The 288,358-nt window shown below is 36.3% G+C and overlaps 2 protein-coding genes across 3 annotated transcripts in view; both read right to left on the bottom strand.

Annotated features, from left to right (window-relative positions):
* The window catches only part of LOC149782896 (short transient receptor potential channel 7-like), a 37,383-nt gene extending 31,221 nt beyond the window's left edge, over positions 1-6,162 (bottom strand). Inside the window, exons 1-5 of one of the 2 annotated variants that reach the window (XM_089934444.1) lie at positions 5,976-6,162; positions 4,590-4,668; positions 3,630-3,788; positions 2,827-3,318; positions 1,714-1,890 (exon numbers count right to left, since the gene is read on the bottom strand). In XM_089934444.1, coding sequence (XP_089790570.1) covers positions 1,714-1,890; positions 2,827-3,318; positions 3,630-3,788; positions 4,590-4,658 — 897 coding nt within the window. In that variant the 5' untranslated portion in view covers positions 4,659-4,668; positions 5,976-6,162. The remainder of the gene's footprint in view (positions 1-1,713; positions 1,891-2,826; positions 3,319-3,629; positions 3,789-4,589; positions 4,669-5,975) is intronic. The other variant, XM_089934445.1, reaches the window with a different exon arrangement.
* Positions 6,163-52,596: 46,434 nt separating this feature from the next.
* LOC149782895 (short transient receptor potential channel 7-like) lies at positions 52,597-181,753 on the bottom strand. Its single transcript, XM_089934443.1, has 16 exons — positions 179,993-181,753; positions 88,964-89,064; positions 86,379-86,537; positions 80,200-80,691; positions 74,361-74,537; positions 73,510-73,674; positions 72,893-73,151; positions 68,479-68,618; positions 65,013-65,112; positions 64,301-64,452; positions 63,078-63,232; positions 60,611-60,809; positions 56,813-57,034; positions 56,189-56,353; positions 55,602-55,668; positions 52,597-53,651 (listed from the first exon to the last, which is right to left on the bottom strand). The coding sequence occupies exons 1-16, from the start codon at positions 180,057-180,059 to the stop codon at positions 53,134-53,136; spliced, it is 3,138 nt and encodes a 1,045-aa protein (XP_089790569.1). The 5' UTR covers positions 180,060-181,753; the 3' UTR covers positions 52,597-53,133.
* Between the last annotated feature and the right edge of the window lie 106,605 nt (positions 181,754-288,358).

Here is a 288,358-nt window from a genome sequence, read left to right as displayed (position 1 = left end):
AATGAATATCTGCTTCAGATTGGTATTACCAGATCCTCGTATATGCCCAAATATAAGTTGAGAGGGTAAGATAGAATAGACCGTTGGAACCACCCTAATATGCGAATACCAACTCAAATAGAGTTTGGGGTTATTGCATTAGCACGTGAAAATGCTCGGTTGATGACGGCATCATCAGGGGAGAGTTTTGTTTTCAAGACCTTACTGGTAAGTAATGATCACACAAGTCTTTAAGCCCCTCTTTACACAATTTAACGTTATAGTCCAGTCTTTGTCTAGTCTCTGCTAAATTGAGGTATAGGTAATGGTTGTTGTTGTTGTTGTTCTAGGGTTTAACGCCATTTTTTCAGCACATGATAGGCTATACATGGCGGCCAGTATAACTTGTGGAGGAAGAAACCTGGAAAAACAAGGGAAGAACCACCGACCCACGAGAAGCTACTGGCAGGCTTTCCCACGTACCACTAGCCGAGCCTTGGACTCGAACTCACGTATAGGTAATGGTCTATATAAATATCGTATATGTGAATGAAACCACCATGCAGTATTCTGTCCGAGAGACGTCCTTTCCTCAGTATGGTCTGTAAAAAGGCGAGGCAAGATGAATAATTAGTGAAGGTTATTCTTTACTAAATGCATTGGATAGAATGTGTGGGGGTTTGGAAAGCAGAGTTATAGGAATTGATCAATGCTCACAATGAGTACGTGTTGGGTACTGGTGACTACACATATTGTGGTGGAGAGTATATGTTGGGTATTGGATAGTATATGGTTGGATGTTAGTCACTACACACGGTGTGTTTGATAGTATAGTGTTGGATGTTAGACAGTTGATGTCTGAGTATTGTCACTATACGCGGCGTGTTATCAATTTGTGGTCACCATTTTAATAATGTACCCTCAATATAAAATTCGTGTTATCGGTCCTAGGGTCCCATTTGAGGACAGCAGTTTCTAAACAGGGTAACAGAGTAAGCAATGTACTTTCGGTGGCATAAATGTCAAGAAATGTTTGACGTAATACTGCATTTCAGTTCGAGTGCAGGCTGACGTGTAATGTAACACTGTTACAAACATACATTTAAGAAATTCGGACTGATGCCAATATTACCGTATGCTTTATAAATATTTTCGCCAGTTTAACATAGAGTCCCGCTTATTATCTATTTCTCCATTCATCCGCTCTTTCGCACCTTCTACTACTGACCTAAAGCTCAATAAAATGTGATTTACATAAAACTTCCGTTACCAAAAGCACAACACAGGACATACCTCATTCAGAATCAGTTATTTTGACCATGTTAAGAAGGGAATACTGGGTGTAAACAACTAAATCAATATGTAAAGACCATATGGGGCGTATGTTAACCACCAACCCACCCATCTACCCATATACATATTCACAAAGCAATAACATAATAGTCGTTAGGATTTTTCCCGACTCGAAAATGTTGGTTACATGTACGTCAAAAAATATGAAATCATGCTTTCCCATCTTTTTTATTGAATAACTTGCAAAATGAGAGCAGCAAACTCGATTTTACTTTTCTACGGCATGTCCAATTCATTGATGGTGTAAAAACTAAATTGTAAAGTTTGCAAAATTAATTCATTGTTTTCCTCTTAACCTTTGATGAAAGTTTTTAAAAAGTTTACCTTCAATATTTCTATTAAAAGAAATCAAAAACAATGTACAGGTGTTACTATCTTCACCTTCTTCTCGTTATAACGTATGGCTAGCTTGAGCCTAGCAAGGCGTTCATAAGTCTCATTCTTGCTGTCTCGGTCTGCCTTGTCAGTTATCACCTTCAATTCATCTTGTCCTCTGACCATGTCCAGTAACTTTACCACGTATTCACTAAGTTGGTTAGCCAATGATAGGTACTCGCTCTGAAATAAAATAAAGATATCTTCAATTGAGTTTGTTGTTGCTGCTGCTGCTTTATCTTTGACCTCGCTTGAATATCTTGACGATGTTATCCTTGAGAAAAAATATATACTCTTTTCATAATCGGTTTGGTTTTAGACTGCGATATTTGTAATTTCATGACCTTGCTACTTACTCAACACTAACCTTTGAGTTCAAAATACTACGTTGTGCTCCGCCTAATTGGTTTCGAACCAGTTCGAGTTGTGCATGATTCCAGTCTTAACATAGTTTCTTCTGTGTGCAAAGATCTACCCTATCTTTTCAGACATTTTTAAACCATTAACTAAGTATCAACCTCCTCTATGTATAAATAGCCTGCTTCTATCTTCAAGAAACCTGTCAGAAACAAAAAGTGTAATCAACTGCACATCTCATCTGTGAATAATGGCAATGTTTTTACTTAATAAATAAATGTATTGCTTAAATGATCCAAATAATTGTTAACAAAGCAATGGCGAATTAAATGGAGAAGACATGAATATTACTAGCAATAGAGTTACTAACACACTTCAGATCTCCATGAAAACTTGACTCAAGTTAAGACCTCTCTTTGAGTGAAAATAATACGGATATGGTAATTCACTGTTTTCTCATATTGTCGAGTCAATATTGTTTGGGCAACATGAGGACCGAGGTTTGATACAGTTTGTAAACACGAATTCCCTTCTCTTAATCGTATAATTGATTTTTTTGATGGAAGTAAGTACTGAGCAAACATAATGACTAATACATTAGAATATCAACATGTCTTGCATCGATAACAATTGCACGGGTTTTGTTGACATAAATATTTTTTTGTTTGTTTTACAGAACCGGGATGCGCCACCCAAAACTGTGAATAAATAAACTGCAAATGAAGTTATGTTTTGCGGTAGGTATAGAAACATTGTATCTACCTTGAAATACTTTTCTTCTCTCGACACTTCCAGAAGTTCCTGAGCCAGTTCAAAGGCAGTCAAAATAGGGTCTGTACTTGATAAAGAAATGTAAATGGGACTAGCCAATCCTCTATAAGCATCCAACCTGGACTTGGACAAGCGTAGCTGGTCAAACTCCAGTTTATTACTGCACTCCTGGCAGCCGCAATAATAGTGATGAGGTTTGGCGATTGACTCTCCCTGTAAAAGCAGCAGTTGTACGATTTCGATTTGGTTTCTCTCCGATGCGAGAATTAATGGAGTAATATCAGAGGAGAATTGCGAATCCTCACTAGCTGTTGTGAAAAAGTAATCTGTCTTATCGAAGCGCTTGTTTTCCTTTCTTCTGTCACTAAGCCGTCGATGTCGGAGAATGGACTCCGCAATTTGCTCGTGATCGGAACTTATTGCAAGAAGTAGAGCTTCGCGAATTTTGGTAACACTGTTTTTGTCTATTAACAATTCGACTACCTACAAATGGAAATAATATATATTTATCTCGTTGAAAAATTATTTTATGGGGATAATAAACCTCAAACATTCTTGAAAAATTGAGGAAATCAAGAACAATTTTATCTCCAATATTTTTGTAAGAAGTACGCGGAGCTATCTACAATACTGAAATTCATCTCAATTATATTTCCCTACGTGTTTACTTAAATACGCACATCCAATCATTCCTTCTTCCATGCATTCATCGACTGATGCATTCAACCATACACATGTGTATGTACAATTAGTTGAACATAATGATCAAGCAAGAAAACAGGAAAATAAAAAACCTCCAAGTGGTCGTTCTCTATCGCAAGATGAAGAGGAGTACGTCCTAGAATGTCACAAAAGTCGACATTAAATGCTCGATTTTCCTCCAGGATCTTCTGGATTGTAGGGATATCGCCGAACTCCGCAGCAAAGATGAATTGTTCTTGCAAGGAAGACAACTACATCGAATCAAGAGACAAAATGATGATCATGATTCTTACGATATATTATTAATTGCATTTGCTTTGTTCTATGCTAAAAGATCTAAATGGTTAAAGCAAATAAAACACATATTGCAAAAACTAAAAAATATTTTTTAAAAAAACGGATCGCAGACTGAACGGACAGCATATTACAAGGTATGGTATTCAAACTATCAGGAGACGGTACGAAAATGGAAACGGAAACAATGGTCAAGAATGGCGGCAAACAAACAGTAGGTCCTAGAAGGATAAAAAGACACGGAAAGTATATAATACTATCAAAATCACAAATTTACCAAATACCATGCAAAAGGTGCGTTACACCAAAGGTACGTTAAATCGGTTCTTAAAGGTGTTATAAGTACTAAAAGTATGATAATATTCCTAAACCTATATTAGTAGAAAAGGCACCTTTGGAATATCAACTATAGGGATTCAACAATTAGTGTCCTTCATGTTATCAAAGATACCAAAGCAAGTTTTTCGATCCTTAAGTGGAGAGTTTCTGGGTTTTGTCAACCTTCATCCTACCTGTGGGATTAGATCAAAAATTAGGTTCTATCACTAATATGCCACATTGTTAGTCAAGTAGATCGACGTACAGTGAGCTTCAGAATCATTAGTAAATCGCATGTCAGTCATTGTAATCTTCTTTATAGAGGACCATTTTCACTTTATTGGGCAACTTAAAATATTTAACCGAATAACGCTTAAGTGTATATTATTATTATTATTATTATTATTATTATTATTATTATTATTATAAGTTCTTCTTACTGTTCTATGTGATGTGGCACCTTCTTCTGGGAAAGACGGCCACTGTGTTGATTCTTTTCCTTTCGGCATTGTGAGGATTCTTTAAAACAAAAAAAGGAAAGAAGCAATTAATCAATGAAATTTATTTAAGATAAAGGAATAAAGAAAAAATCACTATAAGACTAAAACGATGTGAGGATTTCAATCGTGAAACGCTAATCGTGTCGATAACAAACATATTTTGTTTGTGAATGCATTCTGTATCACTATAACAACAATCGTGTCAATAAGGAAGAACATAATCAACATCACTGGAATCATACTCGTGTCAATAAAAACATCACATTCTAAATGCTTTCGACATCACTTGATTTACAATTGGGTCAATAAAAATATATAATGTTTTGCATGCATTCGGCAAAATCGTGTCAATGAAATTATTTCACTTTGTGCATGTGTTCCATATTACCAAAATCACAATCGTGTCAATAAAAATATATCATTTTGTTCGTGCATGTAACAATTACTGTAATCACCATCGTGTCACTAAACATATATCATTTTGTGCATGCATTTAACATTACTGGAATCAGACTCTTGTCAATAAAAGATATATCATTTTTGTTCGTAAGTTCGGCATTACTGGAATCATAATTGAATACAGAATGTTAATATCGCTAAATATTCAACGTTTGGATCACATTCATTTTCACACAGGGAAAGAGGACGGTTTTGATTATAAAATTATATTAAAGCGTTGGTAACCGTTGGTGATCGCTTAAAATTTGAGACCCATTTGTCGACATTCACTTCTGTTTGCACATTTTCACTTCTAGTTTTCGTTTAGAGTTTGCATGCTTACGATATCTACATATTCCTTCAATCATACGCTAAAAATGTTCGTATCGTCATCATGTACCAAACACCAAGAATACCTACACATTCGTTAAATGGCTTAGTGCCTGAACATAATTGCAATTCTTGCCTGACTTACCCTATACTATAGGCAAGATTGGTACATTGGATAATATGTAAAACTGATTCGTTTAGTCACGACTATCAGTCATTAAATTCTCTTGTACAAGATTATCAAAGAAGATACATTTTAGAGAAACATCCACTATAAATACTCCTTGCTCGACAAGAAGGCTTCATTAATAGAACTAAACAGAGTACCTTAAGGGCTATGATAGCTCAACAGTTCTTTTCTCTGTGGCTTTGTTGATGCTGTGACTACGTAGTACGCATGCTGGGTTCGCATGAACAGTTGAAATACGACCTTCAGTGTCTGTTTTACCGTTACAAACTAATCCTTTTGGAACCACGTGTCACCACATCGCCAAAATAACATCAAATCACTTATCTCAGAGAGAGAGAGAGAGAGAGAGAGAGAGAGAGAGAGATTACCTTATAATATCACATCATTGTAATTGCGTGTTGATCTTGATATTGTAAATAGAAGATATCAATCCTTTAACAGTCAAAGTCGTGAAGGAAATCAGCAGCAGTATTAAAAATAATCGTGCTTGACGAACGCTAAATACACGCACCTTCTGTGCCGCAGATGTAACAACAATAAAAGGCACTGAAACTACAATTTCTAAAGGTCACTGCATTTGTAATATGCCGCTAGTTATATCATAACGTCCAACCTTTTCATCTAATAGATCTCTCAGTAGAATGATATTGAGTTTCGTTTTGTTCCGCATAGCATGAGCTCATTAATGGATAACCGTATGCTTTTTGCCACTTGATAGCAGAAAAGTATATTTCTAAAAAGGTCACTTAAGACACATTTGAATCTATTTCTTATTATCATAGGCATATAAGTATATTTCAAGCTAAAATAAGATTTCATATCGTTATGTGAGTGAGAGACACATATATGTTATGCCTGAGACGGTTATTCTTTTCTGTAATGTCCACAAACATCCTTTTGTTTCCATAGGCGCAACTTAGAAAAGAAAAGGAAATGATTGAAACGTCTTAATTCTTGGTCTATTTTGCAATCATCATAGGAATACAAAGTTACCTGTGTCGCAGAGTAAACAATGGCCTTTTCCAGAGACTTTCACTAAATTTATACTGACGATGCGCTGCAACTGTTATCGCTGGTGATATCACTCAATATATTCATGTTTAAACATTTGCGTCGGAAAATGACCTTACATCTGCATGAGGGTTCTTCTGATTTTCTGTGTTAGCCGTTTACCAGTGTAAACTGAACCCATCTCATTTACGATGGTTAAAACTTTCAAATAATATAAGAAGGTGGATAGCAAAAAGTCCTAGCAAGATCCAAATTAATACCGATTATGACTGGTCTATCAATTGAACATATTCATGTTTTGCATGTATCAGAATACATTTTATCACAACATGGGACCCTTTTAGATTTTCATATATTTATTCATAGATCCAGTCAAAGATGTGTTTTAACCATTTCAGGTTTAAACTGAGATCCGTTCCCTTTATAACTCAGTTATCCTCCCCCATTCTCAAGACAAGGCTAGTAGATACTGACCTAGTATCATATCTTTTAAACAAGAACAATAAACAATTTCAAGCATCATTTTCGTTGTCAGTGACCCATAATTAGTACAGTTTGATTACATTTTTGGCTGTAGACCAGTGTTTTTGACGAGTGGTGAAACGAGGTCCCTCGAATGGGTAACTTACATCATTCATACAAGCACTAACTACTGAAATTACACGCAAATTTTGGGTTAAACATTTTGGGTAACCGATTTTGTCGATTTCATATTGAAGTTTGTCGGATACTAAATGTGCATAAACATTGTCACTGGTTATATGCATAAGAAATGAATTGGTGTATGTGTAGAGCATCTTGATACCATCCTGGCAAAATGGTTTGATCTTCTCCTAATAAAACTTGTACACAAGTATCTGCTTTGACAAATCTAGTAAGGACGCACTAACATATATTGGCTCGGCTAATTTCAGCTTGGCTTTCTTGTTGTGAACAGCTACGAGTCCGAGGTCAAATGACTGAAATGCTTCGTCAGCAGCAAGCTAGCTTCATTAGTTGGTCTTGTATACTATCACGGACAAGGTCGACAATAATGACGTGTCTGTAATAGCTTATGGAGTGCTGATGTGTCAAAAGTCGTTTGTTGAATCACAATAATAGTGAATGTCTTTATCCAAGAATTTTATCAGAGCACTTTTGTATTTCCAGAGAAAATAATCACTTGACTTCAATAATTTGAATAAAAAAAGATTCCAGACCAAAACACCTGGTCACAACATATAATACAACTTACAAGTGCTAGATGTTAAAGCACGAATGACCAAGTCCACACAATCACAATCTTATACTCTTTTTTTCTACTTGACCTCAGGTCACATTGAGCATTTTCTATATATATATAAACATTACTTAATGGAAAATAAAATTCTAGAATGGTCCTGATATTTACAAAATCAAAACCATCACCTATAAAATTCCCTTGGGAAATTCCAAAACCCAGACACAAATAAATATATTTACTTCAGATCTTCTATTAATAAAAATCTTGATATTTAAGCCCATACATACAGAGAATAATTTAGCTATTTATTAGTTGTCTACATAAAATGAAATATAAAAATGTCAATCAGGTCAAGCAGAAATAAACTCAATATAGTACAAGGTCAAGTCAGAATACAAAGTTACATTACAATATCATGTGATGAATAAAGAAAAATTTAAAACTACCAAACAAACAATTAAATTAAATATGCACAACACCTTGTTGATATGCCACCGTTAATACTAAATTCAATAAACAGATGTTGGCCAATATCAGGAGTGATTCCAGCCCAACCTCAGTTTCTGATAACAGCTCATCGCAAGCCATTCCCTGTGACGAAAAGCGCTTCACCTTATCAAGATTTGACACAATCATGGCTATAGCAAAAGAAGTCTCGTAAACATTCGCGAGTGATAGCACATCGATACACAAATACAGAAAACGATAGTCACCAAAGTTTTCGCAACGAAATTCGGATCATTCAGTATCTCCATGAACATAGTCGCTAGCGCAAATACATTCGTGAGACAACAATGGGTAGGGTACCTCAATCGGCGGGAACTTAGTTTCAGTAAACCTATTCCAATCGCTCATGTACTTGTTTGGATAGATTCTCTGAGTGTAAGTCCATCATGGACGTGCGTTGATATATTTTTCCAACTTCTCGAAGATCATTCCAGATTTGTCGATTTCATCATATATAGCCTTGGTGTTTCTGCAATTTAAGATTATTTAACATTGGGAAGGATTTCTCTATAGCATGTTTGTGTACAAATATGTGTTTATTTCTTCCACCTTCGTTCCCATCATATTTCCTCGTGCATGATGGTGTTTTTTTTGTGCAAATAAGCACAGCGTGTGTGTAGAAACACTTCTAGCCTTTTTGTTTAATAACCGGGTATGTATCTGGAATGCAATTAAAAAACTGTTGCTCAGTAGTACAGCTGATGTGTTGAATAATAATGAAAAAGCGAGTGCTGGATTGTAGTGTGCGTATTTTGATAGGGAGTCTGTGTGTGTGATTTTGATTTTTAATGTAGCTTTAACAATTTTTTAGTCATATCGCTAAGATGTCTGCAGTGCGGCAGTTTATAGTTATGTCTAGGACTGGGTATCATGCCACAGACATTGAGCATTATGTCCCACCCAGTCCCACCCAGTCACATTATCCTGACACCAGGCCTCTTAATGCTGAGCGCCAATCGAGGCAGTTCTTAGTGCTATTTTTAAAGTCTTTGGGATGAGTATTTAGGTAGTAGTCTAAACGTGAGTGTCGTATTGTAGAGGTTGTTCGGATTTGGGAGGTTTGTCTTCTACTCCACATTAAAATTTTATCACTGTCATTCCTGTCTGAGGTCATGAAACCGTTGGAGGTCATACATGTCGTGATTCCATAGCCTTACATAAAGGAGTCTACATAGCCTCACTACTATGACGTAATGTTTATTTTCGGTTTGAAGCTATAAATATTTAACTCTTTGATGCAATAATACCAGGCAAATGTTCAACCCATCGATCATTTTTACATGCGTCTCATACAGCAATTTATTGTGTTATGTATTATTTATTAACTCTTTAAAACTGACTAGCTTTCATCCCATGACAATCTTTCAATAACCATATTGCCTAGCGATGTATCCAGCTCTCAGATGCATTGAAGCCAATCTATATGTTTTGTTTTAGTTTTTGTTTAGGTACTTTCATTCCATTATCAAATTGTACTCTTTTATTCCTTATTTCATCCATAAGTGAATTTACAGATAAATAAAAGAATATGTAGAGCGAATGTACAATTATGCTAAGTTAGTTTTAATTTCTGTTTAGGAAAAGGAACAAACAATCGTATATATGTTATAACTTATGTAAGAAGAAATTGAGAGAACAAAAGTAATTAGTTCTTTGGCGTCAATCGACTGTGAATAAGCTTTATTAATTATTCTCTTCCACTGAGATTTATTGTAAGAATGTCTGGTTCATTGAATCTCTGAGACCATAAATTTGAAGGGCACTCCAAATATCAGTGGTACAGTCAGTTAATACTGAATGTAGGCAATCACAAAACATAAAAAGATTCATTAGAAATTTATGTTTGGAGATGGCAATTTTTGAGAGGCTACATATTCTTCTGGGAAAGAGCAGTTAACAGGCATTAGTCTCGGCCGTTATCCTTATCATCCCTACTACATGGGCATTGTAAGTACCTGTCTTACAATCTATTTTGATCCTGACCAGTTCACGGCATAACTCATATGTAAAAACCAGAAAAAGAAAGCGAGAAAAGATGCCTCCCTGTCGGACTCGTTAGATGATGGTACACCATTTGAAACTGAGATTTGTCAGCTGCAGCCGTTCATTGTACAGTCTTGTATGTGTGAGGGGTTCACTTTGCAGAAACCTGTAACTAGGTTGTTTTGACATTTATAAGACTTAAATAGCTTTGGTTAGGTGAACTTGAGTGATTTCATCATCTAGAAGCTCTTGTTTGCTTAAATATTTACTTAAATATTGCTTGAGGTCAGAAACTGCTTGTTCTTGATTATTATGGAAGTTTGGCTTGAGTTTTAATAAGGTGACAGAAGAGGCGTAAATCCCATTCGACTGATTCCTATATATCATTCAATGAATAAATGAATCACTAGCAGTCATCTGTGAATTCCTAATTCACCTTTTGCTTTATTGTACTACCTTGTCCGATCCATTCAGTGCAATATGCCTGTTCTAATTTACGACAGATGTTAAGCGACTCTTTCCAGTAGAGATTTTTAATGTTTGATAAAGCGTTTAAAAGGGCAAAGTATTGTCGCATTTACCCGTCGTCAATTATTTCACAGCTGAAAACATTGGACGTGATACAATCGCTAGTCAATTAAAGCTGAGAATTATCTGCAGAGTGGCATATGAATAATTCAGTCCAGTGCAACTTGGTGACATTTTCATAACTTGGATTCAGGCCTGAAAGGTCTCTAAATACAATTATGTTTTGAAATTGTAACTCTAGAGCTATTTATTTCACTAGTATTCGTGTCGCCTGCAATTATCACAAGTACTTTTTTAAATAATGCTCGTGCAAGTCATTATACACTTCTATCATATGTTTATAATTTTTGATGTCATTTTGTAAAGGCATGTATGCACAAAATAAGTATACGGATATTTAAAATATGTCAATAAAATTCATGCCTAATACCCTGTCGGCTATATCTTCAATTAAACTAAATTCTGGCTCCAACGTTCTTTTCGATTAATCAGCGAAGCATCTGCTTTTTCACATGGAATCAAGCATAACTTCACAGCAAGTACAATTCTTGGAGTTGTTAATGGAGTCTATAAATGAAGCATTGGGAGGGCGAAACTTGTTTATATTGATGGAGGCGATATCAGAGTCATACATGCCCAATAAATTACTGAGGCAAATGGTTGATGACACCATAAGTATTATTATGGGGCACTTGGAGGGTAACCATAGGAATAACATTAATCCTTCTCTTTTTCGCACCTGGGGGCAGTACGGGAAATCCTGTTAAAGTGTCCATATGTTTGATATGGGAGTGTGTTAATAGGGACAAAGTGTGTGCAGGGTCAAATAGCAACACTGTTGCAAGGGATGCCTCAACTGGGGTAACATAGTAACAGTATTGCAGTAGCCCTCAAGATCAATAGTTATATGAGATACCCTAGTTTCAAGAGAGGGAAATGATGGTCATACGAGAAATCCTATGTTAAATTTGTCGTTAGGTTTAACCTGGAAATGGGTTTATATGGTGCAAAAATGTTTATGGGACATAAAAGTATCTAGTGATAGAAGTGTTTGGATTTATTAGGCAAAATGATGTTAAGAGTATAAGGTTTCTTGGGATATCATTGTTTAAGGGAAGACGAGAAAGGTAATATTAATATTTTTAGATGCAGTCCTAACACATATACACTCCAGCATCTACAATATTTACTGCTGTAAAACCTAGTCAAATGAAACTTTTTTAATCAAGATGAAACGATCACGGTATTTTGTTGAGAGACTAATAAAAAGTAAAACTTTAGAGGCAACGACGTGCGTTATACTCTTACACACGAGATGAAGTTTCGGCTCAATGGAAGCGATTTCGAAGACGACATGAGCGACGAGAATTAAAACCCTCCACGTCTGCCACAAGACTAAGAGAGTCTAACCCAAAAGTCGTTCGATATCTCCCATAAAGTATTAGCACATTCTCCACATTAATTAAACTGGTCAGTACGAATAGCAACAGCTGGATGCAAAATATTTTTTTGACATTTAACAGTTTAAATTGTACCGGAGGTAGATAATTCTAAATACAGGTTTCACGTTTACTTCACATACAAAAACTATTATCTGAATGCTGAATATCTTTACCTGATTAGAACACATATACTGTAACAAAACAACAACATAGATTGCGTGGGAAAATATATTTCATTGATAATGGACATGAGAATATATAAAACAGACGATTAAACAATCACTGATACATTAAAAGATTTTAGACGTCATTACATTTGTGAAGCTGATACTGACGAAAACTGCCGACTAATCAAATTATCACTGAGGTAACCAGTGATGAAAACACTGTATGGTTACGATTCTGACAACAGAAGAGATAGGGACACTGAAACAAATTAATAAATCTTATGGGACATAACACTGGTGCAAATGTTAAAATCAGAACACGCAAGAAATAGCATGATTGAACGGTTCTTGTTAACAGTGTCAAAAGGAAACTTCATACACTCATTTTAGACTAGCAAGGTTACGAATCTAATGAAAATATAAAACTTCCATAATATATTTGCTATTTAAATGTCGCACTTGTCTATTCTGACAGTGGTGTATATGTGAATTTTCCTACATGATATCGTGATGAAAAAGGGTAGCACTGTTGTTTACAACAATAAACACTTTAAAACGACAACAGGTGGTAATAAATAAAATTCGACACTGTTATAAATACTGATATGGTACAAAAATATCATTCCAGCAGCTACCTAGAATCAATAACAAAATCGTCACAAGATTGATAACAGAATGCAAAAAGAGAACGCAAATAATAAAGAAGTATACAAAGGTAACAGTCTTGTAAAACAAACATTTATTTATATTGATACTATTAGCTGTATGTGCTGGCTTACTTTACCGCTTGAAATTGAAAGTTTCATTCTCCTTGTTGCAAATGACTACAGCTCTGACAAAAAATTGTAAACAACAGAATAACTAAAGCAGGGAAAAATAATAAATGGCACGAACGTCTAATAATGTCACAACCTGTTCATCAGCCTTGGCAACTGTCTTATAACTGCCTACGATAGCAGGCATGCTGCAGCTCGAACCAGCATTTTCCATACTTTGCTAGATTTTGTCCGCAAAATACTTTGTGCAGCTATTTACAGCGCCACTACTATGAGCATTTATTACTCCACCACCAACTGCTTAAGTCTATAAAATTGTAAACAGACTATGCAACAGTTGGCATAGTGCCGACGTAAAGCTGTAATGAGGGCAACATTAGTTACGCGTTTCACGTTGAAAAATAGTTGCAGTCTTTCTGCAATAGAAGGTTATCGCTCTTTAAATTCATTTTTCTATTCTCAGCGTGTAAATAGTTTCCAAATGTTCTATATTTCCATCTAGTTCTGATCATAATATTTTTTTTTCTTGGGGACGTTTTATAATTGTATTTTCCCTATTATTGGCTCAAAGTTTTGTATCTCTTCGTGATAACGTTCCAGAACCATTTTTACAAGCTGATATAATTGATTCTGCAATACTAAAAGCAATGGTGTTTACTCTAATATTTTGGTAATGTGAATGAAAACTCATTAAAAGATTTTTCTATATTCATTAACATAATTATCACTCCCATACATTTTACTGAAAGCCTCGTCAAGTGTCCAAATTACTTCATTAACATCAATATTTGTTTGAATCCATCAGTGAACAAATTTATATTATTTTAACGCTTTCCATCATTTCTCTCTCTCTATCTCTCTGTCTCTCTCTCTCTCAATTAATTACATTAAAAGTGATTTTAAGCACTGTACATTTATCAAAACTAATATCTGCTAATATTTTCCTCATAATCGCCCTCATCGTAAACAGGGTTATTAATGTCTAGTCAAAATCTTTTCATTCGCCTTCAGAAATTTCACTTTATTTTAATGGATCTAAAAGGCTCGAACAAAAATTAAGTTTTACAAAGAATCAAATAGCTGTAACGTTACATTCTCTGGAGTTGAAGAAAACTCTGCAAACAATAATTGCAAATTAGTATAGCAAATAGAAGCTGTATGAATTACTTGTAGCATGTAAGTGCTAAAGTGTTAGGAAAATGAATAAAAAAAAATAAAGTAAATCTTTGTATGCAATGTAATTTCAGCTAAATTATCGAGGTCATGTGTTCTTTTTTTTTAACAATCTTTGATTGCTAAACTGCCACTAAATTGTGATATGAAGCATCGTCATGCGGAGATGAAGGAAGATTAAAAATGAATAAGATCTTTCTTGACTTATTTGCCTCAATTGCCTTTAATACGAGTTTAATAACGTTCAAGAGGATATTTATAATATTAAAAAAAGAAGAAACGAAACCACATAAATCTATGTTAAGGAACTGTGTCTTAAATTGTTTCGAAATTCCCACATTTTGTACCTTTTGCAAGACTTGCTATAAATGTTATTACTGGAGTGTCTGTCTATTGCATACTTAAGTCTTGAGTGTCTGACTATTGCATACTTAAGTCTTGAGTGTCTGACCATTACGTAGTTAAGTGTTTAGGAGAAATAAACAAAAATAACATGCTGAAAAATAACAAAAATATCTCGAAGAAGAAGGTTTATAGTTTTCAAAACTTGGCTATAATATCATTTTCGGACATCTCTCTTTACGCACGTGTTCTTGTTTAAGTAGTTGATCGACGGCAATTAAATATCCATGTGTTCGACCAGTGAAAATATTTTCTCTCCTAAAGTCAACAGATTTAACATCAGGTATTTAGAAGGTTCTGTCTAATTTGAAGTTTTGCTTCAATATCTGTCAAACTTCTAACTCTTGTCATATTATCAATATCAGACCGTTTATTTGTGCACACATCAGTGTATGCTTCTGTTTTCTTCTCTTCTTTTCTTCTGATGAAACGTTTGTTTTAATTTTTACAATTTTATAGTACTTCTTCCTAAAATTGATTACCATTACTCTTCTCTCATATGAGCTTTAAAATTTGCATTTTGATTATCTCGTGGTGTCCATTATTTCTAATGTACCATGACGATCTTAGTAATTTTTTTTCGCTTAATACTTTTAACTATGTTTCTATAAATAAATTATTGCAAGACGATTTGGACTAAACTGAAACTTAAATACGGACAAAGAAGACTATTTCAAATGTAGCGTAGGTTAGTTTGCAGCATCCAAAAATCGTATTAAATAATAAAAAAATGGAAGATAACCAAGATAAATCAAAGAACAGGCAAAGGTTGAATATGTACATTCATAATATATAATAATACAAGTAGAGAAGCACGCTCTAGACAAGAAAAGAAACGTTCACATTACTTTAAAGATCAAATGCTGACAAGTTAGGAACAAGAGAAATCATGATACCCTGAAAATTAACTTAGAATGTCTATCAAAAACTAGTTTTAATAACTAAAATGTAGTACTCGTTAGGTGTTTGCCTTTCTTCGTAGCAAAGTTGACTCTGTTCCGAAAAATATCAAATAGAAATCAGTTTAATAAGTCATCATACCAAAGCAACAGGCAAACCCGATTCTATAAGTGTTGTAAAATGTTATGATAATAAACGGTTAGTGACAAACACAACATAATTAACACTGTTTACCGAAAAACATTCAATTAAGCTTTTACAGCTGGTTACATCATCATTTTGAATAAGATAGTGAGGTTTACAATAAAATATCCATCTAACATGGGTGATGAAGAAGTCATAAAGCTATTATCCCATATTCACTGAGTCAGATTTCATTGGCTCTTTTAACATCATATTGAACCTTACAAGACAAAATAACTGGAAATTGAATAACGTGCACTACACAATGAGAATTTGAAGATACAAGAAGGATTAGATCTCGCTGTTGAAACCAAACCAACCAAAGATAACTGTTAAATTTAAGCACACATTGAATCTGTTTCAAATCTTATATCTAAGTATTTTTCTATATACTAAAGGAGAAAAATAATTAATTTTCTAATATACGAACCATGATATTAATGTCAGGTTGTAAAAACGAATAATTGAATTTGTTTACAATCAATCACGCATGATGGTTAAAATTTCAATAGCAAAAGAGCTACTAAATTCGATAGCTTTGTGGTTTTCTAATCAGAACGATTTTTAAAAATATTCCGACGGATTTGAAAATAAAATCTAATGTCAACATTATAAACAAAATGCCGTAAGGGTATAGAAAAGAAACGACTATCAAAACGTTAATGTAAATAAAATTTCTGATTTACTCCTTTAAAAATGTACAACGAAACGTGAAGGCAATATTCAAATTGGTTTTTATTCAATATAACAACCGCAACAACAGCAGTCATCACTGTTTGTACACTATATAAAAGCCATACATACATAAGAACCAGTTATCAGTATCATTTATTTGATTCCAACGGTGGAAATTATTACAAGCTAATTAGGCACGAAAATCATATAGATTTCCAAAGTTTAACTGCAACGAAATTGTATAAAAGACTCCCGGAAGAAACACAGAGAGAACAATAGTTCGTCACTTAGATATTGAATAATTAGGATATGTTTGCTGCCTTCTAATAATCCTCGTACAAGTTTTAGTGTATGTTTAGTTGAAAGTTTCTTAGACCTTCACACCTGCATGAAGAATATTACAAACGAAAAGGAATACCATAAAATTAATCCATTTTTTAAAAGTTTAACTACATACTGAAAACGCCACAATATTAAAATAGCGTAAAGAACTTCACATAGGTGTACTAGAATCTGTACATGTTAAGGGGCAATAAAATATATATAACTAACGTTGTTCAGGTTGTGGAGGTATTTGAGTTAATTGCCAATCTAGGGAAAGTCAAATATGGTGATAAAACTTTAAACTGACCCTTCTTTCTGGACAAGATGTTTTTCATGTATGAGTTCAGCGTATTTAAAAATCATTTAAAAAGAATGATCATAAATTAAATCAAATCATTTATTATGGATTAATGTTTTGATTATATACAAACCAATGATGAAATAGCAATTTCCTCTTTTACGACAGAGAAAAAATACTAACCCATAACGTTTATCCAATAATTAATGTGTTTTAAAGAATCCCAAAGTATGATTATATGAAGTGTCATTTGTATTTTACAAGTACACAAAGACAATATCTGGATCTTATAGAAACCAAATGTGTGTATTTACATACTCACTATTTTGTCATCGTCTGTCGAAACTCTGAACCACGCTACTTTCACTAGAAAGTGTCCTTTAGAAATGACACTCCAATAGTGCAACATCAAGTTAAGTAAATATAATTTGTATTGATATTTAACGGGGCGCTAAAACACTGTTACTGATAGACGGTTCTGCCCTTCTAATAGTATTTGTGATAATTATAGTGATAACGGATGCAGAAGTTCAATTCACTAATTACAGATTTCAGACAGAATGCACGTTACTCTCTGTCGAAAGACAAACAAAGCATTAAACAGTGAATTTGAAGAAAGCCAAATCATGTATGGTTACACAAAAGAGGAAATAGAGGGAATTTCTAAACCGATCAAGAGCAACAATCAGACTATTCCATTTCCGTTTCCGTTGGTCTACATGGTGGTAGAGTCCTCATATGGAATCGTGTTTACCTTATACATAACAAATATCTCTTGTTGTCTTATGCAGACAAAGAAAACGTAGATAATGTATGCATAAATATTTCATGATTGTCAAATCTCTTAAAAGTCATCTAACGCTAATTTAAAATTCTGTTAAAATGACAATTGTTGCCATATTGCCTGTCGTGTTAAATTGCTGTGAAAAAAACTACAAACAGTTCTTGCATAGAAATTGTGTCTGTCGTCGTATGCAGATACAAAACATAGTCACTGTAATAATGCATACCTCATAACTGTACAATCCACTAATTAATTTAAAATTTGGATAAAAAGGCAGTTGATGAATATACATTTGTATAGGAACTGCACATAGTTCTTGTACGGGGAATCCACATAATTATGGTAGATGATGTCCACGTATTTTGTTTACGAAACAATTTGAATATAATTTGAGGAACACCAGTATATTATATTTTTTGTTATCACTTCTGTCGAACACCTGAATGTTATATATTATATCAAACATAAGAGTCTTCTCTTCATGAATTCATAACATTTGTCAAATATATCATCTTAACACCATATTTTTATGGCCTTATTATGGTAAAATTATATCATCCACTTTGATAACCTTTACACTGTGAATCCTACATCAGTGGGTTTGGTTAAATTCATCTAGTTGTCTTTTAAGCTGACAACATCAGGCATATTTACCGGATCCATTTCCTCGCAAATGATATTTCTATTGTTATTTGCAAAACTTCTTTTAATTAGAGCTAGTTTCTTTACAAAGAGTTTCAATTTGTTTCCCTGTTTGCCTCTCTAAATTTTGTTATATTCGTAAATAAATCACATTTTTGAACAATTAGATTTTCAGATAGTCTGTGAAAAAGTTATGTTGTATCTCTAAATCTAATTTTAAAATTACACTAAAATATTAATCATGTGTTCAGAACATTATATTGAATTAGTTTTGTCTGCTTATCTAAGGTTCTTGACAGACATGAATTGGCTCATGGCCTGACCATAGAGGTTGCAGCCATATGGAAATATAATGACCTTGATCCATCGTATTTTTCACTTTCTCTAATTTGACATCATCATCAATATATCAATATAGTACTAATGATTTACATTATCGTATTTTTTACGGGATCATGTCTATTCTTCCTCTATTTTATAATTATATCATCTCGAATTGGTTAGTTAGCAACTTTTAGGCTAGCATCGCATTCTATTCATGGTGTACTACATTAATATGCAACATAGTCTGGATTGCATGACTCATTTTACATACAGGAATTTCTCATTTGTAATTCCCGATCCTCTGAAACGGGATTAAATTTTCTCGATACGTGATAATTTAGTTTTGTCAAGCCTATTAAAATCTCTCGCATTGATGTACAGGTAAATGTCCTAGCTAAATTATTTTGGTTCCATTTATTCAATAGTTCATGTTTTTTGTTAATTTGTCATCAATGAGATTCTTTGCAGATTGCTCTAACGATTGGTAATGAACCAGAAAATATCTCTGATCTTGTAATTTCGTAACAACGCTTACGATCCTTTTCGAATCAAACGACTGTGAAATCATTAGAAAACGAAATGTAGTTTAATCATTTTGTGGTATTATATTGTCACTGTTGGTACTGGATCGCTTTTCTTCAATGTCTTGATATACAAATGAGATATACAGACAGACGAAATATAAATTAAGGATAAAGGGTTGGGAACTGTGGATATCTGTATTTCAAATGGTAATCATTGTGTGATTTATGCCATGTTCCGCATATGCAATTTCTGGTGATGTTTGTTTTGAAAATACACCTAAAGCGTTTTAGTAGAATCTTGTCTTCTGTATACTACTGACTCGTTTTTTTTATAGTTCGTATTTGTTGTGACGACATGATGCCATATCTTTGGCTTTTTTTTATCTATTATTGATTAGAGTATTATTTGTAGGTGTACATTGGTTTCGTGAAACGATTGAAATCAAAATATAAAACATTTGTAATATATGTATCACTGCTGAGTGAAAGGAAACGGCTTATCCGAACAATTACATTTCGAAACATTCCGTTTTATTTGACATTCTAATAAATAAGAACTTAATGTAAACCTAGACCTAAAAATGGATCCTTTTAAAACCGTATTAACTCTGCATAAATTTGTATTCGATGCTATTCCGCAAGAGTACATACATGTTCAATTTAAATTCCATTAGTTAGTGGCTGGCTAACATATCACAACTCTTAATACTGTCATTAAAACTTTTGGTTTGCCTCGTTCCATTGTACTTTATCCAGTTGTACTCTCGAATCGGAAATTTGCTATTACTTTGTAGTTTGGGTATTTTTTTAAAGCTGTGTGAGAAATGTCTGTCTGCGCTCAATCCAACACGATGACAACTGGGTGTTACATCTTTTATTATTTTGGAAAATACATTTGTATATATTTAATTCCGTTTAAAATGTTTGTATAATTTAAAAATAAATAACATCAATAGATTTGTTTCAATGTTTGACTCTCCTTGTACACTTGTCAGGCATAGATGATATAAACGAATATGGCGTTATGTAGTCTTCAAGTTTATTTTACTCTGAATTCCGATAAGATAAATTGGTCAGATCGCTTTGCTATCAGTTTATTGAAATACAATATATTCAAATCAACAATAGCAAATAAAACATAAAACAATACTAAGAATGATATATCAATGTGTTTCATTCACATCAAAAACTTATCAAAGTAAAGAGAAAAAAAGAGTATTGGATACATTGAAACGAAAGTACGAGATAAAAGGCTGAAATGCGTTTCAACCAGTGCCTCAGATGTTTGTAGTAATTTCAAAACGCAGCAGTGCGTTTAAAATCCATTGCAATATTTCAACACATTTTTTGCATTTGAATATGTTTATTATGCTCTTTCATAACGTGTTCGAAGCAAAGTCGCCTTATTGACCAGAAAAAGGTTGCATGTCAGCCATTTAAATTCATTTCACATACCTCTTGCCTGTTACCGCTTCCAATACGTGCAAGAGTAAATGGTTGCCTCGCCTTTAATCAGGATTCTTTGATGTCTTCCACCACAACGATTACATCATGTCAACGTTTGAAAACATGGAGAAACAACTATTTAAAGTTTTACCATTTGTCGTGCAATCTTAACGACAAGTTCAAACTTAGTATTTGATGTAACTTTACCAAGGCCCGTTGTTAAAGCTAATCTTACGTCCTACATCATTTGTATGTACTTCTGTAATTCGCAACAAGCTGCAATCTAAAATAGGAAGGACATAGTTGTACTAAAACAGATAACACCTAAAAATAATAGTTATAAATGGTTTTAAAACTTACAAATTATACACATCATATCATATTCATGTTTTACGGTTTTTGTTTTGTTCGATATATGTGCCTAAAAATCTCAGTACGTATGTAAATTAGATACAAGTAATAATACAATTAGAAATGACGGGACATGAATTAAAATAACGATCTAATATCATACACAAACTCTCTTGATAGTCTCTCGAGCAGAGGAGGACAAGTTGTGTAAACACGCATGTGGCTCCGGAGTCCAAATTCCGATGCACACAGGCGGATGCAGGTGATGCATGGGACACCGGTGGTTGGGGATGGCTGGGATACAGCTCTTTGACGTCTTACACGAGTTGAAGCAAGACGCTGGTGGCGGTCAACCTCGAAGGTGGAACAGGCTTTTCTGGTGAGGGCTCGCCAGTGGCTTCTGTCTGATGTAGCGAACTAGAGCTGGTGGGGTTGAAGGTCTGTCCATTTGATGTGCGTCTTGATATTGTCTTTGTACCTCTTGTGAGGGCGGCATTGGTTTCGGTTGCCCTGGGCTAGCTCACCAGAGAACAGCTGCTTTGGGATTCTGTGTTGATCCATGCGGATGACATGGCTAGTCCATCGAAGCAGGGCTTGGATTAGTTTGGCTTTGATGCTTGTTGTGTTGGCTCTATCAAGGACATCCTGGTCTGTGATTCGTTACTGCCACTTGATCCGCATGATGAATATCAGGGAGCGCTCGTCGAATTTTTCCAACTGACTCATATGCCCTCGGCAGACAGTCCAGACATACAAGAGAGATTTGAGGACAACTGCATAGTACACTTTCATTTTTGTCGACTGGTGTATGTCCTCGTGATGAAAGACATTGGATCGGAGTCGTCCGAGTGCTCGACTGGCCTTTTAGATACTCGCAATGATCTTCTTGTCCAGGGAGCCATCACTGGAAATTGTGATGCCGAGGTATTTGAAACTGTCCACATTATTCAGCAGCGAGTCACCAATGGTGATTCATGGTTGAGAAGGGACAGTGTTTGGGGCGGGCTGGAAGAGGACTTCCGTATTTCCTAGGCTACTCGTGAGTCCAAATAGGTTGGAGGTATCAGAGAACCTGTCCACGATTGCCTGTAGGTGAGTCTTTTCATGGGACTTGATGGCACAATCATCTGCAAAGAGTGCTTCAGTGATGACTCTTTCTAGCCTCTTGGGTTTTGCAGCTAGGCGACAGATATCAAACACTGATCCATCGAGGCGATATCTAATGTAGACACCAAGGTCAAGGTCACGGACGACATGGATGAGTATCATTGTGAGTACACGGCCCTGTTTGACACCATTAGATATGGGGAATTTCTCAGAGGGTTCACCGTGCGTCTCTGTTGACTGTATATAAAGTCTTTGTCAGGTCAACGATCACGTCATACAGATTCATGTTCTGCTTAAGGCACTTCTCTTGAAATTGTCTCACTGCGAAGACCATGTCAACGGTGCTGAGGTCTGAGCGAAAACCACACTGAGACTCGGGGAGGTTATCTTCAGACACTGCCGCAATGAGCCTGATGAATATGATAAGAGAAAGTATTTATCTAATTATTGAAAACAACGAGATACCTCTGTAGTTACTGCAGTTCGCACTTGTGCATTTATTCTTACAGATGTTCACAATTGATGCGTCACGGAGGTCGTCTGTCATCTCCTCTTCCATCCAAATGTTGATAAGCACACCGTGGAATGCCTCCAGAATCTGTTGACCGAGAGCCTTGTACACCTACGCTGGGATACCATCCTTTCCAGGTGCCCTGCCGCAGTTTATTTGTTTAATGGCCGTCCTCAACTCCTCGGACGTTTGCGGAACATCAAGATGGTCGTGGGTTGACTGTTGGGGTATTTGGTCAAGAACAGATTGGCTGACCGATGAGGGAAGGTTTAGGAGCTAACTAAAGTGTTCTTTCTAGCTGTCATTAATGCCAACCTTGTCCTTTATTAGTGTACTGCCATCTGCAGCAAGCAAGGGGGTTGATGCAGACTTTGAAGGGCTAAGATTGATTTGGCGGAGTTTTATAAAACTTTGGAGTTGTTAGTGCCGGCATAGCGTTGCACGTCATCAGTTTTCCTTTTCCATCAATGGCCATGCATCTTGCGGATTTTTCTTTGAGCCTCAGCTTGATAGGATTTAAAGCGGTCTTTATGGGGGATGACGATTGTTTCATTCTGCCAGTCCATGAATTCTTTGTTCTTTCTGGTAAGCAGATCTTCAATGGCACCGTTGTTCTTGTTTAACCAGGCTTGATGGGTTCGCTTCTTGGTGCCCAGAGTCGCCATAGCTGTTTCTCTTATCATGTCCCTGAGCTTGTTCTTATTCTCGGAGGCATTTCCACGTATAGATCCGTTAATGGACAGCTTGCCATCTAGGCTTTTCTGGAAATTGAGCTGGGTGGAAGGCTGCTGAAGTTTGACAATGTTGAAGGCTGTGCGTACAATCTTAGGACGCAGTGGGTGATGTGGGGTAATGCGCACTTTTAGGGTCGTTCGGCCACGTCTGTGGTCTGTCCAGCATTTCGCTCGTCGCATGGCCTTGGTGATGACGACATCCTGGACATGGCGTTGGCGAACTATTACATAGTCGATTAAGTTCTATTGGCTAGATCTGGGGTGCATCCAAGTGTTCTTGTGTTTGTTCGCCATTCTGGACATCGCGTTTGTGATTAGGAGGTCAAATTCGGCGCATTTGCTGAGTAGAATCTGGCCGTTGATGTTCATCTTGCTGACACCGTGTTTGACAAGGACACATTTACATCGACCATAATCTCAGCCAACACGGGCGTTGAATTCCCCCAGTTGTATGATATCATTGTCAGCTGAAACTGAGCCAACTACAGATCTGAGGTCCGTATAGAACTGCTCAAAGGCTTCCGCTGAGCTCGAGAGGTTTGTTGCGTGGCGTTTGTGACTGATTGGTAGTTGAAGTTTAGCCTCACGTTGATAGCAAAAGGCAGATTTGGAATCTACTTCAGGAGACTTGATTTGATAGCTAAACCAACTCTCTGGATCCTGTCCTAGTTTCGGGCTTTTCTTTCCCAGGAGAAGATGTAGTCGCTTGCTAGCTTAGTCAGAGAACCCTCCTCTGCAAACCTGGTTTCACTCAAGGCTGCAATGTCGATAATATAGCGTGAACGCTCCTTAGCAACCAGGGCGGTTCTCCTGTGAGGTCGTGCTACGTTCTCTTTGTCCATGAGAGTACAGATGTTCCGTGCTCCAATAAGAAGGTTTTTCTTTCATAGTTTCCACCCCAGTTATAGATGATCTTGCTAGCCGCGACAAGCTGGATACTTTGTAAAAGGCATGCTATTTTTATGCCACCTTTTCTAGGCCCTCCATATGCAGGGTGAGCAGCGATGTCCTGGAAAGGTCTGCTCATTCGCACAGAATGCTTCCGAACTGTTCTGCTGCCCTGGGTACAGAGCAGAGCGACCACCTGTCCAAGGGCCGCTTACGTGCAGGACTCTGACTACAACTCCCAGTGATAATCGCCACCTATAGCATCGCCAGTCGCCCATCGTCGTAGGACTTTGGTTGGTACAGGTAAGGAATGATGATTGTGATGATGAGGATAAATAATGCTTGCACATCATAACCTGTGCGTGAAGGAGATTAAAAAGAACCAGCCTTTGCACAGAGACAGCCTCACTCTCCCGGCTTTGGTAGTTGGAAATCAGTGGTATGAAGATCACGGCTAATGACTGCTTCGGCTGCATTGGATAGGCATGACGTCTTCAGTGCTTTGACATGCCCTGCACTCTCCACAAAGTGCTTGCAGATTCGCATTCGTGGCCGTTGGATCACTCAGCTGATATTTTCCGCCCAGTCTGTCAATGTTGCCTTTGCATGCAAAGATAGGTCGCGAGTTACTGCTAGACTAATACGGATTCCACTAAAAACATGCAATAACTGTTGCTGATGGTCCAGGAACATTTATTTAAAAAGTCTTCTTTTGTCACTGACACATACTTTACGCAAGAATATATTTTAATGGAAGGTGTTACTGACGAAAGAAGAGTCTTTCCAAGGGAGCAATTGTGCAAGTTCTGTATATAAATCTGATGTCTCTCTCTTATATTAAACGTATATCCTCTAACTACTAGTTCTAGCTCTTTTTAACTGCTAAAGACAGGACATATGCTCTTTAAGGTAGTTAGTACTTCAAAAAGAAGATTTTCTTGAATGGGCTTTAAATAAAATGACACATGAACTACAAAAGTAAAATAACAGGAATGGTGAGTCAATTGCTCCTGAAAATACTTCACCACCTACCACACACCCCGCGCTTACCCCATAATGGACTAGTGTCCATCGGCCAGAAATGGTCATAGAACAACTGGACATTGTGTGCTTACATAGATTTGTCAACATGCACATCGTCTAATGGTGACTTTAATATGTTCTAATTTGCACAAAAATCAACAAAAACCTCGTCAAGCTTAGGTCAAAATGGACAATACATTTTATAAGAACTGTCAATCTGTGAATCTTTAGATGAGGATCATGGAATGAGCCATGTTTAACAGCACCCTGTCGATAGCTCCGGTGGTCTAGTGGTTAGAGCGTCGACCTCTTAAGCGAGAGGTCACGGGTTCAAGCCCTGGCCGAGTCATACCAAAGACATGAAAATGGTACTAACAGGTGCTTTGCTAGGATCTCTGCATTAATGGATTAGTGTTAGGAGTGGTCGGCCTGGTGTCAGGATAATGTAACTGGTTGGAACATCATGCTACATGTAAGTGACCTGATGGTTCAGTACTATTCCTTTAATATAAATTGCCACACGGCAGACATCGTAGCGATACGACTAAAACTGTTAAAACTACGTTAAAAGTCCAACACACACACACAGATTATTCCGGTCTAAAATATAAGACAAGTTACCTTTACAATATTACGTCGTACATTGCACTCAGTGACAGGACAATAGTGGTCAGCTAGTTTGCACGTCTTCAGATGATGACCATGGCAAGTACAAATATCAGAGCGATCCACTGAAAACAATGAGACTAGCAGCGTTCACGGCATTCTATCATACACTACATCCAGCAACAAGCGAAAAAGAGGAATAGTTAACAAAACTCGCAAGAGCACTGTGATTGGTCAACATGTGCATGCAAAGACAATGACCATAATATCTACAAAGATTCATGTTGTGTTTTACCAAGATTCAGTCATTTAAGTGCAATATAAAAATGGTAATAACTGTACCAAGTATAGGAATTTGTCGAAATGTGCATCTTCAAATGATAATCATTATATGCTCAGTTTCATGGCGACCTGCTGTAAATATGAGGCTAGATGTGTTAACCAAAATTCGGCTACAAGTTAAACAGCAGAAGGTAGGGTGAACAGATAAGAATTTCAGACCGAAATAAAGCTTCCTAATGAGGGTGAAATAATACAAGAATCAATAACGCTAAAGCAGGGAGGGAAAGCAGGTCAGAATTCCAGACCGAAATAAAGTTTCCTACGACGGGCGAAAAATACAAGCGTCACTGAGACCTCTAACCGGGTTATATTGTGTATGTGTGTCAAATATATTTGACTGGGGAGTCACCCTCTCTACTGCCATGTGTGTGTGAAAAAAGAAACTCACCCCCACCAGTGGATTAAAAACAATAAGGACGAGGAATAAAAAGCGTGCACTAAAAAAAAAATAAAGTGTATAAAATGTGGTACGAAAAAAATACAGATTTATCTCTCATTCAGCAGGCGGAGATATCGCTGCTTAACTAGGCAAATTACCAATGGCTCCACAGGGTAAGTAACCGCCAAGAAGAATCTTCCTGGATATAAGTATTGTGGCCCTGGAACCTCACTTGATATCCGACTTTACGAAACAGCATAACATCAAAATCACACGAGGACACACCGCAATTAATCGTAATCAGGCAATCGTTGAATGATTTAATCGAACGCTTGCTGAGCGATTGTTTAGATATCAATATGCGCAGGAAATATCCTTTAACAATGTTCAAGCGGATAAAAGATCTCGTAGTAGGGTTGCAAGACTACCAAATGTGATGAAACGCATTAAATAATGAAAGTAATCGTGTACTTTTATTGAAACCTATCTTTACAATTACACCCACAAAAACATACCAGTACAACGACATGACTCTTTCTCAAAATAACTAGTACTAGGTAATGTGACAGTTAGATATTTATGCGAACCCTGTGAGCCTGAAAGGGGGAAAGAAAAAAAAAGAGCATCTGACCCATTTTGGAGTTTAACCACACATAAATGTTCCAGCGTGGTCAGATTCACGGGTAGACCTGCAATCTACAAACTAGATTCAACTGCTCCTCAACGTGGATTTGTAGGTGAACAATTACAAGTAATTCCTGAAGATACTCAATTACCACCGCCTGCACTCGTGGAAAGGATTATTCGCTAGAAGGGCACCAGCGCCTCTACGTCGATTATATTCAAGACTGGACAACATGACATTTTCACGTGTGACCGAGATCACTATTAATTCTATCCACGGTAAATCGTTTTGGATTATTATTCGAATACTGCCACATCATTACTGTGTTACAGCAAGCACAGTGATTATTATGTCGCTGTTTCAGTGTCATGATCATTTCAACATCGTGCTTACTTATTTTTTTTTTGTTTTGTCATATTGCTTATAACCAGCTATTTTGTTTACTACATTATCGCCACTGCCAATAGTTTAATTATTATTAATTTACTACATCATCGCCACTGCCAGTAGTTTAATTATTATTCACTGTGAAGTCTATGATAACCCTCCGCAGTTCATATATTTTTCTGTCTCCAGACACTGCCAAATAAAATAAATTTGACCATTAAATACGATCATCATCAATCCAAACATTTGTATCGGAAATAGTTAATCCTTGTGATGAATGAATCGTTATAGCATATCCTAGCGTCCATGGAGAATGCGCTCTAAACAGCACTCACATGAACTAAAACAATATCATTTAACACAATATTTTATTTCCATGGTTCTACCCCTGACTCTGTCAGGCGTCCTGGAATCTCATCTTCAATATCTTCCCATCGTCTATGTGCTGGTCAATATCACAAGATTACAGGTAGATCTGAAAACGTTTGTTTATGTAACAGAAATAATTGCTGCTGAATTGTATCACGAACTATCTTTCTACTTGCAAATATCAAATCAGTTGGTCTCCACATATTCCAAAAATCATTCATAGGACTTTATGGAATTACTTCGAGCATTGTTTCACATTGAATTTTTCCCGGTTGTAGTCTGATTAATTTCTTAAACTCCCTTAATTCTGGATCAAGCGCTCGGTAATCATTAATTATTGCCTCCAATAATCTACAAATATTTTTAGCCATTCATGTGGCGATTCTTCCACAAAGGAGGTGTGACTGACCATGATCTCCTCACAAGTTAACATAAGTATTCCAGTCAATAACTAATCAAGAAATAGTTTAACGCATCTAGTGACACCGTGCATATTTCAACAAAATAAAGATCCTAAGAATGCATTTTCGCTCATTCGTTAAAGAGTCCATGCATCTTCTTTCCATCTTAAGAAAATGTGACAAGTATGAGATTTTTCATTGTCAGGTTGTTGTGTTGACGTCATAACTACCATATAAAAATTCCGAAATAATTCAATCGTACGCATTGTTGTACCACAACCTCCGCACCCGCTAAGATAAACAGTTTTATGTCTACGGGATCATACACCGACGGCGCTGATAACAACGCTGACATAAAGCTATTTTTATAATACATACCCTCTGGAATATAATCAGCAGATTCAGATTCATGAAGTATTTGTTCTCTTTTTATTCTCCATTCTCTCCGTTATGCTTGGGTACCAATCTTTAACAAATCCGCATGTTTTTATCCATATAAAATGAATCTGTGGCAACTCTAACCTCTGTATCAAGAAATCTGTTTATGATCGATAATAAATATATCTAAACATACGCTAACATCAAAGATCTTAAATCAGTAAACTGTGGTGATTCACCAACAATGTAGCTCACAATTGTACCTATTTTAGTTCCGTCTGACAAGTAAGCATTATTTCGACTCATAAATATGCCTTTCTCTATTGTATCAGCAATTATAAAATCGAGTTCGGCAACGTCAATGATTAATTTTGTGCAATGTCATTTATGATCACATGAACCACCATGAGCAAATTTACTAATTATTTTTCTGCCGAGATCTTTAGCAAGTTCTTTTCGCATTCAATTTCATCAGGATTACGCTCAAAGATTATATCGAGAATAGTTTTCTCCCTGACATCGTCAGAAGGTTTTGGTAACCTTACCAGTTTCTGAAGACGATATGATATTATTGCTTCGCTTACAACCAACGACGTTAAAATGTTAGCATCAATCATATATCGTAATAATACTGTTGGAACCCAACCGCGTTGGCTACAATGACGACCAAACCAAACATAAACAATCGGCTGGAGATTTTTTGTAAATTCAAACGATTCCATTCATGTATATCCAGTTAAATCAAAATCTGGCAACTGTCCATTTATTGCAACTCTGGTGATCTCATGTGTTGGATGCCCAAATCTTTTAAAATCATTAGAAAACTCTCCCATCCCAAGAAAGGTTCCAGGATAATATGCAGGTTTCTATGGATTTTTCTCCTGAGCAAAGTGAGCAACTGAGGGAACGGTAAACACAGTTACCGAGTACTTGTTCAGCATCATAGGTATATTTCAACGCAACATCTTTCATTTCGAATGGAGAGATTCTGCACGATAAATATCTCCATTAGGTCGTAAAAACTGGTCACAATTTTCACATTCGGAACTTTGAAACAACCAAACGGATACAGGGTCACTCTTACTATTTTGTTTTATAAAATCAAACATATCACCGCTAAAAAATTGAACAGTTCTATCTCGTGGAAATATTGTTACAAAATTTTTAAAATATCCTATCGTTAAAAATTATAAGGCATAACGTGATGGTATCATAAGAAATTGTAAACTTAAAAAATCGGTGGGTTCGGTTGTTAATGCTGGTTATCTAAGATTTAATTTGGAAAAAAGTATTTCTATCAAATGTTTGTCTCTGAATGTTTTCATGGACTCATCAAAGATGGACGTGTGATTGATCATATTAATTCAGATCCAAAAGCTAATTCTTTGAATAATTTGAAGGCTAATAGACTGAGGCATAGTTGCAAATTTGGAAATACTGGTAAATACTTTTTTAAAAATAATTCAGGACTGGTTATATCTGTAAATATAGAGACATGGAAAGAAATAAAATTTCCATCGTTATATGCAGCTGCCAAATATTTTAATATTTTCCCATTTTCGGTGCAACATGTCGCAGATAAAATAAATAGAGTAGCATTTTCAAAGAAATACAAACAAAGCATAATATTTAATTACGCCGATACTTCTAAAGTAGAACAAAAATACTGAATTATATATTATTTTGTTGTGTTTAAGTATTTTGCCCCGTGAGTTAAAATTGGGTGAATGGAAATAACTCTGTCAAGTAAAGCTCCTCCAGTGGAGAGATAAAAAAGAGTTAACATTGTTTGTATTTTATATAACTAGTTCCACTTATAAATGAATTATTTTGGGTTTTTTTCTATTTTTTTTCTTTAAAACATTATAATTGTTTTTCTGACTTTGTAAGGTTACTTGCCCCTCCCGACTTTATCAGGGATAATAGTTAAGAAAAAAGAGAAAAGAATAAACCGCGCCCCTTGGATGAGCTATTTCTGGATCAACATATAAATATGCTCAATAACTGCATCAGAGTTTTCTCGGGAATATGAAACAAAAAAGACTGAGTGCGCGTGTAAGACAGTTGAAAACGATCTTGTCTCATAGTGGAAGTGTAAGTTGTGACAACTTTAATTGTCAAAGTGAAATGGACTGTAACCAAATATTTAGAAAGCATCTTTACATTCTCAAGGTAGAAAGTTGTAACGGATTGTAAGCAATGTAAAAGTTCTGAAAGTGAAAGTTGTAACGGATTGTAAATAAAGTGATTGTAAGAACCATGACTTTGTCAAGGGTGAAAGTTGTAACAGATTCACGATGATGTTTATAATAATTCTTTGTAGGAAATTTGGGTAGTTTTAACCCATGTAACTTGGACCGTTTAAGGCAAGAATAAATAAACTTATTATAAGAGATCCTTCTCTTAAATCAAGCAAGTGTCCGCGTTGGTCAGTAAGTATAAAATGTGTCGGTGACATCAGCGGATTATGATATCGTAGACAAAACGGATTAACCGGGTCTAAAACAATTAGAAATCAAGATGGAGCTTACGGTGTCAATGAATATAAACTATGCCTTTGCTTAGCTTGTTTGTATCTTTCAAGATCTACCCGATACCATATGTTGCCTCACATACCAGATTAACTGCGAGCATTGTCGTGATATTAACAACACCTGTTGATATATGACGTCCTCCACCGTCATGATCATTGTTATGGGTTAGAATACTCAAAGGAGTAGAAATTTTTTCCATGCATTAACGATTTTGGAGTAGTATTGATTGATGTCATTTACTGTTTTCTTTAGTTCTTCGTCTTTCAATCACGGTATCATGAATTTTGGTAAAACTGGTTCTGTAATCGCATAATGACTGAGAAACAGATTCTTATGTGTCTTTGATTTTCTGAAGGCGAAATCTTATTCATTTATGTGAATTCATGATCTGATATTACTCCATCATTGAGACCTGATGATATCCACAAAGATAATTTGGCATGTGCTCGCGTCGCTGATGATAATTTATTTGCATGTTCGTGTAATCAACCCCGCACATAGATATTTTATTTGCGATGATATTATGAATACAGACCATTCCGGTTGCAGCTGAAACACCAATTCCTATCACTGGTGCTATCACGTATGTATCTGATAATGCGCCGATGACCGTTACTGGTCCATCGATGACAGCGAATGTCTTATATACAATTATGTCGGTAACAAGAACACTTCTGCGGTATTTTGTTTTGTTTTGTTTTTTGTTTTGACGGTATAATCGTCGATGATATTTTTAATTTTACCGTTTTTACCAAACACAACTAAATTATTTTCGGTCGCACCTGGAACTTTCAGAATAATATGTGTCAATCGAATATTACTCGTCTTTAACCGTCCCTGCTTATCCTGAAAAACAACGACTTTATTTTGGTCCACATCTACGAGACGCAAAAGACTGGCGAGTTCATTCTTGACATCGTTAAGGGTTGTACATTTGGATAAGTCACCTTTGGGTTTGTCTTTGGCAGATCTTCCGTAGATATCTACCATTCTATATTGCAATAAGACCTGTTCAGAACGATAACTTTGTATATTCGTGCACGACTTTATGAGGCGGTGTGGGAATCCTTGACACAGCATTTAGCACAGCGAGTAATTGACGGCCACATACTGGCGGATCAGTTATTGTCTGTGTTGGTAATGTTGAATGCCAGATTGGTATGTCACCGGCTAAGCCACTATATCGTAAAATTCTTTTGATAGCGCCAATCCATATGAACCAAAATAAATAACTCCACGTGTATCAATCGCGTATGCATCCCAATGAGTGCCTGGACCAGAACTTCCAAAGAGATTAATGATACCGGTTTCAACAAGGTTTGGTTGAAGCTTCTGATGTTTAATTTTTAGCAGCATCAATTAAATCATAATTGGACATGGGAAGCATCAAGAATGTGTCTCGGGAAGTCTTAAACCTGAGCCGCAAGCAGTTTGACCCTACCATGAATAAGGAGTTTCTAGCAATCTTAGATCTAACCCTTTTGGAAGTCTGTAGTCCGTGACCTGTTGTTTTCTGTAATGCCATCCCAGGAGCAGTTTCAACATCATCAGGTGCAGCTGCTTTTGCAATAACTGTGGCTGCAGCGGCTATCAATGCTGGTATAAATGGTATAGCTTGAAGAAGTTAAAATATTCCATCCGTCTTGACTGCGTATTTAATGGCACCCGCAGAAAGATCAAGTTTTACACCGGTCGCTAATCGTTTGGCGTCATTGAAGTGCCGGAGTTGAAGTTCTTTCAGTGATAGTTTATTTGGACCACCTGCGATCTGTGCTGATGTCAGCAATATTTGTATTCAAGAATTTATTTCGGATATTGATTGTAGCTTTTTAATCTGACCAGGAGTCAGAGTAACACTAACATGATATGACATTATAATATCACGAGTGATATAATTACTGATCGAGCGATGGCAAGAGATCCAATTACATGTTTTTCACTGGGGCATCATAGACTCTCATATGTCCACCAACACTTTCAATCAGCATTGTTTTGTATGAGAGTATAACAGCAATTGCTCTATAACCACCAACGGGCAGTCGTGCTACACGAGCTCGAAAATGTATGTCACCGACTGATTGTCTGAACAAATCCAAATGTTCCACTGAGAAATAATAGATCGGATATAATGTTGTGAAATCACGCTAAGATATCAGCAAGCCAGAATCAATATTCTGATCACGCCCCATGAATGTCATCAACCGATGATAAGCACGTGCAACGCGATTATTATCAAAATTCAGAAACACTTCTTCAGACAGTTCATGATGTCCATTTTTCCTCAAAGAAACTTCACTAACTCCAAGCGTGTCAAAGAACATTGGATTTCCTTCCTGAGAATCTACTCTGGCATTTTCTTGAAACGCGATGAATATAGGTCGTGGTGCTATTACCTCCTGCTGTGATGCTATATGCCATGTGAATAACTCAGCAACATTGCTTTGAATGCTATATGTGGTCATCGTCAACCATGACTACGTTGATTTACCACCTTGGTCCATGAAAGAGCGGAATCGTTGTTCTTCATTCAGCGATGGAGTTATTGTTGACATCCACAACGAAAGTTTCATTAGTATTACGTTACCTGCATCAACACCAGCAGGTCGCCAGATTACATCATTGTCGGTGGCTTTTCTCACAAGTACCACGGTGTGTTTAGCGCCGCACAACTTTTCTAATATTCTGCAGAATCCAAAGATATGCGATAGTAGAGTTACACATGACAATTCTTCATCACCATTTAACATTAACCGACGTGATGCGAACCCCAGGTTGAAATTTTCATTCATCGATGCAGATTTAGTTCCAACTGCATTCAGAGTTACGTTGCTTCTCACGGGCTAATCAGTGGTATCCTTTACAAACATCATTAACGGACCAGCTGACCTCGAGTAATCATCGCTGTATCTTACAAGACCAAGTATCGTCGCAGCAACGACAACGTCGTTATGGCATATTTCAATATTTCTTCCGTCATCTATGTATGCAGCACTGTTGAATAACGCTACAACGCCATTATTAACAAAACCAACTCGATCACTAATTTCATATGCTGTATTATCTGCTTTCAAAAGTCTATATTTGATCTCAATAAATGCCTCAGCAGGCAAGAAATATCTCCTTGTATCCTGAACATGTAATTCGATTTTTCCACGTGAGTCGATTATACACGCATCATAATATTAATATTGATAATCATGCACCGACTTATCCTTAAGAAATGGTGTGTCCGTGTCAATTGTTGGATCAGATATACGTTTGAACTTTTTTTAATCTTTGCCATCATCTAACACGAAGACCACTTCCCGCTGTTACACTTGCAGTTATATTTCTAGCTTTTTCACCATATAATTCTTTCAACCATTCAGTTGCAGCTTGAGGTATTATTTTACTAACATTTGCAGGCATAACTTCTGTGCTGGGTAATTTTGTTGGCTGCGGTTCTACTGGTGGTGGTGTCCGTGCTAGTCTATCCTTGATTGCTGAGAATGCTTCCCTATCAAAATCACCAACACCAATACCTTTATCACGAACAACGTCAATAGCTTTCATTCGCAGTTGGTTTGCAATTGGTATTGCTTTTGGGGCAATCCTTCTAAAACAAAAACCTGAACAACATCGCCGAGTCCAGCTCCGTAGATCACTTTATATGTTGTTAATCGCGAATGTATCACTACACCAATATAGGTCCACGTTTAGTATTATGCATGATCAGCTTATTTTGTTGTCACTGATCTAATTGCATGCCCTCAATCACTGCGGTAATCGTCAGCTATTTCATCGATGAGGGACCGATAAATATTAATTTCCATGATACCGTCTTTAAAAAATCGTTGATAAATAGTAGCTACTTCATAAATGATTTCTGGTGAATTATTGCTGCCTCATCTTCCGCCAATCAGAATTTCTAGTCTGTATACGTCGGCAAGAACGTTATTAGGACAAAGTTTATCAAGGCCATCGTTGGACAAATCACTTCCATAAGCACAAGGGCCATGTTCTTCTTCTTGATTGTAAGTCTGATTCATTTCTTGTTCTACTTCCTGCTTAAAGTTCAAAACATATTTTGCATTATATTCGACACGCTGATTATAGCGACGCGATATACATTCAAAATAAAACTGTTACGGTCCATATATTTGGTATGTTCGGGTTTCACATATTTATCTATTTCATCATATCCATATGCTGCAATATCCTTTATTTGGTTTGGCTGTCTGAGAGCAGTAATACCTTCCGGAGTAAACACATCTATAATTTTAACTTTTAATGGTTGAGGAGGTTGCGATGGTGGTAGTAGAGTTGTTTTGGCTGGGGATTTTTCAAGGCTAATTTCCTCTCTCATCTAGATTTTTCAAGTTGCATCTTCGTTTCTTCTTCCTTTTGTCCCCTTTCTTGTTTTGATCGTTCAATATGCTCATCTACTGCCTGTTAAAAATATTAACTGATTAACATCTCTCTAAAATCTAATCTATCCTTAACCCAATCAGCAGATTTTAGAGTGTTAACATATTCGGGTTTTACATACATATCTCTATAACGATAACCAAACGCGGCAATACTAATTATTATGTTTGGGTCCTTAATAGCAGCAATACGCTAAAGCGTAAATTTATTTGTAATGTTGGTTTTAGCATTTGGAGGCGGTTGTGGTTGAGGAGATTGCTGGGATGGTGGTATAGTTGCTTGAACACGGCCAGCAATGTCAACAAGCAATGTCTCAAGAGCTTTTTGTGTTGCCTCAGTTGCTTAACAATTTTCTTTGTTTCTTCGACAATTGTTTTTTTATATTTAAAAAAAACTGTTATGCTACTTCTGTAAATTTAACCTGAGACTCCTGACGCTCTGGTAGTTTTTGCTTGACAGAATCACAGACGTGAAGGTATTTCCTAATTGCCTCTAATCTTTGTCGACCTCATCTAGCTGTGCGATATTCCATGGTTAGCGTTATTATTGTTGTAATATTGATTTAAATACGCCACATTTTATTTACACGCATGGCAGCAGAGAGATTGACTCCCGAGGTAAAGATATTTGACACACACAAAAAATAACCAGGTTAGAGGCCTCAGTGACGCTAGTATTGTAGTGGGATACCCTAGCGTCAATGGAACTTTAACGTTGAACAAGGGTGAGTTGTACACTGGCGACAATGGGAATTTAACATGGGACATAATGAGTTTGTACCCTGGCGACAGGGGGAATTTAACATGGGACATAGTGCGTTTGTACCCTGGCGACAAGAGAACTTTAACATAGATGGGACTATAGAGCGACAAAGAAAAATAAATGGGTCTGTAAAGCGACAAGTGAAAGAGAGCGTCTGACCTCACGGTAGGGAAGATTGGTAACACTGTAGCAACTAGGGGCAGGTCACGTCACAGGACTGAGCAAAGAGCAGGGCTGTACAAGGAGAATACAGACAAGACTTGCATTATACATATACTCCATTTTTTTTAAATAAAAAATTGTTGAAAGGGTTAGGCATGAAAGTTAATTTCTTTTCGAGGCAAATGAATGGCCCTGAAAAGGGCCTTTGGGTTTATGTCAACCTTATTCCTTGTTAACATAGGGGGCATCGTTTAGGTCTCCTTCTTTTCCTCAAACATTGTCTCACTCCTGGACCGTAAATCAAAACCCTCTTTAATCAACCTTGCCTTTCTACGTAGATTCTTCTTTTCCAAAGGCTTGTATCTTGACAATGGTCCACAATGATCGGACATACATAGGTAAGTCCGTACGGAACAGCATTGAAGAGACTAGAGTAGAGGATTCCACGTTGGTCCACATCTTGGTGACGAGAACAGGCAAAGGAATGCAGCGAACTGCGATCATTTATAGGGGAAGGAAGGAAGGATCGAAACGGATTGAGTTGGTTGACCAATCCAAACACGCGTTACAAAATTCAGTCACTCCACGTCCAATCCGAGAGCAGTCTGTGACGTCACATTCCATATATAGAATCGCTAGCGTCTCTGTGCAGTCAATCCATGGGACAATTTTCAAACATGACGGAAACTCAAAAGACGATGAATTGGGGTGCACCGGCCGTGGCAACGAAAAGCGATGCAATAGCATTGACTACCCAAGGGAACCCGGACTTACTTCCAGAAGAGGTGAATTTAAATTGGGATTTTGTGGATTTTCTTACTTCGCAAGAATTTGTTCCGGAACCAGTACCTTCGCTACCTTCTCCTTCTTTATCACACGTGGAGAATTTTAAACAGAGACAGAAAAAAGAATTGGAGAAATTTATAAAGCAACAAAAAGAAGCAGAACAAGCTTTTCTCCTACAGCAACAGCAGCAAGAAGAAGAGGTAAGAAGGAAACAAGAAGAAGAAGCAGCAAAGAAACAAGGGTGTGAAAGTCAAACCGTTACGGTACTGTTAGACATTTTAGCGGAGTTAAGAAGTCTGAAACAAAATGTATCAGACTTATTTATTACGACCGAAGAGAAAAAGACCTTCCCGAGCCAAACAATCCAACCCTGTGACTACACCTACCATACCACCCTTAGTGATTTCTACCAAATCACCATCATCGACAGTACGCCGTCCAGAAGTAGGCCTTGGCCTTGGCAAAGGCTTAAGACAGTTAAAGTTGATTGTTTGAATCAACAAATACCTCAAAGGCTCTTTTCAGGGCCACCCATTTCTCTCGAAAAGAGATAGTATTTAAATTGCCAACATCAATTAAAACTCAAAAAAAACTTTTTTTACCCTTAGGGTACGTGTGAATGGTTGAGTGCATGAGTGTAGATTCTTATTCTAAAAATCAAAACCAAGAGACACTTACGTTTTATAGACTGTCTATTCTTGTACTAATTTTACACTTCAGTTCACAACATAACACATTCAAATGTTCATAGTCTTCTTCTCTGTCTTTGTTCACTCTCTCTGTTTTTTAAATTTCTTCACTTTTTCCTCCTCTTCATCCTCACTTTCTTCCCTTCTTTTTTTCTCCTGTTTCTGTTTCTTTACATGTCTGGGTTCTTCCTCTTCTTCCTCACCAGATTCCCTCTCTTCTTGCTCCTCTTGTTTCTTAGGCAATCTGGAGACCAATGTCATTTTTCTTGGCAATGATAACAGGTATCTTGACTTTTGTCTCTTCTAACCCCTGTATTTTTTTTTTGACGGTCTGGACACTTTGAAGACCAATACCCTTTATTCTTACAGATATAGCAAGTATCTTGACTTTTATCTCGAAAGGAGGGTGAGTAGTCCGTCGGCTTGTCTGAAGAAAATTTTCTGATGACCCCTCGCAAAGCTCTGATGAAACGTTCGATCTGTGTAGGCTCTTCCATCGTTCTGCTCAGTTTGAGTTTGAAATGAATAGTGGAAAGCAAGTCACACACCTTTATATATACGATGGTCTGCCATAGATATAAAGTAACCCATGATGTTTCACATGTAGTTATTTGACTTTTTGCAGTCAAGATGAAACGATTGAATCAATTCGAGAAGAAAGAAGAAGAAAGTAAGAGACAGAAACGTGATGTATCGCCTCGTACCACAGCTGAAGTCTTGGCACAAATTCATGCCAGTGATTTTGAAGATGATATGAGTGAACCAGAATCCAGGCCCAGAGAGTCTTCATTTAACCAAAGTTCACCACCCTTAGTCAGCCCTGGAAAGTACTATCACATTCGAGAGACAGAAAAGCGCTTCACTAGAAAATTTAGAACCACAGCTTGCACGTACAGGGTGAAGTTTAAAGATTTCAAGTCCGACGTACCGTTAGAGAAAGCAGAGGGCTTCATCACCGAGGTGTGGGATTCTTTGCTCACCACACTGAAACACCAATGTCAAGCCAAAGAAGACGACCGCTTGAGACTTTCCATACAACACGACGGTTTGAAATCCCCTGTTTGGATCGAGTTTAGCAGTCCTGCAGAATTGACCCCTTCCAAAGTCATGGACAAGATTCAACACGTGCAACAATCCAACGACAAGTTTCACATCACCAACGGAAAAGCGACACTGTTCATGACCCACGTCTCTCCTCCCAAAGTGACCGGACGCAAAAACGTGTTATTGGTGGACGAGCTTCGTAGCACCAAAACGAGCCTCGTTCGAATTAACAACCCTCAAGACCAGATGTGTTTAGCCAGAGCCATCGTGGTGGGACGAACCTATGTCAACAAGAAAGACACGGCAGAATGGAAAAGAGCCTGGAAAACTATTCAACGATCGGACAGAGCCAAACAACGAAGAGAAACAGAACTCCTGTTACAGCAAGCGGGGCTATCCAAAGACACACCCTATGGTATTCCTGAAATGAAAAAATTGCAAGATGTCCTAGCTCCACGATACACCTCAAGAAGTGCGCGGGTCTCTGTTGTTTCGAGGCCAAGATTTTAAAGATGGAAAATACATTCACGTCTATCATCAGGATGAACATTTCGATACCATTACCAGTATCACCGCATTCTTGGGATACGGTTATTACTGTGAGAAATGTGACTATGGCTATAACAATCGAGAGCAACACAAACATTGCGGATCGAAATGCTCAGGATGTTTGGCCTCTCAACCCTGTCTAGACAAAGGACAAGAACGAGTGTATTGCCCTGCTTGTCAGCGCACTTTTGTCAGACCTACCTGTTACCAACAACATTTGAAGACACAAGGTTCACAGCAGAAATGTGCTTGTCAACTGCTGAGATTGTGTCCTACGTGTGGACAAGGCATACGTACCAATAATTCCAAGGCACACGTATGTCCAGAAACGAAAAAATGTCGCATTTGTCACCAAATCGTGGACTTGGAACACCAATGCTACATGCAAAAATACCAAACCCAACAAGAGGAAAACGATGAACACAAGAAGAAAGGGAATTTCATCTTTTTCGATTTCGAATGCATGCAAGAGACCGGCATTCACATTCCTAATTCCTGTGTGGCTCATCGAGCGTGTGAAAAGTGCATTCAAGAACCTATCTTTAGTCATTGTCCTCACTGCAGCAAGATTCCTGGAGGGCGTGAAAAAATATTTCGGGGACCGAACACGTTAGCCGAATATGCCCAACGGGTTTTAGACCCCATATACAAGACGTGGAGCCAAGAGGACATCGAACGTTACGGAGATTGTCATCGCCATGCCACGGTGATGGCCCACAATTTCTCAGGATACGATGGACAGTTTCTTTTGAGATACTATACGGAACAAGGCACCGAACATCCTAAAGTCACTTTGAACGGAGCCAAAATCATTTCCATGCAAAAGGGACAAGTGCAGTTTAAAGATTCGATGAGTTGGCCATGATTGACAAGTGGTGTGTGTCTTAGTGACTTGTTTTCTAGGATTTCGTTTACCAGCCGATTCCTTGTGGGCTCTTTACGAACAGTACTTACTACCCGAATGGCCTTAAATGTTCACGAGAGACTCATTTTGCTCAAAGCCTTGCGTTTTCATCTGGATACTTCTCGACCTCTACGGGGAAAAAAAAGATTCGTCAACGTTTAGCTACCGAAGACGTGTATGACGATGTGTGTGCAGCTTGTGACTTACACCCCATTGGACAGATGTACGTGCCTGGAAAAAATGGGGTTTTGAAATTTGGACCCAAGAAGTGTCCCAGTATGCTCGAGAGTTGTGATCCTTCCTTTCAACGTCCAAAGAAAAAAAGTTACTTTTCAAGCTGTGTTGGTAACAGTACCAGAAGAACCCGTCACCCAGGACAGGAATGTCATGGACATTCCTGAAGGACCCTTTAGGGAGGATACTTGTATGACATTACCCCCTGTTGAACTTGTCAGAACATTACCCAAAACATGTTGTACAGAAACTTGTTTCTATTCCACGTTGATCGTTTTCATGTGCATTTTATCGTTGTACTTAAGCCTTTGGCTTTTATGTATTTTAGTCTTTCGTGTTCATTTTTAAAACATCAATAAACGTATCTTGAAAAAAGTATAAAAACTCTTGTCTTGTCTGTTTTCGTGTCACGAGTGACATTCCTAACACTATGGCTAGTCTCTGCTCCCTCTTCCTCCACTTTCAAAGTCATCGACGAACACTTAGATCGTGGCAGTTGGGAGGTTTTGTATCTTCGCCATCCCTTTAACATGCTCATTGCTGGACCTAGCGGTTCAGGCAAAATCGAATTTGTCAAACGTTTGATCGAACATAAACATCATTTGATCGATCGTCCACCTCCACGAATCGTGTGGTGTTACAAAGAGTGGCAATCGGCGTACAGCCTCTTGCGAGAAAGTCAAGGCGATTCCATCGTGTTTGTGGAAGGCATTCCTAAAAGAAGACGACGGAATCGTGTCTGACTAACGTCAAACCCATTTGGTCATTTTCGACATGTTAGGAGAAGACGAAGAAGAAATTAAACTTTGGTTTACGCGCAAAAGACACAGCCGTTCATTGGAAAAGAGGAGTCACCAAAGGGGAGGATTGCTTGGCGATTTTGGAAAACACATTGTCACCTTTATGACAAAGCGATAGTCCAAAAAAGAAGATAAAAGGGCGTGTGATTAGATATTGAAGTTAGTGTATTTTTGGTGAATGTCCCGGAACCAACAAGCAAAGATGTTACCCTCGAGAAAACATCCCTCTTCTAAACTTCAAGGAAAGAAAAGGAAAGGACTGCCTCCTCATTTAGTCAAACATGGGGATATGTTGTCTGACCTGTCCAAAGCTTCTTCACCCATGCGAAGAAAAAACTCATTCAAACGGCCTCCAAAGACGTCATCGATACCGTGTGCGAATGTTGTTTGAACGTTTTGAAAGACACGATCCCTTTGTCCAAGCACCAGAAACAATGTTTAGGCAAACATCGTCACGTTCTTCGCCAAATGGTTCAAAAGAAAATTCCCATTCGTCAAAAGAAGATGTTGGTCCAACGTGAAGGAATTTTACCCCTCTTGTTAGGCCCATTACTGAAATGAGTCTTGGGAACCATGTTGGGGGGACTCGTGGGAGCAAGATAAAAAGGACCTCTGAAGTCCCAAGATCTCAGACGTAACCCTTGACATAGAATGGAAGGAGAAAAACTAGCTTTAGTGCCTTACAAACGATGGATGGAATACCATCGTTGGCAAGAACAGCGGACCCCGCATTTGACTCCCAATCCCAATTTGACCGAGATGTACCAGTTACAACACGAACTGCATTCATTGATGGATCGCCACGATTTGTCCGAAACAGAAAAATCTCAAAAGTACGGTCAACTCTTGCAACGACTGCAACTCTTTCACCAGAAAGCTTCAGACGAAACAGCTTTACCCACTTTGAAAGATTTTAAGACCTTGATGAAAAGTCCAGCACCATCACCACTATCACCACTACTACTGTCAGTGACCAAGACAGAAAAAGGAGCTGAAGAAGAAGAAAGGTTTCAGACTCCTCCAGAAAAAGTACGCAAGTTAACAACACCACCTACCTCCAGAATTGGATGGATTAAAAAGATGATGACCACCCCTTCTTCATCAGAAGAGAAAAAGAAGGTGAAGACAGAAGTGAAACAAGAACCGATATCCCCCTGTTCAGACATCCTGCTCCTCGACACATATCGCTGGTCGCACACGCAAAGCATTACAAACCAAGAAAATACCCCACGAGAAAAAGAGTAGCATCCTAAAAGAGTGGGTGGCTTATTAACAAAAACAAAAATGGAAAATGTGTTAGCCAGCATTTACTACGATCCATCCCATCCTGAAGGTTACGGAGAAGTTCAGAAATTGTATCGTGCTGCCAAAATTTGACTGAAAAGCCTCAGTTTACCTCAAGTGCAACGATGGTTACAAGAACAAGCTACCTACACTTTACACAAACCCATTCGACGCAAGTTTTCCAGACGTCGCACCCAAGTGGACGGCATCGATCATCAATGGCAAGCCGATTTAGTTGATGTCTCTCATTTGGCCAGCTACAATCGTGGCTACAAATATTTGTTTTGTGTCATCGACGTCTTTTCCAAATTTGCCTGGGTCGTGCCATTGACTTCGAAATCGAGCAACATGTTAGTGCGAGCCTTGCAACGGGTGTTGAAACAAAGCGGTCGTCACCCTCTTCGATGGCAAACGGACAAAGGTATATAATTTCTGAACCAAACTTTCCAAACAGAATTAAAGAAACGTGACATTCATTTTCTTTTTACCACCGAGAATCTCGAAACCAAGGCCAGCATCGTGGAACGTTTTCAACGCACATTGAAAGAACGCATGTGGAAATATTTCACGCATCACCACACTCTGAAGTACATCGACATCTTACTGCACCTGGTGCAAGCGTACAACCAATCTTACCATCGAAGCATTGGACGTGCATCGCAAGAGGTGACTCCCGACAACGAAGTGCTGGTTTCTGATCGTCTGTTTGGTACGTCCCCGACGGGGGCTGTCTCCAACAAAAGTGGAGTGTTGGCCGTAGAAGATAGGGTGCGCATTCGCAAAACCAAACGCACTTTCGACAATGGTTACTTACCTAACTGGACCAACGAATTGTTTCGTGTCACTGGACGAGTGCATGGCCGTCATCCTGACGTCTATAAATTGGAAGACATGAACGGAGAAGTGTTAAAAGAAACGTTTTACTTGCCAGAGTTACAACATGTCACCAAAAATGAAGACGACGTGTACGACATCGAAAGCATTCTCGAACGCAAAACCCGTAAAGTGGGTAAACGACGTGTCAAAGAAGTCAAAGTACGTTGGAAAGGATATTCACCCAGTTTTGATTCTTCGATAGACGCTTCGCACGTCATCGACTATAAAAGAAGTAACCATCATGCCCTTTCACACAGACTCAGCTATTGTGACCACTCCTTCACCCAGTTCTTCTCTGCAAGATTTCCAGAAACAACCCTTGTGGGTGTGGTGTGGAGAACGTGTGCCTAAAACGCAAATCGTCTTTTTCTGCCAAATCTTTGTGGTGTATTGTGTCATCGGTGCAGCCATTGCTAGTTTGAGTTTGCAACATGGAGACAAACAATTGTGGACCATTTTATTGAGCAGTTGCATCGATTACCTTCTTCCCTATCCCTCCCTGAAATTCACCTCGAACGGGAACCTTGTGTCCAGTGCCAGTGTCAGTCACCACTCCAACAACGACAACAGCCCTATTTTGGGCGCAGACACTCCTCTGACTTCCAGTAACCCCTCGGACAGTCAGAGAACTCTGGAATTATGAGTCACCATAACCAATTTTACTTAACCTTACCCAGTGACAGTTCCATGGAGGTGTTTCCCAATAACACTTTGTGCTGTTACACGGCCAGACTACCTCAGGCCATCCAATTAGATCACGAAGCCCATTGGGAAGTGGCTTTAGTAGAAATGATTTACCCAACACAAATCAAAAACATCCCTGAAACTCAAAACACTTTTGACGTCTTAATTCTGGACCAAACAGTGCAACAAACAATGATTACCACTAATCAACATATATCACTTCCGAAGGACACAGTATCCCGCAGCAGCAGTGACACTTCTCATTTGTGCATTTATCACTTTAAAATTAACTCAGGCCATTATTTTAGTGGTCAACATCTGGTGGAGGCAATCGCTGACAAATTCCATGCAGCATTTGACAAAGTTCTTACCACTCTAAAAAGTGTCACCATCGAGTACCATAAAGTGTCTCATCGTCTATTGATCAAATTTGAAAGTGAGGAAAAAAGTATAATTTTGCCTGAATTGTATGACATTTTTGGTGGAGACCTCAATATGGTAATGGATAAGCAGACCAAAAGAATTAACATAGCAGACATTGACAACAACGGGCATTTTGCGATGTATTTTCGTTTCCCGGTAAAACTGAACCAAGGATGAATTTAATCTTTGTGTTATCCGATGTGGTGGAGTATAACGTGTCATTCCTTTCAAAGTGGATTCTGCCACAACCAATGACCAGGAAGGTGGAAACACTTATAACGTTCACCGCGAATTTGTACATCCTCACTATTTGCCCGTCAGCAAGTCTTATTTGGACACTATCAACATTGCTATAAAAGGAGATCTGGGACAAAATATTTCATTCACCAAAAGGAAATTCACGGTGAAACTCCATTTTCGAAAACGGTTCTCTAACGACTCGTAAGTCATGTATCCAGTGTACCGAGGCGTTGCTCGACAGCGAGGACATGGTTTAGGAGATATGTTAAAATCAGCCTTTCGTTCGGTGGCCCCGGTGTTGAAACCGATGGTGACACGCGGACTGCACGCTTTGAAAGATGCCGCATTGAACCACGGCAAAGAATTTCTCCAAAATGTCATCATTGACAAACAAAACCCCACAATAGCCTTCTTGACAGCAATTCAAAAATGTCTTGCTGCAAACGGGCAAAGACATTTTGGGTCGACCCGAAACGCCTATAAATGCTCTGAATGCTACCGAGTCAGGCATTCCCGTATCCCTGAAACAAAAGCAAGGACAAGGCAGAAAGAGACGACGAAGAAAACATCCCTTCACAAGACTTCACACTTCTAAAGCTAGAAAGACTAAGAAAAGAAGAACCGTCCCAGACTTAGACGTTTTAGATTATTAAATTATAGAGAGACAGCAAAATGATACACCGTGAGTCTTGCGCCTGTTCCAAGTCGGAACTGGATGTGTTTGCCATGCCACCCACTATGATGACGACGCAAGAATCCGAATGTGCCGAATTTCATCCCGTCTCCTCTTTGATGGATTCCGCTCCCACTGAGTTTGAAATCAAAGGACAGCCCGAAGATTACATCGATCTGAATAGCAGTTACTTGTACTTGAAAGTCAAAATTGAAGATAAGGGAGGAGATACTATAGTAGACGAGAAAGTAGCTCCCGTCAACAATTTCATGCATTCCTTGTTCATCTCAGTGGACTTGTACTTGAATAACAAACTGGTCACCAGCAGCATGGATACTTACCCGTATCGTGCCTACCTGGAAAATCTCTTGACATACGGAATAGACGCCAAGAACACCCATCTCAATGCCTGCGTGCTATGGGAACCTGATGATGCAGGCGAGTTTAACGAAACCGAAACGGATGCAATCAAAACAAACAATGAGGGATTTGTAGAACGAAGAGAGAAAATATTAAACGAACAGAGTTTAGAACTGATGGATCGTTTGCATTTGGACATGTGGTTGCAAGAGAAATATTTGCTGAACGGTGTAAATGTTCGCTTGAGACTGAATCGCAGCAGTACCGCTTTCCAGTTTTTGGCTGATAGTGCTGCCATCAATCCCAAAAGCAAAATCGAGGAGGCCAAACTCTACGTACGACGTGTGGACGTGTTACCTAAAGTGGGAAACGATATCAGTCACACTTTGAGCAGAACGACCGCCAAGTATCCAATACGACGTGTGCAAGTGAAAACGTTCACCATTCCCGCTAGCTATCATTCCATGATCGAAGATCATCTGTTCCAAGGACAGTTACCCAAGCGTTTAATCCTTGGTATGGTCGACAATACAGCCTTCAACGGAGACTTCACTCTAAATCCTTTCCACTTTCATCACTTCAAGGTGAAGAAAATCGAAGTCAGTCGCGATGGCAAGACCTTGTGTACCCTACCTTTCGAACCTGACTTTGACAAGAAGAATTACTTGAGGTCGTACTTGTCCCTGTACGAAGCCACCGGACAGTTAGGAACCAACACCAGTCACGGCATTACGTACGATGATTACGCGGGAGGTTATGCTTTGTGTGCTTTTGATTTCACCCCTGACCAAGGCAGCGACGAGGGACATTTCCACCCTATAAAATCTGGCCAGATTCGTGTGGAACTTCAGTTTGCAAAAGAGCTGCCAGAGACAGTAAACGTCATCCTGTATGCAGAATTCGATAATACCATAGAAATCAACATTTTGAGAGAAGTCATTCTAGACTATAAGAAGCCATGGAAGACTGTTATCCCTCTTTACCTAGTGGATAAACTTTGGATATGGAATGTGAGGAGACTGTGGAAGGAGAATCCCAAGACAAAGACGAAGAAGTCATGATGAAGTCCAGATGGCCAGAACAAGAAGCCCATTTAGTCTCCTGTTTTGCTACAGTCCTGGGAGATAAAAGAATTGATCAAGAAAGATTGTTATGGATGTCAGAACGATCATTCCAGTCAAATTCAACACGATAAATGTCTGATGTTGAGTCAAGAAGAAAAATTGGACGAGTATCTGGAAAAAGCTTGGAGTCTCATCGAGATAGAATTCGTGTTTGATCAGTGGTATACAGGCTTGCATGAATATTCTTCTCCTCCATTAACGCCTCTGGAGATCCGTCGCATAGAAACTCTCGTGAACCAGGGTCCGAAGTCGGACATTTTCCAAGAGAAAATCAGGATCGAATTGATCACTTATTATCACCTGTGAAGAAGAAAAAGACACAAGAAATGGATACCTGGGAACTTTATTATCTTTTGAACCACAGTTCGTACACTGCTTCTTGGAATCCTGTCGTATGTGCTAAAGATGAACTCCCTCATCGCAAACCTCAAGACCATCAAGCTTATGTGATCACCACGGACGACAGTCATCTCCCAGGAACCCACTGGGTAGCCGTCTACTTTCCTCATAAAGGATGTATGAAATATTTCGATTCGTATGGATTGCCCCCTTTGGAAGACGATATCATTGACTTTATGAGAAGAAATGCTCAGACCACACGATTCAATAATGTGAAATTACAAGGCACATATTAATTGGTGTGTGGACAATATTGTGCGCATTTTCTGCATCATCGCAGCCTGGGATATTCTTTAGAACATTTAGTGACTTATTTTGATCGTCATTCTTCTATAAACGATGAGAAAGTAGATCGAAGGTTGTGTGACCATTATGCTTATCTTTTGTCTTTAGTTAGGAAACGTAGTGTACATCAATGGCCCAATGACTTCCAACAGTTGAAATCACAATTTCATTCACAACGTTGTCAGCCATGTCCAAAATAGAGAGTTATTTGAAAAAATGTGTGTTAGTTAAATTGAATGGTTAATGTTGAAACAAAATTGTTACTTGTTAGTGTTAAGTGATTTGAATAAAAATGTTGTGTTTTGAAGAAAGAAAAAATGACTTTGTGGTTTGTTTTGCTATAGGGCTAACCAAAACTCTAGAAAAGAGAAACTATTGAATTTGACAATGTGTGAATCTGGAGTAGTGTGAATATAAATACTCACCCCTTTCCTGGTGTGTGTGTGTGTGTGCTTGTGTGTTTGTGTTTGTAAGCAATCAAGTAAGTTTGTATGGATAGTAGATTATTGGGGTTTGTAAGTTGTAAAGTATGTATGTGTGAATAGTAGAGTGTGTGGTTATTAAACCTTCCCTTCTGTGTGGATGGTATGTTCGGAATTTTTTTTTTATTTTTATTTTTTTTTTTGCTGCTTAGCGTATGTGTGGATAGTAGATTATGTTACATTTTTTGCTACTACCCGTGTGTGGATAGTAAATTATAGTTAAGTTTTTGCTGCCTCCCGTGTGTGCATAGTAGATTATGGTTACGTTTTTGCTGCTTCGGGGTATTTGGATAGCATATTTTGGGTGTGATTTTGCTGCTTACCGTGTGTGGATAGTATATTTGGGTTATGTTATTGCTGCTTCGCGTGTTTGGATAGTACATTTGGGTTTGATTTTTTGCTGCTTCCAGTGTGTAGATAGTATATAATGAGGTTAGATTATATGGCTCATCACCTTTGTGTGAATAGTATATTATATGAGATGACAAAAGTAGGGGTTGTTTTCCTTCACGTCCGTGCTTTACATATAAGAACTCATAGCGTTCGTCGTTTGCGTCATTCTACGGAATAAAGACAACGAAGATGGTGGCTGCAACGGAGTTGTTCAACAACTTGATACATATATACTATTGGATAATGGATGGTATCTATGTAGTGGAGAGACTAGAAAAATAATGGAAGATAGCAGAGTACCTGGACTATGCTGATAGCCTAAACGTAGCAAAAGACGTGGTAGCAGGGATGATAGAAGAGGAAAAGAGGTTGAGAGGTATGACGAATCACCCCTATGTCAGAGTGGGAAGCTTAAAGGAAGTACTTGACAATGCAAGCAAAGTCAGGTGCTTTCTTGAAGATATGTTGTATGGGACCGAGTGTTCTTATGTACAGAGAGGCCTGGACACACTGAACAAAGGTGAGGAATTAATGAGAAAAGTGATGGAGGTAGAGGTAAAGAAGATCAAAGAAAAATGGTCAAAAGAAAGAAAGGCTGAAGAGAATAGAAAGAAGAAATTGGAGTTTGAACAACTGAATAACAACTGGATAAAGATCCAAGAGAAAGTTAGAGCCATGGGTCACCCCGAATGGATGCCGGACACGGAAAAGAAGAAGAAAGGAATAATGGAGAAAGTCAGGAACTGGTGGAAAAAAATGGAGAAAGTAGAAGAAGAAGAAGAAACCCAAAGACCCTTTTCAGGACCATTCATTTGCCTCGAAAAGAAATTGACTTTCATGCCTAACCCTTTCAACAATTTTTTTTAAATAAAAATGGAGTATATGTATAATGCAAGTCTTGTCTGTATTCTCTCTGTACAGCCCCGCTCTTTGCTGAGTCATGTGAAGTCACCTGCCACTAGCTGCTACAGTGTTACCAATCTTCCCTACCGTGACGTCAGACGCTCTCTTTCCCTTGTCGCTATACAGACCCATTCATTTTTTTTTTTTATTTTTTTTTTTTTTTTTTGTCGCTCTATAGTCCCATTCATCTTAAATTTCCCTTGTCGCCAGAGCACAAACTCACTATGTCCCAAGTTAAATTTCCCTTGTCGCCAGGCTACAAACTCATTATGTCCCATGTTAAATTCCCATTGTCGCCAGGGTACAACCCACCCTCGTTCAACGTTAAGGTCCCATTGTCGCTAGGGTATCCCACTACACTACTGACGCTTGCATTTTTTCACCAGTCGTGGGAAACTTTATTTCTGTCTGATATTCTAGTATATTCACCCTCCCTGCTTTATCATTATTGCCGCTTGTGTTTTTTCAACCTCCGTAGAAAGCTTTATTTCGGTCCAAAATTCTGGTCTGTTCACCTACCCTGCTATTTAAAAAGAACAAGAGCTCTAATAAAAACCACGCAGGAGTATTGTAAGTTTTCCGAATGAACATGTTCAGTAGACAAATTATTACCAAAAATATCACAGCGAACCATTTAAGTGAGACTAATTGCATTCACAGGCAGGAACAAAAGGGGCAATAACTATGTTAACAATTGCGGGAGCATATGATCATAATATTTACCAAGTGTCACGGCAATTCATTGAAAACTGGTTGAGGTAACGAGATCGTGCCATACACTGCATAATGGGCGCGCTTTACAGATATTTTGAACTTCTGAGAGAGTGAAAGGTGTATGGTAAAGTTGTCTGCATTTGCAAAATGCACAATGAAGAGAATGTTGGTGTACCTCCATGTTACTATCCTGTACTGTGGCTGATTTTTTTTAAACATTGCACTTGTGGTAATTGTACATGATCTAAGCATACAGCTAACAAAATGAGTGCTCTCTTGTGTACAAAACCCCCCAGCATGAATTAATCTAAAGAGTACTATATTTATCAGTTGTTAAAATATGGAAATGAATTTTGCAAAACTAGACATTACAACCTTCTAAAAGTAAAATGAATGAAATACAAAATATATTAAATGTTAAAGTGTTATCAGCTCTTTCGTTTACAATTTATCTCGGAAGGCCGGGAAGTGAAAATGACCAAACGGAGCTAGCAGTTTTTTTAAAGGTACACATATAAAGTAAGACTCGGCTGAAATACTCAATAACTCATAATACACCCATCAATCATTTCCACAATAAAGGGAATTCAAAGTTCTTTTTACAGTACATAAGGTAACCAATGTCTTTTTTTTAAAGCCATTATAACCAGTGAAGAATCCCGGGGAAATTCCCTGTCTTTAAAACTCTAACCCTATGTAATGTGGCTGAAATTTCTTTGGATATTGTACTTGTGGAAATTGTACATGAAATTGTCTATGTACACAGCTAACTAAAAAAGATGCTTTCTTGTGACAAAAAAGTCAGACTGAATTAGTCTTTAGCAGTTATTAAAATAGGGAAAGGAATTTTGCAAGAGTAGACAATGTCAGGTTCTCGAAGTGCAATGAATGAATCCCCAGACTTATAAAATGTAGAAAACAGTTATCAGCTCCTTTCTTACAATTTACCTCTGAAGTCCAGGAATTGAATATGGACAAGTGGAGCTAGCAGTGTTTTGAAGGGTACACATATGAATTTATACCAATATGAATACTCTATATCCCATATAACGTACATCAATCATACACCAAAATAAAGGGAATTAAAAGTTCTTTGAATAATGACTAAGATATACAAGGTTTCTTATCAATAGACAGTATAACCAGTGAGGGAATCTGGAGAAAATATTTTTACTTTTAAAAAATCAATCCAGATGCAAAATACTAAAGCGTAGAGCGCCATCTTAAAGCTACAAGACACAAAGGGCAATGACTCTAACAAAATTGCGGAAGCTAAGTGGTTTGTCGATGTGCTGATATATGACAGAACATGAGACTATTTGCAGTCTCAGTAGCTTAGCATAATGCTGCAAGACATAAGTGGCAATATCCTTTACTAAACTTGTATCATCAAATCAAGTTTTGTGTTGTTGTTGTTGTTGCTATTGTTGTTTTGAGTTTAACGCCATTTATACTTACATTATAGGCTATATATGGCGGTCAATATAATTGGTGGAGGAAGAACCCGGGGAAACCCCACTAAGAACCACCGACCCAAGGAAAAGTTCTGGCAAGTTTTCTCATATACCAGAGTCCTAGACTGGACCCCACGCGGACTCAGGTGAGAAGGTAATAACCGGTAAGTGCGTGCTATTTAGACCAATCGACCACTCGATGCACATCTTCGACGTGTCCATCATCACATTATAACCATAAAATTGATGAAGTTTCACGATAAACCATCGAACACTGTGGAACTAGTTACGCTAATGAGATTCTGTGTCAGACGGAAGGAAGGACGGACAGAGGGACTGGACGGATGATATATATCAATGCACATCCTTGGTAGAGATGGGGGCTTACAAATTCTAAACTGCTGAACAGCTGTTCCTTTCTATGATACATTTAATTGCACCAGCTTTTAATTGACCTGGTTTATCTCGAGATTTAAAAAACAAACAGTAACTAAGCACATATCTGAAGAAAAATTAACATGATTTATCCCACACTCCAAACAGCAAATTAGCATTATGTTGTACCGTGTCGTGAGACAAATCAAAGTACATCTCCATAGTTCCAATCGAATTAAAACACATCGGTCATGCAATTCTGAAAATAAGACCCTAAATAGTGGTATAAATGTAATTGATAAATCCTATCTTTAAATCAATAACGTCATAAAATCCCCAAACACAAAACTGGTCTACGAAGCTGAAATGCCTTTAAAACTTTCGTGAGAAAATAAACGTAAAATGTAATTCCGTTCAACATTTGTCATAGTCATGATCTCACAATGACCTTAATTTTACCGCTGCATCCATTGATGTTCGATTAATTGAAACAGGTGTTAAATTTGCAGATGTTTGACACGTATCCTTTACGAAAGTCCCATAATTACACCGGTCTCTCTTTCTTGTGATGACATTATAGATGTACATCGGAGTCATTCCTCTGTTCGGAAGGTTGTATCTGAACTTCAACCTCCACATCATATGTATGTCTAATGTCACCATTTTCTAAGCTAACATTTTCATCAAATGTTTTCTGCCGCTTGAGTAAAGAACCGATGTCATCACGCGTAGCAGTGCCATTCGTCGAGTTTGATGAGGTGTATCTTTCTTCTTCTGGTATGTCCTGCAGGAATTGCTTCTTTTGACGTGTAGATGATACTGTTGGCTTTTTGTCTTCTTCAGTACCCTCTCGACTGCTGTTGTCGAACGACTGATCTGACATCAAACCTGACGAGGTGGACGAAGGAATGACAGAGTCTATCGAGAGATTGTTTACCATAAATTGTGGCATTTGACTTAGTAAGCGATCGATTTTGCTTGTGACTTTTTCCAGTTTAGACTTGACTACTTCTATTTCCTGCTGACGAACAGAAACATGATTCAGCATCTCAAAACGGAAGCTTGAGATATCCTGCTTGATTTCATCGAAATCTGAAATTAAGAAGATAATTAACAAAATTAACAAAAATGCATAAATATAGACGGCAATATAAGTCGACGCTGATCAAACAAATTGGAATTTGGGCGTAAAAGGGAGAAGAAGTACCTTGTAATTAATTTGAAGAAAAAAAAATATTACCCTTCCAATATTTTTGGAAAACAAATTGTTTATTTATTTATGACTAATTTTGGCTTATTTGCTCCTTAGTCATAAGTCGTTCAGATTATGGCAATTCAAATGCATACGTTACTAACATTATAAAGAAGTGCTTCTTTCGCTATGATTTTCTAATTTCTTTGTATTATTTAAAACTGTATGCGTTCGTAAATTTTGAAACAGATGAAGTAACGGTTGTAATGTCTAAAAACTTTAAAGGATACTTATGATGCATTTAAAATTGTGTTTGTCAATGTGTTTAATGAAAGTCTATCACGCCCTGATTTACACCAGGGGTGCCTATTATATTTAATTGGAATCATGCACAATAATGTTTTAATTCACAGAGGGAAGTTTGGTTTGAAAACCTCAAATATGTAAAATAAATTAACTGCGCTTTAAACACAGTGTGCTTGTAATTTCTTAGTTCTAGCCATACTTAAGAAAATGATTATGTAAGCTAAAGAATGTTCATGACTCTCTACTACAGCTAGTACAACTAGTACAGCCAGTATAGCTAGCACAGCCAGTCAGCACAGCCAGTACATCCAGTATAGCTAGCACAGCCAGTACATCTAGTATAGCTGGCACAACCAGTACATCAAGTATAGCTATCACTGCTAATACATCCAGCATAGCTATCACAGCCAGTACATCCAGTATAGCTAGCACAGCCAGTACATCCAGTAAAGCTAGCACAGCCAGAATAGCTAGTACAGCCAGTCAGCACAGTTAGCACAGCCAGTATAGCTAGCACAGCCAGTCAACGCAGCTAGCACAGCCAGAATAGCTGGCACAGCCAGAATAGCTAGCACAGCCAGTCAGCATAGCTACCACAGCCAGTATAGCTAGCACAGCCAGTCAGCACAGCTAGCACAGCCAGTATAGCTAGCAAAGCTAGCACAGCCAGTTAGCACAGCTAGCACAGCCAGTATAGCTAGCACAGCTAGGACGGACAGTACTCCTAACTAATGCACAACTAATCCAGCTAGCACATGCTGTATAGCTGCGTCGTAGAGTCTAGAATAATGCTTTACTCACTATTTATAATTCCTATATTTTACTAGCTGTTTACATAAAATTTATGTTAAAAAATATAAAAAAGTTTTAATCTAACATCCTGGAGAGCAGACTAGCACTTCTGACATTTCCAACGTTTAGTGTGTGAATTGAAAAAGCCATACTAGCATTGACCCATGTCATTTTTATTCATTTTAAGATCTACAGTATGTGAAGGAAACATTCCACGAATTGTAAAGCATAGAGTCATATCAACTCCACCATGTGCAATTTGTAGATTTTCAAATCATCTTTAAAGAATTTCTTCTTTGCTATCATTACTTGTATATACATTCAACAAATTTGTTCATGAAGAAACAGCTGCTTATACCATGGATTAACCAGTGCTAATCAATAGTTACAATTACTTAGTGTGGGTCAGTTTGTGTTATTGCCAAGGAAAGTACTTTAATGCCACGTCCTGGCACATTAACGTCCTGTTGCAGCAGATCACATCTTGACGTCATACCGTCAAATCTGGTGAGTGATACGTGTGTGGTACTTGGTCCAGTGTGCTTGTTATACGCTTTTGAAGCACAGGGTAAGAATGTAAACATCCCTAGCAAAATCATGTCTTGAAAAATTACATTGTATGGTTGACAATATCTTACACAGCAAGTCTGCTTATAAATGCCTGGTCATTCAAAATTTGCAGAAAATATTATTTTGTGGCACGTCGATGGGACACAAGTGGGCACTAGGATTAATTCAAATACATGTCTTACCGTCATTGGCGTCATTCTCACGTTGAATGTCAAATATATATCTTTTGATGATGCGCTTCATAACACGCTAAAAGAGATAGAAATAATTAACTACAAAATGATCTTATTTCAAATTGTCACATACGTTGAATTGTAAACTGGGTGTTGCTTTAGGAATTAGTTTCAACTATGTTGTACAATACTAGATAAAATTATATTTTTAAATTCATAATTTAATTAGTCATGTCCAATTCTCATCGGCTGGAAAAATGCATCTTATCTGCAATAACCAATTAACCATTAAAACTTTTTATTTTCAAAAACGAAGTTCTGAACTGATTTGATTTCGGTCATGGTATATAACAGAATTAATGTTTTAATATTTCGCCAATCTCCAAAACCGTAAATATTTGTGTGTCCTAATATTATTTATTAAAGTTTAGAAAAACACTGTTTAGCGTGTGCAGTTGTCATGAACATGTAAGATCCGCTCGACTCTTGATAAATAGACTCGACCATTTCACTACATTAAATCCCATTCACTGAGTCCTTTTATAGTTAATTGGGGTAAAGGATTGATTTTCTGATGTAAAGAAGAAATAGCTTGCTTGATACGTTGGTTTCTCTGAATAAAGGTTAGAATCAGAGTCACTCCGAACAAAGCCGTTCGATGTTTGCAGTTTTTCTTGGAAATGCTTGATTCCCCTGCTTGGCTTCTCCCGTTCATCCCAACTGTATTGTGCCTGGGGTGACACTGGACTGCTCGGTGTAACCTAATGGCACATAATCAAGCAATCTGATTATTTTACTGAACAATAATGATTTACAGGAATATAAAGCATGACATTGTTTTTCTTAAGTCTTCATAGCAATTTGTGGCTATATTCATGTGAACTCTGTTCCAACAAGTGCGTCCAGTACAAACGATGCATTTAATAAACTACATTAAACTACTTCTATTCAAAGGGTTTTGAAATGTTCTCATGTAGTCGATTTTTCGGATAAAAAATAGTACGCTGCATCGATTGATATAATTATGCAATTAAAAGTGATGAAGAATAATGGCACAGATATCAATTCAAGTATACCCTATTGAAATAAGTTTTTGTTCTTGTTTGGAAACAAAATGGAAGAAAACAAACTCAAATCGCGCCCTGCTCTGCAATTTTGCAACATATATTCCCCAATATCCTGGGTTTTTTAAAAAATTATTTACAGTAACTATTACATACCTGTCCCGTAGCCGGATACATTTCATAGTCTTTTCTTCTTCCAGGATGAGTTGCTATTTCTGGATCATGTTTCTTACAATGTTCACATATGCTCCTGAACATACAGTACACTGTTTTGGGAGTGGGTATCACATTAAATGGGATAGGCAACGTTGAATCATCTTTGATGTATTCCATATATAATTTACTGCGGGCGAACTTCCACTCCGTATCTGATTCTTCCTAATAATAATAATAATAATAATAACTAGATTTATATATGTCCAATGCAGTCGTAAGTCCAATACAAATTTGAAAAATGAATATAATCAGCTAAAATCGTATCCGATCATCAGCATACACATAAAAGTATATGATATAAACATTTTATTTGTTTTCGGGAAGAGGGTTTTTGCTAAATCGTGATAACAAAGTTTTATCAAAAAATAAAACTTCTTAAAACAAATGTGCCTGAGAAAACTACAATTGTAGCAATATCTTGTTAATCAACTCACGTCATTTACGTTTTACTCAAATTATATTTTCAAACTCCATTTATCAACTTCATGTACTATTTTGTTAACAGTGTTGAGATGGTTTTTGTCAAAAATAGTCCAACAAGAACTTTTAAATGGGAAACAAAATTATAAAAATTGTTAAAATACATGAAAATCTAAACAAGTATGGTAATACGTGTGTACATTTAAAGGCTCTAAGTTTGATAGTTATGTGATAGCAACTAAAAGGGGTTCAAGACGTGCTGATACACGGAGATACAGATGGAGAGCAGTAAAAGTAATAATAATAATAATAATAATAATAATTGTATAGCATCGTGACGAACGCAAGGAACTTGATAAATTAGATGTACATTTTATAAGAGTAACATAATCCAGACTAATTAATTTTGAGTAATAGTGAAAGAAGGTGTAGCAAATATACGTAAGCAACTGTAAATTGTAACACTAAAAGAAAAGAGGCCCAAGTGGGCTTGATATCGCTCACCGGATATTGACATAATTAAACACATTTCGCACTTATTGAAAGCAAAGAGGAAATATTAACTTGAAGCTTTACATTAAAAGGATATATTGTTTAGGTAACCAGTACTTTCCCCTGGGTCTCCCACGGCCTCTGGTGAGTAGAAGCTGATTTATTTCTTAGGAACTGTTCATAGCCAAACCTTACTTGGCAGTATCAGGGGAGTTAATATTTGCATTTTACTATAAATTACGCGAGTATGTCCTAATCCCCCGAACTGAGGTTCCATCACTGAAGTCATAACATGGAAACCACTGAGAACCTCACCCAACGGAGGTGCACTCAGTGGTCAAAGAATATTACCCATGACCAAAAGTGTGAGGATTGCAGGTTCGATTCACAGCATATGATCAATACGGATACTCATTGATATGTTATGATTTAGCTCACAATCAAACGCATGAGATCTCGATCATTCTCATGTTACTTAACAAGTCTGATCAAAATCTGATTACAAATATGGATTTCAGAGTGCCAACAATCTCCGCCATATCAAAAGCAAGATTACTTCTTTAATACATGTGGATATCTCTAATAAATGAACCCATCCAAGCTATTGATAAAAAAGCTTACCTATAAATCCGATCTAAATCTGTTGAAGAATAATGCCGCCAAAATATTCACAATCTTAGATAATCAGATACAAGATCATCTCAATAATATGTGTAGATATTGTTCATAATCGAACCATTCCGATAACTCGATGAGATATTGCTCATAATCGAACGAGTCCGGTAACTCGATACGATATTCCTCATAATCGAACCAATCCGATAACTCGCTGAGATATTGCTCATAAAGAAACTATTCCGATAACTCAGTATGATAGGCTCACATACCAGATCTCATAAAATTCTTATTAGAAATATGGCCGCTATATTGTTCACCTGTTAGATGCAAAAGCACATCATCGGTATACGTGGATGTTGCTAAAACTAAAAACAACTCCGAGATCTTAATGATATAAGCTTATATACTAGAACTGATCAGAAAAAGGCCTCTAGAGTGTTCACAAATAAGTGATGATGGACGGAATAAAGATCGACGACGAACGACGGATGATGGATAAACGGCAATACAATAAGCTTTCTTGGCGTTTTACCACGTGAGCTAAAAAGGAAATTTCCACTTTATTATCTGTTTCGTTTCTCAAAATAGTACTACGAAGCTCGAATATTTCAGTGTACCTGCCCCTGAAACATGGTACAAAAGTAAGTTTGTGTTCGTCAAGAATGCAAAATAAACGTCGTATAAATCTTAATATACTCAGAAATTTACTGGGGGTTGTGAGACTTTTTTTTCAGCTGCGTTTCCAATCTACAAAATGGGCATATTTCCCAAGTTTAGAAATTCAAAATTTTGGTGAGTTTTTAATAAATATACAGACAATCAAATACAGTCTTCTCAATTATTTTATGGTAAGTTTCACAACGCGAACATCATTAACCACAATGGGTAATAAATGACGCTCTGCTTCAGCGACTCTTTATGTAATCCCTAAATATATGTTTCACGGCATTACCTGTCTGAAAACTAATCACTCATTTCCATTCATGCAATGTCAAATTCATATGGCATAATTCAAAATACTACTCAATGAAACTAAAAGAGAAAGAGGCGTTTAGGTCAAGGCGGTTACAGCCTTTGGGTTTTAAACCAAACGATCATTTTGATATCCGAATATGTTGACGAAGTTATGCCATAGATCAGGAAGTTCTTCTACACCTTTTTCAATGGCATGACTAGTTGATGGTGAAGGAGTGTTAGCTCATATCCAAATTAATGGGTTGACGTCGGTCATTTGATTTGTCTTGGAACCACATGTGTCTTCAGTGGTAAATTCTGTCCAAAAGACGTTAGCTAGTCGTATGTCTGCATGTGCATTTTCAATTTCGCGAAACCCTGGCCCGACTTCAAAAAGTAGGAAAATATGTTGCTGAGATTTGAATATATATATATATATATATATATATATATATATATATATATATATATATATATATATATATATATATATATATATATATACTTCAAAACAAATTTTACAGGCATTTTGTATTGTGGATATTATCCATACGCCGATCATCTCTGAGGTCACGTATGTATGTTAAGATTAACAAAATAGTTCCAAACACTTGGCGCCATTCCTTCATTTATTTTTCTGACTTGCTTAGGTCATTATAATATATCTCTTGATTGTTATTTAAACTCTGTTTAATTCTTCGTAAACTGAATATGTTAAAATTTGTTTTGCATAACATAAAATTGACAATCCTTACTCAGGCACTTACGCTGTTCGTAGTTTGCACGTTGTTAAGCTCTTAAATTTCGGAGGTAAGTAAATTCTTCATATAGTCCTCAATCTCATTATGCCTAAACTGAAATGATTGGTTTTGAAAAACTCCGGAACTTGTGAGATTTGGTGGAGGTGTGTAGAGAATAAGGAGCTCCAAATGTAATGACTAGACTTCGCTTCTTTGAGCTGAGCTTTTTCAAACATTTTCTTTTTTATCACAAATAACTCGGTATAGCGTGTTTACATAAACGTAAACAGAGTTTTCATGCCAGATTTGAATCGAGTCAGTGCACTGCTTCAAAAGCTACATTTTGCTTAAAAATGGAAAGGGAAATGAGCCTGAACTATATTTAGAATAAGTGTCTTTTCTATTGATGTACATTCGGAACAAGACCGTATTTGAAATCAGATAATTTGCCGGATTTCTTTCGATTTTGAAGTTCAGAAATTTACCTGTATGATTTCAAACGATCGAGATTTACCTGTATGATTTCAAACGATCGAGACATCATGGCGATCAGCATATTGAGCAACACAATTACAGTGCATATGTTGTAGGCGCCAAATATCCAGTAGCCGACAGTTTCTGTAAAAATGTGATTGAAGTTATCTAGCTCCACGACGTTTGGATCCCCACGCCCAAAGAGGGACCAAAACACTGTCCTGAACGTTATTACTGGTCTGAGGAAAAGAGAAAGAAATATAAATATCTTGTAGATTTTATCAAGCAGAGACTGCATTCCGAAAAAAATATTGGGTTGTAACAATTACCTTGATAACATTTGAAGGTACGAGTATTAGCTCTAACCGAATACAAAAATTAATAACCGGATTAAACGAAAATTCCACCCCTCGTCCCACAGTACTAATAGTACTTAGTAAACTAATTAAATATACAAACAAATTTAAAATGTAAACTTTCTCACTCCCAGACTTTTATTCAAAACATGCTTTAAACGCGACTCGGAATACTGTAACGCATTGTAACGGCCTATACATGTACAGTAACCTGCTTTTCTAAGATATGATATTGAAGGGTAAGTCAGAAAGTACTCCAATTAACGCTGTAATTGGGGGGATTCTGTGTTGTACTCATTGTTTAAACCTCCATTGTGTATCTTATTGTGTACTTATGACTAATCTCAGCTCACTTGGTCCTTTCATTTTGTGGAAGCAGAGATTGTAAGAAGTAATACCCAAATGGCTTACTCGTTTCTGACAAAAAAAGGATCACACTGGCGAATCAAATAATTTAATGTGCAGATTATATTTCGTTACTATCATAGTGACGGTTGTGTTGTATCGGGACGTTTGGAACTGAACTTAGTCGCAAATAGCATATCCAATCATTTTCACCCGTGACTGCATGCTGACCAAATTCTTTGTCTATACAATTTGTTGAATCAGTTTAATCATTCCAGATAGTGGGATAACTCACATGGATTTAAATTAAAACTAGATTAACTAACGTCATATTTGCTTACGCTTTACACAAACATGTACACACACACACGCGCACCCACAAAGACAAAGAACCTTATTTTCTTCTTTTGACAAGTGTCTGGCCGTCTTTTGATCAAGGCATTTTAAGGCTAGCAATACTCAAGTTTAAAACAGCGTTTGAGTGTTCATGACAATCAGCCTGACTGGTGCTGAATACTGCATGAAATGACAACGAATTTGACAAGAGAAAAGTTGAACTGTATTCATGGAGCTAATGCATAAACAAGGGGAGAAGGACATAAGTTGCACCAGATTTTAGAAACTGGAAATTAGGACAGCTTACACTTTGTTGACGAAATGTTTCCAACTGCGGTTTTTAACGGTTACCGGTTCATTTCGTGTAATACGGATAACCGGTTAACGAATATAATAACCTTTCAAACCCTAGAAGAAAAAAAAAAACAGTCCAGAAGAAACAGGGAAACAAACAAACAAAGAGAAACGTGATAGAGAAATACGTTTATGCAAATATTGTGTATTCATATTGAGGACATAGTAATTTGCAATATTTACAGGATCCTTATTCGACAAGCATCTTTTTTTTTTTCTAATCGATAATATGTAAGAAATTATTAACTGAATATCCGGTAGATATTTAACGAGGAATATGATCATTTTAACTGACTTTAGACAATGTGATTATCATCCAATATCAAATATACATTAAAACTATATGAAATATTGCTAAACATCAGAAATTCAAAACTACGAGTTGGAAATAAACTCAAGAGGCCCAAGTGGAATTGATATAAGTCACGAGTACTTATTTGCGTAAAAGGGAAATGCAGTAACACGCCATATGATCTGAGTATAAAGACACCTACATCATGATATTTCGTAGAAATTATTGTTTTCCGAATTGTTGTTTAATCGTGTTGCTATTTCGAGAGACTTTAGGATGGCCTTGATAGTCTATATACATCTTTTGTATAATCGTGAAAGTGTTCATGCAGTGACACTACCTGTCGCATTTTGGTCTGAAATAGGAATGCAGTTTTCGACAAGAACTACATTTTATGATATTGATATCTGGTAGAATATGCCCTTAAAAATAATCTTACTGAGTCTGATAAACAATTGACTTGGTCGCAATAGCCAGATTGCTACTCCATTGCAAGGACATATCGTAATGTTTTATAACATATACGCGCCTTCCGAGTCTGAGTCTGATCTACTCAATGCTAAGAACCCTCGTCCTACCAAAACTGATTCGTATTGCCCCAGCAGTTTTGAGAAGTAGAAAATAACATTGTTGAGGCACTACAGATGACGCACGTCAAATGCACGACCGTGTTCTAACCTTGCTTGGCCTTACGGTCTGATGAGCTAAATCAAAAGCATACTTAAATGGCGATACAATAGGAACAAATTAAATCCTATCACATGAGAACGTCATTGTCTACATTGTATGCCACTATACCGGAGACATAAGAGCAAATGACTTACATTCCAAAATTGCTTTCGGCCTTGGTCGTAACGTTCGTTTCCAGAAATTCAACATCCTTCCGAACCTGCTGCGGGTAATACCAATAAAGATTGTGTAGCCCGACCATGAAAGCGACGAATACCACCATGAAGATAACCGCAAACTTTAATATGTCCTATGAAAGAAAGAAAGATACCAATTCTAAGGAAGTATATTGCACCATAAAAGTTATAAAATCAAACACGGTATCTCTACCAATGAAGAAAGACTTTGAAACTGATGAAAATCGAAGTTGATAACCCCTTGATCCTGAGCCAAACAATTCATTTGTTACCACAAAGTTTATACCAATTGGCCACACACCTAAACCTTGCTGCCTTTTTTCCCAGTTTTAGTCGATTTTTGAAACCTTTTGCTACAGCAATTATTTATGCGTTCGTCATTCAGGGCAACGGACATGGCCCTTAGAACATGACAATTCTTCGAAAACATGTTCCAAAACGTACATAGTCAAGGAAACAAGGATGCATTTTGTACAAATATTTCTGACTCAATAAAAGCAATCAACGATAGAGATATTCTCTGACTAAAAACTGTTTCGGACTGCGAAATTCAATATTGGTCTCGTCCTTCTTTAAATGACTTCATTGAATGAAGACAATTCTGACACTTGGTTTTTACAAATACCAATTAAATGAAGACAATTCTGACACTTGGTTTTTACAAATACCAATTAAATGAAGACAATTCTGACACTTGGTTTTTACTAATACTAATTATTATCAGTTATATAATCAATGACTCTCATTTATCGATGAAAGCTGCAAAACGTTAACATTTAGAGTAGACGGCGATAGTAGCAGTTCGAAGTAGTAAATCCCAAACCAACGTAAAGTGTCTGGGAACTTTGTTTAGGTAACTGATAGACAGTTAAGTTTGTTTTAAAGACAGCAAAACGTAGTGAGATTGATTTTATGGACACAATTTAATATTTAAGGAAAACCATTTTGAATGTAATTTCTTCAGTATATTCTTGAAATAATTTCACACATCACAAAATTGTAATAAAAATTTCCGAAATTAATTTAAAAAACTACGAAACGTGAAGAAGAAAAAATTGTGTAAACCGTATAAAACAAATTCTTCGACCTTTAGGGTTTAAAATGTCAAAAAATGAGGTCATCCTATTTTATATTTGTTATAGAATCTACTCCACAAGAATACATTTTGTTAACTTTCTTACAGTTAGCATCCTGGCGAGAGAGATCTGTAGCGGTCCAAAGAGCTCGTTGGCGGGTAGAATGTAAGAAAGGCGTGTAAAACTAATGATGTTCGCCAAAGCGAAGAGACCCTCAGCAACATTGTGGGGATCCAGAGATTCCCAGTAAAACCGATCTGTAGAATATATATTGTCCCATCATACATGAATTCTGTTATTTATGAATGTTTATAGAAACTCAATAAAACTTTATTGTTCTCCTTTTCCGCCATAATCAGATGGAGAAAGATAATGTTTGTTAATTTCTCTGATGTTCAAATTGTTCATTTTATCATGAAACAAAAAACATAGTTAATAAACATGTTTTAATAAATCGGTAAATACTGTCAATTTATTTTTACAAAAAAAAGACTAGAATCATGGTAAGAACAATCTGATGGGGTCATTATTTTTATAAAATAAATCAGAGAAGTAAATACCCAATACATCAAACGAAAAAGAGCCTTAGGCTAAGGAACACATATACAACATAAACATTCATGTCGTCTACCTCTGACCTATTTCAACTTTTAAAATATCGTTTTTATTCTCAATTGTAATGACAAAACTATTCATGAATTTCAAACATGGTTCTAAAAAAATAAAATTCGATTAAAATTTGTTCAAGGTTTTCGGAAAAGCTCGCAACTAATTATATCACGACAACAAATCTTATAAATTACAGTTTTTAATTTACCTGCAATCAGCCAGTAGAATTTTTCTTCAGCTTCTGGGGCTGAATTGTTCAGTAATTCCCAGTGTGCATTGCTTTCGAAATATGATATAGCCTCCTTAACCTGCAAAAGAAAACGTCTCCTGACGACATTATTCTCACTCAGAGGCCGTTATTCTCACTCAAGAGGCCATTATTCTCACTCACGAGGGCATTATTCTCACTCATGAGGCAATTATTCTCACTTAGAGGCCGTTATTCTCACTCAAGAGGCAATTATTCTGACTCAAGAGGCCATTGTCCTCACTTATGAGGCAATTATTCTCACTCAGAGGCCATTATTTCCACTAAAGAGGCAATTATTCTGACTCAAGAGGCCATTATTCTCACTCAAGAGGCCATTATCCTCACTCATGAGGCAATTATTCTCACTCAGAGGCCGTTATTCCCACTAAAGAGGCAATTATTCTGACTCAAGAGGCCATTATTCTCACTCACGAGGGCATTATTCTCACTCATGAGGCAATTATTCTCACTCAGAGGCCGTTATTTTCACTCAAGAGGCAATTATTCTGACTCAAGAGGCCATTATTCTCACTCACGAGGGCATTATTCTCACTCATGAGGCAATTATTCTCACTTAGAGGCCGTTATTCTCACTCAAGAGGCAATTATTCTGACTCAAGAGGCCATTGTCCTCACTTATGAGGCAATTATTCTCACTCAGAGGCCATTATTTCCACTAAAGAGGCAATTATTCTGACTCAAGAGGCCATTATTCTCACTCAAGAGGCCATTATCCTCACTCATGAGGCAATTATTCTCACTCAGAGGCCGTTATTCCCACTAAAGAGGCAATTTTTCTGACTCAAGAGGCCATTATTCTCACTCACGAGGGCATTATTCTCACTCATGAGGCAATTATTCTCACTCAGAGGCCGTTATTCTCACTAAAGAGGCAATTGTTCTGACTCAAGAGGCAATTATTCTGACTCAAGAGGCCAATATTCTCACTCACGAGGGCATTATTCTCACTCATGAGGCAATTATTCTCACTCAGAGGCCGTTATTCTCACTAAAGAGGCAATTGTTCTGACTCAAGAGGCAATTGTTCTGACTCAAGAGGCCATTATTCTCACTCACGAGGGCATTATTCTCACTCATGAGGCAATTATTCTCACTCAGAGGCCGTTATTCTCACTAAAGAGGCAATTGTTCTGACTCAAGAGGCCATTGTCCTCACTTATGAGGCAATTATTCTCACTCAGAGGCCATTATTTCCACTAAAGAGGCAATTATTCTGACTCAAGAGGCCATTATTCTCACTCAAGAGGCCATTATCCTCACTCATGAGGCAATTATTCTCACTCAGAGGCCGTTATTCCCACTAAAGAGGCAATTGTTCTGACTCAAGAGGCAATTGTTCTGACTCAAGAGGCCATTATTCTCACTCACGAGGGCATTATTCTCACTCATGAGGCAATTATTCTCACTCAGAGGCCGTTATTCTCACTAAAGAGGCAATTGTTCTGACTCAAGAGGCCATTATTCTCACTCACGAGGGCATTATTCTCACTCATGAGGCAATTATTCTCACTCAGAGGCCGTTATTCTCACTAAAGAGGCAATTGTTCTGACTCAAGAGGCCATTATTCTCACTCACGAGGGCATTATTCTCACTCATGAGGCAATTATTCTCACTCAGAGGCCGTTATTCTCACTAAAGAGGCAATTGTTCTGACTCAAGAGGCAATTGTTCTGACTCAAGAGGCCATTATTCTCACTCACGAGGGCATTATTCTCACTCATGAGGCAATTACTCTCACTCAGAGGCCGTTATTCTCACTCAAGAGGCAATTATTCTGACTCATGAGGCCATTATACTCACTTACGAGGCCATTATTCTCACTCACGAAGGCATTATTTTCACTCAAGAGGCCATTATCCTCACTCACGAGGATATCATTCTCACTCAGATGTCATTATTCACACTCACGAGGCCAATTTTCTCACTTCTGAGGCCATTAGTATCACAAATGGGGCATTTATTCTCACTCACGTGGCATTTATTCTCACTCACGTGGCCATTATTCTCACTCAAGAAACCATTATCCTCACTCACAAGGCAAATATTCTCACTCAGATGCCATTATTCTCACTCAGACGCCATTATTCACACTCACGAGGCCATTTTTCTCACTTCTGAGGCCATTAGTATCACAAATGGGGCATTTATTCTCACTCACGTGGCATTTATTCTCACTCACGTGGCCATTATTCTCACTCACGAAGCCATTATCCTCACTCACAAGGCAAATATTCTCACTCAGATGCCATTATTCTCACTCAGACGCCATTATTCACACTCAGGGGGACATTATTCTCACTCACGAAGCCATTATTCTCTCTCATGAGGCCATTAATTTCAGTCAAGAGGGCATTATTTTCACTAAGAAGCCATTAGTATCACTCACGAGACCTTTATTCTTACTCAGAGGCCATTATTCTCACTCACGAACCCATTATTTTCACTCAGAGACCATTATTCTCACTCTCAAGGCCATTATTCTCACTCAAGCGGCCATTATTCTTTCTTAGAGGCCATTATTCTTTCTTGGAGGCCATTATTCTCACTCAAGCGGCCAGTATTCTCACTCACGCGGCTATAATTCTTACTCAGGCCATTGTTGTCTCCCACGAACGCATTATTATCACTCGTGAGGCCATTGTTTTCACTCAGAGGTCATTATTGTTTTTCACGAAGACATTATTCTCACTCATGAGGCCATTATTATCACTCACGAGGCCATTAGTCTCATTCAGAGGCCATTGTTGTCTCTCAAGAAGACATTATTCTCACTCACAAGGGCAGAATTCTCATTTACAAAGGATGGATGACTAAGAAGAATTCTCAGTATGTTTTCGGAACTTATGAATGCGTGGATGAAAACAAAGTCAAAGATGTGTTTTGTTACAATACAATAGAAAAAAGGACAATTTATTTTATTAATTATTGCAATGCTTTAGTTCCTCCTATATTTCATGAAGGAATGCAATTAAAATGTACTTTTATGCTGCTATATGTTAAGGGACATAAATACAGGTTTGATCACTAATACAAATCCAAAATAAAAACATGTAACTCTTACATACAACGATTGTTTTGCTTATTTAAGACGCTCAAAACTTGAGAATATCTTTATGTTTAAGATGTCTAAACTCAAAAATAGATGTGCAATCGAAACATTAAAGCTACCCATTGTGATCCCTCGCCTCGATCAATTTCGTTTATACGAATTTCTATATATATAATGACCTAGGAAGTGACATGATATGCAACCATTCATCACAAGTTGTTCTCTCCACAGAAGAATGGAGTTACAATAGTGAAGTAACTAAATTATAAAGTGTTCCGTCTCTGCTAGAAGGATGTCATATGCATCACCGCCACCACCCCACCATCGTGAATCAATATTCAGTATAGGAATACCTTGAAAGCACTGACGTAACGCAGAGTGAATGATGTAATATATAGGGTAAGGACTGTAAAATCTAGGTAATTGTACAAGGCGTCAAAATAGTTGTACAATCCATCGCCGTAGATCTGCTTTATCTCTTGCCACAACATTCCTGGAATATAACGAAAAACATGAAAAAAGTTAATCAGAATGTGAATCAGGCCTACCTGTAATCAGTCTATGAATCAGGCCTCTCTATAATCAGTCTATGAATCAGGCCTATCTGTAATACGTTTATGATTCAGGCCTATCCGTAATCAGTCTGTGAATCAGGCCTATCCGCAATCAGTCTATGAATCAGGCCTACCTGTAATCACTCTGTGAATCAAGCCTATCCGTAATAAGTTTATGATTCAGGTCTATCTGTAATCAGTCTGTGAATTAGGCCTAGCCGTAATCAATTTGTGAATCAGGCCTATCCGTAATCAATCTGTGAATCAGGCTTATCCGTAATCAGACTATGAATCAGGCCTATCTGTAATCACTCTGTGAATCAAGCCTATCTGTAATAAGTTTATGATTCAGGTCTATCTGTAATCAATCTGTGAATCAGGCCTATTCGTAATCAATCTGTGAATCAGGCCTATTCGTAATCAATCTGTGAATCAGGCCTATCCATAATCAGTCTATGAATCAGGCCTACCTGAAATCACTCTGTGAATCGGGCCTAGCTGTAATCACTCTGTGAATCAGGCCTATCCGTAATAAGTTTATGATTTAGGTCTATCTGTAATCAATCTGTGAATTAGGTCTGTCCGTAATCAGTCTGCGAATCAGGCCTATCCTTAATCACTCTGTGAAAAGGGCCTATCCTTAATCACTCTTTGAATCGGGCCTAGCTGTAATCACTCTGTGAATCAAGCCTATCTGTAATCAGTCTTCGAATCAGGCCTATCCTTAATCACTCTGTGAATCAGGCCTATCTGTAATAAGTTTATGATTCAGGTCTATCTGTAATCGGTCTGTGAATCAGGCCTATCCGTAATCAGTCTATAAATCAGGCCTACCCATAATCACTCTGCGAATCGGGCCTATCTGTAATATGTTTATGATTCAGGTCTATCTGTAATCAGTCTGTGAATAAGGCCTATTAAGTAATCAGTCTACGAATCAGTTCTGTCTGTAATCAGTTTATGATTCAGGTCAATCTGTAATCAGTCTGTGAATCAGGTCTATCCGTAATCAGTCTATGAATCAGGCCTACCCATAATCACTCTGCGAATCGGGCCTATCTGTAATAAGTTTATGATTCAGGTCTATCGGTAATCAGTCTGTGAATCAGGTCTATCCTTAATCACTCTGTGAATCAGGCCTATCTGTAATAAGTTTATAAATCAGGTCTATCTGTAATCGGTCTGTGAATCAGGCCTATCCGTAATCAGTCTATGAATCAGGCCTATCCGTAATCACTCTGTGAATCAGGCCTATCTGTAATAAGTTCATGATTCAGGTCTATCTGTAATCAGCCTGTGAATCAGGCCTATACTTAATCACTCTGTGAATCAGGCCTATCTGTAATAAGTTTATGAATCAGGCCTATCTGTAATCAGTCTGTAAATCACGTCTATCTGTAATAAGTTTTCGACTCAGGCCTATCCGTAATTAGTCTCTTAATCAGGCCTATCAGTAAAAAGTTTATGATTCAGCTCTATCTCTAATCAGTCTATGAATCACGCCTATCCTCAATCAGTCTGTGAATCAGGCATATACATAACCAGTCTGCGAATCAGGTCTATCTGTAAACAGTCTATGAATCAGGCCTATCCGTTATTAGTCTATGAATCAGGCCTGTCATTAATCACTCTGCTAATCAGGTCTGTTTGTAATCAGTCGATGAATCAGGCTCATCCGTAATAAGTCTATGAATCAGGCCTATCCGTAATCGCTCTGGGAATCGGGCCTATCTGTAATACGTTTATGATTCAGATCTATCTGTAATCAGTCTGTGAATCAAGCCCATCAGTAATCAGTCTGCGAATCAGGCCTATCCGTTATCAGCCTATGAATCAGGCCTGTCAGTAATCACTCTGCTAATCAGGTCTGTCTGTAATCAATCTATGAATCAGGCCTATCCGTAATCAGTCTATGAATCAGGCCTATCTGTAATCAGTCCATGAATCAGGTCTATCCGTAATCAGTCTATGAATCAGGTCTATCCATGATCAGTCAATGAATCAGGCCTATCTGTAATCAGTCTATGAATTAGTCATATCTGTTAGAGGAACAGTATTCAGCGTCACTAAAAGTTACTGACATACTATAACATCTTATAAAACTCTATTTCGAGAATGCAAATCTTAGTGGTGCTCATGTTTAATTGAGCTTTATATAATTATACCTACTAACTGATCAAGCGTATTTGCTCTGTTTAGAATACAGCTTTCTAGAATTGAATTGTATAGTAGAAGTTCAAAACCCTCAAAGTGCCACGGTGATCTTTTCCAGTTTAGAGTGTTAAAATTTCACAGGTCCCAGGGCATAAACAGTTTTGCCGTGGAAATAAGTATCTCTAAAAGATTTGAACAAAATGGGCTATTCATGTGGCCTATGTATGACTTATCAGTGTTTAATTTAAATGTGTACGTAGTACTGCAGCTAATCGTCACAGTTTGGCTCTGTATGTCATTTCGCTGTGCCTACAATGACACTGCTAGCTTTTTCTGCAATGAAAAGAGTTACGGTACACTTAAGCAGGTAGTATTTTCGGTAAGTAACACGTTGCTTTTTACACTATTATATGTCAAAGGAGCAGACAATGACCTTTGCGAAAAATGGTTTGAATATATTTTATTGTTATGAAAGAAACCAACGTTCTCTCATCTTCGACATACGGTATCCCGTACAAAGTATACATGCAAATAGAACCAAAAGGAAGACTTGCATACATAGAAAACATCGAAACCCGTCAAAATGTACAATAACCTCAATTAGATTCATACAATAGCATTATCCTAAAAATTTCACGTAGACATACTCTGAACAGATAAAACAACAAAAGAGTACCACAGAGTTCATACTTGGAACCAAGAGGTATGAGAGTACATGTTATTTTGTAGTTCAATCAAGAGGTAGCCACTCTTAACTTTAGCAAGTGCTCTCTCTCTCTCTCTCTCTCTCTCTCTCTCTCTCTCTCTCTCTATATATATATATATATGTGTGTGTGTGTGTGTGTGTGTGTGTGTGTGTGTGTGTCCTGTAATTTGCAAATCTTAATCACAAAAATTCTTTCATTTACAACATTTTTTATAAACATCCTAACAAACTAGTGAAAAATACACTTTTAAATTATAAATGTTACTTTGAAAGAGTATGTCTAAAGAAGGCACATAGAGATAAACCTGGACAGATAGTCATAATGGAATAAAACCTTGGTTCAAGATGCAGGGGCTAACTCCAAACGTAAACGGTGGCCACAACTAAAATAATTTTAGGACTTTTTGTTTGGGGGGTTTGGAGGGCAATTTGGGGTTTTGGGGTGTTTGGTTTCTTTGTTTGTTTTGTTTCTATTTTATTTATTTTTTCCTTTTTGGGAGGTGGGGGTGTAGGGTAGATAGAACATGAACTTCGTGATATTATGCTTCGAATAAATTTGGTTTCAATCGATGAAGTCCTGCAACAGTTATTGTGTGGGAACTCAGCTGACAGCATACGCGACCGATCATTTAGTTTTTATACAGGGAACAATAACCATTTTTATTTCAATGTTGAACCCATATCCACCCCGAAAAGTAAATGGTGGATCCTTAAGTACTATATGTCCCTATACATGACAAAAAAATAAAAGACATTATTACTTCATAAAGAAAATTCTAGGATTGTGGTTGGTCAATTTTTATGATGTTAAACCAGAATTTCTTTTAAAACATTTTTCTATCCGGGTGTAGGAACCAACAGGGTCATAACTAGCTCATGCGATTTACAATAGAGATTTAAGTCACGTAACTACTTTACACAACTGGTTTATAAAAAACGGTTAATAAACTCCGATTCATAAGTGCAAATGCAATATCAAGTTTAATAAACCAATACACTCAAGTATTTTGTCAAATATAGAAATGAGTTTCTGTATGGTTTATTTTCCAATGGAAATTATCCACCACCACTACCACCACCGAGGGGCTGAGCTGGTATACAAATGCTAATTCTTCAGTCAGTAGGCAAGATTTCTTTTCTCAGTCCAAGGGAGGCCACAACTAGCACGTTGTATGCAAACAGTTGTCTGTCCAGACAGAAATTGCATCAAATATGTTCGTATATGTTATTCGTTCAACAAAGAAACGGAAATAAGGTTCATGGGGTAATACATTAATCACATGATAGACTAACATGTAGCTAATAAAATCAGTGTACTGTACAACTTCGATCGTAAAAGATGAATTGCCTTACCAAGTATCCAAATCGTAAGCATAAGATTTATGATTTGTGGCTCAAACGTCCTTAGTTTAAAATCGTCCGGCATGGAAAGGTTGGCAGCTCTCGCTGAAATCTTGTACTCGGTGTACGATTTGTTTAACACCTGTGTGATTGTGACCTGAGATGAGGGATGTTCAGTGATGCTGGATGTCAATATCATTACCAAGAAACACACGAAAGACATTGTGTGACCTATAAACTTAATGCACGGGATTCTCAGGAACTCGCCAGCCTGAAAAGAAAGGGAAATATTGTGCAGTCATTCAATTTGGTAGGCATATAACTTTAAGCGAATTTTACATTTTCCTCGGTACGGATATTAAAGCACTGAGAATGGAAGTCCAAGTGTTGATACAGATTGATCATAGTTCGTTGGATATTTCAAAGTTTGGTTTGTAGGAACCACGAAATCTACGAAAATTGGTATCATACGATGAAAAGAGAATTCAAAACATTCTATAAGTCTAACTTTATGATTAAAATATGACAATTAGAAAATAAAAACCATCGTTTCTCAAATTCTTATTTTAACTTCTGCAATACAAATACATTTGCGCAGTACTTGTGCGTGGATTATTGCGTCTACTTACCCTTGTCGTTGGTGCAAACCAGTACACGACCGCAAGAAGTGGATAAACGAAGGTAATTATCATCACCATCAGCGAACGAACAAACCAGTTAGATCTCTCAAGTGTCCGAAGATCAGAATACCAAATACTAACAAGCTTCTGTTGACAGCTTGGGTGAGCCACAAACTGAAAAATAAAATACTGGACAATTCATTATGACTAAAATTTCAAAACAATCCCACCAAACAAAACTGATTTTAAAAACAGGAATCGAACAGTAAGAAATATAATGCTTTCCTTTTCAATGCATGATTTATGTCGACCATACAACACATTGATTAAACATTGAAATGTTATGGTAAAATGTTGAAGAGTTGTGAAATTCATGCTACCCAGTAGTGTTTGCCTTACGTGTGACATTTCGTTTGATAACGCAGGTGAGATTTCAATTCCAGTACGTTTTCTGCAGGTGATGTCTTTAAAATAATTGTATTGATGTTGATCATGATGATTGTGTTATTAATAATATTCAAGAGTCATATCTGTATTTTTAATTTTTGTCATCCCATGGAGGAAAAAAAATATAGCAATAAGAAATGCAATAGCTCACAAAATACACTTCTGTAAAGCACATGATTAGTTTTACCTCTCATGAAGCAATGTGGCTTTACAACAAAGTTGTGACCGACACCATTTCAAACATCAAATTAAAACATGAATCATGAAGAATAGTAACAAACAGGTCCCTCAACTGTGAGTTTGTTTCCTTCCCAATCCTTAAATTTTAGACCAAAGTTTAAAAGCCGAGAGTCTAGAACTACAAAGGAATCATTTCATCCACGTGCATATCACTGAAGGTTACACCGTCTCACCTTCATTTCGTTGTACTGTATGGCCAATTTGAGCCTGGCGAGTCGTTCGTAAGTCTCCTGGTGGCTGTCCCGGCCCGTCTTGTCAATCAGCACCTGGAGCTCGTCGTGACCTCTGACCTTGTCCAAAAGTTTCACAACATAGTCACTTAGTTGGTCTGCCAGGGAAAGGTACTCGTTCTGAAATTGAAGGACACACTGTATTGTCCGACCTGACCATTTGTGTATTTTCAGTCAGTGTTGTCCCTTGTAGGATATGGCATGGAGATTCAACATGTATCATCATAGTGAATGATGCTGCCCCGATAATGACACTGCCAGTTTACAAGCTCAACCGCATAACTTAAAATTGCTTTATATTCAGCAAATCATTATTTTATTCATATCAATTGTTCCCTTTATGCGTAACAAAAATGTGCTTGGAACATTAAATAGAATTTACGCATATGTAATTGTTGTCTGCAAAACATGAAAGAAATATACGCTGAATTTTGTAATTATTGTCAAAAATCTTCAAATATAAATGTTTGAAAAAAGATGGTTGAAAATAGACCCCTAAAGGTATCTGCTTTAAGCACCACGTTTATATTATATACACATATCTAACATATTCAACGTGAAGTTTAAATACAATCCACAGAACCATGTCGTCTGCATTGCTCATTCAAGCTCTTCCGTCAGTCTGATCTTTCATCAGCAGGTTTTAGAGTCTAGTAATCTTTCACTGCTTTGTACATGAATTATCTCTGACTTTGTTTCAATACAGGCTCCTTATTAATTTAAAATCACTGCGAGGAAATGGGATCATTGGTGTGACTCTAAAAGGAATAATCACAGAAGGATCCATTTTTACTTGTCATTCTATAACTTAATTTCTTTTTCCATCCTCTGACGAGATTGAACATGTAAGCATGCAGGATGTTATGGACCGTTATCATTATAGCGAACGGCTTCAATGGAGAGAAGACGCATCGTCGAGCGCAGCCAAAAACTCTGCTACTTTAAGATCTGTGATTAGCCACGAACAGTTATCTCCCATAGATTGACTAACGAGGTCTAGCGATTGTAACGTGGTAACATGACCTGGTCAATGTTAACATGTTTCGGTCCTTATTGTTTTTACCGTTAATTTTGTTTTTAATTTTCTATGTTAGGAAAATTGTATAAAGCTGGAAGAAAAAGAAACCAGTTCATTTCTATATTTTACTGTTGTTTTAGTGATACGGTTTGGCATAGTACATTGAAATCAGAAGACGCATCATTTTTCTACCCAAGGCCTTAATGATTAGTTTTCATCAAAAAAAAAAAAAAAATATATATATATATATATATATATATATATATATATATATATATATATATATATATATATATATATATATAAAAGCAACAAATATTCGAGTGCCTTGACCTCTTGAATTGAATGCATGCTGTTTACGAAAACCGAGGAAATAACGACGTGAAAATAGTAAATCCCTTATAAAAGAAACACATATTAGCTCTTTATCAATCAATTTTATTTTAAATAAAATAAACTTTGAAGTACCTGTCCGCATTACAAGCAAAGTCTATACAACATTAATTGCCAGGAATAGCAACTGCAGGAGCAGCATGCAGTTTACTCACGTAATTCCTACATTCATTCACATTTGCAATAAACAATTGACCTACTGAGGATAATTTATCACACTATATAACGTAGTCATGAATATGTACACTTCAGCACCGAAACATACCTCTAATTGTACTGTTCAGTAAGGTCCTTCTATGTAGGTTATGAAGTATATTGCGTGGAAGAATATATATGTTTATGAACTAAAGACAAAACAATCATGATAGAAAAGTATAAAATGTAAGTCGTCACATGAAGACAAAAAGGCCCCAAAAACTTAGACCTACGTACACTTGATTGAAATTGACAAAATTGGCTGCAAACTTGATACATATCCAAGACTAGTCTTACTTTTACTTTTAAACATCAGGACGAGAATTCCACATTTTGGATTTTTCCAGGTTATGTTTTACTTCTATGAAACATTAATGATTATTGATATCGAATTCTTTCCCAAAACAAGCTTGCCTTCTCCATATATCCCAACACAAGCTGTCGTTTCAACCTATTCACTTTCTCCCAACATTTTGATGATCGGCAAGGACAGTTTTCACTCTTTTAAGGTCGAGTCAGCTATAAAAATTTAAATCTACAAAATATTATTTAAGTTGCTATTACATTAACAGAGTTAATTTATTTTCACTTGGTTAAGTCACTGCGTTATTTTATGAAAATACAAATGGATCCAAATCTTTTCTGATCGCTAATAGAAATCATTCTTTATAGTCCCGTTCAAATAATCGATTGATCTTAACCTTAACATATGTTAAAATGTAAATCTTATAATATAACTAGAATGAAATTTTGAATGCCAGGGTCCCGCAAACATCGTATGACAGGGGCGATAATCCGCTACGCTTTTTTTCACCCATGATTTCCCGCTATATGATTTACTCGTTTCTCGTGGTATGCATATAAAATATGCCGTCCATCAGCTATTAAAAAAATATCGGGTACATCAAGGGAAGAGAGAACTACTGAATTGGCCAACTCAGTCAATATTAACAGCCTTGATGGGTCAACATACTGCGAGAAGTTTTTCCTCTCATGGACTGGTTAAACAAGGTTTATATATATATTACAGAGAAACGACTAAATGATATCGCATGCAGCCACGGGTGAAAACACAGTTGGTAGCGGATTTTACCATGGTTCGCGTCGATGGACCCTCTTCTCTCTTTGTATATGTCTCCCTGTACCATCTCCTCGAAAGGTCTATACTTTTTATCGATCCAGCTTTAAAATTAAAATTGTCAGAGTTTTTCAAAATCAATTTAAGTGATTTTTTAAATATATGTGTGTTAATTCGCAGCATGATTTATTAGACACCATACGCATGATCTTGATCACACTATCCTCCTTACTGTTGACATATACAATTATGTTATTGTAGCTAGACATCTTTTGCAAAGTATTCATTACGAATGTTCAAAAATAGTGCCAGGACGTATTGATAAATTAAGCTATTTTTTTCGGTTCATACAAGCAAAGAAACTCAAAAGGGCATGGCCAATCATATTGATACAAATCATAATGAAAAAATAAAACAATTAATTACTATCTAATGATATTCAAAATGGTATTAATTATATAAGTAGTTTGATCTGAAAGAATGTGACTTGGGTCCAAATACGTTTATACTTTACTCATGAGCTGTTAAAAATTAAATTGATGAATGAGGACGTTTAAAAAGTCCTTTCGTTGAATCTCCTTTTGTCGAGATAAACCGCCAATATATGGGGTATTAGCGTAGGCCTGGTATCAGGAATTACATAATGCTACGTAGTGCAGGATGTCTGACGAGACTAAATTACACAAAATATATTAAAATAATGGAGATTACAAGTAATTTTAAATTAAAATAACTCACAAGCTATTACTTGTATTTTGATCATATTTAAATATATGTTATATTGTAAACGATAACTTCAAAACAAAACAATCTGCAAACTAGTGGAATTGAGATCCTAAGGAAGTTCTTATTCATTTATGTTCAAGTCTTACCATTCTTTTGCAACTAATTGAAAGAAAGTAAATACGACAGAACAATATATAAAATGTGAGTTTAAGCAATTAAAAGTTATAAAAGTCAGGACGCTTTAGCACGAAAGAAAACCAACGTTTACTAGCCTTTTATTATCGCATTGGCTGAATATTTGAAAATTTTCAGTGCAAGCAAACAAGTTATCAAGTCAGTTTAATATTTACAGCTGCCAAATTATATATATATATATATATATATATATATATATATATATATATATATATATATATATATATATATATATATATATATATATATATATATATATATATATATATATATATATATTGTGTTATGCTTATATATACAAAATATACAACTTAAAAATAATAATGCAGTTTACACTTCAAAGTGTATCATATGATATCCCCATTGTTTCCAACTGTTGTAATGTATGAAAACGGTTATAACTATCCAATCTGGAGAAATGTATTAAATAATATTTGCAACATTTTCTAACACATCACGGCTAGTAATTACCAGTCCAATTCACATCATATGTATATATATATATATATATATATATATATATATATATATATATATATATATATATATATATATATATATATATATATATATATATATATATATATATATATATATATATATAATCTTAGCACATCGTGACTTGCAAGCTTCGTTGTCTAAGTTTGTACGATCTCTCACTGTCCTTCAACCGCAATTATCAACAGTCATATATATATGCTGTAATCCTGCACTCCTTTCAACCTCAATTATCAACAGTCATATATATGCTGTAAATCTGAACCCCTTTCAACCTCACTTATCAACAGTCATATATGTGATGTAAATATGTTCCCTTTTCAACCTCAATTATCAAAAATCATATATATGCTGTAAATCTGTACACCTTGCAACCTTAGTTACGAACAGTTATATATATATATATATATATATATATATATATATATATATATATATATATATATATATATATATATATATATATATATGCTGTACATCTGTACGTCTGTACCCCTTTCAACCTCACTTATCAACAGTCATATATATGCTGTAAATATGTACCCCTTTCAACCTCAATTATCAACAATCATATATATGAGGTAAATCTGTACCCCTTTCAACCTCACTTATCAACAGTCATATATGTGATGTAAATATGTACCCCTTTCAACCTCACTTATCAACAGTCATGTATATGCTGTAAATCTGTACACCTTGCAACCTTAGTTACGAACAGTTATATATATATATATATATATATATATACTGTACATCTGTACCCCTTTCAACCTCACTTATCAACAGTCATATATGTGATGTAAATATGTACCCCTTTCAACCTCACTTATCAACAGTCATGTATATGCTGTAAATCTGTACACCTTGCAACCTTAGTTACGAACAGTCATATATATATGCTGTACATCTGTACCCCTTTCAACCTCACTTATCAACAGTCATATATATGCTGTAAATATGTACCCCTTTCAACCTCAATTATCAACAGTCATATATATTATGTAAATATGTACCCCTTGCAACCTTAGTTATCAACAGTCATATATATGCTGTAATTATGTACCCCTTTCAACCTCACTCATTAACAGTCATATATATGCTGTAAATATGTACCCTTTTCAACCTCAATTATCAATAGTCATATATATATCCTGTAAATATGTACCCCTTTATTACGGATACCTGACTATGGATCTGTCTTAAATAAGGAGTATATGTCTATTCAGTTGTAGACAAAATAACCATTTCTTGACACAAGAGGTTCGGGGAAAATATCCAATATGACGTCAACGGTCTGACTCTTTCTCTCTCTCTCTCTCTCTCTCTCTCTCTTTATATATATATATATATATACATACATATGTATATATATATATATATATATATATATATATATATATATATATATATATATATATATATATATATATATATATATATATATATATATATATATATATATATATATATATATATATATATAACACGAGGGTACAAAAACGGTTTTACCATTAAGTGATGTCACTGTTAAGTTTTTGTTAAAAAACTTATCTTATCAAAACAATTAACTTTCTAAGAGCTGCATACCGAAAAGTGAGACCAGGCTATTGCAACTAAAGAGATGGAGCTCATAAAAATCAAATAAGAACAGAGATGGGACTGATGAAAAGTCGTTATACCTTATAGTACTTTTCAACTTTTGCCACACCACGAAGTTCACGTGCCAGCTCAAAAGCTGTGAGTACTGGGTCTTTGCTTGACAGTGAAATATATGCACCACTTGCTAAACCTCGATATGCATTGAGTCTGGATTTGGACAGTCGAAGTTGATCAAACTCCAGCTTATTGCTGCATTCTTGACAATTACAATAGTAATGGTGGGGTTTTGTTATTGTCTCTCCCCGCAGAAGGAGAAGCTGCACGATTTCAAACTGATTCCTCTCGGCAGCGAGAATCAACGGCGTAATATCCGATGAGAAAGGGGAATCCTCACTGGCTTTGTTGAAAAAATAATCCGTCTCCCCAAAACGCTTGTTTTCTTTCTTGACTCCTCTGTATTTTGGATGCTTTAGAATAGATTCTGCAATTTGTTCATGACCAGCGCTTATAGCTTGAAGCAAGGCTTCGTGGATGTTGGCAAGATTGCTTCTATCTAGGAGCAATTCAACTACCTGCAACGAAATAGGTACATTAACTTTCTTTTCGAATCCTGTATATCTTAGTTGTATGCATTGTTTTTATCAAGACCTTTCAATCTTAAATCGTAGCTAACTAGACAATATTTTCACATAATGAGAATCATTATACAAATTAATTTTGATGATACAAGAATCTTGCTCATGCACGTATATAATCACGCAAATTAAAAAAAATAGTCAAACATTGAACCATCTTTTATAATTCTGGTAATTGGAGTTCTTTTCAAATTTATTAGTAACGTATCATAGGTGAGTAGCCCAAAATAATGCTCTGTCTCCAAAGGGCTATACAAAGGGTAACTTTAGCCGAATGAAATGTCTTCTAATTTGGTTTTTATAGTTGTTTGACAATGTAAGGGGAACCTTTAATTATTTTCATAAAAACTTACATTTTCATTTAATTGAACGTGTACTGATTAGAAGCATATAAAGATACAATTTCCGGTTTTGGTATGATTAAAATAAGATTGCTGTAGTAAGAAATAGGAAGCGTTTGAAGTAAGGACCTATGAAAGACCCTGAACAGTACCGTGTTTGATTCTGTGGGAACAAGAGAAATAAAAATCAAACTATAAAAGGATAAGTACAAAAATTATATCATAAACACAACGAAACCTTAATGATCTTTAATTATTTTGTTTTTGTGGGTTTACATCATTGTTCAGCACATGATACATGGCGGACAATATATATGAGAAAACCTCGGGAAGAGCCACCAATAAACAGCAAGCTTAGTTCAAGTTTCTTTCACATACCCACGTTGGCCAAGCTGAGACTAGAACCCACGCTGGCTGAGGTCAAAGGTCAGTTACCTGTAAAGTCGATGGAACGCAATAGATCACTCAGCCACCCAAAGCCCATGAAAGCATACTTGAATATTTAAAATGTTAAAAGCAGGGAAGTTTAGCTCCTTCAACGATTACATATGGAGCTCTACTTCTACTGAGTCTTTGGACACTGCAGACATGTTCAATAATTTCTTCAGAGTGTCTTTATCTCCAATCCTGTAGAGAATTTACCAAATATACACGATTTCATTCCATCCGCTGATCCTTTTAACAAAATAAGCATTACATGTACTGAAGTATATACAGTTGTGAGTGAACTTCATGTAAAGAAGGCCTGTGGTTTTAATAATGCATCCGGTATTGTTTTAAAAGCATATGCCGATGAATTAATTGCACCTTTATACAAAACTATTTAAAATGTTTATAAAGTCCGGGTATTTTTTGATTCCTCAAGATGGTCAATGTGATTTTGATTTTTAATCCCGGTGATACAAATATTGCCTCAAATTATAGACCCGTGTCACTGGTACCGATCCAAAGGGTTTGAAAAAATGTAAAGAAGCCTCTTTCATTTTTTATTTATCCCTGCCAGTATGGCTTTATGCCAAAGCTTTCTACAGTAACCAGTTTAGCAAGTTTCAATGATTTTATTTCAAAACCAAGAAAATGATGACAAGTCACAAGCTCACTGACTTTTCCAAAGCGTCTGATTCCGCGTCTCGCAAACCGTTTTAGCATGTATGACTGGTAATATTCCTAACTAGTTTTTCTGTTTGTGAGACATATATGAATTAGTTGCTGTAAATAATCGAGATTCAGACTCGTAAGATATAATTATTTATGCCTTAGGGGTCCATTGGTGGGGGGGGGGGCTAAAAATAATTTGTATTGTGTACATAAATTATCTCCGTTCAGTTTTAGAGCACTCCAAGTGTTTCATTTGCTGATGACGGAAAGTTTTTAAATCTTATAGGCAGATTAGTAATTGTGATGTCTTTTAAGTTTTACTCTTCTATCTATAGATACACATCAATATTTTCTACACCTTGTCGCAACTATATATCTCAGAAGCCTGGTATTTCTAAAAGTTCCTCAAATTTGTACTATCTTTGAGATTAGATCTGAGTTTGCCATAAATTCTATATATACAAAGCATGTACCAGTTTGATATATTTCCTACTTCTGTAAAGTTACACACTTTATGACAGACTGGATCATTCTAACGAGTGTAAGTATTCAAAAATTCAGCATATACAACATCATTTTGTGTTAACTGCTCACGTGAGGCCTGACACGTGCTTGAAAGTTAACAACATTTAGCATTATGCTCGAGATACCATATGTCTATTGAAATTCGAACGAGAGCTTGGATGTCTGAGAGGAAAGCCAATTAGCAGACATGTTCATGCTGGATTAGAACTATTGTTGTCTGGAAGTGAAAATGGATTTTTAGATAGCCATTGATGTACTAATTTTCATCCTAAATGGCAGATAATTGGCTTGGATGACTGACAAAAAATAGGCAATTAGGAGATATATTCACATTAGATTAGAACAACTGCTATCTGTAAGCGAAGATGAAAATTTAGGTTAACTGCGTGTGTAATTGTTTGCTTCAAAGAGGCTAGATGGTCCCCTGGAATATTCCTGCCAAACAAACGGAAGGCAAATTTTCTTAATGTTCTGCCCCTGTTTCATATTCATTGGGTGATACGTTAGAAATGGACAGTACTAGTCATATGACAGTAATTAGATTTTAAGACAGAAATTTTTGCCATTTATGTATCATGCATTCCAAAGAAAAGAATAACCTAACATCGGTACTTTGTCCCCTTGGTCGCATTGTATTTAGAGACTCTTATTATACGGTACACCTCAGAGAAAGGAAGAATATAACATTGATAATTATAAACGTGATTGATAATTATTTATCTTTTGATCTTAAAATCTAAAGTGTATTTAGTTAAATTAATTTTCAATAGAACTATCCAGTACCTTCCTTAGAATTCGATAAGATAAGTAATGAAAAGTAACTTAGAAGACTGTTCAGAATACAAGAACAAAATAATTCATTATAAGAAACCTTTACCAGTCATTATCACATCTAGTTAAGTCAAATGTACACTAATGGCGAATAAAACGGATTACTATCAACAGTTTGAGGGGAGGATCCAGGAAATCCTTAATGGGCAACGTAAACAATTATGCAGTGAGTCTGGGTATGGAATCCCTTGCTGGGGCTCAGGTGCTAAGCCCAGAAAGCTACTGCATTTTTTAAGCGTTTCCATGGCATAGTGTTTATCCTCTCACTGTAAAGAAAGCTTAATCTTTTAAACAGTCGGGTTGTTTAGCTCTCATTTGTAAAAGGATCGCGCACCGCCCCAGCCTCCTGTCCAGTTCCTGTATTTTCCGCTTAGTAATAACTGCTCTAACGGCAGAACTAATTGCTACCAAACTTGTTGGAGTACGACGACAGAAAGGAATGAAGGGTAATGCTGTGATCTTTCTGTCATTTTACCTATTTTACTGAGAGATAAAAAATAAAATAAAGGCCAAGAAACATCACAAAATAGAATCAACATGTCAGATTGAAAATATAATTATATCCTATTTGTAACCCCGTATTTTCTAAATCGCTACTTTTTTGTATATAAAAAACCCCATCCTACTCATTCCACAAAATGTCACAATAATGAAATCCTACGTTTAGACAGAGCTCTGAAGTCAATGTGCAATGATGAAAGGTAACTAAAATTTCTGGTCAGATCATAAATGGCACTAGAACAAAATACTATGTATCAATGACCTTGACCTTGACCTTGAAGATAAACGTTTTAGTAGCGATATACTATATACCGTGAAAATGAGTAATACTAATGTACCATACACAGTTCATCGCGAACCTCAAACCGCGTGTATGATATAAAGCATAAATAAATAAACCTTAAAATATTGACATATGACTTTCACTTTGACGATTAAAATACACTATTCTGATGACAATATATAAGTGTACCAAGTTAAAAATATTGACCTTAAACAGCTATTAAGTTCGATAGTATAAAAGAAAATAGTGACATGTAACCTTAAATTGAAGACAGGGTCCCTCAGTGTGGTACGCGACATACCTTCTAGTGATTATTTAGTTTTATTCTATGTTCCTTTCAGTGATCAATACATTACAACATTATAATGACCTTGAAGATATGACCCATTGTAGTAAGCAACACACTTACTAATGATGACATCCAAGGGGCATCACCGTAATGTCAACCGCTCTATACAGTGGCACAGCAAGTGTGACAGAAAATATGTAGCCGTGATCTTGACCTTAAATATAAGAATCCGAATGTGGTCTTCTATATACGTATATTAAATTCGATCCCATTATTCCCCAAGACTCCACAGACGGACTGTTAGACGGAAAACTTCAAATATTGACCTTTGCCCTTGACCACCAAGATAGAGTCCCAATGTGGTTTTTGACATTACTTCTACTCTCAAAAAAGGAATCTAAACTTATAGAGCAGAAATTGTTATTGGAAATTAAAATATTGAGCCTTGATCTTGAAGATAGGAAACACAATGTGGCATGCAGCAGACAGTGTATGAATGATCCGCGAGAATGTAAAGTGTATTCCCTTAATCATAAACAGCTGTAATGTAATGGAGGAGAAAGGTGAACAACGTGTATTGAGGCATGATGTGGCACATGACACACGTTCTAGTGATGATGTATAACATATCAAGTTTGATATTCTTAATCTGAAACGGCTTCAAAATTATAGAGGAAGGGAATTCGTTGTGGAAACATAGAATATTCATTTGTGCCCTTCACCCTGCATTTATTGTTGTTGCTACTTTGGGTTTCCCGTCATTTCGCAGTGCATGATAACCTATACACTGCGTCCAGTATAACTGGTGGAAAAAGAACCCAGAAAAAGCCCGATAAGAACCACGTACCCACGGTTAGCTGCTGGCAAGCTTTCTCATATACCCACATTGACCATGCCCGAGACTCAAAGCTATGCGGACAGCTGTGCCCTTGACCATGGATTAATAACCCGTGTGATACGCGACACACCTTTGAATGATGATGCAATTACGCCGCATTTCATTTATTTAATCAAAGGCGGCTTGAACGTTAAAGAGCTGAACGAAAGTATCTCGAACGGACTGAAAAGGGAATATTATGTCAACCTGCTCTTCGCGAATAAGGCGAAGGAGAAACAAGTTGGTTGGTTATATTAGGATTTAACGTCATATCTCAGTGCATGATAGGCTATATACGGTGACCATTATAACGGGTGGCGGAAGAATCCGAGAAAACCCTGGTAAGAACAACCGACCCACGGGAAGCTATTGCCATCTTTCTCATATCCGAATTGGCAGAGCTCGAGACTCGAACCCACGAAGATAGGGGTGAGATTGCGTTGATCGGTAACGGCGAACGCTTTTGACCTCTCGGCCACCCGAGGCAAATAGTAGCAGAAACTCAAACAGTCATCAGGTCATCATATGACTTTTGATATGCTGAAATGTGTATACGTGTGTACAATACATTGCTAATCATATATGTACCTGTTGACCTCTGTATTTATTTATATGAATCCATTTAAAATCGGTGTATGCGTGTGCAAGCATACTTGTGTGTGCAAGTGACTCTTTTAGAATACAACCTGTTTTAACAAAATTAAGACCACATCTTAGATGGGTCTTTTATTACCAAATTTACTATCTTCGCTAACTAGCTTATCCTTCTTCTTCTTCTTCTTCTTCTTCTTCTTATTATTATTATTATTATTATTATTATTATTATTATCTGCATTTAAATTTCAGATGATATTTCCATTCACTTGGATTTGTTATTACCTCCAGATGTTCGTTTCCCACGGCAAGACGTAGAGGTGTACGCCCAAGAATATCACAAAAGTCCACATTTAACGTTGGATGTTCCTCCAGGATCCGCTGGACAGTTGGAATGTCACCAAACTCCGCGGCAAAGATGAAATCTTCTTCCACTGTAGACAACTGAAAAGGAGATCGATGTTAGGGACAGAGTTTTTCAAGTCCTTGACTCCTGGCCTTTTGTTGCAGTATGCGCACTAAGTCATCAAAAGATCTTCTAGAGTTTTAGATGGTGTCTTACATAATTGATAATAGTCTTCTTACACAATAGATATACATTATTAAAGCCTGGTCAATACTTATTTTCTTTATTGTAGTTAACATTGCTAAATAAACTAATTATATAAAATTGTGACCAATACAACTGTAGAATTACAAAGGACGTGCTTATGAGCTCAATGTTTGTCTTTCTAGCAAAACAGGTATGTATTATATAAGTCGACCAATGTTTATGACCTTCAGGATTTTTTTCCTAAATTTTAAACCGACTTTAGAATACGAAACATATTGTCAGTGTTGAAAGCACGAGACAAGTAGAAAAAGAATCGAAGGCACATATAGCAATATTGAAGTCTAATTACGTTATTAAATTGTATAATGTATTATATAAGAAAGGTCACATGTGAGTCATATGTTTAAGCTTTAAATGAGACATACAATATTAACCGGCTTTAATCAACAAGATACAGTCAAACGTCAACTATCCACACTCATCGAAAACGGTCGTTTCAACAAATTAGAACAGTAAGAAAGAGAAAGATGTAGATCAAGTGGAAACGAGCAGATATTTTGAAATGTCCATAAAGAGAATCCACAGGTCTGTAACAGGGCTCCTTGTCGTTGTCTTCAAACGATGTTTAATTGGTTATGGACAGTGAAATATGTGCATGATTGATGTACATACTATCGATATTTTATTGTAGTTAAAAATGCAACAACTTTTTGGGTTGTATATTTCACATTGGATATATAAAATCGTGCATATAAATTTCTCTGAATATATATTCTTTGTGCCACCACCTATTCGTAAAATAAGCAGCCCACTAATGACAGATTGTTACATTTCCAAAGCCATGGTGTAAACACACAATTTTAAATAGTGCAAAGCATTCACTACTTACTTTTCCACCTTTTTACCCTTTTTTTCCCAAACTGGTGATTGTTTAACATATTGTGCAATGTCACTTCGTTTTGAAATTTTTAAATGTTTACATTTCATCACAATTCTTGAAAACTTGTACAGTCTTACCTGTACAACTCCCATGCTTTCTTATAACTACTTAAAAGATATACATTTATATTACACAATTTCATTTATATTTTTTTCAAAGAGCAACAAAACATTATTAAAACAAAATATGACACAGTAACTATGCATTAACCACAGTTTGTGAATAGACATGTTAGGAAAGCTATGCCGTTAACACCAAATGCTAAGAGCAAATGAAATAAGCCGCCTAAAGTAAAACCTTAGAGCAAGAATTAAAAGAAAAGTCACCTGGAAATGTGCAGAAAAAGAATCTAAAGAAAGGACGGTGAGAACGCTTCCTGTCAAAGCCTTATAGGATGTGTCAAATGAAAAGAAGGTAAGTAAGTAAAAAAGGAAGGAAGGAAGGAAACAAGCAAGCATTGAAAAGGAACAAGACTGAAACTAGCACTTCTTATACATGTTGTTGTTGTAGGGTTTAACCCAATTTTTCAGCACAAGATAGGCTGTAAATGGCGGCCAGTATAAATGTTGGAGGAAGAACCCATGAAAACACTGGTAAGAACCACCAATCTTCGAGAAGCTACTGGCAAGCTTTCTCACATACCAACATTGGCCGAATCATAGACTCGAACCCACGCAGCAGGGGTGATTTGGCAGTGATCCGTAACGGTTGGCGTCTTAGACCACTCGGATACTTGGGGTCTTATACATGCTACATCAATTAAATTATTTACAACAATCAACTAATTGTCTACTCTACATCATCAATATGGACTACCGACCATTTAGAGTATGAGAAACCTGACATATGTTATGTAATCAATTCCGTAATGCTTTTGTAAGAATTCTGGGAATGAGTACTATGACAGTTATTTCATATTTTTTAATTAATTCTCACGAAATTAATTAAAATAATTTTCCTAAATATAAATATAGGCATGTTGGAGAAGCTATGACGTTAACATCAACAACTAAGACCAAATGAGAGAGGCCGCATGAAGAAAAATCTTAGATCAGCGATTGAAAGAAAATACAATATATATATATATATATATATATATATATATATATATATATATATATATATATATATATATATATATATATATATATATATATATATATATATCTGGTGGAAACAAATATGTGAGATAGGAAGGCTTGAACCATTGAACCAGATGTTATACAGAGTACACATTTGTGTTTTTGTTGTCTTCATTTAAGACTTTCACACTTATTTTTCTGTGTAGCGCTCAATAGAAACTAAGTTTATTGCATCATTGCTGCATCATTTTGTATCTTTTTAAGGTCCCTTTCTCGAGAAATGGGCAGAACTTACATTTCTATGAGTGCCATAATTCTCGCCAGGAAACGTCAATCTGGAGGTAGTCCGTTTGTTCCGATGAGTCATTGCTGGGTTGCACGAATCATTTTGGCGAGCTACAAAGAGAAATAGGAAAGAATTAAATATTGGCAAACATTATCTCTCTCTCTCTCTCTCTCTCTCTCTTCTTCTTCTTCTTCTTCTTCTTCTTCTTCTTCTGCTTCGTCTTCTTCTCTCTCTCTCTCTCTCTCTCTCACTCTCTCTATCTCTTTCTCTTTAGGCCAGCATGGCAAAAGACAGGGATTTCGACATCTAATTGAAGAATCTTTCGGACGTAATGTTGCCATCGAGACGTCGTAAAATAGGAAACTTCAGTCACGATTTTGTCGTATTCAGTGCTATTAATAACTCAGAAACAACGTGTTTCCTTGTGCTTGAACTATATATTTCATTCAGAGATTTTAGTGGCTTAGATAACGATACTTATTGAGACCACATTATTATTATTATTATCATTATTATTATTATTATTATTATTATTATTATTATTATCATTATTAATTTCCATCATTACCTAGGGTGCTGAGGTTTGTTGGTTTTACGATGCCAATGATATTGAAAAGCCTCATTTGTCATTTTGTAAATATATTCTTGGTACATCTAAGCCTATTTGAAATGCTTTCGTATATGATAAATTAGGACAAATTAGTGTACAGTGTATAAGATATAAACGTATTTTGAAATACTGACTAATAATTCTAAAAATGCCAGAAGACAGATATCCTAAACAATGTTACAACTTACATTTAAGAGGGGGTAAAATTGTGATTGCTGGGCTAACAATGTTCATTTCTTTTACATTGGATTTGGCAATGTTTTGTATACTCAGGGCGTAAATAATGAAAATACATTTCTGAGATTGTTCAGCTAGAGATGTGAAGATTGTTTTAGGCAAAAGCTGCAGGATGAGATTCAGTCGATGGATATACTGCGCTTTTATTGGTCATTGGAAGTAGAATTTACTTGTCAAAGATATCTAGAATTGTTGGGAGATAGCGATTTGTGCTAAATAATCACAATGCTTTGAGTTGGGAACTTGCCATTCAGAGGTAACAAGGGAAGATATGAATGTATTTGCCATGAGGAAAGATTGTCTCAAATTTGTAACCTTAACATCAAAACTGAATTCCACTGCATTACTGCTTGTCTGCTATATGGTGAATTACTAAGAAAATATCCAAATGTAGATAAGTGTTGGGTTTCTATACAAAATTATACTAGTAAAACATGATGACTAATGTAGCAATGTTAACTATAATAAACCGTAAAGATTAGAGAAACAGTTTTATAATCGACTCCTGCTACATAAGACTCAAGATCAATATCATAAACCTTGCTCCATACAGGCCTTATGGTTCTCTTTAAATTAGTTTGTGCAATTACTGTGTAATGTATATTTGTATTTCACCCGATTCGAAGACTGAAATAGTGATCACGTTCATGTATAACACATGCAATACATACGATGTTATTTTGTTATGCACTAAAACATCTCTTTGTACCGTGTGATGTATGGATATGTATCAATGACCAGTGGCCTGTATTACGAATAAACAAATAACAAAAAATAGTATTATTATTATTATTATTATTATTATTAACAAGCTATAAAAATAGGTTATTTATATAGACTGTTCGAAATTTAATGAACGTATGTTTAAATATAGCTCTGCAAATACATTTTTACGTTATTGCATCTTTTTTTTAAAATTTGCTTATTGCATTTCAAAATCCTTGTCGCATAAGATTCAGTTTTAGACGATATTGATATTTCAAAAGTTCATATTCAAAGAAAGTTCAAATAATCTCAGCTCTTCCGCCTTTTTAGTATTGTAATCTCGAAGCAGCCAATGAGACAGATAGGTGGTGTCGTTTATTGTATGTATTGGCAGTTAGTATGACATCATCTGCCACTTGGAATCAGCGGAAGTAATTGGCTTCTCGGCAAATGATGTTGAACTTCAAGAGCAAACTGAATTGATGGATATTATTTCAAACTTCCTCCTTGGATGGATCATCTAAACTATACAGGGTGTTCTTTACGTAAGAGAATATGAGAGAGAAGCGACAACATTTGCTACTTTGTAATTATTAAATATTATTGAAAGAAAACAGTATATCGTTAAATTAGCAAATAAAAATAAAGAAAAAACATTCAGATCTTCGTAAGCTCTCTAAGATCCATTTTCAATATGGAGGTAAAAATAATATTTAAAATGTCCAATCAAGAAGCACCACAATGATGTTAATTATATTCGTCTATTAGCAACGCTGTACAATACAAATGGAAGCGCAACATTGGAAAGCATACGTGCAGTATGTTTCAATACGTTACTATAACATCATCAAGTTACATTTTTGTTGTCCACTGTGATTCCTCTAATTTGGTCTTCCGTACAGGGTGAGGATGGGGGCAAAGATCTTAGTATCGAAACAAAAGAAGTAGTTCTACAGTTATTTGAAGACGGGAAATCTAATTGGTATATTGTCAATTTGTGTACATTCCGTGATTTACTGTAAGTAGCGTATTTGTAAAATGTAGATTGATAAGTTCAGTGAAGAATTGAACTCTTTCAATGCATCAGACAAAGTGGCTCTTTTCTAGTAGAAAAAAAGCTTAGAAGAACACTTCCTATAGAAATTAATAATAAACTTCGTGAAGAGATACGTTTTTTTTCCAGAGAGAACTCTCTAGGATACAGTGGAGGAAGAGTGGTATTTCCAGTGAGTTCTTAAAATAAGCTAGACGCCAATGAAGCAAATTGAAGAAAAGGGTTGCATATGTGGAAAAAAGATCAAATTGAAATGTTGATGAGCACTGAAAGAATGGTATAGTCATCGACATAAATCAGCTAATAACTGGCACAAATCTTCGAGTTTTTATCCGCAGAAGGAACGCCAATTTTATCGTCGTATCTCCACTCCAAGAGATAAGGATTTCTGTAAAGATTTTAAGATCAATTGCATTTTATGATGTAAGAAATTAGATATGTCAAGACTGTATCATTAATGCAGATAAATGCGTTGAGGTACTAGATTATAAATTACGATTTCTTTTGTTCGGCATTTTCCTGAAAAGTGTTCAATCTTTGAAGATAATAAAGTCCTTGTCCAAAGTGAAAATGTCGTGAAATTCTTTATGGAAGAAAATAAAATTAAAATTATGATATGGCGTGCCCAATCGCCTGATTTGAATATTACATAAAACATCTGAATGAAAATGAATAAAACACATCAGAAAAGATTACCAACCCTGATGAACTCTTCCACCAGAATCGTACAATACGGGTACTCTACAATGGAGGAATATAATCATCACGAATCTGATTCACAACCGATGTGTACTGAGCGTTTTTATCCAATATGGAATGAATTACCTCTGGAACATATAGAGACTTTTATTTTAACGGCTCAGTACGTTTTTTAGTGAAGTAATGCAAGTGAAGAGTCGCCTTACCCAATAAAGAGATCAATAGAGTTAGCTAGTGGTGACGTCTATGCAGTGATTTTGCCAAATTGTTCTAGTTTATGTTACTGAAGTTAAGCTACCTACAATCTCACGTTCACTTGAAATTCGAGGCTGAGAGGTGTATCTCATTGCATCTGTTGATGGACAGATTTCCAATTTTGCCAAAAACGTTACAAATCAAAACAATTTTAGCACTAATTACGTGCGTGTAAAACATCATTATGCGTTGCTTATTATTGACGTCCGAAACTATTATTATTTCTCTAAATGTCAAAAATGTTAGAAACACGGTGAACTCAGGTTATAACAATAAGTTCATGAAAATGAAAGCATCATTCTGCTTAACTTTAGGCTTTACCTAATATCAATTTACATTTTCGATCATAACTCAAAATTTCTCTTAAATATTCCTTCATTTAGAAATATACATACTTTCAGAAATTTTTAACCTCAAAAATATATTGCACAAGCTTATTTAAGTGATTGCATGGCGCGAATCTGTTGACAACAATATATGCTTCAAAATTTTCAGTTATCGGGTAAGTTCTTTTTTCAAACTAATCAGCCTCTGAAAATTGTGATCGCTTGTAATGATTTTAGCGATCACTAGCACCAACATAACTCTCGTTTAGATATAAGAGAAGAATTATATATTCCTAAAAATTGCATAAGCCGTATAACCAATTGTTTTTATGAATTTTGTGATCGTCTCACTTACTCATTCTGATGTGATCTCACAAAGTTCAAAAACCTAAAGATTATTTAGAATTTGTGTGATTCTTTCACATGAATCTGTGTGATTCTTTCACATAATCACTCTGTGGTGATCGCGCATATGCCAACTAAAATTTAATTGGAATCGAATTGATTCTTTCACTGAATCATCCTGATGTAGCCTTTTAATTGAAACAGACAGAAAAAAAGATTTGCTTCTAGCATAAATGGAGACAGGTAAAATAGTGATTCAATAGCATATAGACTTACACTGCCTTAGTTTCAAACAAATATTGTAAAGAGTTAGTTAAGAAAGATAATCATATAAAATATAGGATCATGTTTGTAAAGGCTTTAAAATGTATATAATTATGTTTGGTTTGGTAGAATTTGTACCTACTATGCAAAATTTCTGAAAATTATGCCTTAACCATAGACAAATTATTCAGACAACATCACTGTGTCAGCTTGATATGTTGGGAAACTTGTACTTCATACTTTATGCAAATAATTATGATTGAAATGAACTTGTAACCTGATAAACATTTCTTGGATGAAAACCATAAAAAGTATTTTGAATTTTAAATATTACCCGACTGAAATATTCTCTGCTATTTAATCAGATTAATCAGATGCATTACATTTTGCAAATTCGGCCTTGCTTCAAGGATTTATTTCTGTATGGCAGACTATATAGGATGCATATGGAACTTGCTAAGTTGATTCAACACTGAGATTTTTAATTACGAACAGAGAAATCTCAAGTTTTAGGATACATTCATATGGTCGTTTCGAAGTATCGGCCACTGATACCCAGCTTAATGTAAGTATTCTTCATTTACAAATCAAACGAGTAGATACTGTGATTTAAAATGCACTGAGGTAGTGTGAACCTAGACTGGTTTGTGTTTTTGTCGATTTATTATTTTGTATAACCAGTTTAACTCTTGGACCATAATCTGACAACATCATATACATTTTCTTCGTATTACAACACATTATGCAATCCAAAAACTTGCAATCTAAGAAGAGGCTTATACATCAACTTGTGCACATAAGGACAGTTTGATTCCTGTATTGTTACATTTGTTATATCAAGCATGAAGAAAATTTTCCTTATCTTGTAAATAAAGATTGGCAGGAATTTCAAAAACAAGGACATTATTTAATGTTGCATATCAAAGACATAGAAGCAGATGTCTTTTATCTATTAATTCCATTGCATATCAATTGAAATTCAATACGGAAGTAAAATCGTTTTAAATCTGTGCGTGTTTACGAAATACTTGCATTTACAAGATTATAATCTAGGCAAACTTCGCTTCCTATAATGAGAAAGGCGGTGTGCTTATATGGATGGTATATGGCATATATAGAAAGAACTTAAGTATTTGATACACTGAAAATGACAAAGATTTAATAAGACAGGTGATTCAAACTGGATATTGGGACTATTTTATAAGTAAAAGAAAAAGGTGCGAATAGTTGTGAAGCTATAGTCTCCATGTAACAGAGTGAATTTTGAGGAAAAATGTTATTGCAACACATAAGAGTCAGTCTTGGACCAGTCAGCGTGACACGAAACAATTAACATTGAAGTATTGGTTAGACCTGCAATAAATCACTAGCTTGCGATGGATGTGGTGCTATTGTTCGGAGGAATTATATATTTGTAATTAAAACCCGCTGCGATAACGGTCAGACTGATAGAGAAAGAGGCGATATTAGTTTTGGGTTAAGCATAGGAAAATATCAGAGATGAAATAATGCAGATTTGTGCCATTTGGAAATAAATGTATTGAAATGAGTTTCCAAAAATATTTATTAATAAAGGCGGAATAGAGATAATTATTCTAAGTTCGATGGGCATGTTAAAGCTTCGGAGGATAGATAAAGTTAAGCCTTCCTGGCTAAGCTAAATGGGGGAGGGGTCCCAGACGAAATTCAATGTTTAAGTAATTTCCCTCGCGAAATTAGTCTAAGTTTCTGTGGTAAGCAAAGAAGTTGAATCTAGGAAATAGCAATTATTTCTCGTTATAAATTGCCCCACGCACTGGTGTCTGGAATTAGAAGGACACGTAACCTTAAATGTACAAAGAGATTCAGCTGCATTGGAAAAGGGAGTCTCGGAAAGCACAAGGTTTGTCTCAATCGCATGCAATTTGTTTATTGATATGAGTTTGTAAATATGTGTTTGAATTTGTTTAAATTCACACATCAATTTTCTTTGAGTTCGGAAAGTAATTGTTTATATTCATTGTCTTGAATGTTATATGGCTCTTGTATTCAAAGACTGTTATAAACATTTCCTTGAGATGATTTTGTTCGAATTTATTTGTTTGTATGTAATAGGAATTTCATTCTGTGCATGTGTGAAGTTATCGGTCTTAAATGAAATGAACTGTGTAGGCTCGGAATTTATTCTGCTATATAAATGTTTTACAACAAGCCACATCCAAGAGAGAGAGAGAGAGAGAGAAGAGAGAGAGCGAAGAAAAGAGATGAGTTGAGATGAGAGTGCTACGCAGAATTAATACAACTAATACTATCACACAGGTTAGAGAATTTTTAATTCGTACTCTCAGTACGAATTACAAATTATCTAATTTGTATGATAGTATCATTTGCATTAAATAAATAAATGAACATGTACATTGTGTGTATATGTCTTGCGGTCTTCAAATTGGGATTGGGATAAATAAAGCATTATTTGATCATAGTATTATTTTGGCCTAAACTTCCATATAATATTTTCGTTTCGATTGTGTTCTGATTTTGATGAAGGAACTTTCGATGGGTATATTTTGACATATACTGCAAATAACACAGTGCAATATATGAATGTCTTGTGTGTAGATCTAACGAGAAAATGTTGTCAACGATGCAAGACAAAAAAAAAAAACACACTAATTAATGCTCAATTTTTGTATCGGTCTTGATATGTCACGCATGTTTTGTCTGGTTGTAATGAGGTATTGCCGACAATCCTTTCGCAGTTCAAAAATGATGACAAAACTATGATATGAGGTACGTGGCCTTCCTAAGAAATTATCTAAGAAATATTAGGAAACATTATGGAGGAAATTTTCAATATGATTATAAATTAATTTTCTTGTGCGCTTAAGAGGCGGTATTTTAATTAATTGAATATTCACTTTAGGTTTATTTTCTGAGGTAAAATGGTATGTTGTGATACCCCAGTTGGTAGAGAGTGACTATGCGCCCAGACCATTAATGGTCGGCTGCCTCAATGTGCTCTTAGGGAAACATTTTCTCCGCATGATACCGCCAATATTTTATTAATATGCCGTTAAACTAACCACCACAAAAGAACAAACAAACTGAGGTACAGTACATAAAACCTGGTTGCACATGACATGATAAAAGATAGCAAAAAGATATTACTCAAAAAAACAAACGATGACGCCTCACCAAGGCTTACGAAAATAAAGCAATGAGATAAATCTTTGTTAACATAATCAAGTCTAGTTTGATTTACAAGTGACGATGGATATTATATCTGCAGCATCCTATGGCAAACAAGGAGTACAAACATTTCTCCAATTACCGTATGTTTAAAACAGCTAGCTCGATCTCCAACGGAGGCAATATTTTTTTCTGTCCCAAATTTAAAACATCGGCATCCAGGATCTTTATCATCATCCTCCTCCTCTCTCTCTCTCTCTCTCTCTCTCTCTCTCTCTCTCTCTCTCTCTCTCTCTCTCTTGATCCGTAGACAGCAATCGTCTATAAATCGGTATTTTCAATTTTTGAACTCGATCTTAATAATGAAACTGTTTACAAATTTGGGGGAATTTCCTATTGAATGATTAGGTCAGGTGGGGTCTGTCTCAACGTGGGAATTATATTGTGAAATATTTCACGTCGTAGATATTGCGACATAGATCGAGGAGGAAAATATTGCAGCGTAGACCCGTAGAGTGTGTACAAGGCCAAAGAGTTGAACAATTACTTCGTTTCTATTTACTGTGCTCTTGTTTGAAAATCAGTCTGCAGATATATTTAATGTTGGGTTTGATATAATTTGAGAGGAAACATTCTCTTTAGATTTTTCACTAGATTTACAAAGTGGACATTCTAGAATTATTGGGAATTTACTCGAAGGAGTTCAGGACAATGCCATTGTGGTACATAACAACTGTTGGTAACAAGTACATTCAGGACCTGGAATTCATTTGGAACACTCTATTCTTTTAGGCTTGTGCTAATACTATTTAGAATTATCTTTCTGTTCAATTCACAATATAACTTAGAGAATGAAATTATTTGTTACGTTTTACTCAATCTGTTGGTTTTGCGTTTTTTCTGTTGTTTCATTTAAGACCATAGAGTCATATTGTATGTTGTTGCGTGTATTTCTCCATAAACATTGACAACAGTTATATTAATGAATTTGCTGGTATATGCAACGGCATTCCTATTTGAGATATCAGCAGCTCTCAAGATGTCAGATCTGCACTATCTGAGAAATATTTCAGTGGCATTCCTGTTGATTAAAGGTGTCACGGTACTAATTCAGTTGCAATTATAAATCCATGGCAACATCATGATATTCAAAATGCAATAACTTTCAGTTTCTGAATGATCATGATCAGACCTATATATAAGCATATACTTGATGCAAGCTTCTCCATTTTTTAATTTACAGCTAGCATAAACTCTCAAGAGATTATTTTCAATTAAAGTTTAATTCAACCAACCAAGGTCAGCCAAATCCATATTTATTTTATGATCACCCATTTCAAGACTGGTTCTCTTTCTTCTATATCATTAGTACCATGAGTCCTAAAGCATGTGGTGGACTCTGGATGTGAACGTTATATAGCGTGTTACTAAGAATGGAAGAGCTCTGATTATATTGGATTGTATTCAGTATGTTATAGTTATTCACAGACTGAATGTTTTTATGGCCAGGTATCTGGATGATTTGATTTGGATGGATGCAGTTGTCATTCAGTGGTTTAATTAATGGCATCCTGGTACTGTGTTTTGATAACGTTTAATTAGTGAGACGAATTTGATAACATTGAAACGTTGACATTTAAGCCAAGTTACCCAGGAAGTAATACACAATCCATACAGCGTGTTAGTAGCAATGCAAATCGGACCGTCTGCATTATAGGAGGCTAATGTGTGTTCTCCGCATAGTCGGTATATTTGCAATAGACAGTGTACTACGTTTTCGCGGTCCTCGCACATTTTCGGTCCTAGGCAAAGATGGCTGTCTGAATCCTTTTTCGGAACAGGATCATCCCAACACATGTCTGTTCTGTGACGACCCTATGAGTCTTAAATTCAGTGTTAAGAAAATAGTGTATTAAATATACCCTTTGGTGTAGAATCTCCCAGTTGAACAGTTCTCCACACTGTATCAATTTTGTCATCAGACACAGCTCTAATAAACAAGCTTCCGTTGCCTTCACGTTTAAGTTGCATTTGTTTGGTTTTCAATAATTGCCATAGATTTAGCAATTTTGATGGCAGAATTCAAATCTGTAGGATAGCGATATCTTCTCAGTTGTTTTTCGAAACTTGAAAGAAAGCCCCTAATGTATTTCGGATATAATTCTACCCATCACTCCTTTACGCACACATGAAAAATGTGGAGAGTATCTGAGTTTGCAGTTCATTGGTGGCACTTGATGGTACTCGCTATTTTCCACAACTCGAGTTATCTCACAAAGGCCTTCATGAGTTTATGATCCTGGTAGGTTTTATTCGGATCATATTTGTTGTAGCTTGTTTTTGTTATTTTGCCATCTCTATATCTGCCTGCAACAATAGTATACTTCAAACTAATAATGGAAAATTCCCTTGTCCGGCCACTGTACTTTTGTAGTGCTGTCGACTGCAGCGATAGCACTCATCTGGGGTGAATTCCGAGAGATCATAATATGACTCATTTCCTGTTAAATTGTCGCCTCTTTGTTGTTAATATCAAATCTCACATGGAATGAAAATACTACATCACAGCGACTGTGAATATGTATGGCAGTCGACTATTTGCTTCCGATGTCTTGTAGGCAACTGATTGAAAAGAAGGCCCATATAATGCTGATAGTAAATATTTTCAAAATGCGGTAGAACCAGTAGGTGTAGTCCGAGTTTTCTCTGACCCTTGCCACCCCATTTTTGATACTTGGACATTTATGTTGAGGTGTAGGGTCAGAGCGCATTCCCTATCGAAAAGTTGGAATTCGCCGACACCATTTGGTGTCGGCATGGGGTAGCGCCTTCAAACCGGCCCATCAAACTTGAACGACCTTTTATCTTTGTTGACACACAGTAATATTTTCCAACTGGTATCCTGTCTATTGGTGCATCTGTTGAAAATGACTGAAGACAAGTTTCATTAAAACAATAGAGAAATAGGTTTGTAGCGCTATATAACAAAATTACAAAATGGAATAAATATCATGCACTTGTGAAATGACGGACTGAGCGGGCACATTAGACCCAGGCTAAACCATTAGACCCGTTCAAATAAATAGCAACAACATGGATAATTAGTGTTTGGGTATGTGGACGTCTATTTGTTGCGTATGTGCACGTCTATGTGTTGCGTGGATAAACGTCTATTTGTTGCGTGGGTGCATGTTTATATCAAGTACTTATGAGACAGAAAGAGAGACGAGCATAACATTTTGTTACTCTTTACATAAAATACAAAATGACTACCGCAAAGATTTTTCAGAATGTCTTAGAGTGTCTGAAGGTAAATCAATTTGTTTGATTGTTTTTATTATAACTTGTTTCCATTCGATAAAATGAAAATTATTCTGAAGTTTAGTACAGTGATGTTTCTGTAAATATTGATCTTTTATTATTTCTAGACGCTTCAAGTTACAAGGACAAATGTAAACGGTAAATACGATAGTCCACTAGTATCGATTCCCTTATAACCTCTTATCTTCATTTTCCAGTTCCAGTGTTACGGTAATTATATGTCCAAACCATTGCAAAGCATTAGTCCATGGATTGCGTTTAAATTTCTCTCTCTGTTATAATCCATTGTGGGGTTGTTGTTTTTTTTTTTTTGGGGGGGGGGGGGCTCGTCTACTCGTGTTGTAATTTCCGATGAACAAGATCATGTTGAATCATGTTGAATTTAACTGCAAGATTCAACTACGCAGTGCATTTGTATGAAATATGGCAGTATCATCGATAAAATCTTGTTTAAATGACTGCTGACTAATTATCCTGGATGAACTTTCAGATATCATATTTTGCCAGAGGGACATTGCAAGTGAGTTTGTAAACACATACCACCTGCCTGACCTGGATCACTTGAGCACATGACAGGGGATTGGAAACTCAATCCTACAGTCTGGGTGATTACAAACATCTGTGTGTGTTTATATATATATATATATATATATATATATATATATATATATATATATATATATATATATATATATATATATATATATATATTGAAACTCGTGTTCGCAGTTATTATTCTGAATTTATCGGAATACTTCACTTTACATAATGTACCTATTCAACGAAGTGGACAAAATCAAATTAGATAATGGAATACGAGATTTTTGTCCAAGTCATTTAGACTTAGAAAGTGAAACTATGATTCATTCACCAGATTAAAGCTGTTAATTATAGTAACAATGCTCTACAAATTCACCGTGTTATAGATGATAAGAATCTGCTTAATTAAGCTTGGAAAATCCGCTTTGTTTATGGCACACTGTGGTATAGAAGAGACATAACGAGTTCTTCAAATACACGTTTCATTTTTTGATGATTGTGTAGACGAGAATTCAACTGGAAATAATCTTTTGTAGCAGATGATTGTAATATATGTATGAAAGTAATTATTGATGCCAGTTTCTATGGTTACACTGGTGAAATCTGAAAATACAGCGAGCTTCGAGCAATATTGTCTGCGAGATCTCGTGTGATTTACGTATACGGAGAGATTCAACATAAGTGTCAGAAGTACAAAGCATAAAGAATGAAATGCGTGGAAAATCTGTAGTAAAATGTTTGTCTTGTAGCAGTAAGCTCTTCATGAAAGACATCTCAATTTGAAAGACAACATCAATCTCAATATGAAAGAAAACATCCATCTCAATATGAAAGACAACATCCATTTCAATATGAAAGACAACATCAATCTCAATATCTTTTCTATTTTCAGAGATTTAAACTAGCATGGTTGCCAGAAACAAAATCATTGTTTACGTCATGAATTTTCTCATTATATTATTATACGTTTTAGTTTATAACACGTTTATAACACCTCTGAGAGATGATAATATATGGAGAATAATAAATTGTTGAGATTTATTTCCAGAAACAAATCGTCAGTAGTTCGCTTTGAATCCCGTTAATCGGGTTATTTCTTTTTTGTGTGTTTGTTTTTTAATTGATCGTTTGATTTGTACACAGTTACTCTCGTATAATAATGATGAATGGCCATAGATTAAAACTTTAAAGACATAACATGTCGTGACATTGGAATTAAAAGTATATCGGTTATAATAGATATGGTTTAGATTGAAGAGATATTGAGATATTGAATTAAATACGGTTGCGGAAGGTAAATTGTATCAAACAACGGAAGCATTGTTTTACAGCTGAATTTACCTTTTCTTGTAAGATTAATACTCAGTGTCAATTATAACATCTGGAATTATTTATTTTTCAGAAAATATAAATACACTTGGTATTTAGTGCACCACATCCTGTTGACATATTTGTAAATACAATTTTACTTTACGAAGAACAATTAATGTTGTATGCCACATGCCTTTTTATATTAATATCAATAAAATAATTCAACAGCTAGAACCGTCATTCCAAGATATAATTGTAGATACTATAACACGCAAGGGGTCTCATTCACAGCGAATCAAACACCTTCGTGAGCGTGGCTTGATAGTAAATGTTTTCCCCTATTTCCAAGGACCTCAAGACAACAGTCGTTATCAACAAATAATCACAAAAAGCTATAAACGGAGACTTAAATGCAAATAGCACAGACCATGGGTTTATTACAATACATTTTAAGAACTTTATGAAACGAGAAGAACCATATTATATAAAACATTTTTCATGAAAAAAGATATATCGTGCCACTTTGGTCAGAAAGAAAACTTTGAAATCAATACAAACGATTTAAAAGGCTATAAAATAATTTCCTTCATGGTTTTTGGTCTGCCGTGAACTCAGTTAAAGCACTGTTGTATCTAGATAGCATATAATGCATCTTGTACATGACTAATCAATATGATGCAACGATATGCCATCGCGATATATCACGATATTTCATGTTGCATCACGATATTACTGCGATATTTTGAAACATGTATATACAATGATAGTGCAAGTACAAATTATATTAAAATGATAAGCTTTAATAAAAAAAATGCATATATGTCTTCAGTAAATGCAATGAAATTTAACGACTTAAAAACAAGTAACATATAAATGCATCAGCACAAATGTGTCAAACATGACATTTTGCTTTTGTGCTAGGAAGGTTTTCATAATCCATTTCCATTGCCGTCCAATTGAAATTACTTATATATAATTCTTATACGCACGGCCCCATATTACTCTGCAATACACGATTTTTGACCAGCTTGGTTTGTCTTGGTACTAGCAGTTGCCACCAGTTTCGCATGCTACTTATTTTTGCCGTTTCATTTTGTTTTCCGCAGAATTTCCCGAGGCTAAGTGGGTCATAAGCTGGTATTTAAAAATCGTGGCTACAAAGTTTTAAGTAATACAAGTCAAAATGTCAAAGGTCAACAAAATGTTTAATAGTTTGAATCAGTAAAATTTAACAGACGATATTTAAGCTTGCTTCACATTTAATTTTAGTCCAAATAGAAAATGCACAAAAAATCCAAAAATTAAACAAAAATCATTCGTGTTGGAAGAAGTATCATAAAATGCATAAATGCACACATCAGCAAATACTTTATGTAAATAGGTGAATTCAAAACATATTCTGCTTCCATGAGTTTAGAAATATTCACATTATGTACCATAATATCTGTACTATTTGGGGATTATTTATTCGACATTAGTGTATTGTAGTTGTAGTAGTTGTTGTTGTCGTTTTTTGTTGTATGTATATGATTGCATTTTTGTATGCTTGTGCAGCAAGTCCATATGCACAACGTGGAGAGACTACTGTGGATCTGTTCCTAGACTTGTATCATGACAAGATGACGTGTCTCTTAACATTGATATAACTCTTGCTCAATACGTGAAAGGTCATAGCGAAGGACGTAGGAGGATATCATGACTAGATGACGTGTTTGTTTTTTTTACATAAATATACCTCTTGCTCAATACGTGAAAGGTCATAGTGAAGGTCATAGCAGGATACCATGACTAGATGACGTTTTCCTTTTACATAACTATACCTCTTGCTCAACACGTGAAGGTGATGGTGAAGGTCATAGCAGGATATCATGACTAGATGACGTGTTTTTTTTAAAAAACATAAATATACCTCTTGCTCAGTACGTGACGGTCATAGCATGAGATCACGACTAGAGTGGGTGATGGTCATAGCAGTAGCAAAATGTTCTGTTCTAACCTGCCTTCTGGACTAGGACGAGTCTTTTGGACTATGCAGATCAGTATGATAAAGCATATACATTAACAAGACGGCGTGTAGCGTATCCTAGCTTAACTAATAAGGTTGTAGCATGAGACAAATTTCACCTTTTGATTTGTTCTTGTGTGACCCATTTCAGTATCTAGTCTGCACCTATCGAACTCTGAGAATATGTTGATAACAAAATTAACCCAATTATACTTTATAACAAAACATAATTAGGTGCATAGCTTGAAAGTCAACAAAGGGCATATGCCGCATTTAAACGCGTAACCAATGTCATTAGGGTCTGTGCTTGTACCTCTTCCAATATTTTTGGTTTATAAATAAAGCTTCATCTAAAACTTTGAACCGGAATCAGCCCCCGTGTGATACCCACGCTCAGTACATTACTTTCATTGATAAATAGATCAATCGATCGACATAATGTCGATATTGTGCCAAAAATGGCTAGAGGAATCAAAACGGTTTTAATAGTAATAAAGAATTTGTGATGGTTTTATAAAATTTTTGTTATCTTTTTTTATGAAAATAAAGAACACTTGCCGTACATTGTAATAAATCAGAAAGTACGATTTTTCGCAATCGATACAATCTAAAGCATGAAGAAAAATAATTATGTTAACATTAGATACAAATTATACATTCTTTGACACAGCACAAGATGTATAGGTAAGTTCATACAATGATATTCATCGCCTACGTTTAAAGTTCTTGGTGATTATACTGTTTCATGGCATCGACTAATAGACCCGTTTCCATGAAAACTATTGGCATAAATAATAAATGTTGTGCGTCACAATCATGATGAATTTCAAATAAGATATAGTCATCTCTTGTTTAGTGAAGCAATCTTAAAAGTTTCGTTCCCATATTAATCGTGCAAATGAAACCATCATCCGAGTAAAGCAAAAACTATTTATTTGACTTATTTTTCATTTAATCTGCCAAGAATACCAAACATAAGAAGAGAATTTAATTTCTCGTTTACTCCCTGGATAATGTTCAGCTGATTCCACAGCTAAGCCTCTTAACCAAGTTATAACTAATCAGGGAGAAATCTGTCTTGCTGTATTAGTAATCCAGTAAGAAACATAAATGTTCACATTAGAACTGAGTACCATGAAAATTTTTACCGCGGTATATTTACGAACATACTTCGATACTTACCATGTTATACCGCAATAATATTAAGGTCTAGAAATATGATGTTCTCGGGCATTATTTGGACACATTATAAAATATTTTTAAAAAAATAAGTCATTGGCTGGAAAATATCCTTCTCTGAGTTTTAGCAAAATTACACTATATTATACCCATTGTTGTATTTGCAAAAAAACTTATTATCTTAAGAAAATCGCAGCATCCCCCCCCCCCATTAAATTTTAGGACCTTCTAGTAGAGGAATGAAGATTTTGATTACAATAACCTCTTCATAAACGTTCACACTTGACCTATTTAGCATTTTCTGCAAACTATTGGAAAATTCCAAAAGTATTTTCAACAAGTTCACATAGCAAACTCGCAAGCAAGGTTAGGCCATGAACTCCGTGTTTAGTAATATCTTTTCTTAAAAAAGACAATTGTCAAATAGGAAAAAAGTTTATCCTCAATCATGGACAAAAGTCAAGCACACAATAAAACTTATATATATATATATATATATATATATATATATATATATATATATATATATATATATATATATATATATATATATATATATATATAAAACTGACATACTGTTAAAGACTTCATGATGTCATCAGAGAGTTTGTTAATAAAGATAGGAAGCAGCCTATAATTTGTAAGCTATATTATTGATATAATAGGAAGGGAATCTTTGGGTGGAATGCCAACACCTGAGAATATTTAGTGGATTTTACGAAATTACATTCAAGTCAAACAAACAAAAAATTCTCCTCAAGATGTGAGGACGATTCGCAGTCTTACAACGAAATACATGTGCTGAACATCTTTACATACGCTTTTCAATAACTAAACAAAACTTAACTTTCTCACAAATGTTTCCAAATATTTTTATATGGCCCTTATATCGTTCATAACGCATATATGATCTCACCATTGGTATACGTAACTCATGTCAAACATGTGATTAAAGAAACATAAATATATTTATATTGTAATAGTCACAATTAATATGTGACAAATACAAATCTTTGGCAAAAATATTGTTAACAATTTTATTCATTACTGCGTCATGTTAAATAAAATAATGATATTATTATCATTACATTTGTGACAATATTACTAGGGAATTCCCGTATATTCCTTATTGAAATTACCGAAGTACTGGTATAGTTACAAAGTACATTGATACTTACCACCAAAAACAATACCTCGGTAAACAGGTACACCGATAATCTACTGCACCTTTAGAGCACATACAGGTGTATGCTTATGACGACATTTTATACTAGCAAACCAATATCAGCACTAGAATAATGCTTGCGTCGCAAAACATTTGAAAAACAGACACATACATATATGTCAGCGTTGTGTGTAAGATGATGTGTGACAGGATGCTCCATAACTCTCTCTCTCTCTCTCTCTCTCTCTCTCTCTCTCTCTCTCTCTCTCTCTTAAAAGTGATACATATTCATTAATCACTGCCCGTTGATTATCCAAGTTCCGCAAGACAGAGTATTGGATAAATAACGCAAAGAAGTGCGTCAGCATATAATCGTTCACGCTTTTCAACTGGACGTAGATCCCACTAACAAGCACGTCTGATTGTTTGACATGCCATGGGTATAAAGGCACCTCATTACCGTGGTAACCAATGTTGAACACCTGCGCGAGGCTAGCTTAAGGTTAGTGTTTTTCCTAACTTTCAACGACCATAACACAACAGTCGTTTTCAACTGAATGATTTTTAAACGCGCGGCTTCATAAATACATTTTCTGTAATCAAATTAAGGACCATGTACAGTACAAACCTTGGTTTTCTTACAATACATGCACCTCAGAAAATCTCTCGTCACGAGAGATCTCAAAAGTTACAACTGTGATCATGAATCACTAGTAATTACCTTAGCAGAATCAGTCACCAGCCCGAATCGTGATTCCAAATATGCCCACAGACCAATAAAACAGGAAATCGCTCTACAATTTCAGCTGTCCGACATCTGGCCCGTCGCTTCCGTTCAACAAAAGAAAAGTATAATTTCTCATTGCCTAAAAATAAAAAGATATCAACAAACGAGTGGAATCAGCAAAAAGTTCAAACAAACATGACACTGTATTAACTGAGCTCTCCTGGATGAAGACTTATTTCGTTTATCATCAGCATGTTCCGGGCTCATTGAAACGCATGAAGTTCTTCTCAAGCAAACTCACTTTCATACAAAGACTGTAGCCACGTCAGAGTAACGCCGATTTCTTGAGAGTTGCTCGGTAGTTTTCGTAAGTTAATTGAATCATTCTAATAATTCACTATGTTGAGAAATTAGGAGAAGCCATTTTACGAAACATATCCATGCTACCATAAAGTCTCGTGAATACGCCCCATATTTGCTAACATGAGAAATTCTCGTGATATTCTCACGTTCAAGCGTTTGAATATATGTGATAGTAGCAATTATGTATATTGGGTGTCTGGATCAAGCGTTATAGCACGTGGTATGGTATTCCGATCTAGGGCTCAGAAAAGCGTTCTGATAAATCATTGGATAGCGATGCATGAAAAAATACTCAAGTGTGAAATAGAGTCTCGTGAATAAGGGTCGTTAGTCGATTAAAGTAAAATTAGTTGTGTCAAGAACTCTTCACTTCAGTTGTTGTCTTGAGGTCCTTGAAAATAAGGAAACTTCTACCACATTTCACCTTCGTGCAAGTGTTCATAATTGCGTGTTTCGCTCGTTCGTGAGGTACTGTTAGACACACGCGTCTTACACTATCAATGTTGAAAAAGGCTGCCACGGTAAATTGATTTATTGTTACGTGGTGCTTAACAGTGCAGAATATGAACTAAAATGTTACATGGCTAATGGTTTTACAGAAGGCTGAGGACAGTTGTGCAACTAAGTTAATGACCATATCATGGTGGTAATTTAAGTACTTTGATCTGTTGACGTATAATACTGTATGGTAACTAATACACATACAAAGTTTACAGCTTTTGGAGAATGTTTTATTTTATTTCTTTCTTGTTCACGCTAAGAATTGTTTGTGATCGTTATCGATTTCAGTACTATTAGTGTGTGTCATCATGTACATATATCTTCTTATCTTTGACTTGTATTTACGTTCTAAATGTCAACAGGCGCCAGCTATTATCTGAATAGACATCTGCTCCATTAAATTGCCCTTTGTTCCAAAAACAAATTATATATATCACGATGAAAATTAATTAGATGATCGACTTCTGCAAGGGATGCTGAGAAAAAGCAACCATCGAATTATTCATAGCAATATCACAATTTATAGGCGCTGATCAACAAATCAGCTGCAAGAACTGTTTTCTTCAACGTACAACTGTGTAAAGTAATCACACGATCGTTTAATGCATTTCTTTGTTTCCTATGTCCACGCTATCCTCTGATCAATTCATGTAAGAGCAGCACAACTTTGTAATGGGTAGTTAAGTTTTCTTTGATGAGCTGCGACTCCTGCTTACAAATTAAACATCAAAGCAATATATAATATTCCAGTCGAACAACACCAGAGTAATATGCAAGTAATAAAAGTAATAGTGCTTATTGGGATCAGACTTGAAAAAAGATTGCCTGCAAATTTAGTTTGGAAACAGCAGTATTATCATTAAAAGCTTTCATCTACAGGCAACTGTTCTATATTTCACATGCCCTTATGACAATAATACGCGAAATGACAATTTGAATGATCTTAATTGTTAAGGTAAATCCAGAACCCTTATTTTAGAAACGGAATCTTAAGCGAACGAGGATAATCAGCTTAAGAACAATGACTAAGATGGTGCAACAACTTGTCCCAATCTTAAATATTGGTACATCAGCACATTCATGACTATTGGCACATCAGCACATTCATTATTGTAATGCATTCGGAACATTCTAAATTTTTGGACTTTTGAACATATAGGACTACTTGGTATTTAATTCTCAATGCTGTTAATTCCTCAAAAATTGTAAATTCGTAAGTTAGAGAAATAAATTAGTTACTTGTTTTAATAAACATAATGGTTTCGCTTCTTCTTGTTCCCTTGGTTTAAGATCATGGAGCAAGAACAGTAACAATCAATGGATTTACATAAAAGTTGCAATAGACCTAAAGAACCCTCAGAAGCGAGTAAGATGACATATTTTGTGTCAGTTTCGTTTTTAGAGGCTATAAGCAGCAAACCTGATTCTGTACTGAACTGGGTAAATTAACGTAGAAATATCGGTGTTTTCAAGGATGCATTAAATGATTGCAGACTTGACAGAGAAAATGCTGAGGCTATAATGTCTGATTAGAACCGTGTGGTCGTTCATTTAAGTTCCGTAGTTTCCGTTGGAATGTCAAGTTCCGGCACGTAAAAACTTCATCGCGTCATCATCTGAGTAGATGAGAAGAGCCTAAAATAAGGTATTAGAACTTTGTGTGCAATCTACGCAAACAGCTTGCTTGTAGGAAAAAGTACTTCCTTTTTACGAGAAGGAAATGCTCTGTTCTCATTCAAGTGTTCCTATTAATACATTGGATCCAATTAAGGGAAGCAGAGTACCTTTTTTACCGCGGCTGTTAACTCAGATAAATCACGCTAATATATCAGACGTATGAGGTATTGTTTTACTGACAAATTTGTACTAATAGGCAATGAAAATCTAACAACTGGTTGTCCATAGGTGAGACGCTATAATTAGAGCCATATTCGTCAAGGTATTTAAAATGAAGATATTAGACAACTCAAACTAAAATAATATTGACAGAAAATGATGGCAAACGTTTAGTTTTGTCCAACAAATAGACGCATGCTTAGTTCATAAATTAGAAGTGTGGCGATACAATACAGTATTACAGACTATAAGTACAAAGTTAAACCATACGACAATGCATAATACGTCATTCATTCGAAGACCACCTGTCTGTAAGGATAAATGTTAGCCTATCAAGTTTTCGTGAATGCAAAGGTGTAAAATTTGTTTTATTCCAGTATGAAGATTTCGTGAATGCAAAGGTGTAAAATTCGTTTTATTCCAGTATGAAGATTTCGTGAATGCAAAGGTGTAAAATTCGTTTTATTCCAGGATGAAGATTTCGTGAATGCAAAGGTGTAAAATTCGTTTTATTCCAGTATGAAGATTTCGTGCCTTTATAATATTCTTGCCCTTCGTTGTACCAGCAAGTACCCTACTAACCTTGATCTGAATGAATACCGTTCTTATTAACAAATACTTATTTTCTATATTTAACTACAACCAGCAGCGCGCATGGTCAGCGCACCATCGTAAAGACAACACGAGTAACCAGTAACGTGTAATTTTGCCAAACATTGACTGTTTTGTCAAAACCACTTAGTGACATATTTGTTTTCAAAACGATCCAACCGCGTACATACACCGACCGAAATTGCACCCGAACAAAGGATTATCTCTTTTGCTGTGTATTTATTTGTACGCGGCTGGATCGGTTTGAAAACTAAAAGATGTTACTCAACCTGGTGCTGGTGATTCTTGCATTGAGCTAAGCTGATACGTACGTAGACAGGGAAGAGCAGGATCACAAGTTTGTATGCAGATGGTATCGCCTTATTCTGCACACGTATTCTTAATAATAATAATAATAATAATAATAATAGTAATAGTAATAATAATAATGATAATAATAATAATGATAATAATGATAATAATAATGATGATGATAATGATAATAATGATAATAATAATAATAATAATATTAATAATAGCTTTATAATCTCATCGAACGTTATTCAAAATATATCTAAACAGGGTTGCACGTTTCACTATGATATGGATTTACAGTTACATTGGTATTGTTATTATAACTTCATTCATCTATATCAATATAAATGTATCAAAGATCAATATAAATGTATCAAAGATCAATATAAATGTATCAAAGGCTACTGCTTGAACGGAAAACATTAAGATAAAAGAAGGAAGAAATCCACAAATCGTTTTGTATGGAGACTTAGTAATTCAGTCCTGTATGTTTCTTTTAATTGTGTTATATATAAACACTAAGCCTCAAAGCAAACTACAGCTGCTGTACCAGGCTTAATCGATTTGATCCAGATTAATTTCAAGTCGTTTTAATAGTAGTTTGTTTCTTCGAATGTGAGCCGTCTATATGATATTGACATTTTGTCATTTTTCTATATAAATCAATGACATCGCAATAAATATACCTATGTAGCGCCTGTAAATGTAACAAACGTCGGTAAATATAACAAACGTCGGTAAATATAACAAACGTCGGTAAATACAACCATCACCTGTAATATTAGCAAACTCCGGTAACTATCACATGAACTGGATGCACTGCCCTTTCAAATGAAACTATGTCAAGCACCATTAAATGCCTCAAACGACGGTAATTGTCACAACTGACATTGAATAGTCTCAGACCGAGCAACAAATTTGCAAAATATTTGCTGCCCCTAACAGCTTAAAAACAGCTGGTTTATGACCTTGTACAAAACTTTTTAGTTTCACCTAAGTATCCCTTACATACGGCTTCATTGCTTTATTTTACCATTACATAGTCCCATCATACCATTAAATGTAGCTTCTGGGACTAATATAATTCTTTTTAAAGAGCAGTTAATAGTTTCTAAACGCTTTTACCCGTTTATGAATCCGTGTGCCGTACTTTTGTCAATATAGTGCAAAGTTGGACATATCGGCGTGCATATTTGCCACCACACTGTTTCAGACTTCTGGGTGAAAAACCTGTAAGGGTTTATTTTCTTGAAATATCGATCAATGAAACGAACATGCACGGACAGACGGTTTAAAACAAACACAGACCACAGACACACAAATAAGGGACATAATTAATCACAGTGTCTCTGTAAAAGAACTGATACGGTGACTCAAAGTCCTTAAATACATAATAAATTCTACCTGAAACAATGTGACATATTACTTGCGACCGTTCTGACATTGCAATAATTGTCAGTCTGATAAGATTAAAGGCCCACTGTCAGCAGGAAATGTTATAAGAATGGTGATTGGCACTAATGACTCTTATTAACAACAAGACTGCCTTCAGAATCACACGTAAATGCTGTACTGCGACAGGTAAGGATATGGTAAATATAAATCTGGAACGCCGCTGACTCGTTGCATTCTTGACTCTATCGTGTATCAACAATACATCATGTTACTTATCCAGTAAACAGTTTGATGGTATTAGTTTCGTTCTGAATAGATTCAACTGTGGATTCCATCATGGCTATCTTTGCCGGGAACAAGAAGTGGTGGTGGTTGTGGCGAATGCCCACACGGTCTAATGGCAACGTGTTAATCAAAAATGCAAATAAACCACTTATGTCTTCAAATGGTCGTGACGTTTTTATTATTTCCTTAGTGTTTCCACAGCATCAGAGTTATACGTTGGATGTTCTCTTAAACCCCCAAAATGGCTATAAAACATTTAATTGATACTGGGCATTCTCGAACTATACTTGAGTAGTCTTTTCGCCATGGACTTTTACAAAGTCCATTTGAGTTGTCTTTGAGAAGCCGGCTTTTCAGCTTGTTTTAAAATGCGCGCATCAGTTATTACATCATCGTATTTAATGTGATAATTCATTTATTTCGTTTTTGTATTGTGGAACTTGTAGATGTAATTGTTATTAGAAAGACGACATTATAAAAAATTTAAAATAATAGTTTACTTGTATCAGCTGACGATATATTATCTTATCAAATTGATGTGTAGGATTTAAAGGACATTAATATAAATTCTTTACAATATGTAATGAATATCTGAATAGAAAAAGCTCGTCTTGCAGACCAGCTTGCTCTATACAGCTTTGCATGAAGCTTTGCATTGATCTATTCCGGACAACTTATAATCTTCTTGAACTATAACGTAGTTTGTTTTTAAATTGCGACTCATACCGAGGCATGTCATAATGCGTTTTCTTTAATATGTTTAGTCGATAGGAAAACAAGATATAAGAAAAAATTATATGGTTTTCTTGATGATATTGCATAGCAGAATAATGATAATGGCAACTGATTTATATCTAGTGTTTCAATAGGCAATGTTTCAGAACTATAAAGGGGTCATCTTGTAGCAGAATATTATTTATGTGCAAATGAAGCCAGATATTGAGTACTGTGGGTTCTCTACCACGTTCTTTATACTGATTGTCTTTGAGACTTATTTCATATTTGCATAATATAACTCTATTATAAATGAAATAGAACGTACTTAACACAATGTACCGATAGATCACAGCAGGCCAGAACCCTAATTTGATGTGACGTTAGAATAATAAAGCACTTCTTGAATGACAGCTATATATTATATCTGGTATCTACAAAGATGCAGTTGAGTATTCAGCGTCAAAGTGATGACAGATCATTATTAAACATATAATAACATGGACTACTCTATCAAAGCTGAACTTCCTGTGACCGTAAACTAGGCCACTGATTGATTTTCGTGTGCCAAGGACTGGATGTTCAGCTGCGTGTAATATGTTCAGGAAACCATTTGTAAATGATAAATAAAGTCAGACATGTGATGACTCTACGGCACCAGATGTTAATTTCTTACAGGGGCTATGACGTCACTACCGTATATCATAAGCCCGTATATAACATAACAGTAAACAGAACGAACAATGAGCAATTTTTGCAACAATTTAAGATACAGAGTACAAACAAAAATGTTATGATTGTTAAACATGCCGTATATATATATATATATATATATATATATATATATATATATATATATATATATATATATATATATATATATATATATATATATATATATGTATATATATATATATATATATATATACATATATGTATATATATATATATATACATATATGTATATATATATATATATATATATATATATATATATATATATATATATATATATATATATATATATATATATATATATATATATATATATATATATATATATATATATATATATATATATGCACACTTTACCGATGTAGCACCGTACCCTATCGTCCTAATACGTAATTATTTGGACTGGCCCCTTCTGTATCATCTACATACGAAAATAGTTACGGTAAATTTGCAATTGTTATAAATCTTTTATATAGAGAAAAATACGAAAATCTTTTTTATATGTTATTATCAAGCTAGGCTATTCCAAATACATTTGTAAAAGCAATTACCTTCAAGTAGGGGTGATTGAGAAATATTTGGCTAATGCGTAATATCTATGTTGTATGCGTACAATTACAATTTGCCCTTCTACATTCAATTCCTTTAAGAAAAAACGAAAGGAAATTCACATATTTTCTGATCATTGATAACTCATTTTCTTTTTTGTTGAGTTAAAATTAAAAAAAAAACGATCTAGCCTTATTAAAGATATAATTTAATAAAACATTTTACAAAAGAATAAACTTGCATATAAAACATAATACAATACTCTCGTGTCTGCCAGCACAAAAACAAACGCAAGCATTCGCTTTATTTTCCTTAACATCTAAGTAATACGTTTGATTGTTTTATTTCTCCAATCTGGCACTATATGATATTGTATCTTATTCCATTAGCGATGATTTTCATATCCAAATGTACTTCACTATTCTTGTATATCAATACCATGTAATTGAAATCTAAAACAGTAAACTCAGTAGCTCAAATCACGCGGTTCTTTGCAATCAGACGGATCGCAACACTTCAACAAATTTAACTAGGATCACCAGGTTCAATATGAACATCGTTCAACGTTAGGGTTGTTGATTATCATCAAGATTATTAATATCATCTTAGCATTTGTACAATTAGCACGAATTTTAAGCAACAGGTCAAGTAATCTGACAAAGAATTCATTACTGAAACCCGTGTCTGATTAACAGTGAAAAATTAGCTTGGACTTTGGTCTGTTTGCATGCATTTTGGGAAATAACCCACCCCCTCAAAAAAGTTAAGAAGAAATTTTTGAAAACTTTTTTTTTAAAAAGTCATGATTTAATTTTGAACATCCCAAATCGCAAAACAAAAGTTGAAAAAAAAATATTTTGAAAACCTCTCCGCACGTTAAAAAATACACATGACGCAATAATAAAAGATCTCTACATGCACAAATGCATTTCAAATCCGGACGTCAACCATTGGAAGATATTGTTATTAGACACATACAACTAACTCAATTTCCATTGACTGTAACGTTAATATTTGGGTAAATTACCATACTTTTATGGCAATATCGGCAAATCACTTTAAAAATCTACCCATACACTGGCATCGTCTCAAGAAAATGACGTATTTTTAAAAAAAACTATTTTGTAGCCAATCAACAACCTTCATTTCCTTAAATAAGGTATTTGATTTACTACCACACAGAGACTTTTTCTGTAATTCATAAAAATTAGTTGCATGTGACCTGGAGTCAAATTTTACGTTTCGTAATAGTTATTCGTTTTCGACGGTACTTTTCCGTGAAGCCATCTGTAAAGGCAAAGCTGCCTCGCAATGATGGTTTGAACGATACTTCTATTTCAATCTAGAAGTCTGCTAATATTACACATTTACAACATTTTCCACATTAGAATAAAAAGTTTACATCAGAAACTCCCTAATATATCTAAAGAGCGGTGTTTTGTTTCCCGTATAAAGAATAGTGCTTACCTCAAATTAAATGAATTTCACACATATCTAATTCAATTTCAACAGACCGTAACGTTAATACACTATAGCAACTCTGGTGTATGTGACATCTACACTGTTATCAAATCAATTCAATTAGTGTGATAAACTTTTAGATCGATATTTTAAGTTAATTTGGATAAACGTTTTATGTAATATTTTTAATAACGCCAAACCTGATGTAATAACTTCTCACTAAGCAAAGACATAATGACAAATGAATCTAAGTATACATCTAACCATCCTATTTGACAAGTTTGTGTTCTATTTAATACAATCATTGATTTGTCCATTGATAAGCAGAGGCGTTTAATTTAAATTAAATTTATAAAAATTTTGGAAATATAATCAAAATCTCAAACTTTGCACAAATCAGCCCGCAAGCCAAAATAATTACGAATACGTTAAAGCAAATTAATTAGAGGGACCTCTTATTTTCTGTATTGTTCATGTATACATTATCCCCATATCTTAGCAAGGTTCTTAATCTACCCATGATCGTCCGCCTTCTTAACACTGACTTACATTTACATGGGAGTATCAACAGGATCCGACTATGATTAGATTTGAAAACAAATGCTAATGACAAAGGCACATTGATATCTGTCTTGGGAAATAACGGATTATCTTTCGTTTGAAAGAAGGCTGCGGCAAATAAATTGAGATACTGTTTAATGATGTTTAGCTCTAAAGAAGATCTGGGAAATCGTATGCAGTAATTGGAAAGCAAAAGGTGAGTCATTGATGTAATCTGAGTACGAAATGATGTTTTATTTGTAACATGAAATAATGGAGAAGTTAGTGTTATAATAGACAAAGTAACTAACGGTTAGTTTGTTATATCCTACATTTGGCAAATCTTATACTTTCATTAGGAAACAAAGAAAACGTTTATGATTTTCTAGCCATTATATAACCATATATTTCATTTGTATCTTTATCAACCCTCTGAGATTTTACCTGACGAATTTACAAAAGCGTCCATTCTGCTTAATTGATTTTGTATAAATATGACGTTATTTACTACGAAATCATTAATAGTGCAGCCAGAGGCTATGGTAAATATTTAGGGTCATCCTGGATCTTTTTTTTCTGGACAACGCTATCTAAAGAAATCGGTTATGAAATATTGCAAAAGGACTCGAAATCCTAATTCCAGAGTATAATACCTTTAAAACTTAAAGATATTTTAGCAAACCGAGTTTTAAAACAAGACGTATATTCACCCATTTCTATCCACTCCACCTTTAAATAAAATACGAATAGAAAATTGTCCAGTGTTTAGAATTAGACTTGACATAAAGCCTTCTGTAGTAGAATAGATTGCTTCGATACACCCGAAGTGTTTGCGTACTGCTATTGAAATGTTTAATAATAGTGCTTTACGTTACCTAAATGACCACGTGATATCAATTTGTGATGGCATGAGGCAGTCGCAACGCTTGAAAATTATCCAAAGGCAAAATCCACCTTGTTCTTGCACCCATTTAAAGTTTGATTTATGTGACTTCCTTACGAGAAAGAGTATGTAAAAGAATAAGTGACAGCGTACTTTTAATCTTAATGCTCGTACAATCGGACAGCGTACCTTTGCATGATCTTTTTCATCCTAACACTCTTACAATCGGACAGGACTTTTTTTGAAAAAAGACCGATCATGACCATGTCTTTAATAAGCGAGTCGGGCTTGGGAACGATTTTTTATCCAGCTGCATTCATGCAAAATTATACCCGCAGTCTGTCAATCAGTTGAACTTTGCCATTCAGTCAGTCGTCTCAATTGTCACTTTGTATCAGTCACGAATGCCGCAGAAAGACTGACGAACAACAACGTTTCTAACTTTTTGAAGGAGTTTTGATATCTAAATATTTACTAATTCTATTTTTCATATTTGAAATTTGCCTTGTGCCTTTTTCTCAACGGTCTCAGTTCCCAAATACGATGTCTTGGCATATAACCTAACATAAAAAAGAAGCCACCTGTTTGTTTTCGCGAAGGGAAATAGATATGCAGAGTCTGTACCAAAAAATGGAGTAATGCATTGACCTATAAGACAAGAAATATGCCCTAAATGTTTCATTGTTGACAATCAAAAGTACGAGAAGCCATAAAGAGACCAGAGACATTACAAGAACAGTATGGTGTGGCGAAATAGTCGTCTATAAGATTCCCCTATTTAAATTCCCTTTAGGAATAACAGTGGAAGCAGTCGAAAAGAAGGTTTGATTTAAAGTGCATCATAGCACAATGCAACACTACTAGGAATACAATGACATTCATATCATATTGAAGCTATAATTCTAGAAATAAAAACGAAATATGCAAGAAAATCCCCAACCTTTCGCAGCATACATCGGTTTAAAGCAGCAACTTGGTATAAAGACCGAGTATACCGCAGGAAGTGTACTATCGGACATAACCAAAGGGGTTGCATACCGGGGAGCAGAAACTAGAAAGAAAAAAAACCCACCATAGCAATATGAAAACAAAATAGAATACGATAAACCAAAACAGACAGAAAATTAATACAGGGACGATTTGCACAAAGGCATTCAGCAGAGGAGACGCATACACAGAAAATTGGAAACAAAAGAAAACAACAAAAGGTAAACAAAGGAAGAAAGAGAAAAAGAAAACAAAAGAAAAGAAAATAGAGGGAAATAAAGTTGCAAATATAACTGCGATTCACGAAAATAAGAAGACAACAGGAGAAAAGAAAGTGGAAGCAGGGAAGATATTATCGAGACAAAAAACAGGGATACTGAAGGATGCCAAAGGAATAAGTTCAGAGGGAAGGATCTCAAAGATGTAATTCCATTAATGGTCAAAAGTGAAATTAAACCAGAACCTATAAGAGTATTTAGAAGACTATAAATTACACTCAAGAGGAAAGAATAAGACTTTAACTAAAAACACTATAGTAGTTAATAAAGTAAACGGACTTGTCTTCTAGACGCATGAAAATACTAAACAGAGAAAAACGACTGGAGGATTTATTTTAAACGAACCAAAACTTACAGGAAAGATAATTTCGTATAACACGGATATAAAGCGTGAGATAGTTTTCATTCACGTCCGCACATTACCAAATGTCCTAATACCATTTAAAGTAAATTTAAACTCAAACTACACTTTTCCTAACAAACAGGCACTCCCTTCCATTGAGTGAGTACCTTTAAAAGGGGCACGAGAACACATTTAATACAAAACAAATTCATGTTATGAAGTCATCAATATTACGTAACATCTACAATTACCAAAATTTAATAATATCATAACTCTAAACAGCATTCATGTATAAACAATATATAAATACTTACACTTAGACATCACGTTGTATTATCTTGTATATTTACATGAAAAGGATAACTCTCAAAACTGCCCATACATTTTTCGCAACCATCTATAACGTTTCCCAACCCCCTAAAATATTCAAAACGTTATTGAAATTCCGACCGTTATCAATATACATTTATAAAGGTAGAAAAATAACTCATTCAATGACATAGATAGTGCCGGTCCTCACATACAAATTGGGCACACAACCAACGTTTGAAAGACAATCTCACAACATCAGGACAAAAAATATTCCTCTGGCAAGAGTCACTAAACATATAACACACTATTATACAACAGATGAAAGGTAAGGAAACCTGATAACTGTATTAGTGTCTAGTAAGAAAGGAGTACTGACCCAAGTTTAAGCAAGCAAGGACTCTAGGCATGGAAACCATTTCTAACCACCTGTGGTGAGGAAGCCTAGGCTCAAACGACCAAGGGACAAATAATACAATACGACTGAACAGAACCATGATCAACCTTGAGAACATTTTAACCAATTAATCATTATTATTATTCTTTTTACACAACAGCACCTTCTAAGGGAGGACAAGGTAATACATTACTTTACTATTAACATTAGAAAAAAATGGTATCACCTGCAACTCCAAACCAGCTTAAATGCTAGAGAGGAGCCATGAGATATCAACATAACGGAAAAGTAATTTCAAAACTTGCTCCTTAGGCTGTTCACGTGGTGATTCTGGCTATTTTGTTCTATTAAGGCGGGAAATATGAGATGTATGCAATAGAAATGTATGATACGTATATCCTATACAGCAAATTCTCTTTATTTGCCCCACTCAGTTGGGCAAGCTTTACCCAGCCACCCAATCATGCAATAGCTCACACCCACCTGGCGATCGAATTAGTCTGATGTCCTTTGGATCTCTCTTATGTGAGAGCTGGTTGATAAATGGCACCCTTAACAGATGGTTCAATTCTTGATTATGAAAACCACAAGACAAATATTAAACCGTATATATAATTTTAGGAAAGGTATATTTTTGTCAGTTGCGTTAAATTTAGCTAAACTTACGTATTATGTACTTCAAAATTGCAACTTTAGTCAAACATAGAAAATCTCTAAAGAAACAGGTCTTCATGTCATAGAAAGCTGTAGATGCAGAGCGATTGCTCTACCTTTGCATATATTTTCTTTTGAAACAATAGAATATATAAGTTTTGCGAGAACAGGATGAACTATGTCAAAGGTATGCAGATTATGAATTGTGTTAAATAAATATTCATTTCCACCTGTGTACCGTACTTGGTTGCATATTATTAGGAAATCTTTTATCCGGCCTTCCAACGATTACCAGCCCCAAGCAGACTGTGTAATGATTACGCCTAATCAGCGACTGGATGGGTTATCTGTTCCTTGAAATCTCAGTTATGCGTTGGCTGATTGACTGGTGTCACCAACGACTGAGATCGGTTTGCTTTTAGAGTGTTACTGTCCCTTGATGCTCTCCTATGCTCTCCTATCAATTTGTTGTAATAAATACATGGTCAATTATTGCACGGAAATACTGGAAGTAGATTATAGGACTGGTGGTATAGAGAGAATAGAAAAGCCTTTCCGAATGAATATAGTAGTGAAGGTCATAAATTAGATCCAAGTTGGCGCCACTGGCAATGGATAAGTCAGAAAGGTTATTTCTCTGGGGAATTGATCTTCATCTGAGTTGTTATCTCAGAAAAGAACGTGAAATAACATAAAATAAATGCATTGGTGGTTGGCATGTTATTCTGATATAGTTTTGCAAAATAAATTGCGTGTTTACATTTTGTCGGAATCTAGAGTTTTTTATTAAAAAAAACCATAATCTTGTATTTTCGTTGTATGATTTTGGTCGAGGAAATCAAGAACAATCCGTTTATATCACGTCAAAGCGAAAGGTTAACGGCTTTATTTGTTTATATTCTGAGATTATGAAGAGAAGTTTCAGTTAAGAACCCTAATGTTGCGTATTAAGTGTTGTAATTATAACCCTAATTTGTCATTTTATCGTTGGATGCAATATCATTGGGAACAGTTAATAATAATATAGCAGTAATGTAATAATATAGCAGTAATGTAATAATATAGCAGTAATGTAATAATATAGCAATAATGTAATAATATAGCAGTAATGTAATAATATAGCAATAATGTAATAATATAGCAGTAATGTAATAATATAGCAGTAATGTAATAATATAGCAGTAATGTAATAATATAGCAATAATGTAATAATATAGCAGTAATGTAATAATATAGCAGTAACGTACAACTGATTAGTGCCAAATGAAAAGTTAGCAATTTCCCTGACACATACGATGAAAATGGCTTAACAGACGAGGTCCAAAATATCTATAGGTTACGATCACCCTTGTTATATTAAAACAATTCATTGCGAATTCATCTTACATATATAATGTATACTTGGTATGTAAGGAAACATATGACTAAAATCTAAGTTGAACAGTAGAATAACAGCTATTTGCCACTTTGTATGGTTTTTATTTATCTCCCCTATCCACCCATTTCTAGTCAGCGTCATCAATAAACCTACACCTGCTGATGGGTTTAGTATACACTTTATGGGTTGCCTGGTCAAGAAAATTTTGTTATCGCCTCGTTTCAAAATATTGACACATGACGTTGTGAATTTACTGCTCATTGGTAACTAAGTTTTGTGAAGGTCATACTGATCGTTGAACATAAACTTGTCCCACGTAAAGACCGATGTTACTGTCTCGTGCTTACTTGCAAGATTGGATACCTTCCCCATGTGGGATATTGGCGTAAACATCCATGGCAAAAAGGATGCATTTTCAGACATTTTGGTATCGGGTGTTCCGTTTATGTAATCAGTATTGGCCTTGATGTAATGCAAAAATTCGGCGGGGAAATTCAATAAATTCGGAACGTTTCTTCTTTTAATGACTATTGCTACTTATGATCAGTACTCCCGAGTATCCCTCTTATTCAAAAAAAAAGCAGATACAACATCCTTGGTAAACGTTCAACTGGAAGACGGTAAGTCAATGTATTTCGATTATGTTTCACTCATTGTTAAGGTCTTTAAGTGCATATTTTGCAATATCAGCACGTTTAGAGGTGGAGTAGTGGCAGAATTTTTGTACTAAATCTACCGTTCAACAATTGTCTGTAAGTCACAGTGGTGTAGCTTTGTTTCATTCATGAAACACAGGATCTCTTGTCGGATTGTTTTATAACAGTATACTCCCTTTCTCACATTTTTTTCATCAATAGCCATTCAGGACGCGTTAACTTTCGCCATAGACAGACAGATAGTGTAATCAAGAAATATTTTGCTATACCTAAGTCATTGTTAATTCAGGATCCTTCATAAAAGAGCGTGTTTTCGCTACACGGATACATTCATTTAACATTTCTTAAAACTTCAAAATTTTCAGAACTTTGTAAGAATGCTGATGTAATAATATTACCATGTCACTTTTGTTCATTTTTTCAGTTCTGACCTAATTATGGATTTTCGACGCTTTATTTGACATGTTCTTCCGACTTGATCATTTCAGCAATACCCCATTTCAAGCGACACGAATGGCCTTGTCATTTTCCTTTTTGGAAAGATTATTCATGCAAATCAGTTTGGTATTTACATTATAATGATTATAATTATCTGGCTTCAATGTCTGAATTACAAGTTTATGTAACACAGCCTAGAATTATTCCTCTGTTATACCGTCTTTTCACGTGTTGTCGTTTTGCTCGAGACATTAATTTAGTAGAACGCAGATAATTCGCTAGGACAGATTATTAGTTTTATAGGATATGTATAGTATTTAATATAAAGGAAGCACTGCCTCTCGTTTAGCGTGGTTTGTGCTTTTTGTTTGATCCCCTATTTAGTTATCTCTTTTTGCCTTTGACAATGGATAATTGTTTCTATTTATTCTAGCGTACACCAAATAACTTGCATAATCATGTTGAATACGAAAATTCAAATTTACAAACACTGAAACAGATTCATTTTGTTTCAATAAAAATAGCATAATACGAGAAAAATTAAATGATGATTGACATCAATTTAGGAAATTATCTTTGCCTAAACTCCTCAAATTTATTGATGTAATTTTTTTATCAATGCAAATGTTCCTGCGTGAGTGATAATTATGGAAATCTTTTAAACAGCGTTACGATGTAGAATTTATTGTATACAGATGCAAGTCATTATTAGAAGAAACAAAATCAAAAGTAGACGAATCTGATCTTGAAGTTCGATTCGTCTAACGGATACAAATAGTGAATTATTTTTGTTATCCATGAACAAATAGAAACAAGTTGTCCTCTCATTAACAATTATAGACACTCATTTAATTCTTGTGGCATCATCTACTGCGAAATATGAATAGAGTTTAAGTGAATTTCGCCTTTTTGTACCCACTAACGTTTCTGATTTATAAAAATCAAATAAAAATCTGATGTTAAGGTTCCTAATGTAAACTGTATCAGCAAAATGGGTCTGATATTTATTTTGTTCTGATTATTAAGCAACGTAACACTTGAAACGAAATCCACGAAATGCTATTCATGTGCAAATTAAGTTTTTGACTTGATGACAATAATAATTGGTAACTTGACTTGCCACCTTGCAAGACAAATCCCTGGCAGGAAGCAAGTCATAGGGTCACAGACAAGTCATAGGGTAACATACAACTAAAGCATAATTTTATCACCTCAATTCGGATTGAGAGTAGTAGCTACTGCCCGAATCAAACGTTGAAACTCCAAAGGGATCTTCGCCGTCACTCATTGAATATCGCTTTCTCAGCTCTATTCGTGGGTACAGGTGGCACACGAGACCTCCACGCGTTTTCTCCAACCCTGACGGTCTGCTGTTTGGCCGCCCGCTGTTGTCCATGTCAGATTGAACTGTCTGAGCCCTTTTCTCCATGAAGCGTCTACTGGTCTCTATCGGACATCCACTGTGGTGTCCATTTCAGTACCAGGCTGATGGGATCCATCCTGAAGACATGTCTATCTGCGTTTCTAACATGTCTATCTGCGTTTCTAACATCTTCTGATAGAGGCCCTACATTGCACGTTGTCATCATTTCAGGTTAGAGCAACACATTCTTCTCTTTCTATGGCACTTGGTGTGGAATGAGTCCTGCTTTTGCTGATGACTTAGGTAGTCTTCCATCTATTCCATCAGTTGGATAGATAAGCAACATGCTAAGTATATTCGTTGCGTAGATTCTTAGAATTGTCATTAGAGAATCGTTGCAATTTCTATATTCCATTTAGCAAGGCAAAGGTTTCGTTGGCTTTCGTCAATCTAGATACAACCTCTGGTGTATTGTACCCTCTAGCTTTAACGTTGCTGCTGCCAAGGTATATGAACTCTCATCTCCTGTACTCCATGCATGTATCTATTGCTAGTATGTTCAACTGTGTTGTTTTCTTAAAATGCTTAGTTTTTTTCTAGGTTTATTTCATGCTATTGGGTCTGATGTTGCTGCCAACTTATATTTCGTTTATTGGATGTGTTGATGGCCAGTAGATGAAAGGGCAACGTCATCTGCCATGTCCAAATATTCCAAGATGGAGGTTTTCCCAAAATGCACCACGATGCACACTGCATAATGCTTTTTTTTAAATAGATGAACTTCACAGAGAGAGAGAGAGAGAGAGAGAGAGAGAGAGAGAGAGAGTGTCAAGTTTGTCCTTTCGATCGAATATCTGTCGAAGGGCACATTTGGCGATCGGTGTAAGAGCAATCATTGCGGAATCATGCTTCCTCCCTCCTGGTGATTCCCTCAAATACAGGTCAAAACAGGTATGATGAGATCTAGGATAATCCGGCTGAGTTGTTTGCGAGAGGGGGGAGAGAAATTCCCCTCCAATTGTTACGATTGTCCAGGCCCACTTTCTTTGGGTTCTTGATAATGAGTTCAGTCTTCCATTCATGTATTTTCTCTGTGTTTCATATCTTCGCAAGTATTTTAAAGAGATGTTATGACGTTTCTTTTGCATCTGCATTCAACATTTTTGTACAGACCTCGTCTTCTCCAGGTTTAGTCTACCTTTTCGTTTCTTAATGGCATTGGTCGCTTCATCCTTGGCTATGGAGTCCACGCAGATATCCGAATGGCTTTCGACTGGTGGTATATATGCTGCCTGAGGAGGCTCTGGTCTGTTGAGGATGGTTTCAAAATGTTCTTTGAATCTTTTTATTTTCTCTTTCTCTGATAATCCATCTCTTCCTTTGATAAGTACATCTAGTTTGTTTCCATAATCAGTTCTCAGTCTCTTGATTGTTTTGTACATGGTTTTCACATCCTTTTGCTCTACTGCTATTTCTGCCTCATGGATTTTCAAAACAAAAATTTCTTGTCATGACGACCAAGTAGATAGATGAGAATTAATTATTAGGTCGTCATGCGAGTGTGTCTACTACACTCGAGTGCACATAACACCGATCAAGTAGCATCATTATTGCTTCTACGAGCAGGACGAGTTTTTGCCTTGTCGCAGCAGCAACAAATGTACATTTAATTGTAAACAATTATATAACAAAAGAAACACAACGAAATCTGAAAATAATAGTGATCGACAATTCTTGATATCAACAAATGATACATTCAAAAGTAAGGAATCCGATGCCTTCTGATGTTTCGTTACATTTCTTTCCAAAACCTTTTTAAAATAAGAATCAGAAAGTAATTCCTGAAGTATTTAATATAGGTACTCTTACTAGAAATGTTAACTTTTGATTTAAACGTCTGTAATAAGCAAAACAACCAGCGTACCGTATATTTAACACCAAAACATTATTATTCCAGTCAAAATACTTTACGCGAAACGAGTTTAAGTCATTAATAGTACATCATCATAATAGGAAATTATATATATATATATATATATATATATATATATATATATATATATATATATATATATATATATATATATATATATATATATATATATATTAAAGCAATTTTATCTCTCTTTGAAAATTAAGTCTACATTGCATGGTCCTGCTGATCGTTAAGATGTCGACACTGACAATGACTTATTGCTTTCATGTGTTGATTTTGGTCAGATCAGAATAAAATGCCTCCCGGACAGCACCTAGATTCAGGAGTCTCAAACACGCGTCCCGCCAAGCCTATTATGTTGCCCGCAAAATGATTTGCGTCACAAGGTGTCATGAGAGATAACAGAGGTGGTACGGCCCATGGGCCATCGAAAATGCTCTCATTCGGCCCTCAGGGTGATTTGTTTGAGACCCCTGTCAAAGATAGTACCTATGTAAGTAGTAATGTCTAAATTTAAGTGTTTCGTGTAGCTACGTCTTTCGTTATGAGCTATTGCTAAAGGAAACTGAATTATTCATAATGAGTACATGATAACACGACACAATGTATCAAACATGTCAGCGGCATATTATATATTTCGCAGGCAAGTGGGGCCTATCCCTCGACTAGCTGACAAGTCGCTGATAAGTTTGATACATTGTTGAGTGTCAACCATGCAGCCGAGTCATCTAACGACTTCAGGAATTTTCCCAGGATTGTTAGTTAGCTAAGTGTATTGGAATAGCTAATAGCAACCTGTGAATAGTGTGCCACCTGATTCGAAGCTAGATGAATTAGGTATAGTCCTTTGGTTTGTCGCTTGAGGATTAAGACAGAAAAAAAAATCCTTAAAGGAGCATAATATAGCATAATGTTCGGATATAGTTTATACTCGCAGAATACTTAAGTGTATAATTACTACACTGACGATAGGGGTCTCGAGTGATCATTGTATTGTAGACTCTTGTCTGGACAGGTATTTGCAGTCAACCAAATGGCGTAAGCAAAGTGGGTAACGGAAGGTGGAATTATTGCAGATTTCGCCAAACAGTCTGGAAAAAGGACATGTGCAACAAAAATGTTCGGATGCTATCTTATGTTTTTGGTGCAATTTGTTTTCTTTTTGTGATTCATTTATTCGTTTATTTATTCATACATCGCCTCCCTGAATCAAAGATACTCAAGAAGACATCACTGCATCGGAATATCTTAAATTCCAAAATATCGTTAGCTCCAATAGTTACTCTATCACTGATTCATGCGGGTTCTTTTAAACGAGTGTAATTTTTGTAAAATACCTAAGTACTTCCTAGAGAAACTCAGATAATAAAATTTTAAAAACTTGCTTTCTTATAAAATGAATACGATTCACGTAATGTTATCTCGAAATGTTTTCATGACTTTAATAAATCACGTAGCGATAATTCGATCATATCTATTTTTAAATCACATCTAAAAACAAAAGTTATTCTTATGTTTCCTCAAGATTCTTGCTGTTTTTATGTTCCATCTAGGTTGTAGGTGTTCTTATCTTCCCTCAGGGGTCTTTAATGTTTCCCCCCTTTTGCAGTTGTTCTAACTCTTATGAGTTGAAAGACAGATGATAATGAATAGAACAGGGCACAGACAGATGATTATGAATAGAACAGGGCACAGACAGATGATTATGAATAGAACAGGGCACAGACAGATGATAATGAATAGAACAGGGCACAGACAGATGATTATGAATAGAACAGGGCACAGACAGATGATAATGAATAGAACAAGGCACAGACAGATGATTATGCATAGAACAGGGCACAGACAGATGATTATGAATAGAACAGGGCACAGACAGATGATAATGAATAGAACAGGGCACAGACAGATGATAATGAATAGAACATGGCACAGACAGATGATTATGCATAGAACAGGGCACACAGATGATTATGAATAGAACAGGGCACAGATAGATGATAATGAATAGAACAAGGTACAGACAGATGATTATGCATAGAACATGGCACAGACAGATGATTATGAATAGAACAGGGCACAGACAGATGATTATGAATAGAACAGGGCACAGAAACGCTCCTTTAAATGCATATAAATGGTTCCAAGTGCATATGATAGACCTGAATATGACAAATCGATTTTTGCACTCTGAAGTGGAAAAATGATAACACTGATAAATGACGGAGAAACTGACAAAAAATGAAACGTATATAATCAGTGAGGTTCGCTATATTTTTAAAACATGTTTTAATGTTGTATTGTTTGATTGTTTCTTTTTTGTTTTTGTTTTAGGTTTTCGTTTACAGGGTTTCACCAAAACTTGACCAAGTCCACTACATTCAGATTCGTTTCTTTATTTACGTGGTAATATAAGGTTATGGTTTTTTACTTGTAAAATCAGTACCCATTGTGTTCTGAATATATGCCCACAAGAATGTGAAGATATTTTGCATGTGCGCTACTGTAAATTGATAATGTTTTTTTTTCCAAATAGCTTTTGAAATAGTTTGAACTTTGTCCTTTATGGTAAATTTTTTAAAATCAAACATGAATTAAATTGTATTAGTTTCAGTTTATTAAATATTTTTGCATATTTTCAATTACTTTGATCTAATCTTGGTACGCTAACAATTACAATAAAAGGGCATCCTGTACGAAACAGTCGTTTGGAGCCCCCACCCCCACCCCCAATCCCGTAACACACATATATTATTAAAACAAAGGCTAAAAAGAATGTTCATAAGAAACTGATGTATGTTATGACCAAATAAAAATATTTTCATGTGAAGAAAAGGCAATAGTTTTCTTTCATTTTAGCTCCTTTGATTTTTGCAAACCTTTATTCTCAAATTTGGCCCTCCCTTAAAAAACGGCTAAGGGGCCCAAATACACAATGTAATGAAGCCAATGCGACCATAGACCTTAAGTCTGAACATATAAATACTTTAAAAAGAAATCTAGACCAGAAAGAACGCTCAGTGTTCATATTAAAGATATCAAGCCAATACGATCAGCTCCTGCCCATAGTCATTTCGACACAAAATGTTAAAATATATGGTGCTAAAAGATGCTACATACATACATACAGACATTCATACCTACCTACCTACCTACCTACCTACCTACCTACATACATACATACATACATGCTTGACTGGAATGGTCGTTTAACGAGCATAGGTCGCTGCGGTATTGTGGAAGGAAGGTAATTTTGAAATTATCTATTGCGCGTTAAAACTTTTTTTTTATCTCACACCATAAAACAAAGTAAACTAAAGCTTATATTTGATGAAACGCCCCATAGACGCAGAGATAGTTGTCGTGGTTATCGAAATGAATGGCAATATGTAACATCATTTGAGTTCATTTTGGAAGAAAGCAAATAATACAGGTTTAATAAACAGTGTCTTCAATGAGTGAGGAAAAAAAACTGTTCGAATAGAAATTTTAAATTAAATGTTTGAGACGGACTTATTTATGACATCTTTAATTTTTTTCTTTTCATTCTATAAAGTTGTTATTCTAAAACTATGTTACAATTTCATCATGATAACCAAATACCACTATATTAATTACATTTCTATTACATTAGGGCAAAAGGAAAGGGAAATGAATTATATACATTTTTAATACTTGCCACTGTTGCTTCAAGATGGTACCAACTATACGTTTTTGCCTTTGTCAACTAATATGTAAAAGAACTGGGAGAGGGCACTTGTTCTTTTGCAAGTTTTTGAGCAGGCTTGTTACACCTGTAATCACTGACTTAGCACAATCGGAACAACCTGCGCGTTTTCTGTCGAGCTAGAAAATATTTCGGCTCACTGGTACCAGCCCTAAATTAGTGAGCAGCATTATAAGTCGGTAATTAGCAACGTAACCATCTCCCGATTTGCACAACAGTGACGAAATTCCATTAAGGTCTAGTGTGAAGAAGTTGGGAAACTCCCCTAAAATGCAGTGATTGCTTGGTAACTATATGCATATAAAGTGCTATGCGATGAGTAAATAACTGTAGTAATTAGTTGGTAAATAGATATTTTGATGTGATGATCGACAATAGGTTTTATACATAAACTTAAATTTAAACTCCATACTTCTTTTTTATGATTTTATATCATTCATCCTTTTGACTGTAGAAAATTGTATTTCATTATTCCGCTTAGCTCAGCTCTGAAATCGTGTGGTGCAATATACTAACTTCGCAATTTTGAAAATGTTTATACATAAAGCTGTGTTCGAAAATAAAATTCTATATATCTTGCTTTTTAATTTAAAGTTTGTATATTTGTTGCTGTTTTATTACTATTATGTCATCAGTAAACTACACCTATATATGTGTGCGGATATTCAAAGATTACATTTCTTGATTAAGTAAACATGGATTTCCGAGAAAACAAGAAAGACCTTCACGATGCTACTCACCCTCCCCAACGCCAATTGCAGCAAGTTTGTCGCCAAGGTAACGCTGTGGGTTTCTCTTTGATGTCAACATTTGCTTAGAGTAGTATGTTTATTCCACTGAATAATTCAACTTAATTGTGACCATATCCGTTTGAAACTACGTCAAAGAATCTGTCATGATTACGCAATGATGAATCATTTTTTGGCAGACAATTTCTTGCAAATGTTTCGCTTTTTCTGCAAGCTTCAAATTAATAAAAAGGACGGTGTTGTTCTTTCAAAGTTAACAATCAATCGATGATAAATCTGTCTGATTTGCTTTTTGTATAAAAGCATCCGTCAAAGGAAAAGGCTATTTGAAAGTCGATGTACGTGCTGTTTTAGTATGAGATCTAGAGGCGATTCAAGAAGAATACCTAATGTACTCTCGCTTTATATAATCTTTCACTTTGTTCACAGCAAAATAATCGCTCTGTATGTATATCGCTTGATAACGCCGTTACTGTCTCTTCCCTCCTTCTTGAATCTTCATGGAAGCCACTGATTACCACTTCTCTTTTAATCTCACTTCTAAAATGAAATGTGCAGTTTCCGTCACGGAAATTAACCTGTATACTTGGCAAAAATATCTTTGAACACAAAAAGTCAAACGTTTTAATCCAAAATCCAGTCCGAATCAATATTGATCAAATTCTGAATTATTGCCAAACGAAAAAATCACCGGGTTTTAAGTGGCAGGTGTGTTTTCTTCTACTTAATTATAAATTAGTCTTAGCAAGGACTGTAGTCATTACTGTTTGCTTTGCACAATTCAAGCAGACACAGTCTATGTGTACACATATAACATGTCCCCTCTTCGATGTTAGATTGCTTCGAATACAATGTTAGTGGTCCATATTTACACTGTGCCCTTCTTTATCTTGTGCACTCTCCAACAACCGAAATCAAATTGGAATAGCCGAACTAAATAGATACAATAACAGCTGCCCACTTGTTGAAGGCAAAAATGTATAGGGACAAGGAGATAGATTACGGAATCAATCAATATATTTCCAAAGAAGTGGTTACTGAATTTGCATTGCTTACTACAAGTCAATCTGATTAAAACCAGATATTCACTGTTATACATGAAGATCTGACAGAGATCGCTTAAGGGTCATGTTCTGGAAACCTATGTTATAACCATAATCGTCAATGTTATAAACCAATCAGAAGAAGTATTATGTCTTCGCGTTTGGAGACGGAACAGTGTGGATAAAGAGTATGAATTTGTACCGAACGATTTAATTTACTCTCTGATTTTTGAAAGCTGCGTTTCCATTGGCTAATTCAAAAGTCGCCAGAACATGACCCGTAAGCGGTCGTAGTCAGATCTATCACGTAGGACAGCGGAGATCTGATTTTAATCACATTGAAAAGAAGCTAGGATGACACTGTGTTGGCCGTATTTAATTTTCGGTATAAGGACAAATGCTGCTTAATGAAATTAGACTGAGAGTGGAATCCGATGGAATATCTCTGTGAAAACAGGTTTGGTTCTTAGAATATAAACTATATTCCCCTATGGTACTCATTACAGAAAAACGGATAATTATGCTGGTGTATAATTTGCATACACAGGTCACTTTTCCATATAATAACCTTGGCATAAAAACTATATACGAATGGCGTTCAAAGAATACTTTAGGTAAAATGCATCGTCTCATATTTTTATTTGCCAACACAGTGTACGATATTATGTGCTTGATTTATAAAAAGAAGTAGAAACCGAATCACCAAACATGCATGCTACCAATTCCTACTCAAAGAATACTGCCATCATTTAACAATCATTATTTTATTTATCAAGCGTTTTGATTAGTTATAAACGTATCCAGTGACGTTATTAGACAATAGTACCTTCAATTACCTTCAATCTATTCATGCGCCCTTTTGTTTTCATGCGCCATTATGTTTCTTACGCAATATTTGAAAACAGCGATTAAAATACATGTATGTTCTTTCTTTTTTTTTTTTACTGTTGTTAAGATTCGTTATATAACATCATGGGGTTCAATATAAATAGCGGGTCTAAAGTCACACTGATTGTTCTAATATACTACTGTAAATGAGAAAAATATATTCCAAAGAGCAAGACAACACCACTATTATGGTACAAATAAAACAAGTTTTATACTTTATACGCATATTTGATTTTCTCATGACATTGAAATTTGGTGCCGTGTCAGATTTATAGAAAACCAGTATATACAGTAACAAGGACTGAGTTTGAAAAACAAATGCTTCTGGTCATTACAGAAATTTATCGTCATGATATTAGATCCAAGAGATCCATTATGTCAGTTGGAATAAAATCAGTGGAAAGTGGGCCATACAAGTTAGACATTTCAAGCTTAGTATTTACTGTCACTAATAATTAACCAGCCAATATCGTAGAAAGACTGGAGTTTAAATGATGAAAGGCTGTAAACCAGCCAATATCATCATCATTAGCATGTATATTGTTTGATGACTAGATACCTGCCTTAACTGACATGGACATTGTTTGGTGACGAGACACTTGCCTTCATTGGCGTATAATATACATTGTTTTGTGACGAGACACTTGCCTCCATTGACATGTACAGTGTTTATTGACGAGACACTTCCTTCTTGCACGCGTACATTGTTTGGTGACGGGTCACGTGCATTCTTTGACGTGTACATTGCGTACAAGTAGCATTTTAGGATTTGGTGTCAGAAGTGTCTTTGCTGGTTACAGTAATGATTGTAACTCTTGTTATCTTTTGTTAAATTAGGTTTTCTGAATCACTCGTATTGTCCTAGCCATTAGAACAAAATTGGCGTGATGAGGAAAATTATTATCAGTTCATACCCATGTCACATATTTCACTTGTAAGATTGAATTATGACACATAGGAGCATCAACTGTTGACACTTGATACGTGTAGTTTTCATACTTTAACATTTAACAGACTACCACAGATAACACAAATTGACCCTTAGTTCGTGTTCGAAGGACACCATCAATCAATAGGCAATTTCAGTCATCGCCATGTTACCAATCAAACAAACTGCCTATGTGTAGTAAGAACATTGGCATTCCATCACGCATCCTGCAGATGGAAAATAACGAAGAACGTATATTGATAAAGGTAAAACAAATTGATAAAAGCAATAGCCAGCACGAGTACAATGAACAGATGAAAAGTACTCGTGACTGTCAACAGCTGATCTTAATGAAAATAGTTACAAGGAATCGCTACATCAAACGGTACATCCATTTGTAGTCCTAAAAAAAATAACCAAAATGTTTTCTTTGATTTTTTTCTTGGAGATTTTGTTATGCATATTTAATTTAATTTATATCTGATTTAATTATTTGTAAGATTTAAAATATGTCTATTTTTTAATTTCGTTCTATGTCAAAATAATGTAGTTCTGTTTACTAGGAACTCGTACTTTTTCCAGAAAATATTTTGACCTTGACTGTTCATTTGTAGACATAAAACTGACCTAGTTCCCGACCTTAATTCAAAATTAGTAACAGTCACGTCAACAAGTTTTTTATATTTATTTTTATTGTAGGAATGATAAGATCTGCCTCATATAAGAAACAAATCCTTTATGATCATACGATTCCTTCATTCATTCAAATCATTTTCCTGGGGATTTTTCATCATAGATAAATCAAAGGTTTCCTGTTGATATATCCATTTTAGTCAGTGACCTGTCATTTATTTCCTAATAAGACCAGGTGCTATGCAAAAGATAACACGGTAATATCACGAACTTTATGAAGCATCGACAAGTAATAAATCATAATAACATAAAAGGCTTGTTTCTCACATTTCTTGTGTCTATTTGTTTGTGCAAATAACTCTAACAAAATTAACCGTTTTAGACTTGTTTTTCAGCGTGTTATTTGCTTCAAAATTCTGTTAATGCGCCTGGACGCTATCACAAAAACACAAGAAAAATATAGTATCATTCTTTAATGTCAAGATTCAGTTACGTATTATTCTAAATTAAAAGTTGACTAAATTGTTAAGTCTAGCTTATCCTCATACTCTCTTCGCTAATGCTAGAAAAGCAAAGTAATTTTCATAATGGAACATGCCTACGGTATATGCTATTTGTATTTACGTCTTTTTTTTTAGATTTTATTAATTGTTTTCTGCTATGACTCTATGGTCTTAAATTAAGCAACAGAAAATAGAGAAAGCCATTAAGTTTAGTAAATTCAGTAAATATTTTTTTCTACAGTGCAAAGTGATTATTTAAAAAGAACTTTCAATTCCCAATCTTATATTACACGTCCCAAAATGTGAAGTATTCCGAATAAAGTCTAGTGGTGTTCCGAAGAAATTAAAGTCTTGAATGTGCGGATTGAGCAATAGCCTGAAATAGTGTTGATGTGCTGACAGTATTGGTGTATCACAGTGACATCATAACAAAATGTCTCTGAATAAATTTACAATAATCCCACAACAGTGGCATAATCCGAACGTATTAAGGAGCACATTTGGATTCCAATGAATAATTTTAATAATAATCCTCTCAAATATGTAAGGTGCACTTCAGCATAATATAATAAAATATAAAATTCCAGTAAATTAAAAAGGAGTGTTAACCTTGTAAAAACACAGCTTTCTTCTAAATAAAGTACATGTCAAACAGTGTAACCGGCATAGATAATCTAAATCATGCTTCCAAATTTGAAAAACAACGACGTCGGTTTTGAATTCAGTAACTAGACAACAGGTATCATGTTTATATATTCGAACAACTGCGGCTGTTACGGTACAAGCGCAAGATTCCATATAAACATTTAGATTATCGGAGACGCACATTCCAGAAGAAGAAATGTATTTTGCGTAACATCTGCCTTATATACGGGACTTTTTGATCAGGAAGACGGAGAAAGAAGCAATAGAAGACAGGGGAAAATATACAATAGAGCTAGACGCTTCCATCCTGTATGGTAAATATATGAAAGTTGATACGAGAGAGCTAGGGGCGTCTCAGAACCATTATACAAACGCTTGGATATTTATGTTTACAACCTTTATGGTACTGTCATTTCCAGTCGATAATTACAACAAATTTAAATCACATCGATGTGTTACATTAATGATTCAGAAATAGATATACATTCAATATAATGAATAAAAGTATCGTTACTGGAAATTAACATGGTTAGTGAAGGTGTAAATATAAAAATTCATCCTTTTGACCTTAAATTGAGTGCACGACTGCACAGCATGTATTCTTTCTAACCAGATGTCATTATATTGTTTAATTCAAAGAACTGTTCCTCATAAACCATCATACAGTTCCTTTACTCGACATTTCTTTACTGTATATTGTATTTCAGCAGAGTGTCATATTATGTGAATTTTTATTAGGTAATGGTCCTTATTAATTATCTTTTCTTCAGGTATCACATCAGATAAAGGACATTAAAGACCATTGCTTAACATAGCAGAGGCCTCATGCACCTTCTAAAAAAATGTGATTATGTCTTAATGTCCGTCTCTCTGTCTGTCAGTCCTTTAGTTATGTAGTGTATCTGCTGCAGCATTAATGACACAGAACTGAACCTTTGGAATATGATTTGGAGTATTCCTTAGATATAAACAGTGGTTCCAAATGGATGGCTAATATTTCTACATACATCGAAATATTTGAAGTATTTTTGGTGGAAATCTAAAAGTTGGATTTGTGTCTTCTTCAATGTCAGGTTTATGATATATGCCTTCGTTTCTTTATTATTATTTTAATTTGGGGGCGGGGTATACTCTACGCTCCTGCTCAGAGATGGTCTCTGTAGATATGCTTTTCCTGTGTCACCACTTGGAAACTGTTGAGATTCAAAATCAGCAACCACACATGGGTCTGAAGGACACGAGATAGAACTTAATATACCGCCATATCCAATATAAAATGTAGGCAAAGGCACTTAGGTTCTGAACTTGCCCTTTTGTCATAATTTGGAACAGTTGAGATCTGCACCTTCTAATTATATACTGGTTGAAGAAAACGAGAAAATGAGAATAAATAAAAAAAATTCTAGTACGTACTCTTGGGTCCTCACCGGGACACTACTGAGATCCCCAATCTATAATTATATATAGGTTTACTGAGAAAGAGGAAACAAAATTAGACATATGTCAAACACGGTGGTATGGTCTCCATCAGGAACTAAATGGCCTGTAATTATTTTATTTACGAGATTAAGAGAGGAGGAGGGAACGAGGATGGGATGTTATAACCTAAACGTTCAATCGGTAACACTTTGAGATGACCCATTTGCATAACAAACTACTTTCTTTATCTACGGCTCTAAAACTGCAAATAAAAACTGCTATTCCTAAAGGCGATTCCATTGCCATGTATTCAGACTATTTCATTATCATGTAAATTAGTGTGAAAACATAAACATCAACTCCCACACTGTTTACGCTGTAGATTACTAATTTGTCAAGCGATCATATACATTATCATTAGTCAACCACTTTTTAAAACGAGGAAACCTTTAATACATCGAAGTTTGGCCGTCTTTAAATGCCATTTTCAGCTTTTTTAGATGAAACATGAGCTTAATTTAAAAAAGTTTCGGCAATTCGAATCAAACAGAGAAATGAAAACAATTTTTCCCCAAATGTATGCAGTAGATCCTTTTTAACTGAAACACAACTAAAATACTGATTTTAAGATAGGAATAAATACTTATGATGTAACCAATCTTGTGATAAAAAATATAAGACACAATAAGAGGACGAGGATGAGGATCAAAAGTGCGTTTCCAGTACTAAAGTTTAATAAAGAACATGGCAAATATCAGGTAACCAATCAATTTCCGATGGGAAAATCAATGTCCAAAATTAAGATCCAAGTATACATGTGTAACTACAAATAAATTCTTAATATATGTAATTCTCTGGACATTTTTACGTATATGTGTTTAGTGATGAGAGATATGAATGATTCTTTGGATTGTGACTGTGGGTCCTGTTTCGTATTGCATGGCGTGAAGTACTTATATTCGCATTGTAAAGTCTTACTAATAAGTCAAATAAATGTGAAACATGAAAAAAATGAAAGTGCGAAATTAGAGTTTCATTATGCGTGATATTAAGTTACTAGAGGCAAATTAGTTGCAGCATTCGCTCGTTTACGAGTTGACAACGGCAATTATTTAAGGTCAATGACAACATGGGAAACATGGGCTTCACTGCACGCTCACGCAGGCGTTTCATTCGCATAATATGAGACCCGTTGCGTGCAAGATTACAATAATGCTGTGGCCGTTCCTTCATTTTTGTATGTGTTATCTAAAAGATAATGTGATCCCTATTTATCTTTTTTGCATGCGGGATGTTTTATTGGTGATTGTGTGATAGGTCCTCGTCGCTCTATGATTCATGATCTTTGACATGCTATTAAATTTTATATATATATATATATATATATATATATATATATATATATATAGAGAGAGAGAGAGAGAGAGAGAGAGACAGAGAGAGAGAGACAGAGACAGAGACAGACAGACAGACAGACGGACAGAGACAGACAGACAGACGGACAGAGACAGAATGAGACAGAGACAGACATACGGACTATTATGACGGAAGTTAGATAACTGGTTATGACCTCTCTTATGTAGCATATAACCTCGACTATATTACAACTTTTGATTGAAATGTGCTCTTTACCTGCATGATAGTATTGCTCATCCATATATGATTTCACTTTCTACAGACATTTCATCCTTTATGATTGGGAAATAACACTCCTTAGCTGTCCCTCTCTTTTAGAGTTAGGTGTTTTAATCAAATTATGGGCAAAATAAAGAGAAAGGTATCGTAATGGCCAGAAAGAGATATATAAATGTAATAAGAACACAACAGTTTGGTCTTTTTATTTCGGTGTGTTTTTCTGTCCTTAACATTTGCTACCTTTTTAAATTGTCTTCTGGGATCACGGAAAGCGATTTTTGTCCTTTTTTAGAAGAAGAAACAACAAAAACAAATGTAAGCGGTCTTTACTGTTGAAAGAAAACCAGTAAAACAATTATTAGTTGAAAGTGAGATGGACAAAAGGATTTGTAAATTACAACTGATTACTTCCTAAGATCTGTAAAAGGAAACAACCAAAAAGGCTCTTTCTCCTTCTCATTTATGCCGCGATAGTCTGTGCTATTTCTGGCAGTGGTCATCTGGAGTTTATTTTTGTTTGATTTAGCTGTGATAAATGAAACTACAGCCAAGAAAGCTTTGTTTCATACATCACTGTGAATATGATACAGTACAAATGTTCACGGACGTCAACAAGAGTCATTTTTTCGTGGTGGGGGGGGGGGCATGAACCTTACATTAAAAACTTTTAAACTTTTCAAATGTTTTGTTTCAGTTATCGGGGTAATTATATATTACGACATTCATGTGCCACGATATTCATATATTACGGCATTCATATATCAGGGTATTCATGTATCACGGCATTCATGCATCACGGCATTCCTACAACATGCATTATATTATTGAAATAGCAAAATGGAAGTTCCAAAAAGTAAAACAATTATAGGGTTTACACCTTAGATATTTTCGAATAAAAATGTGCCTCTTATTTTAAGTTTTGCAGGACTTATTATGACCAAACAGGTCAGTCTCTATGTAATACGGCAATCTGATTAAAATCAAATCTCCACTGTCCTACGTAAATATACGCCTGTGACCGCTTCGGGGTATGTTCTGGTGACCTATGTTGTCACCATAATTCCTAATTTTATCAGCAAATCAGATCAAGTCTTACATCTTCGCTTTTGGAAGACTGAGCAGTGTAGCTGAAGGGCATAAATGTGTGCCAAACGATTTGGTTCACTTTCAGATTTTTGAAAGCTGCATTTCTATTGGCTCATTCAGAGGTCACCAGAATATGACCCTTAAGTGGTCGTCGTCAGATCTTCATGTAGGACAGTGGAAATTTGATTTTAATCAGATCGCATAACATAGCATCATCAAAGGTTTATATTTGCTGGTACCTTGCCTCAATTGGTAGGCCATTGTCACCGAAAGTGTGGCGTAGAATTCAGCGAAAAGCCTGTCTTGATGTAGTTATATGTATAACACGTCACTTTATAAAATATGTATTAATGTGAAGTTCAGTCATACAAATAGTTTGAATACGTTTTCTCTTCAAAGATAACTATATCCTCGTTAATTGTGTATTGTGGTCTGACCCTATGTATATTGTGCTAGCAAGCTTACCCCCGTTGCACTTTGGTCTCGCCCACAATATCTAACAGTTCAGGCGCTACAATTTATAGGTCTCTTTTCGATTTCGCCAATTGTTTACTGGATTTTCTTAATTATCCATCCGCTTTATAATCAGCTAAACCAAACGGGGATAATATGTACTAGTATGGCTTGTGTTATATGTGATGCATGATCACGAGTATGTGTCTATAACGTCGCCCATTGTATAACAAAGATTTATTACAGGTCGTATGTCTCTGGCAGAAGGAGCGTATCGGAACCATTCATTCCAGAAACATACACAGTTGGAGGGAGGGGCTCTATGAATTAAGACACATTTGGGACATCAAGAGTCTTACAGAAAATAAAATGGATTTCGCTTAGACATTTCATTTTGGGGCGTTTGATTTATCGCTTAAAACTTTTCAAACTGTTGACTCCGAGTGTAAATCGATGGTTGAAAATAGGATTCATCCAAATACTGACATAATTATAGTGCTGTCCTCAAGAATGATCACCGTCTTATGATAAACTTTGCTGTTATTGGCGTTATTATTATCTTACCATACTCGAATATTGACTGTATCTAGTGAAAAAAGAAAGCAAAAACATTTCACTGACTGATAAGCGATAACGCAGCAGTAATTGTAAATGTGTTTTGAGAGAAATTGACTACAGGTCACCAGCATCATGAGAAATCAACATCCTCGGAAGCAATTATCAGTCATTATATTATCTTAAAATATGCGACACATTCACTTTGGTATAAAGTTTTAATTTTTCCTTACACCAAGAAAGTATTTTTGTGCTATATAGTTGTGTCATTAATACTTTTCAGTGGGTAGTTCAAAATAAAAGAAAAGAATGAACAAAACTTAAAATATGCATCATCAAAATCGTCAGGCACTGATTTACATATGCCTAAAATGTCCACGTTATCAAATTGCGTAATTTTTTAAGTTTGAATGTTCTTTGATACAATTTTTTCTTATATATATATATATATATATATATATATATATATATATATATATATATATATATATATATATATATAGGAAATTTTTAATGAAACAAAAAGGCAAGAAACCTTTATATATATATATATATATATATATATATATATATATATATATATATATATATATATATAAAGGTTTCTTGCCTTTTTGTTTCATTAAAAATTTCCTTCACATAACTCTTTTGCTGTTTGTTTTTAAAAAGTGTTACATAAACAGGACAGGTGAAATATCATGTAAAGCAGGCATAAACACTTGAAATATCTTGGAAACAGTAGCCTATCATTTGTTTTAATTGTCATATTTTAATTCAGCACATCAAACCCCATACTAAATAACACATTTTATCTCTGAAGCAGACGACTTCTAAAACATTGTAGACCAGTGTTATTTGTTTAATTCAGTTTCGGTTCCCGGACGAAATTTAACTACTATTAAAATGAAAAGAAATACATAAAAGATATTGTAAAGGTCTTTACAGAAAACTACTTGAATGTCATTGAGAACTACAAGATTTAGTTTAGTGGAGAGACCAGATGTAGAAAGGGGTGGAATTTAATTAAGTAATAGGTAATTAAGGAAAGACGTTTCTTAAAAACTGTGGTTTTTCACATATCACTTAAGAAAAAAATACAAATAATAAGATGTGATGTGAAATTGCACTGCTCTTTTGAGAAAGTTGAATATAATATTTCAATACACAAAACACACATTCTTAAGCTTTATTTACGATATGTCACCAAAGTTACAGGTTTAAAGGCTTGTAATTTAATCCGTTATTAACACTGGAAAATCTCCGAGGGGTTTCAAATCGATTTAAATGAGAGAATGATTTTCCAGAGTCAGATTGCCTCTGAGAAAAGTAGCAGATGTGACCTATGTTTGTGCGTCATACAAACAAAATTTAGTCAAGCGTATTGACACACGAAGCATAGAGAACAAGAAAGTCGATTAAACTAGTATCGTATTACCGTAAGGACGAGTAAACGGTGTTTACAAACAGATTTGTCTTCAAAGGAGAATCTTTATAAAGAACAGTGCCATTAGGTTGTGAACAAAATTCCTCGGAAAAAATATATATGATGTCGAATCCATTCGTTTTAATTATAATACCTCAAAAGTCATTGTATGGTGATAGTACTCACAATTATCCCCACCCATTTAAATATAGTATTGTAACGACTGGTGACAACCGCATCTGCCTCAAAAACAGTGAGTAACTTTCCAGAAAATGTTAAATGCTCTATAGAGATGCGCACTCGGTTCATTGGCATTTACTGCCCTGTATTGCTTTCTTGCTTTGAACATTAGCGTGATAAAATAAAGCTGCATTATTATGTAATCAAGAGTTTGGTTGGTTTGATGTGTGCTGCTTTTGTGCTCTTCGCTGTACTCAGAAACGGAAAATGTGCGTGTTACCTGAGTGCAGTATTTGTTTTATATATGCCGATACTCTGGGGCAATATAGCATAGTACGAGTCGGCGGCGACATCATGGCAAGATAGACCTTTAGTTGATATTGTTTTCATGAAACTTTTCAAATTTGCGATTTTGTTGCCAGATATGATACCAGCATGTGCCAAGTACCGATATGTTCCCAACAAGGGTAAGGTTCCGATATATTACCAGCAAGCGTTCAATATCGATATATTTCCAGCAAGGGACATGTCCCGATATGTTACCAGCAAACACCAGGTCTGGGAATTTTACCCAGCAAGGGTCAGACCCCAATATTTTACCATCAAGTACAATGTCATGATACGTTACCAGTAAGCACCAGGCCCCGATATGTTATCAGCAAGGGTAAGGTCCCAATATGTTACCAGCAAGGATGCATAAGGAGCTGGCTGATAAAATACCGTTGCTTAAGGTTTCACAATATGTGTCAGAAAATACATGTATGGAACACTTACTGATGTGCGAAAAATATCTAATATCACGGCCAAATTCAAATAAGGAGAAAGTTTCAAGAAGAACAATTACCAACCCTAATCCTGACCTTAGAAGAGTGATTACCAACCCTAAACCTGACATTAGAAGAGTAATGACCAACCCTAATCCTGACCTTGCTATCATATAACGTGCTTGAGCACAGTTAGTTACATTATGAATAAAGAGTAATTACCAACCCTAATCCTGACCTTGCTATCATATAACGTGCTTGAGCATAGTTAGTTACATTGTGAATACACTGACCAGCATGAACGCTCCTATCTGACAAGACACAGCTAGTTACAGTCAATGTGGCCACCTCAAATACTGCAATTGTCGTAAGTGAATTATCGCAAGCTAGTGAAATGGGGCCTTAGGTATTCCTTCGTGGTATACATTATTTCCTTAAGTGTGTGAAATCATAGTCCAGACTCCCTACAGAGGGTTTAGCGATCAAAAACGAAATGACCCCAGAGGCAAACTCCAAAATTCTGCAAGATAATAATAATAATAATAATAATAATAATAATAATAATAATAATATTAATGATAATAATGAAGGCTTTGTATAGCGCCTAATCTTTAGAAGCTCTAAGCGCTTTACAACATTAGACAACACCTATAAGATAAAAAAAATATAATAATATTATTACAAAAACAAACACCATGAAATTAGAAAAACATTAAAAAATAAAAAACATGCTGAGAATATTTCAGGTAGGAATCTTTATTAGGTCTTTAAGTTTGTTCTTCCAGTCGAAATAAGTGAGTTTTGTGAGCCCTGTTGAACATGATCACTGTGTCTTTGTGTCTAAGTTCAGTGGGCAAAAGGGGGAGGAGAGAGAGATCTATGGTCGGTAGTAATGTTAATTAAAGCAGAATAATGACCTATAAGATAAAAACATATATAATGATATGATTACAAACACAAACACCATGAAATTAGAAAACATAGAAAAATACATGCTGAGAATATTTAAGGTAGGAAACATTATTAGGTCTTTAAGTTTGTTCTTGCAGTCGAAATAAGTGAGTTTTGAGAGCACTCTTGAATGTTATCACTGTCTTTGTGTCTAAGTTCAGTGGGCAATTCATTCCACGTTGCTGGGCCCTGGTATGCAAAAGAACGCTGTCCATATAACTTTGTTTTCATAGTGGGAATAATGAGTATACGATTGTCAGAAGAGGAACGTAAGTATCTTGCTGGTGTGTACACATGGGTGAGATCGGATAGGTATGTTGGACAAGAGTGCGACGGTGAAACGTAGCATAGAGAACAAATTTTGTGTTTGATTCTGGATCGAATGGATAGCCAGTGTAAGGTACAGAGCAGCGGGGAGGTGTGCTCTGATCGTGGTACTCTAAGTATGATCCGAGCAGCTGTGTTTTGAACTTTTTGAAGTTTATGGAGTAGATATTGAGATGAACCAGACATAATTGAGTTACAATAGTCCAGTCTTGAAAGTACTAATGAATTTACAAGTGTTTCAGTGGCATCAACTGAAAGATATTTGCGAATTGAGTTGATGCGTCTCAGCTCAAGATATGCAGCCTTGCATATGTTCATGACATGTTGGTGCAATGTGAGAGTACTGCCCAGAGTAACACCTAGGTTTCGTACTGATTGTGTGAATTTAATGTTGGCGTTGCTGATATTTAATGTTTGAGGTAAAGGATGTGAATGAGAAAGTCTTTGTGTTGTGATCAGAATGGCCTCAGTTTTATCATCATTCATCTGCAGCTTGTTACATATCATCCATGATTTCACATCAGAAATGCACCTCTCCACACCTTGGATGGTAGCATCAACTTCAGTTGGGTGGCTGGATTTGTATATTTGGGTGTCATCAGCGTACAATTGGTGAGACACGGGGTGATGATCTATGATACGTGGGAGCGACTGAGTGTACAGAATGAAGAGAACCGGTTCAAGAAAAGACCCCTGTGGAACTCCACAACATAGATCAACTGGGCTGGGGTGTATTCCATTTGCAGATACAATTTGTGTCCTGTTGACCAAGTAGGACTTGAACCACAGTAAGGCTGTATCATGAATGCCAAATACATGCTGGAGACGGTGAAGTAATATATCATGGTCTATTGTGTCAAATGCTGCAGACAAATCAAGGAGGGTGAGGACTGTAATCTTTCCGCTATCCAACGCAGAGAGAATGTCATTAACTACTTTTAGAAGAGTAGTTTCAGTACTGTGGCAAAAGCGATATGCAACTTGTACATTGCTAAAAAGACTGTTTGAATTTAGATGAGATACAAGATGGAATAGAACAACCTTTTCTAAGATTTTTGATATGAATGGGAGATTAGAAACTTGGCGGTAGTTCTTTAAAGCGTTATGGTCTAGTGTTGGTTTCTTCAGCAGAGGCTTTACAATGGCAGTTTTGAAAAATGATAGCAATTCTCCTAATGAGAGAGAGGTATTAATAACATCAGTTAGTGAAGGCTATACTGGATCTAAGCACTCAAGCAGCAGTGATGTTCGAATTGGATCAAGTTCACATGACTTTGGTGCACTCTACATCACGATTGTACGTACGAAATCCATAGAGACAGGTTCAAATGCTGCTAATGGTTGCCCCTCAAATTCTGTATTCCAACTGTATGGTGACGACGAGTCAATTGAAATTGTGGTGTCAAGCTTATCTCTAATGGTTTGTACTTTGTCACGGAAGAAATTTGCAAACATGTCCGGAAGGTCGACTGGAGAGAAGGTAGTTGGATGTGGTGCAGATTTATTCCTTGACATTAGCTTGTTAGTAATCTCAAAGAGCTCTTTGCAGCTGGAACTTTCCATGATATTAGTAGTGTTGTGGGCTGATTTCGCTGCATGGACTATATTTGTGAGATTCTTCTTAGCGACTTCATAGATTTGCTTATGAATAGTGAGTCTGGTGGAAAGCCAGAGCCACTCAGCTTTACGGCGGTCTCTTTTAGCAGTGCGAAGCTGGTTCCTAACATTGCTATACCATGGAGAATACTTTTGAATTGATAATCAACACTTGGTAGCTGGGGCATGTTTGTCAAGCAATGAACGCAGACAGTTATCGAGTTGCTCTGCGGTAGGAGGTATTTATCATACGGAGGTTTCTCTTAGTAGCAGATAAAGGTGGAGGGTTAGGGACTGATACGTCAAGATGGCATATAATGCAGAGGTGATCTGATGCAAGGTCATGGGATACCAGGGAGGATCGTAGAACGTTATTATCAGGTCTATGAAGAATCCAGTCTAAAATGTGACCATGTTTATGGGTGGGTTGGTTAACTGACTGTTTGAGGTTGAAAACATTAATGGAATCTATGAGTTTTGATGTATTTGAGTTTCCGGGACAGTCAAAGTGAAAGTTGAAATCTCCAAGAATAATCAGGTTGCCACCTATCGAATTTCCATAGTCCAGGAGATTCGGAAACTGCTCCAAAAAGAGAAAGTCGGCCAGCTTGTTTTTTCTACTAGGAGGAGGGCGGTATAGGCAGAAATAATGGACTGACCTTTGCTCCAGTGTGAGTGTGGTTTGGACTAGTTCAAACGATGCGTGGTCGAAATTGAATGTTGTCGTTTTATTATGGAGTTCTTTGTGATGACAGCAATTCCACCTCCGCGAGAATTACGGGGGAACGACTTGATGGAGTAACCACTGTGTGTTAGATCCGCACACTTGGGCTCATCGCCTGATGTTTTTAGCCATGTTTCTGTCAGGAAAAATATGTCAACATTTTGGTCGTTGATAAAATTAAATATTTCTGTGCGCTTTGCCGGTGGTCCTACTGATTGGGCATTGAATAATGCAATGCGCAGAGGTATTTCTTGGATAGTTGACACAAAGGTTGACGAATTAATAGAGATTTGAATTAGACTATCTAAATTAACAGTCGAATTTTGTTTAAATGGTTGTGCCGAAATAAGGGAGATAACTGGGATTCTTCTTCCTGTTCTACGCCGGCCAGTTGAGAAACAACGTTTCTTTTTGCGCTTCTGATAACCTAACTTTGCCAAATGGAATACATCTTTTGGTATCTCCCTCAGTTTGTATAAATGGAGTATCCAACAAGTTTGCAGATCAAGTATTCCCAATCCCTGCGAACATTCACTAACATTATATCAGCTGTCATACGAAGATGCGATCAAACACTTAGAAATGGAAATATTGCGCGGCTTGTCCCACAGAATGCACACAGACCACGCAGTGAAGAAAGTATTGATCAGATAGGCAAATAGAGCGTTTATAGTAACTTGCATTGAAGAGGGGACATTTAAAATATTTGTGGTGTAATTATTATGTCAACAGTGGGGGAAGACTCATATTTTGTAATAACATAACTGTATTTTTGACTGGCAATGACTTTATTATAATTACTCAGTATATTTAAATAACGAACATGTTCACTTTCCTGTACGCAAATGCAAAAGCATCTTTTCAGTGAACCCTGCTGGTCATATCTCGAATGTATCCTAATAGCTGATATTAGCTTCTATTCGAACCAGATCGGCTATTTACAAAACAAGGATTGACCACGAAGTGGGAATGCATGGAAGTGTTCTTTTCAGTCGTAACGTATATATTCATTCTACTGTCAGTCGAATCATAGAAATAGTCAAGGTAGTTTAGAGTTTGCTTTATTTTTACTCTCACAAAAAGAATAAAAACAACAATCAAGTGTAAAGAAGAAATAAGAATTTAATTACTAGAAATAGAAGTATTCAACACTGTTACTTTCCCTTAGCTATGATTTATCTTCTAAAGATGACGCAAACCGGAACTGACGTACATTTATCCCACAAGACGAAGTACATGCTTCTTGTTGTCGAAAATTAAAACACTATAAACCATGGATAGGGAACATTTAGATGAAACTATTGAAAACTAATTTACTCTTCAGCATTATATCGATATGCGTGCACAACGCACTAGATTGTGTCGCTTTCAAAACTGTTCCATTGTTTCAATTTATTTTCAAAATTCCCGTTAATACAGGTAAAAATGTATCAATACTGGCATCCCTATGTCGGCCGACTTTGTAAAAAAAAAAAGGAAATTGGCACACTTAAAAGAATCCAAAATTAACTAAAGTTGGCTTCCTTATGTCGGCCGACTTCATAAATAAAAAAATCGGCACACTGAAAAGAATTCGAAGGCAGTTTCCGGGGTTGGCCTGCTTTGTAATAAAATAGTCTTTGTATTTGATATCCTGTCGTTAAGTTTAAGCAATGAGTTTATTGCTTGCTGCCAGTTATATTTATTCATCACCGTGGCTTCTATTTGTTTGCCATATATAATCATAATTGATACAAACATTCATTGATAATTGTAGGGTTAATAGTACACACAGCAATAACTTGCTTTAATAATACTTTTGTAACCGATCCTAGCGAAAATATTATAACTTGCACTCACAGTGAATGTATTTCCAAATAATGATTTTTATTTGCAAGATACCGTCGTATAGATAACCTTGATACAATACAATCTTGGTCATTTCGCAATCGGATGATATTCCCGTATTATTTGCGATTTAGTTATCTGACATAAGCGATCCACGCTACAGTAAGGATGCGTACGCCAGCCGGCATCTGCTATACATACGGAGTTCGTGGATATATTTATTTCTTTAATAAATTTCGCATGACGAAAAGAAAGGAAATAATTGATAACAATTCAAGGTTAGTTTCTTACATTTTATTTTCAAATAATTGATTCATTTATCTGTTTTGCGCCGACTGACATTCGAGGCATATTTTTTGTTTAACAGAAAAAGCAGAGATAGTACGAATGTGTGCAAACGATTGACGGACCACAGCCGAACGTCTTTCCAAGTCTTCCTTCGTGCTCAGGCAAAAGTTATTCCTCATAGCGAAACTGAGCATGATCCCTGTATGCATTTTGAATTGCAGATAACCGCCTTTTGTTAGCCGGTCCGGACGATTGAATGCTCGGATGTTTTTCCAAAGGCTCTTGTTTATCATTCTTCTTCACCGCGAGACTATATAAGCGAATATATTTAAATGTTGCACAAACACTTGTAAAAAGTAGAACGAACACGGCCAGATCAGTATACACTGCCGCCTGCTGTGTTACTTGTTTTGAATGATGGGCTAATCCGCACAGAATAGAGTTAAATAATGAAAATGTACAGATAAAAAAAGACAGAATAAGAACTGCATGACCATTATGTGTTGTTGGCAGAATTATAGCATTTATTTAAATGTAATTCAAGATAATTGCTATAATAACTCTGTAATTGTGTAATTGTGTGTACCTAAAAACAAGCCAAGGACGAATGACAGAAAACATGCGTAGATAATTATATATATAGAAGAGGTCGGATAGTGAAATGAGACAGTATAATAATAATAATAATAATAATAATAATAATAATAATAATTATAAGGAGTTCCATGAATTCGCATTATCCAGTACCGTGCCTTTTATATGAGTGTTTTATATCGGTACACCCTGTGTTAGACTAAATTGGTCGAATCTTGCTATCTCTGTGGAGTCTGCTGTCTGTCGGGGAGGGCCTGAGTGACCGAGTGGTCTAAAGCGCTCACCGTTACGGATCACTGCCATCTTACCTCTGTCTGCGTGGGTTCAAGTCTCGGGTTCGGCTTGCCAGTAGCTTCTCATCTGTCGGTGGTTCTTTCTGGGGATTTCCCGGCTCCTTCCTCCACTTATAGCCTATCTTGTTCATAAAAGTGGTGTTAAACCCTACAACAACAACCAATCTACTGACTATCCAGTTAAAGTTTAATTGTTGTTAAGTTTCTCGTTTTATGAAGGGTTTCGCCAACAGGTTTTGTATTATGAAGGGTTTCGCCAACAGGTTTTGTATGGCATGTGACATATTGAGATATATATACTTTTGTATCCACATCTTAACTTATGACTGACAGTAAAGCTAACACATATAGCTGAACTTAAGAATGTTTTGGGTTGGGTATATGCTGGCAGAGCAGGCAGAGTTTGTCTTTGCAATTGCATGTGCCTGCGTCTGTGGTCCATTTTGAAGTTTTCTCGGTACACAGTCCCTGAGATTGTTATGTCTACAGTACGCAACCATAGGAACATCTTGAATTATATCCTTAAGACGTCCGGAGGTTCGATCTGGTTCCAATGCTTCCGAATGATCTTTTATAAGTATGTGGCATCGTCATGGCAAGAAAAAAGGTGCGTTTGTTGTTGTTGTTGTTGTTGCTTTCTTGTGTTTATATTTCAAGAGTACATTTCTATCGAGGAATCTAGTTTTGTTTTGTTCATCATCTCATCAGTCTATTTTCTTTTGTATGCTTTCCTTCTAAGGCTACCCTTGAGTTCACTGAATCTCTGTTTAAGGACAGCTGGATTTGATTGGAACAGATAAGGTTTTCTTGGTCTCTTTTACGTAAATTAGTTGTCAAATGGCAATTATTTGAGAATTCAAATAATATTTTGAAATTGTCGTCAGTTTCGACTGAGCTTTGTTCCAGCTTTCTCATCCAAATATGGATACAATCTGCTACACTTAGCCAATGTTTTCACTTTAGATATTGTTTGGAAATGATCTAGTCCCGAAGCACTCTATCACCAACAGCCGTTGTTGTGTGAAAATGCCAGCTAAACTATATTTTATTTTTATCAATACACTACACTAATTGCTGTTGCATAATAATCATAAATGCATTCAGTCAGGGTAATAATTAATTAATTATCTATGTAAAAACTGTTTATATAACCGCATTTTATATTTATTGTCGTAGAGCTCGTCCCAGTGAAGTAAACATTAGTTACAGCTTTGCAGCAGGTTGGTTGAGCAATACAGATTAACTGAGAGATATTGAAAACAAGGAACTGTTTGGTTTGATAATCAATTTCTATGGAACGATAAATGTTGCTGTTTCTCCATATATAATTTATTTTTCATAATTAGAATTAAGTGGAAACCATATCGTCACAAGCGCTTTTTGTTAACAATTACTGAACAATTTTCCCGGTAGTTCATGCTGCTAGTACTTCGCTAAGTGTACTTAATTTGTGTAATTAAAATAACATTCCCGTGATGACAGCATGCACAGACGTATGTTTTTAGATGTAACAGCATTAACTCTAAATAGCAGGCATTTTGCATGGAATGAGTTGAATCTTCAAAAGAAATATCGTCAAAATGAAAATTAGTGATGTAATTGTTCCTATATTATTCATATTGCAAACATCCTGCTGCAGTCAATCGGTGTCACTATCCTAATATGACTAAAGACTTACACATTTGTCCACCATAATGGAAATATGAATCATGCATACGGTGCCTCGTGAAAAAAGTATTTCGTGGCAAATTTTAACCTGGTATTGATTGTGCATGTCGTTTTAGGTAATGAACAGAAGATTTACATCTAGATTACTAAGTATGACTTAAGTATATATCAGTATCGTCCTAACAGACAAAGGAAATTATTTCATATAACCCTACGCAATCCTACACCTATAAAAACTTGGATAGCATGCAATCGTCAATTCTATCAATAAATTAGTAACCCTACAATTAAAGCAACAAATTGCATAAAAACTCAAGCATTAACAGATTTCCTTGAAATAGAATAAACGATACATAATATGGATCCTAGTCATAACAAAATAAACAATCAAAAATACAATATTACGTGAAAAATTAAAATTGCGTACCTTAACGCTGTTCTTTTTCAGAAATTGTGCGTCCTGGCACTAAATCCAGTCTTTTATTACAAGACAGCCACCTAGTCCCCTTTTCTTGTTTAACGAGAAACGCGCTGTTCTTTTTAAGCTTCTTCGGAGCAAAACGTCTCCTCTCAGTATTTTCGGACTAAAGGATGTCGACCAAGGTCATCACTTTAAACTCACAGTACTTCCAAAGTGTACGCCTAAATTTGCTCTGGCCAATTGTAGGCGGCGGTTCCTAACGTTTTCCCAAGAAAATCATTTCTTTCGTCAGATTTTAAACAGCCTATAGTATTGGAACTACGGGGCATATCAATTTCCTTTTGAAAATGATAATTTGACATCGGTTCCTATCAAGCGGTTATGGTTGGTAGCTCTAATGTTTATTTTCTCAGGACAGCGTTGCAATGCCCTGGTCAAATCTCAAAGAGTCATAGATGTTAGCCTTTCAAGTTTTAACACTAACTGAGGGGTGGGGGGAGTAAAGAAGAAAGGTCAAAGTTACCCTTCACAAAGACTTTTCTATGTCAATAATATACCACGAGATGCATAATTTTTTCGTTAACAGGAAACGAGACTTGCCTCGTGTCATTTTAATTAAAAAATTATACAACGAGTGGTATATCATTGATACAGCGTACATGCTATACATATATTTTATTTATATCACATACAAAAACATATACTTGCCATTTGAACGGAGTTAGATTGACGAGAGGCAACTTTGTATTGACTGGGTGAATGAATTCACATCCCTACCGAGTCTGGCAATTGCAACTTTGTATTATTCATTATATAAACACGTTAGAAAGATCCCAAAGGGAAGTTTAAGCATACGTTTATGAAGAATGACTAGGTTACTTGGTGCAATTTCAGTTTCAAGGTTTTCTATACAGCTCAATTTTTTTTCTCTCTCACTCCAGATGTCTGCATATTTTGTCCTTCGTGCATGAGAGGGGAGGGCGAAACGGAAAAAGAAAGGATTGCGATTAAATTTGTGTACCATGTTAAATTCATTTAGTAAACGGTGGATTATTTTCATACGTCACTAATGATTAATGAGTGGAAATTCATCATTGATCTATAGGAATAGACCCAACAGCACCCATTTCCAAGAATGTTTAAGAAGAAAAGGACAAAACGTTGTTCTTGTGTATAGAATATGGCTCATACTGCAACGTTGTATACAAAGACAGTGTTAGAAGGTTTAATGTATTTTTCGTGCAAGAGATAGTCGACAAACATCCTTTATCCGAGAGACAATGGAAGCCCGATTTTATAAACGCTGATATCGAGTGACCTTAATGACTGCAAAAATATCGATAAACAGTTTGACTTGTATTTTGTCTGTGAATTTTGTGGTTCTGTTAAAGGACATTGATTCCCAGTATGCCTCTGCTTTTGTCTCATCAGGTGATTGGCAATTACCAATTTCATTCCAATATCGATTAATTTTAATTAAAAAAAAATACTTCATCTCATCCATACATAGTCCTACGCTTAGTTCTAATTAATTGAACATCGCTTTACGCAGTAATGCTTCCACTATCTACACTAGGTACCTCTATCCTATCTATCTATCAATACGTTCACGCAGTCATACTTGACTATTAAGCAACGGGTGGTGCGAGGTCAAAGGCAAAGTAAAGACGGAAGTGATAGGACAATTAGAAGAGTAATGATAGGAAAGGCAGAAATAAGTAAAATAGTGTTAGTGTACGTTTTCGTCCCTTCACACTCAGACCAATCCGGCTATCGTAGCGGCAATGAGATAAGGAACCTCAACCGGCATAGCCCTGAGAATCACTAGATCCTACATGTAGCTGACTAATTCATTAGAATGTGATTTTGGAAAGCTCCTGCTTGTGAGATACCAAGTCAGGAGCTTCTGCAAATATTGATGGTAATTTGTACCAAGTCTCTATTGTACATGGAAAGAAGCTAAACTTGAAAAAAATTGTCGATGTTGACTTTAGTTTGAACTTTTCCTGTGGTTCGCCCTAGTTTGGCTATATGACAGGGTCAGGTATTGTCCGCTGGTATGCCCACTAGGTTGTTCGCAATCTTGTACATGGTCAGCTGGGCCTTGGTTCGCCTGGATTCGAATGATTCCCACTGGAGATGGTTCAACATTTGCACTGGAAGATCTTTACTAATTGCTCAAAAATGGCAACGTTGTACGGCCTAGTTGATTAGAATAACAATATGCATACGCCAAATATGAGCTAAATCCATCAAATGCTTCCCGAGTTATCAAAGGTTAAAGTTAGTTCTGTATATAATTTCTGTAGTTTACATTGTCCAACCTTGTCAGTTTGCGTTCCAATTAAGTCACATGTATCACCCATTGTCGTGCAATTAATCACTCCAAGCAAATGCTGGTCATAGATAGGCACAGCGATAGATGGCGATATGTAAGACTCATTGACATGTTTATATGGTGGAACTAAGCCCATGCGTACAGGCGATCAATGAGTCTTTAAATATTTGTATGTGATACTGCATTGTATTAACGTTTCAAGATTTAGAATTATTTGATGAATCACTTAAACTGCTTGTATGTTGTTTTATTTCCGAAAAATTACTTTATTATCTGGCTTAAAAAAAAATGCGATAAGTTTTGATTCTGTGTTTCACAGAGAAGTATCGTTAAGATATATATTCTAAAATTACCTTCGCTTCATGAGTATGTTGTACATATCAGTATTCTTTTGATGACGATGCTTATAATAAATAATGGACATGAAAACATACTAATTCACATAAATTATATATATATATATATATATATATATATATATATATATATATATATATAAAGAATAGGCAGACACTAAAAATGATATAGAATGCCAGACTGCGGGGGCCTGTCTTGTTTACAGTATTATACACTCCAAAGTAGTATTAATGCCGTCCAAAACGGTGGGAAACTTCCCACGCAACTCAACATTCTTTGTTGTTGCAGACTTGTTAAAATACATCGATAAGCAATGTTTGCTGTCTTCTTGTACAGACCATATATTGTGATGTATTCATTCTACAGTTTTAAGATGGTGTCTATTTACATGCTACATGATAATTTACCAAAATAGAAATGTGCAAATGGAAAACGATATTTTATAAAAGGCCTACAGTAATCAATGGTAAAGAGGCAGTCTCAAAACCAAACTTAGAATATGACAGGACCAAATACAGATATGACAGGATAAGTCCTGAAAATGGTTGACACTTTTAAACTCAGAAGCATATCTGACGTCTGTTGTGTCGTACATTAGCTAATGAGCGTAGCTCTTCAATGAGAAACCAAAAAACTTATACGTATTGCTTCCCCACACATGAAGCACCTGTCAAGCATTTTCCTTTCTATTAATTCAGCGCTCAAATGAGAAATGTCTCAAACATGGGTATTGCATTTTCAGCATTAATCATCTTTTAATCATCTTTTCCAACGTAGGTTCTACTGCTTGTGTTTTCACCATTCAAACAAATTAGAAAATCAAATCGAAACTGTGATTAATCAATATTTACCAGCTCTCTTTTGAAATACGAGAAACGGCAATCATTGTTTCTGAATGCCAAGAAAAGGAATTATCATTTCTAAGAAGTGCGACCGAATTAATAATTATCCTATCCACCAAGATTATATGGATGTGTTTCTTCTGACGTAAAGAGCTATATTTGTACAGTCTCCCTTTAAGATGACAGCTTCATTGAATGCGATGAATAACTCGTCTTAAATGGCATGCATGCAGTTAGTCCTTCAATATAAAACGTATTACATAATATTTTTGTTTTGGTGCTACGTGTTACTGCGAAAAGAACGGTCTTGTATAGCGTGTTTTGATGTTGACTGACAGGAGAACGAAAGGTAACATTGTCAGGTATATCTAACACAGTTGGCAGCCCATATCGATACTCTTCCACAAATTGAAATCTAATTGCTTATACTTACTTGCTTTCTTTATCCTGATGGAATCAAAATCTGACAGTAGTAAATAGATGCATTTTCATGTTCCGTTCAGCTGGTTGAAATGCGATGGAAGCCGAGAATACCGATATCGGATTTGGTTGAAAAATGTTTCTTTAACGAAACGAATAAAAACAATACAAATATTGAAGAAAGTGTTTAGATGGCTTAGTTTCGTTCAAGATATTTATCATCCTTTTAAGCAATTTTGGTATTCCCGGCTTTCATCGCATTTGAACCAACTGAAATGAAGGTCAACGAAACTTGAAAGCACGCCCATTTGTTTATGTGAGAACATGAATTTATTCGAAATAAACGACATCAGAGTTAGTAAAGTCCGCCTAAATAAACATGACTTTAATTTGTTGAAAAACTTCAATATCTCTGCCAAGTGTGTGAAATATTTTTGAGAAACCTGATGCGCGTTCTGGTGTCAGTCAACATCGGAAAACGCTACACAAGGCCGTTACATTGGCAGTAAGACAGCACCAACACATAAATAACACGTGATACTCTTACATTATAGGACTAGCATGCAATGAGCTTGACCGGAAATTCAAGTCACTATACTTAAGTACTTCTTAATGAACGCACTAAACTTTTGAAGTGAAAAGCTTCAGTAATTCTTTATCGGCATTATTTAAGCGTGTAATACGGTCAGAACTCCAAATAATGACACTAAGCATGACTTCATGAAAGATAAAGATCCTGCTTTCATATCAGCTGACTGCGAGATCACTTCAATGTACCAGGATGAGGAAACTGCTCTGCATCTTGAATACTATCATGCAATTTGGCATTAACGTTAACTTACACGGAGTGTTTGTTTTGCCATCCATGGACAACAGTCTTGGAAGATAATAATGTGTTCCTGCACTACAGAATGCTCCCCAATCCAGTTGGCAATGTTTACATTAGTTTGGTGATAGGCAATTTTCATGACCCACGTTCAATATACTTATGTCATACCGCATTTATAATTGTCTTTTCATGATTTAATATTTCTCAAGGAATAAACAGCTGTCTGAAACATAGGATTACGTTGGCATGTTTAGAAGTCATCTCTCGAACTGTCGAGAAAATTGAATCAGCAAGTTGTTGAAATGGAGAAAGTTAATTAAATTCTGCCTCCCGGTTATCTTTAAAGTTAATCTCTCTGCCAATGATGACAGGCCAGATTTAGGTATGATCCAATCAACTCTTGCTTATTCGCTCTATAGAATTTCCTCAAATAAAAAAAAAGATATCCGAGACACGTATTTCTTACATTCCTTCGTGTGTTGATCGGCGTTTTCCAGTGTAGAACAAGGATGGGGAATATCTTCATACTTCATCACATGACTGCTGTCTTTCATCACATGATTGCTGTCTTTTATCACGTGGTCCTCGATTTGGATACTGAAAATTACTCTCATACTGCCATCACCATATAGCATTTGCTCACAATATACAAGATTAACATCAATTGAAAAAAAACATGTACATACTAAAACTTGCTGCGGTTTTAGTTAGTACCCTGTTAACACAAGGCATGTTGTACTGAACGACCTAGCTTTAGGTACACAATCTGTGGTTCAGCCTCATATAGAAAAATCCGTTGCAGTTATGTTTTTTTATATATAAAAAAACCATGTTCTCTTGTATATTTAGAGAAGAGAAATCATGATTGACCGCTCTGGTGGCTTAAGTGGTTAGAGTGTCTGCCTCAGACGTAGGAGGTCGCAGGGTCGAACCTATAAGCTGCCTCGCTTGGCGCTCACAACTAAGAGGTTAGTTAAGATCAGTTGGCCTGGTGGGACATGATATACATGTCTGCGGCATGTCTTTCCAGTTTTAGATATCACTATAAACCTCTACACTAGCGACATTTCAGCGATATGACTAAAATTATTTAAGCTACGTTAAAAGTCCAACACACACATACACACACACACACACACACACGAACACGCACAACACGAACACACAACACACGCATGAACACACACACACACACACACACACACACACACACACACACACAATCCAAGATCAAACTTTAATCAAGGACAATATTAATTTTTCTGTCTGTCTTGTTTTATGTTAGCGATAAGAGTTAACGTTGTTTTTGCTTTGGTTTCTTTTGGGGGGAGTCACGTTCACATATGTATCATTGTGTAAGCTGTATTTTACCACGTTCACATATGCATCATTGTGTAAGCTGTATCTTGAGTACACAGTTTGGACGCTGTGTTCCCTATTCACGACAGTCACAACTCGAGCTTGGTACGAAGAAAATATTTGTACCATGGCATACCGCTGTATTTCTGAATATATCACGATACGTACCACGGTATACCGTATTTATATTTGGGGCCTACATATGTTGCAGGGCAGGGGCCTGACACATATTTCAGTCAATAACAGGAAGAAATATCTTGCTCTGATTTATAGCAAAATAATACAGTATCATATCCACACAGTATCATATCCACACATCATATCCACATGGTATCATATCTACACAGTATCATATCTGCACAGTATCATATCCACAGAGTATCATATCCACACAGTGTCATATCCGCACAGTATCGTATCCACACAGTATCATATCCACACAGTATCATATCCGCACAGTATCATATCCACAGAGTATCATATCCACACAGTATCATATCCGCACAGTGTCATATCCACAGAGTATCATATCCACACAGTGTCATATCCGCACAGTATCGTATCCACACAGTATCATATCCACACAGTGTCATATCCACACAGTATCGTATCCACACAGTATCATATCCACACAGTATCTAGTGAGTACAAGAAAATAGTCTAAATAGTGTAACTAAAGTGGCATGATTAATCTGAAGCTAGAAATTGTTCTGGCGTTTGAGAGTTTGCTGATAAAAATAGGAAATAATGACACTGAAGCCTATAATGTATTAGCTATACTCTTCATATAAAAGGCTGGGAATTTCCAGCGGATACCAACACCTGGGTAAGATATTTATCAGAGATAGCTACTAAACACAGAACACGCCTTGGCAACGAGAAAAATATTTAGTGGACTTGAGGAATTGCTTAAATTTAAAACAGAAAAGAAATGTTTTGCTTAAATTTAAAACAGAAAAGAACGGCACTCCTGAAAATTTTAGGATCATTCGCCGTCTTAGAAAGGAATACATGTACTTAACACAATAACATGAGCTAGTAAATAACTCAAATGTCACATTTTTTAAAACCCAAAATTTGTCTAAACGTTTGAATTGAGCACGAATATCTTTCACAATATCTTATTTGGCCATCACAACATCATAAGTGACACGTGTAATGCATGTGCAGAAGGATCATAAATATAATTATATTTGCAATATTCAAAATTTTTTGTGATAACTACAATCGTTTAATATAAAAAAGTAATTAATGTTTGAATAATGTGTCATTAAAAATTAAAACCTGTTGTTAATATCTGTAATTCGTAACAAGATTACTCGGGAATTTTCGTATATTTATTTTCAACGGAAAAACTACCGAATTACCGGTTCAGTGTAAAAATACCGTTGTACGTCCAATCAGAAAACAAAATACTGCTGTAAACCGGTAATATCACGCATCTTTAGTCGCAACCAGTGTTCTTTGAACACTGTTATGTGATTAAACGTCACTCAAAACTTATACTGAACCTTTTTGTGTGAACCCAACGTTTGACATCCTATCTTATGCTGAAGGGTTTGTAAATGGGTGCCTGGTTTTGTTGTTTTAATAGTTGCAACTTTATTCGCAATAAGCCATTTTGATCGAGACTTTCACCATTTTCATGAATGTGAGAAATAGACTATTATTTATCATTGGGATCAAAGTTTTGCGTCAGACACTCATCATAGCCTCGTGTCGGATGTTCAGACACTCATCAAAGCCTCGTGTCGGATGTTCAGACACTCATCAAAGCCTCGTGTCGGATATTCAGACACTCATCAAAGCCTCGTGTCGGATGTTCAGACATTCATCAAAGCCTCGTGTCGGATATTCAGACACTCATCAAAGCCTCGTGTCGGATGTTCAGACACTCATCAAAGCCTCGTGTCGGATATTCAGACGCTCATCAAAGCCTCGTGTCGAATATTCAGACACTCATCAAAGCCTCGTGTCGGATGTTCAGACACTCATCAAAGCCTCGTGTCGGATATTCAGACACTCATCAAAGCCTCGTGTCAGATGTTCGGATCCTTGGGAGGAGTTTTCATCTCATACACCTTTGCATGTGAAGTATTCTATTAATCTTTGCTAGCCATTTACATGCACACAATACCAATACACACATTACCAAAACACACATTACCAATACATACCGATACCAAAACACACACTACCAATACACACATTACCAATATCTACCGATACAAATACACACAATACAAATACACACAATACCAATGCACACCATGTAAATATACACAATACCAATACACTCAGTACCAGTTCATACCAAAAAGACACAATACTAATACACACAACACTAATACACACAATACCAATACACAAAATACCAATATATGCCAATATCAATACACACAATGCCAATACATACAATATCAATACACACATTAACAATACACACAATACAAATACGCACAACACCAATACACGCAATACCAATACACACAATATTAACATAAACGCAATAATTTCTACAGGAAGAACGTTAAAGTGATGAACTTTAGCATGTAGAACATTTGACAAATATAGAAAAGCAGACATAAATGTCAAGATACACTGTCATTGAAAATAAGTATTTTATTTTCAACATCGCTAATAAATTACCGAAACGGTTTTCAGCATTGAATATTCTACATAACGTATATTCAATTGTATTTCTGCTAATAGAGTCTGGAAATAAATAAAAATATTTTGTCAGGAACATTCAAAATGCCACTTTCACTGCATATTTCATCTTTTTTTCCTGTATTTGTTACACATAAATTGTTAATGCATGATTGCGAATACGTATACGTCATGAGCAAGTGCTATCCATCATCAAAGAAGATATGGACTGCTTATATATTACTACTACTATATATATATGATTTATTACGTATGTATTAATCATATTTTAATACTACTTAGAATGTATACATTTTATCTTTCGGTGTGCCTTTATTTCACATGATAGATGGCATTGTGTTGCAGAAATTCAGTTGAATTTGAGAAGATATTATGTTGCTATTAACGACCGGTAAATACTTGTTTCTGATGTTATTTTATATAAATATGCTGGTGATGTGAAAGTAGCAAGACCCAGCCCATCCTATCGATGGAAGCAAAAATATAAATAAATAACGAATAATAACAACAACGAATGAAACCACCATCCTGGCACCCAAAAGATACCAGTAGTTGGTACTCACATATTTTGCTTGCCACAGATGGTCTGGTACGAGACGGACAACAATGTAAAGCTAGTACATTTAAATATAATGTCATTAGTCAAAATATTTGAAAAGGCAGAAGAAAATCCCCCATGGTTTGATGGTTAGCAAGGAAACTTGAATTCTAATGCATTATATTTCATGAATATCCAGTAGATTTCACAATATGCCGATGACGTCCATGAAATGGATCTGAGCCGCCATACACAGTTTGATTCTCATTTCCTTGTTTATGATTTGATTTCAGCTTGTATAATAAATGTATGACGAGATTCGATCAACGTGTTTGTTTACCAAGGCGCATAGACCACTTACTACAGTTTAAATTACTCATGGATCAAATGATCCTTGCGGCAGCAATATATATTGAAAGCGTATGCACCGTTAGGAGCATGTGGTGAACACGTGACAACGCGAGGGAGTTGCTTTATTTGCGACAACTTACCTGTTTCATGCAATTTTTAGTCTAGTAAGAACCAGCTGTTTTAAGATTATCAATTGCTACGAGACTGCCACTCCTTCGTTATAAAACAATAACAACAACAACAAAAAGAAACATACAACGAATTTCGACTGTATTCCAGCCAAATATAATTGCAATTGTTTCGGTATGTGTGTATGTTTGAGACACATGAGAGCAGTTACGCTGCATTTGAAGACTTCAGGCATATTCCAAGTATGAATTCTCGTCTCATCTATACAGTAAGAGTATTTCTGTTTCCAAAGATTTCACGAAGCTCAGTGCTCGGTCTTTATTAAATACGCTGGTTGTAAAACATGTTTTGTTTGCCAGTTGCAGACTTTTATGACGATGCGTACATTTCTTCCAGAACATGCATTTCTATGATAAATAAACTTTTTGTTTTCTCACGGGATATTTACCATACTGTTACTAATTATGCTACAATCATAATGCCAAAAATAAGATAACATGCGTTATGGATTAACAATAAAACATATATGCTTTATGCAGAATTGGACAAGGCAACCTAATTTTCCACTGTATTGCTTAGCATGCCATGCAGGTCTATTACTTGGCCATTTCATTAACTAACCACTTTCCTCTAACCCTCTAAGAACTCAATTGGAGATCATAAAACTCTTCGTTATAAGTTTGTCTTGATAGCGAGTATTTTGTTTTTATTTCGTGTGTAATTTCCAACATCGGTTTATGAAGATAATTAATGAATGCCTAAATGCACCTTTCTAGGAGCAATTTTTGTAATTCCATCGAAACCTGAAATCATTTATTTACTAGCATACCCATTTAGTCATATGCCATTTGTTTTATATATCAACTAAACGTCGTTGATCAGACGTAAACTTAAGCGCTGAAAGGAGAACAAGACTGAGTTCCAAAGTACATCATTAATCCATACGGAAGCACACGTTGTACACGCTAGGATTCGTATTTGATTTTCAATTTGTGTGCATAATTAATCCCTACGGATGTCAACGTTGTACACCGTACGATTCGTATTTGAATAGTAATTTGTTTAAACACATTTTATTGTTTCAAAAACAACGAATTTAGTCCGTAGTTAATTCAACTCGATTAGACCATCATGAACATTTAAATGTTTTGAAATAGTGACTGGAAAACAAGGAGAGCATAGAGAAACATGCTGTGGGTATTTGTTTTTTTTTTTATACAGAAGAAACAAAACTCTAAAATGAGATGGCTTGTCATGGCGATATAAAAGAAAGGTTGCGAGACAGATTGAGAAACAATGTACAGTCAAATACTACACTTTAGTTTAAAATAATACATGTACAGAACAACCACATTGCTCAGCCGAATTGCTCTGACTTTTTTTACTTATTTTTAACGAAAAATCTCCCTTTCTCACTTTAGAATAAATCTGTTTCAGCGTGTAGTTTTGCCAATATACTGGAGGCTGAATATATACCCAATCTCTATCGCAACCTTTCTTGGAAATCTCGACGACTCTCGCGTAAAGTTTATCACTCCTAGAGAAAGTGAATCATTGAAATGTCATGTTCAATTGTTCAATTTCATTTTGTTCATGTAATTGATTAAATTGTTATATTTTACATATAGGGTTCGTGTTGTTCTATTATATATATATATATATATATATATATATATATATATATATATATATATATATATATATATATATATATATATATATATATATATCCAGATCACTGCCATTCCATCTATTAATTTCATATATTTTTTGATTGTTTTCCCGATCCGGGCAATAACACTGCGGTCGATCATCTCCTAAACAACGATAACCAAAGCATCAGAAGGAGTGGTGGTTCGCTCACACTCCACCACCTCCTGACAGGAACCAAAGTGTAAAATTACTATAAAACGATAATCCGTAAATAATCTATCCAAAAATAAGAAAATTCGAAGAATTGTATATGAAGTATAGTCAGTCGGATAACACAGATTCACCTACGCAAAACATGGTCAAATTGACGGGACACGTCAAAATTATAAATTGATCATTTGAGCGTGAAAAATAAAAACCTTCCAGTAGCGTGACTGTATTGTACCCAGCGATTGTATAAAGAATGTATGGTTTTGCTACTTGCCGACGGGTGGTGGTGTGTTAATAATCAAATAAGCACACTGGGATGAAATTATCCACGCGTTTGAGATAACATATGGTTAATAAAGTAAATCTGTCGTTAAATCTTTTTGTTGCTTACTAATTGCATGTAACAAACAGTTTGTCGATAGCAGTACAAATACAATTGATTGACAGTAGGTGTTGTTGTTGTAGGGTTTTACGCCATTTTTCAGCACACGATAGGCTATACATGGCGGCCAGTATCAATGGTGGAGGAAGAACCCAGGGAAACCCCGGAAAGAACCACCGACCCACGAGAAGCTACTGGCAAGCTTTCTCACATACCCACATTGGCCGAATCCGAGACTCGAACCCACGCAGTCAGAGGTGAGATGGCAGTGATCCGTAACGGACAGCGCTTTAGACCACTCGGCCACTCGGGGCCCCCTGATTGACAGTATAGTTTGAGAATAAAAAGAGATGTCAATTATCGGTTCAAGAAGCTATAGCAGCTGTAACAGGGAAACAACTCAACGATGACATTTTGACCCTGGTATCTAGAGACGAGGTTCCAGGCAATGCTAATGAAGATGAAGGAGATCGAATATCACTGGAAACCAGAATGTAAAATATGGAATGGAACTTTACTTTAAAATAGGACTATACACTCAAAAGTATTATACAGAAAGAATAATGTTGAAACAAATACAGAGCTGAAGATTACAAATCGACTGAACTGAATTCACAGTTTGTACGTGCAACAACAAAATGTCGAGGCATAGAGAAGTGACATTTTTGGAGAAATGTTTCGATACCAGAAGGATATAAACAGAAGACGGAGCCTTTCTTGAATGTACATACAAGGCTGGCACACAAGAGATAAACATGAGAGAGATAGAACCAGATAAAAGACCAAGAACATCGAAGATACTGACTTTTATTAGGATTGTGGATAAATCACTTATTGGCCTCACGGACTCTTTAAATATGAGAGGAGAAGAGGCCTACATATTAAGACACACATATATACTGCCATACGGGAAACTACACTGTGAAGATATCACCCTCAGAGGCGGCGTTAGGAGTACGCGGGGCCTAGGGCCGACCATTACCGCGCGGGGTCAGAGTATCGGTATCTCGATTGGTATGCTGCTGCAAACACTGATTATGTCTAGACTAGATCAACTTTCGCGATTTGGCGCACGAATTTAGTTTTTTTTCATTTTTCATTTTAAAAAATCATGTTTGTGGACAACGGTTTTTTTAATCGAAATAATAACAAGACGACAAAGCCTTTGGCCTAATAAACTGATTATTATTGTCATTTTTCAAATAACATGAAGACATGAATTAAGAACGATAATTTGCTTAATTGCAAGTGTACTCTGCGTGCATTACGTGCGGCCTGTATCAGCCTTTCCAATTTACCGGAGAATATAGCTTGACAAACTCATAAGGACAACCTTAGGCCTGAAGCGCGAGGCTCCCTCAAGAGCGGGGTCTGGGGCGGTCGCCCCACTTGCCACCCCCAAACGCTGTTCATGATCACCCTAAATATAGTGAAACCAGCACCCTTCCTAAGAAAGATAAAGAAATGTTCAACAGAACTCTGTATATCTGATATTCCGCTCGAGATACCACTCGAAGCTACAGTGGAAAAAATTGAGAGAAAGCTTAAAATCAAAGTGAATAAGGCAAGAATGGACACATACCCAGGCTACTCTATCAAAAATGGAGTGAGAAATTTAGAAATTGACAAAGATCAAATTAGGACAATAAAGAAGGTATCTGTTCTTCACGCATTCCCAGTCAGAGCATGGTATAAAGGCTGCATATATCATAGAGAATGCAAAACATGTGGAAAAGTGGGACACTCTCTCCAAAAATGTATAGTAACCCAAAACACAGAAGGAGAGTCCACAACTATCACACAGCAAAAAGAATTTCCAGCAGAAAGTGGCACTAATACCCAAACCACGTAACAAAGAAAAGGGGAAACAATCGCCGCAACAAAGCAATTTAAGGAAACGATGGACAAGATAGTCAAGATCGACAAAGCAACCAATCAATAATCTATCAAAATTAACAAGACAAATCAAGCAACTAACAAATAACCCGAGAGCCTAAAGAGAAACAACTATAGAAACAACAACAAAAACAAGAACAAAAGAAAAAGAGCAGAAACAACAAGAATAGAACAAACCCAGGAAAGGATAAACTGAACAGTATTTAAGAACAGGGGCAGAAAAACAAGAAAAGAAGCAGACAGAACCAACAAATAAAAGAAAAAGAAAGAAAGCAAGGAGATGTCCACAGTATGATGCACAAAACGATATATCACAATCAACATCTGTGGAAAGCGAAAGAAAAAGAAAAATGAGAGAAGAATATAAATTGACGTTTGATGAAGAACTAGACACAATTGAATAGGCAACAGAGATACTAAATGCAAATTGTAATCCGAATAGTAATCTGAATTTGTAATTTGAATTGTTTTTTTAAAAAAAATATTTAAAAATATTTTGTTTTTAAAAAACCCAAACAAAACAACAATTAACAACAACAACGAAAATAATATATCTATATATATATCTATATACACACAAACAGTCCAATCTATAAAGAATATACAAAATGCTCATGAAAATCAATTTAAAAAAAACATAAACACTAAACTGAAGTATAGCATTTCAACACAGATAAGTCTTTGGGTATTGTTGTTGTTGTTGTGAGGTTTAAAGCCATTTTGCAGCACACGATAGGCTTTCAGTATTAATGGTGGAGCAAGAACCCGAGAAAACCCCGAAAGAACCACCGACCCACGAGAAGCTACTGGCAAGCTTTTTCACATACCCACATTAGCCGAATCTGAGACTCGAACCCACGCAGACAGAGGTGAGATGGCAATGATCCGTAATGGAGAGCGCTTTAGACCACTCGGCCACTCGGGGCCCCCTTTGGATATTGTAATACCATGTAAGCCTTCGGGTAATTGTAACAATTGGGGAGGGAGTCGACCCGAATGGTCTTCAAAGATCAGGCGATGAATTCCCTCCACCCCCCCCACCCCCACCCCTGAAAAAATGAAGATGATGATGATGCCAATACCGACCCTGAGGGAAAAGACATTATCATCAACCAAGCCAAGGACAGCATAACAACACTCATTTCGAACTTTGAGGAGACGTCAGGAATATTCGCCAGAGACAACATTAAATCCAGTAGTGACGCCCTTGATGATTTATGGACACTGTCAGGAATCACTGAAGATCAATCCGTCAAAGAATTCAGGCCACATATACCTTCAGGAAATTGACGTAATATGTACATGTATACTGTGTGATGTATTTCGACGTGTTAATTGTTTAAACGTATATTTACGTGTATGTACCAGTGCATGTTATAATAGCGAAATTAATATGGGTCAGTTCATTAATTCATTTAAACTATTATTGACTATGTGCTACATGTACAGCTCTACACATACGGTACAGGTATACGGTATGATGAAAATGTTCATGTTTCAGTTATCTGGAAAACTCATTAATCTAGACATATTCACTGGGAACGAAAGTGTTCTTATAAACAAGGTTCCACTATATATTTGCTATTTCAATAATATAATGGACGTTGTTACACGCACACACACACACACACACACACAGATATATATATATATATATATATATATATATATATATATATATATATATATATATATATATATATATATATATATATATATATATATATATATATATATATATATATATATAGTTTAGTCCTTTTTTAGTGTCTACTCGTGGCCTCTTTGCCTATTTCTTGTATTTATTAAATGGAGCATCTCTTGTGACTGTCCAGCAATAGTCTGCAAGCATTGATGGGTTCCATTTGCCATAATAGCGCATCACCATTGTTGCAATGTGCTGGTGAAATCGCTCGCCGTGCTCGTCGCTCACTGCTCCGTAGTTCAGTGAACAAAATCTAGATGAGTGTGCAAAATATGTATCTTTAGTGACATGATGCATTCAAGCCTTTTGTATGCATTGAGGAGATTTTCCACCAACTCCCTGTAATTGTCTGCCTTGTTGTTTCCGAGAAAATGTGTTACCACTAACTGGAAAGCTTTCCAAGCCGTTTCTACCTTGCCACGCAGTGCACAGTGTTGTGTATATTTAATTTAATTGTCTGTTTGTTCGTTTTAAAATAATATTTCATTAAATGCTATTGTAATGTAACATTGTATGCTGAACTTTACCTTGTCTAAAATTGAGTTCATTTCTGCTTGACCTGATTGACCTTTTCTTTAAACAACTAATACATATCTGAATTATTCTATATATGTGTGGGCGTAATATCAGGATCTTTATTAATAGAAGACGTAAATATGTTTATTTGGGTCAGGGTTTTTGGATTTTCTAAAGTGAATTTTACGAGGTTGTGGTTTTGGTTTTGTAAACATCAGGATAATTCTAGAAGGGTTTTTTTTCCATTCGTTAAAGTTTTTTTTACATAGAAAATGCTAATTGTGACCTCAGGTCAAGTAGAGAACTATATAATTTTGTGATTTTGAGGGCCTGGCCATTCGTGCTTTGACATCTATCACTTTCAAGTTATAATATATATTTTGTCTAGTAGTTTTGAGCTGGAATGTTTTTTGTTCAAATTTGAATTGAAGTGATTATTTTCTCTAGAAATCCAAAAGTGCTCTAAAAAAAAACTCTTGGAGAGAGACCTTCAGTGGAATGTATAGTATATTCAAACCTGGAATTGTATTTCTGTGATTCAACAAAAGACTATTGACAAATCAGAACTTTACTTTCTACCACAGACATGTCACCGATTTCAGCTTTGTGACTATTTCTGGTCTTTTACCAAATTTTACTCAGCACTTTAAATTACTAGGACTTGTGTCTGTAATACTTGGATTATTTTGGGATTTAATTCGCAATACCGTAAGTTGTTTTTTATATATCATTTTTTCTTTGTATTATACGGATATATATATATATATATATATATATATATATATATATATATATATATATATATATATATATATATATATATATATATATATATATATATATATATATATATATACATACATACATACATACATACATACATACATACATATATATATATATATATATATATATATATATATATATATATATATATATATATATATATATATATATATATATATATATATATATATATGTGTGTGTGTGTGTGTGTGTGTGTGTATAGCTGATGGAATGATAAGTAGTACTTCCATTCCAATAGCATCAAAACAATGTTCGTTTTTTTTTTTAAACGCATCAAGGCTGTTTTCACTAATATCAATGATGAGGAGAACTTTACCTCTGTCTCCATGGAAACAAATCTCAAAACAGACGATATTTTGTAATCAAATATCACGTTTGATGAGATATTAGCAAACCCCCTGAATAGATAATGATAGAAAATGGAAATGACGTCACTTTTTATGACCATGTATGCTCCTCTTTTTCACTGAGTCTTCAATACTGCTATCATCCCAGATGCTTAAACTGGAAACTCATAAAACTCAGACAGTTACAGCCAAATAACGTTGTTGCCTGGATTATGAAATGTTTAGTGTTCATTTCAATTTATTGCTGGCATAAGTTATTGATCAATTTAATATATCATCAAAACCTCAAACTGGCATCCGGAAGACATATTCAAAATTAGATAATACGTATGTTTTATTTTGTATCTTTTAGATTTTCAGAAAGTTGTCAACCGCTCCGGTGGCCTAGTTGTTACAGTGTCCGACTCGGATGAGAGAGGTCTCGCGCTCAAACCCCGGCCGAGTCATACCAAAGACTTATAAAAGTGTTGCCAGCAGCTGCTTCGCTATGCGATCAACATTAAGAGATTAGTGTTAAAGACTGGTCGTCCTGGTGTTAGGATAATGTGACTTGGTTGCACAGGATGCTCCATGTCTGCGGCATGATGCCAGACATCACTATAAACTGCGACACTGCGGACATCATAGCGATATGACTTAAAATTGTTAAAGCTATGTTAAAAATCCAAACAACACAAACACAAACAGGTGTCGATAACATCAGGAGAATAGGTTTAGGGAAAAAATTAACTCTTGTGAGTAAGTGAGGAAATTTTTCTAATCTGACTTAAATAAGAGGAAGTTTTTGTTTTTTTAATTCTCCAAAAAGGTGTACCATGTGGTGAAAATCTGTCGCCACTTCCTTTTGCTTCAAGTTTTTAAAAATGTAGAAAATTATTACTAAACTGATGTGATGGTATTGTGTTAAATTTAGAAGATTTTATAGTTTCTATATATATGAAAATACTGGTTCCTACTTTATGCAGGTGATACGCTTATTCTGGGAGATGATGCTACTAATCGTCAAATAATATGCTGAATTATTTTGACAAATGAAATCTGGAAGGTGAATAGAACCATAAGGACAACTAAGATTATGAAAATTGCGAAATACGGTGAGACTTGCATGTGAGTGTAGGTTTATCAGAGATAACATTACAGAAGAAATTGAAATTTTATGAGGATTGTTAAATTCTTGTTTCCCAGGCTCTGACATTCATGTTCCTGTCGAAAAAGAAACAAAATTATTAATTTGTCTTAAGAATGATAATTAAAGCTTTTTATGAAGTCACTGTACATTATCCTCTACGACAAAAACGAATCTAAAGGCGAGAATCGCAAGCAGGGTCTACAGTTACGTTCAGATAGAATTCAATTTTGTGTGAGTGGGTCGCAGGCATCCATGACGAAAATGATATTACCAGATCAAAAGTTTCTAACTTTTCTGTCATGTAGGTGAACTGTACCATGCATGCTTAGGTATTTCAGAAGGAACTTGATGCTAGCATTCTGATAGCCAGGAAATCTATAGATCCGTGAGACCACCAGATAATCTACAGACCGTGAGACCACCAGACACATATCTAGACCCGTAAGACAGCCAGATAATCTACAGATCGCGAGACCACCAGATAATCTACAGACCGTGAGACCCAGACACATCTCTAGACCAGTAAGACAACCAGATAATATAGAGACCCGTAAGACCACCAGGTAATATATAGACCAGTGAGACTACCAGATAATATAGAGACCCGTAAGACCACCAGATAATATATAGACCAGTGAGACCACCAGATAATCTTGAGACCCGTGAGGCCACCAAACATTTCTAGACGCATGAGACCGCCATATAATCTCTAGACCCGTGTACCGCCAGTAAATGCTAATGATGGATTTCCAACTGTGCTAATTTTAAGAAAACAACATGCATCGCCTTCTTGAGCGGTAGTATACTATAATCTTTACATCCTTAATGTGCTATAAACAATATTCGCAAAGACATTGCTTTGAATATAATATTTATCTCAAAGTCATTTCACAAAGTGATTGGAGGTTAGTGGTCGAATAAAATGATCGCTTTCAAATAGAAGAAGTGTAAAGTGTATAAAACGACACAAAAGGAAGAACAGAAATATACTAAGAATCATGTCGACTTTTGACTCTGCATATTTGAAATCAACTCCCGGCTCATTTAAGACAGTCGAAATATTAGTTGTTTTCACAAATTACTTCATGACTCGCGCCCCCATACTGCGGATTTGGTTAGATCTCTCATATTTCTCTCCAACATGAATGTGGTTCACTGGAAATTATTTTTCTCTATTAATTGCATGAATTTTGTAACGTGCCATTATACAATTGCGGTGGCATAGAGAATGTATCATGCTATTTATTATCAGATCAACTTTTCAGTGGTCAAAATGTTATTCATATTAAATTATCTTGTGTTTTAAATAATATATAAGTTCAAGGTGTGGTTTTATTTACAAACTTAGAATGTTCTGGAAGCAAGCTTGTGATTTTTTGTGACTTATGTTTTTACATAATATTGTTGTTAACAAATTATTCTTTCCTGTTTTTAATATCTGTCTTTGTGAATTTATAACCAGAGTGTTTAATTGTGTTCACTATAACTTGAGAGGAATGGTTTATTTAAAAATTATTCATTGGAATTACAAAGATGTCATTGACACTTTGAACAAGAATTCTACTTTGGGACTATTGTGAATTCATTCAGAGACATTCTGGATTATATCATTATAATATCGGTAAACACATTTTCTAATAATAAATTATAAATGTAAGATAGGCCAAAAATACTCTACCCTCATGCTGGAAAATGGTCAAGCACGCAAAATAAATATAAATAACTGTGTGATGTGTACAGCTACGTGAATACAGGTCAGCTAATGTACGGTTATTGTGTGTTGTATACAGCCACATTAAGCATGGATGATTTAATGTACGGCCGTTGTGTGTTATATACAGCCACATGAAGTATGGATTATTTAATATACAACCATTCGTGTTGTATACATCCTCATCAGCTCCATTCGCAAATATCTTTCAGCTGATGCCACTAAAACACTTGTGTGTACATTAGTACTTTTAAGACTGGACTATTGTAACTCAATTCTGTCTGGTTCATCTCAATATCTACTCCAAAAAACTTCAAAAAGTTCAAAACACAGCTGCTCGGATCATATTTAGAGTACCACGATCAGAGCACACCTCCCCGCTGCTGTGTACCCTATACTGGCTATCCATTCGATCCAGAATCAAACACAAAATTTGTTCTCTGTTTTACTGACGGACTCTAGTCCAACATACCTATCCGACCTCACCCGTGTGTACACACCAGCAAGATACTTACGTTCCTCTTCTGACAATCGTATACTCATTATTCCCACTATGGAAACAAAATGATATGGACAGCATTCTTTTTGCATACCAGGGCCCAGCAACGTGGAATGAATTGCCCACTGAACTTAGACACAAAGACACAGTGATCACATTCAAGAGTGCTCTCAAAACTCACTTATTTCGACTGCAAGAACAAACTTAAAGACCTCATAATGTTTCCTACCTTGAATATTCTCAGCATGTTTTTTCTGTTTTTCTAATTTCATGGTGTTTGTTTTTGTAATAATATTATTATATGTATTTTTATCTTATAGGTGTTGTCTAATGTTGTAAAGCGCTTAGAGCTTCTAAAGATTAGGCGCTATATATAGTCCTCATTATTATCATTATTATTATTATTATTTATTATTATTAAATATAGATTTTTTATTGGACAGCCGTTGTGTGTTGTATACAGCCACATTAAGCATGGATGATTTAATGTAAAGCCATTGTGTGTTGTGTACAGCCACATGAAATATAAGTGATGTAATGTACAGCCACATTAAGTACAGATCGTGTAATGTAAGGCCATTGTTTGTTGTAGAAAGACACTGCATATATTTTTCACAAACTTTCCTTTTCGTCCATAAAAATTTGTGAACCAGTGACTTTTCATACAAAAATATTGACTATAGTTAGACGACTCGCTGTAAATTCAAATGTGATATGATATATATTTGTACAATTTTCGGATTATCGTTGCAATATTTGGTTGAAAACTGCGGTGAAGGTTTTACTGCAGGCATCTAATAAAGTTAGTAAGTGATAGTTGTTAACATTTACTGTAGGCATCTGATTATTTATATCACACATGTTTTCATTAAATGTTATTATAGTTTTTAGCAGTCTTCTTGTGAAACGGGCTATTAAAGAATATAACATTAAAAAGACTGATAAGATAATGGATTCATAAAAATTTTCCGTGTCATAAAATTATATTCAGTAACTCGTCCTCAGATTGCTGATTTGCAATCTTTAAATAAATATGAGCTCTAAACCTCAGCATCTGTAATCTCTGAATTACAATTTTCATACGTATCATCTAAAACTACAAATTGTACAAAACCTATAATCCTGGTTATTCTGAATATATTCCGCAAAAGCGAGGTCAAGGTCTTATCAGAAGGCTCGAAGATATGAAACCGATACCGATATTAGAGTCATCACTTGTGTACAGGATTATTTTCTTGATAACGGGTATATTAGCTATACATAAGTAAGTCCAACTTCTCAAAAAGAGTACATCGTAACGAAAGCTAGCTGTTTTACATTGAATTCTTTCTCAGTCTGGCATCATGATTTTTGTTTTCTCTTGCGGTCTTGTAATAGGTAAACTTAAACTTCTTCTGTTTGTGCTTATGATTATTTAATGCTAGACGTGTAACATGTACATATAGCCTCCAAGTCACTTGCTGTTCTTCCATGCTATCAACTACTTACCAATAAGCCACAGCTTTATCGGACAACGTGTTAACGTAATTTTTTATTTCAGCGTATTATTGGTGTAGTTCATTTACTCTCTAGGACAGCGATGCGCTTGTTTCCCAGTCCTGAGAATATTCGTATACAAAGTGTACTGATTTAGCAAAAAGGAAGAGGAGGAAACACGAGAACGATATTATAAATTAACAATAATAAAATGGGTGTTATATTCACTCTCATGATGAGACTCAGTTTAAAAGCAAAGCCGGAACTTTTGTGTATTTGCAGTTGCATAATATCTTCTAGACATGTGCACACGACGGCAAACGTTTATGATTTTGCACGCTCTTTTCTGTGGGTGTCAGAGGCAGCAAACATGTGTCGTCTTCTAGCAGAGAGCACGTGTCAACGCGATACGTGACACCTGCTCTATGTTTCATGAATCTCTCTCTCTCTCTCTCCATGTTGCTGCGATAGTTTTCTTGTCCTGTTCTCAGAATAAATATATTTGTACAACACTATTGGTAATTGGTGTATTGTTGATAGAATATTGGACCACTGATGTCATAGACATGCAGGATATGGGATTTCTTTAGTTACGTGACTAGCAATGCAAATGGCGAACACGGTAAAATTTCATTAATCCTCTAGTTTCGTCTCGCATGTCAGCACGACAAAGAACAGATAAAACTTAAACAGGCGAGAATACAACATACACTGGCTGTTTGATACACCCACATACGACCGTGCAAAATTGTAAATGTTTGCTTCCGTATTCATATCTCTATAAGACAATAATTTAGTCTCGTATTTCAGCAAATTCATGACATAACGAATATGTTAGTCGCAGTTTCTGAGAAAATAAATCATCTTCCTATCAATGTCATGCAGGTATGGAAGGTCGTTTAAGTTTGCGAGGCCAGCTTGTAAGCGACTAACCTGTACCGCCACTACACTGAGGCGGCGATTTTTAACTTTTTAATAGGCAACTGGCTGTGACCCACACTCCAACATAAATGCCAAAAGATGTTATAGGGGACGTCCATTAATTATGTCAACAATTTAGGCAATGTTTTACACCCCCTCCCCCCCTTGTCAACAACTGTCAAACTTTCAGTGACCCTCCTAATAAAATTTTACACCCCCCCCCAAACTAACAATATTTTATACGGCTTGCTTTTATGCTAAAAATAGAATTATGGAAATTAAAAGGTCTACAAATAAATTTTAATACATTTGTTTTTACTTGTTTAACATATTTCAAATTGACTATAACACTTTGAATTCATGAAAAAATCGAGAGTTTATATTCTAGCTTCTATCATCTTCTCATGGGGAAGCCAAATGTTCCTCAGTTGTTATAATGGGCATAGTGGCTGATTCATTAATTTCTTGTGGAACCGATACACCCGACAAGTCAACATCATATATATACATCATATGTATGTATGTATGTATATATATATATATATATATATATATATATATATATATATATATATATATATATATATATATATATATATATATATATATATATATATATATATATATATATATATATATATATATATATATATACATACATACATACATACATATACATATATATATATATATATATATATATATATATATATATATATATATATATATATATATATATATGTATGTATGTATGTACGTATGTATGTATATATATATGCTATTTAATAGAAGTCCATGGATAGCTATACTATTTAGATGTCTATGGCTCAGTGCTGTCTTTGAATTTAGTAACAGATCCCCTTAAAAATATGTCTACAGTCTACAATCTACATTGAATAAAAACAAAATATGATGATGCAAGACTATGACTTCCTTGGCATGAGCTCAACCCGTTTATGATTAAACTGGTGAGCTGTTGACGGGCGAGCGTGTCCCATACCAACGCACCGACTAATTTCCTATTTTTGATTTATTAAATTTATTGTAAAAAATAACATTGTTGACGTCAATTTATCTTGAACTTCCCCCTCCCCCATGTCAACAATTGTCAAACTTCTTCAAACCTCCTCCCCTTTATTTTGTTGACATAATTAATGGACGACCCCATATAAGGTGGGAAGGTTCAGACGAAACTCGGACAATCGGTGCCTATATCATCAAATCTGCTGAGAAAAGAAACATTCTCTCAAACGTTCTAGGAGTAAATACCAGCTGGTCCTTCAAACATATACAATTATGATCATCATGGATTTGTTGCTAAGAGTGTCTGCTGATGACGTTATCTGAAAAGAAACCCAGGTATACACTAGATATGTGGTGAACATTTAGAGCGTAAAGCCTTCTTTTGAGCTTGGGGCCCGGACTGAGCATTTGATGTATACACAGTGCAGTGTATTAATACGGATAACTCCAAAGATGTTTCAATCGACACAATGAAAACTATTCATGAAACTGGCGTGTGCGAAATAGATGCGTTTCCAATACAAATGTTAATGGTCAAAAATTTTAAAAGGTTAAGAAATGATAATGTTATGCATATTTTATTTATATTATTTGTTAGCTTTCTTTCTCCAATATTGTATGTTTCGTGTCTTTACATTTTGTAACTGACTTTTAAAAAAATCAAATTCGTTGTGTACCTGGCAAGGGACATTTATTTTGTAAACAAAATAATACCTTGCTAATGTTTCTCTGTGAGTATATTTTAATATGAGGATCATTATCAGTTAAGGTAACATATTTATCTTAATTGTAGTCTAGGACATTTGTATTCACCCATGGTAAAACCTAATGTACCTGATGTCTGCCAACCTGATGTCTGCCATGTTCTTTATTATAACATAAGTAATAGCTTTTATGTTGTTGATAACTTCGAATGTTCTTGAATTACATTTTTGACCTTCATCCTGGTTCTATTGTTTGTATCTTAGCTTCTTAGCTTCGGTTCGGGAGGTCGCAGGTTCAAAACACGACCGAGTCATACCAAAGACTTATAAAAATGGTAAAAACAGCTGCCTCGGTAGGCGCTAAGCATGAAGAGGTTAGTGTTAGGACTGTTCGGCCTGGTGTCAGGATAATGTGACTGGGTGGGAGATCATGCTACGTGACTGCAGCATGATGCCCCAGTGCTAGACATCACTATAAACTGCCAAACTGCAGACATCGTAGCGATATGATTTAATTTTTTTTAAAGCTGCGTTACAAGTCCAAATCACACACACATCACACACGCACATTTTTATATAATATTGTTTACAAGAAAAATTATTCATTCCTGTCTAACATCATGAAGTATATATTGTTGTGTACAGTTTTTCATCAATCTGGTTAAAATCATATTTTTTCTGTCCTACTGGAAGATCTGACGACGACCACTTAAGGGTCATGTTCTGGTGTCCTTGGAATTAGCCAATGGAAATGCAGCTTTCAAAAATCTGAAAGTGAATCAAATCGTTCGGTACACATTCATGCTCTTCATCCACACTGCTCAGTTTCCAAACGTGAAGATATAAGACTTCATCTAATTAGCTGATAAAATTAGCGATTATGGTAATAACATACAGTCGTAAGAGTAATTAGATACCTTATGTTCCTTTTCTAACAACGCATTGAAAAAGCCATAATCCATCGAAACAGCGCATGACGTAAGCAACGGAAACATTCCTTGCTTTGTTAACTGCTTTAAACATGACTGAAAAACCTGAATGCCCCTAAGATTTTCAGTGGTACTGTTGAACATAGCGCTATGTGAACAGAGCCAAATCGCATTCCATCGTGACTCAAAATCGTTAAAAATGTACTAAGTGTTAACGTTTTAACTATATTGCAAACAATATAAATTTGCAGAAAAATTTCAGAAATAAGTGTGCATTATTGTAACGTTGCAGATAATTCTACATATACGAACATCTTTTACATCTCATCAATAAGGTGTCAAAAATGTTCTCAGGATTTGACTACAACCAGATTATTTTTGGCCCACAATTTTCCTTGTATCGTCGCAATGCAAAAGAAGTTTCTGAAGACACTGTCAACTTTACGGAAGCAATCTTCAGCTGCAGAGCTATCTAAACGGAGAGTTGATGAACTCCGTGTAGTTTCTTGCAAGATGCTTCGGTCGATGGTGATGTTGCCGTGAGGGACAAAAGCACCGGAACCAATGGGTCTGAAGGGGAAGAGGATGCTCTCGGTGGATCAATTAGCAGATTTGTAGGTGTGCAACATGCGTGGTGGCTCCTTTACTCACAGGGGATATGAAGGGGAAATGAAGGTTCTCGATGGCTTCTTCAGCAAACTGAGAGGAGCGTGGCCATGCGACAAGAGGTATGGAACAGGAAAAACATTGTGATCGTCGACTAAATGCCACGAGATACATAAATACTCCGGTTTTAAATCAATATTAATCAATATCACTATCCGAGCGAAAATCAATAATAAATACATCTAACCTGCTGGTGAACCATACATTGATCATATTTGTTTATAAATGATATAGATTGATCTTCTATTGTGATATATCCATATATAAATCATATTTGTTTATAAGTTCCATACGTTGATTATTGTTTAGTTACTCGTTGAAGTTACATTTTGTGATTTGATCGATATAATTTTCTTATATCCTTTGTTGAACTCTATGTATCATTCTATTAAATCCATTGTTAGACTTTATGCTCACGAATATGGTGTCAGATTCATTGATCGTTCAACGAAGTTATAAATAAGCATCTCATTCACGAACATTTGTTCAGTGTCCTCGCTTGATCCAGTCTAACTCAAGCTTCATACTGTTAAATCTCGTTTTCATTTATTTTTGGAAGGTCTAATACTCGCGACTTAGTTACGATTCCTAGTTGGACCTATTTATAGCTCTTTAATCTGTTTAATTAAATTGATGTCATCTAATTGATTCATTATACGTCCACTTCAGGAAGCTGTGGTGTCGAGTCGGTCGCGAGTTATAAACCTGCTGTCGGATCAGCCGAAGTCGACTGCTGTGGCGTTTTCTTGAGGCAGGCACTTTACTCGAGTTGCCTCGGCACTACAAAGCCAACTTGTGTTGCTAAGTTACCAGATACAACAAAACATTCCACCTGCATTTGAATGCCTCTGCAGCTTGACCATTGATAGATTCAGATATTTTTTCTGGTTATATAAATATTTACTAGCATAAAAATCCTCAAGGTATATAGTAACAAGGTTTTATTCCTAACAATACACAATTGTACAAAACAAAAAAAAAACTGCAGAAATGCAAATTGCGTAGCAATTGAAGATACTTCATCACTGCAGAACTGCGGTACTCTAAATTCCGTGTAATGTTTTGTCCTTTTTATGATGATTGGGACTATTTCATAAGAAGAATATCAGTTGGCGAGGATCTTCAAAAAGTTCGGAGAGGGAAAGACAAGAGGTGGACAAAAGATAGTGATCAATCGACCACAATAAACTGATTTTAACGTGGTGGGTATTCCCAGTTTCCGACGGGATCTGTATGAGACATACACGACCTGTCCGGAAGCATCCGGAAAATAAATATAGTGGAAAGGGAGAGACAGGAAGCAAATTTAGGTTCTAATCTACTAGAATGTACTGAATTTTAATTATTCCTTTTACCTTTAATACGATTTGAGAATACGGTGGATACATTTTATTTCAGATCGTATGCAGAATGGAATTACGTTTGGTGCCATTATCTGAGGCAGTTGAAATAACTCCATGAAGAGGCCATTTTTCTCTCAACATATAATTGAGAATGGCAAGCTGTATGAATGCCATTATACTGTCAAAATATGCATTGTCATTCAGTTCTTACGACTAAGGAGATGTTGAGATGGCTAACTCGCCTATCCGAATATAGGTTCAAGTCCTCGACCCTCTAAAGTTAGCAGAACAAAAATGAAATTTTCTTTTGCAACCATTATATGTCACACTATCATGTAAATATCAAAATATCATGTATATGCCAAATTATCACGCATATGTCAAACTATTGTGTATATGTCCATAACACTGAAATAGTATAAGGTACTAAAATGACAGTTGATACTATATATATATATATATATATATATATATATATATATATATATATATATATATATATATATATATATAATGGTTATTAGCATGCATTAATATGATCTCAAACTGCTTCAAAAGACAAATATGTTACAAATAACTACTGTATTAAAAGTGAGTAATTCATTTTTAAAGACTTTTCTGTAAACAAAATTGGGGGGTAGGGGTATGAAGCAAATTTAGCTTGCAATGTTAATCTACATGTAATGTTATTATATGTGTTGTGTTGATTATACAAAATCAGTAAGATTAGAGCTCACACCGGCCCCGAATTGTACAGCAGAATACAGCAAATATTAATTGGAGAAAATCAATTTAGTATAGTACCCTTCTAGGTGTAAATGATGTCAGCAGTGTCGTAATCCTTCAAGCAATTTGAAGTTGAATAGAAAAAAAATCTTAATATCCTTCCCTATTGCTAGAGATAGAGTATCCGTCACTGATTACATTTCTCTCAAACGTTTTCGACACCTCTCTAACTCTTTTTACATCTGTCTCGAACTTCTCCTAAAATGTTCCTTGAAATCTGTATGTCTCGATTTTTGGACATATCTGCTCTACATTTTGCAATCTTTGTATGAATTTTCTAGCTTTGCGACTACATGCAAATTTTAAAGTAACTAATAGGTATAAAGTGACCCCTTAATATTTAAAACAGTAATATTTTACTTACCCTTTCGAGTAAGAGCTCTGGTCCTCAACTTTAACTGGGAGATTTCTCCAACAGAGAACATAGTCATCGCCCGTCTGTATAGTCCCAATGGATAATTATGTATAGGTATCCAAAATTTAAAAGTGGTAATACCCACGCTATGTCAGTATTGCACTCAGAATGTGGTTCGAACGTAAATCATCAAAAAATCTTTCCTACCGTGGTAAACGTTATGTTAAAGCATATTTTTAGAATATGGCACACTGCTGAGTGCATTCAATTCCAATATTATTAAATTAACTATATATTCAATGCATTCATATTTCTATAGGTTCCGTCTATTCTTTATAAGACAATTCAATTCTGTTGAAAGCGCGGCAGACACATAGTGTGCATATAGCGTATCAAGAAAGGGAAACACTTTATCCGTGCCTGCAAGTTTACCATGGTCTACGTAGGCGTCTACGTCTGGGATCTCTGTGTATATAATATAGTCTTTCCCTCAGATTTGTCCAGTAATTATGGTTTCGTATTTAATTATGCCTGGCTGTCAAATATACAAAACCAACCTATTTATGTGATGCATTACTGATGGGTTGCTAGCTTTCAGGCCAAGATATATCTCAGTAATGAGATAATGCCATGCTATTCATTCAATATTTGAAAAAGATCCCTTGTGTGATTCCGTCTAAGAAACGTTGTAAATTCGGCGGCTTTAACATAATATAATGTATTTCCTTTTCAACTAAATCAGTATTTTATCTTCACGAAAACGTAAGTAATTTCAGCGTGTTTAGTCGTCTTTGATTGAGTATAAACTTCTTTTCATGTTATTTCTGTTTGAAACGTTTAGACTTCTTTAATAAATTTATAGAACAGGTCATAGTCACATTCTTTCACATTACGGAACCGCAGATGTCGAAATGCCCGTGGAAACAAATGGACTGCATTGATCGTACTGTCAAGAGCTTTCCGCATAACAGTTTGTAATTGCTTGGAATCTTGGTTTACAAGCTTGCAGATCCTTTAGAACCATAGAATTTATATTGTACATAACATATGTACATAGTAATCATCTCTCAGAAAACAAGTATATGCCGTATGATAAAACAAAACCTATTTCTAGTCACCTTGCTGCTTTTAATCATTATGTCAGACTGCCAAGATAAAAGCTTGTGTGACATGCAAAGTCTTTGGGTCCGTCATGACTTGATGTTCTACAGTATCACATTTAACTTCGTTCTGCCCCCTCCAGTTCAAAACAGAAAGATGTGTGCGATGAAAATTTTCTGTACATCAGATGCCTCGAATGTTCAACCTTGTTCCACGAGAAAAACACAGTATTTTCGAAATCGTATCTGATATTAATTCTAAAACGTGACATTCGAAGAATCACTCAGATTCGCCCCTGAAAGACACAAACACTGATGGCTGAAATATCGTTAATACAAAGCTTTCAAAGCTCTATCTGTTCGTTCCCAGACTATCTGATAGTTATTGTCTAAGAGCATGGCACTTATCAGATTCGCAAACATCCTAGATATTAGCATCATTCTTTGAGTCTGAGATATTCCAAAAGGTAGCACTTGACTTTGAACGGTTTCCGAGAAATCAGTGCTAGCGTATTACTCGACAGGTGTTATTTCACCCAACAACAGAGACGGTATGTCTACGCCGAAGTGAGTTAGTCGCCGCTTTTGTATGTCTGTTTTGAACTAATTACCTTCCACTGACAGATATGCCTTTCTGCTTGCAGCTGTCACACAGACCCGAATCAGAAGCGCATTAGGTTTGTTTTAATCTTTGCTGTTTAACACGGTCAAGCTATTTGTATATGTAACTCACATTAATCATGCAGTAATGGATTAAAATAAAATTCCGATAATGACTGGCTAGGGAAGCGAAACCATCACACTCTGGCAACAGCCGATTGTTGATTATCTGTCGCGCAAACACAAAAGTCAAATTATTTAATCAAATCTTCTGACAAAGATAAGAAACGGAAATTTCACTAGTCATTCAAAACTCCGGCTTGATATTTTGTCAGGCAATGGAAATCTTTCCAGGTGATAATTTAATCGCATACTTGTGGTTTGAATGGATGTTATGGGTTACCATAATACAATTGAATTTACAAAATTAAATCTATTAGATTGCTTGCCTCTCCCAGCATTTAACTGTGGTGATGACAAGTAATCAAAAATGCAGCTAACTCTGACAGGTGCAGTGAGAAAGGTGCATTGTAATCGATTAGGCAGAAATTAAATGCTCAGTTGAAGAGGTTTCAAGTTATCATCACACTTTATAGAAACTTATAATTCCTTTTGTTTCGCCATTTACAGGGAAAGATCCGAGACTGCTGCTATCATTGGCGTTGGCGACAGAAGCACCCGCAGATTTATTTACGGGGTGGGGACAAACATGTATTGGTCAGCCAAAACATGTTTAGATGTGAAATGGGAGTGGGTGGGTTGAATCCACTGTGATTCCCACCCAAAAAGAATATATATATATATATATATATATATATATATATATATATATATATATATATATATATATATATATATATATATATATATATATATATATATATATATATATATATACACATTATCGGTATGAAAAGGACGTCATCTTATGTAACCATCACTGGCCCTGTGACCTGTTCAATGCCCCGGTCATATCTTAAAAAACCATTTCCACTCCACCCATAACGTGTGTGCATGTATATGGATATGCGTGTGTGTGTGTGATAAGTATTATTACTTTTGACATTTCTTCTTCTTCTTCTTCTTCTTATTATTATTATTATTATTATTATCCACTGCCTTCTTTCAAATCGACGGATATTGTGATACAGTTCTTCCTTCAATACGTATAGTAATGTTTTGCCGTTTTTTCTATACTATTAGATCCTTGTGGGGGTTCAAAAATAGTTCTATGGATGTAAATTGTGCCAAAGATTTTAAAATTTTCATCATACTCCCGAGGCGTAGAACTGAAGGGTAGGAGTCTCTCGCTTACGTCTTAGAAACGTTATGTGAGATCAATGATTCAAATCTCAAATTATCCCAGACTGCATTCCTTGGGACGATGACGCGTTACGTTTTCCTACTCTAGTAACGTAGTCGCTGGTAATAACAAACTACTGAAATCCCCACCCTATAATCATAGAAAGATTTATTGGACATATAGGTCAACTTAACGCTTTCAACCGACATTGAGTCTCGCTTCCATCCGTTATCTTCAAGAACTTAACCCCTTGGCCATAAATTAGAAAATTGTGAGATCTCATATATAAAAATATCACCTTTAGAGGCAACTGCGAATGAATTAATGAACGAACGACTAAATGAACGAAAGAATGAACGCGTGCATGCATGTATATATACATATCTGCTAAAATGCATCATAAACGATAATGTCTATAATATATATAGATAACCGTTAGAAGACATTTTGTCCAAAACTTGCTTGATGGAATTTGTTGACTAAATTTAATAGAAAGCATCTTGACATCAAAGGGTTTCAATTTTGTAAAATACACGAAGATCTGTTAGTAAATGCTTTAATACATAAACTTGTGACAGAATACCTACATAAAAAAGATATTTAAAGACTGTGCGAAAATAGATAAAGATGAAATAAATAGGACAAGTAGAAGAACAAAAACATCATGTGAAACGATTTTTTGCATATCATATACTTCTACTTAAAGTTCCTTACAAACTCAGATTTCCTGGCAGTTGACTATTAGGCACATGTTAACCAGATGTGCGATCTCAGGCCTACTTGGATCTCTTGTTAATTATTTGCAACATCCAGTATTTGATACAGCAAGAATGGATTCGCAGTGGGTATAAGTAATGTACTCACGTACTCCAAAGCAGAAGATATATGAAAAGACAACGAAGGTTCCTCATATTAAAAAAATATATTTTCTTATGTTTCGTATTCAGGCTCAAAAAAAAAACAGTAACACAAGAAAGAGTGAAAACAACAAGATTTGGAGCTTAACAATTTGTTTATTTCCCTGAAAAAAATACTGTACACAAAGAAGAACTTAAGGTTTTAAGAAGTAAATCCAAAAATAGTCCAATAATAACCCACGAATCAAATTTTTGATGCCCTAATACTGAAATGTTCTAACGAAATCAAGTTCGAGTCCCGACGAAGAATCCAAGATGGAAGGCGATGACATGTGCTGTATCCTGTACAGTGTTGAAGTCTACAGTTCCTCGTAGAAACAGAAGAAATAACACTCCGATGTTGGAAATCCGAATAAAATATTTAAGACATGTCTTTGTTCAAGAATTCTGTATGAGCACACATATATTTCTAGGAAAAAAGAATCAATTCTTTTGAATCTAAATAATTCGAATAAACGTTAAAATAACTCTAAACTGACAACAAAAGAACATATTGACATCAAGTATTATAAGCCCAGACTGGCATTATTTCTCTAAAACTATGGTTTTTGACCTGAATACTGCGCATAACAGATACCTGGATGAGGGTCACGTGATCATGTTTCCACGCACTCAAAACATGGCCCTGACGAAAACAATCATTGTACTCTTAAAATAAAATAAGAAAAGGTTGTTTACTTCGCTAAAAATATTTACAAGCCTATAGGTGGCGCTCTACAGTTTCGTATTTTGCATAAGGTTAGAATTTTAAGGAAAAAGAATTTCCCATGATTTCTTCACTGGTTATACTGGCTATATAATAAAGACTTTGTATATCTTAGGTGCTGTTAAAAGAACTTTTAATTCCCTTTATTTTGATATATGATTGATGGGTGTACTATGGGTTCTAGAGTATACAGCTTGGGCTCGCTTAAAATGTGCTCCTTTAAAAAAAAAACTGCTTGCTCCGCATGGTCATTTTCACTTCCTGGACTTCAGAGGTAAATTGTAGAAAAAAGAGCCGATAACTTTTTTTACTTTTCAGATATTTTGTACTTGGTTCATTGCACTTTCAGTAAATGCTATTGTCTACTTCAGCAAAATTCGTTTTCCCTATTTCAATAATTCAATAAATTTAGTGTACTTTTGATTAATTCTGGTTAATTTGTCAAGCACAGGGGAGCATCCATTTTGTTGTACCGTGTGCTTAGATCATGTACAATTTCCACAAGTACAGTATCCAAAGAAATGTCAGCCACATTACATAAAAGTAACATAGAGGTATGCCAACATTATCTCCATTGTGCATCTTACAAATGCAAACAACTTCACCTTACCTATGTCACTCTCTCAAAAGTTCAAATTAATTGGTGAGCGCCACCATAGTCACGTATTCAACACAGCCTCGGTCTTAGCCGTATTATTCCCACAATAACAATAAATATAAAATACTTGTGCACGTGACTTATTAATTTTGAATTAAGGTCGGGAACTAGGTCAGCTTTATGTACTTACAACTGAATCAATCAAGATTAAACTATTTTCTGAAAAAGATTCCGAATCACGTAAACAAGAATATACTATAATATCATGAAGAATAAAAATAAATGTTTAAAGCTGACAAACAAACAATAAGATTAAAATAAATATGAATTAAATCAGATGTACGTAACAATTTCCTGAATTTACTTCAAACTATAAAATTTGGAGACTCTCAAGAACTTGAAAAGCTCTTCAGCAACAGTTTCTTTAAGACATAAAAAGTGTATGATCGTTGTTCGCGTTTAACGATTGGACGACCGACACATTACAGAACAGTGGGTAAATAAGAAATATCGTTAAATGCAGTATTTTTTCTATCAAGCCTTTTTGTTTGAAAAACTTCTTGTAGAGTTTTGCATACTTTTGAATTGTAGGGAAAGAAGGATCGGAAGTACGATATTAACTGAGCATGGATCAAGTGACATAACTGCAATTTATTGGAAAATAATGGTTTGGCGGATTAGTTTATATTTTACATTCTGGAGTGGAATGAAACTTGATGTAAAAAAAAATTAAACCGGATAAAGTCTTAGTTGACAATCAGTAAGGGAATAGAGTTACGTTTTATGGTACTCATAGATGTATAACAAATGAATTCAGAAATTGTCGGTATTTATTTGTATAATTTAACGATCAACAAAGCAAGTATTGACAATAAGTTATAATAATGTTTGCATTGGAAATATTCCTTCAGAACTTTTGAAAGAGGGTTTGACGGCATTGCTTTTTCTTTGAAAATTAATTTGCACTGGGATTATTGTCGTTAGATCTGTATGACAAAAGCTCAATTCCAGCAATGTCAAGGAAGATATAATACGGCATGATCACGCAGCGATAATCAATACTTCCTTTCCACTTCTTCCTTGCTTAGCTCTGGAGACGATATAATGTACAAAGGCTTTATTTCTTTCTAATTTTCTTTGATTAGAACTACAAGTTTAATCAAGCTCAGCTTTCAGTTCTCGACAGTGTATGTACTTTATCTATAATTATATGTTATAAGGCATGCATAATAGCTTGCATTTTTGCTTGCATATAAAACCTGCTTGGCTTGAACATATATAATATATGATATGTAAAATAGTCAGCATTATATTTGCAGAGTTTAGTCTTTTTGAGCAATACAAAATACCTGATACCTGGAATTTTCAGGATCACATTGAGTTGTTTCGCAGCCTAAAGAATGAAACGAAGTCTAGACACGCGTCCTGCGGGGTTCCAGTATAAATTTTTCAATGAAAGGAAACGAGGCTTGCCGAGTTTCCTTTTAATGCAAAATTTATACAGCGAGTACATACTGTACATATATTTTATTTATATCGCATACAAAATGCACATATTTGCACTTTGAATGGGTTTAAAATATGCTCCGGGCAACTGTGTATTGACCAAGTGTATGAACTCATCACATCCCTGCGAATGTGTCCGCTACAAAAGATGTAGTTGTTCGATTTTTCATGTTGTTTACAATCACAAATACAAACTGATTAGTTGAATTATTTTTTTTTTTTTGGAGTTTCTATTTTTATTCACTTTTACTATATTCGTATAAGACACACTCATGATTTCAACCTGAAATATGGTTTTTATGAAGAAACTAGTGCACTACAAACACGATTAGCCTCTTGTACACTGAACTAGAGATGTCAGGCATTCACGTACTTGCGTATGGAAATTAGCTTGGAATATAAACTAAGCGAAATGACGAACCAACAAGAGGTACTTAACATATTTTAATATACAGACAGTTCATCTAGGTAATATTCTGCTTTAATTAACATTTCTAATGACTATATAAAATCTCTCTCTTTCTCTCTCTCTCTCTCTCTCTCTCTCTCTCTCTGAACCAGGAACTAGTCCACTGCTGGTAGGAAAAAATATATTTGCCAAGGATTTGCATACAAATAACTTACCTTTTTTTTCTTTTTTCTTTTTTTTTTTTGATTCGAGAAAAGGCTGGAAGATCTCAGAATATAGGGTGGGGATCTTACTGGTTTCCTAGTCATGACCCCGGCGCTGGGCGCCAGGGAATTAAGACAGACATGTGGGCATTACCCATGGATAATATTGGTTAAAACGTAAGCTACCTGTCTATTTTTACGCAGTGAGCATATACGAGTCCAAAGATTAAATTATACATTACAGTAAATGTACATTTCATTCAAAATATGCAGAAATTTGCGCGTGACCGCTGACCTTCGCTAACCTCTCCCAAGGGACTGAACTAATTTTGATAGAAATAACAATACCCATTCGCTCGGCATTAACTGTTGTAAGCTTCACAAAATTACAGCAAGAAGTGAGTCTGAGTTTTGGGCTTGTAAAACAAAAATTGTAACAGAGCTAACGCTGACGATATCAGCATAGTTATCTTGCATTTTATCCCAGAAAGGTGAACATTAAACAAATAGACTTGTCAGCTTGATACTATACTTGACAGTAAGACATAGACCAAGTGGAGATATTCCATCAGGTAAACCTTCGTTTATTGACAGTAAGACAGGGGATCAGTGACAATATTCCATAATGCAACCCTTCAGTTATTGACAGTAAGACATGGACCAAATGGAGATATTCCATCAGGTAAACCTTCGTTTATTGACAGTAAGACAGGGGATCAGTGACAATATTCCATAATGCAACCCTTCAGTTATTGACAGTAAGACATGGACCAAGTGGAAATATTCCATCAAGTAAACCTTCGTTTACTGACAGTATGACAGAGGATCAGTGACAATATTCCATAATGTAACCCTTATTGACAGTAAGACAGGGAATCAGTGACAATATTCCATAATGTAACCCTTCAGTTATTGACAGTAAGACGTGGACGCAGTGACAATATTCCATAATGCAACCCTTCAGTTATTTATTGACAGAAAGACATGGACGCATTGGAGATATCCCATGATGTAATCATTCAGGTATTCAGTGCAAATGTTGGTAAAATGTTGGTAAAACTTAGGTTTATGGTCAAAGTTTTCCAAGGCAAATACAGTCATGATAAGTCAATTTCCCGATGGAAACTTCCTTCGAATTTTGCCCTGTTAGTTTTGCTGGCCTTGTGTATAAATCTCATGATGCTGATTTTTCAGTATCTGCGTTATACACGTCATAGTGAATTTAGTGATAATCTCTGCTAATGAGAAGATAATTCAAATACTCCATGCTGTAATGGATTAAAGTTTAGAAATGTCTGATATTGACCAACTGGGAACAAAACTAATAAAGGTATAATCTAGTCTTGATTGTTGGTCTTTGTTGCTTTATTATCAAGAGAGTTTCATAAAAGTGCATATGTGAGTCAAATCATTTCATTACATTTCCACACATTGTTAAAACTCCTGCTTGATAGTTTCTATTAGCGGGGAAAGTAACGATCCTTTTAACGTGATAATTTTATCGCTGACGGACTTGTATCTGTACAACTGGTCATCATATTATTGATTCAATTAGTTTATAAATCCCAATAACTGCAATCTGATGTCATCACGCTCTGTTGTTTTAGTGACAATAATTAATAATAATTATGTTTCTGATAATCAAGTCGTATGTGAATATTTGTACATACTCTTCTTCTTTCCACTAATTCTCTTGTATCTTACCTAATTTTATATCATATTAAATATAACTGTTTCGTCTCTTCTTTAAAGATTTCACAGCACACCTGATCCACACGTAATTGTATTTGCTTTCACAACCTATATGACTGGCTGGATAGTAAAAAACGAATTCCCGAGATGGTCAAAATAGTGATGTTCTTTCCAAGAATGATATAGATTTTCCGATATTTTTCTTTTCTTTTGTGTCCACGTCGTAGGCAGTTGATTATGTTGCAGTCACTTTCAAACACAAGTGACCGCTTCTTCACTAATTAGTGATTTAGTTGCATACATTGGTTGTTGACATAATGAAGTGTTTGCTGAATTTTTCAAAATCCAATCAATTTACGGTCATACGAATGCAGAAATGAAATGACAGAAAATCATTTATATTCGCATTTATATAAATACTACTTTTGACAATGTGATGCAGTGTGGAAAAAGAAACACACCAGGAGTAAAAACTAATAATTAAAGCTAATTCAGAGTTTAACTTGATTCTAAAAGGTTAGGGAAAGATGGTTCTGTTGTTCTTAACGATATGCTGATTAACCTTCACCTCAACGATATGCCAATTTAACCTTCACCTCAACGATATGCCGATTTAACCTTCACCTCAACGATATGCCGATTTAACCTTCACCTCAACGATATGCAGATTTAACCTTCACCTCAACGATATGCAGATTTAACCTTCACCTCTACGAAGTATTAACATGTCTAAAACTCAGGTGACTTTACTGTCTTAATTTACTAAAAGAAAATCTGATTTTATTTTCAGGAAAAGCATAATAATTGAATCAAATGTTAAAATGCCATGATCTGGTGCAACAAATATGCTGCCATATACACAAGTCACGTGTCATACATGTTTGTTTCCTTTTATATTGATATTCTTGTCGCTGTTTGTTCAACTGGAGTAAGTTACATATAGAACAGTGCTTCAAACTGCATAGAGTGCTGCTGCAATGATGACAAAACTATAATTGGCTGAAACAAAATATTTACTTAGTATATCGTTTAGCTCATCGTTATAAACTCCACATACCTCCTTTATGTGTGGGATTGGTGCAAGAAAGTTTTATAGTTTGTTTCATGTCAATCCAAAGCTTAGATACGAACTGAATCTATATCGGTCACTAGAACTTGCATTATATCGTTATGCTTTCTTCTCAAAATACACCAAAATACATATATTCTCCAATTAGATTACTTCAACATATTAAATCTACTGTCATTTGTTTAATTTTTTTATTCCTAATTTTACGTATTTATATTCATACTAAGTAAAACCAGATCTTCATCTGTTACTGTTTTCTTGGTCTCCTCATCAATAATTCATTTTGACATTTAGAAATTTCTTTGCACTAGTATTTTTACCTGAGGTTCCAGAAGTCCTTCCCAAAATTGATAGTGGATTTCTTTTGTTTGATTCTGTTTATGGATGTGTGTGTGGGGGGGGGGAGGTCAAACAAGAAATATGTTCATTAAAGATTTTAGTGCATGAGTTCCGCTCGAAAAGGAAGCTGTCGATTTTGCAGTGAATTTCATATTTCTCTTTGCTTTCCAATGTAAGTCGCAGTTTAGGTACGTTTTGTTTCATTCATTTTCTGGGCACTATGAAAGTTCTTGAAGTTTTGATTACTCATCCATACTTGGCACAAGCGTTTAAGCTGCTTGACGATATATTTTGAAATCTCCTTGTAAGTGACGATATACTTCTAAATCAATTCTAAGAAATAGTCACTTTCATAATACCAACAGTTTATTCTACCCATCGAATTTGTAACGCATTTGGAGGTTCAAATTAATTTATCACCACGTATTGACAAGCGACCCGGCTATTTAAATTGTTACAATCTAGGTACATGGTGAAAGGCTTTGGTTCCACTAGTTGTATTCGCCATATGATACTAATTCCTTCTTGCCTTCAACTCTTATTAACCGAGAACATATCAGAATATGTCATCACTTTTGATTCCACGCATTTAGCCTCAAATCAATATCATGCACCAAATAGGCATCAATGTGATAATTACTACGAGGGAATGGTTTACAGCTTTTATCCATGCATTCCTACACTCCTCAAATAGTTCGGTATCAATGTGATAATTAATACGATGGGGCAGGATTACAGCTTTTATCCATGCATTCCTACACTCCTCAAATAGTTCGGTAAACATTAGTATACTTTTGACTTAATAGTGAAGATCAGCCGACGTGTTCAGATTAAGATAAATAACTACATCTAATGTATTCGTAAAAGACATTTGATATATTCCAATTGTTTGCAGAAAGAGAAAACATGAGATCAATAGTATCAATGTCTCATTAAAGTTTCCAAAACTAGCCTTGTATTAATATGGATAAATCACGTATCTAAAATATTTAGATTGTAGCCTTTGAAACCATCTCATCGTTTCATCAAATGATACTTCTGTCGAACTTTTTGTTTATTATTTCAATGATATGTCTTTAAACCGGAAGCTATTATAAACTATTGTCTTTTATCTGTATTTCGTTTCCCTTCTGTCTGAAAGTATCTACGATGAAATCCTTGCAAACTCATCTAAATTTATCATTATTGTAGGTTAGATAGTCTTACCGACTTATTGACTGTCATAACCGGACAAGTTAAGAATAAACAGTATGGATTACTCTTTATTTTTTTTATAATTTAATTTGCATTCGTTATGATCAGGATCTCTGTACTTAGCTGTTAAGAGCAGGTGGTCGCGAACACTATTACATGTTAATACGGATAAGGGCATATATTGGTCAAATATTTTTTATCGTCGTCTCTAAACAACATTACTTTTCATCTTTTTAGTTTATTTCTCCATTCAGCTGGTTTGCAATTTGACCACGGTCATCATAAAATACTCAGTTACAATATACTTTTCCTTAAACAATGTCTTTACATTTACCGTGAATTGGTTTAATGTTTATATAGAAACCGGACAATCGTATACTCATTATTCCCACTATGAAAACAAAGTCATATGGACAGCGTTCTTTTGCATACCAGGGCCCAGCAACGTGGAATGAATTGCCCACTGAACTTAGACACAAACACACAGTGATCCCATTCAAGAGTGCTCTCAAAACTCACTTATTTCGACTGCAAGAACAAACTTAAAGACCTAATAATGTTTCCTACCTTAAATATTTTCAGCATGTTTTTATGTTTTCTAATTTCATCGTGTTTGTTTTTCATATCATCATATCATTATATATGTTTTTTATCTAATAGGTGTTGTCTAATGTTGTAAAGCACTTAGAGCTTCTAAAGGTTAGGCGCTATACTAAGTCCTTATTATTATTATTATTATTATTATTATTATTATTATTATTATTATGTAGTAGTAGTAGTAGTAGTAGTAGTAGTAGCATGAACCAGGTGATAAAAGGAAGTTGGTCTGGTCTCTACAATTTTTTGATAATCATATCATTAAATATGTTTTCATGTTATAGGTGTTGCTTAATGTTGTAAAGCGCTTAGAGCTTCTAAAGATTAGGCGCTATACAAAGTCCTCATTATTATTATTATTAAACCTGTTCACTATATTTTTCTGTGTTTCCATTATATTTTTTTTTCATCATTTGTAGAATGAACCATTATGCTTTCCGAGTCACGGTAGAAAATGAATCTGTTCTGGGCAAAATGCTTATTGTGATGCCGTTTGTATAGCATTATTATTTATTTTCATTTCATTTTTTGGGGTGAAGAGATGAAATTTAAGTACTTTTTTTACTTATGTACATTGGTCAATTGTGTGTCTGTGAATTGACAATCTAATTGAAATTTACTTCTTTGTTGTTGTCGTATCCACCTTACAGCTTTGGCTAAAGTGGACTAAAATATCAGCTTGTTTTCCTTTCCTGTCTTTCATTACCCTGTCCGCTTTAATACACTTTTCTTCCACTGTCTCATACATATTACCAAGTATAACAAATACATATTCACATTTCATGTTTAACAATACTCTCCTTCCCACCCACCCCCAATGTTTTACCAAAGATATTTCTAACCAATTGCTCTATCTATCTAGTTGTATCTTTTTGGCATTTGAGGGCTTGTTTCGACCTTAATTTACATTGGCTGGATAAAAAAAGAAACTTTTCTTATTGTCACCTTGATATGTAGGTATGTCGGTTTTTGTTTTCAACCCAATCACAAAGGCTATGTACGATCTTAGCTTAAGCGGTTTAAATTTATCTATATTGATCGAGTGATCTTCGATTCCGTGAAACGTTAACTTTGTGTATCGGATATTTTATTAATGCAGTTGGGTAGAAATATCGTTGAACAGTGCGTCATATATCAAAGTAATCTTTAGTTCTTTTTTAGGATAGCCCTTTAAGATAAGTTGAATAATAAAATATATTTGCTTCTTTTCCTTTTAAACATTTTTCATGCCGAGGGCCGTCCTCTTAGTTAAACTGTTTGTGTAATTTACCTAGTACTGAATCAACGTATGAGTTTCCCGTTAAAAAAAAAAAAGAACCATGCAGAATGCATGCCTGTAGAACACGAACGCAAACAAATAAAGGACAACATGAAAGATGAGAAAGAAAAAGTCTTTGGTTAGATAATTTCATTTAACAAACCTCCTGTTACTTATCAGCCTTAGCTGTATCATTTACACAGGTGGCATGACTGAAGCAACAAGCTGTTCAACGTTCTAAACAAGAACTCTGTCGAGCTACAGTATGCAAACAAACTCGACGTCATATCAGCTATCAAATCCTGACATTTTGTAGTTTGCATGTTTTTACAGTTCAACATAATTGTCAAACCAAGTGCCTTCCATCGATATCATCGAACATTTACCTAACATTACAGTTAAATCATGGCAGTAATATCCCGGTATATTGACAACTTTGTTCACCTTTTGTGCTGAATGAACCGGAAAGATTTTGCAAAGCAAATGTCTGTCTCAAAGAGTCCAATAAACATTATTCACCGAATATTGTTAGAAGCAGGATTAATAGTCAATAATAGTATGGTACTGGAGAAATTATCGGGTACGAGACAAGCCTACAACGTATATGTTCTCATGGTGGTATTCTAAAATTGCTCACACCAGTCTAAAATTAATCGTACCAGTCTCTATATGCGATATCACAACATATTATTTAATTGTACATTGTCAACTAGTACAATAGTTTCATAAACGTCGATTCTTTCATTCTATCAGCTCTTTTTTTTACCTAACCATTCTCACAAAGTCTGCAAAGTTGTTGTCCTGCTGCGTAAAAATGGCATTGTTCTTCGAGAAGTTCAAAAGAAAAATTATTACCAGACAATCAATATTTTCTACAATTCCAATGATTTTATGTGGTATGTTAAATTTTGGTTATTTTACCAACAATTAAAATTCTCAATTTCCAGCATATTGGAAAACAAAGTTGCAGTTATACAAAAGTTCCTGGAAAGATAAACTTCTGCATACCAATCATGTAATACTTTTCCCCGCCCAATATGCGTTGTTTTCCGGGCAAAAATTTGTGAAAATAAAACAGTATTTATACATTTCGAGTAGCACATATTAGCATGGGGCGCTCGCGGAAATTGTTCGTGGGTGTGGGGAGGCAAACATGTACTGGTCAGCTGTAAGTTTTACGCATGTAGACCAAAACATTTTTAGAGGTGATATCCCTGGGAGGGAAGGGGCAAGTGCACCCTTGCCCCTATGAACGGGCGCCTTTGCATATTAGCATAGTTGAATGCTGGTATTGATTTATCTAGCCATGGGCGAATGTTGGGGTGAATATTTACAATGGGTACAATAAAAACGTTTTCTTACCGAAATATTTTGATTTTGTACATCTATTAAAAAAGAAGGTTATGCCTCCAACAACCTCGCGACGCGAAACCCACCAGCAGTTAATTGACCTTTCTCAAACACGTCTAACTTGATTTTACATTCTTAAATTCATTTTGCAGGAAAGGAATATATAAGGCTACATTAGGTTTGAACGAGCATAATCCATCAAATCCATTAATGGATAATTATTGTATGACATAATCCATTAAAACTAGCTATCTCCCAACACCTCTCTCTCTCTCTCTCTCTCTCTCTCTCTCTCTCTCTCTCTCTCGGGCGGGGGGAGGGCGAGTGGCCGAGTGGTCTAAAGCACTCTCCGTTACGGATCACTGCCATCTCACCTCCGTCTGCGTGGGTTCGAGTCTAGGATTCGGATAACGTGGGTATGTGGGAAAGTTTGCCAGTAGCTTCTCGCGGGTCGGGGGTTCTTCCCAGGGTTTTACCGGGTTCTTCCTCTACCATTAATACTGGCCGCCCCACAACAACAACAACTCTCTCTCTCTCTCTCTCTCTCTCTCTCTCTCTCTCTCTCTCTCTCTCTCTCTCTCTGGAACTAAAACTATTTGTTACATAAGCTGTTCATTTTCATGCATGTGAAATTTAATGTCCTGGAAAATGTCACTTCTGAGTATCACTAGCACAATAAATATCAATACCTTTTAGTAAATTTGGATCTGTACAAGAGTATTGCTGATGAGCTTAAACCTTGCGAATCAATACGAATGGAATGTTTGTCAAAAAATAATGAAATATGCCTTCAATAGCGTGGCCCAGATAAGCCTTCCTTAGAAAAGTCAAGAAGGTTATGTCCCGAAATATGAAACAAACATGACGAGAAAGACATGAGATTAAGCTATTAGATGGCAACAATCGCAAGAAAAGCCAACTGCATTTTTTTCGATAAATGTATTTTAATGGATCTCTGTGTAAGAAGCAAACTATACCTTGACGTGCAATGAACTCGTACGCAGATAGCTATCGTTATGCATAAGTCAACGGAGAGAGGCGAAGTTAATGGTCAGCGAGCGGACTCGCGACCAGATGGGTGCATGTGACATATCCCACTATTAGATCAGCCTGGACTGGCGACCGTGGTGTGCCGCTGAGCAAGGCACATGATTACTCCGGTAGCCAAGTCACGATATAACTTTTACGCGTTGCTGTGCACAAAATCGATATGTTAATCTGTCGTTAGATAACCAGTAATGTTTGAACTAAACTATATCGCGTGCAGGGGACACTGATGGCAGCATTTAGCCTAGATACTTGCAGATGATTACAAATAGGCTTCATTTTAATTTCCCTTTTAAAACCTTCATACATTATCTAGGAAGCAGTGAGGTAAATCGGTAAAATAACACATTATCTCTTGGCAATATGATGAGATAATATTTTTCCTACCGTTATCCCGTCCAGGATTCCGTACTTTATTTCCTCTTGTGATTAAAGATGACTTTTCTCCGTTTGCATGAACAGAAAGGTAAAATTTTCTTATTGCTGTGATTTAATTGTAATAGCGGGTAATAGTTAAGAATATTTGCGTAATAATTGATTCAAGCTAAAATTATATCCATGAAGGACTAGAGGCACGAAACAACAGCATCATTTGGTAACGAGTACAAGATGCAAATATAATCATTTTACTGCATTGTTTAAAAAATTAAGTGCATATCTGGCTTTCGTATTTTATTAATGTAGGAGTTTCTAAACTTTAATCTCCACTGGCAGATGTCCATTTCAAGTAATTGACATTAGATAATAGAGATTTGCACGCGTTATAATTAACTGTCAGGATGATGACCAAGCCGTAATAACAGGCAGCTCTAACTCGTACAATTAAACATAAAATACTGATAATAATAATAATAATAATAATAATAATAATAATAATAATAATAATAATAATAACAACAACAACAACAACAACAATAATAATAATAATAATAATAATAATAATAATAATAATAATAATAATAATAATAATGATAATAATGATAATTTAAAAAAATCTTATCATTCATTACTGAGTTCAAGGAAAACTCATATGTTCTTTGCAATACAATTTCGTGACATCATTTATTTAAGAATCGAGTCACACACAATATAATCATTAACTAAAACACACATACACACACGCAGACACACACACACACACACACACACACACACACACAAATGCATATAAGTTCTTTAGATACATTGCTACCTTTTTCACGATCTGTCCAAAAAGGAAGACCTTTTAATTTTCTAGTGAATAATGTGTTTCGACTATATATATATATATATATATATATATATATATATATATATATATATATATATATATATATATATATATATATATATATATATATCCAAAGATCCAAATATGAATAAGAAGTTTTACGTCAATGATAATAGTTTGTGTTTTCAACAGTTAAAAAACGAGCGAGCAGATGAAATACTCTATTTTTAAAAATATATTTTGCTTCTCTTCATATTGCACTTTGATATAGTGTACCCTAAATAATTTAGATAAGACATAATGTGGTCGTTTCTATAATTGTTACATATCGAAATCTTTGAGTTACGTTTTGTGTAAAAAATGCTTTCATGTCATTAACGACATAAGTTTTGCAATTGATGTATATCTGATACAGGGGCCTCGAGTGGCCGAGTGGTCTAAAGCGCTCTCCGTTACGTATCACTGCCATCTCACCTCTGTCTGCGTGGGTTCGAGTCTCGGATTCAGCCAATGTGGGTATGTGAGAAAGCTTGTCAGTAGCTTCTCGTGGGTCGGTGGTTCTTTCCGGGGTTTTCCCGGGTTCTTCCTCCACCATTAAATACTGGCCGTCATGTATAGCCTTTCGTGTGCTGAAAAATGGCGTTAAACCCTACAACAACAACAAGATCTGACACATACATACATACATACATACATACATACATACATACATACATACATACATACACAATTTGGAAAAGCGCAACATAACAATATTTAATTTATATTTTCTATGTTTGAACGGAAAGTTTAGCACGTTATTGATTATATCACTCTGAGGAAATGGGATTTAAATTCTTTTCACACTGGACTGGTTTGGCGGGTATCGAATGCAAGGCCCTTAGGTTACAAGTGTCACGTTCTACAAAATGGGCTACCTTTGCTTCCATAACAGAAGAGGCAAAAGCATGCATACACAACTTTGTGTGCGCGCTAGAGTAACAGCATGTCACCTGACGGAGACTAAATGTATTTTCGCATAGTGATTACTGTGTAATTTCAGGATGATATTGTTTTCTGAAACACCAGTAAACAGCTTTTACATTTTTCGATACAATCCCATAATAAAACTTGCACTAATGGAAATCACCGCATTTGTTTATTTGCTTGTACGTGGCTTAATATGCACACTATGGAAGTGTAATGGTGTCAGCAATCTTTCACATAAGAACATTTAATTATTTTTATTTTAAATTACATATTAAATTAGCACATGTGCGTAAACCAGTATATGTCAGCTCATGATTGCGATCGACTGACCACCATATTTTAACGGTCTTGTCATCACGAAAATAATACATTCATCGCTTTTAGTGGTGTGATGTGAGTTGGATTTTTAACGTAGCTTTAACACTTTTTCAGTCATATCGCTACGATGTCTGCAGTGTGGCAGTTTATAGTGATGCCTAGCACTGGCGCATCATGTCGCAGACGTGTAGCGTGATGTCCCACCCAGTCACGTTATCAGTGATAACCAGGCCGACCAGTCCTAACTCTAACCTCTTAATGCTGAGCGCCAAACGAGGCATCTGTTAGTACTATTTTTGTAAGTCTTTGGTATGACTCGGCCGGGGATCGAACCCACGACCTTCCGCATCTGAGGCGGACGCTCGAACCCCTAGGCCACCGGAGCTGTCGCTTCAGGTGGAATATTACTACACACACACACACACACAGATATATATATGTATATATATGTATATATATGTATGTATATATATATATATATATATATATATATATATATATATATATATATATATATATATATATATATATATATATATATATATATATATATATATATATATATATATATATATATATATATATATATATATATATATATATATATATGTATATATGTATATATATGTATATATATGTTGTTAAAACTAACTGTTATTATTAGGAGCTAATGTTTCTTACAATATAATACAAATCTGACTCTACATAAAATGTGTTAATGTCTGTGTGTACTATCCCAAAACAAATCAAAGTATTTAGACAATCGAACTCGAGAATGATCTTGTGATGATTTGAATCAGCATTGGAAATAAAGGATGGCGCTACTGTCAAAATTATGTTTATAGCACAAATCTTCACAATGTTATCAGTTCATTGTTACGTTACTATTATGACATCATTCTTTAGAACTTTGCAGCTTGGTACTATAAACTACGGAAGATCATATTCAGGACTATGATATATACATTCTTAGTAGTAAAGGGGGCACACTGGGATATCAGACATGTTCAAAGAAGTGGTTTGCAGTTGGGGGTCAATGGAAATTTAACATGGGAATGGCACTAGTCCGACAGTGGGAAATTAACATGGAAATGGCACTTTGGGACAATGGAAATTCCTGTGTTAAATGTTACTATAGGGTTAACATGGATGGGACCATTGAGACTCAAGACGTCACGGCAATTGGAACTGTGTTATAAGTGGCTGACATCAATTTGGGCAACATAGTAACATTATTAGAAGTGACTGACCTCAAACTGCATACGTGTGTACTCAGTACCAGTTGCATAATGACTATATTTTTGTATTCGAGATTTATATAAAAGCATAATTTTGACCAATAATGATGTTGGCAGTATTCATAAATTTGTATAATTCTAATGATGCTATAAATAACTATAATCAAGGAAAAGACCAATGCCAAAATGGATGTGACTAAAGAAAACGCTAAAAGTACGAAACTGTCCTAGAATTTAACGGAGAATAAGCATATCCAGGAAAATTAGATTACATAGGTTAAGACTAAAAGTAGTACTAAAATTACGACATCATCGCGGATTATAGCGGAGACAGAGAACATCTGGAACATTACTATTCAAATAGTTCAGGCTAAAAGTAACGCTAAAATTACGAAATTGACCAGAATTTAAAGGACACTAAACATACCCCGGAACATGATTTGGTTTAGTCTTAAAGTAGTACTAAAATTACTATAATGTCCCAGACTGAAGTGGGAAAAACTCCGGAAGATGATATTTAAATTGACTTGAACATTACACTAAAATTCCTCAAATCTAGCGGACTTGAATGGAAACTGATTACTAGTCAGATCTTTTCTTCTTTTTTTTGTGTTGTTGTTAGAACTGTCAAAGACAAAGCGTAGCACACTTCTGAAATTAAACCGGACTTTAGCAGACACTGAAAATAATTTTTTTAAAAATTCCCAAGACTTAAAGTAGTACAGAAATTACTAAACTGATGCATACTTTAGTGGAAACTGTCCAAAACTCCCTTCGTTAGCTTAGAGCTTAAGTAAGAGTGTAAGAGAAGGAGACGAAGTCTCACAAACTAAGCAAGTCAGAAATGGTAAAACTATAGTACCTATTTATAGTCACAACTTGTAGGAATATCCATGTATAAATTCTAGTATCTATTTATTGCCACAACTTGTAAGAAATTCCTTTGGAAAAAGCTGCATTTATTTTTAGCCATAATTAATGGTAAAATTAAATGGAAAAACGTAATATCTTTTCATTGCTACTACTTGAAGAATTTCTTATGCAAGCACAGAAATATATATTTATAGCTTCAAAACCAACAAATGTTACAAGTGGCTGACCTAAATCGAGCGGTCTTTTAGTAACCTTGTTGAAAGTGGATGACCTCAATATGCGCTACTGTAGGTAGGTAGGTGAAAGAACTTTATAAAGACAAAGGGAGTTTTATGGGGACAAACAAAGACAAACACACACACGCCAAACATCATGTGTTAGCTTAGCATGTAAACGAAGAAGAAGAAATCTCACAAAATAGACTATCCCATACACCACACAAAATACTAGCCATCACATCAACTGTACCGTTTAAAACTCCTTTAAAACACCATCCAAAAAATTCTTGTTTTTTTAACTTAGAGTGTAAACCAGTGGTTCCCCAAAAATATGGCGGGCCACTGTCCCCTTGGTTATCCACAGGTCCTTATCTTATCCTGTAAAAAGCATTATTCAGCATTAGAGCCCCTTCGGTAATCCCACCGCCCCCAAGAAGCAGATGAAATTTCACACAATAGACTATCGCTTACACCACACAAATACTATCCATTACACTACTATACCATCAAACAGATCAATACCATCCAACATCCCATAAAAACGCCACCCATTACACAATCTATACCATCTATCATCCCACACACTCTTCAAAACATGTCCAGTGCTAGCTTAGGGTGTAAGAGAAGGAGATGAAAGCAAATAAAAGATACTCTCAAATACATTATACACCATCCAGCACCCTATAAAAATACCATCCATTCTACCATCTATCAGCCCACACACTATCTAAAATAAAAAACGTCCTGTCTTACCTTAGAGTGTAGGATAAACAGACTAAATATACTATCTCTTACACCCCAAAATACTATCCATTACACCGCTATACCATTCAGCATTCCAATACAATCCATCACCCCATAAAATTGATAACCGTTACGTCATCTTTACCATCCATTACCCCACACACTATTCTAAAACGTCCTGTATTAGCTTAGAGTGTACGTGTAGGAGATGACAGCAAACAAAATATACTCTCACATACCTTATATACCATCCATCACCCCATACAATTATATCAATTAAATCATCTATCTATGCTGGATGGTATATAAGGTGTATGAGAGTATGTTTTGTTTGCTTTTCATCTCCTTTTATTACACTTTTATTACGCTCTAAGCTAACACAGGACATTTTCTCATATTGTGTGGGGTCTTGGGTGGTACAGTTGTTGTAATGGATGGTATTTGTTTGGGGTGTTTGATGGTGTTGGGATGTTGGATGATATAGTGAAGTAATGGATAGTATTTTTGTGGTGTATGGGATAGTCCATTGTGTGAGATTTCATCTGCTTCTTTTCCATTCTAAGAGAACACAAGGCAGTTTGGACAGTGAGCATGATATCTTGGACTGTATAGTGGTGTAATGAATGACATGTTTTTATTGTGGTGTAAGGAATAGTCTATTTTGTGAGATTTCATTCTTCGTTTACATTCTAAGTTAAAACACAAGACTTGTTGGAATATTTAAGGGTGTTAAATGTATAGTTGATGTGATTGATAGTATTTTTGTGGTGTAAGTCTATTTTGTGAATTTTCATCTTCTTCGTTTACATTCTAAGTTAACACATGAAATTTGGTGTGCGTGTGTGTGTGTTTGTTTGTGTGTGTGTGTGTGTGTGTGTGTGTGTGTGTGTGCGTGTGTGTGTGTGTGTTTAGGTCTTTGTTTTCCCTATAAAACTCTCTTTGTCTCTATAAAATTAATTTCACCTACCTACCTACAGAAGCGCATATTGAGGACAGATACTTGTAACATTGTTTCTTAGTACCCGCCCGACTGAGGCCAGCCACATGCAACAATGTTACTAAGGGCCCACCTTATTGAGGTCAGTCATTTGTAACACTGGTTGGTTTTAAGGCTATAAATATATACTTGGGTTTTCCATTGGAATTTTCACTAGTAGCTATAAATAGATACTACGTTATTCCATTGCGTTTTACCACAAATTATGGCTACAAATAAATACTAGTACTAGGTTTTTCCAAAGGAATCTCCTACAGGTTATGACTATAAATATATACTTGGGTTTTTAAATGAACATTCCCACAAGTTGTGAGTAAATATAGACACTATCATTTTTCTATTTATGAGTCCTGGGAATTTTTTTAAATTGATTTCCTGTTTATTATCAGTGTCCGCTAAAGTTCGATGCAATTTCAGAAATTAGTACTACGCTTTGTCTTTGTCAAGTCTGACAAAAAAGAGGTCTGGCTAGTGATCAGTTTCCATTCAGGCAACACGTAATAATTACCGTAGTCAATGGGACATATAAGTTATTAACAGAAAAAGAGAACTAAATAATAATGGAGAAGCTAAAGGCAGCTGCTGAGATGTTCAATGCTAGATACCTAAGTAATCTTAGTCTGTCGTGTAATGTATTACAGGTTAACTAATTTACATCCAGTGGATAACTTGTATCAACTGCAGAAGGAGCTAAAGCATAACTTCATAAGAAGGTTTGTTTGTATCAAACTCGATTACCGTTACCGGCACTAAATGTCACTGATAACACACTGAAGGTTATAAACTACGGACAAGGAAGAGGAAATTCCTATTGACTCAACGTTTGTCAATATTGCTGCTTAAGAGACACACGTGCAACAAAGTCTGTGCGGTATCGTCAACTGAGAAAACAGAAGTTACTGTTTGCAACAGAATCTGTGCGGTATCGTCCGTTGAAATATCAGAAATTAATGTATACCAAGAAAGAAATAAACATGACAATGTAGAGATTAAAGAACACAGGAAACAGACTAATCTGAATGGGTTTCTCTACTACATCATTGGTAGGAGTATTATCGTTTTTAGATTCTCCTCAACAGTATAATATCTTGCATTTCATCACCTGAGACAGATTCCAAGTCGTCTGCGGTTAGCCAAGAACAAACTTTCAATCGGTCTAACATTACACACACTTGCACACACACACAAACGCACACACACATATATATATATATGTATATATAATTCCTTCTCCCCATTAAACTCCTTGTCATAACATTTGCTTCTTACATACGTCCAACCACCTAATATACATTTCCCCGGAAGGTATTTTAAATGGCTCTTGTGAGGTGTTAAACTTAGAATAGATTCTCAGAGATTCCTTTTACTGCAAATCTACAGTTATTAGCTTGATAATAGTTCATTTACATTAATCTCTCTTGTATTTTCTGTTATGTTCCCTGTTAGTATTCCACAGGTTATTAGTCTATTCACAATAACGTGGTATACACCTATCGACATGATCTTCTCTGTCAGGCAACTGCAGGACAAATGCAGAGAACAACACAGACCCCTCTTCCTGGCCTTTATAGACCTCACCAAGGGATTCGATCTGGTCAGCGGAGACGGACTCTTCACAATCCTGGCGAAAATTGGTTGCCCTCCAAAGCTGCTAAGCATGATCCAGTCCTTCCACGATGACATGAAAGGCACAGTGCAGTACGATGGCTCAACATCCGACCCCTTTGACATCCGCAGTGCAGTTAAACAGGGCTGCGTCCTTGCCCCCACGCTCTTCGGCATCTTCTTCGCAGTCATGTTCAAGCACGCCTTTGGGACGTCCACAGAAGGGATTTACCTGCACACGCGATCAGACGGCAGACTGTTCAATCTGGCACGACTGAAGGCAAAGAGCAAAGTGCGTGAAGTAACCATCAGGGACATGCTTTTCGCAGACGATGCTGCTCTAGCCACCCACACAGAAGCTGAGTTTCAGCGCCTGATGGCCCGCTTTGCTAAAGCATGCGATGAGTTTGGGTTGACCATAAGCCTAAAGAAAACAAACGTGATGGTTCAGGACGCGGACCCCCAAGCATCATCATCAACAACTACGAACTTGAGGTGGTGAGTCAGTTCATGTACCTCGGCTCTACCATCACCAACAACCTCTCGCACTATGCTGAGCTCAACAAGCGGATCGGAAAGGCATCAACAACTCTCTCCAGATTGTTGCAGAGAGTGTGGAACAACAACATGCTGACCCTGAACACTAAGATCACCGTGTACCGTGCCTGCGTGCTAAGCACTCTCATGTGCGCCAGTGAAACCTGAACCCTGTACGCCTCACAAGAGAAAAGACTGAGCGCCTTTCACATGCGATGCCTCCGACGCATACTCGGGATCACCTGGAGCGATCGAGTAACAAACAACGAGGTGCTCGAGCGTGCGAAGATTCCCAGCATGATCAGACTCCTCCGCCAACGTCTCATCAGATGGCTGGGCCATGTACGTCGGATGGATGACGGACGGATCCCCAAAGACATTCTTTATTCGGAACTCAACTCTGGCGAAAGGTCGATCGGATGACCACATCTCCGCTTCAAGGATGTCTGCAAGCACGACATGAAAGCCCTTGATATCGATGTCAACACCTGGGAAGAGCTCACTCTAGACAGATCAAGCTGGCCACATGCTCTGATCATTGGTCTGAAAGCCGGAGAGGACAAGCTACGCTTACTAGCTGATGAAAGACGATCGCAGAGGAAGAAGAATCAGCTCCAACCAACACCAGACGCAACCCTCAAGTGCAGCAAGTGCAGCAAGGACTGCCACTCACGCACTGGACTACATAGCCACAACAGACGCTGCACAACCACCAACCGGGACATCTATCATGGGCGCAGTTCCATCGTCTCTCGAGACTAACGGATGCCAACAACAACATGGTATACACCTACCGGAGGTGTTCATTTATATGATGGCAACTTCAGGACACACGGTACTAACAGTATGGAAAAATGGGAACCAGCCTGGAAATGGATGAACCTAAAATAGAGTATATATGGGTTAGGCTGACCTGACCAGGATTGGTTAATAATGTAAGTTATGTTGTAAGAAAAGAATCTTTTGAGAGCTTATACTAGTTGTAAGTGAAACAAGATAAAGACATTGTTTTATTGATGGAATCTCAGTCATTTAACAGTCTTGAGTTTGGAACACTCATTACTAAAATTAGCACCTGACTCTTTGGTGCGGAATTGAAAGCACATGTTTCAAACACATGCAGGTCCAGAAAATGCCGCGGCTCATATCCTTTCCTCTACACAGAAGCGGACATCCAGGTTTCATCTATACTGATAAATATAGGTTTGATCATGAGCACTCAAAATATTTAAGTTATTGAATTTTTAACATCATGGGGTCTGCATAGGTTAACTATAGGAACTGAATTAGTACCGTGAGTCCTTCATACCACTAACATAACATTTCCTTTCTCCACAAAAAGATTTCTTTTTCTCTTTGGGATATTCAGCAATGCAATGCCCTCATCTATAATTAGATACGTATTCGGTATTTTCCTTAACTTCACCACTTTTTGGACATGTCGCAGATTCCATTTATTCATATTTCTTTTTTGTCATCTATGTCTTAATAACATGAGCAAAGACAATTATGTAACTTACAGATTACTCGAATATGTCTTCAACTGACCTTATAAGTATCTTGATTTAGTAACAAGATTTCCGTACAAGATAAATGGCACATAACACAATTAAATCTGCAGCTTAGAATAAGGTTAACAGTAAGATCGACAGAGTAACTGCTGAGAAACCAGGACATCAGAAGAGCACAAGAGAAGAAGAAGGAGAAGCTATCTTGCCATTACCTCAGTAGAGTTGCAAGTCTAATACATGCATTGAAAGTTGTTGTCTACATATATTTAGCTATATATTTAGCTATATCTAGGTTTTAATAACCATAATACCACTGCCTCAACAACCAACAAAATAAAAACTAATAATAAATGATACACCTGAAGTTTAGAATTCGTCAAGAAATGAGTATCCATACATCGTCATCAAAGCAAAAAAAAAGATACCATAATATATTATATAATATTATATTATGCCTTCAGGATTCACAGTGACAGATAACATGTTACATGGAAATGATATAATAGGAAACCCTCCTAAATTCAGGATTCACAATGATCGATATGTTTCTTGGAATAGGATATAATAGGCTGCCCTCTTAAATTCAGGATTCACAGTGACGGACGTGTTACTTGGAATAGGATATTACAGGACGCCATCCTAAATTCTAGATTCACAGTGAGAGATAACATGTTAACATAGAATAGATGTCACGAAATTGTATACATATATCGTTTATTTATTATTTGGATTAAATACATGTACTCGGTTTCGTTTCTGTGTACAGTGTTACCCGAGGGTGGTTTATGTATATCGTATATTATTTCGAAATGGTGAGTTCGGTTCATCCCATGCTGCGCGAGCAAAGAGCTTACGATGGGAAAACCGATATACCTTGAGCACACAGGCAGTGTATGGCTACATGGCCTGTGTATAAATTACCTCATCGTAGAGCTAAACGTCACATTACGAGAAGTCTTGTCAGTGAGAAGTCATTTTTATGACGCGCGATCTCCTGCTGTAGTGGTATGTGAGTTATATATTTTTATTTTATTTTTGTATTATAGGATATAATTGTTTTACATTTATCTTGTATTTTAGGTAATTCCGACTTGTGTCGTATAATGCAATGTTAGTAGTTAAGTGGGATAGGATAGCGACAATGGGAATTAGCATTACAGGACCCCTTGGGAACATATAGCGACAATGGAAATTTAACATGGAGAAAAATCGTGGGAACATATAGCGACAAGGGAAATTTAACATGGAGAAAAATCGTGGGAACATATAGCGACAAGGGAAATTAACATGGAGAAAAATCGTGGGACTGTTGAGCGACAAGGGGATTTGAACATGGAGAAAAATCGTGGGAACATATAGCGACAAAGGAAATTAACATGGGATTTTTTTTTTTAAAAAAATAAAAAATAAAAAAAGGGGTAGGCAATTCAAAGACTATCTCTTTTCGAGAAATATGGCTGGCCCTGAAAAGGGCCTTTGGGTTTTCTTCTTCTAATTTCTTCTTTTCCTCCACCAAGTTCTTATTTTATCTCCTACACTCTTCTTTTTTTTATTCTCCTCCTCTTCTTTCTTCTTCTCTTCCTCCTCTTCTTTCTTCCTCTTTTCATTTTCTTCTTCTTTTTCAATTTTTTCGTTCCATTTGCGTATTCTTATTCTTTCCTCTTCATCCTCCTTTTCCTCCTTTATTTCTTTCAACAGATCACTGATGATTACCTTCATTTTTCGTAAATTGTTTATCTCCATCTTCACTCTATGGGGACTATATGAGTAGTGATCCTCGTTTAGGTTAACCAACATTTGCTCAAACATTCCTAAATTGTCCATTACGTTTTGCAATTTTTCCATTTTGTTAAGGTGGTTTGAAGCCATCTTCTTTTTTTATTCTTTGCAGAATGGTTTGAACCACGAATACTGTGGGTTCTTATACAAAAAGCGCGGACGTGATGGAAAACATCCCCCCAAAAAACATAAAATTGATCTTACCTAGATCATGACCAAACAACGTGCGGACGTGAAGGAAAACATCCCCACTTTTTTCATTTCATATAATATAACCCCAACTATACTCTTCACATACGCTAAGAAACCCATAATCTACTATTCACACAAACATACCTGAGCTCTTACAAACACAAACACACAATCACACAAACACATACCCTCACATTTTTTTAAAAAAGAGTTAGTGTTTATTTTCACACTACTCTACCTACACACTTTGGCAAATCGATCGTTATTTCTTTTCTGGAGTATTGGGTAGCCCTGAAAAGGGCTGTTTTGTTTGGAACTTCATGGACAGGTGGTTAATGGTGGCACCTTCCAGGCCTGGCGCCACATACGCATCTTATCCCCCAGTTACTTTTTACCTTTTGGGGGGAGAGAGCAGAGGCAGGATATTTCGCTTCAGAATCCCAATTTTCGCTCTCTGGGATTTTGAAATTTCTTCTCTCCTTTTCCTCCTCCTCTTCTTTGTTTCTTCTTTCCTCTTTGTATCTTCTTTCTTCTTCTTCTTCTTTATATCTTCTCTCCTCCTCTTCTTTGTTTCTTCTTTCCTCCTCTCTTATCCTTCCCTCCTCGACAATGGCTTCCGCGGCCAGTTCATTTAATATGCGCCTGGCATATTCCAGATGCACATGAAGCTCCAACAGTTTCTCAAGTCTCGTGTTCATTTTTTGGTGTTGATCAATCAACAAGGGTAGCTGGACTGCCGAACGAGTTTCAATTTATAGTGAAAGCGCGGACGTGATGGAAAACATCCCCTAAAAAACATAAAATGGATCTTACCTAGATCGTGACCAAAATCAACAACAACGCGCGGACCTAAAAGAAACACTCACTCACTATTCTAAAATTTTTTATAAATCACTTCAATAGACTATCCACATACGCAAAGCAATCCAATCTAACCCCAAATATACACCTCAAACACTAAGAAAAGATATCATTTTAATCTACTATCCATACCAAGTTACGTGAGCACTTACTAACACACCAACACATACACTTCCACTATTCATAAAGAGTTAGTGTTTATTTTCACACTACTCTACCTACACACATTGGCAAATCGATCGTTATTTCTTTTCTAGAGTATTGGGTAGCCCTGAAAAGGGCTGTTTTTTGTTTTGCTATGGCATTCTTTTTTTAGTTTCTAAGAATGCGATGTCCTCTGATTATAGACTTTCTGGCAATAGGTCTGCTTCTTCGGAAAGAGAAGAAGAACTCTTTGGTGTCGATACGGCAATCGACAAAGCCTCTGTCAGGTTCAGGTTGCTGCTGCTGCTGTTGTTGTTGCTGTTGCTGCTGTTTTTGAAGTCTGTACTTCTCTGTCCATTCTTCTTTCTCCCTGTTCACTTCTTCTCTGAAGAGCTCTTCTATCAGGTCTTCAGTGATTTTTAACATTCTCACATTCTCTATTTCTTCTGGCTTCGGTATCAGACTGTGTCTGACCCTATGCAAATTTACGTAGGCTTCGTTGAGCTTAGCTAGTTTGGAGCACATCTTCGTAGGAGGATGAGTCGACAATGGATGGTTAGACTGGAAACAACCCCGGTTCTTAAAGTGAAAGCGCGGACGTGAAGGAAAACATCCCCCACACGGTTTTCGAGCCGCAACGTTCAGTGAGTGTCATGAGAGGGATAGTAAGAAATGAAAGAGCATCAATCCAACATTCTTTATAGCTAAACAAACCACAAAGGCATTTTTTTTCAAAACACAACATTTTTTATTCAAAAATCACTTAACACTAAACAACAACTCTAACATTTTTAACACTATAACACTATAACTTCAAACAATTTTTTTCAAATCACAAACATTTTTTTCTTCAAATACAATCTACTTTAAACAAGGCTGACAACGTTGTGAATGAAATTGTGATTTCCACTGTTGGAAATCATTAGGCCATTGATGGACACTACGTTTCCTAGCTTGAGACAAAAGATAAGCATAATGGTCACAAAACCATCGATCTACTTTCACATCGTTTCTAGCAGAAGAACGAGGATCGAAATGAGTCACTAAATGTTCTAAGGAATAGCCCAGGCTGCGATGATGCAGAAAATACACACAGTACTGTCCACACACCAAGGAATCTGTGCCTTGTAATTTCACATTATTGAATCGGGTGGTTTGAGCATTTCTTCTCATAAAGTCGATGATATCGTCTTCCAAAGGGGGCAATCCGTACGAATCGAAATATTCCACACATCCTTCTTGAGGAAAGTAGACGGCTACCCAGTGGGTTCCTGGGAGATGACTGTCGTCCGTGTTGATCACGTAAGCTTGATGGTCTTTAGGTTTGCGATGAGGGAGTTCATCTTTAGCACAGACGACAGGATTCCAAGAAGCCGTATACGAACTGTGGTTCAGAAGGTAATAAAGTTCCCAGGTATCCATCTGTGTTGTTTTTTTCTTCTTCACAGGTAATAATAAGTCGTCAATTCGATTCTGACTTTTTGCTTGAAAATGTCTGACGAATAAACGGTTATTCGTTCTGTTTCCTCACTCTGATTCAGGAGAGCTTCGATACGATGGATCTCTTGAGTGGTTAATGGTGGACAAGAATGTTCACGCAAGTCTTTATACCACTGGTGCAACACGTCTTTGTTCGAGATGAGGCTCCAAGCTTCGTCCAGATACTCGTCCAATTTTTCTTCTTGACTCAACATCAGGCATTTATCGTGTTGAATTTGACTGGGATGATCGTTTTGACATCCATAGCAATTTTTCTTGATCAATTCCGTCATTTTGTCAACCAAGTGTTTGGCAAAACAGGAGACTAAATGGGCTTCTTGTTCTGGCCATCTCGACTTCATCATGACAATTTCTTCGTCTTGGGATTCTCCTTCCACGGTCTCCTCACATTTCATGTCCAAAGTTTCTTCACTTTGTAAAGAGGGATAACAGTCTTCCATGGCTTCTAATAATCTAGAATGACTTCTCTCAAACTGTTGATTTCTATGGTATTATCGAATTCTGCATACAGGATGACGTTCACTGTCTCTGGCAGAGGATTTGCAAACTGAAGTTCCACACGAATCTGGCCGGATTTTATAGGGTGGAAATGTCCCTCGTCGCTGCCTTGGTCTGGAGTGAAATCAAACGCCCACAAAGCATAGCCTCCTGCATAATCTTCGTACGTAATACCGTGACTGGTGTTGGTTCCTAACTGACCGGTGGCTTCGTACAAGGACAAGTACGATCTCAAGTAATTCTTCTCTTTAAAGTCAGGTTCAAAAGGTCGGGTACACAAGGTCTTACCATCGCGACTGACTTCGATCTTAGACACGCCAAAGTGTTCAAAGTTGAAAGGATTTTTATCGGCAGCTCCGTTGAAGGCTGTATTCTCGACCATACCAACGATCAAACGTTTGGGTAACTGTCCTTGAAACAGATGATCTTCGATCATGGATCGTTGTCCCTTGGGAATGGTGAAGGTTTTCACTTCCACGCGTCGGATCGGATACTTAGCGGTCGTTCTGCTCAACGTCTGACTGATGTCGTTTCCCACTTTAGGTAACACTTCCACACGGCGTACGTAGAGTCTGGCTTCTAGGATTTTGGTTTTGTACTCGTCAGCATTACCCAATAAATGGAAAGCGGTACTGCTCCGATTCAGTCTCAGGCGAACATTCACTCCGTTTAGCAAATATTTCTCTTGCAACCACATGTCCAAATGCAAACGGTCCATCAGTTCTAAACTCTGTCCATCTTTGATTCTGTCTCTTCGTTCTATAAATCCCGCATTGTTTGGTGTTTTTTTTACATCAATTTCGAATGTTTCAAACTCGTCTGCTTCGTCAGCTTCCCATACCACACAGGAATTGAGATGAGTGTTCTTGGCATCTATTCCGTACGTCAAGAGATTTTCCAGGTAGGCACGATAAGGGTAAGTATCCATGCTGCTACTGACCAGTTTGTTATTCAAGTACAAGTCCACTCCACTGAACAAGGAATGCATGAAATTGTTGACGGGAGCTACTGCTTCAGTGTCTATAGGACCTCCAGTCTTATCTAGAATTTTGACTTTCAGGTACAAGTAACTGCTATTCAGATCGATGTAATCTTCGGGCTGTCCTTTGATTTCAAACTCGATGGGAGCGGAATCGGTCAATGAGGAGACGGGGTGAAATTCCACCCACTGAGATTCTTGCATGGTCATCATGGTGGGGGGCATGGCAAACAGATCCAGTTCCGTCTTGGAACAAGCGCAAGACTCTCGGTGCATCATTTTTTTGTTCTGTGTCTCAATAATCGAAAACGTCTAAGTCTCGAACGGTTCTTCTTTTCTTGGCCTTTCTCGCTTGAAGTCTGGTGAAAGGGTGTTTTCTTCTTCGTCGTCTCTTTCTGCCTTGTCCTTGCTGAATGCCTGACTCGGTAGCGTGCAGGGCATTTATAGGTGTGTCTCGTCGGCCCAAAATGTCTTTTCCCGTTTGCAGCAAGACATTTTTGCCTGCCCTCATGAAGGCTTCTTTAGGGTTTTGTTTGTCGATGATGACATTTTGGAGAAATTCTTTGCCTTGCGTCAGTGCCGCATCTTTCAAGGCGTGCAATCCTCGTGTCACCATCGGTTTCAACACTGGGGCCACCGAACGAAAGGCCGATTTTAACATGTCTCCTAAACCGTGTCCTCGCTGTCGAGCCACCCCTTGGTACACTGGATACATGACTTGCTTACGAGTCGTGAGAGAACCGTTTTCGAAAATGGAGTTTCACCGTGACTTTTCCTTTGGTGAATGGAATATTTTGTCCCAGATCTCCTTTTATAGTAATGTTGACCGTGTCCAAATACGACTTGCTGACCGGTAAATAGTGAGGATGGACAAATTCGCGGTGGACGTGGTAAGTGTTTCCACCTTCCTCGTCAACGTTCGTGGTAGAATCCACTTTGAAAGGAATGACACGCAGTAATGGCACAGAGGTGTGTCCCACCACGTTATACTCCACCACATCGGAGTACACGAACATTAAATTCATTCCTTGGTTCAGTTCTACCGGTTTTCCAAAAGCTTTGTAAAAATCCATATTACTGTTGATCTTGGGGCTCCAATTGTTTGTGACCATTGTTGAATGTCCACCCAAAATTTCAAACAAAATACCATTGAACCTGAAGGACAATGTGTCCGTATCTGGAAATTTCATCAGTAAGCGACGAGCCACTTTATGGTACTCCAGGGTGACACTTTTTTTGACTCTGATCAGGGCTTTGCCAAAGGCGAACTCGAACCTGTCCGCAATAGTGTCCACCAAATGTTGACCACTAAAATAAAACCCTGCTGGAATTTTCACGGTGTAGATACTGAAGGCTGGTTTGCTGGCTGGTCTTGTGATCCCTGAAAACCCGATGTCAGTCATGGCTTCTTGTAATTGTTGGTTCAGGATTTCCACCTCAAAAAAGTTTTGTTTTTCGGTGATGTTTTGGATTTGTGTAGGGTGAATCATTTCTACTAAAGCCACTTCCCAATGGGCTTCGTGATCTAAGGGGATGGCTTGAGGTAATTTGGCCGTGTAACAGCACAACGTGTTGTGGGGAAACACCTCCATGGAACTGTCACTGGGTAAAGTTAAGTAAAATTGGTTTTGGTGACTCATAATTCCAGAGTTCTGTGGCTGTCCGAGGGGATATTACTGGACGTCAGAGGTGTGTCTCCGCCCAAAATGGGGTTCTGGTTGTGGTTGTTGGAGTGGTGACTGGCACTGGCACTGGACACAACGTTCCCGTTCGAGGAGAATTTCAGGGAGGGATTGGGAAGCAGGTAACCGATGCAACTGCTCAATAAAATGGTCCACAATTGTTTGTCTCCTTGTTGCAAACTCAAATTGGCGATGGCTGCCCCGATGACACAATACACCACGAAGATTTGGCAGAAAAAGACGATTTGCGTTTTAGGCACACGTTCTCCACACCACACCCACAAGGGTTGTTTTTGTAAATCTTGCACAGAAGAACTAGGTGAAGGAGGATTGGTCGACGTAGCTGCGTCTGCTGTGTGAAAGGGCATGATGGTCACTTCTTTTTATAGTCGATGACTTGCGAAGCGTCGATCCAAGAATCAAAACTGGGTGGATATCCTTTCCAACGTACTTTGACTTCTTTGACACGTCGTTTGCCCACTTTACGGGTTCTGCGTTCGAGAATGCTTTCGATGTCGTACACGTCGTCTTCTTTTTTGGTGACACGTTGTAACTCGGGCAAATAAAACGTTCCTTTGAGCACTTCTCCGTTCATGTCTTCCAATTTATAGACGGCAGGATGACGGCCATGCACTCGTCCAGTGACGCGAAACAATTCGGTCGTCCAGTTAGGTAAGTAACCTTTGTCGAAAGTGCGTTTGGTTTTGCCAATGCGCACCCAATCTCCTACGGTCAACTCTCCACTTTTCTTGGGGACAGCCCTCGTCGGGGACGTACCGAACAGACGCTCAAACACCAACACTTCGTTGTCGGGAGTCACGTCTTGCGGGGCACGTCCGATGCTTCGATGGTAAGATTGGTTGCACGCTTGCACCAGATGCGGTAAGATGTCGATGTACTTCAGAGTGTGGTGATGCGTAAAATATTTCCACATGCGTTCTTTCAAAGTGCGTTGAAAACGCTCCACGATGCTGGCTTTGGTTTCGGGATTCTCGGTGGTAAAAAAATGAATGTCACGTTTCTTTAATTCTTTTTGGAAAGCTTGGTTCAGAAATTCAGTGCCTTTGTCCGTTTGCCATCGAAGAGGGTGACGACCGCTTTGTTTCAACACCCGTTGCAGGGCTCGCACTAACTCGCTGCTCGATTTGGAAGTCAAGGGCACGACCCAGGCAAATTTGGAAAAGACGTCGATGACACAAAACAGATATTTGTAACCACGATTGTAGCTGGCCAAATGAGAGACATCGGCTAAATCGGCTTGCCATTGATGATCGATGCCTTCCACTCGGGTACGACTTCTGGCAAACTTGCGTCGAATGGGTTTGTGCAAAGTGTAGGTAGCTTGTTCTTGTAACCATCGTTGCACTTGAGGTAAACGGAGACTTTTCAGTCGCGTTTTGGCAGCACGATACAATTTTTGAACTCCTGCGTAACCTGCAGGATGCGAGGGATCGTAGTAAATGCTAGCTAAGACTTTTTCCATTTTTTTGTGTTGATTGGTGTGTTAATAAGGCACCCACTCTTGGAAGAGGCTACTCTTTTTCTCTTGGGGTATTTTCTTGGATTGCAAGGCTTTGCGTGTGCGACCGGCAATAGGTGTTGAAGAGGAGGATGTCTGAGCGGGGGATATCGGTTCTTGTTTCACTTCTGTCTTCACTTTCTTTTTCTCTTGTGATGAAGAAGGGGTGGCCATCATCTTTTTAATCCATCCAATTCTGGAGGTAGGTGGTGTTGTTAACTTGCGTACTTTTTCTGGTGGAGTTTGAAACCCTTCTTCTTCTTCTTCTTTTCCTTTTTCTGTCTTGGTCACGGGTAGTGGTGGAACTGGTACTGGTACTGGTGATGGTGCTGGACTTTTCATCAAGGTCTTAAAATCTTTCAAAGTGGGTAAAGCTGTTTCGTCTAAAGCTTTCTGGTGAAAGAGTTGCAGTCGTTGCAAGAGTTGACCGTACTTTTGCGATTTTTCTGTTTCGGACAAATCTTGGCGATCCATCAAGGATTGCAATTCGTGTTGTAACTGGGACATCTCGCTCAAATGGGGATTGGGAGGTAAATGCGGGGTGCGTTGTTCTTGCCACCGATGGTATTCCATCCATCGTTTGTAAGGCACTAAAGCTAGTTTTCGTCCTTCCATGGGGTTGTCAGGGGTCGATTCTGAGATCTTGGAACTTCCGAGGCCTTTTTATCTTGCTCCCACCAGTCCTCCCAACATGGTTCCCAAGACTCCTTTCAGTATGGGGCCTAACAAGAGAGGTAAAATGCCTCCACGTTGGACCAACATCTTCTTTTTTTGACGAATGGGAATTTTCTTTTGAACCATTTGGCGAAGAACGTGACGATGTTTGCCTAAGCATTGTTTCTGGTGTTTGGACAAAGGGATCGTGCCTTTCAAAACGTTCAAACAACATTCGCACACGGTATCGATGACCTCTTTGGAGGCCGTTTGAATGAGTTTTTTTCGTAGGGGTGAAGAAGCTTTGGACAGGACAGATAACAGGTCCCCATGTTTAGCTAAACGTGGTGGCAGTCCTTTCCTTTTCTTTCCTTGGGGTTTTCTGGAGGGTGACATTTTTTGCTTGTGGTTCTGGGACATTCACCGAACAGACACTAACGTCGATGACTTAACGCACACCCTTTTATCTTTTTTTTGGGACTATCGCTTTGTCATAAAGGTGACAATGTTTTTCCCAAAATCACCAAGGAATCCTCCCCTTTGTTGACGCCTCTTTTTCTTGGAACGACTGTGTCTTTTCTTAGGGTAATGTCGATGCTTGGCTAAGCGCTTTGTCGGATGACGCGTCTGCCTTTGTCTCTTTCTTTTGTGGCTTCTTGGAGGTGACATCTTTTTTACAAGTTCACTGATACCCCGACTTGGTCACAGGCTCTTTTTATACTGGAACGCGTCGCCACTGATTGTCTTTACGTTTTATCAGTTTGAGGACAGGCATGACACGTCGTGCAGGGGTACGCAACGGACTAAATCGAGCCAGTTCTTGCTTGGACAAATCCAGTAAACTTTGTAACATGCCCGATCTTTCTTGGACTTTGATTTTGGGAGAAGGTACTTTGTGAGCAGCAGCCACTGCCGCTAAATGGGAGGGTCCTGCCACTGGGGAAGTTCTTTTGGGGGTCATCAACGGAGATGTTCTTGGTGTGATCAACGTCTCCAAGTACTCTTCAGTTCTGGGTGTCATCAACGGAGAAGTGGATGAACGTGAGGATGCCGGAGACGCAGTCACTGCCGTGGCAGGTCGTGGTTTGCGAGTGTAAGGTTGCGTCCTGGCCGAAGTGCCTCTCTTGCGACTAGTTTTCTTCTGTGGACTTTTCTTTTTCTGGGGACTTTTTCTCTGTTTCTTTTTCTGGGGGCTTCTTTTCTTTTTCCGGGGTGGTGGTGTCTGGTAAGAGGAGGGTCCTGCCACTCGAGAAGTTATTCTTCTTGGGGACCTGGTCTTTTTCTTTTTCTTCTTGGGGCTTCGTTGGACTTTTGTCTTGGGGATAACTTTGGGGGCATTAGGATCCCATCTTAAGAGTGAGCGAATGATGACCCCTCCTAGAGTACCGCTCCCTCCAGGTTTCAAAATGATTTGTTTTTTGGTTTGAGTGTCGATGCGGGGATCGGCCAGTTGGACCAAAGCGACTTTGTTTCGATCGAAAAAGCGTTGGGTTTGATGAGGAATCTGAATGATTCCTTGGAGTAATTGACGTGCCGTCACCGTGAACCATCGTAAGACTTCTTTGAGACTAGCTTCTAAGACACGGGCTCGTGTTTGTGGATTTTTTTCTCGACTGATGCCATACAAGGCACGAATCAATTTGACGGGAAGATGCGACTGAAGGGACGTCATGTTCACACTGTGTGAGACCGACGAAAAAGGGTCTGAGGTTTTTATAGATTTTTTGATGGGGAGTGAAATGAAGTCGAGGACGGAGACGTGTACAGGACAAGCCCTCCGTCTTGGCACCAGTGGTGAAACAAGTGGGTACGAAATCGCAAATCCTCGGGGGTCGTAGGTTTCAAATCGACGAGTAAATAGGCGTGTGGCGTTTGAGTGGCATCGTCGTACGCCTGAGTCAGCCAAGGCGTTCCTAACTGTTTGGCTAAGACTTGCACTTGCGATTTATCTCGAGGGCTTTTAAACAAGACCACGTAATGCGCATTGAGACTGATGGTGCGATGGGCTTTACTTTGTTGAAACAAATTTTGGGTGATGTAAACGACACTGGCATTACGGTGATGCCCTTTGCGCGTGAACCACAATTTAATTTCTTCTTCGTCTTCTCCTAACATGTCGTCGAAAATGACCAAATGGGTTAGACGGGAGTCAGAGACGATGCCGTCGTCTTCTTTAGGAATGCCTTCCACAAACACGATGGAATCACCTTGACTTTCTCGCAAGAGGCTGTACGCCGATTGCCACTCTTTGTAACACCACACGATCCGTTGAGGGGGCCGATCGATCAAATGATGTTTATGTTCGATCAAACGTTTGACGAATTCGGTTTTGCCTGAACCACTAGGTCCAGCAATGAGCATGTTAAAGGGATGGCGAAGATACAAAGCCTCCCAACTGGCACGATCTAAGTGTTCGTCGATGACTTTGACAGTAGAGGAAGAGGGAGCAGAGACAGCAGAGGTAGCCATGGTGTGAGAAATGTCACTTGTGACACGAAAACAAACAAGACAAGAGTTTATATACTTTTTCAGAACACGTTTATTGAATGTTTTTTTATCAAACATGAATACGAAAGACAAAAATACATAAAAGCCAAAGGCTTAAGTACAAGGATAAAAGGCACATGATAACGATGAACGTGGAATAAACACAAGTGTCTGTACAACAATCACATCTTTTGGGTAATGTTCTAACCAGTTCAACAGGGGGTAAGGTCACACAAGTGTCCGAAAGGGTCTTTCAGGTCTGTCCACGACAGTCCTGTCCTGGGTGACGGGTTCTTCTGGCACCGTCACTAACACGGGTTGAAAAGTAACTTTTTTCCTTGAACAACTCTCGTGCATACTGGGCCACTTCTTGGGTCCAAGCCTCAAAATCCCATTCTTTCCAGGCACGGACATCTGTCCAATGGGGATGTAAGTCACAAGCTACACACACATCGTCATACACGTCTTGGGTAGCTAAAAGTTGACGAATCTTTTTTTCCCGTAGAGGTCGAGAAGTATCCAGATGAAAACGCAAGGCTTTGAGCAAAAGGAGTTTTTCGTGACCATTTAAGGCCATGGAGGTGGTAAGTACTGATCGTAAAGAGTCCACAAAGAATCGGCTGGTAAACGAAATCCCAAAAAACAAGTCACTAAGACACACACCACTTGTCGTCCCAAATTGAATGGATACAGTTCTTGTAATAATCGATGGTAATGATCCACGGTTTGAATATGGTCATTGAGTTCCTTCCACGGAATCTGTTGGATGACATGTGACATAAGTCGTGGCATGGCAGCCTGTTTTTATAGTCTCTTTGTTTCGGAAACAATACACGTACTTTCTAGCCAGAGATCTTCGTTCTCCAGTAGGGAATCTAAATCTTGCATACTGTAACCGAAACTTCAGAGTTCGTTTAGAAGTTTCCTCTTCCTCTAAGTGGATTCCACGTAAAATATGTTGATAATCCTTTAACTTGTCTTCCTCAATGTATTGCTGTAGGTGAATCTCGAAGTAACCAAAATCATGAACATTTCGATCATTCACTAACTCAAAGTGTTGAACAAGGTCTGACCACTGAAACAGTTTCTGACGAATCAGTTCTCTTATACCATTCAGGTACCAGTGGTTAAAGATCTGGTGACGTAACGGATGCAATTGTTCTTTACGTTTGACTTGTATTTTCACCAGCTCTCGGTAAATGCGTTCTCTCAACTCCACAGGCAAAGCACGAATGTTCTCTTGTAAAGTATCCATGAATAGGTCATACTAAATCCTCTTTGGTCTGACACAAGAAATGTACTCTTTGCACAAACATGGTTTCACTTCAGTGTCGAATTTAAATCGTTGAGTCACTAATCTACACATGACAATTCGTTCAGAAGTTTCCTCTTTCACCAAGTTGACATTGTGTTCAAAAAGTTTGTAATTCGTTAACTCTTCCTCTGGAATTCGATGCAGTACGTTTACAATGTAGTAACTACAATCGTCCATACCAAACCAATCCTTTTTATAACCAGAAGGTCGTTGATCAATGTCTGTCCGATGGAACACTTTCAATTGAATCAGTCCTTGTATAGCCTTCAGGTACCAGTGGTTCAAACACCGGTGACGTATCGGATGCAATTGTTCTTTACGTTTCACTTGTATTTTGACCAGTTCTCGGTAAATGCGTTCTCTCAACTCCACAGGCAAAGCACGAATGTTCTCTTGTAAAGTATCCATGAACAGATTATTATTATGGTAAGAAGTTACTTCAATGTCTCGGCCCCACTAAAGGTAAGTAATGACAATTCGGTGACCATCGAGCATGTTCTACGTAGGCTGAATCTTGCGGTTCCCAGTGGTGAAGTGACACACCGCAACTGAAGCACTTGACTTTATCTCCTTCGCCCAAGTAGAAAAATCCGGCTCTGGCTAATTCTTCGGGGGTCGGTCCTCCCAGATACTTTGGCCATTTTCCTTTGAACGATTGAAGACGATTTTCAAAGTCGCAGTATTCCGACGAACGCACAGGAAACGAATATTCGTTTTTCACAGGTTCGTTTCGATGAGGGTTGAGTGACATGGGTAGGAGTTTGCTCAGGGCTGGATGACATCCGTAGGGAGGTAAACGTGAAGGTCGACATTCCCCTTTAAAACGAAACCCAGTAAAATGTCCAAGAGGACGAGCAGCATCGCTTTCGCATCCCACAGGTTTGACACGCACAGCATCACTTTCCATGACAGGGGTAGGGGTACTAAAGTTCCCATGATGCTTTACGGCATCGCTCAGGTCACAAGGTACAGCATCGGTCCCATCGCAAGGCTCACAATCGCACTCGTCTGCAAACTCCGTTACGCAATTACAATGGTAACCACATGGACAATCGCAGTTTCCTTCCGGACATTTTCCGTCGCAATGCCTGGGTCTTATCCATCCAGTATTAGTCACACTAGAGGAAGATACAACTTTTTTACAATCCCCAAACTGGAACGATGTCTTTTTCAAAGTATTCATCTTGTTCGCTCGGTCTTGGTAGTCACAATGAACTATCGATCTTGACCATAGCCCCCTTTTTATACTAGTCTCAATGCAGTCTCCAGCTTGTACATCTTTCCTTTTTTACGTTTTTTATGTCTTGTTTCGGAAGGTACCGTCTCTAAGGTACCGTCAACATTGTACCGTAGTGTGATGGGTGGAAAGGCCATAGAAAGGTAAGGGCAGTGCGGAGACCATCGAGTATGTTCCAGAATAGCTGAATCTTTATAGATACATAGATCCATTCGTAACTTCAGTCCGCAAGCGAAACACTGTACCTCGTATCCCAATCCTGACTCAGGTTCCAAGTAGACAAATCCTGTTCTAGCTAAAACATGCGAAGAAGGTAATCCTTCCCTATCCGTAGGCCATTTCTGAAACGTGTCCAATCGACGGGCACAATCACAATAGTCAGGTAAGAAGACTGGAAAATGGTAGGGTTTGAACTTGGAGTTCTCATCGGGTTTCTCACTCGATTCTTGCTGTGGCGAAGTCATCTTTCTGGTGGGTGGCTATCCTCTTACAACCAATGTTTTATACCAACGTGTCCATACGGTAAGGTGAAATGATTGGGAAGTCGAACTCGCTTCTGGTATACAATTTGATAGACTTTTTCCAAGGGTCGACTGACGATGTGGTGAGTGGGTAAACGTACAATCTTGTTCGGTTGATAGGTGGTCACTTTAAAGTTTCCATCCTCTCCCGATTGCAAGGCTTCTTTCAATACCCCAAAGTTGACCACTCGACTGGTACGATGATTCAGAGTCAGTCCTTTCACTTTGCACGTCGTGTGCACTTCTCCTTGTTTGTCCCGGTATTCGTAGCCGTAATTTTTGGGACCACCACTAACGAAATTTAGAATCTTGTCGTCGGGATGCTCGTCTGTCCAGGCTCCTAAACGGTCTCCTTCGATGTCAGGGTGATGTTGAATCGGGTGATGGATGTAAATGCAACTGTCCGTGTCAAAGTACAGGACGCGTTCTTCTAACAGTTCTAAAGCTTCGTACAATTTTAAGCGAGCATGAGCTGTCACGTAAGCCGCAATGATGACATTTCCAAAAGGGTCGTCTTGTACAAAGTCCAGATCTTCTTCGTAATTGACCAAGATCAAATCCTCTCGAACGACGTCCACGTGTTTCATGTATTTGGTTTTGTCGTGAATCATCTGGAAGTAGCGGGAAGGTTCTGTCAAATATTCCGTCTTGGGTAAACACGGTCGTTGTGCCATTTTACCCCACAAGCAATTTAACATCACTTTGGCAAACGATCGCCTGCCTTCGTTTTTCTCGATGTGGTCTAAAGTGATGCCTTCTTGTTCGTAGTATTTCTCTTTGAATTGTATTTGGTCTTCGGGAGTGTGACACCAGGAAGGATAGCCGCTGGCTTCTTGCTTCAGTTTCAAAAAGGCATCCACGTAGTCGGCGAAAATGCCTTTCTGACTGGGATCACCCTTGTGGTATTGTTGTGTCTTGGGAAAGTGACAAATTTCGTACACTTCTAACAGTTGGTATCCCATGTCCAAGCTTTGAACAATTCTACGCTGACCCAGGTTCCCGTCAAGGCCCGTTCTTCCTGGCTGTGATGACAAGGCTGGTCTTGGTTGCACGTTTCGGCACAAGTACGGCACAAGGGAAACATCAGTTTACCTTGACAATGGTGAGGTAAGACGGGATGGTATAGGTTCGTGGGAGGCAAAACTTTGCACTTGATCAAGCCTTCGTATTGTCGAATGTTTTTCAGGTCGATGTGTTCCGTGAACAATTGTGGGTGCCCTACAGGAAAGCGACAATATTTGCACACGTAGGGATACAGCGAACACACGTCCAAGTATTTGATTTCTTCTCCTTTCTCTTCGTCGGCTTGGTACAGCAAACAGGTGGCATTGGTCCTTCCTCCGTACAAACTATCCCTCGGGTTCAGCGAGTCCATGAACTGGTAACTTTCCACGAGGCGTTTAAACTCGGGATCGGTTTTCATACGGTGATCGTACTCGTGTTCCCCCATTTCCACCACTTGGTATCCTTGCTGTTCTAACTTTAGGCGTCGCTGACAAGTGTCCTGGTACAAGTCTTCCATGGTTCGTTGCAAAAACTGATTTTTAGTGCCACGGTCAGGGTAACAAACAGGACATCCGTGAAATAAGCAACCGTTAAACTCGTACACGATCTTGGGGTTTTCTAAGTCCCAGCCATCGACCGAATACGTTCCGATGGTCTTTTCGCCCCCTCCGTTGCGGGCATGCTGAATCCACTTGTCTTCCTTGTCGCACAAGTAATGTAACCAACGTAGGGCTTTGACCGAGTATTGACGTTTGACAAAGTGGGTCGTTTGAGGGCTGATGACAGCCACGATGTTTTCAGGCATGAATCGTTGTCGATACACTAGGGAACACGCTTTGGCAATGGTGCAAGCTTCTTTCAAAGGATCCACCCCTCCGTGTTCCATGAACAGTTCTCGAAATTTTCCACAGCAACGTCGTAAAATGTCCACGTCGGAACGACAATACTTTAGCATTTCTTCCTGAAAGTCGAAAGGGTCCGAGGCGTGAGCCTGGTACCAAGCGTAGAAAGCTTCTCGTTGTTCGGTACGCATGTTGTCGGGGTCGTAATAGTGAGCCTCAGGTAAATGGGGTAGAACGGCGTGTTGATTGGCTTCCGTATTGAAAAAGTGTGGAAAGTACCCTTTAGCCATTTCTGTCATTCCAAACGTTTTAGGCATTCGGCTCAAAGGCATGGCCAAATAGCTCATCGAATCTTTAAACTGTACTTGTCCCACTTGCATGAAAATGATTTTGGCTCCGTTCAAAGTCACTTTAGGACGCTCGGTGCCTTGTTCCGTATAGTATCTGAGAAGAAACTGTCCATCGTATCCGGAAAAATTGTGAGCCATCACTGTGGCATGACGATGACAATCTCGGTAACGTTCGATGTCCTCTTGGCTCCACGTCTTGTCGACGGGGTCTAAGACCCATTGGGCAAAATCGGCTAACGTGTTCGGTCCTCGAAAGATTTTTTCACGTCCTCCAGGAATCTTGCTGCAGTGAGGGCAATGACTGAAGATAGGTTCTTGAATGCACTTCTCGCACGCTCGATGAGCCACGCAGAAATTAGGGATGTGAATGCCAGTCTCTTGCATGCATTCGAAATCGAAAAAGATGAAATTGCCTTTCTTCTTGTGACCGTCCTCTTTCTCTGGTGGGGGTTGGTATTTTTGCACGTAACATTGGTGTTCCAAGTCCACGATGTGGTGACAAATGTGACATTTTTTCTTTCCTCGACATACGTGTGCCTTGGCATTGTTGGTAAGTATGCCTTGTCCACACGTAGAGCACAATCTCAGGAGTTGACAAGCACATTTCTTCTGTGAACCTCGTGTTTTCAAATGTTGTTGGTAACAGGTAGGGCTGACAAACGTGCGCAGACAAGTTGAACAAGGCACTGGTTCTTCGCTCAGACAGGGTGGAGAGGCCAAACATCCTGGGCATTTCGATCCACAATGCTTGTGTTGCTCTCGATTGTTATAACCATAATCACATTTCTCACAATAATAACCGTATCCTAGGAATCCAGTGATACTGGTAATGGTATCGAAATGGTCATCGTGATGATAAACGTGAATGTATTTTCCGTCCTTAAAATCTTGCCCTCGAAACAACAAAGACCCGCGCACTTCTTGAGGGTACACTTTCAAGGTGTATCGTGGAGCTAGGGCATCTTGCAATTTTTGCATCTCAGGTATGCCACAGGGTGTGTCTTTGGACATGCCAGCTTGTCGTAACAGGAGTTCTGCTTCACTTCGTTGTTTGGCTCGATCGGATCGTTGAATAGTTTTCCAGGTTCTTTTCCATTCTACCGTGTCGTTCTTGTTGGCATAGGTTCGTCCCACCACGATGGCACGGGCTAAACACATCTGGTCATGAGGATTGTGAATTTGGACAAGGCTACGCTTAATGCTGCGAAGGTCATTCACCAATAACATCTTTTTGCGTCCGGTTCCTTGAGGAGGAGAGACGTGGGTCATGTCCAATGTGGCTTTTCCATCGGTGATGTCAAACTGGTCATTAGATTGTTGCACGTGTTGAATCTTGTCCATGACTTTGGAAGCGGTCAATTCTGCCGGGGTGCTAAACTCGATCCAAACAGGGGATTTCAAACCGTCGTGTTGTATGGAAAGTCTCAAGCGATCGTCTTCTTTGGGTTGACATTGTTGCTTGAGTGCAGTGAGCAGAGAATCCCACACTCCGGTGATGAACCCTTCTGCTTTCTCTAACGGTACTTCGGACTTGAAATCTTTAAACTTCACCGTGTATTTGTAAGCCGTGGTTCTAAATTTTCTAGAGGAGCGCTTTTCCGTCTCTCGAATGGAATAGTATTTTTCAGGGTTGACTAAGGGTGGTGAACTTGGTTTAGAGGTTTCAAATTCTGGTTCACTCATGTCCTCTTCAAAATCACTGGCATGAATTTGTGCCAAGATTTCAGCCCTGGTTCGAGGCGATAGATCACGTTTCTGCCTCTTACTTTCTTCTTTCTTCTCGAATGAATGGGATCGTTTCATCTTGAAAGCAAAAAGTCAAATGACTCAAGTTCAAACACCATAAACTACTTTATAGTCATAGCAGACCAGCGTATATAAAAGGGTGTGTGTCTTGTCCTTTCACTATTCATTTCACTCTCAAGCCGAGCACAACGATGGAAGAGACTAACCAGATGGAACGTTTCGTCAGAGCTTTGCGAGGGGTCATTAGAAAATTCTCTTCAGACCAGCCTACGGACTACTCTCCTTCCTTTCGAGATAAAAGTCAAGATACTTGCTATATCTGTCAGAAGAAAGGGCATTGGTCTTCAGAGTGTCCAGACCGTCAAAAAACAGGAGCTAAAAAAGACAAAAGTCAAGATACCTGTTATTATTGTAAAGAAAAAGGACATTGGTCTCCAGATTGCCCAAAAAAGAAACAAGAGGAGTCAGAAGAAAAGAAGGATTCTTCAGAAGAAGAGAGGGATTCTTCAGAGGAAGAAAGCAGACAGGTGAAGAAAAAGAAACAGGAGAAGAAAAGAAGAAGGGAAGAAAGTGAGGAGGAAGAAGAGGAAAAGAGTGTGACGGTGAAGAAATTCAAAAAACAGAGAGACTAAACAAGGAGAAAGAAGAAGTCAATGAACTTTTTATTAAAGTGTTGTGTTGTGAATTGTGAATTGGATTGTAAAAAATGGAGAAAAGAATAAATGAATGATATAAGGTAAGAGTCTTTGAGTTATGATTTTAAAATAAGAAGCTACACTCACGCACTCATACACAGGGTAAAATGGGTGGGTTATTTTTTTTTGAGTTATTGGCAAATTGAAATTGTATTTCTTTTCGAGATATGTGGGTGGCCCTGAAAAGGGCCTTTTTTACGATGTAGGGGTGAGTTTAAGCAATCAACTTTAACTGTCTTATGCCTTTGCCACGGCCAAGGCCTACTTCTGGACTGCGTAATGTTGATGATGATGATAATGATTGGGTTGAAATCACTAAGGGTGGTACGGTAGGCTTAGTCACAGGGTTGACGTGTTTAGCTCGGGAAGGTCGTATTCTCTTCGGTCGTGATAAAGAAGTCTGATACATTTGTTTCAGACTTCTTAACTCCGCTAAAATATCCAACAGTACCGTGACCGTTTGATTTTCACCCTCTTGTTTCTTTGCTGCTACTTCTTCTTGCTGTTGTTTTTTTCTTACCTCTTCTTCTTGTTGCTGTTGCTGTAAGAGAAAAGCCTGTTCCGCTTCCTTTTGTCGTTGCATAAATTTCTCCAATTCTTCTTTCTGTCTCTGTCTAAAATTCTCCACTTGCGGTAATGAAGAAGGTAACGAAGGTTCCGGAACAAATTCTTGCGAGGAGAGAAAATCGACAAAATCCCAATTCACCTCTTCTGAAAGTAAGTCCGGGTTCCCTTGGGCGGTCTCCGCTGCTGGTGCACCCCATTGGATCGTTTTCTGAGTTTCCGTCATGTTGAATCACTGTCGCATAGATTGACTGCACACAAGCGCTAACAGATCTATATTGACTACGTGACGTCACAGACTGCTCTCTTCGGATTGGATGCGGGCTGACTGAATTCTGTAACGCGTGTTCGGATTGGTGAATGAACTCAATCCGTTTCAATCCTACCTGTCCCTATAAATAAGCGCAGTTCAGTGCATTGATTCACCTATTGTAGGAGCCTCAACATGTGGACCGACGTTGAATCTTCAACCCTTGTGTCAACAATGATGTTCAGGACGGACATACTCATGTATGTCCGATCCAAGTGGACCGTTGTCCACAGGACCAGCAGCAGCCTGTGGATAAGAAGAGTCTATATAGAGAGACAAGGTTGCCTCAAGAGGACTCTGATGTATGGCCCTGCTGTAAGACGAAGTTTGAGGACAAGAAGATGTCGCAAATGCCCTTTATGTTAAGGGCATATTAACATAAACCAAAGGCCCTTTTCAGGGCCAGCCATATTTCTCGAAAAGAGATAGTCTTTGAATTGCCTACCCCTTTTTTTATTTTTTATTTTTTTAAAAAAAAAAATCCCATGTTAATTTCCTTTGTCGCTATATGTTCCCACGATTTTTCTCCATGTTCAAATCCCCTTGTCGCTCAACAGTCCCACGATTTTTCTCCATGTTAATTTCCCTTGTCGCTATATGTTCCCACGATTTTTCTCCATGTTAAATTTCCCTTGTCGCTATATGTTCCCACGATTTTTCTCCATGTTAAATTTCCATTGTCGCTATATGTTCCCAAGGGGTCCTGTAATGCTAATTCCCATTGTCGCTATCCTATCCCACTTAACTACTAATGTTATAGTCGGTTTTCTAGTTCACCTGTATGTAACTTAACAGAACGATTATATTAGCAATAATGTTGTATTTATGGGGGAAGAGAAGGTGTTACGTTATGTACTATAAGATTCTTGTCAGACACAGGTTCACTTCTGAACCTGATTATCACCTTGTATAGTAATGCCGATAATATAAAAATATAATTTGTTTACAATAATCAACTCAAGTTTACAATACATGACTTTATTACGTGCTGTTATACCTGATTCGTGTATTATATTTTCAGCTGACTGATTGGTGATTGATTGATTGATAGTCGGTGACTGGTGACTGGTAAATTCTGAGTGTAGTGGTGAAGGAGGGACGAAGTGATAGTTATGCTGTATCTCCGTACATTCGCCGTATTGAAGGTAATATTTAGCCGTGGTGCTGTTTTGGGTTGTTATACCCAGCATGCTGCTGTCGGGGGTGACGTTGACGCGGAAGATAAAGGTCATCACGTGGTGAAGAACCAAGGCTTCCGGACCAACGGTTCTGCAGAGAACAAGAGATTTTATGGATCTTCAGGTAGACTAGGAGGGCATGCCGTTTGTTGTGGCTCCTTAACCATTCGATAGAGCGTTGGGGCTGAGAAGACCTTTCGGATTTGTGTTCGACTCCGCAAGATGTATGTCCCAATGTTTAATATCATATTTCACTATTGAGTGAAAATTCGTCATATTTCATTGAGTGAAATACATCATATATCATTACAAAGGAGCCTCGTTAATCCGGACAACTTTGTTCCCAGTTAATATGTCCGGATTAGCTAGTTTTCCGGATAATTGAATCTTGCACATTTGTATGATGTCATCATACCGTATACATGTATATGTACATGTATATGCTAGCTGTAAATGTACTGTATATTCAATAATGGTTCAAATAAATTAATGAATAGATATATTGACTTGTGTTTATTTCACATTATTATAACATGCGCTTGTTATCCGACTGATTGTATTTTCATATACGAATTTTTGATTTTTCTTATTTTTGGACAAATTATTTCCGGATTATCGAGACAAGCTTTATAGTAATTTTAAACTTTGGTCCCCAATTTATATTTCTGGATCCGGAACGCGGATTTCTTGATTAACGGAACAAATTAACGTTTTGGAATTCCGTTTCCGTTGAATTATATCCTGATAGCGAGGTTTCCGGAAAAAGGAGTCCTGATTAACGAGGCTTCTCTGTAGTTGAGTGAAACATATCATACATCACGTTTTGAGTGAACTATATAATTTATAACTATTTGTGTGGAAATTGTCAATAGTTACGTGAATCTTTTTTCCATTGTGTGTGTAGAATCACTTTGAATCATTAATCATTGTGTATCTTTTTACTATTTAAGTTTTTTCTTGTGTAGCAGTTCACATTTCATTTAAATCGCAATACATTATCAGTGTCGTGCATATTTTGCCAAATATCCGATTTTTGGATTTTGTTCGCGCACGAATCAGTCTTTTACACTGAATCATTCATAAATAAACATTGTTTTTTTTACCATCATTAGAGTTATTCGTTATAGTCTGACCCCAGCTAGGTTATCTTGTTACAATATTATCTTTAATACTACTATCCTAGTTGATTGTTGACTTAAAAAACACATTTCCTGCGGAATTAACTGCGACAAGCATGGATGAACTAATGGCATATAAGTGGCTGCCAGAGATAATATTGAATAGAACAATCTAAATGCTAAAGGCTGGGTATTGACATAGTCGTTCTATCACGCTGTAGACCACTGTATTTCACTGTCCTGTATTGTTATATCATTCCATGTCATTCTATCACTCTAAAGACCACTATATTTCACTGTCCAGTATTGCTATATCATCAGACAACTGGCTGGAAATACGGCTGTTGCTGTTCACTTTAAGGAAAGAAGTTCTTATATTCATCATTGAGTTAGCTAAGGTCCATATTGTACATACATTATAAACTCGCTTATAAGAGGAGTCAAATTGCAAACAACAAAGATCCTGATCTGCCATATCGTAATGTGGATGCATATTAGAGGTTATGTTTATTCTACTGATTACTCCTAAAAAAACGACAGATTTGGATCTGCGCAATTTGCAGTTCTTGTCTAATAAGCGAGTAGAGATGGTACATATCGAGGTTCTGATTTCCGACATGTAAACGTGCAAATGAATAGAAATCCTGAGATACTAGCTGACAACATTGATAAGTCTATCGTGGTCACATGGTCAAGTATAAGCTTAAGAAAAAATCAATATTTCAAGGGTGAATTGGTATTATTAATGTAAACGACAAGTGAAATAACTAAAGTCGCTGAAACATATCTGGGAGAAACTATAGATAACAAAGGCAAACTGTCTACCGTGTCTACTTGCTTATAAGACGAGTCAAAATGCTAACTGCACAGACCCAGATTTTCCGTCGCATAATGCACCGGCCAGATCCTTTTCTTTGCAATTTCTTAAAAGTACTCAGTATAATAAATAAAATATACCCTGATCTCCCGGTGCATTACGTTACGGCAGATCAGGATCTATGTTTGCAGTTTGACTCAACTTGAAAGCGAGTAACTGCGGTTTATCTTTATTTGGCTTTTTAGCTGGTTTCTATAATATATCAGCAGAAGTGGACAACATAATATTTGACCATTACTCGATCACCAAGTCAGTAGTTCCAACTGATGGACACTGTTAAAAAAGATATGTCAAAGCACTTAAGGAAACAATAACTACTAAGAAAGGAAATAATGCCTACTAAGGAAGCAATGACCACTAACTTTGGGGATGTATACCGTATTGATAAGGAGTAGATAAATTCTTTAGATTCTAAAAATTTACATACCGTATATACTCGCTAATAAGTCAGTCAAACTGCCTTTTCATAATGCGCCTGATTATCAAACCGCTGCTTTTAAAAGCGGAACCATATGATTGCAATTATTCAAAAAAGTCTCGGAATAAAAAAAAATGAACCTTTCTTATACTAAAGTTTGTACACAATGATTTAGTTGTTCCTATTTTGTAAAACGGTGGGTACATCTGTGAACTGAAGGGACAAATTTGGAGCACTAAGTGAGGTTGCATGAGCACTATATGTTGGGTGTGATATTCTGTAACGTAGCAACATTTTTTCAATACTTTCTAAATTTTTTTTAATCATCTGGATCCATTTTCTCAAATGTTTTACTGACATAACAATTGTTGATCTCTCTCTCTCTCTCTCTCTCTCTCTCTCTCTCTCTCTCTCGACGAAGTTTATTAATGTTTTCAGAAACGCAACAATCGTCAATATGTTGTATCGTCTTTGAGCCCACGTGACGATCCCGTATTTCTTCAATTGGTCAGAATCGTGTTGCGCTGTGCGTCGAAATGCATGTAGCTTAGGAAATGTACTTCCTATTCATATAGGAACTAAAATGCACCTTTGTTGATAAATTAAGATGTTTCACAGGAAAACGTTGACTATTTTCTGGCAAACAGTATCAACCTATCATTTGAGCAGGTTCTCTAATTGCGGCACTGCTGTGCTTTTGCGAGAGACTTTATGCAAAATGTGTCGATAGTGAATAAATAATAATTTTAACTCTGATTATAGGTCGCATTCAATTATTATATGCGCTACAGAACCAGCCAAATGTTTGTGTGTTATATTAAGTACCGTTTGGAAAGATTGAAGGTTGTTGATTGGCTGAAAACAATTACCGGAAAAAATTAATGTAATCTTTCAGAAGAATCCTCCAAATGGGTACACTGTACAAATTAGCAGGCTTGAACCTAAAAGCATTTTTATTTTATCACTGTCGTCACACAGGTACTACTGGATGTAAACAGGTAGATCTTACTTTGCTAATTTGTGTAAGGAATTTTTGTCAGAAACGTGGCGGCATTCGATATTCATAGTGTTAAATGTTTATTTTTGGATGTTAGTCAATAATATACCATATGGAAGTGATGACTTACTAAACATTAGCGACCATACTCTGCCCACAAGAAAGTGTTGAAACGAATAGGGGTGGGGCTAAACGCCTCCATGGGGTAAAACGCCCCCAAGCCATCCTGATGCCCCATAGCTAGAAAATGGACTCGTCTTTATTCAGCAAGATTGCCCCGGTTACACAGGCCTTGTGAATGGCGGCTATTGTTGGATGCAGCCGCACGCATGGTTTTTATGCAAGAATATTGCCTTTTTGGCATCATCCTGTAAAAGAGTTCAATACATTTGTTTGCAGTATTTTTGACTGGAACTACCTAAATAAAACAGGGTACATATGTTTTTAAAGAACATAGTATAAAGATGCATTACGTATAATATTTCTTGATTAGCACAAATTGTTAAATTGTCAATGCTGTACGATGGAGCAAAATGCTCCCCCCCCCACCTTTTTGCAGGGGGGCGTGTTGCTCCATAACTGTTTAAATGTTGTACACGTTTTAACTAACCGTTCATATGCCTAAAATTATTCTATGGAGCGATCTTAAATAAGGAAACCTGATCGAAGAAATTATGAGACACTAGCTCTAACCTTGAAGCAACTCATTCTGGAACTTCACCGAAAGCTGCTGCCAGGAATTATGGAATTCCAGCTAACACATTGCGCAGACATAAACATTTGAAGGTTTCGCAACCTGGAGTGTCAAAACTGGGAAGTAAGACTACTGTTCTCAAGACCGATTATAAGTTACTTCAAGGTGAGCACATCCAGTCCATGGAAAGGAATTATTTTGACTTACCACAATTGACGTACGGCGTTTGGTATACGACTTAGCGGTTCATCTGAATATTAAAAACCATCCATTTCAAGGCATTGCAGCAGGTATTGATTGACTGAAAGGCTTTATGAAAAGGCATCCAAATCTAGCCATTAGAGCTCCAGAGGTAACCTGTGTCAGCAGAGCCATGGGCTTTTACCGGCCACAGGTAGTCAATTTTTACTAAATATATAAGGAATCTCTTGACGCAATACTTGCTGATGGTCTCAGAATATGGAACATGGATGAAACAGGTATTAGTACTGTCCACAAGCCAGTAAACATCATTGCACCAAAAGGTGTTAGTTCAGTTGGTAAAGTTACAAGCGGTAAACGTGGTCAAACTATTACTGTAATAGTGTCATGAATGCGTCCGGTACCTTTGCACCGCCAGCATTTATCTACCAACGTAAACGAATCAACAAGCACTACCTATGTCATCACAACTGATTGAATCAAATAAGAAAGCTGATCACCTGTCGGTTGCTGTTTTTATAGACATGCTGGAGGGTCGGGTGATGCAGAAACATCTTTTTAAGAGGACAAGACAGCTGACAAACAATCAGTTTGTATTCATATAGTTATTGCCGGTGGGGCAGGCGATACAGAAACAGCGAATGAGTGAAGCAAGTCATTTGATGATCAATCGCTTAGGAACGTTATGATCACTTCTGACAATGCAGAAACATTGACTGAAACAAGCAAAATTGTTGAATTTCTGCAAAGTGGTAGTTCTACAGCCACTGTGGATGGGTCAGGTAATCAAGAGACAGACAAAACAGTTTATACTCAGTCACCTGATAATCAACAAACACATCACTCTGCCATCACCGTCGAGGAGACAGGCAATCGGAAAATGTTTGACGAAGCTATTCTTGCTGGAAGAACGGAAAGTGCTACCTTAGGGGTATCTCATAAGGAATGCAAAGGCGCAGACGATTCAGCATTTATAAACATATTGTATAATCTTTCACCAAAGCCTAGACTATCCAGTCAGCGCACAAGAAAGCGAAAGACAGAACCAGCCATGAATTTAACATCATCACCGTATGAAAAGATGTTTATTAAAAAACAAAGAAAGACGATATCAAATTCAAAAGGTAATGTGATACGTCTGTACAGGCAAGTGGGAGCAAATGGAATGAAATCAAAGTTTCAAAACAGAAAGAAACGCAGAAGAATAGGAAGACAACTTGTACAGAGGACCATACAAATGGAAAAACGGCTTCGGGTCCAAGCTCAGTTGCTAAACAGGATCTTGCCTTGTCAGCAGACACAACACATAATAAAGACAACATTTGTGTAAACTGCAAATTTGAATATGGAGGAAGTTATGACCCCTTAATAGAAGATTCCTGATCGCAGTGCAAGGAATGTTCCAGGTGGTGCAGTGAATCATGTGGCACTACCCTCAATATGCAAGTTTGCTGTGCTAAGTATGAGTAATAAAGAATTTACCAGGATCATTCAACACTTTTGGGCTTTGTCTTTTTCTTCATTAACTATGGAAATTCGGGGCTATTTAGACTTGAGCATTTGTTTGTTGTAGCTGCTTGCTTATCCGCGTTTCCATCCTTTTGAATCAAAACTGCTCCAAACCCATCATCACTTGCATCAACATGCAGTTTAAAAGAGTGGCTGAAATTTGGAGCTGTAAGAACTGGCGCGCTTTTAAGTATGGCTTCCAACCTGTCAAAAGCCTCCTGACATTTTTCAGTCCAAAGGAACTGGTTTTTCGTACTCAGTAAATTTGTCAGGGTTTCAGCAATTATAGGAACAAACTTTTCGATAGTATCCGGCAGTACCTAAACATCGCATCAGTTGATTTTTATTAACAGGCACGGGAAATTCAGAGATAGCCTTGACTTAAGCATCTATAGGTTTAACTCGTCCATGTCCCACGATGTGTCCTATACAAGTTACACTAGCACGGCAGAACTCACTTTTAGATCAATTAATTGTCAAACATGCATCAGTGAGTCTGTCAAAGAATTTCCGAATTGTTGCTAAATGTTCTTTCCAGGTGTATCTGTAGATGCTGACATCATCGATATAAGCTTCACAATTGTCTAGACCAGAGGTAATCATATTCATGAGACGTTGATATGTACATGGCGATCCTTTCATCCCAAACGGCTTTACTTTATATTGGCAAAGTCCCTCTGGAGTCACGAATGCCGAAATTTCCTTTGCTCTTTCCGTTAGTGGAATTTGCCAAAATCCTTTCTGAAAGTCAAATTTGGTGACATACTTGGCATTCCCGATCTTATCAATACAGTCATCGATTCTTGGTAATGGGAATGAATCTGTTTTGTCACACTATTCACCTTTCTATAATCAGTACACATACGTAAACGTCTATCTGGTTTTGGAACAAGTATGCATGGTGAACTCCAGTCACTTTTACTGGGTTCTATAAAATCATTCCCAAGCAAATATTGAATTTCTTTTTTTCCAGTATTCCTGTTTGAGAGCGTTCTTCATGTACGGGTGTTGTTTGATAGGTTTAGAATTTACAATTTTAACGTCATGGAACATTTAGTTCATTGTTGTAGGAACATCTGGAAATAAGTGCTCATATTCAAATAATAATTGGTTAAGTTCATTTCTTTCTTGCTCTTGCAAATGTGAAATTTTCTGGTCCAGAGCTTTCATAAGTTCTGAATTCCGAAGATTTGTCACTCCGATATCGATGATATTCCTTTGCTTAAATGTTCATTGAGTGGGACAGGTACAACTAAATTGGTTGCATGTTTAACCTGGCTATCTCGTTCAATTACTGGTACTCCTTTAATTTATTTAGATCCTAGAAGCACTAATATTATAATTTAACTCATTCATTTTTCTTAACTTTGTAAGGGCCGTACTATCTAATCTGAAGAAATATCTGAAGAATGACGCAAGAGAGACAGAACTCGATTATTGCAAAACTCAAAAGTTCTCTCCAGTGAGGTTCTGTCAAACCGTAATTTTACTTTTAACGTGAATTGCTGAATGCCAAATTCAAGCATAATAGACTAGAAATTTCCAAACATAAAATTTGACCCTTGACCCGATTGGACAGAGTTGGGAAGGCCAAACTGAGTTGAAAAAAAGCTTTATCAAAGCTTTTACTATTGTGTTAGATTTTATATTCCTTAAGGGAATTGCCTCTGGAAACCTTGTTGACGCGCGCGTACTGGTCAACAGGTATTGGTTACCTGACTTGGTCTTAGGTAAGGGACAAGCACAATCTTCCATAATTCTACTAAATGGTTCGTCAAAGGCAAGAATAGGTTGCAGATGAGCCTTGGGAATTTTCTAATTTGGTCTTCCTACTATTGGACAAGCATGACAAGATCTACAGTATTTGGCAACACCACGCTTGATTTTTGGCCAATAGAAGTGAGTTAAGATCTTGTGATAAGTTTTATTGATCCCTAAATGACCAGCCAAAGGAGTTTCATGGGCCAGACTAAGTATTTCATGTCTGCAAGGTTTTGGAACTACTACTTGATAGTTCACTCACCATCCGTCATCTGCAGGTACATCGGGAGGTCTCAATTTTCTCATACGAATTCCATTGTTAATGAAAAAAACAGACAGGAACTTCAGTAGCTTTAGTTTCACTAATGGCTCTTTGAAACAAACAGGAGATCTCACGATCTTTTTCCTGTTCAACGACAAGTGATTGTCGTTTATCACCCTGATTGAAAAAAAAAAGAGAATGAGTCGTTAAAAGAGGATCCATATGATCAATACCTTTTGATTGATCCAAACAAGGACTGAAAGTGACCTCATCAAATGCCTGATCAATACATGTGTCAGCTAAAGGAATATTGTCCTTATCAACATCATTCTCAGGAGCTTTCTTTGCCATAGCTCTTGTAACGGCACAAAATGGGAATAAATCAGGGAATTCTTTTTCAAATGGATCAACTTTCTGATCAAAACAAGGCTAGTCCATTATAAGTGGGTTAACCACAACCTTGTCTCCCGCTAGGTAGTTGCCTAGTAATAAATGAATGCCCTCAGCTGGTAAAACGGAGACTGTTTCTACTGTCATGGGTCCTGAAACTAAGTCTGATGACCAATTTGCACAGCGGAGAGGAATTCAAACAAAACCACTCTACTCCTTGAATAAGAACACTCATTAGAAGAAAACATTTCAGAAAATGGCAAAGGACCTGACAATAAAAGGCTCTGAGACGCTCCTGTGTCTCTTAAAATTTTAATATGGATAGGATAGTCTGAATCATCCAAGAGTGCTATAGAACCCTTCGATATGAATGGTTCATAATTCTCTATAATATAATCAGACTGGGGTTTATTAGATCCAATAAATGTATTGCTTTCACTACATGACCTTGACCTAGACATCTTAGAAATAAGAGCGTTTGGAATATGTTTGTCTTGATTATGATGCCTATTTTTCAATTTGTAGCGGTCAGAAATAACGTTTCTTTTTTTTTTTCTTCCAATAGGAGCACGTGGGAAGAGACAAGAATCTTGAATCAAGCTTCTCTGAAGTCTGATTTTTAGAAGTTGTGCTAGTTTGAGTTTCAGAAGAGCTAGTATCAGGCTGAAATACTTTTCTGCCAGAAGAAAGTCGAACCTTATGAGTTAAAGAATACTCATCAGCAGCACGAGCAGCATTTTCCAAGGTTTCAAGTGGATGCTCATCAAGATAAGACTTAACGTCACTATGGACATAGTTTGTGAAATCTTTAAGTAATACATGTTTTTTGAGACTTTCATAATCTCGTTCTACTTTCTTGGCTAAGCACCATCTATTAAATAACTGCTCTTTTTCTCTAGCAAGTTCGACATGAGTTTGTCCAGTTTCTTTTCTATAGTTTCTGAATTTTTGCCGCTAAGCTTCAGGGACTAACTTATAACCTCGTAGGATGCATTCTTTAACCACATCATAGTCACACTTCGGTGAACTGACAGTGAATTGTAAATATCACTAGCCTTACGAGTGAGAACACATTGTAATAACGGAGTCCAATGATCCCCTGGCCATTTAAAATTTTCAGCAATTTTTCAAAATGGTTAAAGTATTTGTATACTTCTTTTTCTCTGAAAGGGGACACTATACTACTAGCCTTTGCCAGGTCAAAACTTAAATTTTGGATTTGAAGTATGAATGTGCTTTGCACGTGCCAGTTCCATTCTTTCATTCTACATTGATATTCCCTCTCTTGCTTCTCTGTCTCCAACTTTAAATGCATTTGCTCTTTCTGTAACTGTATTTGTTCTTTTTGTAATTGCATTTGTCTTTCTTTCTGTTTTTCTTCCGCTAGTAACTGCATTTGATTTTCTCTCTCTCTCTCTCTCTCTCTCTCTCTCTCTCTCTCTCTGTCTCACTCTCTCTCTCTCTCTCTCTCTCTCTCATCTTATCATATTGTAACTGCATTTGTTTTTCTTCTTTCTGAAGCTCCAGCTTTCTCAACTCCAATTTCATCTTGTATTTTAATTCTATTTCCTTTACTTTTATGTCAGAATCTGATACAGACTTACTGATCGAAACCGAAGCACTTTTATCCAAAATATTCTTTTCTACCAAATACTGAACCAAATTTTTCTTATTTCCTGTTTCGTTAAGGATGCCTTTACCTCAAAAAGATCGTATTTTTGTGGCAAGCTGAATCAATTCATCTTTTTTGAAAGATCTAATTGTTCCTGGGTCGGATTTGAAAGAAAGATTTCCACGTTTGATAACATTTTCAAAAAGGCTTGCCGATTTCACTAAAAAATTCAAAAGCTAGGGAAATTCAAATTTCAAAAATATTATTAAAAAATTCTGAAATATTCTAGCCAAAATTCTAAATGATCCTTAGGACGAGCTTCCCAAATATTATGGTATGTGTTTGGGCTCAAATAAACAGTAATACAAGAAAGAGTGAAAATAGCAAGCTTACGATTTTAAGCATTAAATCCCGAACATAATCCAAGAACAGTCCACAAATAAAATTTTAGTAATCCTAATAACAAATGTTCTACTGATTCTAAGCTCGAATCCCGACGAAGAATCCAAGATGGAAGTCGATGATGTATGCTGTAACCTGTAGTGTTGAAGGCTACAGTTCCTTGTAGAAACAAGAATTATAACTCCGGTTTTGGAAATTTTAATAAATTTATTTTTATAAGAACTGTCTTTGATTAGGAATCTCATATGGACTCACGTATTTTCCATATAATAAGAACAAAACCTTTTAAATCTAAGTAATTTGAAATAGCTCCAAACAGCACAGCATACACCTTCCAGTGTAAAGAAAAAGCCCAGCTACTACTGAGAATATCTCTCCAAAACAAAGGTTATATCGTATTCTAAAACGCAAAAGAGGATCACGTGATGATGTTCCAGAAGCAGGTCGAAATTAATTACTTGTTAAAAATCACGTACACCCAGTGTTTCCCTGATGAATACCAATCATTTCACTATAAGAAATAAAATTTAAAAGACTTGTTTGCATCTTAAACACGTAGTCTCAGCATGACCTCGACAACAACCAATCATTTAAAAATAAACATAGAACTTATTTACGTGGTCGCTACTATTTTTGAATCAAGGTCAGGATCTAGATCAACACATGGTGCTTACAAAACGAACAGTCAAGGTCAAAAATGTCTTTTGGAAAAATTATTATCTACTGTGAATAAATTTACATTACAGTAGTATGTAATGAAAAATAAGTAAAATTTAAAACTGATAAACAAACAATTACATTGAAATAAATATATATTAAATCAGATAAAAATAAATCAAATATACATAACAGTTCAAATGATCCACAGCTACCGGGAGAAGTAGGACTGTGGGAGAGATGATACTTGTGTGCCACCGTACCCCTGATTGCTAGCTATCACGCATCCCAACAGCGAGTAATGACATAGTCTTGCGGACTGCCCCAAGGATTATACATCCTTCAATCTTGGCTCACTGCGGACTGCCGCTGACACAAGATTTTAGCTACCGCGTTGGTCTGTTCGTGCTGCTGCTGCTGCCCCGACTTTAGTAATAACAGTGATCCGTACATCGGTCTACTATTAGAGCAACAGATGTTCAGTCGATACACTCATCATATAGAGACTAGTTCACCGAGTTTAAAATTGTATTTTAAGATCGTAATTAAAGTGTTTGAATATTCGGTCAAGATAGATAATACCGCCATGTATAAATGTTTGTACAAAACCGTGTGTAAAGCTAAGCCGCAAGCTAGTAAACAAGAACAACAAAATAAACTAATCGGTGATGGGATAACATAAAGCGTGATGAAACTACATATGAATACCTTACTGCTGATCTAGCAAGCAAAGCGTTGCCGAGCAGAAGCAATCTTCTATATTTCTGGTCATGCGCGAAAGCACCAGTACCGGCACCAGTGGTGACTGTATCGAAGCCTGAAGTGCCTGAGATATCCTCTCCTGCTCACGTTGACGTTTTAGCACCTACAATCATGATTAAAGCCGAATCTGATGTGCTGCCACCTGTATCGGCTGACGAAGCTGCATCAAGTTCGTCTACTTCATGCATGTCTAAACCTACCGTCAGGATCACGAAAACAGCAGAAACTCCACAACAGACCAGTGTTCAACGTGACATCTCTGAAGCCCAAGAACAGATATTAGCTTTACTACCTTTAAGAGATGCAGGCCTCATACTACCGAAGAATAAAAGTAGCAAATGATTTTGAAGCAAAATAAACTGAAATTGAGGCGGCTGCTTCTGGATGCCACAAGACAGCTTGTGCACCGTCTCAAACTCAAACGAACTCTCGATGATATAGCGAAAGAACATCCGAATCTGGGGCAAAAACACAAAGATACAGCATTTGCGTCTATGTCATACCTAGATGAAAACTGTTCTATGTTTGAAGTAGACGTGTGCTTCTACATCAGCCAAGACGACACGGCTAAAGTGCCGCTTGGAATCGCCTCAGCGACGAAACAAGCGCATATACTGATGGATCTAGAATTTTAAGTGCGTTTACGAGATCACGACTTTGCTGTCGCGTCTCGCCATAAACTAATCCCATCTATCTATGATGCGTGTATCATGACTCCAGGAAAGTTAGTCGATGCTGTAACATACTCCGGTCCTGCTTATTATTAAAGTGCGCTCAATGAAACACGTCAGCAGTACCGCTTTTACGCATTGTCATGATATGGAACTTCTGCTCTCAATTCCAAGTTCCCAGCCAGTGATGGACACAGACGATGGTCGTGTGAAACCAATAGTAGTCGTTGCGAGTAAGGGGGCGCTCACCAGTTACTATGTACTTTTGAGAGAGTGACGTATGTAAGGTGAAGTAGTTCGCATTTAAAACATGCACAGTGGAGAGAATGTTGGCATACCTCTATGCTACATTAATGTAATGTGGATGATATTTCTTTTGGATATTGTACTTTTGGAAATTTTACATGATTTAAGCACACTGCTAACTAAAATGACTGCTCCCTTGTGTTAAAAAATCAGCCTGAATTAGTCTAAAGTACACTATACATAGCAGCTATTAAAATAGGGAAAATGAATTTTACCAGACTAGACAATACCAGCGTCTGAAAGTGCAATGAATGAATTACCAAATATATAAAATGTAAAAAACGTTATCGGCTCTTTTTTTATACAATTTACCTCTGAAGTTCAGGAAGTGAAAATGACCAAGTAGAGCTAGCACTTTTTTGAAAGGTGCACATCTGAAGTAAGGCCAAGTTGTATACTCTCTATTACCCATAGTACACCCATCAATCACACACCAAAATAAAGGGAATTAAAGGTTCTTTGCATTATACCTAAGATATACAAAGTCTTTTTAAATAGCCAGTATAACCAGTGAGGAAAGCCGTGGAAATTCTTTTTCTTTAAAATCCTAACCCTATGCAAAATACTAAACTGTAGAGCGCCACCTTATGGAGGACCAGACGAGAATCCAAGATTTCCCAAACCTCTACAGGTTTTTAAGACTAGATTTGCTGACTGGGATCTGCATGCATATTTGTCAGGCACCCACGCAGCTCATCATTCAGCCTACAACAGAGCTGAGCGCTGGATGGCTCCACTGAGCGTAAAGCTATATGGACTAGTGCTACCTCATGATCACTACGTGTCACATCTCAATATATCAGCAAAAACAATCGACACGGAGTTGGAAAAGCAGAACTTTGAGAAAGCCGGATAAGCACTGGCAGAAGTATGGTCCGTACTAGTATTAGATAAACATGACGTCACTGCAGAATATATTGACACAGTAGAACGTTTCCTGCCCGGACTTGTCGTAATGACATATTCTGAAGCTGGTCTTAGCATTCCTGATCCAGAACCTGTAAAGGATCTGACGCACGCGTACTACATTTCACTTGCTCGGCTTCTAGCTTCTGGATTATCAAATGTTCTTTTGAACGCGTCATTTGATATGCACTGTCCGTTATTTGTACAACCTGAAATTATCAAGCGCACATGTTCCGTGTGCGACGTGTATCACTCTTCGAAGGTCACTGTAAAACGACATCAGCGCGTTCACACTACTGAGTCTACTGACAGTGAGAACAATCAAAAGCTGGATGATGACGTCACGATGCTCTAGATATTGAGACGGGGGCCCAGCAGACTTCAGCTAATGCTGCTCTGCTTTAGTCTGAGATTCCGCCTGTTGACGATATTCCAATAATACGTAACCTGTTCGACTGGGTTCAGTCGGCGTTTGAATTTTAGTGGACGCTAGACAAACATTTTAAAGTTACGCAGCTTATTTCTTTGATGCGACCAGACATTCAACGTCGGTGGACTATCTGTATTATTAAACACGTTAATATTCTTAATAATTGATCGTTTCTGCGTGAATTAAATATAGGCGTTCTATATCATTGTGGGGGGGGGGTCATCAAGCGTACGTATGCAGGTGTGGGAGGGCAGCTGTACAAATGTGCGCATGTGTACAGGGAGGGGGAGGGGTCAAGCTTTGCCAGATTTTTGCGTACGTACTAAATGGATGGCTCCTAACCATGATAATCGACTCCAATGATTTTAAATGGGAAGCATACTTGTACGAGTATAATACTAAAATAGCAATGTCCATCCTAGTTCATTATGCTCCTAGGATGGTATATTGACCTTAAATAAAATAAACGTGACGATGCAACGAAGTTATATACCAGTCATTTGTAAGATAGTGTAAGTACAACCAATGTGTTCTTCCCAAAGGCATTAAAACTCAAGCAACAGTTATCTGAAGTCACCAGGAACTTACTTTTTTAGCGGAAAATTAGAAGATAACAGAAGATAGCAAAATATCAATCGAGAACTTCTGCTCTGATGATCACTTCATATGGTTAGATTGGGACATTTTCATGACCACGATATGCATGTGATATGTAATACATTGTCCAATGTCCAGCAAGTTGCCTCTTACATATATTGTATAATGTCCAGCAAGCCGTCCACTTACAGTCATGGCTCGTACAATGGATGTATACTCTGTGGTTAATGATGAGTTTACATTTCACAACTGACAATTAAAATCGATTTAATTTCTAATCAACCGACCTAGAGTTATCAAATACTGTCATCAGTTACCAAGGAGTTACTGGAATATTTAATTCTTGAATTTAATTGGTGGAAGGTGAACGGAGCCATGATGCGCCGGTAGTTCTGGGTCTGTGCAGTTTGTTAGAAGTAATCAATGGAACAAGCAACACAGACCCTGATCTGTCGGTTTATTATACTATGGCAGATTAAGATTGATGTTGTTTGCAGTTTGACTCGACTTATAAGTGAGTATGTATACTGTTCCCAAGTATTGTTTTATTATCAGTTCACCTACTAACGTCTTACATTTTGACCAATCCTATATAACAGTAGTTGTTTGCTCTGTATTAATACTAGATTCACCATATATAGTCCCCCATAGTTACGATGCTCCTGCCAGAATAACTGGTGATAGTTATATATGTGGATGACAAAAATACTTATGTATATTTAATTTGTATCAATTGTTCGCTTTTCTTAAGGAATTTATCGTATGTATATCTGTATTTTGTGATCGACTTTTTCCAAAATCAAGTTTAAGGTATACCTGACCAGTGACATTATTTTGTTGCCAACATAATACATAGCTAATATTTCTCTATGAGTGTGCGTTAAATATTCAGATCATTATTAATGTAAACGTTTACTTTGATTTGTGTTAATAAATAAATGCTGTCTTGATAATGACAGAATCTTCTAGAATGGAAAATTCCATTAAGCGACAGAGTATTTTCAAGAAAATTCCATTACGTGACAGAGTATTTCAAGAAATGTTAATTGCAACTCAGGTCAGGTAAAGGGGTACATAATCTTGTTAATCAAAATGTTACTCATTCTTGCCTTAGAAGCAGAATCATTCTTATTGTTGTGTTAATTTTTTTTATATGGGTCGATATATTTATTCAAATTATTATTCACTTGAATTACAAAGTGTTCTAAACTATTCATAGACACAAACATTAATTAGGAATTATGGTGAATTCATGTAAGTACATTGTTTTGGATCATAAAAGAATGTTAGCACATCATCACAGTGGTAGGAAAACCTAATGAAAGCTCTTGAGAACGATGCTGAACAGGAAATTACTCCTTTAGGTGACATATTTATTGGTTAGGTTTTTGATGAAATCACTTTTTCTCCTGGTATGGACCAAATAAAAGTCACATTGATCCTCTTGGTACTACTCTTGCTATTTATTCTGATCACAATGACAAATGTCAATCACTCGTGTCAAACTGGAACAAGATCTTGATATCTCCTGTATGTCTTAGAGGGCTATTAGCGAAACCGAAGCCATACAAGTATCTTTTTGTTATATTGTTAAGCACGGAGTCCTTTTGATAAAAGGAAATCACCTAAGGTATCTTCTGGTGTTGAGTGGTCAGTGAGACTTGCCCATGGAACTCCTTTGGCTGGTCATTTATATGTCATTAGGACTTTTCACAAGGTTTTGAATCATTTTTATTGGCCTAAAATTAAAAATTATATTTGTAAATGCTGTAGATTATGTCACATTTGTCAAATGGTACGAAAACCCACTCACAAGATACCTAAGGCATATATGCGACCTATTCCGGCAATTTATGAACAATTTAGCAGAATCATGGTGGACTGTTTCGATCACATATTAGACCAAATGAAAAATGAAATTAAGATATTACAAAAATCCTAGTAACAGAGTTGTGGCTCTCTTGCCCATTACTCAAAGTCCACTTGAGGTTACGTTTTATGTTCATTATAAAGTCAGAAAGAACATAAATGGGATAAATTACATCATTAATGCTTCTGGGATGTTAATGTTAAAGAACTATGTTTATTAAGATAGCCGTGTAAAGTATGCAACATATATATATATATATATATATATATATATATATATATATATATATATATATATATATATATATATATATATATATATATATATATATATATATATATATATATATATATATATATATATATCCCTCAACACGATGATTTAAGCGATTTAATGGAATAGGATTGTAGTTCCTTTATTGTAACCAATCTTTGGAATTCAGAAAGTTTGAATAAAGTTAACCAGAACTTTCACATCTTCAGCTACAGGAAACGTGTGAACTAAAAGAGCAATTTTTTAATATGATGTTCCGACACGAACAAATAAAATCTACCATCACCTTGAAATTGTTGATTCCACACCTGTGGAAAAGCATCCTTACAGGAATAACCGTCTCAAACAGTCATTTTTGTAAAAATAAATTTAATATTTGCTGGAGAATGATTTCATAGACCATGTAAAATTGATTTTAGTTCTTGCATCCTTGTGCCGAAACCAGATATTACTTTTCACATGTGTACCGACTGTAGCAAAGAAAACATTGTGACTGACACAGATTTATTTCCATTGCCAAGAATAGACGGTCACATCGGCAAAATTGAAAATGAAAAATACATCACCAAGAGCTACCTTTGGAAAGGATTCTAGCAAGTTCCAGTAACGAGGAAATTTCGAAATTCATAACTCCAGATGGACTTTATAAATATAAGGTGATGCCGTTTGGGATAAACTGTTCAAGTTGTACATTCTAACGTTTAATGAACACGTTTAAATTTGGTCTTGATAATTGCAACGCTCATATCGAAGACTTCATCATTTACAAGACACGTGGAAACATGATTTGGAAACCATTCGAAAATTCTTTTATAGACTGAATGATGCAAATTTGACAGATAATTTAAGTGAATTTGAGATCAGCCGTGCTTGTGTTACATTTCTAGGATTTATCGCTGGACGCGGTCATGTGAAGGTCAAGGCTGTCTTTGAACTTCCTGTGCCTATCAGTAAAAAGCAGCTGATGCGTATTTTTTGGGTATGACTGGATACTGTCGGAAGTTTTGCTCCAAGTTTTCCGTAATTGCTGAACCTCTGACCAATTTGTTGATTAAGAAAACTAATTTTCATTGGTCTGAAAAATCTCAGGAGATTTTTGATAAGTTAAAGGCCAACTAAAGATTGCACCAGTTCTTCTAGCTCCAAATATCAGTGAATCATTTAAAATGTAAGTTAATGCAAATGATGTTAAGCTTGGTGGGATATTGATTCAGGAAGACAAAAAATGGTGTAGATCATTCAAACTACTTTTTCCTGAAAAAGAGTCTAATAAGCTGCAGAGAAATTATTCCATAATCGAGAAGGAATGTTCGGTTTTGGTACTCGTTTTGCAACACTTTGAAGTGTATATTAGTTCAGCCAATTATCCGAGTATTGTGGTCAGTGACCACAATCGCTTTACATTCATTAGCAGGATTAAAAACGAAATTCAGAGATTATTAAGGTCGAGTTTGATGTTGGAGGAATACAGTATTGACATCAGGCACATGAAGGGAAAAGACAATTTAATTGCAAATGCACTTCCCAGTGCATAGAAGTATTATATTGTTTCATGTATATTTTGTGTCATTAGTAAGACTTCAGAATATCTAATTTTTAATTATATGTATTTTTGATTAATAGTTAAAAGTAAGCTTTATCATATAAAAATATTTTCTCTTTATGAGGGGATGTGTTACATATACTAATTTGTATTTTTTCTTTTTTAGTGATTATTTGTTATATTATGCTGTATATTGTCCTTGACCTTGTCCAAAATTAAGTTCATATTGCTCCTGACCAGCGACATATATAGTGCGAACAATATAATACATGGCTATTATATCTATTGATTATTGATTATATATTCAGCTCATTATCAATGGAGGTAAACATCTTTATCTGGATCTGAGTCTAGGACATGGTTTTGACAACTTTGACTGTTTTATAGAGGAGACTGTCCTATATCAAGGTTCCGTCTGTGTCTTTACTTGAAAAATTACTTATTCGTCCCTTAACATATTAAGCTGACACAATCGTATTGTTGTGTTCAGTTTTTATTTCGGGTGAATTAATGCGTTCAAATTATTATTAACTTCAAACACAAAATGCTCATCAATAATAATAATCAACTTCATACAATTGGACTTGAGATATAACTTTTATGACTATTTGTGGTTTAATTCACAATGCTGTAAGTTCTTCTTAAATTTTCACATTGTATTATAAGGAAATAAATTATTTGTTGAATTTTACAAAACTAGTTGGTTTCCCTATTTTATGTTACTTAGTTTGAGACCATAAAGTCGTAACAGTATGTATGTATGTATGTATGTATGTATGTATGTATGCATGTATGCATTTACCGACAGGATACTATTATGCACTGACAGTAATTAAGTCATTCTATCTATATCAACACAATAGAAGAATATAAGTCCCAGCAGAAAAAATATTATCCATTCATAAGTATGCATTTTAACGAAGATTTGATGTTTTATGGCTGGAGGTAAAGGTAGCGTTCTAAAGTATATCAAGTATAACTTCGATGCCAGTATATGCCGACAATCACGTGATTTCGGCTTCATGTTGTAGTTATATTCTCGCGATATCTGACTAAGTAATAATGGAAGGTATTGTATTTTATACGTCATGGTTTATATTAAAGGCAATATATGGCAGTTTATGATCCATACTATCTTAATGTTCTAAATTTGAGTTACTAACATTTACCCTATAAACAAGAAGTTGTACTTGTTCTTGTAATCAAAAGGGAAAAACAGCAATGTATTTAATGATACTGTATTTATAGTCAGCAACATGACATAAGGGTTCTCATTAGCACATTTAAACCTAGATCATATCATAACACTTGCTTTGCACATACATTACAAATTTCGTTATTTCGTTCCGGTTATCTCTGTGTTTCTTTCTGTTACGTATATCTGATTTAAGTCATATTTATTTTAATTTTATTGTCTGATTGTTCAGCTTTAAAATTTTATTTATTATTTATGCTATTATAATATTATCTTGTTTACGTGATTTGAAAATATTTCAGAAAATCAGTTTGACCTAATTCTAGATGTTAACACATAAGGTTGACCTATTTCCCGACCTTAATTCAAAATTAGTAACAGTCACGTGAACAAGTTCTTTTTTATTTATTTTATTGTGGAAATAATAAGAGTGAGATCGAGGCTGTATTGAATAAGTGACCATATGCTTATAAATAGTTTTATTGAAGTAAACAACTTTATTCTATTTTATTCTCAGAGTAAAATTATTGGGTTTTTTTCAGGGCCATGGTTTGAGTACGTGATGTAAACATGATCATATGACCCTTATTCGCGCAACCATTCTGCGCCGCAAAATTAGTGTATAACCATTGTTGTAGAGAAACAATCTCAGTCTTTGCTTAAAACACTTGGTGTCAATGTGTTCTTTTGATGTGTCAGTTTGGAGTTATTTTAATGTTTATTCGAATTATTTGGATTCAAAAGGATTAATTCTATTTTCCGGGAAATATATGTGTGCTCAAACAGAATTCTTGAACAAAGACATTTCTAAAAAATATTATTGGGACTTCCAGCACCAGAGTATTATTTCTTGTGTTTCTACAAGGAACTGTATACAACCACAATATACAGAATACAGCATACGTCATTGCCTTCCATCTTGGATTCTTCGTTCGGGCTCGAACTTGAATTCCTTAGAACATTTCATTATTAGGACTTCTAAAATTTTATTCGTGGATTGTTCTTGGATTTATTTTTGGATTTGATTCTTAAAACCGTAAGTTCTTATTTTTTCATTGTTACAGTATTTTTCCAGCGAAATAAATAATTTCTTAAATGTTTCAAAGCTTGTTGTTTTCACTCTTTCTTCTGTTACTGTTTATTCGAGCCTAAACACGTAACATTAAACTTTCCTTCTGTCTTGTTTCGTTTTTGGGAAATTTGTTTGCTACAGTAATATGAATCATCCAGAATATGCGTGTTTAGTAGCTCATAAAACTAATATGTGACACACCTATTGTATTTAAAATAATGTCTTCATTGCTGTAGAGCTTAGCTATGTCATTGACCTTTGGGCGTTTTCATCTTTATCGTTCTTACTGAGGTGATTCCGAATACTCCCGTGCAGGTTATTGGTATCAATAATGTAGAGGGTTTTTTTATATGTGGGCTCCTCTCCAGCTCCCAGCTATATATACTGGTAGCCTTTCAGGAGTCCCCATCCACCCCTTTTGTCTGAAACGATACATGATTTTATACGTTAGTGTTTCCCCCTTAAGGTCTGTAGTGTTGCATATCCATAAAAAATATAAATATTTTTGGTTCAAAACTTTATTTAGATATTAATTTTTATTCGGGGTTGACCACGTAGGCTAGTACTAGCTTGGGTCCCCAACGTTACCATGCTGAGAAATTGGTGTCCGTACTGCCCGCCAGATACAGCTGTATAAGGTTGGTTTTCTTCTTCCTAATGTAGAGGTTCTAGAAACAAATTCCTGCAAGGTGACTTGTTAGCTTTGTTGCCTTACTCCGAGTATTAGTGTGTGTGATTTAGATTTTTAACGTAGCTTTAACAATTTTCCAGTCATATCGCTACAATGTCTGCAGCGCGGCAGATTATAGTGATGTCTAACACTCAGGTATCATGCCGCAGACATGTAGCATGATGTCCATCCCAGTCACATAATCCTGACACCAGGCCGACCAGTCCTAATACTAACCTCTTAATGCTGAGTGCCTAGCGAGGCAGCTATTAGTACTGTTGTTAGAAGTCTTTGTTATGACTCGACCGGGGTTTGAACCTACGACCTCCCACATCCGGGGGGGGGGGGACGCTCTAACTACTAGGCCACCAGAGCGGTCGCATTAGTCAGAAAGTGCGGGAGAGGAATGAGGTACCTGTATGATTGGTGCTTCTGTACGTAGGTTCGAGTCACTAGAATTACACCCAGAATCTAAGTGCGAGACTACGCACGTATTTATGCTCGTGAAATAGGTCTGAACAATCATTAGGATAATGAGTGTGCTCCCTAGCAATATTCGTAGACACCGTTGCTCTTATTACTGGGAATCAGGTATCACCACGGTTACTCGTATTACTGGGAATCACGTACCACCCAACTCTAATTGTGAGGAGCTAGCGCATGTACCTACACTGAGGTCATGCACGCATCTAACTACTTATCTAAAACAAACAAATGGTGCTAAAAAAGCAGAAGCAATGGTTACCGAAAATCAAGTGACTCCGAGTTCATGGGTTAAGCAAAGGTTAGCTCAGATAACTCTATGATTGATTGATTGGTTTAAAAAATATCATTGCACATTTTATCCATAAAGAGAAAAAACATAAACGAAGCTTATCCGATGATTTCTTTTAGATATTCACTTGGATTTGGTCACATGGATTTGGTCACGTGGATCTGGTCACGTGGTTCTGGTCACGTAAATGTATTATCAATATGTTCTGGAAATGTACCTTTTTATTTTGCAGCAAAGGCCGTTTCTTTTGATGAAGTAAGTTTCAGATATTATTAGCGGCGATGTAACATATGAATTTAACAGACGACACTGAGTATAGTGACAATATCTAAACCATATACAGCGGGATAATTATGTGTTGGATAAATGTTATGAATTTAGCGGCAAAATTTCGACCAAAAAATATAAGCAGTTCTTTCTTTCACCTGCTAGATAGAAAATTGAACATGTATAATTTCATGAAATTTTACTACTGCTACTACTACTACTACTACTACTTATTATTATTATTATTATTATTATTAATGACCGTTCGTGCCAATGTTCCTCAAAAAGGCAGCCGTGAAGAAACAATAGCCAATCAAACTCACACTAGAAAGGGGAGAGGGAACTCTGGAGTCTAATCCCATCCAATGGCCCATAATGGCATGATAATTGAATTCATATAGGTGTAATGCAGAGGTGAGCGAACTTTCCAGTGCAAGTGCCGCATACACAAATAGACACCTTGTCGCGGGCCGCATAGCTCATTAAGTAAAATAATTAATATTTGAAATAGCAAAAAGAAAAGGTTTTTCTAAATAACATCTAATTAATTTTCAGTTGTTAATATGTTGTTAATATTTGAAAACTTAAACTTTAACTTCAAAAGAAGCACATTTATTTGATAAACAGAGTAACATAAACAGTGCGAATGATGACTTGTTCCTAGGCCGCATGAAAACCCTTGGCGGGCCGCATGAAAGCCCGCGGGCCGTAGTTTGCCAACCCTAGGTGTAATGTAATCCAGAGTGGTAGCATATGCTATAAATATGATTGCTAATAACAGGCGAGAATTAAAAAGCCCTTTTCTTGTACAAAAATAGCTAAAAAGAATTTATGCCTGCGAAAATAACGTTGCAATTTGTTCGCTAGTTAATAATGATTACGAACCAAGAGAAATGTGAAACATTTCATTGAAAGTGCTACATAATGTGAATAATTGCATGTCACCAGTTCTAATAATACTGGTCTTATTTGTCTTCTGCAATACTGTAAAATGAATCTTAGTGGAAAGTGCGAAGATTTTTATTTTGAGATGAAGCTATGAAGCTTAATATATAAAAGGTTATAAGTCGAACGCCGGCCATGAAGTTCATACTTATGTCATGGGCCAGTCGAATGTCGGCCAAGAACTTCATATTTATGTCATGGATAAGTCGAATGTCGTCCATGTAGTTCATACTTATGACATGGGCCAGCAGATGGTGGATATGATGCTCATATTTATGGCATGGGCCAGTCAAATGTCGGTATTTCCATATGAGAATCGCATACGGTGTTTTGAGAGTTTTCTTTTAAATGCTTATTGATTCCCAAATGCGGTTAAACATCCTTCATAATGAATTTTATTTCTATGAATTCGAGGGAAATAAAACATTACGTTTCAAATTATTGTAATTATACCACTTACGTCATACAAGAATCCCTTGTAATGAAATAGCATCATTAGTGCACTAAATCTATCTGAAGAAGTCAAACATGGTTTCAATCCACATTGTATTGTTTTAAAGGAAGAATGTGTCCCTTCATGCGTGCTTATATATAAATACTTAATTTTGCATCACAAGGATTTTACCATTCGCTGCTTTTTTATACGTAACTTTTTACTTATCAATGTATTATAAGAATTGTCCTGATGTTCTTTTAGAAAGTCACGTCAACTTTTGATTGAACGGAAGAAAATTCCGGTCCTTTTTATTTATATTTTTTAAATAAAAGCCTGATCGATATGGAAAACCTAATGCTATATGATGGATGAACGAGATTAAAATAATTCACGATATGCATTAGTGTCGAACAGTAAATCCCACCTAAGGGTTAATATCTGTGAACAGCAACGAGGGTTTGCCAACTTCCTGGAAACAAATGATGGGATTTTTCTATATCACGTCACAGCCTGTGATGACCTCATTTGTAAGTTTTGGAACTGAATGAGGAATGGATCATCATCATCATCATCATCATCATCACTCTCTCTCTCTCTCTCTCTCTCTCTCTCTCTCTCTCTCCCTCTCTCTCTCTCTCTCTCTCCCCTTTGGTCGGTTTGACTTAACCTGTACCAGCATTCATAGGTCCAGAGATATCGTCGTATGACACGCTCGTCTTTTCATGAATGTTCGCCCATTTCTTGCTACAATGATCCAGAGAGAGAGAGAGAGAGAGAGAGAGAAAGGGGGAGGATGGCAGATTTGGACATTTTCATATTTAATTAATAACAATCGCTTTGTAGAACATTATAATAGGTTTAAGAAACAACGTCATCAACAACAATAATGCATTAAATACATTACAGTATATGTGACTTGTAACCAAGAAATTTATCGTATTTTGGCGACAGGCTATTGCAACTTTTATCACTGAATATATAAACATATATATGTAGATAAATCGTAAGGAAAGTGTAAACATACCGTTATATATATATATATATATATATATATATATATATATATATATATATATATATATATATATATATATATGTGTGTGTGTGTGTGTGTGTGTGTGAGAGAGAGAGAGATATATAGAGAGAGAGATAGAGAGAGAGAGAAAGAATAAGAGATAGATATATTCTCACTCTCTTATAATTGCAGATTTGACTTTTAATCATGTTCTGATAATATATACAAATGGTGTATTTTGTTCCCGCCATTTATCATGTCTCATTCAATCTCTTTCAATTAGCGCACATGACGGAATCAAAATTTGGAACTGTTAATTTCATTTGCTCAACATCTAGCATACACCTCCTGTTCATTCCCAGCATTGATAGTGGCAACGTCTCAGAAAGTGCACTCAAAAGTCTCGATGCCATTAACGAAACAGCGCTTATCTTCACATTGGAGGTTTTCGAACAATAACGTTTATCTTTTCAAGCTGTTTCCTAGTAATCAAGGTTGATATCATATATGTTACGCATTCTGAATTAATCCATCACAAGAAGTGCGTGCGTACACGGCACGATAGGCAGATTTCCACTAACATTAAAACCTCACGATCGACGTATAAGTACTTTAGGAGTTAGGACCTAATACTTCGCCTTAAACAAAAGTGGTTTCCATATTGTCACCAGTCACGCATGTGTCAGACGGAGGCGCACTTTGTCTTTCTCAACTAATCTTTAATTTTTAAAAAGCAGAAAGCTTTTGGTGTATGGAATTCGTATAGATGACGCTTTTATACGCTAGGGCAGTCAAAGGTAGAGTTATATGTCAACTGCTCCCAATGGAGTGACTAGCATTGTGTCGTTATAAATAACGGGTTTTAAAATCCACTTTTCCTTGTCATGTGAAGGAGTTCTCACCGGCATTACCATTTACCAATCCCAGCTATACGTTCGTTACCACCGGAATGGTAGTGAGTGCATAAAGGACTCAGAGTACTAATTCAATTCCATCGTAAAGGAATGCAAACACCATGATCTTAAAAATTTAATAACTTAAAATTTGAGTGCTCATGATCAAACCTATATTTGTCAGTATAGATGAAACCTGGATGACAGCTTCTGTGTAAAAAAAAGGATATGAGCCGTAGCATTTTCTTGACATACAGTGTTTGAAATATGTGCGTTAAATCCCGCACCAAGGAGTCAGGTGCTAATTTCAGAAATGACTGTTCCAAGCTCAAGACTGTTAAAGGACTGAAACTCCATCAACAAAAAGAACAACGTCTCTCTATTTTTTCAGTTACAACTAGGATAAACTCTAAAAAGATTCTTTTTCCTACAAAAGAACTTTCATAATCAACCAATCCTGGCCATCCAAACCCATACATACTCTATTTCATCTTCAACCATTTCAAGACTTTCTCCCATTTTCCCATACAGTTGGGAATATAGCAATATAGTCAACCCTCGCATATTTTTTTAACAAATGTTGCCATGATTTTATTCCCCCACATAACCACCTGACCATGTGTACGGGTGACTAGCACAACATGCTTTGTATACTGGCCTTTACACATATATTTTCTTGCTTAGACACACACGCACTTACAAAGACACGCTCACTCATAACCATCAAAGTATTATGAAATTGCACGTTTTCTTGAAGCACAGCATCGCTTCCTTTCAAACAATTACAAGACGTCGACAGTTGGATCCACCTTTTGTTACAATCATCAGTTCTGTTGTTCACTTTGACTACATAGTTTGTCCAGCCTTTTATATGATTTTGAAAGAATGTCATTGGGTACGATAAGGCCTCTTTTTGGCTCCAAAGTTCACAATTTTTAAAGACGTTTCTGATCTGATGATCCCATGGTAATAATCTAGCAACATTTGAACAACTTAAAATTGCAATTGCTTTTTTTAAAAATTATTTGATATAACGTAACACTTTGCCATAAAATTGCCATTCTGAGCTAAAACTAAAGCAATTGTTAAAAAATTAAGGAAGTCCACATTCATGTTTTTACTTTATATAATGGTAAGTGTGAATAACCTTTTCCTTGAATATAGTTTTGTTACTTGCATGTGGACCATGTGAAAAACAATACAGTCTAAGTACATGGGTACCTTGTATCTGAAGGTATTAGCTATATCGAAACTGGCGTTTCTGGTACAATTAACGCATAAAATAATTTTGACATATACCGAAATGACTTTATGTACATTGTAACATTTATATATATGGTATAGTGAAACACTGATCTAAAAATTTAATTTTCTTATGTTCGTCAGAAAACCAGAGCCGGGTGGGCGGGGGGTCCGGGGTTTCCGCTAAATAAATATCCTACACACACACACACACACACACACACACAACTTACAGTCACTTGTCGCTTGAAATTTTACCATAGTTTTATTCTTGCGCATGTTTATTGTGTATTATGCAAACTTTGAGTATAGAGACACATATACGTTTACTTTGGCACAGCTTCAAGGAAAGTCCAAGCCCTTTCGAAATTTTGTATAAAACAATTCTTTCTCAACACTTGACCTGAAAAAAAAAAAACAAATTTCGCCATATTTCTGTATCTTTAAAACATGAGAACATGTTGTATTTTTTTTGTTGCAAAAGATTCTTTTTTAAAACCATCTAACAAGTATCTGAACTGCAAAGGTTTTCTTGTTTGCGCTCCTCCTTAATGAGTAAATAAAACCAACAGTGTTTTAATTCACCCCGTATGTCCCTCGCCATATAGGTCACTCAATTCAAGTACAGAGTACCACACAGAATCTTTTTCATTGCAAAAAAAATCACAATCAAATGACTCCTATCATTTGTATTTTTCTTTCCTTTTTTCTCTGATCGTGTTAAGGAATAATCTGAACATTGAGCTGAGAGTAAGTTAATTATGGAAGAGGCCCATAACTCGACCCACAAAAACAACATTCAGCTGAGAGTAAGTTACTTATGGAAGAGGCCCATAATTCGACCCACAAAAACAACATTCAGCTGAGAATAAGTTACTTATGGAAGAGGCTAATAATTCGACCCACAAAAACAACATTCAGCTGAGAGTAAGTTAATTATGGAAGAGGCCCATAACTCGACCCACAAAAACAGCATTCATCTGAGAGTAAGTTAATTATGGACGAGGCCCATAATTCGACCAACAAAAACAACATTCAGCTGAGAGTAAGTTACTTATGGAAGAGGCCCATAACTCGACCCACAAAAACAACATTCAGCTGAGAGTAAGTTACTTATGGAAGAGGCCTATAATTCGACCCACAAAAACAGCATTCATCTGAGAGTAAGTTAATTATGGACGAGGCCCATAATTCGACCAACAAAAACAACATTCAGCTGAGAATAAGTTACTTATGGAAGAGGCTAATAATTCGACCCACAAAAACAACATTCAGCTGAGAGTAAGTTAATTATGGAAGAGGCCCACAACTCGACCCACAAAAACAACGTTCAGCTGAGAGTAAGTTAATTATGGAAGAGGCCCATAATTCGACCCACAAAAACAACATTCAGCTGAGAGTAAGTTACTTATGGAAGAGGCCCATGATTCGACCCACAAAAACAACATTCAGCTGAGAGTAAGTTAATTATGGAAGAGGCCCATAATTCGACCAACAAAAACAACATTGAGCAGCTTGCTGTATTATTTTACTAACGGGGTCTAAAAGAGAATGGAATAATGATATAAATAATATAGTACAGTCTATCTTTCCCATTTGATGCATTGCTGTTCAGTACGAAACTTCACAGTATCCCCTGCTGATGACTAGAATTCTGTCTCATCTGACAATAAAACGGAAAAAACTGAGTGCAACAGTTTTCAAGGAAGTATTTATTGAACTGAGGGATATATTGCAGTTTTATGAGTTTTACTCGTAAGGCAAAGACATGCGTAAAATATCTTTCTAATAGGGATAACAAAATGTTTAGGACAGAAGTTGATCTTACCCAAAAAGAACTCCACAAGGCAACAAGCTACATATGTAAAAGAATATGTCTATCACGACTTCAGATGGTGTAGAGTTGTTGTGCATTGCTATATCCAGCTATCACTAAAACACAAATCAGCAGTTCGAGCTTGCATTGAAGGCATACTTTTTCTTTTAGATTTATATACATGTATAAATAAGTTCTTTTCTTATATTTTTTTTTTCCTTCATTGACTAAGTTTGTTTCTCTTGCACTATTTCTTTCTTTCTGTCTTTTTTCCTCCTCGCATCATCGTTCAAAAGATTTGGATTAGCTTTAAATAGTACGGAAAGCATTTGTTTTAATACTGGTGTTTCGACTGCATGCTTACATTTTTCATTTGTTACGAGTATATGCTCTTAAAACAAGTAACAGAAAACAGTCAAATATAATACACTCTGTAAAATTTAACAGATAATTTATTTCCCTAGAATACAAAAGCGAAATTGAGAAAAAAGAACTTACGGTATCCCAAAAATAATCCCAGAATTAGATCAGACACAAATCATAATAATTTAAAGTCCTGAATAAAACTCTGTACAAGTACAGAATAAATCCAAACACTGAAGGCGATAATGTGTCTGTGATAGCTTATATAGTGTTGATGTGTCAACAGTTTTTGTTGAATCACATAAATATTATTGCAGGTTTTAATATACTATACATTCCAGTGAATGTGCCTATCCAAGAATTTTATCAGATCACTTTTGTATTTCCAGAGAAAATAATCATTTGAATTCAATAATTTGAAGAAATAAAATTCATTCCAACTGGACACAACATAATACAACTTGGGAGTGCTAGATGTTAAAGCACGAATGACCAAGTCCTCACAGTTGCAAGAGTATGTAGTGCTATACTTGACCTCAGGTCACAATTAGCATTTTCTGTTTTAAACAAATATTATCTAGTGGGGAAAAAAACTTTCTAGAATGATGCAGATGTTTACAAAACAATAAACTGGATTATGTATAATTTCATTTAGGAAATTCCAAAACTTTGACCCAAACTTAGATATTTACTTCTATTAATAATAATACTTATTTTAAACCCATACATATAGAGAATAAGTTAGCTTTGTATTAGTTAGTTGTTTAGAATAAATAAAATAAAAAAGTCAATATGGTTTAAGCAGAAATGAACTCATTTTTAGACAATGTCAAGTCTAACATACAATGTTACATTACAATAGCATGTAATGAAATAAAATAAAAATAAAAACCTAACTAACAAACAATGATATTAAATATACATAATATGTGATGATTGGCATTTTGTACCGTGATGTCGGTGAGGGATTTTCATATTAGAATTAAGATCTTTGTAGAAGAATGAACGTTTGACCCGCTTCCGAGGTTTTGTTTTGCATCTTAGTTTGTCATATAGCTGATCTTTTTCTAAAAGTCTGTTATTCATGCTGTAAGATCTAGCGGAATCAATTTGCAATATTGTTGTGTCCAGAACTTTTTTGGGCTGGAATTTATTTCTTCAAGTTATTTTAGTTCAAGTAATTTCTCTCAGTATGCTCACACACAATAATGTTTTTGGACATTCACTGGGATTTATAGCTCATTCAATCCTGGAATTATATTATTGTGATCAGAAACATACTGCTGGCACATCAACACTTTATGAGCTATGACAGACACATCAATACTTTCAGCGTTGGACTTAATCTGGATTGCCACTTAAGTTTACTCAGAACTTTAAATTATTTTGACTTGTGTCTATAATTCTATGATTATTTTGGGATTTAATACCGTAAGTTTTGTTCACTTTCGCTTTGTATTCTTTTAGAAATAAATTATTTGTTGAACTTTACAAAACTTATTATTTTTCACTCTTTTCTATTGCTTATTTTAAGATTATATACTCGTAATAATGAGTACAAATCTTTTCCACAGGAACATACGTCTGTGTGTGTATGAGAAAGAGAGAGAAGGGGGGGTAAAAATGGCCATATCAAAACTAAAAGATACTGGAGGGGACGAAGCCTCTTGAGGTCTATCTGTCGAAACCCTGCTGATGTTCAGTTGCTGGATGTCGAATATTCTATACCTTTCTTATTTTATCTTAAAGTATACAAACATGTTATATGTGAGCTTGTGGATGGTCAAAATTGGACGAGACTGCGGAACATAGCTGCTCCATTTCTTTTTCAAATTAAACTATTGACGAACTAGCTTTACCACTGGTAGAAAACTCATTTTCCTTGAGAAAACAGCCTCTCTAAAAAAAAGTGTCGATATCGCTGGATTCTTTGTCTATGCGTATATGTTTGTTCGAGCGTTCACCCGGACATAAGTGAATTAATATTAATGTTTCTTATGCATGTACTCCATATTGATGCAAATATTAAAAAATTTGGCAAATATTAAAACGTTTGCCGATCTTCCTGCTTAATTGTTCATTCTAACATTACTATAAAAGTGGCTAATGTCTTTTCAGGGTTTTGTTCTGTTTTTATGAAGACAAATGTAACCATGTCAGCTTGAAATGCAATCCCATGCGATCTTATTCATTTGGAGTACAAATGTTCCAGAATACAAACTTTATAAAGATAAAATGGTATGGTGTATAAACTATATTTATAATGCACCATCCTTAATTTCTAGACAGTTAATATAAAATTTCAAAATTCCGGGGAAATAAATTCAATAATATAGCTCCATTTTCAAAAAAAGCCCACCAAATCCTGCTTGTATTAACCATTGAATTAACAGGATCTTAAGGGAAAAATATAAAGTATTAAAAAAGACGAGATTATTTTGAACTCTGAGTATGTATACCACAATAATGATGTCAGATCATTGTTCAGGGAGCATTGGGCACTGGAAAAAAACCACATTTCTATTAATCGGTCTTACTGTACATTTTTTTCATACAATCCATTCTGTAGACCAGTTTGATATATAGTAAGAAAATAGTCCCAGGTCACTCACCGTCTTGACAATTTAAGTCTCAAAACTGATATCAACGGTTGGTAAAGTAATCAAACCGTGGTAAATGCGTGGACCGAGTGCATCACACGCTGTAGATCTTACAACTATTACACTCTCTCTCTCTCTCAAAATGTATAGAAATATACAAAACAATTTAGGATTAATTATCATCATAAGGACCCTTACTTGGTGTTTGTGTATCCTTTGAACCAGATTGTAACATTGTGGTGGCAGCAGAACGGATTCCATTAATTCTGTGTGAATTATTCGGAATTGTTCAGTACGTTGCAATTGTGTTCGACAATTCCAAAAGCTGTGAATTCAGCGAATCTGTATAATGTTAGCAGTGACTGGTTGAACTGTGTGTATAACGTACAGGTGTTGATTGCTAAGTACAAGGTGTGTATTTCTATAAGAAGTGTACACGTATAAGCCCAGAAATTCGTAGAAAAGAAAAACTTGTCCAGTGGCTGTGAATACAGTGATAGAACTTAGTGTGTGCATATAGTTTGTCAGTATGTCGGCTGCTGATGACGTCGAAGTTGAGGGAGCAACGGTTGCTTCAGGACGACGACGAAGAAAAGTAGCATCACAGAATTTGATGGAATTTACAGATACTGTGATTCTGGAATATGAAGAGGTACATAACCTTGAGAACATGTAACCACCCAAGGAAACAAAGCGAAAACCTAGCGGAAAGAAGAATGAAAGCGAATTGGAGTTATGACAGAAAGAGTTTGAATGAGAAACGGAAAAAGAGAAATTACGATAAGAAATGAAGCGTTTGGAAATTGAGTTAAAAAGAATAAGACATCAACAACAACAAAAATGCGACGGATAAACATCTTCAATGTCATTTAAGGTAAAGCTACATGCATATGACCATGAACGAGGAGAAGATGTGATTTTCATAGCAGAGTTTGAATCAATTGCAAAACATGCCAAGTGGTCTGACGAGTTGAAAGTATTACAGCTAAGAACTCTTTTGGCAGGTGAGGCTAGATATGTTGCAACTCAAGCTTGTGGCGATTACGTGGAACTCAGGCAAGGACTGATTGATCGTTTTGGAAAGAGACCGCATGAACATTCCACTGCATTGGTTTGCATGAAGAAGGAAAGCACCGAGACGTATCGTGGTCTGATGTCCATGATTCATCAACACATTAAGCATTTCTTGGATGATCATGACCCAATTATTTGTCTACGTGAGGAATTTTTCTTGAAAGACTTGCCACAAGATCAGGCACGGTGGATTGGGAGGAACAATGGCTCTAGTCTAGTTGTAGAGGCTGCAGAAGATTATATTCCCACCAATGTGCTACAGCAAGGGCGGAAAAATAAGTTTTGACCTAATATAAATGTGAATAGTAACAAGGCGAATATTCAGAACTTACAGCAGCAAGCGAAACTAAAGTCGACGAATGACCAGTCCAAACATAAGAATAGGCAGTGTTATAGATGCAAGCACTGGGGCCATATTGCAAAGTATTGTCCAACAGATGATAATAAACATCGTGGCAATCCAGAAACTCGTTTTCTTAAGCCAACAATTTGTGAAAGGGCTTATTTGGGAAAAAGGATGTGTAAATGAGCGTGACATCATGTTTGTGAAGGACAGTATCTCAAATATAACCTTGATAAGAGAAGATCTCGTTGACGAGAGCTGCAAGCTGGAGGGGTAGAAAAGTTACATTATACACAACTGTTGATCAGCAATTTACCGCAGTTAGCTGTGGTAAATATCGACACTCCGCATTATAAAGGACCAACGCGAGTGGGGCTTGTTTCAAATCTAGCCACTGAAGCTCTATTGTGGATGGATATACTTAGCAAGAAGGGGTCATTTGTTGTTACGAGGTCGACGGTAAAGGACTGGACGATGAGAGGACTGTGAAGAATACTGGCCAGTGTGAGGATGAGGATAAAAATGAAGTTTTCAACAACAGCATCGAGACGGTAAATACTGATCAGCGTGATGAAACTGAAGTTGACAAACTTTAAGCAATGAATGCGGACATGTTGTCAAAACTACAGACTGCGTATATTTCACTGCAAATTATTCGAGAGAAGTCCTTTGCTACTCGTGAAGAGGCTGAAAAGGAGCCAACGGCATTTTTCTGGAAGAATTATTTTTGCGGAGGAATGGCAGTATGATGATGGTTGGCGTGGAGAGGAACAAATTGTTGTACCAGCAAGATTACGAGAAATGGTAATGGAAATGGCACATGATCATCCCCTTGCAGGTCACTTGGGTTTGGAGAAAACAAAGAGAGGATTCTAGTATCGTTCGTTTGGATTGGAATGTTTTCAGATATAAAAAGGTATTGTACATCGTGTCATGAATGTCAGATGACAGCAAAATGAGCTGTATGTGGGAAAGCATGAATAGTTTGCCAACCAATGATAACAGAACCGTTCTCTACAATTGCAATGGATATTGTATGACAGTTATCTAGAATGAATTCTCGATCAAATACATCCGGACGGTTGTTAATGATGCTACAAGGTATCCCAAAACCTTTCCTCTAAAGGATATGGAGGCAACGAGTGTAGCTAGAGCACTGATCGAGTGGTTTAGCCGTGTTGGTTTTGCTATGGTCATATTAACAGACAAAGGGACCAACATCACTAGCACCATACTGAAGCAGATGTAGGAGGTATTGGGTATCTGTGGAATTACAACAACGCGTATCACCCACATGCGAATGGAAATGTAGAAAATCAATGTTGCGGAAATTCTGTACAGACAACAAAGGAAAATCAAGGAATTGCATGATCGTCACACAAAAACAAGAGAATTTAGACCAGGGGATGAAGTCCTTATTATCTTGCCATCAAGTTCGGGCAAGAAGAAGGCACAATAGCAGGGACCTTATCATTTAATCCAAAAGGTAAACGAAGTTAATTACCAGATATATGTAGAACGATGGTGTAGACATTGATTTTCCACCAAGAGCAGGTGAAGGCGACTCTTGCATTAAGCTGGGGGTAAACTTGACAACGGAGCAGCGAGAGAATATTATAAATCTTTGAAACGAATTTCAGGATGTTCTAAGCCAGACAGTGGAGTGTGAAGGACATGCGGTGGCCTATCTAAACCAGAAACTTCTTCCGCGAGAGTTCAAATATGCAGCTATCAAGAAGGGATATCTTGCGAGCGTGTGGGCGATTGATTCGTTAAGGTATTACATGTCAAGGACAACATCTGAAATCGTGACTGACCACAGTGCACTGACATTGTTAAATCAAATGTAAGGCAAGAATAAGCGACTACTAAGATGGTGTTTGGCACTCCGGTCTTACAACTTCGTAATTAAGTACAGGAGCGGCAAACAACATGGGAACGCAGATTAATTATTGCGCACGTAACTGAAATATGTAGGAATTTAACGACAAAGGATACTGGCGTGCTTAGAACACTTCAAAGGTGCTGAGAAACCTACTGGAATAGAGTAGGATTCCTGGACGTTTCAACCTTCTGTGTGTTCTGTTTTTTGGAATGATAACGAATTTAGGCGGATATAAGACGGTAACCAGTTTGTTGGATTTCCACTGTTCTAAATGGTCACTGATGGAATTCAAGACTCTTTTACAGAATCTAACAGTAGTGACTCTAAGCTTTATGCATTTTAGTAGTAACGTAAGCTTTATGCAAGTTGCATCATTTCACTTATGTACCAAGCCAGCAAGTTATTTTTTTAAAATTATTGTATCAAAAACATAAAGTTTCCTCTAAAGAAGGAGGTGTTATAAGTTTTGATTTCACTCTCAGTGCCTGTATCAGATTCTAGCTGTTCGTAGTGACAGTTGGCCAGAACATTAATCCCAGAATTCTTGATATTTGATAACAGAGACTGTCAACCGGTTCCGTTCTGTTGTTTATATTCTCATGGCTACATGGGCCTGGACCAGTTCATGCCTTTGGCTAAGGCACAAATGTAAAATTAAATAAAATCCCTTATCTCTAATCCTTACTAACACAATAGCAGAATGGGAGAGTTGGCAGTTATGTAGATGGGCTTGGTACTGTAAGCAACACTGATTTTTGGGTTTTGTGAAGATTTTAGCTTTATTTTACATAAAGTTGTAAGACCCTCACTTGGTGTTTATGTGTCCTTTGAACCCGAATGTAACAATAAGCTTTTGCCCAGAACGAACGATGCATAATCAAAAGAGCTTTTTTTGCTGACATTTTGAACGGTTTTAATTTATTTCAGTATCAACATTCGGCAATTATTAATACAGAAAGTATATTGACTCTATGTTTTAGGAGCTGTTTAACCTACATCTCTATAATCCACGAATATAGGTTGCGAAACAGAAAATATAACCATAGGCAATCCAATTGTCAATAGTCTTTATTAAAAGCGGTCCTGGATATAAATCAAATACATTAAGAAAGAGAGAGGAACATATTTCGTTTACAGAATATTCATCTCGATCAGAGCATGGGCTGAAAATGAATCTTACAATATTTACTCCTTTCAAAAGATAGTCTACACTCGGGACTTATCTGTCGCCAGTGAAGTAATTTGCTGTCAGGACTGAATGTGTTCCATGGATCTAGTAAATCAAAGTATGTCCTCGACTGCAATTCGCACCATGGAGTGTCAAGCCGCATGTTGTGAACAACATTGCAGTCAACACAAATAATAACAGAATAATTCATAATATTCTCCTTCGAATTTCATTTCTTTAATCACTATTATTACCAACGTATAAATTAACTAAATATATGTCCATTCACCGATAAAACAGACTGTATCTGCCCTGGCAATTACATCTGTCCTACTGAATACAAGACTGAATGCAATTTCTAAACGGGTTAGCACACCAGGACTATAACTACATTCATGGCTAAATAATACACCATAAACCAACTCAGCCTCGAAATACTTTTCAGTCTCAAATAACTGGATGGATTAATTTGTTTTGGGTCCATATGGAAAATATCTCATCTTTTGAGATAGAAACTGTGTAGACCACTGGCATTCAGTGACAAAGGTTTATACTGGGTATCCATTGTTAAATTCATTTTGGACTACAACTTCAACCGACCTTATATAACTACGCATTACACAAACGGAAGCACGAAATGCACATATAGGCACCTTTAGATACACTCTCACACACACAAACAGGAATGTTTCAAACAGGGAAAACTGTAGATAATGTCATGTACCACTTGTGCAGATACAATGGTGCCTAATAGACTGCTGTGCATCCATTAGATTGTTCGTCTCTGGAGTTTTGGTATAGCTATAAAATTATAATATTTGTGCATTGTGATACATACACGTTTTCTTTTTTCATGTTTGTTTTGATATGACGTAATTGTAGAGGAGATACCGAATTATGTTATATCACGGCTATGTCAAGATGGATGTATTTGTCAAAATGGGGGTATTTGTCAAAATGGATCATTTGCAGACTCTTTCACACTACAATTCTGCATCATTCGAAGTGTAAAGTCACTATGATGGGAACATCTAGATTAATATATAAAGTTTTTTAAAAACAGTCCCAACCCCTTTAATTTCATGGCATGTATTGGATTGATTTGAAGAGTTAAAACACATTTTCATCGAAAAAAATTTTTTATAATATTTGTTCATCATGAAAGATTTTCTGCAACTGAACCCCTGTCGGAAGTATGATTTTTATGATGATATTTTAGTCTTTTGATCTTGCTAACTCAATTTCCATTTGATTTAACCATGCAATTGATATCAGTATGTCAGAACAAAGAGCATGTTTGTAAATAAAGAAAATTTAAACTGCCTCATTACGATAATAGTGTATCAGTTTCCTTTCTTTCTCATCACCATTAGAAATTTAATCTAATCATTTGTCATAAGAAGCATTATTCCTACCATTTCAGTCCGGACTCTGAAGACAATCAATTATTATGTAGCTTATGTGTGATGCCGGCCCATTTCCGGCCAAGCCATGTAATTGATTAAACCAGAGGACGGCACACGGAACCAGGCTCTAAGATTATATCAATAAATATAATGAAATATATTGGCAGATCAAAAACATCGATGATGGATGAATGGATATTGAGCTTCTTTTCTCTCCTTGAAGACAACTTTCAATACGGGCATTTAATGTATATATAATGACGTATGCATCAATATTTGCCTACGTAACTTGAGTCAAACGCAAAAAGCAAATATTACATGTAAGTCATTTCAGTATGATGCAGTTTTCTAAAATCGGTGTAAAACTTCTTGTGAGAAATGGTGATTAATGACAAACTGCATTTAAAGCACAACTTTAGAGAAAGAAAGTAGCAAAACCACCGAAACAAGTCAAGATACAGCAATAATCAACATACCTACGTATTCCTTTCCACTATACAATTTACGGAAATCTTCCAGTCCAAAACGACCAAACACACTTTTGATTGAAGCTTCAAACAAAATGGTGCTTAAACTTTGGAAAAATAACATCCGCTGTTAATTTTCCTCTTTCAACCCCATTTCACAAAGGCACACGCGTCTTAGATTTGTATGCGTGTTTTAGAGAACAAAAGTAAAAAAATATCCCAAATCATCTGAGATACTCTAGGCTTTTAAATAATATAGTTGATGAAAGCTTTGGTATTTTGAAGCTAATGATTAAACTTCACATGTGAGTCAACACGAATAGTCTTTTAATTGATTTTTATCATGCAATTACAAAAAAAAATGGGAGTGCATCGAAAACTAAAATAAACCAATCGTATTCTAAAGTAGAGAGGGTATAAATCTTTATTTAATCTCTTTCATCAGAACCCATCTACCACTAACCCAGATTATGACAAGCAGGCTTCTAGCCGAAGGGCATGTAACAAACTTATTGTTACTCCTTTTGATTTCCGGTGCTAAGTGCTGATCACATGGCTATTCATTTGTATATTCGAAGGGAACTCTTATAATGTTGCAGCTACGTGGAGTTTCCCATCAACTAGCCCTATCAGTGACAATGTCAAATATAGTTTGCGTCAAGGTGGGCTATATTTCACCTTTATGCATTTCTGACTGTGCAATTTTTTGTACTTCACGTTTTTAAGTACATTCCAAATTTCCTTCTAATAGAGATGCAACACTATTTAAATCAAATATATTGCCGCAGTCGTAAGCAGTTTTACCTCGGTGAATTCAAATTCGCATTAGAGTTTTGTGTCGATTTCGTGATAAAGGAGCCAAGCTTAGTATTCTAATGAAAATTTGTATGTGGTACAAATTATTGGCCCTTTCCGAAATTTGCTTTAAACCTTGCCCATTCTCATTTACATAACAAAATCTGTTCTAGCGAACAAACATTATCAATTTGTATAAACTTCTCCTAGACTCGGTGTTAGATAACCCTCATATTTTACCAAAAACAAAATTATGATTTATTCCTGCTTAAAGTTGTTAAATTTTTCTATATTTTGGTCTTCTTAGTGGAAAATATTCCTACACATTGCCCCACATTATGCATCATTATATAACTACTGTCATAACATTTCAGCTGAAATCCCTCCCGTTGGCAAATATTTTGTGGCACTTGAGTATTCTTGTAAGAGGTGCGCGGTGCACGGAACTTCCAGAGTATTCTTTTTACAAATTTAATGATATTAACAACATGTTTTCAATTTTCCATGACAAAATAGCTTAAAATATTTAAAAATATTATCGTTTTATGCAAAACAGTTATATTTGTCACAAATTGATCTTGAATATTACAAATATAATAAGAATAATGGTACTTTAATCATCTGTTTGACACGAGTCACGTATGCCAACGTGGTGGCCAAATGAGATGTTGTGAAAGATATTCAATACATATCCAATATTTGAAGAAGAAAATAAATTCAGTTCAAAATTACTTTTGTAACACTTTACTTGATTATCTTTCATTATGTGTATATTGCTGAGTTAATGTGTTTTTTGTTTACCTCTCCACTCTGACAAATCTCTTGACGGGTGAATGCATCCCACTCAAAGTTTCTTGCTTATCATATCAATAGTATAGCTAGAAATTGTAGACTTCAGTGTAAACACTTCCTGTCTTTATCAGCAAGCCCTTTAATAATTATTTGTTTTCAATAATATGATGGATATAATATGGTGTTACTTTGCAATGAATCACATCAATATATTTTACAGTACTCTACTGCCGGAATTCGTTTTAAAAGGTTTAAGGCTCCTTCCAAAGAATATTAAATTGTTCGTCCCTATGATAATTATCATGGTATGTATCGCGGTATGTTCAGAAATATTGCGGTACAAAATATGTATCGTGGTGCCCAGCTCTAATTCTTATGCATACAATTTATTCGTTTACATCCACTGACAAAATAATAACAAAAAAAAACAAAACTTAAATCCTATTTATTTCCATTATTCCTACGATACGGTGGTGAAAAATCTATCTAAGTAATCACTTTGTCACAAAATATAGACAATCATATTATTGTCTTCCAAATCGATAAATAAGAAAGATTCTGAAATTTGATGAAATATGACTGTGACACATACAGTTGCCAATTCCCTTAAGACCTATCGATCGAAATATGCAGATAATTCCCCAAAAGTAAACGAGTATAAAGCAGTTGATTTCAGCATAAAATATAAACTAAATTTAGTACTAGTAATATTACCAGTAGTAGTAGTAGCAGCAGCAGCACAAGTAGTATTAGTAGTGTTGTAGTAGTAGTAGGTGTGTTGGTGGTGAAATTGAAAATGTCAATAGTGGTTGTCCTCGAGTCCGTCACTAATAGTGACGATGGTGATAGTTATCATTGTAGAGGTTATAAAAGTGGGCAGGAAATTATATATCTATTGGGGCCAAATTTATTTGTGTTCGAAAAGAAGTTATTGTCAGATATCAATAATTATCATTTCTCATCTGACAGGATGGAATTGGAAGGTATCTATTTATAAGAGTATTGTTACGACTCTATCTTCTAAAAGAAAGTAACAAAGAGAAGTAAAATCAGCACGTTTTGTACAATCAAAATAATTTAATCCTCTGAGTTATGAAATGAACACTAAAGAGGAAATTAAAGTATTGTGAATAAAATCAAAAAAAAAATCATAAATGTTCTACCACATGTCGGATATTCCAAATCAATTTCAAGAATACTCAATGCGCTGATGTACCAATAGTCTTGATGTGTTACAAAGATATAATCCAGAATGTTTCTGATTGAGTCCTCAATAATCCCAAAGTAATATTTTAGTCTAAATAATCAATGTACACTTTGTAATAAATACAAATTTAAATAAATAACTGTTCTCAAGCTATAAAGGAACACAGCAAATTCCTCTGGACTCATGTTAAAATAGGAATTAATAATTTTGCTGACCTCAATCTTATATAAAAACGTAAGACACAATACAATGACCAAAACTGGGTCAAACATTCACTTTCAGACCATTCTAAATTGTTTCAAATGAGGCTTGACCTTGAAACCAAATATCAGTAATAAACTTATTTATAACTTACAAAGACGACAAAAAAACAGGCAGACAATAGAATTTCAATGAGAAAAACAAGTGAAATCAAATTATGCAAGTTGGTTCAAATGATCATTATCTTAAAGTATAATCTATAATCATTGATTAATTGATAAGTGTTGGATATGCAATATGTTGTTCACAAATGAACGTTACAATTTACATATATATATATATATATATATATATATATATATATATATATATATATATATATATATATATATATATGATTGTAAATGGTAACGTTCATTATATATACATAATAATAATAATAATAATAATAATAATAATAATAATAATAATAATAATAATAATGAGGACTTTGTATAGCGCCTGATCTTTAGAAGCTCTAAGCGCTTTACAACATTAGACAACACCTATAAGATAAAAGACATATATAATGATATGATTACAAACACAAACACCATGAAATTAGAAAACATAGACAAAAACATGCTGAGAATATTTAAGGTAGGAAACATTATTAGGTCTTTAAGTTTGTTCTTGCAGTCGAAATAAGTGAGTTTTGAGAGCACCCTTGAATGTTATCACTGTGTCTTTGTGTCTAAGTTCAGTGGGCAATTCATTCCACGTTGCTGGGCCTTGGTATGCAAAAGAACGCTGTCCATATGACTTTGTTTTCATAGTGGGAATAATGAGTATACGATTGTAAGAAGAGGAGCGTAAGTATCTTGCTGGTGTGTACACATGGGTGAGGTCGGATAGGTATGTTGGACTGGAGTCCGTCAGTGAAACGTAGCACAGAGAACAAATTCTGTGTTTGACTGTGGATCGAATGGATAGCCAGTGTAGGGTACAGAGCAGCGGGGAGGTGTGCTCTGATCGTGGTACTCTAAGTATGATCAGAGCAGCTGTGTTTTGAAGATTTTGGAGTAGATATTGAGATGAACCAGACAGAGTTGAGTTACAATAGTCCAGTCTTGAAAGTACTAATGAACACTCAAGTGTTTTAGTGGCATCAACTGAAAGATATTTGCGAATAGAGCTGATGCGTCTCAGCTCAAGATACTCAGCCTTTCATATGTTCATGACATGTTGGTGCAATGTGAGAGTACTGTCCAGAGTAACACCTAGGTTTCGTACCGATTGTGTGAATCTAATTTTGGTGTTGCTGATATTTATTGTTTGAGGTAAAGGATGTGAATGAGAAAGTCTTTGTGTTGTAATTAGAATGGCCTAAGTTTTATCATCATTCATCTGCAGCTTGTTACATGTCATCCATAATGCAAACATGTCCGGAAGGTCGACTGGAGAGAAGGTAGTTGGAAGTGATGTATATATTTGTTCCTTGACATTAGCTTGTTAGTAATCTCGAAGAGCTCTTTGCAGCTGGAACCTTCCATGATCTTAGTAGTGTAGTGGGCTGATTTCGCTGCATGGACTATATTTGTGACATTCTTCTTAGCGGCTTCATAGATTTACTTATGAATAGTGAGTCTGGTGGAAAGCCAAAGCCTCTCAGCTTTACGGCGGTCTCTTTTAGCAGTGCGAAGCTGGTCCCTAACACTGCTATACCATGGAGAACACTTTTGAACTGATACTGTGCACTTGATAGCTGGGGCATGTTTGTCGAGCAATGGACGCAGGCAAGTTATCGAGTTGTTCTGCTGTAGGAGGTAAGCAAGATGTAAGGTTTTCTTTGATGTCATGCATTAGTTTGGTTCTATTTATCATACAGAGGTTTCTCTTAGTAGCAGATAAAGGTGGAGGGTTAAGGACTGACACGTCAAGATGGCATATAATGCAGAGGTGATCTGATGCAAGTTCATGGGATACCAGGGAGGACCGTAGAATGTTGTCATCAGGTCTATGAAGAATCCAGTCTAAAATGTGACCATGTTTATGGGTGGGTTGGTTAACTGACTGTTTGCGGTTGAAAACATAAAAGGAATCTGTGAGTTTTGATGTGTTTGGGTTTCCAGGACAGTCAAAGTGAAAGTTGAAATCTCCAAGAATAATCAGGTTGCCACCTATCAAATTTCCTTACTCCAGGAGATTCGGAAACTGATCCAAAAAGAGAAATTCAGTCAGCTTGTTTTTTCTACTAGGAGGAGGGCGGTATAGGAAGAAGAAATGGATTGACCTTTGATCCAGTGTGAGTGTGGTTTGGACTATTGAATATTGAACATTGTGGTGTGGTTAAGGCGTTAGATCATGGAGTTCTTTATGATGACAGCAATTCCACCTCCGAGAGAGTTACGGGGGAACGACTTGATGGAGTAACCAGTGGGTGTTAGATCCGCTCACTTGGGCTCATCGCTTGATGTTGTTAGCCATGTTTCTGTCAGGAAAAAGACGTCAATATTCTGGTTGTTGATATAATTAACTATTTCTGTGCGCTTTTCCGGTGGTTCTACTTATTGGGCATTGAATAAAGCAATACGCAGAGGTTGGAATTGGATCAAGTTCACATGTCTTTGGTGCACTCTTCATCAGGATTGTACGCACGAAATCCATAGAGACAGGTTCAAATACTGCTAATGGTTGCCGCTCAAATTCTGTATCCCAACTTTATGGTGACGACGAGTCAATTGAAATTGTGGTGTCAAGTTTATCTCTAATGGTTTGTACTTTGTCACGGAAGAAATGGTTATAGGGATTGGAATTAGGTTATTTAAATTAAAGGTCGAATTTTTAAATTGTCGAGCCGGAAAGGGCATAGGAAGATAACTGGAATTCTTCTTCCTGTTCTTCGCCGTCCAGCTTTGAAACAACGTTTCTTTTTTCGCTTCTGTTTACATTTAGGTAATGATGAATGTAGTCCCAGTTCGTTTAGTCTAGAGCACAATGTAGTGTGGAGAGCCAAGGATTGGTCGTTTAAAGCAATTAATGAGGGTCCATCGTAGCATAAACGGGTTAACTGGCGAGAATCACGTGATAGTGGTTTGTTCAAATGGAAGTTCTAGCAGTGGAGCAAGACAGCTGAGAAAAAGTCTAATTGTTCTCGTTTCCAAAACAAGGAGATGAAGAAACACATACGAACTGAACAGCCAATAAATACTGAACACAAAAACGTAGACGAAGACAAGCAACAATCACAAATATCATGAAAACGGCACAAAAAACGGAACAGTTACATCAAGCCGGTTATGCGATAGCGGCCATCTTGTGAGCGATAGCGGCCATATATATATATATATATATATATATATATATATATATATATATATATATATATATATATATATATATATATATATATATATATATATATATATATGTTTCAAACGGATACAATCCAGATAATGTCCAAAACAGATATGGCCTACTTTGTAGTATATGGATACCGTGGATAAAGTGTGTGTGTGTGTGTGTGTGTGTGTGTGTGTCTGAACCAACACGTTTTATGTCATGCATGTTTGTGAATAGATTGCCTCTGTCCTGAATCCATAGCATGTCAATGTGTGTACACATATCCAAAATACTTTCCCAGCATGCATCTAAAATATTTGCTTCTATATATGTAAAGAAAAATAACCTTATTCACAACTTCTCCAGAAATTAAATCCAGAACCTACCATAGTAGTGTCGTCCGTATGTTCAGTCTGACATATCGTTGCCAAAAATTTTGTTGGTATAAATTTGACAAAACGCATTGTAAGACAATATGAATATGTTCCAGAAACAACAGCAATGAAACATTTTCAAGTAAATTAGGTTGGACTATTACAAACATGTGCACTTTGAGGTAAATGTTTTTCCAGCATCTGAATACGTATGATCACGTCAGGTGAATAAAGAAAGTTGATCATATAAAAATCGGAAAGGAAACTGCGAGCCTATATCAGTTAAACAATGTTCTAAACCGCGAATATATATCAATTATACAATGGTTTTCTTTTATGACACCGGTAACAGTGAAGGATGGGAGCACAGGGGGTAGTGACAGAGAAAATTCGCAAGCAGATTGCCATCGATTTAACTACCAATATCATTTTATTAGCAACATTTAACAATATATCTGGTATTCCACTCTCGCTTATAGTCTGGCATATGCATATTCTAGTACAACCATTATGCCAAGCCTATCAGGATTGTCAGGCATTTTGATATCAAACTGAGTTATTTTTTTGGAACTAAATATGTAATAATCCCGCCCTCACAAGCCATTAAATAAATATTACCGTAATAAGTAGCATATGTAAATTAGGAAAATGGAGAATAAGTCAATATACATCAATATTATTCAATTTTTCTAAAATCGTCACAATATATAATAATGAGTATTGGATTTGCTTGAATGAAACTAACTGAAAATATTTCAAGATTAAGGTGCACTATTACAAAGAGGAACTACGTGGTTGCATAGTGTATATGCATTATATCTATTTTAAATCTTTTTTTACCTTCTTTTTCTGATTAATGCATCTCAGAAACAGTACATTGACCGATACTGAAGAACAGACAATATCTGCGTTTTCTTCAATTAGCCATCTTCGACATGCAGCTAATTGAAATTTACAAGAATATTTTGAAAAGAGATGTGTAAGACATATTTAAAATTCAAAGTGTGCTTAGAGTCTCAAGCTTATGAGAGCACACAGTTTCAGAACATATCTGCGAACGACATTTTTTTATGGTTATATGTACGAATTAGAAACTGTACTGCCTTTATATTTACATTCAGAACAAGTAAAAAATTAAACAACGCAGCAATTACAAGTTCCAAATTCATGTAGGTCGTCAAAGATTTTTTGCCTAGTGTTTTTACATTGTTGAAACAAGCGAAAGACATTAAATGAACACTACTGTATAAATTTTCCCGAAATGTACTTTGGTATCGTTTTTTATTTGTCATTTTTAATTAAGATTATGTTCAATCTGAAAAGGCGGAAAACCTTGTTTTAAGACGTAGAGTTTTCATCGTCTAAAAATTAAAGTAATATGATCGAGCGACAAGTCAAAATAGTAGTCATATGCGCAAACAGGGTGAGGTTGAATGTTGATGCTTTCATATTCAGTGATGTGTTAATAAAAGGCTTTGTAATAAGTGATGTGTTAATAAAAGACTATGTAATAATAAGTGATGTGTTAATAAAAGGCTTTGTAATAAGTGATGTGTTAATAAAAGGCTTTGTAATAAGTGATGTGTTAATAAAAGACTATGTAATAAAAAGTGATGTGTTAATAAAAGACTATGTAATAAGTGATGTGTTAATAAAAGACTATGTAATAAGTGATGTGTTAATAAAAGACAATGTAATAAATGTTGTGTTCATAAAAGACTGTGTAATAAGTGACGTGTTACTAAAAGAATATGTACTGCTGTCGCCGATGGGATGAAATAGTTTTAATACATAGTAATGTACACTTCTTTAGGCAAAGCAGTTTTTATATGATGAGCAGTGGAAAAAACAAGAAATTCAGTAATTTGATATATAATGGGTTCAGATATATTTCCTCTGGTTGCAATAAACTGAAAGTCTGCGCATTTAATTTTGGGAGTGGTGGTGGAAGATGTATACAAATTGCATCACAAATGGTACACACTTAAGCACATAAAATGTCACATTAGTGTCACAATAATTGATACTGAAAGCATATTTAAAAAAACTCTCAAAGTCTACGACTTTTATCTTGAAGGCGGCACCATAAACAATTAGATGTGACGCAGCCTTGAGACATTAAGTAAAAAGAGTTTTATTCCGCAGTTAAAACGTGGTTGCCTAGATAAGTAAACATGCCACTGACTTCCCTTGTTTTTGATCATAACCTTAAGGGCAGAGCGTATGACTAATAATACACGAAACACTATCAACCCCATAGTCCCGGGAAAGTTCCATGTTACGGGGACATGGCCCGGGGTGTATATTAGATATACAAATAAGACGATTGAGTTCTTAGCTAATAAGGGCTAAATTGGATTACGGCTGCCAGGTCTACGGATCGGCGAGCGCCATATTTTTCAGGAAACTGGACACAGTCCAATCAAAAGCTTTAAGGGCATGTACCGGATTCCTAAATAGTACCCCCACACAAGATATCTTAATAATAACAGGAGAACCCCTACTAGAACTGAAGCGGAAGGAATTGATGCTGAGATACTCGACCCGAATATCAATACACCAATCCACCCATCCTACTGTACAAGCCTCGCAGCATGCGACAAACCATTAGACACAAAAGGAAAAAAATACCTAGTGGGAAAATAATTATAGATCTAACAAATAAACTTCAAATCTCGAATATCAACCCAGAAAAAAAAATACAGTACTACCCAGATTCCCCCGTGGACCTGCCCCACACCACAAATCGACCTTAGCCTACGTAAATTAGGAAATAAACCAAACGTCATCAGTACTAACTCTAAATAAAACGGCAGCAGGGATAGTGATTCCAAAATTAGATATCACCTTTGGTAAAAAGACTACCAGACCAGTGTCCAATTTACACTGTAGAATTCATGGCAATACTAATGGCATTAACCTACGTAAAAACATATCCAACAACTAACACGGTCATTCTAAGCGACTCGTACAATGTACTGCAATCTTTGGCAACGGACCAATAATAGAGTAGACCTAATACGATTAACCATGCAAGATCTCTACTCAAAGAAATTGAAGAAACCAACAGACACGTTGAATTCGTATGGATCCCCTCGCACATCCAAATTCCGGGCAATGACAAAGGAGACGCAGAAGCAAAACTCTCCACAAATGAACAAATAGTTAAAAACATAGCCTACAGCGTCACTGAAATCAATAGTATTATCCGGAACAAGATCAATGCAATGTGTCAAGAACAATGGGAAAAATCGGACACTAGTAGCCAAATACACAAAATAGAGAAAAAAAAAGTAAGTAGAAAAGTCAAGTATCTGACCTTCAAAAATCCATACGACATAACAATAATAAATCAAATAAGAACAGGTAAAACCCTATTGGCAGGATGCGCAGGGAAACACAGCTAAAGGGGATCAACTACAAATTGCCCCATCTGCCCAACTCCAGAAACAATCGAGCATGTGCTAAATATATGCCCCAACTACGACCAGGAAAGGGCCGAACTAAAAACCCAACAGGAACTAATAGGAGAACGGTGCACGTACCCGGAGTTTTTAGTGGCAGAAAACAATAACATAGGAAAGACCTATAGCAGCATCCTGGCATTCATTAACAAAATAGGCAAGAGGGGACACATTTAGCTTAATGTAGTGCTAGAAATAAAGACATGTCTTGTACAAAGTTGAAACTAATACACCTAAAACTTAAACTAAAAAATGTAATAACTTTATACATGAATCTGACCCGCTAAATAAATACAACTCAATTATTTACAACTAGGAGACAGGCTAACAAACTAAATGCAAGGAACAATAAGATCAGATGTCTTTGACATGTTTTAGCGACTCGAGCATTCAGTAAAGATATCTGTCTCATCAAAATAGATTTAGCCTGAAAATAACATGACATAAATAACTCTATTCACAAGCTAGGAAAAAATCAAAACAAAATAAGCACAAATGTACCACAAAAAACAGACAGGCTAACAAACTTAATATAAGGGAATAAATAAGATCAGATGTCTTTGACACGTCTTAGCGACCCGAGCAATCGGCAAAGATATCTGACTTAACAAAATGGACTTAGCCTGTAAAAAGCAAAATAATAAATAAATAATAAAACACACACACAAAAAAACACAATAAGAGCTAAATTTAAAACAATAACATTTAACTAGCCATGTGGTCAAGGGGGAGAAACAAAGAAACCCCCTTCCCTAGAAGCAGACATCTCATAGCATGTGCGGCAGTAAGTTGTGTTTTTATAAAGTCAACACTAATTTTGAGTTATCCGGAATTTTATATATTTCGTCATAGTATGCAGTGGTGCTCCTTTCAGTGGTGCCAAATTGTGCTCTAAGGGACTTGTTTCTGGAATAATGTCTAATTAATTTTGGTTAACTGTTTTCAGGTCATTTTAGTGAAGCGTTGTCTATGTCAACGCCTTACACTAAGATAATAACAACAAGCCCCAACTCACCCACCCCTACGATTCCCGATCGAAATTTACAACTCCCAGATTAAAATCGCCCATTAGAATTTGAAACAATGTAATGACACAGATATTTTTGCACTCCAACATTCACTCCTGTTGCCGAACAAAGCATACGGCAGGCTTTTCAGGCCAGTCTTCAGAAATTATTGCATTTTGCTTCGACAATATGTTCCACTAGTTACTGAAGGTCAGATTCATATGATGAACAAGGGATCTCACTAAAATGGACACGATTTCGCTTTTGAAAGATCGAAATGCGCTGAAAACAAGAACAACAAATATAACAACACGTGCCATACGCAAGCGTAACATTGAAAAAAAAGGAATAGCCTGGTTAAAATATCAACAACCATTTTTTACCCCATACAAATGACCACAACAAGTTCCTTGGATCACTGGCATGACCCGCACTGAAACTGTACTCTGTATTACTATGATTGGTTTAACGACACACTATTTGATATATCATGCCGAAGAAACAGGAGCTAAGTACCTTTCATATAGACACACAGAAGCAGCCGACCTAGGCGGGTATAAAATATATGACTCTTGGACTACGATCCCGACCTTTTAACAATTGATCTATCAGCAATAGAAGAGACACAATACATAAAATTTGGCTTACTCAAAGGTAACTAAGTCTGAGATATATTGATACAAATCTATTTTATTTTAGTACAACTGCATATCAGCTGAAAACTGGTACTAATCCATCGATTTTAGTGCTGTTGAAGATCGACTGAAAACTGATACGAATCCATCGCTTTTAGCGCCTGCTGAATATCAGTTGAAACCTGATACTAATCTATTGTTTTAGTTCTGCTGAATTTGTTAGCGCCACCTTCGTTATTTGAGAACTGAACCAAGTCGACAGTGGAAATTGATTGTATAAATTGCCTCGTTTATCAGTAATTTAAGACGTATTGATATCTAAGCCATGACAACGTTTTTTTTTTAAACCTGCATTTATTGTTTCCACGAAATTGGTTATGTTACAAAGAGATTTGTCGAGAAGATAAACACATGTTTTGCAGTAAACATGTCCTTCAATACACGGAAAACAATTATCAACAAGGTTGTTCAATGTATGTTGAAAAGATTATGACATTCATGAAACGTATTGAACAAAAACTAATAGAATATCAAAATTACTTAGATTGCAGAGGCGGGTCCAGAACAATCTTTGCGAAAGGGGGGGGGGGGAGTAAACTAGTAGGCAAGAGGTATGTTGGATTGAAATTCTGGTAAGTGGACGAAAAAGATCCAGACGTACCTGTATGTCATGCTTTTAATGATCTGTTGAAAGAATTAAACTGTACGAAATCATACCGTCGGATTTCATTATTATACAAATTTAATTCACTTTTGTTTGTTTTTATTTTACTTTGTATTTTAATTATGTGATGTGGGTTAAGTAAAGTTAAAAATTTTGTTGCTTACCTTGTCTACAATCATTTTCATTGTGTATCTAACCAAATTGATTTTTTAAAAAAAATAATGTAAACATCTCATGCATAGCTAATATGTTCTCAATGACTATGGAGTTAATATTAGAGCCATTTAACAGAAGTTATCTTGGTTAGAGTCAAGGACATTGCCTTTACCATATTCTTTTTTATAGTTTTAGTAACAGACCTTCTAATTATAACTTAATATCTTGTAAATAGTTGCAACCTTTCAGAATGAAAAAATTCTATTAGGTAATATTATTTTTTATTATGGAAAATAGTATTGTTACCAAGGTCAGGTGGAGAAGTGCAATATGATGTTTATTTTGAAAATTATGTATTCCTGCGATAACAGCTGAAGAAGACATCAGTTTTATTGTCGTGTTCAGTATTTCATTTGGGCTATGAATTATTTATTCAAATTATGTATTCACTGGAGATACAAAGTGCTAATCTGTAATAATATTCTTGGGAAAAGAGATTTGGATTCATAGTGAAACTTAAGGATATATTCTTGGATTGTATCATATGATTCAACAAAAGACTGTTGGCACATTATTACGATACAGGCCATCGCAGGCATATCAACACTTTCAGCGTAGGATTTATTTTGGAAAACCACTAAAGTTTATTCAAAACTTTAATGATTAGGACTTGTGCTAGGAATTCTTTGATTATTTAGGATTTATATCGCAACCCTGTTAGTTTTTGTTGTGTTTACAAATGTTCCTCTCTTTTTTATTACTTAGTTTAAGACCATATAATCGTAAAATCATTAGTTGTGACACTGAGCAAACTGAGTATGCGCCAGGGTTCTTTCAGATCCAGCATGCGACTCTCAGTTCTGTTTGGAAGTAAATTTTAAGCTATGAGAAAGCAATGTATAGTGTAGCACTGTAGATTGAAACGTTACACGTGAGTATCTCGTAATACCGTGTTGCATGAGGACTTCACCAGCATTACTAGTATAGAAAGATTGAATTGAAGAAACTAAGGAATTTATATAATATTTTATAATCGACTATTCATATATTTTCTGATCTAATATAGATATGTTCGTTTGAAATTCATGATGGACAATATTTAGATGTTGTCATAGTGTCAACATGTATCCCACTCAAGGTTTCCTATTAAGTGAACTTACATGCCTGTCCGATCTACGTACCAGCAGTTTATGATTTACTTAATATTTACAAACATTTGACAGTGCTTCGAAAAGGCAAAGATGATCCAAACGAACAATAGCTTCAAGTCATTGTTTCGCAAGAACATTGTTTAAAACAAATAGTTTTAGACATGGGCTGACAAAATATATCTGATAGTATTTTACCTTCACCTTAGTTTAATGGGGAATTCTTTACGAAATTTATATTTAGGAATGGGAAGGGAGACTGACAACTAGCATAAACGATGTCGCCAAGCTGCGGCACTACTAATAGAAGAACACTGCCCCAGTCGTCTCTGTACGGGCACTACTAGTTAATATTAGCCTTGATCCCTCGAACAGCAACTGCCCTACGTCAGGCACTTTACCCTAATTTATTTGGAACTAAATAACCTACTACTGTTGATGTATTGTAAAATACCAAACCTACAACAAAAATGATAGTTATAACCAAATAATTATACACTATACTAATAATTGTACCATGCTGGTTGAAAAAACAAAACGCAAAAAAAGCGACATAAAGATATAATGACTATCTTTCAATGTATCTGACGCTAAAGCAAATGGTACTGTTTTGAAAGCGATTCATACTAACAATTATTATCTTCCATATTTACCATCACGACGGATGGGAACGTACACCTGGTAAATGCAAAATATTTCACCCATCAAAACACATAAATCAGATATCGGTCCCTTCTGTTTAAGGAAAACAATTAATCAAATTAATAGTACCGGCCTTACATTCATTGTGCGTGCATATCATCGATTTTTCCAAGAAAATGAAGATCAGAAATTGATAATTCTGCGTATAATAACATTGTCAGAATAGTGCATCATTTTTACGATATTGCACACCTTCATTTTGCACTCACGTGCACGACACGTGTGCCCAAAAGTGTATTAGGAACTACTTTGTAAACAAACCAAATGCACTCATGTAGTAGACGCTTTACGTTTTGGTTGATAAAATTTGTTTCTGAATGAACTGAAGCAGATATTTCGTGGACTACCACATACCAGCTGCTTTGCAATATTATGTGTTAACTTTCTGATACAATGTTTGGGATTTTTTGGCTAGCGATAGACGCCAGACAGGTCATAAAATTGCTTGGGTTCCTACAAATAACATGCAAGTGGCAAAGCATAAACGTGTTTTCTTTAGCTTTTAAAAAAAGTGGCGAAAATAAATATTACAGTTTTACATCCTGCATTTTCTCTAAATGTACTTTCTTAGTTCTGCAAATCCGAATTTCAAGAGCCATGTCGTGGGTTCTAAAGCTTGATTACATATTTCGAAATTGCATTGCTACAACTTTTCCATTTGGTCTGGAATGATTAGATTTTTGCATTTTTTTCGAGTCTACTAAATTTCGTGATTATGAACTGGATTTATCAGTGTCAGTTCTACATGAAGTACATCTGATTTGACCAGCGAAGGATCAGCGTGTTGACCTATGCAAGTGTGTTTCAGTTCTGTCATTGAATGTTTGGAATCATAATGTGAGAAATATATAAAGTTCTTCAATTGTAGTTATCAAAAAGACGCATACTGAGGGACCATTTTATCAAACCCTTGTTTGAAAATAAGATGTTTCTGGTCGATAATTACAAATTATCACAAATCACCATGTAATCGAACTCGGACTTGGAAAGCTTTCGTAATGCAGCATGACTAGATGAGCCCTATACAACTGTAACACAACTGAGTTTATTCAAAGTTCAGTTAATTGTTTTTAATGCTGGCAATTAGGTCTATTCGAGGCATGTTTTTCTGTTTCTTCTTTTTCTTCCCATTCCATTTCTTGTCGATTTTTGGAGCGTGGTGATTTTTTAATGTGTAACAAATACAACGTCACAAAATAGAGGTTCGATCCGAGGACTTTTGGTTTCAAGACGAACTATATAGACGGTTAGACTATTTACTCCACACACTCAATTATGAAAAGTTTGGTATTGCGAATAAAGACAGAAGGTGGTAGCAGATTGTATTTAGATTATGTTTGATATGACTCGAACGATTCCAAATCAAAGACTGTTTCATGGGTGCAATAGTGCTGGGTTGTTGTTTTTGTGTGTGGTGGGGCAGACCTTGAATATGTTTCATCAAAGAGGGACTTTAAAATTTACATTTCCTGGACCTTACACACTGAAAAGAGGGCCTACATACAGATTAGACTTGCTGTATCTATAATATTCCATATACAAAACATGTTTCCAAAGCTCCATTTCCTCAGTCTTCCAGAGATATCGAGTGCAATTATTTTTGTTCATTGTACCATTGAGTTTGCCTATCAAAAATGGTCTATAACGTTACATTCCCTAGATCGTCCACACATTTCCTCGATCGTCCACACTAAATCGCTAGTTTGATTTAGAATGATGTATAATTAACTTCAAAAAGTAGGGAACAAAACAATTTAGCAGTTTAGACTGGGCTTTAAAATGAACAATAACCGCAAATATTAAATTACTCCTTTTAGACGTAGCGGAGCCTTTCAGAAGAATATCATTTTGCTAATACTAAAATCTTTCATGGACAATAATTTTCGAAGCTTTCACTTAAGCGAACGGCTATCAACAATTCTAACATTCGGACTTGACCAAGAACAAAACCCGTAATGTTTCGTTTTTAAAAGCGGTAAATGATTAGTCGTCTAAGTGCAGCCTCTGGTTTTCAAGTTATTTCTTTGATTAAGATACGTCGATTGTTTATGCAATGATCATATAATGTAGAATGCCACTATATTGCTTTTGACATTTTTTAAATTTTAACTTCGATACGAAACATTTTCTGGGAAGAAATGCAGCTTTAGAATGGATATCAATGATATTTGTCCATATTTGTATGAAACATAGCAGTAAATCCTTTAGGGTTTCTATGGTGATATATATGGGGGTGCGAGGTCTGGGTATACGTCCCGCTCGCCAAAGAAAAGTGAAGCAGATGGTTAATTGCACATGGCCTCTCCTACACTAATGTGTCCACAGCAGAACCTTCATACGGAGCCCCTGTTTTCACAGAGCCGGCGGTATAACTGGGCGCGTTTACCATGTTCGGCATCTAGTCTAAGAGAAGGAAAACTCTGACTCCAAACCCGGGCAGATGGAGCTCGTTAGCCTTGTCAGACAGTTCGTCTAGGAGAAGAAAACTCTGATTTCAAACAGACGAAGTGCCCCAGCCATTGGATGATGGCTCCACTGCCTTGTGGATATCTTCGGAAGAAGTAAAGGCTATGGGAGTAAACCCAGACAGATAATCCGGATTGGAACTCCTCAGGCGGCTGGGTTTCCGACGACTTCCTTCCGGCAGCTCCGGCATCCGAACTGGTGCCAAATGTCATGCTCAGCATTCCTTTGGACCCCACCAGCTAGACGACTGGGCATCCCAGGATCTCCATACTCCAATCCCAGGCTTAAGCCCTAGAGAGGCAACTCCAGCCTCGCTACTGGGTGAAGAAACAACACGGAAGCTGGCAGTCTACGGGTTATTAGTCCCACCCGATTGGCGTAAAGAATGGGCGCCACGGGTCAGCTTCGACAGTGGGAGGGATCATCGTGTCCCACTGGCCGACTACGCCCGGATCTTTGCTGATGACTCGGCTCTTGTGACCCACACCGAGAATGCCCTCCAGAGACTGTGAGACCGTTTCGCTGATGCCTGCAAGCAGTTCGGGCTCACCATCACCCGAGAAAGACAAACGTCAGCGCGCAAGATGCCGCCACTTACCCATCCATCAAAATCGCTGGACAAAAGGCTTGGAAAGGGAAACACCATCATGGCCCAACTAACAAAGCGGGTGTGGAAAAACAACACGCTGACAGAGAACACCAAGATCCAAGTCTACCAGGCCTGCGTTCTAAGCACCCTCCTATATGGAAGTGAGACTTTGAGCATCTACAAGGGGCAAGAGCGCCGGCTCAACTTCTTCCATATATGGTGTCTAAAACACATCCTGAAAATCTACTACATTATAATATCAGCTAACCCCTCATGTACCATATTAATATCGACTAACTCCTTATGTGCCATATTAATAACAGCTAACTCCTCATGTACCATATTAATATCAGCTAACCCCTCATGTGCCATATTAATATCAGCTAACTCCTCATGTACCATATTAATATCGGCTAACTCCTCATGTGCCATATTAATATCAGCTAACTCCTCATGTACCATATTAATATCAGCTAACCCCTCATGTGCCATATTAATATCAGCTAACTCCTCATGTACCATATTAATATCAGCTAACTCCTCATGTGCCATATTAATATCGGCTAACTCCTTATGTGCCATATTAATATCAGCTAACCCCTCATGTGCCATATTAATATCAGCTAACTCCTCATGTACCATATTAATATCAGCTAACTCCTCATGTGCCATATTAATATCGGCTAACTCCTTATGTGCCATATTAATATCAGCTAACCCCTCATGTGCCATATTAATATCAGCTAACTCCTCATGTACCATATTAATATCAGCTAACCCCTCGTGTACCATATTAATATCAGCTAACTCCTCATGTACCATATTAATATCAGCTACCCCTCATGTACCATATTAATATCAGCTAACCCCTCATGTGCCATATTAATATCAGCTAACTCCTCATGTACCATATTAATATCAGCTAACCCCTCATGTGCCATATTAATATCAGCTAACTCCTCATGTGCCATATTAATATCATCATCATCATCATCATCATCTTTATTTCCTTCCATGGAAGATTACATGATATAAGAATAAATCATCTGAATACAATCAATAAATATAATAATAAAAAAAAAAAAAAAAAAAAAAATATTCTATATTGGAATACAAATTCTTACACAATATCAATCAACAAAGTGTTCGTCAACTCATAAGTTGCAAGTTTCAGTACCTTATTTACAGAAGATAGCTGCACACTGCATGACAAAGTATGCTGCATACAGGACGAATAGCTTGGAGTTTTCTTTGTCGATTACTCCTGATGGTAACCTTTTACCTAAAAGATATTGTAGTTGCAGCTCATCTTCTGCATTAAATAACGTAATGTGCAGGCTCAGGGGAAATTTATCAGTAAGGAAATCCCAGAAAGAATTTCGAAAGTTCGACATATAAGGACAACTAACACAACAATGAAGTATCAAGTCTGTATAAACATTCCCACATCTAATACACATATCAAGCTGTGTTTGTGGAACAGCAGCCCATAGTTTAGCTACATATGTAAATACCTTAGTGTGTTGTCTAGTTTTAGCCGACTGCCACACTGAGGCAGGTCGTAAGTATTCGTGTATCGAAGAGAATCTATCAAAATCTGCTTGATTAGACATACGAACTCTCCAGAGGCTATTTTCAAGACCAACAATTTTTGACCTTACAATTTCTTTCCAATTATGTTTATCTGGAATTTCAGAATGATGTAAATAATCAGTTAGATACCCGAGCAAGTCAAACTTCTTTGAGGTATAATATAAATTTGAAATTAACCCGCAGCTTGACATGCATCCGCTCAGAATGAAGTGAAATAACGCAACGTTAAACACACGTTTAGTATGTACATTGTTAGGCATCAAACACAATCTGTGTAAAAACATCAATTTTCTTCTATCAATTTCGGACTGCGCTGATGTCCATCCTAGCATTCCCAGGGCAATGTCTGATCTTGTATGTATTGGAAAACCTTGTAAATGTTTGGCAAAATACCTCAGAGTTTTATCCAATAAAGCGAGGTCACTTTTTGAAATGTTACACCATAATTCACTTCCATAAAACATTGAAGGGAAAATTACCTTTTTAATTACATTTGCAGCAACCAAAGGATTTAAACCATTCGGTTTAATGCCAATACCAAACAGACCGTGAAAAGATTTTTTCCCTTTCTTGCATGCATCGAGTATTGCGTCATGCGACGTCAGCTTTGAGTTAATCCGGTGACCCAGGTGTGTTGCCGAATCGGTGACCGGCAAACATGACGGGCCAAGATACCATTTCATATTGATAAAATTCTTGTATTGGGGTCCGAAAATGATAATGTATGACTTTGTAACACTAAGCTCGAATCGCCACTTATTACTGTAGTCGTATGCTATATCTAACAGCTTTATATCTAACCCCTCATGTGCCATATTAATATCAGCTAACTCCTCATGTGCCATATTAATATCAGCTAACTCCTCATGTGCCATATTAATATCAGCTAACTCCTCATGTGCCATATTAATATCAGCTAACTCCTCATGTGCCATATTAATATCAGTTAACCCCTCATGCGCCATATTAATATTTCATTATGGTGTCGGCTAACTCATGTGCCATATTAGCATCAGCTAACCCCTCATGAGCCACATTAATATCAGCTGACCCCTCATGTGACATATTAATATTTCATTATAGTGTCTGATAACTCATGTACCATATGCATATCTCATTATATTGTCTGCTAACTCCTTGTGTGCCATATTAATATTTCATTATAATACCTGCTAATTCATGTGCCATATTAATATCTCATTATAGTGTCCGCTAACACATGTGCTATAGTGATATCTCATTATAGTGCCTGCTATCTCATGTGCCATATTAATATATCATTATAAGGTTGCTAACTCCTCATGTGCCATATTAATATCTCACTATAGTGTATGCCGGCTCCTCGTGTGCCTTATTTATACCTCATGACTGTGTATTCCAACACGTCATGTCTGTATATATTGACTTTAAAATGTAAATTATCGATATCTTAAATTTCATAAGTACATTAACACAAACTAGAGTATGTTTAAAAAAAAGACAATTCTGTCTCTGATAATTTAGATAAATGCTTTCGTTGTAATTCGGTAATATACATGACAACTAACTTATTTTCAAATACACTGGATCCAGCAAGCGATAGCGTCAGAAACTGGTTGAAATAAACTTAATAAACTCGTAAGGAACAGTGCTATACTAGTGTGTAACAATTCACACCGCAAAAAGGCCATGTAAAACTTAACACATTCAACGCTTTCGTTTTTGTTTCTTTTTTTGTGTGTTGTTGGTCTTGTCTATTTCTGTTTTGTAATTGCCCTATATGAATGTATCTACACGCGCGCCCGTGTGTGTGTGTGTGTGTGTGTGTGTGTGAATCAAACGATAGAAACGATGCAGGAAACATAAGAATAAAAATGAAAGTTTCCCTATGAAACATACATTCAAAGAGTGACACCCATGAACAATAATTATTCTGCATATATACTTCAAAAATAGCTCCATTGCTTTAAAGTTGCTGCTACCGGTCAATACGCAGCGGTATTAACCGAAAATAAGTTCAGTTACTGCTTCCTTATATGATAAACTCGTGACCGTATTCGATGAACAAGTTCTTGCTGCGGCTAAATAAAAAATGGCTATGGAAAATTGAAAGTCTGATGGCCAGCATATGCCGACAAAGACTATAATTCTTTCTACGTAACATTAGTCTTAGATCTAGCTTTTATCCACATAAATCTCAAATTAAATTTTAACAAATATGAAAACATCCGAATAATTTGATTGCAAGATATAAAACATAAAAATAAATATGATTTTTAAGAAATATTGAAAATGCACGGCTAGGTTTCGCTAGTCAATGATGTTAGTACACGAGAGAGAGAGAGAGAGAGAGAGAGAGAGAGAGAGAGAGAGAGTCAAATTGACCTTTGTTATTTATATTTAATTTGTATTATTTGTTGGGTTTTTTTCTTAATAATTATATAATATGTACATTTGTATTTTGTACCTGAACCTGTCCTAACTCTATGTTATGTATATTTGATTTAATTTATATTTGATTTAATTTAATTGTTTGTTTTTAGTTCTAAATTTTTTTTATTCCATTACATGTTATGGCAATGTAATTTTGTTTATTGGAATTTGATATTTTTCAGAAATTAGTTTGACCTGAGTGTTTTTTTCGTAAATACCTATTATTAGAAGTGTATCTTAATGCTCACCTAGCTCCTGACCTTGATACAGAGTTAGTAAGAGTTGAAAGTAAATAACTTTTTTTATTAATTCTTCGTGTAGATTTATAGGGTGGAGTCGAGGCTGTACTGGGTGTACGTGACTTTACATATGTGAATAGCCTCTATCTAGAAGTACTGGTTTTACAGGTATTGTGCAATAGTCAGATATAATAGTGATGTATTGAGAAATCATTTTAGTCGCGCTTTTAAACACTTCGACATCAAGGTGGTGCTTTTCTGTTGTGACCAATTGGAGTTTAATACTTTGATTTTTCTACAAATTATTTGGATTCCAAGAGATTAATTCTTTTCCCCGGGAATATTTAAGTGCTCATACAGAGTTCTTGGACAAATACATTTATTGAAATTTTATTCGGAATTCAAACACCGGAATATTATTTTCTGTGGTATAGCAAAGAACTGTTGACACGTCAATACTATACTGGTTACAGTATACGTCATCGCCTTCCATGTTGGATTTTCGTCGGGACTTGAACTCAAATTCATTAGAACATTTTATTATTAGGACTTCTAA

This window comes from Sinohyriopsis cumingii, chromosome 15, assembly GCF_028554795.1.
Source record: "Sinohyriopsis cumingii isolate HCF-2022 chromosome 15, ASM2855479v2, whole genome shotgun sequence".
NCBI lineage: Eukaryota > Metazoa > Mollusca > Bivalvia > Unionida > Unionidae > Sinohyriopsis > Sinohyriopsis cumingii.
This window is presented reverse-complemented; position numbering and strand designations above follow the sequence as displayed.

Excerpts from the sequence above, each read along its gene's own strand:
- LOC149782895 (XM_089934443.1), bottom strand. The coding sequence starts at position 180,059 with ATGACTATGTTCTCTGTTGGAGAAATCTCCCAGTTAAAGTTGAGGACC. Across the intron at positions 89,065-179,992 it reads CAGAGCTCTTACTCGAAAGG|CTCGCCAAAATGATTCGTGC; the intron begins GTAAGTAAAATA and ends TTCTCTTTGTAG. Across the intron at positions 57,035-60,610 it reads GATCGTTTGAAATCATACAG|GAAGAATCAGATACGGAGTG; the intron begins GTAAATCTCGAT and ends TATTATTATTAG.